The sequence below is a fragment of the Oncorhynchus gorbuscha genome, linkage group LG12 (assembly GCF_021184085.1).
Source record: "Oncorhynchus gorbuscha isolate QuinsamMale2020 ecotype Even-year linkage group LG12, OgorEven_v1.0, whole genome shotgun sequence".
In the NCBI taxonomy this organism is placed as follows: Eukaryota; Metazoa; Chordata; class Actinopteri; order Salmoniformes; family Salmonidae; genus Oncorhynchus; species Oncorhynchus gorbuscha.
In genome coordinates this window covers 74,114,406-74,402,763 of record NC_060184.1, presented here as the reverse complement: position 1 = coordinate 74,402,763, position 288,358 = coordinate 74,114,406, and the positions used below count along the sequence as shown (strand labels likewise).

The window sequence follows — 288,358 nt, the reverse complement described above, 5'->3', positions numbered from 1 at the left end:
ACCTGGAAGCAGTAGCCTACTTTTCTCTCTCCACACGTCAGTTAAATATGTTGCTTCTGTTTTCCCTAAGGACACCAAGACACTTTGCATCCGCCAGGATCACCATGCAGTAACATCTAACTGATATTTGAGCGTGTTGAAATAATTGTGGAGCTGATTAACCAAAAGCTCATTTGAATTTCCCTCTTGCACGAATTCTCTAATTTGGTTCTCAGTTGAAAGAGTGTATTCAAATATTTCACTGCTTTGAATTACAAACGTGGGCCCTGCCTGCACTCTATGGCGCTTACAGTTTGACTCCTTAACTGCACCCTTTCAAAAGAACGCTTTTTGATGGATTTTGATAGTGTGATTAATTCATGCTTTTTTAAAATCAGAGTTTAACTTCTGTTGACTTTCTAATTGCCTCTCGAAGCAGGCAGGGGTTCTTTTTCCTCATAACTCTTTTGACAACAAACACGGGCTGTTTTGGCCAGGAAAGCCCAAAGAAAACAACTGTTTGTGTGTGTGTGTGTGTGTGTGTGTGTGTGTGTGTGTGTGTGTGTGTGTGTGTGTGTGTGTGTGTGTGTGTGTGTGTGTGTGTGTGTGTGTGTGTGTGTGTGTGTGTGTGTGTGTGTGTGTGTGTGTGTGTGTGTGTGTGTGTGTGTGTGTGTGTGTGTGTGTGCACATCTTGAGTGAATAATGTAATAGAACGCGGGGCAGCCAGGTTACACTAGATCGACTTCAGTTTTCAACGTTTCTCTAGGTCCCCAGGTTACACTAGATCGACTTCAGTTTTCAACATTTCTCTAGGTCCCCAGGTTACAATAGATCGACTTCAGATTTCAACGTTTCTCTAGGTCCCCAGGTTACACTAGATCGACTTCAGTTTTCAACGTTTCTCTAGGTCCCCAGGTTACACTAGATCGACTTCAGTTTTCAACGTTTCTCTAGGTCCCCAGGTTACACTAGATTGACTTCAGTTTTCAACGTTTCTCTAGGTCCCCAGGATGACAGGAGAAGTCTTCATGGGTTCAATCCCAGCGCTAGGCACTCATTTTTATTTGTTCTGTTTCAACCTTATTCCAAACCTTAACACTTACCTTAACCAATCAGAAGGAATACCTAAACTTAACCATAAAAATGTTAGATATTGTTGGGGGTCTGGCCTGACAAAGAGAAAGAGCAGAGCAGTCCACAACCAAGCCTGAACGGTCGATCCCCGGGACCACCCATACGTAGAATGTATGCACACATGACTGTAAGTCGCTTTGGATAAAAGCGTCTGCTAAATGGCATATTAACGGAGCAGGTGGAGAGGTGGAGTTGTAGCCTTTTAGACAAGGGGCTTGGTTGACTGTAAGAAGCTCCACAAAGACAGGGGGGGGTGAGAGGAGGAGGAAGAGGAAGAGGAGGATAGAGCATGGAGAGCACCTGAGATCAGATCAGTTGGCTACAGTGATGGGTGTCTCTGTAGCTCCTGAAAGGGCCCAGGCTCCATTATGAGGCCCAACATCCAGGGGTTAAAAAAAGACAGAGGAGAAGAAACAAGAATGCCACACCGGCTTGTCTGTATTCCCTGTTTAGTTCATGTAGGGAGGCGTGTCTGTATTCTCTGTTTAGTTCATGTAGGGAGGCGTGTCTGTATTCTCTGTTTAGTTCATGTAGGGAGGCGTGTCTGTATTCTCTGTTTAGTTCATGTAGGGAGGTGTGTCTGTATTCTCTGTTTAGTTCATGTAGGGAGGCGTGTCTGTATTCTCTGTTTAGTTCATGTAGGGAGGCGTGTCTGTATTCTCTGTTTAGTTCATGTAGGGAGGCGTGTCTGTATTCTCTGTTTAGTTCATGTAGGGAGGCGTGTCTGTATTCTCTGTTTAGTTCATGTAGGGAGGCGTGTCTGTATTCTCTGTTTAGTTCATGTAGGGAGGCTCTAATAAAAAGACACCATGTGCCAACTGAGAGCCTACAATTAACAGATCAGGGTGATAAAGAGGTTGCATGGCTGCGAGGCAAGGCCCCCCCCAGGCCCCCCAGGCCCCCCAGGCCCCGAGGCTCCGTAGGCAGAGGGGAGTGGGCTCAGCACCGCTGATGAGGAGGCCAGATAATCTCCCCTTCTCCCCCCTCTCCTCCCCTCACACTTGCCCCCACCACCACCGCAACCTATGTCCTGAAGCACCTTCAGCAAATACCTGCTCAATATTCTAGTACAGAGGGTATAGGGGGAGGGTGGGGGTTGGGGGGTGGGGGCTGGGCGTTGGGGGGGCATGTGGCGCGTCTGCAGTGGGGAGATACACAAAAGCTGAGCGAAACAAAACCCGGAACATCTGCTAAAGCGATTGCGGGTAAATATGTTTGACAATTATTGTTTACAGTGACAGTGGTAACAGTTCACAAAATCAAACCCCATTTCTATTTGCAATGAAGCAGATGGGCCTACAGCGATCCATTAACGGGCTGTCAGGAGCTTAATTTTGAAGTTACTTTTATGTCTTTGCTTCGCCATTGCTCAAACGAAGCGTTCTTATTTGGGCTAATGATCGTTATCCATTTGCTGGGTCTCAGTGAAGATACCCGGTGCTCATTGTGTCGTTTTGTATTAGCTTTTCAAGGTTCTCTCACTGCAAGTGTTTACAGTGGAATGGTGATTCCTTCCTTGAATCTGTAACTGTTTATCTAGGCACACATTCTGTTATATTCTTGAAGGTGGAATCTGTTTCACTTGAAGGCACATCTCTGCAAAGACAATGATTTTTCTGTTTGTTTGGATGCAAACGGAGAAATAGCCTCCACATCAGGGGGCATTTGGGTTGGTAACTTGTGAGTAATTTGATCAACAACACAAATTATTAATAGCAACTGCTTGTCATTCATCCTCCCACTGTGTTTCTCCTGCTATCTAGTCTGCTTCAACACTACACAAAGGTACCAGCCATTAGATGCATGCAAAGCACTCAGTTTGAATACCACGTGCAAAACCACAGTCCTTAATCCAATAAATAGCAGTGGTTTTGAAAGTAGGGTGGTGGTGTCATGGGGGCTTTTACGTCTCAGTATTTATCGATATGACAGGAAGGGCAGGAGGAGGTGAGCAGTGTACACACATGAAGATGAACACATTATCTACTGTTACACCTTGTCACTGTTCCTCCCCAACACTGTACATTCTAATGATGATCAATCAAAATGTGTTGAGGCATAATTAACCCCGGTCTCCCGTTGCTCTAATTGACGCTTATTAGAGGGCCCGTGTGATTGCATGACAAACACAAAGTAGAGGGCGAGAGAGAGATGGGAGAGAGAGAGACCTGGGGGGAGAGGGGGGAGAGAGAGAGACGGGAGAGAGAGAGATCTGGGGAGAGAGAGATCTGGGGAGAGAGAGGGATGGGAGAGAGAGAGATCTGGGGAGAGATGGGCAGAGAGAGAGGGGAGAGAGACCTGGGGAGAAGGCAGGAGAGAGAGAGAGAGAGAGAGAGAGAGAGAGAGAGAGAGAGAGAGAGAGAGAGAGAGAGAGAGAGAGAGAGAGAGAGAGAGAGAGAGAGACCTGGGGAGAGAGAGGGAGAGAGAGAGATCTTGGGAGAGAGAGGGGGAGAGAGAGAGATGGGAGAGAGAGAGATCTGGGGAGAGAGAGAGGCAGAGAGAGAGGGGAGAGAGATAGACCTGGGGAGAGAGCAGGAGAGAGAGAGTGAGATGGGAGAGAGAGAATCCTGGGGAGAGAGGAGAGAGAGTGATGGGAAAGAGAGACCTGGGAAGAGAGAGGGAGAGAGAGAAGGAGGAAAGAGTGCTCTGATTGGTAAGCAACGTTCGGGAGCGATGTATACTGGGGTAACCAATACTTAATCATCAATGAGGTTTTAGCAACACTTTGAGAACCCCGGGGCACTGTTTCCTCTCAGTAATAGTAATGGCTCTTTTAATGGAACTTGTGTTAAACACAGTGCTGCCGCTCGCTAGCTGCTTGCTTTTTGTCCCCACCAGTTAAGGCTGCCATGATAATCTGGGCGATGAGAAGGAGCGGAGGCTCATTTTGATCATTTTGACGCCATGACTTTTGAAAGTGGTTGAAGGCTGTGGTGGTGGCATGAGATACGCAGGCCGCCGTGTGACGAAAGGAGTGACGGTCAGTGTTTTGTCACTGTGACTTTATCTAGGGTCATTGCTTAGCTCAAGACTCCAGGAGTAGTTTGAATGCTGTCAGACACTGCCTATGTGGTGTTGAATTTATATTTGGCTCATGAGACAAGCATGTTAACTTCTGTATCCTGTTCAAAACATGCATTTTCACATCTAGTTGCATGTACCAACAACAGTTTGAAACCTCGCTAACTAACTGACTGACAGACTAGTCCACCATTCCCATTCACAACATCAGTACTTCCTGGTTTAGCTAGCCAACATCACACCATCATCCCCACTCATCTCCTTTCACCACTCAATATCTCCCAGTAGATAAAGCTTGTTGTGACTGATCTTTCACACATACAGCCCACCTCACACTTTGAGCAGTGTAGCGATGCGGGCTCGGCAATGAGCCGTATCCAGCCACTCATTTAGGGCACAATGCTGGAGGTGTGGGCTGGGGCCAGAGCTGAATGGGCTGGAGATACATGGGCTGGGGATGGGGCTGAAGCTGGTTATGCGGCTGGTGACAAGGCAGGGGGCCTCCGGGAGCCAGGCGAGGCCCAATTTACCCACTTTGCTGGGGATCCTGTCATGAGGATCCTGGGTGAGTTCGAGGGAATCGGGGAAACGCTCCTCCTTCAACGCTGTTGTAAAGTTTATTAGGTAGGTGTGACTTAGTCATAGAGCATAGGGCAGGAAACCTTCAAACAGGACACAGAAAAAAACACACAATGATAAATCACAATTTTCACACATCCAATTTGATTATTAATTGTGATGACCCTTTTTGTTTGGATGGTAAATCTTTCATAGTAAAGTCATTAGGCTACCGTTCAAGTCCTTTTCAATGTTTCACATCAAATAGCATTGACATGATGTTCCTCCATCTAAAGAATGGGAAAATCAAAGTTCTGTGTTTTGACCCAAAAAAAAGTATCCGCCATTTTTCAAATGGGCCTCTCACTTTCTAATTGGTTGTCAGGGAACTCTGACTGTCCCACAGTCAGTCAGACTAGCAGGAGGAAGGAAGAAATACTTCTGACAATTCACTGGCATGAAAGCCAGCCCCTCAAGCTAACAAATTCAGAGAGAAAATTACAGTTTTGCACATTTGTGTCAATATGCATGTCAAAAGGTAATTGTTGGAAATTGTTCTGCAATGTCAAGTCCTCTTGGAAGTGTTTAGCCTGTGGTTAGATCTAACTGTTTCTTCTTACACTCAAGAGGTCGAAGCAATCTCCCCTCCTGTATAAGGGGCGGCAGGGTAGCCTAGTGATTAGAGCGTTGGACTAGTAACCGAAAGGACAATCTCCCCTCCTGTATAAAGGGCGGCAGGGTAGCCTAGTGGTTAGAGCGTTGGACTAGTAACCGGAAGGACAATCTCCCCTCCTGTATAAGGGGCGGCAGGGTAGCCTAGTGGTTAGAGCGTTGGACTAGTAACCGGAAGGACAATCTCCCCTCCTGTATAAGGGGCGGCAGGGTAGCCTAGTGGTTAGAGCGTTGGACTAGTAACCGGAAGGACAATGTCCCCTCCTGTATAAGGGGCGGCAGGGTAGCCTAGTGGTTAGAGCGTTGGACTAGTAACCGGAAGGACAATCTCCCCTCCTGTATAAGGGGCGGCAGGGTAGCCTAGTGATTAGAGCGTTGGACTAGTAACCGGAAGGACAATCTCCCCTCCTGTATAAGGGGCGGCAGGGTAGCCTAGTGGTTAGAGCGTTGGACTAGTAACCGGAAGGACAATCTCCCCTCCTGTATAAGGGGCGGCAGGGTAGCCTAGTGGTTAGAGCGTTGGACTAGTAACCGAAAGGACAATCTCCCCTCCTGTATAAGGGGCGGCAGGGTATCCTAGTGGTTAGAGCGTTGGACTAGTAACCGGAAGGACAATCTCCCCTCCTGTATAAGGGGCGGCAGGGTAGCCTAGTGGTTAGAGCGTTGGACTAGTAACCGGAAGGACAATCTCCCCTCCTGTATAAGGGGCGGCAGGGTAGCCTAGTGGTTAGAGCGTTGGACTAGTAACCGGAAGGACAATCTCCCCTCCTGTATAAGGGGCGGCAGGGTAGCCTAGTGGTTAGAGCGTTGGACTAGTAACCGGAAGGACAATCTCCCCTCCTGTATAAGGGGCGGCAGGGTAGCCTAGTGGTTAGAGCGTTGGACTAGTAACCGGAAGGACAATCTCCCCTCCTGTATAAGGGGCGGCAGGGTAGCCTAGTGGTTAGAGCGTTGGACTAGTAACCGGAAGGACAATCTCCCCTCCTGTATAAGGGGCGGCAGGGTAGCCTAGTGGTTAGAGCGTTGGACTAGTAACCGGAAGGACAATCTCCCCTCCTGTATAAGTTTCCTCTAGTAGGAGAATCATTTTGAAATTCGTCATAAACAGTTATTACACATTATCAACCTCTTTCCCAGATACTGAAAATGATAATGACATTTAAAATATAAACACAACATGCAAAGCCCACCCACCTGGGAGCCAGGCCCTGCCAATCAGAATACATTTATCCCCACAAAAGGGCTTTATTACATACCAGAAATATTCATCAGCTGTCCGGGTGGCTGGTCTCAGATGATCCCTCAGGTGAATAAGACGGATGTGGATGCCAATTGCTCGCTTCCTCAAAACTTGAGACATATGTGGCATTGTGTTGTGTGACAAAACTGCATATTTTAGAGTGGCATTTTATTGTCCCCAGCACAAGGTGCACCTGTGTAATGATCATGCTGTTTAATCAGCTTCTTGATATGTCTCACCTGTCAGGTGGATGTATTATCTTGACAAAGGAGAAATGCTCACTCACAGGGATATCAACAAAATTTGTTTGCAAAATTTGAGAAAAATAAGCTTTTTGTGCTTTTGGAACATTTCTGGGATCTTTTATTTCATGAAACATGACCCAACACTTTACATGTTGTGTTTAGATTTTTGTTCAGTATTTATCAAGTTATAAACAATTACAATTTGTTATAAGTGCATGCTTTATGAGGTCTTTTTAGGAGTAGATGATCAAAAGTCATTAGTCAAGTCATTCACTCTGGCCTCCTTTTGCACTTTTAGACAAGCATAAGGTATTCTTTATGGCGCTAAACTCATTCTGCTCATGTCTTTCCTACAGGGAACTAGAGGATCATGTTTATCTGCACAGACAGGAGAAATTATGCAGATGGCCATGAGAAGTATGACAGCGATGAGGATGAAGACGACGATGATGATGATGATGATGGTGACGACGATGAAGAGGACAAAGAGGTAACCTCGTCAAGTGGCGAGGCCTCACCAGTGCTAATGTGAGCAGGTTCTAATCTACAGCATAGGGAAGCCTTCACAACATACACGGGAGAGGGGTTTCCGTGGCTTAGAGTCCACTTCACAGCTTCAGACAGCCCAGGTAGAGAGTGTCTTGAAGCGTCAGTGTAATGTAATTCGCAGCTTTATAGTGTTCATTCAGATTCAAGTGGGAATTCGTCTTGGGCTCAATCACAGAAACACAAATAATTATACAGACTGTCCAAACAACAGAAAATTAAAGTAATTGGCAACGTGGAAAAAGACAATTGGGAAAACATCAGTGGAATACATCAATATACTCTTCCCAATCGGCGTTTAAAGGGGAAAGGAGGATACCTAGTCTTTAGAGTGGAAATGACTGTGTAAAGGTGTTATAGGCCTATCTTACTGGATGAAGTTTTAATCATCAACCTTAAAGGTAGACGTTCAAATGAGCTTCAGACAGAATGGTTGCTAAGCATCTTGTCTGACAGGTCCTTCTGACTGCTTGGGGGGGGGTCTGCATGTGTGTCTTCTCTGATCACATTCATCATGTAACTTGCTAAACAACTGAGCAATTGCATTATTGTATTTCCAGATACATGTATTTTTAAACTATCTTTGTGGATAATAAAAATCCGTGGGCATGGATTCATTCTAACAGCGTATCTACATCCTTCAAATCCGTGGGCATTGATTCATTCTAACAGCGTATCTACATCCTTCAAATCCGCCTAGTTATTTAGCAGAAGAAATAAGTAATTATTCAGGAAATGTGCAATAAGCCAAAAGTTAGAGATGTATTATGAAGAAAAAAAAGGATTGAGGGGAGAAAAAACGAAAAGCAGTATAGGCCAAGCCGTTGAGTTGATTACGTCTCAAGTGAAAGCTGCTCTCTTTCTCTGCGCAGAGTAAGTCCTTTATCACCGTGCGGCACTGGCGTTGCCTGGAGCTATTGCTTGCCTCGAGCAAGGTGCGAGGACAGCAAACGGGATACTATCATCAAACTTGATAATAACGCTGGGTTCGCCACAGCTGCGCGGTGACCCTTTGTGATGGAACCGACAGCAGCTTAGATGAAATAGTGTTCCTCTTTGGTTTTAAATTATCCTGTCTATTAATTTAGTTCGACATCAGTGTCTCTACCTCTCTCCATTTCCCTCTCTTATTATATTCCTTATCCGTGAAAAATATACTATTTCCTTACAAATGGTCCATTTTACTAGTCATTTCTCATCGTTGATTCGTAGAAAATAAAGCTCGGGGGGGGGGGCTTAAAAAGATGGAGCTTCGTTCATAGCACAGTGTAGCCGAACTAAAACTGTAACAAAACATATGACACGTTTTGTCGTTATCCTTTCGAATTTTCTGGAATCGTTTACATGCCATATATTCATTATAGAGAAATAGGCAATAGATAGACAATAGAGCGAGTTTACCGAATAACCCAGTTCTCTTGTGAATTAATGCCAATGGATAGATTCATGATGTAGGCTAAGGTTGCTGCTGTCAATTATCAATATGATCAACAAACAAGAGGTCATGTTTATGAAGAATTAATAGTTATTTTGGCGTTGACATACTTTGTTAATCCTGTCATTATGTCAATGGAGATATTATAGTCTGAAAAAGGGTTGTTTCTGGATTACATTTTGATTTAGGCTATTCCTTTGATGTAGACAGGCCTATGCGTTTTTTGTGTGAAAAAAAATCGAATTTATTATAATATTACTATTAGATAATTTGGCCTGATATTATTATTATTATTATTATTAGTAGTAGTAGTAGTAGTAGTAGTAGTAGTAGTAGTAGTAGTAGTAGTAGTAGCAGTGTAACGGATGTGAAATGGCGAGCTAGTTAGCGGTGTTTGCGCTAAATAGCGTTTCAATTGGTGACGTCACTTGCTCTGAGACCTTGAAGTAGTAGTTCCCCTTGCTCTGCATGGGCCGTGCCATTTGTGGAGCGATGGGTAACGATGCTTCGTGGGTGACTGTTGTTGATGTGTGCAGAGGGTATGGGGGAGGGGTCGGTCTAAAGTTATACTGTTACAGCAGTAGTAGTAGTAGTAGTAGTAGTAGTAGCAGCAGCAGTAGTATTTTCTTTATTTTTACCTTTATTTGTACAGGTTTTTCTCATTGAGATAACATCTCTTTTCCAAGAGAGATCTGGTCCAATAGCATAGTAGTAGTAATGGTAGTAGGTTGTTATTATTACAATAATGACACCAACTTCGATCAGATCATTTTAGCAAGCAGTTTTGAGTATGAGAAAGATTGTTACTTGCTTTGGTCTTAGGGCTTGTTAACATGGTGTAAGCCAGCAAGAACCTCAAAGCATGTTACGGGATCAGCATCGCTTGATGGTTTGGTACTTTACAAAAGTATTATATCTTCAGATTGTACTTGGTGCAAATGTTCGTTTGGAAAAAACAGTTTCTCAATACAAACCATTCTTAGCTGTTTCTTATGTTATGACAATATTGTAACCCAATAGCTGAGGCTCATAAAGCCAGAACTTTATATGAGGCAAATTGATAGAATTTCGTTCATGTGTAAAAAAAAAAAAATCTAATTTCATTGAGTGGGATACGATTAAATAGTTTATATTTGTAAAGCATCAATTAGATACGCAATAAAATAGACATCATTCTTCTCCACCTTTACCAAGTTCACCATCTAAGCGACCTATACAGACAAGTAGCTCGACGGGTCCCCAGAAATCTGTAACGAACCACATGTGATCGAATGGCCAACATAATGACACAATAACTAAAGGGAACAGACTGCATGAGACCAATGAATAAATAAATACATGGATACATACATTAATAAACAAACGAATAAATAAAGTTGTTTTGGGGGGTATTTATGGAGCGTGAAGCCTTTTGGTTAAATGTCCGCATCATTTGCAAGGTCTAAGGTTTGATAAAAAAAAAGAGACAGCCCTCAAAAGGCGGTTGATTGAAATGGCGTGTGTTGAGTTGACGGGAGCCAGCAAGGGACAAAGCCCCGCGAAGCTATGGCCACTCGAGCAATTATTCCTCCACGCTGAATTTGGATTAGTGCAATGGAAAGAAGCATATGTTTGGCCCGGGGCGACTGTCCCCCCGGCTGCTTTCAGAGAATGCAGGGAGAGAGAGAGGCAGAGAGACTGAAAACTAGAATATAAACTACATTAACCGAGAGGGGAAACATTAACACAATTTCAATCCCCTATTTTTGTATATTTGGGAGACACAAGCCCATGAAATTAGTCGACCTCCGCTTTTGACAGGTGAAGGCAACGATAGTAGAACAACCGTGCTGTCTATGAATTGTAATGAGCATGAGCAGTTATCACAACACTAACATTAAGATACAAAGTAAACACATGACCAGATGCTATCCTTCTCTCTAAAAAATGACACCACATAAACATGATATTATGTTAACCTTACCGAACCATAATCAAATATAATTTTGGCCTAGCCACATACTAGGCTATTATTAGTCTGAAAACAACGATGCTAATGTTTATAAGCCAAGATACTGCCATCTAGTTGAAATATTGACTTTTGATGTTAAATTCGTTTTCTCACTGACAATTTTGTGAACATGAATTAATTGGAAATTCTAACTATGGGTAAATGCTGAGATTTCTTTCATTTACATGAAGTAATACATATGTGGCGTGGCCTGTGCACATACCAATAGGCCTAAAGTAAAAGGAAACTTTTGAGACATTGGGCCTATATCTCTAGGCTTTGTTTGTATGTGCGTGCGTGCCTGCGTGCGTACGTGCGTGCGTGGCTGTGTGTGGTCCCAAAGTTGTCGCCTCAATAATCATCAAACACCTATCCTAATTTCTGAATGACCCATATTGCGTTGGAAATATCTTCTTTTCCACTTACTCAGAAGTCATTTTGTTTATTCAAAGTCAGTTAATGTTTTCTAATCGATTAGCTGATGTCTCAAGTAATCAAGAACGATTTGTTGGAGTCCATGACCTTTCGTGGCTTTTGAGGCCCGGCTCGCACAGTGGAGTGAGGTAAGTGGAGAGGGGTGTTGAGACCGAAATGGGGTTTGATGTCAGACTTGACGACAATTAGCAATTTTGCGCTTCATTGCAAACATAGAGTCACATAATTCGATTGCACCGGTCCCCGTTTCATAAGTCATTTGAGTGGACCCTATATGCATACAACACATTTGTATCTAGCCTATAGGCTAGGCTACTTGTCGAGTGACCTGCAGTTTAGAATTCGTCGTTAACAAGATATAAAGATATTGGCATTTTGATGAAATGTGTCAGTACAGGAACTATAGTAAATTAAAATATATAAACACATTTGTACATGGTAAACTCTCCAAATATTGTATATACATTGTTTGCATGTTGCAGATGGAATGTTATACTGTGTGCACGCTTGACACAACAGGTTTTGAGTTCAGAGGTCAATATGACGACCATCGAGGTTCCTTGTGTAGGCTATACAACACATGGCAAAGCAGTACAGCGTATCATCGGTATGGAAACTGGTTCAAAGCCATAGTTGCACTTGATACATTACGTTTGTTGATCTGATGCAGATACATTCAAATTCAATTTTCATTATTTTAGGCCATTATTATTTCTTAATTGTTTGGGTTTGTTAACCATTGAATTTGTATTTGGGGCCAATTACATTTGAATGGTCGATTAAATACATTATGTTGTTTCATGCATTAAAACTTGAATAGAAAAGGAATGGACTCAGCACCGAAAATCAAACAATAGCTATAGCCACTAATAACAGTTTTTAGTCTATTGCAAAATCTGCCATCGCAAAGTATTCTCCAGCCATGAGAGATGTTGGAGTCTCCTCTGGTCTTGTGATTGATGAAAAAACAGAAGACACTAGTGTTAGCTCAGCAATAACTCCCAACATCATCTCAACAAAATAGTTTCCGAATACTGTCCGATAAACGTGCCTGTGGAGTGTAGTTTATGCGTGCCTGAGAGCAAGCATACATGCGCGCGTTGTTGTATTTCTGCATATTCGTGTTATAGCCTATGCAATGAAGAGTGCATGGGAATATCTGATCAATATATTGATATATATTTGACCATTTAAGAATAGGCTATTTAATAACAACTCGGGAACAGTACACAGCAGACACACGTATTAATTATTATAGTGGAATCAAGTGTAATTGATGTAGCTGAAACCAGGGGTTACGGATTGAATTAGACAAATTCAGTTGGGTATTGCTGACTGCCTGTAAAATTTGCAGGCCTCTTCGTTGTTGTAAATTACTTTAGCTCTAAGACATTATGTCAAACTAGTACTACCTGTTTATGATCAAATTATGGCAACATTTGTGTTAAACGTATAGGCCTATGTAAATGACATGTTTGTATCAACGTAAACAAACTAAATAAATATATACATGTTATTTTTTACAACACCTTTTTTTAAAGAAATGGGGGCAATGGTATTTCCTGTATCATGCCTTGATAGACAGGCCTATGGCCTATAGCTTTCGACAGCAGCCATTGTGATAGATATTTAGGCTATAATGCGTTCGTTTCGCTCTCAAAAACTGTTTTCATTTATTAAATAACATTAGCATTAATGACACACGTAAGGAGCTTCCTAATACAAATGCATAAATAAGCATACGATTGTTTTCCTTGTGACTATTTTTCTACGGATGGAGCAGCCGGGTATTCCTCTTTATGAGTGAGCTATTGTGCCTGGGGTTAGGATCCCACACACAATCTGAGATGCAGCCAACAAAAACAGCCCTGACAGACCATGGCTCGCTTCACCTGCCACAGCACTGCATCGCAATTATGCCAAGGACGTGTACAGTTAGGCTTCATTCACCTTATTTGAAAACAGACTGTCTGGGTTAGAGAAAGAGAAGACGAAGCTAGAACGCTCTAGACTAGAACGTGACAGTGAAAAGGAGATCTAGAGCACAGACATAGCATATTCATATACATCCACAGACTCTGCTCCATGCATCAGTATATTGATTTCGAGGTGCATGCCATCAATATACAATACAAACTCTATTTGAATTAGGTTATGTAATGCAATGTTCCCATGGCCTTTTTGCACGTAAAACAAGGCTACATCTGGTGTATTAGCAGTAGCACACGTGATCATTTGCATGGATATGACTTATACGAAGACTATGGGCTATACGGTAGAGATGTGACCAAATATAACAGATATCCACATTCCGACTTATTTGCAATATCAATTAACTTAATGCAGTTGAAATAAGTTATATTCCAACTGGACGCTGTCAAACAACACAAATAATTACAGACAGCCTCGTAGTAAAAAATATATATTTGATGCATATCTTAAAACAAACAAAAAAAACAGAGTGTTAGGGAATGGCAAGTGTAATAACCTTCAACACAGCCGTGTACATCTCACTGATTTTAAACAACGGTTTCGCTTGAGGGCTGGCGCTTCACACACGCATCAAACACCAATGTATTCATTGTTTTCTGTGTCATTTGGCAGGGTAAAAAGCTCCGCTGCGGTTTTGAATGATCCTGTGCTATGAACTATGAGTTGAAAGTATATGTGCTTTTTTTTTTACTATAGCCTACTTGAGGGAAACAATGGGTTCAGCTGCTTATTGCAAGGAGCAATTGTCAGGGGACAGTTAAACGCAATTACTGTAACCGGGCTGAATAAAAAAAAATGCCAAGAACGAAAATACACCCGGGCGTATATCAACCACGGAATAAAATCATTAAAAGATATGAATACAAATCGACATGAAGCGTATCAAATATTTATTTTTTTCTGGGCAACAAAGGACTATAATACATTGACAGGCATGGGAACTATTGCCAGCAGAGGTCTATACAATACAGCTAAAACCGCCTCCAATTTGGACATACAAGATACCAGGTGGTCCCAAATGTTTTGAATTTCTTTGAACATGAAAAAAAAAATCTAAAGACAATATCAATTTATTGCTTTTATGGTGCTTCAAGGGAAGAACAAGAGGTGAGACGTATTCTGATTGGCACAACACATAAAACCTTGTATTAAAACAAGAAAGTAGAAACACAAAATAGTTCTTATCAGGATATCGCGTATGCTCTTTTCAACAACAACAAAAAAACGGAATAGAATAAGGATGATAGAGAGAAATGGAGGTTTATTTCTATTACATTTGTTCACTTGCTTCAATGTCGCCTCAACATGCTACAAGAGGGCTGAATTGAAATATCCCAGAGAAAAAAAATACCCCAAACTTGTTTTCTAAGAACCATAAAACCACATGAAGAACTAACCGAATATTTAAACCCACTAAAACAGGAGGCAACAGATAAATAAAAAATAAAGTTTCAACAGACGCACCATATTTACAATTCCCATTAAATTACAGATAAATAAATATATACATACATGAACACAGATTCCCTTATATAACCGTGAATCGTGTTGAAAGTTCAAGTTGGTCATTTGGAGTGAGAGTCTGTAACTGAAGTCATGACATGTAAATGTGGATTTTTCAAAGTTTATTATTCACAATACTGATAATAATTCATCCTCTTTTAGCCTCTTTTTTTTGTCATACGGCTACAATCGTAAATTGAGATATAATGGTCGCTGGATTGCAATCCGTTGCAGCTCATAAAAGGAGGGAGCAGGCCTACATAAAAAGTCCTCCGTGTGGCAGAGACCTTTCTCTCTCTGGAGCTGTGAATTATGGTGGGCATCTTGCACGTCGCTTTCCGAAAATCCAAAGTTGAATGATAGTAAAAACAAACATGTAAAATCATCGCGAGATCAGGAAGTGGCCCGTTTACTTGATCAATAGTATCTATATGTATTTATAATATTTATATTGGGCTTTCAGGTGAGAATCATTTTCTGTGCTTCTCGTCTTTGTCTCCGCCTTTAGTGCCGCTGTCTGAGTGACTATTGTTGTTCAGGTACATTTTGTCCATGGCTTTAATCGCCTCCGTCAGATAGTTCTGGAGAGCGGTGAGGGCCGCGCACATGGCCGGGGTCCCGAATCCGTGAGAAATGAGACTGAAATGGGTCAAGCAACTCTGAATCCCTGGCTCAAGTATAGGTTGTGGTCGAGAATTCCCCAAGGGAGTACGGTCCTGGGAAAGCAGGTCTGTGAACTCTTTGCATATTTGCCTAAAAGGGGAGACAATATATGTGTTAATTACAATCATAATGCCAGTCTGCCCCTAATATAAATTCAGTATACAAGAGTTGTCCAAAAATCCTATTCATTTGATAGAATGTATATAGTTGTTAGCACAACATATTTGCTCAAAGTGACGTAGGCTATAGGCTACGTGTGATAGGCCTACTGTAGTGTCGAAATGTTTTAATGCAGTGGGGAAAGGTTATGTTGGCGTAGAACCAGCTATGTGTCAATGCAAACGCAATCACAGCAAACAAAATGGTTGCGTGTGGATGAGGCCTGCTCAATAGACCGACCAATGACAGTACACTCCAGTTTGGATAGGCTAATACAGGCCGATTCGTCCACGTGTTTTATTTCATGCTTACGCACCATGATAAACATGTGTGGCATGAATCAAATGAAAAAGATAGTTGGGATTTTAAATTCAGTTAGTTGACAGGGTGAAATTCCAAAAGTGTTTGTTCATTTGAGCATTTTGTCGCGTGCATAACATCACGTGATGACTTATCCGGCGCATTAGAAGCTCAAATATTTTGACGTTAGTCGATTAATTTGTATCCAATCATTTTTTGTTGGTCAGTTGTAATGTGTCACATTCATTCAGAATGCAATAAATTAGTGGGAAAAAAAGACTACAATGTAACCCAAATATCAATGCCAAAAATGTAACACTAGAAATCCATGTGAAACCTATCAAAAAGCCTTCAACAAACGACCATCCATTTGAGTTTGTGTTTGCAAACACTGTCGATGTAAACATGAGAATGACTTGAAAACATGTTTGGGGACATACGAAATGTGATAACATAACACTTACTTCGTTGCCAATAACATGTTCTTTCTTTGGACGTGTTCGTTTGGGTCGGAATGCTGGCGGTTTGTATATTCCGCTACTGCCTTGGCTGGAAACTCAGTCTCGCATACATAACCAAAGTCTCTGGCAAGATGCACTGCTTCGCCTAAGAAGGAAATAATGGATTGAGTGTATAATATATTGCTCTGAATTGGTGACATCAAATATAGACCAATTAACACTTCCACTTATCAGATGATGAATCTAATGAACGTCTTTGGCCAAAGAGAAGGCATTATTATCGTATCCATGTCCAAAGCAGTAGGCTATATAGCACCTGTAGCATTCCTTCTTTCACATTATGGAACACAATTTAATGTTATTAATACAAGTCAGGCACCATACGTCCTTTTGAGAGAAGAGTTCACTACCAGGGAAACACTACAACAATGTTATAAATAGCGTCGTGCACAACACCATGACATCGATTAGACATCCCTAAACATTATTGAAAGTCCATACGATAATGTAACATAGGAAAGCAATTTTAAAAGGCTATATACGTAAATCTCGCTCCGACATATTTTAGCTTTGAGAATTATAGGTTCATTCCATTGAGGTCTGCCTTTTTTGTTGATTTTGGTTTTCATTTCCTGAAACAGTTGGGATTTTACTGCGGGGCTTCCTGACATAAATCTCAACTCCAGAAGAACGCATGCGCGCCAATTACCGTCAAAGCTCATGTCCAGTAAACTCATTTTTGTCGTTTCCATAAAATGGAGCGGATCATAAACAATAACAGCACTTCAGAAAAAAGCATAGTCTTTTCACTAAATAACCGAGAGCCTTCATACCCCCCCCCCCCCTTATCGCAAAGAATCGTACATTTGTTCAGCCTCATTACCATACAGCACCAAATTTCAATGAAGCACAATGAATATTGCATTCACTCTTCGGCTGTAATGATTAAGAGGAACCAATGAACCATCCCATGCTTTCACCTTTAAAACCCACAGCTCACCAAATACCACCGCGATGAATAATAACGGCTCAATTTTGCAAGCAACATTTCTTTATTCAATAGCCAATGCCATGATCACAGTACACCGTAAATGACTCATTTATATTATTTAATAGGCTCACAACATATAGTTCCGCCATAGGTCAGTTCCACTTCCATCACAGAGAAAGAACGAGCCCAGTGTAAATAATAGGTGACCAGTAGCTGTAGCCTAGTAGTAGCCTTGGCCTACTAGAATTCTTACTACTAGCCTACTAGTACTATCTTAATAATAATAAACGCCCTATAACACTGATCATGATAACAAGCCACTAAAATAAATCAATATAATAAATCAATCGATCCACTTCTGCCAGAGGTGAAACAGCTCCACACTCCCGCTAGACAATAAATAAACAAATGCCCATAATCCGGCTTCAACAGCGATCCTAATTCATCTGGCACAAACTAGGCCAGCAAGGCTAACCGACTCCTACCTCCAATGTAGTAGCCTAGCCTTAGGCCCATGCACTTTTACAAAGAGAGGATTGCACACAGGTAGGCTAAATACACAGGCCAATGTTGCGTAAAGCCTCTAGAATAATTACCATCATCATCATCATCATCTCACTCAAAAATACACAGATATATGCATTATTGGTTTGCAAGGCCGGCCCAAATTACACTGACGTACTGATTTCGAATGTTCCCCCTGAAACCGTTCAAAGCACCTGCTATCGCCGGAACCGGAATTCAGATAATTTACAATGCAATTTACCTTCAACTAGTGACGTCAGCAGGGTAACGTTTGCAGCCTTGCGTCTACCTGCAGGTAGATTTAATCCAATTTTATCCAATTTCTCTCTGAGGGACCTTCCGCCATTCTTAGACTTGGCTCTGTAACAAGAAAGTAAAAATAGCTTGTATGAATAGGCTAATTTATAAAATATTTTTTCAACACTCAATTGGACACACTATCTGATCCAAAAAGAGTTTAATTAATATTATTTAATCAAAAAAGATAACTATCTATTTGGCATCGTATTTCTTTCATGTGCTTCTGTAACTATATATCGGTGTCTATAGGCCTGTTTGCGTGTCAATATAGGCTATGCATTGTCAACTCACTGAAACGGATTTATTTGAGTAAATACACAATATACAGCCAAAATACTGGCTTTGCGTCTAGCTTAGAATCAATAGACCGAACATTACAGTAGTTTACTTTTGGTGTAGGCCTATGTGACGTGCTTAAACATGTGTTAGAGGGTTGAGGGTAAGGCCAACAGGCCTACATTCATTTGTGGGCTACATTGCGAGAAAACTAATTCAGTGTGTGCGTAAAGTTCATATGGAATTTAACAGTCTGCCGTTAAGCCTGTTTTAAAAGCAGGAGGTGTCACGCTTGGTCGATTTAAATTATTCGTGGAATAAAAAATTAGAAGAGACATTAAAGTCCGGCTCACCTTCTTAGCACCCCGCCCAGCAGTGACGCGTTGAGGCACTCAGGCGGCGAGAGGCGTCTCTGCACTTCCGCCACCGTGACCTTGTACTTTGATGTGGAGCTAAGCAGAGACAATCGACCCGGTACAGAGCAGAACACTTCGTTGGGGTTTACCACACCGCCAAAAAGACCGTCCTTATTTATCCCAATGGTGGAGACATTGTTGTTCTTTGATAAAGAAACTGGACCTAGGGAACACAAAGACCAAGTTCAGTGAATCTCATTCAATGTAGACCCTTAACCATATCAGATCAATATCAAACGCAGTGTGTGTGCAGAGGTCTACACAAAATTCAAACAATGGGCATAGGGTAGGCTATGACAGGCCAAATCATGATGATAATATTAACACGAATCATAACACATTATATAAACAGACCTAATAATAATATTCATAATAATATATGTATTGTTTTCTTGTTGGTGTTATTAGGCATCTGCACAAAGGGCTAACCATTGCTAAAAACTATTGTATCGTATTTTAAGGCTTTGTTACAGGCCTATAAACCCTATATTTGTTTAGGATGGGCTATATATTACGTTTGACCTCTGAAACATTGCACATTTCTGCAGACACACGCGCACTCTCTATGTTGCAAATGTACAATACACACACATCACGCTGAGAGAAGCTGATTTTCAAATATCCATGGTCCCCCTTAAAAATACATTCGTGCGTGTGATTTCTCTTTGCAGGGTTCACCGTTTTGTGTGCAGGAACCGGAGACAAAGGGACTAGCCTTTTGGATAGATCACTTGTGACATTAAGAGCTCAGGGGAGGCTAATAGAGACAATAGAAGCTAAACGAACTCTTGAGATTACTAATATAAGAGCCAATTATCATGCTGACGCGGAAAGAGCATCTCTCAAGATTCATCCTCAGCGCAACTAATGTGACTTGACAAAAGAGTCTACATGGCGAGAGGAGTAACATTCAACCTGACCATGGAGTAGGTCTCAGACGCCCGAAATGGTCTTACAGTATAGGAGAAAACATTTCAATCCACACGCAATTATGCTAGGCCCATCTATATAATGCAACCCCGAACGCATTATTCCACAAACAACCGCAGCTATGGAATTGGACTCTATAAATGGTTTAGAGACCTTGCCTATTTTTGCAGGTTGAGATTTGTTCCACCTTGATGCAGGATCTGGTATCATCTTGATACTGAATACATACAGCATTAACAACTGCCATGTTAGATTTGCTCCTGCGGTGCAAAGAGAACTACTCACTGGACACAGACGTCGCTTCAACCTCTAGTTTTGATTTACATTTGGCTGCGTTGTCATCTAACGTGAATTAAACGTGAAATCAACATTTTAAAAAGTAATTGGATTTAGGTTCAAAGTTGGCTAAAAAAATACACATATCATATATGTAATATATGTAATATATATAATATATAATATATATATATATATTATGTTGATTACATCTTCTATTGATTACTTTTTTCAAATAATATCAATTTTCCACGTTGACAACATCGCATAGATTTTTTTGGTTGAAATGACGTGGACAGTGGGTAGCCTATAGGCCTATATATGACATCGAGCGAAAAGGATGCAACACATTAAAACCTATAGGATACAGCATAACCTATATAGGGCATAATCGTATCTGACTACTTTGAAATGCTGACATTGGCCTTCATTGATTAAACATGTGCAGTTAGTTTGATGCACTCGAGCTCACGTATTAAAAAACACTGCGGCATGAATCCATTTGGTTCAGTGAAGCCTTAGCTACCGCATCGAGCTCCCGAGCAGAGTGGTGGACTGGTGTGGTGTTCAGCTTGTGCAACCAGGCATGGCATCTCGAAGGAAACTGCTTACCTTTTTTAATTACTGTCTGGTCTGGGATGTGAATTCCTTGATCCTCAATATGCTGCAACACACAGATGCACAAACACTATTTAATATAGAATACAATGGAATGAATCTTACATGTCATGCTGTTTGCAAAAGGCTGGCGTGTAGCCCACAATCAGACAATATGGGGGGGAGCCTATAGGTTACCTGTTATTATTTTCAATAAAGAGGAAGGGTTATTGTCTACAGCTGTCGGGCAGGGTGCGTCGTGCACACCAGACTTAAATAACGCCTCAATAATCGTGACCTGATTCCATCCACAGATTGGCTACTTACGAATAAATATTAATTATATTAGGAATAACGGTGTTATTACAAGGCGTGCACGCTAATTGGCGATTAGGCCATTGTTATCAATAAAACAAAACGATTCCTCACTATAGATAGACCCTTTACTTATTCCATTTCTTCGTATTACCCGCTGAGCGATGGAACTTCATCTAAAACATGGTGCTCAGTTAATGTGTAAAACTCCCGAGTGGACTATTGTATTATTATAGCTCACAGACACCCACTCGTATCCGGACTTGAACGAGTCTTTTCAATGAGCACAATTAAATTAAATATGAAGGGAGGATATTCAGAATCACGTCAAAAAAATTGACAGGGTATATGAATCAACAATCCGTGGTATACCATCCATTTTGTGAGAGGGGTTTGAGATCAAGTTATAGTCCTCAGAGCTGCAGTTTAGATCTGTTCAGCTTAGGGTAAGTGTTATTTATAACACTATATATATTTTCAGTGGAGGGGGGTAAACAAATTATCTCTAATAAGGCTAATAACGTGCAAACACAGCTAGAAAATATAGACTGAATAATCCAGGCCTGTATAACATGTTTGACTCGAAGGCGTTTGTAAAAATCAAATTACATTCGTATAAAAAGTCCTCTGTCAATTAAAGTAAATTAAGGGCATAATCTTTTGCTATTTCTGCATTTATAAAATTGAGTCATAAAATGTAGGCCTTAACATTTAATACAGAGCTGCCAATGTACAGCAACAAACTTTAAGGCTACGCGTGTAATAATAATGTATAAATCGTTATAAAATAATATAACAACAATTATTCTGATTATAATATCAATAATGTGAAAGTAATAATGTAATAGTAATAATAATATAATTACCAAATAATGCTGAATTACCTGAACATCTTCTAAAGAGTGATGTATTCCATGGATTGGGATAGAATCTGAGAGTCCCGTATCGAGTCCGTGGCCCGACGGCAGGAGCACTTCTCTCCGGTACTCTCTACAGAGCTGATGGGGCAGGCCGCGGTGCTGGTGCAGCAAAGTGCTCTCCTGACTTTGCCTCTGGCCCGGCCAGCCAGGGTGCTGTGGCTGCGGCTGAGCATGCAGGGAGTTGAGGGAGTAGGGGTCGTTGACGTGCGAGTAGGGGTCCTGAGACTGGGAGTAGATGGGCTGGTAGGGTGGGGGGAAGTACGGTGGCTGGAAGTCGGAGTTTGGGGTGTGGGAGAGCGGAGGAGCACTATACGGAGACTGGCCCACGCCTCCCAGCTGAGGTAGTCTGGCTGTCCCATTGCTGGTACCGTCGTGACGATCCTGCAGGAAAAAGGAATCGTAGAAATTAAACCTTTTTAAACCCTCCATTTTACCCGTTTTCACAGGGACTTTTATGGACTGTCACCTAACATCAGGCCTATTGCGTGTGTATCCAAATTTGTTGGTTGACATTAAATAAACTATGGCCAATATTGAATTAAATCAGATCCCTGTTGAACGGATGAATACTATCCTAATAATAATGCTAGTAATACTAATGATACCAATAATAACAGTGATAATTACTGTAGGCCAATAATACATTCGTATTGGATCGTTTTCGGAAAATAAATAAATGAATAGGCCTACAGTTGACATATTTCGATACTGATGTCAAATGTGAGATATTTGTTTGGCTTAAATTGTCTGGATGCTATTTTACCAAAACAATTTGATTCAATAAATGCAACAATCGGAGTCTGAATGCAGCATGGAGTATAGGCCTATCTCAGTCTTTGCCAAGGAGTCCAACTTACCATCGCGGAAAAGCTGTGCACTAACATCTGCGAAGATTTTCGAGCGATTCAAAAATGTATTTTTCTGAATAAAAACGTTGACAAATCAAAGAAAATTTACGAGCAAACAAAATAAAGCCAGCAACAACACTGCTGAAAGATCACGTAGCCCAATGTTCAGATAAGCATCAGCGAAGAACGATAATCCATCAGAATTTGATTAAATTCCCTCTATCCTTCATTCGATTCTAAAATGCAGTGTTTTTTGTCTTGCGGATGTATGTTTAAAGTTTCTTGTATCCCTGTTCGTCCGTCTGGCTCTATCACTGCTGTTCCTTCGCTTGAGCTCTATTAGCAAAGAGCTGCTTCTTCCCTTGGACTCCTAATAGCAGATATTCATGACTATTAATATTAGGCTACACGAATTCTTAATAAGGGTAGAATGGTCGGAAATCGAGCGTGAAGCAAGGAACCAACTCAAGGCAGAGTCTGCACTAAATGACGTCCATTGAATGAGGAATCAGTATATCTAATCAGAGATGAGAAGAGAAAGAGGGAGTGAGTGAGGAGGGGAGAGAGAGCGGGAGACAAAAAGAGGGAGATTCTCTTGCGTCTGACGAATCAGAGAGAGGAGAGGAGGGGTTTAAAAGGTTCGAGGGCAAACAAAAGTGAAAGAAAGACAGAATGAAGGGGTGACCAGAGAGAGAGAGAGAGAGAGGAAGACCCATGGAAAGAAACAATGTGCACCTCTGATTCGTGTGAAAATCCAGCAAACGCTGAGGGCATCTCGGCTGGCACATTTCTACTGTTCAGAGGGCGCTTGTCTGCTCGCCTTTGTTTTCCAATTCAGATTCTGACGCCTCGCGTTCCATGGCCCTTCCCGAATATCTCAAATGAATGAATCCTCGGTTATTCGACTTCAAACTACGCCATCCAAGCTAACATTAACTTGGAACAAATATATTACAAAGTTCTCAAACGGATACGCACCTCACAAGCTTATGAAATGTACTTTCCCCTACTAACCTATTTGCACGCGACCGTTTTGACAAAACAGCGAAAGTCCCCTTTATGAAAACACCGTGTAGTTAACACTTATTTCTATTAACAGAAACAGGTATGTTACCCGTAAATTAAACTGGATTTGAGATAATCACAAATTCAAGCCCAGCGTTTCTTCCCTGCTCTAGACGAGACTATGTTCCTTCTCCAGACCCGGGCAAAAACATGTTCAACTGGATTCACCGCTCCTAAACAACTGCCTGATATGACTGCTAAACTTTCTGTGTGTGCTATAATAACAACCACTCAGCCTGTACACGAGCTAAGGGCTTGAAATGCACCGACTTCTTTCATCAGAATATTAGGGATAGGCGTCCCATAATTTATTTTATATTTAAACACATTATTATAAACAAACTTTTTTCGATGATAGTTAGAAAATGCATGTTGAGTATGTCTCCCTAAGTACATTATCTTACATGAAATGTATAGGCCTACATTTGACTCATTGTTCAGCAATGATTTTTGATCAATCCTATTAAACGCAATTTCGTAAAAAATTATATAAACCGTTTTGTCTCTGTTATTGCCTGTGCATGAGGTTTGACAAGTATTAATATACTTCCTTGCATTGAAAATGTATGATTATATGACTGTTATGATGATGATATTTATTACAATATTTGCGTTATAAATATTGAAACAGCAAAATGTATATTTTTACACAATAAAAACTGTAATGAGTATATATCAAAATAGAAACATATCGAACATATGAAATAAACCAGTATGCATTTTTATATCCTTCAGTTGAATTAAATATGTTTCCTGACAAATGTCAAAACAATTCCAAATTTTGACGAAATACAAATAAAACTGCACGCCATTAATGACATGAAAACGGCAATAAATCAAATGTGAGCCTCTTACCTCGTAATCTTCATATTTTATATTGTCAGTTAATTTCCAAAGCATTTTCATGGGTTGTGGTGGGTCTTGAGAGCGCCTCTCCTTGTTCTACACAGTGAATTGTGCTCCAGCTGAAACTATTTTAGGTGAACTTGGCTGTCTGCGCTCTGAGATCTCCCTCTAATGGTGGAAGTAAAAGGCTCGCGCACCACTGTACTAACATTCGCATTCCCTCATTAGCATATCAACAGCCGCTTGATTCCATCTGCCCTACACCAATGGACAACACAGGTAAAACTGGAGAGAGACTACACATGTATTTAATTCTCCCACATCCAATGACAATATACAGCACGAACTGAGCGTAAGCATTAAATATGACAAAAGGACAAAAACAAAACCTGCACCTAGGCAGAAGTGTGAACGTTCATCATTATGATGGATATGACCAAACTAATAATTGGATAATACGTGTCATATCTTATATTCATTTGCTTTACTTTTCTTGCATATTCCGTTTTAGCAGATGTTGTTTGATGAGAATATTTACACACACATGGCCTAACCTATGATATAATCGGTCTCTGTATCTTCAACTTGCCCTGAAGAGCGTGCCACAATATGCCAAATACTCTCTCTACTATTCTCTTAATACCTGCTTTTCGTAACCTGTTGTTTTAGATGTATTTAGACAATGAGAAGCTATTCTGTCACTTTCATGTAAAAGAGGGTCCACTCTAAAGTAGCTATACAGTTCCATTGACGACATGGAAGAGCGACGTTTTTGGAATGTCAATAATTAACACAACAAAACAGCTTGTTTAATGTGAATGAGGGTCTAAAGTATTTGATCTCAGTCCCGTCGCCGGCGAAGTTGAGCACCAGGGGTTTCGGGTCAAGAACCAGGTCGCCAGCTCTAGATTACCATTGTTTTTGGTGGGGTACTTTTATAACCAGTTGTTATTAGAGACAGGACCCATGAAACGAGCTCACAATGACAACTATCGTCCAGGTAAAAGTGCCTTAGAAATTGTGGGATGTGTGCTGCGGTGTTGATTTTAGAGGTGTTGTTCTTTCGGAGAGTGAAACCTAAATCTCACCATGGCTTGTGTTACCGAACTCATTTTCACCGCGTTAGAACGTTCTGTTTTAAAATCTACGTTGAATTAGTATTTTAAAGCCCTTTCACCAGGCCAACATGCAACATACACAGTAATACATCGATCGGATAGATTTGTTTCGAACTTTGAGAGTCCTAGGCGACCTATAATTTTAGTATATGTTCTTTCAAGTGTTGGTTATTTACCATCGCAGAGACGAATCAACATATAAAATGAAAAGTTGGAGTATATTATGTATGACTGTGCTATTTTAATTGATTTTGTATTCACACTTTAATTTTTTTTTTAACTAAGCAAAGCAAAACAAAATGTCTGAGCACGGTTCTTTCAAATATATGTTTACTGTTCACACATTCCATATAGGCTATTCTTTGCTTCTTTATAAGGGACGGTTTTCTATTTTCTTAAACTGCTTGAGCGGTATAGCCTACTTACTATGCATCATGTTAAACAGACTTTCCCAAAGTTAGCACAACAGCCAATACGGTATTGTTAATCAGGGGAAAATGGGAACATTATTAACGCTTGAGGGAAACTAACACTGTACAAGTGAAAATGATTTAAACAATACCTATAGAATATAACTTTATTTATATTTAGGCTAAAGATAGTGCTACTAATTCTACAAGGCAATCGCTTATGGCCAATGCATTTCCCCAATTGTGTCCATAAATTCGACAAATTAAACTCCTGTAGTATGCACACGTTTCATAACACCTTTGTTTTTAAATAAACAACACATACCTGCCAATCTCCCATTTTGCCAATTATCGACATGATTTTTTCTTCAATCTGTCCTGATATGGTAGCTTGCATGTTGTGTAATCTCATTGAGCCTTCGGTCCCTAAAACAATTTGATCTTTTACCTGTGCTGAACGAGATTACCTCACCTGGCCATAAAAACCGTGTGGGCCACCTGGTGGCGCACGCGCAATGGACCGGGTGTGTAATCCTACCTGAAGTAGAGGTAATGGTCTCATGTGAATTTGCATTTGGGTCTCACTGCATTGAACATATGAGAGAAAAGGGTACAACAGCAACTTTTTTATGGGCTAACTGTTGTGGATAGGCCTACTCAGCGAGGTCAACATTATAACTTTGCTAGAGTTTTACAATTTTTACATGTATAAATAGTAAACTAAATTTAAAATCGTATTGATTTACAACACGTCCATACGTTTACTGTCAGTTGGTTGTAAAATATATATTCACATTCAAAATGAAACTGTATCAGGATGAAAATCTGATGGTTACGGTAACATCATTACTTACTTGGGATCACGGTTTATTTATCGACTGTTTATTTCCTAGTTATGTAAACTCCTCGGGAGGAACTCATCTTCATCGGGCACACAAACAACACCAAAAATAACAACACGTGCGCGCGCTGAGGTGATAAACGTATTTTCTTGTCATTTCTCACCGAGCACGTGTCGACTCTATGTCGTTGACCGCAACATGGATAGAGTCGACACGTGCCCGGTGTTGCACTGTCAGTTGCAGAATGGAAAGATATATGGCTTAAGCAATGGTATGTTATTTAGTTGATATACATATGATAAATAAACAATAATAACAATTGTGCTATGTCAAATTCAACAGTGACAACAGTAAGCTAGGCCTATATAGCATAAACAACAGGCCTTTACTTTTGAGCATACTTTTCCTAAGAAAACCCAGCTCAAGTTTCAAATAGACAGTCACACAATTTGTAACGCAAACACTCAAATATTTTAGATTACATTTTTTTTAACATTTAACTTGCACACTTCATTTGACTGTTGTGTTATAGTCTGTCATTGGAAACTGTATTCAACCTTGTATTCTATACATGTTTGAGGGAATATTAAAGTTTTACTTCAAAGACAATCGATTTGAGAAGAATGGAAGTACAAGTACAGATTAAATAGAACAATGTACAATATATTTCGGAGCAGCAAGGTGGACTGGAATACTGTGCACAGGAACGCTGCAAGTGTGTTGTGTGAGTTCTGGACAGGATACGTTTCAATGTTAATATCCAACCTGTTTGTCTAAGGCTTAGTTTCAACCGCTAGCACCCCTACCACGAGCCCCCGGCACAATTTCCGTTAAGCACCATAAAACCGTGCAAGATGCTTAATAGGCAACGATACTGAAACGACTGGTTGCACTTTTTGGGGCATTGCTATATCTCACCATTTAGTAAGGGTAATGCGCATGTAATGCGTCTTGCCAATAACAACACGACTGTATTATCATTATCATCATCAGTAGCTGTTGCATTTCAGATATTTAGATGTATTTCAGATGTTTACGTAATGAACAGTCCAATGCTAAAGAAATAATCTACTTCACAACATGACCTGTCATAGAATGTTTTTAACTCATATTTCGTGCTTAATTCTTATATACCCAAACCTTGGCGCATAACTTTATTCATTATCGTACAAGTAAGGCGTGATGAAACTATGCCTTATAGCTACGTAAATAAGAACAAAAAGGTTTGAAGCACTATAAATAAGGTGTAAAACAATTTACACAAAATTAGCCAATATTATATTCCTTCCCTCATGTGCTACAAATGTAACCAAGAAAATCTATGAAGAGTCCTCTCACATAATGTTATGAACTCTGGAGTTATAGATTTTGTACATACCCTATGTGTTTCGAGTGATGAAACAATCGTTATTCTCAAATGACGATCTCCACATTAATAAATTGTGGTCTTGCGCCATCAAGCGCTAAGAGAAAGAAGAGCACTACAGAAAGCCAGAGTTTCCAATTCAACGGTATTTGAAACCAAATGTATTGTGTGCAAAGGACATTCCAGTAAGAAATAACACGCTCAAAGCCTACCAGCTCAGTGCAGAGCACTTCACTGCAATGATCATTTAGTTTAATGAAATAGACTATATAAAAAAAAAACCTTTATATCAAGAATACGCTTTAATTATTCCCTATACTCGACTTAAACAAATATTTTTTTTATGCACCATTTCGTCTCATCCTAAAACCCTTCATAATGATAATACTCTTAGATTTGGCCCAGTATTCCTATTTATGAATCCCAGACAGATACAATCTGAGCACAGACATCGGCAGGTATATACATTAATTGATCTTCTTGCGCCATCTTTTGGCAGAAATTATACAACATAAAGACATTCTATTTACTGTACAATGAAAACAAAAACGATTTTCCACTTGGCTGTAGGGCCTACTGTAGTCGATTCACCAAGGCGCCGTTTCCCAGACCCTTGGTAGCGTTAAGATCAACGTTAGAGCCATCTTATGATGCATCTTTAGTAGTCGAGGTGTTTCCCAGAGCGTTAGTAACATGGCTTTTAAAAACCTTCCCACATCAGTGAACAGTGCATCATTATAGGTTTCTTTCCTGCCTTACCTCACAAGATATCATTATAAAACAATGTATAAGTGTTTTGTGTTAATGGGCATTATCAATAGATGATACATGTTTCATTTGGGTAATGAATAGGATGAAATGTAGGCTGATATTTGAAATATGTATTGGTAACATTTTGTCAAGCTTAATTTTATAACAATGATTGCCTCGCCTGGTTCACCAACTACTTCTCTGATGGAGTTCAGTGTGTCAAATCGGAGGGCCTGTTGTATGGGCCTCTGGCAGTCTCCATGGCGGTGCCACAGGGCTCAATTCTTGGGCTTACTCTCTTCTCTGAATACATCAATGAGGTCGCTCTTGCTACTGGTGAGTCTCTGATCCACCTCTACGCAGACGACACCATTCTGTATACTTCTGGCCCTTCTTTGGACACTGTTAACAATGCCATACAACTCTCCTTCCGTGGCCACCAACTGCTCTTAAATACAAGTAGAACTAAATGCATGCTCTTCAACCGATCGCTGCCTGCACCTGCCCGCCTGTCCAGCATCACTACTCTGGACGGTTCTGACTTTGAATATGTGGATAACTACAAATACCTAGGTGTCTGGTTAGACTGTAAACTCTCCTTCCAGACTCACATCAAACATCTCCAATCCAAAGTTAAATCTAAAATTGGCTTCCTATTTTGCAACAAAGCATCCTTCACTCATGCTGCCAAACATACCCTCGTAAAACTGACCATCCTACCGATCCTCGACTTCGGCAATGTCATTTACAAAATAGCCTCCAATACCCTACTCAAAAAATTGGATGCAGTCTATCACGGTGCCATCCGTTTTGTCACCAAAGCCCAATGACTGGAACGAACTACAAAAATCTCTGAAACTGGAAACACTTATCTCCCTCACAGATACATAGCCCATCTAGAATTTAACCCAAACAACTACCTCTAACCCAGTATTTGTATTTCTACTTTGCACATTCTTCCACTGCAAATCTACCATTCCAGTGTTTAACTTGCTATATTGTCTTTACCTCGCCACCATGGCCTTCTCTCTCTCTCTCTCTCTCTCTCTCTCTCTCTCTCTCTCTCTCTCTCTCTCTCTCTCTCTCTCTCTCTCTCTCTCTCTCTCTCTCTCTCTCTCTCTCTCTCTCTCTCTCGCTCTCTCGCTCTCTCGCTCTCTCGCTCTCTCTCTGACATTTACTCCTGAGGTGCTGACCTGGTTCCTCTAGGATTCTTCCTAGATTCTGCCCTTTCTATGGAGTTTTTCCTAGCCACCGTGCTTCTACATCTTTACTGCTTGCTGTTTGGGATTTTAGGCTGGGTTTCTGTACAGCACTTTGTGACATCAGCTGATGTAAAAAGGGCTTTATAAATACATTTGATTTATAGATTGTGACAATTTGGTTGTGTAACAGCAGTTTTATCTAGTTATGTCACTGACAGTCACTCAATTAGACATGTCAGCTAGCCAGGTATTTAAACTTGGAGTAATCATAGCCGAATACCGACCGGACACGCAGGGCACATCTCAGGGGCTTTGACCCCAGGGGGTCGCCATTGATTTTTGTTAGTCATTGTCACTCAGATATCATATTAACATGGCATAAGTCATTACAAAATGTTTAGAACTGCAGGAAATTAGCTTTAAATTAGCTTTTCTCTACCCCATGGCAAAATAGGTAGAATTGCAGAAAACTTGATGGGGGGGGGTCACTAAAATGTTTTGCTGTGAGGTGGGAAGTCCCCCAACCAAATATTACTCAGGGCCCCCAAACAATGAAGTTATCAATATCAGTATTACCATTTTTAAAAAGTAATGTAGAACAAAAACACGATAAATAGAAATAAGAATAACACAAGAAAGTAATATACAGGATCAGTTCCAGGGCCAGTGCCAATACAATATTTACTCTACCTGCACACGGTTTTCTCCACCTGTTGGTTTCAGAAACACTCACAAATTTGTCTGGTAAATAATGATGCATCTGGTACGATCAACGTTATGCTTTAGTTACATCGCAACTGGGAAACGAGAAACTGGGCATTTATTAAATATTCCACTTACTTAGGTAGGCCATATTAGCCATATTCTGTTTTGTCAGTATGCCTTGTGGTTACCATAGTGATCCATTCTGAACATATTGGACTAGTAACCGAAAGGTTGCAAGTTCGAATCCCCGAGGTGACAAGGTACAAATCTGTCGTTCTGCCCCTGAACAGGCAGTTAACCCACTGTTCCTAGGCTGTCATTGTAAATAAGAATTTGTTCTTAACTGACTTGCCTAGTAAAATAAATAAAAAATAAAATAAAAAAAGATGTCTAAAACACCTCACAAACAGTCAAATTCAACTCATTATTATGTGCATCATTTTCTGCGGATATGACTGTCTACATTAGGCCAATATTCTGAAAAGTAATTCATTGCAATTAAATAAATAGGCTACGCGATGTACTGTATTTCATCGATTATTTACAGGCCTTTAAAATATTAGGTTTCCCATTGTATATGTGCTTTAATTGGATGTTTTTATACATTTATTGTAGACACTTGAACAGAGCTTTTGTCAATTATTTTGATAGTGTCACTTCGTAAAACATTATAATTGGGGGTACATGGGATATGAGGTCCAGAGTGTTCCAGACAAATTAGGTTATGCTGTCTGCCATGTGGAGAAAAACTTCACTTCCCGTGGGGTCTTTGGCAGCGCGTCATTGCTACGATACGCACTACGAAGCAGCGTTGAAGGATACGCCAAAAGGAGCAAGGTTGTACACACGCTTGTGTTTTACTATTCATCCAAAGGTTTCCTAAATTTGACAATGTAGCCATCTGCCTTATAAATTAATGCCGATCGCACACATGGGCAACTCCATTGACTCAATGGGCACTGTTGTCTTAAACTGCTAGGTATGCTATGTCGCGCTCTGACTTGCAATTTTGTGGGATTGATTTACCGTCTTAAATGTTTCCCAACCGATACATTACAATGTACTGAAGAAAATATACAAATATAATATATATTTTTAAAAGGGATACATTGTAGCAACGTTGGGGCAATTAACTACAGTGTTCCACTGATAAATTTAGCTGGGACAGGCTACACTGTTACCAGAAGATAGTGACCCTCCCGTCACGCCTTTTTACCCTGAGCTGCTCTGGGGTCATGGACGCAATCATGGTTACATTAAGACATGGTGGAGCCTGCATGAGATAGGAGTTGAAAAATGTACTTCAATGTGCGGATGGGATATGCCACTGTACTCAAAAAATGTAATTTTATCCACACTGCTGCATATTGACATTTTAAATACTTCCAAGTTTTCCAAGAAAACTGCACTTTGTTCTCATGTTAGCTAGCATTAGCCACCGCAGTTATGGAACATGGTGTTGAACAGCAAAGGAGCTGATTGGCTGACACTGCCATTACAAAACGGCGGAGGTGGCTACTGCCAGCAAGCATGAGGACAAAAGGGGAAGTTTTCCGAAAAACGAATCCGTTTTTCAATCACCTCGATGGAACATTGTGCATAAAGGTCTAATTGAGTACAGTGATATATCCCATCCCTGCATTGAGGAACGTTTTCTGACGCATTTCTCGTGCCAGCTCCAATGTGTCTTAATGTAACCACGATTGCGTTCCGTTTAAAGTGCAGCTCAGGGTAAACAAGCATAACGGTAGGGTGGTGTCTTACGGCAAGCTACATTGTATCTAAGTGAACAGGGGTGTATCCATTATGTCTTGCAAGGGAAACCGTTGACCGTTTAAGAACCAAACTGAAGCAAACGAAATGGGGAGGAAACCTACCTGAATTTGTCCAATAGAAGCTCTTGTTTTTGTTTCAAAACATTTTCTGGATTAGTGGAAACCAAGACTGTTCTCAGGGCAGGTCTGCTGGTTCTGCCTAACAGAAGTTACTTTTCCTAACAGGTTAGGTGAATGAAGGGTAAGATAATTAGTTTACGGTTAGGATAAGCTAAAATGGTCCCTGACGCGACTCAAACGTACTTTTGTATATTTAGTGTATGTGGACGCCACTTCAAATTAGTGGATTAGGATATTTCAGCCACAACCGTTGCTGACAGGTGTATAAAATCGGGCACACAGCCGTGTGTAACCAATGTGAAATGGCTAGCTATTTAGCGGGGTGCGCGCTTTGGGATGAATTTGAGATTAATTGGAACGCCGACTGCGAGCCAGGCCTAATCTCCCAACATCAGTGCCCGACCTTGCTACTGCTCTTGTCGCTGAATGGAAGGAAGTCCCCGCAGCAATGTTCCAAAATCTAGTGGGAAACTTTCCCAAAGGGGTGGAGGCTGTTATAGCAGCAAAGGGGGGACTGACTCCATATTAATCTAATTTTGGCATGAGATTATCGACAAGCAGGTGTCCACATACTTTTGGTAATGTATGGTATCTAGCCACAACCAGGTCTGCCCTGAGAACACTCTGGGTTTCCACTAATGCGACATAACGTCTTGCAACAGAATCGGTGTAATCAATACACCTCAGTTTAGCGGTGAGCTACATTTTTGCAAAACAACAAACATGGCTATCTAACATATTTAACAGGCACATCTTGAGTTAATTAATGACTTGCTACATGTGTATCGTCGCCACATGCCCACTGCCAATTGTTCTGCAGTGGGTGTGGCAAATGGCGATTTTAGTAGCCTAACATTCTCTCTTTCCTTCGTTACATGTTCTAGAATGACTGATTGGGTTGGATATGGGTATGCAGCACTCATTGCATCCGGAGGAGTGATGGGCTATGTCAAAGCACGTATGTTTATTGTAGTGCCGTCATGTTAACTCAATTGAATAGAGTAAATTGTTTTTGTTTTTTCTAATGCATTGCAACATATGTCCAGTCTCTTGTGACAATGAACTGGTAACATGGTTTCCACTCTCCCCTGTACATCTTTTGGTGTCTCCAGGCAGTGTCCCCTCCTTGGCGGCAGGTCTCCTCTTCGGCAGCTTAGCTGGAGTTGGTGCCTACCAGATATCACAAGATCCTACAAATATTTGGGTGTCTCTAGGTTAGTAAACCTTTGATGTTGTCCCTCACTGTTTTGTGAATGTATCTCTCTGTTAAAAGTACAGTTTCTGTCACATTTAGACACAAGTATGTATACATATGTCTCGTCGCCCAGACCTCTCTTGATCACTACTTACTGACTTGTAGCTACTCGTGATGGTTAGTTTTACAGTAGACCTACTGCATCGAGTCAATTCCCCCTGTATCACACAGTCACATCAGGAGCCCTGGCAGGTGTGATGGGAAAGAGATTCTATGGTTCCAGGAAGATGATGCCTGCTGGAATGATGGCAGCAGCAAGGTAGCCAATCAACTCCCTTCTTTTTGTTGTTGTTGTTGTTTCAGGACTAGGAAATGGGTATGAGGATGATGCAGTATGAGATTACTTAACATGTTATTTTTGTCTCTACCTTGTGCAGTCTACTTATGGCGGGGAAGCTGGGCGTTGGAATGCTGCTGCAGAAGCCCCAGGAGTCATAATGCACTGAAATGAAGAAGAAGTTCACAGACACCGATGTCAAAATCACTGTCCTCTCGTGCTTTTCTACGGTCTTATATCGTTCACCAAGAATATCAGTCAGATATGTGAATGTTATTTTGGAAAAATGTATAATTGAACACTGATTTATGAAATAACAAGGACTGTCATGTGTTTTTGTTCATATTGTTACGCAGATTTGTCATTACGTTACAAGAGGTAAATGAACCGTGAAGTTGCGTATAAGCTTTATAAGATGGCCAGTGTTTGTTTATTTACCTTTTATATAAGTGTAGACTTCCATCATACATAATATAACTGAAGTCAATGCTGCTTTAGCCACTGATTCAGTAAATTACTACTCGGGATATATGAGCGATAAACCTTTACAATTTACAGTTTTTTAGGAAGAAATTCCCAATAAAATGTCCTTTGAGTTTAGTCATTTAAACATAATAGAAACAATTTACATTATAAAAATCTAGAATACAACATTTTAAAAAAATCTATTATCATAAACTAATTGCATGAGGCATGCCAGATGTCGGCATCCAACGGGTTTCAGGATGCGATTGTCTATGAGGGGTACTTTACAGCAGTGTTTCTTAAATTATTGGTCGGACCCAAAATGGACCCCGGGCATGTGAGAGGTGAGTCGTAAAATGATGAGAATACATCTATAATTACACATTTATTTCTTAATTTGGGTCGTTGGAGGACAATTTGAGTCATGGGAGGATTGACAATTTCTTGGGTCTTGAGCTGAAAAACATTTTTATTTTATTTTTAAGAACCCCTGTTTTAGAGCAAACGCATCAGCCTGTCAATCAGCAATTACAATAGATGGTCCCGGTACTCTTCTGGTGAAGTTAAGAGGGATCTGTCCTCCTGGCATATGTCTTGTTCATATACCTCACCCAAATGATGCCAATATAAAAACATGTACAGAAATGTCTCTCCTTGGACATCCCTGTACATGTTACTTTGTTGGAATAATACATTGGAGGCCTTTCAGAAGTACATGCACGGAGGGCAGTGAAGTTCAGGGCTAAAAAACAGTTTCCTTCTTAGTGCATATCAGACTGTGGCTAAACCTGTAGGTTGGGTTTATAGCTTCTCTTGGTGCACTAGCGATTTCCCTTCCGTACTTGGGTGCCAAGTCTACCCTACCATGGACTGGCTGTGCAAGTGGACCTCTAGTCTGGTTGCTAGAGGTTTTCCACACAGCTGAGTAGCTCTGTCCTTTTCATTTGGGGCCTGTCTGCCTTCCATCATAATCTGAAAAGAAAAAAAGTTCTGAGCGATCCATGTGCTGAATGTACTATACCATAGTTACAGGACCCCTTCTATAGGGACAATTGTCTGGACACAGATTCAGCCTAGTCCAGGACTGAAAAAACATGCACATTGGGGAATTTCTGTTGCAAGTGCTTTTTGGTCCAGGACTCTACTTTAATCAGTATCCTGGGAAATTTGCCCCTAGTGTGTTCTTTCCAGCCTCAAAGTAACTGAGACAGACATCCATGGTAGAACATCCACTCACTTTCATTGAATCAAAATGGTTCTCTTTAATGTCATGTAGAGGAATGTTAATGTTCGGAAAGTATTCAGACCCCTGGACTTTTTCCACATTTTATTACGTTACAGCCTTATTCTAACATTTATTTAAATAATGTCTTTAATCCCTCAATTTACACACTACCCCATAATGACAAAGCAAATTTTTGCTAATACATTAAAAGTCAAAAACATAAATACCTTATTTACGTAAGTATTCAGACACTTTACTATGAGACTCAAAATTTAGCTCAGGTGCATCCTGTTTCCATTGATCATCCTTGATGCTTGTACAACTTGTTTGGAGTCCACCTGTGGTACATTCAATTGATTGGACATGACTTGGAAAGGCACACACCTTTCTGTATAAGGTCCCACAGTTGACAGTGCATGTCAGAGCAAAAACCAAGCCATGAGGTCGAAGGAATTGTCCGTAAGAGCTCAGAAACAGCATTGTGTCGAGGCACAGCTATGGGGAAAGGTGTATAAAATCCATGGACAGACTTTCAACGTGGCGCCGTCATAGGATATCACCTTTCCAACAAGTCAGTTCGTCAAGTTTATGCCCTGCTTGATATCCCCCGGTCAACTATAAGTGCTGTTATTGTGAAGTGGAAACGTCCAGAAGCAACAACGGCTCAGCCGCAAAGTGTTGGGCCACACAAGCTCACAGAATGGGACATTTCATAGGTCAAGAGTCCAGTCATGTCCGAATCCAAATAGATACACATGTCTCTTTGAGTTAGATTTGTGAGGGATACTGCGTTATAATGTTACAATTGTCATATAACTTACTGTTGGTGGGTCTACTGGAGGGGCTGTTGGGGGGGGGGGGGGGTCTACTTGAGGGGCTGTTGGGGGGCCTGGTGGAGGGGCTGTTGGGGGGACCGACTCGAGGGGCTGTTGGGGCGCATGGTAGAGGGGCTGTTGGGGGGATCGACTCGAGGGGCTGTTGGGGCGCATGGTGGAGGGGCTTTTGGGGGATCTACTGGAGGGTCTGTTGGGGGCCTGGTGGAGGGGCTGTTGGGGGATCGACTCGAGGGGCTGTTGGGGGGCCTGGTGGAGGGGCTGTTGGGGGGTCTACTGGAGGGGCTGTTGAGTGTCTGCTGGGGGATTTGGGGTGATTGATTGATTCTAATGTAGTGGAATCTACACACAACAAGTATAGAATAAGGACTTTAGACCACTTTTGAGGAAAATTAACTTTGAACAAACCATCCATCCCTTTAAATCACAAGACAATAGAGTGAACCAACCCTTTAAAATGCACCATTATGGGGTTGTGCCACATATGATAATTCACAAAAAGCCTAAATATTTGTCAGTGTTTACAGACAATAGCCAACTATGAATGATGGGTAATGGTAACGACCTCCTGTTCCTGCAGTTGTCCTTTGTGTTGTCACAGGAGAGAGTCAAGTGGTTCTTATGGGAGACCTACCATGTTAATGAATAAATTATTGGCTTTGTATTATCTGAAAATGTATGTTTCTGATCGCTGACTCAGGGATGAACTTGTTTCTGCAAATGAAGAATTCATAGAATTGTCTGTATATGAAACTTCTAATTAATCTGGGTAGTGTTTGTAAGGCAGTTGTTTTGTTAACGTTTTGCAACAGAAGCATTTCTTATAGTCCCTCCCTGTTTCAGTCCATTTACTCCCATTTTGTTGCCTAATGAACACGCCACCTGCAGTTTCCCACTCTTAAATACATGACTTGGCAAGGAAATGGGTGTATGCTATAAGCTGTTATAACTGGCACTCTAGTACAACATAACGCCTCCTCCGGGTATCCTTCAATGGCTCTCTCCCCGGCAATACAACACTGTGAAGTCCTTTCACCGTCACCATGTCTATCACTTTGCATAGTAACGAAGAGCTAACAGACCCCCCCCCCCCCCCCCCATTGGACTTGTAACTGGAAGGTTGCAAGTTCAAACCCCCGAGCTGACAAGGTACAAATCTGTCATTCTGCCCCTGAACAGGCAGTTAACCCACTGTTCCTAGGCCATCATTGAAAATAAGAATTTGTTCTTAAATTTGTTAAATAAAGGTAAAATAAAAATATAAAAATCTCCAAGCAGTTTACTTATTCAGTAAACTCAGGTTGCCTGATGACAACATCCATGTTTTCCACGGGGTTCAGTTCCATTTCCAGTTTTTCCTTTCAGTGCTACAGGTTCTGCATGTTACCCGGTGGTGTGACTTCTGGGTCTATTTGTATGTGATGAACTCCAGGAACACATCCAGGTCCTGTGTATACATCTTTATATTCACTGTAAATGTCAGTCTCTGTCCTTTGTTCAAGCTTGAATATTCTCTGTATTAAGACCATTTATAGACCATCTGATCTTCCAAGTATTGCAGGTGCATCTTATTTAATCACTTGAAATTCCTGTTAAAACACTTTCTCTTTGTACTGAAATTGGAGTGTTTTCTTGTCTTTTGGCTCTATCTGGTGGCCGGAATATGTCACTAGCTTGCAGGTGAATTTTTGCATGGAATCTGCCACTAACTTTTCCTTCCAGCATTTTCAATTCTCTCAAGGACAAGATGTTACACTCAGCTCCTGTATCCAGATTAGCAGTAAGTTTGTGGTTGTTTATTTTCAGTGTTTCTGTCCATTGCTCTTTCTCATGTTTTTTTTCTCATTGATGTTCACTAGCTGAGATACACATTGTGTTTCACTTAAATTGTCCCAATGAACATGTCCTCATTTCCTGCTGTCATCTCCCTGTCAATGCAGTGAATTACTTTGCATATATTACTGTACGCTGGACAATTTTTTGGTTCATGTTTTTACCCACAACGTGACCATTCTTCCTGCAAACTCTCTTTTACTAGCTGTGCACGGTCGTTGTCTAGTTTTGTGTTTTCCTTTGCTTATGCACCTTGTGAATGGGTACCTCGACTTCATAATGAAGCATTTTCAGTTGGCTCTGGCGCACTTCACTAGCACGGAAAATGTCTATTGCTCTAGCTAGCAGGAGATCTGGTTCTCAGAGTAATCTGCTTCGCACTTGGTCATTTGTGATTCCACACACAATTCTGTCACGTTTCAGTGACTCCTTAAGTTGTTGAAACTCAGTTTTTCGTTATATTTTTTTTAGATCACATAAGCAACAATTGACTCTGTCCTTGCACTCTCGTATAAAAAAAGCTCAAATCAAATTTTATTTGTCACATACACATGGTTAGCAGATGTTAATGCGAGTGTAACGAAATGCTTGTGCTTCTAGTTCCGACAATGCGGTAATAACCAACAAGTAATCTAGCTAATAATTCCAAAACTACTACCTTATAGACACAAGTGTAAGGGGATAAGAATATGTACATAAAGATATATGAGTGAGTGATGGTACAGAGCGGCATAGGCAAGATACAGTAGATGGTATTGAGTGCAGTATATACATATGAGATGAGTAAGTAAACAAAGTGGCATAGTTAAAGTGGCTAGTGATACATGTATTACATAAAGATGCAGTAGATGATATAGAGTACAGTATATACATATACATATGAGATGAATAATGTAGGGTATGTAAACATTATATTAGGTAGCATTGTTTAAAGTGGCTAGTGATATATTTTACATCATTTCCCATCAATTGCCATTATTAAAGTGGCTGGAGTTGAGTCAGTGTGTTGGCAGCAGCCACTCAATGTTAGTGGTGGCTGTTTAACAGTCTGATGGCCTTGAGATAGAAGCTGTTTTTCAGTCTCTCGGTCCCAGCTTTGATGCACCTGTACTGCCCTCGCCTTCTGGATGATAGCGGGGTGAACAGGCAGTGGCTCGGGTGGTTGTTGTCCTTGATGATCTTTATGGCCTTCCTGTGACATCGGGTGGTGTAGGTGTCCTGGAGGGCAGGTAGTTTGTCCCCGGTGATGCGTTGTGCAGACCTCACTACCCTCTGGAGAGCCTCTGGAGAGCCTTACGGTTGTGGGCGGAGCAGTTGCCGTACCAGGCGGTGATACAGCCCGACAGGATGCTCTCGATTGTGCATCTGTAGAAGTTTGTGAGTGCTTTTGGTGACAAGCCCTATTTCTTCAGCCTCCTGAGGTTGAAGAGGTGCTGCTGCGCCTTCTTCACGATGCTGTCTGTGTGGGTGGACCAATTCAGTTTGTCTGTGATGTGTACGCCGAGGAACTTAAAACTTACTACCCTTACTCCCCTCCCCACGACTGTTCCATCAATGTGGATAGGGGGGGTGTTCCCTCTGCTGTTTCCCAAAGTCCACAATCATCTCCTTAGTTTTGTTGTAGACATATACACAACTGTAATTTTGCACACAAGAAAACACGTGATGTTGAAGAGAAGCCCCACGAAGACTGGTAGCCCAAGATGTGCTAAAACATCACACACCTCAACCATTGATTCTGGAAAATGGACAGAAGGATAGCCCCATTCAGCTAAATGAAAGAATGACGCCAAAGGGGATGGCTGCAGTTTTATGAGCTCCTAACCAACTGTGCTATTTTGTGTGTTTTCTTTGCATTGTTTGTAACTTATTTTGTACATAAGGTTGATGCTACCGTCTCTTATAACCGAAAAGAGATTCTGGACCTCAGAACAGCGATTACTCACCTCAAACTGGGTGAAGATTTTTTCTTTAATGAGTCTGATGCAAAGGATATAATGCTGCTCCCAGACCAGGCCCAAATCCTTGTCATTCCCATGAAGAAAAGAAGAGAATACAGGGGGCGGAGATCAGGGTGCCTTGTGAGAGGTTGTCGGCAAATAGTTAACCCGCCTCTACCATCCATTCTATTGGCTAACCTGCAATCTATGGAGAATAAACTGGATGAGCTCCGTTCAAGACTATCCTACCAACGGGACTTTCAAAACTGTAGCATCTTATGTTTCACTGAGTTGTGGCTGAACGACAACACAGATATTATACAGTTGGATGGGTTTTCTGTGCATTGGCAGGACAGAACAGTTAGATCCGGTAAGATGAGGGGTGGGGGTGTGTGTCTATTTGTCAATAACAGCTGGTGCTGTTAACTGCATTGTTGTTTAAGGGCTTGTATAAGTAAGCTATTTACCGTAAGGTTATTATTGTTATTTTATTGTGTCACTTTTTTTTATATTTTTTTTTTTGAAACTTTAGTTTATTTAGTAAATATTTTCTTAAATGCAGTGTTGTTTAAGGGCTTGTAAGTAAGCTATTTCCAGTAATATCTGTTGTATTTGGTGCATGTGACAAATAAAAATGTATTTGATTTGAAAGGGTAATGTTAAATGCACAGCCATTTTCAGCATCACCTCAGAGCACAAGCTATAGGCGACATTGGTCACTGTACCTATACCCATCAAATAACGCACAGCTGTATGTCCATCAATAGCAATTAGACCCGCAAAAAAAGCAATGACATCACATCTAAAATATGTATTGAAGTGAAGGCCTGAACTATACATTACATTTAAAAATCTGCCAAACAACCAGTAGGCTTACATGTGAGAGAACCTGGCAAGGCTGCCAGGGTCATAAATGTTGTAGCTTACCATTTAGATGAGTCGCAGCTTCCTCCATGCTGTGTTGAACCTCATGAGAAGTTTCTGATTCCATTTTCTTCCTGGTGAAATGTACTTCAGGTCCCTCTCAGCTGGACAAGCTGGACGTTTCTTTGATGTAACATGCTGAACCTTGGTGATCAGGCTGCTCTGTGAGCTCATCATTGTACTTGAGATGGTTTTCTTCCATTTTTTTTTTCACTTGGGAGTGCCCAGCCATTTTCGAATATCCAGCTCGCCCCTAACAAAACTGAACAAAGCTAGTAGCAACTAGCTAGCCTATTATTAGCTGTACATTTGGGGGGGAAATGGTTCCAAAAGGGTGGTTCAGCTGTCCCCATAGGAGAACCCTTTTTGTTTCCATGTAGAACCCTCTGTGGAAAGGGTTGTAATACTGAACACACATATAAACGCAACATGCAAAAATGCAAAGATTTTACTGAGTTTTAGTTCATATAAAGGAAATCAGTCAATTTAAATCAATGTAATTAGGCCCTAATCTATTTCACATGACTGGTAATACACAGATATGCATCTGAAAACCAATGCGTATCTGGTGTGACCACCATTTGCCTCATGCAGCATGACACATCTCCTTCACATAGAGTTGTTCAGGCTGTTGATTGTGGCCTGTGGAATGTTGTCCCACTCTTCTTCAATGGCTGTGCGAAGTTGCTGGATATTGTTGGAAACTGGAACACGCTGTTGTACACATCGATCCAGAGCGTCCCAAACAAGCTCAATTGGTGACATGTCTGGTGGGTATGCAGGCAATGGAAGAACTGGGACATTTTCAGCTTCCAGGAATTGTGTACAGGTCCTTGCGACATGGGGCCATACATTACCATGCTGAAACATGAGGTGATGGCGGCAGATGAATGACACGACAATGGGCCTCAGGATCTCTTCACCGTATCTGCATTTAAATTGCCATCGATAAAATACAATTGTGTTTGTTGTCCGTAGGTTATTCCTACCCATACCATAACCTCAACAGCATGGACAACAGCCTCTCCCCGCTAACCATGTTAGTGTTTTAGCTAAACCTGATCACTTTACTAGTAGTAGGCAAACATTTGGAGGCACAGAACGAAATGAAAATATTGGGAGTCTGATAAAATAATCTGATGTATTGTGTAGCATGTAACAGTGTTGTATGAGTTAGATAGGGTTGAAGTACAATGCCTCCATTTATTTAATAACTATATTGCTTATATTCTGTAGGTTCCAATCAACCCAAGATGATGAACCCTGAATATCTGACAAAGTGCATGACAAGGTGACCCATAGGAAGCCAGCTGTTCTCAACCCCTACATTGTCCCATTCTTCCAAGAGCACACTGAGTTTGAATGAAGACCTCCAGTGAGGTAATTGTACACACACACCCACCCACCCACACACACACGCACACACACACACACACACACACACACACACACACACACACACACACACACACACACACACACACACACACACACACACACACACACACACACACACACACACACACACACACACACACACACACACACACACACACACACACACCAGCTTGATATGTCCCTTGTCACCTGTGTTTTTACTCATTCTATTCTTTCTTTTTCTTGTCCTAGGTTTGAGAAAAGCTGACAAATCAGAACTGAGGAGGATTGTTACCGAGCACCATGAGGCACACCAGATGCTCTCCTGCCCAAACTGACCCGTTTCACCACCTCTGAACCCCCTTAGCCGGAATGTAGTTGCCCCTGGTCATAGATCTAGGATTGTACCCAGACACTCTAGCCGCTTTCAGTTGAATTGTAAACAACTGGTATGTCCTAGAAACTTAGTTACAGTGTGTAATGGTAGCTGAGATATGTGTGGTGTTTGTATAAAAAATATAATTAATCCAACTCAAATAATATTTTCATAACAAGCAAAAGCCTACAAGTGTTACTTTGTTCCCTGGTCTCCCTCTACTGAGAAGATGTATACCAGTTGTTTGTTTCTTCATCCACAAGGGGGCTCTGTGATACACACATTCACAGTCAAATGTTCCAATCCAGGAGCCAAATTTAACACAATAAAGTCAGTTACAACATGAGGTAATGAACAAAGCTGACCCTCCTGTAATAATTCCCAAAATGTAAATAGAAATAATTTCCCCACAATTCCCATTGAGTTTCTTTAAACGATAATAATAATAAAAATAATAATAATAATATATCCCATTCAGGAGATGCTTCAGAGTATAACAGAGTAGCAAGACTAAGACAGGGCTAGCAAGCAACTCAGGCTGAGAGGCACTTAGTGTCCAAAGTAACACAGGAAATCAAACCTAGATATAAGGCACTTCAGACAGACCGGTCAAAATGGAAGCACCAGCTGACTACCAGTACTCCACTGATTGAAGTACCATCCTTTATTTGACTAGTTGTAGATGTAGTATCTTCCTTTATTATAAGACTCGGAGCTCGGGTGCAGTGGACATAAAGTCTCCCCTCTATATTGGAAGAGTTGGCGTATCTCCCATTGGAAACTCCTCAGTGGCTCTGAGTTTGTAATATGTCACGGACAGACACTTCATGAGGTGCATTTCATGTTGATTTAATGAGGTTCGGTGTTGAAGACAGGCTCCTGAAGGTCATACTGTTGATTTAATGAGGTGCAGCATTAAAGACAGGCTCCTGAAGGTCATACTGTTGATTTAATGAGGTGCAGCATTAAAGACAGGCTCCTGAAGGCCATACTGTTGATTTAATGAGGTGCAGCATTAAAGACAGGCTCCTGAAGGCCATACTGTTGATTTAATGAGGTGCAGCATTAAAGACAGGCTCCTGAAGGTCATACTGTCATGCAGGTGAAAGAGGACCCAAAAGCGACTTAACAGAAACAGAGTTTATTCAAGTCCAAACAGAAAACGACAAATCCTGAATCCTTAACAGGAAATGTCCAAACAGGGAATAACAGAAATCCTCTAGTCTGTAGAGGGAATAACAGGAGAAGCGGCCACAGACTGCAGGTCGCCGGGTAGGCGCAGGCCGTAGCTGACGGAGACACCTGCTCACACGCAGCATCTGATGAAGGCAAAAACACGACAGGACAGGGCGATACACAATCACAGCACGGTGAATTCTAAACAAGGAACCGACGGGACAGGAACGGAACACAAAGGAAGAAATAGGGACTCTAATCAGGGGAAAGGATCGGGAACAGGTGTGGGAAGACTAAATGATGATTAGGGGAATAGGAACAGCTGGGAGCAGGAACGGAACGATAGAGAGAAGAGAGAGCGAGAGAGTGAGAGAGGGAGGGGAGAGAGGGGATAGAAAGAGGGAAAGAACCTAATAAGACCAGCAGAGGGAAACGAATAGAATGGGGAGCACAGGGACAAGACATGATAATAAATGACAAACGTGACAGTACCCCCCACTCACCGAGCGCCTCCTGGCGCACTCGAGGAGGAATCCTGGCGGCAACGGAGGAAATCATCGATGAGTGAACGGTCCAGCACGTCCCGAGACGGAACCCAACTCCTCTCCTCAGGACCGTAACCCTCCCAATCCACTAAGTATTGGTGACCCCGTCCCGAGAACGCATGTCCATGATCTTATGTACCTTGTAAATAGGTGCGCTCTCGACAAGGACGGGAGGGGGAGGGAAGACGAACGGGGTGCGAAGAAAGGGCTTAACACAGGAGACATGGAAGACAGGATGGACGCGACGAAGATGTCGCGGAAGAAGCAGTCGCACAGCGACAGGATTGACGACCTGGGAGACACGGAACGGACCAATGAACCGCGGAGTCAACTTACGAGAAGCTGTCGTAAGAGGAAGGTTGCGAGTGGAAAGCCACACTCTCTGGCCGCAACAATACCTTGTACTCTTAATCCTGCGTTTATTGGCGGCTCTCACAGTCTTCCCCGCAGACAAAGGCAGACCGGTAATGAAGTCTAAGGCGATGTGAGACCATGGTCGAGAAGGAATGGGGAGCGGTCTGAGACGACCGGCAGGAGGAGAGTTACCCGACTTAGTCTGCGCGCAGTCCGAACAAGCAGCCACGAAACGGCGCGTGTCACGCTCCTGAGTCGGCCACCAAAAGCGCTGGCGAATAGACGCAAGAGTGCCTCGAACACCGGGATGATCAGCTAACTTGGCAGAGTGAGCCCACTGAAGAACAGCCAGACGAGTGGAAACAGGAACGAAAAGGAGGTTACTAGGACAAGCGCGCGGCGACGCAGTGTGCGTGAGTGCTTGCTTAACCTGTCTTTCAATTCCCCAGACTGTTAACCCGACAACACGCCCATAAGGAAGAATCCCCTCGGGATCAGTAGAAGCCACAGAAGAACTAAACAGACGGGATAAGGCATCAGGCTTGGTGTTCTTGCTACCCGGACGGTAAGAAATCACAAACTCGAAACGAGCGAAAAACAACGCCCAACGAGCTTGACGGGCATTAAGTCGTTTGGCAGAACGGATGTACTCAAGGTTCTTATGGTCTGTCCAAACGACAAAAGGAACAGTCGCCCCCTCCAACCACTGTCGCCATTCGCCTAGGGCTAAGCGGATGGCGAGCAGTTCACGGTTACCCACATCATAGTTGCGCTCAGATGGCGACAGGCGATGAGAAAAATAAGCGCAAGGATGAACCTTATCGTCAGACTGGAAGCGCTGGGATAGAATGGCTCCCACGCCTACCTCTGAAGCGTCAACCTCGACAATGAATTGTCTAGTGACGTCAGGAGTAACGAGGATAGGAGCGGACGTAAAACGTTCTTTTAGAAGATCAAAAGCTCCCTGGGCGGAACCGGACCACTTAAAACACGTCTTGACAGAAGTAAGAGCTGTGAGAGGGGCAGCAACTTGACCGAAATTACGAATGAAACGCCGATAGAAATTAGCGAAACCTAAAAAGCGCTGCAACTCGACACGTGACCTTGGAACGGGCCAATCACTGACAGCTTGGACCTTAGCGGAATCCATCTGAATGCCTTCAGCGGAAATAACGGAACCGAGAAAAGTAACGGAGGAGACATGAAAAGAGCACTTCTCAGCCTTTACGTAGAGACAATTCTCTAAAAGGCGCTGTAGAACACGTCGAACGTGCTGAACATGAATCTCGAGTGACGGAGAAAAAATCAGGATATCGTCAAGATAGACAAAAACAAAGATGTTCAGCATGTCTCTCAGAACATCATTAACTAATGCCTGAAAAACAGCTGGCGCATTGGCGAGACCGAACGGCAGAACCCGGTACTCAAAATGCCCTAACGGAGTGTTAAACGCCGTTTTCCACTCGTCCCCCTCTCTGATGCGCACGAGATGGTAAGCGTTACGAAGGTCCAACTTAGTAAAGCACCTGGCTCCCTGCAGAATCTCGAAGGCTGATGACATAAGGGGAAGCGGATAACGATTCTTAACCGTTATGTCATTCAGCCCTCGATAATCCACGCAGGGGCGCAGAGTACCGTCCTTCTTCTTAACAAAAAAGAACCCCGCCCCGGCCGGAGAAGAAGAAGGCACTATGGTACCGGCGTCAAGAGACACAGACAAATAATCCTCGAGAGCCTTACGTTCGGGAGCCGACAGAGAGTATAGTCTACCTCGAGGAGGAGTGGTCCCCGGAAGGAGATCAATACTACAATCATACGACCGGTGAGGAGGAAGGGAGTTGGCTCGGGACCGACTGAAGACCGTGCGCAGATCATGATATTCCTCCGGCACTCCTGTCAAATCGCCAGGTTCCTCCTGAGAAGTAGGGACAGAAGAAACGGGAGGGATGGCAGACATTAAACACTTCACATGACAAGAAACGTTCCAGGATAGGATAGAATTACTAGACCAATTAATAGAAGGATTATGACATACTAGCCAGGGATGACCCAAAACAACAGGTGTAAACGGTGAACGGAAAATCAAAAAAGAAATAGTCTCACTGTGGTTACCAGATACTGTGAGAGTTAAAGGTAGTGTCTCAAATTTGATACTGGGAAGATGACTACCATCTAAGGCAAACATGGGCGTAGGCTTGTCTAACGGTCTGAAAGGAATGTTATGTTTCCGAACCCATGCTTCGTCCATGAAACAACCCTCAGCCCCAGAGTCAATCAAGGCACTGCATGTAGCACCCGAACCGGTCCAGCGTAGATGGACCGACATAGTAGTACAAGATCTAGATGAAGAGACCTGAGTAGTAGCGCTCACCAGTAGCCCTCCGCTTACTGATGGGCTCTGGCCTCTTACTGGACATGAATTAACAAAATGTCCAGCAACTCCGCAATAGAGGCACAGGCGGTTGGTGATCCTCCGTTCCCTCTCCTTAGTCGAGATGCGAATCCCTCCCAGCTGCATGGGCTCAGTCTCAAAGCCAGAGGAGGGAGATGGTTGCGATGCGGAGCAGGGAAACACCGTTGATGCGAGCTCTCTTCCACGAGCCCGGTGACGAAGATCTACCCGTCGTTCTATGCGGATGGCGAGAGCAATCAAAGAGTCCACATCTGAAGGAACCTCCCGGGAGAGAATCTCATCCTTAACCACTGCGTGGAGTCCCTCCAGAAAACGAGCGAGCAGCGCCGGCTCGTTCCACTCACTAGAGGCAGCAAGAGTGCGAAACTCAATAGAATAATCCGTTATGGACCGTTCACCTTGGCATAAGGAAGCCAGGGCCCTAGAAGCCTCCCTACCAAAAACTGAACGGTCAAAAACCCGAATCATCTCCTCTTTAAAGTTCTGGAACTTGTTAGAGCAATCAGCCCTTGCCTCCCAGATAGCTGTGCCCCATTCTCGAGCCCGGCCAGTAAGGAGTGAAATGACGTAAGCAACCCGAGCTCTCTCTCTAGAGTATGTGTTGGGTTGGAGAGAGAACACAATCTCACACTGCGTGAGAAAGGAGCGGCACTCAGTGGGCTGCCCGGAGTAGCAAGGTGGGTTATTAACCCTAGGTTCTGGAGGCTCGGCAGGCCAGGAAGTAACAGGTGGCACGAGACGTAGACTCTGGAACTGTCCAGAGAGGTCGGAAACCTGAGCGGCCAGGTTCTCCACGGCATGGCAAGCAGCAGACAATTCCTGCTCGTGTCTGCCGAGCATGGCTCCTTGGATCTTGACGGCAGTGTAACGAGCGTCTGAAGTCGCTGGGTCCATTCCTTGGTCGGTTCCTTCTGTCATGCAGGTGAAAGAGGACCCAAAAGCGACTTAACAGAAACAGAGTTTATTCAAGTCCAAACAGAAAACGACAAATCCTGAATCCTTAACAGGAAATGTCCAAACAGGGAATAACAGAAATCCTCTAGTCTGTAGAGGGGAATAACAGGAGAAGCGGCCACAGACTGCAGGTCGCTTCGGGTAGGCGCAGGCCGTAGCTGACGGAGACACCTGCTCACACGCAGCATCTGATGAAGGCAAAAACACGACAGGACAGGGCGATACACAATCACAGCACGGTGAATTCTAAACAAGGAACCGACGGGACAGGAACGGAACACAAAGGAAGAAATAGGGACTCTAATCAGGGGAAAGGATCGGGAACAGGTGTGGGAAGACTAAATGATGATTAGGGGAATAGGAACAGCTGGGAGCAGGAACGGAACGATAGAGAGAAGAGAGAGCGAGAGAGTGAGAGAGGGAGGGGGAGAGAGAGGGATAGAAAGAGGGAAAGAACCTAATAAGACCAGCAGAGGGAAACGAATAGAATGGGGAGCACAGGGACAAGACATGATAATAAATGACAAACATGACACATACTGTTGATTTAATGAGGTGCAGCATTAAAGACAGGCTCCTGAAGGCCATACTGTTGATTTAATGAGGTGCAGCATTAAAGACAGGCTCCTGAAGGCCATACTGTTGATTTAATGAGGTGCAGCATTAAAGACAGGCTCCTGAAGGTCATACTGTTGATTTAATGAGGTGCAGCATTAAAGACAGGCTCCTGAAAGTCATACTGTTGATTTAATGAGGTGCTGCATTAAAGACAGGCTCCTGAAGGTCATACCGTTGATTTAATGAGGTGCAGCATTAAAGACAGGCTCCTGAAGGTCATACTGTTGATTTAATGAGGTGCAGCATTAAAGACAGGCTCCTGAAGGTCATACTGTTTATTTAATGAGGGTGTTGTGATAATTATGACAGTGGTGTAAAGTACTTAAGTAAACATACTTTAAAGTACTACTTATGTAGTTTTGGGGGGTATCAGTACTTTACTATTGATATTTTCCACAACTTTTACTTTTACTTCACTACATTCCTAAAGAAAATAATGTACTTTTTACTCCATATATTTTCCCCTGACACCCAAAGTACTTGTTACATTTTGAATGCTTAACAGGACAGGAAAATTGTCAAATTCACCCACTTATCAAGAGAACATCCCTGGTCATCCTTACTCCTATGATCTAGCGGATTCACGAAACACAAATGCTTTGTTTGTAAATGATGTCTGTGTGTTGAACTGTGCCCCTGGCTATAGGTAAATGATGTCTGTGTGTTGAACTGTGCCCCTGGCTATAGGTAAATGATGTCTGTGTGTTGAACTGTGCCCCTGGCTATAGGTAAATGATGTCTGTGTGTTGAACTGTGCCCCTGGCTATAGGTAAATGATGTCTGTGTGTTGAACTGTGCCCCTGGCTATAGGTAAATGATGTCTGTGTGTTGAACTGTGCCCCTGGCTATAGGTAAATGATGTCTGTGTGTTGAACTGTGCCCCTGGCTATAGGTAAATGATGTCTGTGTGTTGAACTGTGCCCCTGGCTATAGGTAAATGATGTCTGTGTGTTGAACTGTGCCCCTGGCTATAGGTAAATGATGTCTGTGTTGAACTGTGCCCCTGGCTATAGGTAAATGATGTCTGTGTGTTGAACTGTGCCCCTGGCTATCTGTAAATTAAAAGAACAGGAAAATGGTGCCGTCTGCTTTGCTTAATATAAGGAATTTGAATTGATTTGTACTTATAGTTTTACATTGTTACTTACAGTTGAAGTCGGAAGTTTACACACACCTTAGCCAAATACATTTAAACTCAGTTTATCATTCCTGACACTTAATCCTAGTAAAAATGGCCTGTCTTAAATTAATTAGGATCACCACTTTATTTTAAGAATGTGAAATGTCAGAATAATAGTAGAGAGAATGATTTATTTCAGCTTTTATTTGTTTCATCACATTCCCAGTTGGTCAGAAGTTTACATACACTCAATTAGTATTTGGTAGCATTGCCTTTAAATTGTTTTACTTGGATCAAAAGTTTCAGGTAGCCTTCTGCAAGCTGCCCACAATAAATTGGGTACATTTTGGGCCATCATCCTGACAGAGCTGGTGTAACAGAGTCCGGTTAGTAAGACCTCCTTGCTCGCACACGCTTTTTCAGTTCTGACCACAATTGTTCTATGGGAATGAGGTCAGAGCTTTGTGATGGCCACTCCAATACCTTGACTTTGTTGGCCTAAGCCATTTTGCCACAACTTTGGAAGTATGCTTGGGGTCATTGTCCATTTGGAAGACCCATTTGTGACCAAGCCTTAACTTCCTGACTGATGTCTTGAGATGTTGCTTCAATATATCCACATAATTTTCCTTCTTCGTGATGACATTTATTTTGTGAAATGCACCTGTCCCTCCTGCAGAAAAGCACCCCCACAACATGATGCTGCCACCCCCGTGATTCACGGTTGGGATGGTGTTCTTCGGCTTGCAAACCTCCCTTTCTTTCCTCCAAACTAAACAATGGTCATTATGGCTAAACACTTCTATTTATGTTTCATCAGACCAGAGGACAATTCAGAGGACATTACATTTCTCCAAAAAGTACGATCTTTGTCTCCATGTAGAGTTGCAAACCATAGTCTGGCTTTTTTATAGCAGTCATGGAACAATGGCTTCTTCCTTGCTGAGTGGCCTTTCAGGTTATGTCGATTTAGTCCTAGTTTTACTGTGGATATAGACACTTTTGTACCTGTTTCCTCCAGGATCTCCACATGGTCCTTTGCTGTTGTTCTGGGAATGATTTGCACTTTTCGCACCAAAGTACGTTCATCTTTAGGAGACGGAACACTTCTCCTTACTGAGCGGTATGATGGCTGCGTGGTCCAATGGTGTTTATACTTACGTGCGATTGTTTGTACAGATGAACGTGGTACCTTCATGCGTTTGGAAAATTCTCCCATGGATGAACCCGACTTGTGGAGGTCTACAATTTTTTTTCTGAGGTCTTGGCTGATTTCTTGTGATTTTCCCATGATGTCAAGCGAAGAGGCACTGAAAGTTGGCCTTGAAATGCATCCGCTGTCATGTTTTGTCATTGATTATCATGTCTTGTCCCTGTGCTTCCCCTTCTATTCGTTTCCCTCTGCTGGTCTTATTAGGTTCTTTCCCTCTTTCTATCCCTCTCTCTCCCCCTCCCTCTCTCACTCTCTCGCTCTCTCTTCTCTCTATCGTTCCGTTCCTGCTCCCAGCTGTTCCTATTCCCCTAATCATCATTTAGTCTTCCCACACCTGTTCCCGATCCTTTTCCCTGATTAGAGTCCCTATTTCTCTCCTTGTTTTCCGTTCCTGCCCTGTCGGATCCTTGTCTATTATTCACCGTGCTGTGTCTATGTATTGCCCTGTCGTGTCGTGTTTCCCTCAGATGCTGCGTGGTGAGCAGGTGTCTGAGTCTGCTACGTTCAAGTGCCTTCCCGAGGCAACCTGCAGTTCTTGATCAAGTCTCCAGTCTGTTCTCGTCATTACGAGTAGTATTATGCCTTTTGTTTGTAAAGTAACTTTACTGGATTAAACTCTGTTTTTGCCAAGTCGCTTTTGGGTCCTCATTCACCTGCATAACAGAAGGATCCGACCAAGGAATGGACCCAGCGACTACAGATGCTCGTAACACTGCCGTCGAGATCCAAGGAGCCATGCTCGGCAGACACGAGCAGGAATTGTCTGCTGCTCGCCATGCCGTGGAGAACCTGGCCGCTCAGGTTTCCGACCTCTCTGGACAGTTCCAGAGTCTTCGTCTCGTGCCACCTGTTACTTCCTGGCCTGCCGAGCCTCCGGAACCTAGGGTTAATAACCCACCTTGCTACTCCGGGCAGCCCACGGAGTGCCGCTCCTTTCTCACCCAGTGTGATATTGTGTTCTCTCTCCAACCCAACACATACTCTAGCGAGAGAGCTCGGGTTGCTTACGTCATTTCACTCCTTACTGGCCGGGCTCGAGAGTGGGGCACAGCTATCCGGGAGGCAAGGGCTGATTGTTCTAACAATTACCAGAACTTTAAAGAGGAGATGATTCGGGTTTTTGACCGTTCAGTTTTTGGTAGGGAGGCTTCTAGGGCCCTGGCTTCCCTATGCCAAGGTGATCGATCCATAACGGATTACTCTATAGAGTTTCGCACTCTTGCTGCCTCTAGTGACTGGAACGAGCCGGCGCTGCTCGCTCGTTTTCTGGAGGGACTCCACGCAGTGGTCAAAGATGAGATTCTCTCTCGGGAGGTTCCTTCCAGTGTGGATTCTTTGATTGCTCTCGCCATCCGCATAGAACGACGGGTAGATCTTCGTCACCAAGCTCGTGGAAGAGAGCTCGCGTCAACGGTGTTTCCCTGCCCCGCATCGCAACCATCTCCCTCCTCTGGCTCAGAGACTGAGCCCATGCAGCTGGGAGGTATTCGCATCTCGACCAAGGAGAGGGAACGGAGGATCACCAACCGCCTGTGCCTCTATTGCGGATTTGATGGACATTTTGTCAATTCATGTCCAGTAAAAGGCCAGAGCTCATCAGTAAGCGGAGGGCTACTGGTGAGCGCTACTACTCAGGTCTCTTCATCTAGATCCTGTACTACTATGTCGGTCCATCTACGCTGGACCGGTTCGGGTGCTACATGCAGTGCCTTGATTGACTCTGGGGCTGAGGGTTGTTTCATGGACGAAGCATGGGCTCGGAAACATGACATTCCTTTCAGACAGTTAGACAAGCCTACGCCCATGTTTGCCTTAGATGGTAGTCATCTTCCCAGTATCAGATTTGAGACACTACCTTTAACTCTCACAGTATCTGGTAACCACAGTGAGACTATTTCTTTTTTGATTTTTCGTTCACCTTTTACACCTGTTGTTTTGGGTCATCCCTGGCTAGTATGTCATAATCCTTCTATTAATTGGTCTAGTAATTCTATCCTATCCTGGAACGTTTCTTGTCATGTGAAGTGTTTAATGTCTGCCATCCCTCCCATTTCTTCTGTCCCCACTTCTCAGGAGGAACCTGGCGATTTGACAGGAGTGCCGGAGGAATATCATGATCTGCGCACGGTCTTCAGTCGGTCCCGAGCCAACTCCCTTCCTCCTCACCGGTCGTATGATTGTAGTATTGATCTCCTTCCGGGGACCACTCCTCCTCGGGGTAGACTATACTCTCTGTCGGCTCCCGAACGTAAGGCTCTCGAGGATTATTTATCTGTGTCTCTTGACGCCGGTACCATAGTGCCTTCTTCCTCTCCGGCCGGGGCGGGGTTCTTTTTGTTAAGAAAAAGGACGGTACTCTGCGCCCCTGCGTGGATTATCGAGGGCTGAATGACATAACGGTTAAGAATCGTTATCCGCTTCCCCTTATGTCATCAGCCTTCGAGATTCTGCAGGGAGCCAGGTGCTTTACTAAGTTGGACCTTCGTAACGCTTACCATCTCGTGCGCATCAGAGAGGGGACGAGTGGAAAACGGCGTTTAACACTCCGTTAGGGCATTTTGAGTACCGGGTTCTGCCGTTTGGTCTCGCCAATGCGCCAGCTGTTTTTCAGGCATTAGTTAATGATGTTCTGAGAGACATGCTGAACATCTTTGTTTTTGCCTATCTTGACGATATCCTGATTTTTTCACCGTCACTCGAGATTCATGTTCAGCACGTTCGACGTGTTCTACAGCGCCTTTTAGAGAATTGTCTCTACGTAAAGGCTGAGAAGTGCTCTTTTCATGTCTCCTCCGTTACTTTTCTCGGTTCCGTTATTTCCGCTGAAGGCATTCAGATGGATTCCGCTAAGGTCCAAGCTGTCAGTGATTGGCCCGTTCCAAGGTCACGTGTCGAGTTGCAGCGCTTTTTAGGTTTCGCTAATTTCTATCGGCGTTTCATTCGTAATTTCGGTCAAGTTGCTGCCCCTCTCACAGCTCTTACTTCTGTCAAGACGTGTTTTAAGTGGTCCGGTTCCGCCCAGGGAGCTTTTGATCTTCTAAAAGAACGTTTTACGTCCGCTCCTATCCTCGTTACTCCTGACGTCACTAGACAATTCATTGTCGAGGTTGACGCTTCAGAGGTAGGCGTGGGAGCCATTCTATCCCAGCGTTTCCAGTCTGACGATAAGGTTTATCCTTGAGCTTATTTTTCTCATCGCCTGTCGCCATCTGAGCGCAACTATGATGTGGGTAACCGTGAACTGCTCGCCATCCGCTTAGCCCTAGGCGAATGGCGACAGTGGTTGGAGGGGGACCGTTCCTTTTGTCGTTTGGACAGACCATAAGAACCTTGAGTACATCCGTTCTGCCAAACGACTTAATGCCCGTCAAGCTCGTTGGGCGTTGTTTTTCGCTCGTTTCGAGTTTGTGATTTCTTACCGTCCGGGTAGCAAAAACACCAAGCCTGATGCCTTATCCCGTCTGTTTAGTTCTTCTGTGGCTTCTACTGATCCCGAGGGGATTCTTCCTTATGGGCGTGTTGTCGGGTTGACAGTCTGGGGAATTGAAAGACAGGTTAAGCAAGCACTCACGCACACTGCGTCGCCGCGCGCTTGTCCTAGTAACCTCATTTTCGTTCCTGTTTCCACTCGTCTGGCTGTTCTTCAGTGGGCTCACTCTGCCAAGTTAGCTGGTCATCCCGGTGTTCGAGGCACTCTTGCGTCTATTCGCCAGCGCTTTTGGTGGCCGACTCAGGAGCGTGACACGCGCCGTTTCGTGGCTGCTTGTTCGGACTGCGCGCAGACTAAGTCGGGTAACTCTCCTCCTGCCGGTCGTCTCAGACCGCTCCCCATTCCTTCTCGACCATGGTCTCACATCGCCCTAGACTTCATTACCGGTCTGCCTTTGTCTGCGGGGAAGACTGTGATTCTTACGGTTGTCGATAGGTTCTCTAAGGCGGCACATTTCATTCCCCTCGCTAAACTTCCTTCCGCTAAGGAGACGGCACAAATCATTATCGAGAATGTGTTCAGAATTCATGGCCTCCGTTAGACGCCGTTTCAGACAGAGGCCCGCAATTCACGTCACAGTTTTGGAGGGAGTTCTGTCGTTTGATTGGTGCGTCCGTCAGTCTCTCTTCCGGGTTTCATCCCCAGTCTAACGGTCAAGCAGAGAGGGCCAATCAGACGATTGGTCGCATACTACGCAGCCTTTCTTTCAGAAACCCTGCGTCTTGGGCAGAACAGCTCCCCTGGGCAGAATACGCTCACAACTCGCTTCCTTCGTCTGCTACCGGGTTATCTCCATTTCAGAGTAGTCTGGGTTACCAGCCTCCTCTGTTCTCATCCCAGCTTGCCGAGTCCAGCGTTCCCTCCGCTCAAGCGTTTGTCCAACGTTGTGAGCGCACCTGGAGGAGGGTGAGGTCTGCACTTTGCCGTTACAGGGCACAGACTGTGAGAGCCGCCAATAAACGCAGGATTAAGAGTCCAAGGTATTGTTGCGGCCAGAGAGTGTGGCTTTCCACTCGCAACCTTCCTCTTACGACAGCTTCTCGTAAGTTGACTCCGCGGTTCATTGGTCCGTTCCGTGTCTCCCAGGTCGTCAATCCTGTCGCTGTGCGACTGCTTCTTCCGCGACATCTTCGTCGCGTCCATCCTGTCTTCCATGTCTCCTGTGTCAAGCCCTTTCTTCGCACCCCGTTCGTCTTCCCTCCCCCTCCCGTCCTTGTCGAGCGCACCTATTTACAAGGTACGTAAGATCATGGACATGCGTTCTCGGGGACGGGGTCACCAATACTTAGTGGATTGGGAGGGTTACGGTCCTGAGGAGAGGAGTTGGGTTCCGTCTCGGGACGTGCTGGACCGTTCACTTATTGATGATTTCCTCCGTTGCCGCCAGGATTCCTCCTCGAGTGCGCCAGGAGGCGCTCGGTGAGTGGGGGTACTGTCATGTTTTGTCATTGATTATCATGTCTTGTCCCTGTGCTTCCCCTTCTATTCGTTTCCCTCTGCTGGTCTTATTAGGTTCTTTCCCTCTTTCTATCCCTCTCTCTCCCCCTCCCTCTCTCACTCTCTCGCTCTCTCTTCTCTCTATTGTTCCGTTCCTGCTCCCAGCTGTTCCTATTCCCCTAATCAATCATTTAGTCTTCCCACACCTGTTCCCGATCCTTTTCCCTGATTAGAGTCCCTATTTCTCTCCTTGTTTTCCGTTCCTGCCCTGTCGGATCCTTGTCTATTATTCACCGTGCTGTGTCTATGTATTGCCCTGTCGTGTCGTGTTTCCCTCAGATGCTGCGTGGTGAGCAGGTGTCTGAGTCTGCTACGTTCAAGTGCCTTCCCGAGGCAACCTGCAGTTCTTGATCAAGTCTCCAGTCTGTTCTCGTCATTACGAGTAGTATTATGCCTTTTGTTTGTAAAGTAACTTTACTGGATTAAACTCTGTTTTTCGCCAAGTCGCTTTTGGGTCCTCATTCACCTGCATAACATCCGCAGGTACACCTACAATTGACTCAAATTATGTAAATTCAGAAGAATTCTCAGAAGGTTCCATGTGTCATATGTTTAGGAGCAACTCCCCTCCTGATCCATCCCCATGAAACAACACCTCAGATAAAGGGGATTAGTATATTAGTCTTTCAATTCACTTTATACATTCTATCCTATATGCTTGAATCAAAATGTGAAAAATGTAATTGAATTTAAACATTATAATAACAAGATATATCCTGGATTTCAAGGACTGGTTCATGGGGAACATACTATTTTCTCAAATCAAATCAAATCAAATCTAATTTTATTTGTCACATACACATGGTTAGCAGATGTTAATGCGAGTGTAGCGAAATGCTTGTGCTTCTAGTTCCGACAATGCAGTGATAACCAACAAGTAATCTAACTAACAATTCCAAAACTACTGTCTTATACACAGTGTAAGGGGATAAAGAATATGTACATAAGGATATATATAATAATAAATGCCATTTAGCAGACGCTTTTATCCAAAGCGACTTACAGTCATGTGTGCATACATTCTACGTATGGGTGGTCCTGGGGATCGAACCCACTACCCTGGCGTTACAAGCGCCCATGCTCTACCAACTGAGCTACAGAAGGACCATATATGAATGAGTGATGGTACAGAGTAGCATACAGTAGATGGTATCGAGTACAGTATATACATATGAGATGAGTATGTAGACAAAGTAAACAAAGTGGCATAGTTAAAGTGGCTAGTGATACATGTATTACATAAGGATGCAGTCGATGATGTAGAGTACAGTATATACGTATGCATATGAGATGAATAATGTAGGGTAAGTAACATTATATAAGGTAGCATTGTTTAAAGTGGCTAGTGATATATTTACATAATTTCCCATCAATTCCCATTATTAGAGTGGCTGGAGTTGGGTCAGTGTCAATGACAGTGTGTTGGCAGCAGCCACTCAATGTTAGTGGTGGCTGTTTAACAGTCTGATGGCCTTGAGATAGAAGCTGTTTTTCAGTCTCTCGGTCCCAGCTTTGATGCACCTGTACTGACCTCGCCTTCTGGATGATAGCGGGGTGAACAGGCAGTGGCTCGGGTGGTTGATGTCCTTGATGATCTTTATGGCCTTCCTGTAACATCGGGTGGTGTAGGTGTCCTGGAGGGCAGGTAGTTTGCCCCCGGTGATGCGTTGTGCAGACCTCACTACCCTCTGGAGAGCCTTACGGTTGAGGGCGGAGCAGTTACCGTACCAGACGGTGATACAGCCCGCCAGGATGCTCTCGATTGTGCATCTGTAGAAGTTTGTGAGTGCTTTTGGTGACAAGCCAAATTTCTTCAGCCTCCTGAGGTTGAAGAGGCGCTGCTGCGCCTTCTTCACGACGCTGTCAGTGTGAGTGGACCAATTCAGTTTGTCTGTGATGTGTATGCCGAGGAACTTAAAACTTGCTACCCTCTCCACTACTGTTCCATCGATGTGGATAGGGGGGTGTTCCCTCTGCTGTTTCCTGAAGTCCACAATCATCTCCTTAGTTTTGTTGACGTTGAGTGTGAGGTTATTTTCCTGACACCACACTCCGAGGGCCCTCACCTCCTCCCTGTAGGCCGTCTCGTCGTTGTTGGTAATCAAGCCTACCACTGTTGTGTCGTCCGCAAACTTGATGATTGAGTTGGAGGCGTGCGTGTCCACGCAGTCGTGGGTGAACAGGGAGTACGAGAGGGCTCAGAACGCACCCTTGTGGGGCCCCCGTGTTGAGGATCAGCGGGGAGGAGATGTTGTTGCCTACCCTCACCACCTGGGGGCGGCCCGTCAGGAAGTCCAGTACCCAGTTGCACAGGGCGGGGTCGAGACCCAGGTTCTCGAGCTTGATGACGAGCTTGGAGGGTACTATGGTGTTGAATGCCGAGCTGTAGTCGATGAACAGCATTCTCACATAGGTATTCCTCTTGTCCAGGTGGGTTAGGGCAGTGTGCAGTGTGGTTGAGATTGCATCGTCTGTGGACCTATTTGGGCGGTAAGCAAATTGGAGTGGGTCTAGGGTGTCAGGTAGGGTGGAGGTGATATGGTCCTTGACTAGTCTCTCAAAGCACTTCATGATGACGGAAGTGAGTGCTACGGGGCGGTAGTCGTTTAGCTCAGTTACCTTAGCTTTCTTGGGAACAGGAACAATGGTGGCCCTCTTGAAGCATGTGGGACCAGCAGACTGGTATAGGGATTGATTGAATATATCCGTAAACACACCGGCCAGCTGGTCTGCACATGCTTTGAGGGCGCGGCTGGGGATGCCGTCTGGGCCTGCAGCCTTGCGAGGGTTAACACGTTTAAATGTCTTACTCACCTCGGCTGCAGTGAAGGAGAGACTGCATGTTTTCGTTGTAGGCCGTGTCAGTGGCACTGTATTGTCCTCAAAGCGGGCAAAAAAGTTATTTAGTCTGCCTGGGAGCAAGACATCCTGGTCCGTGACTGGGCTGGGTTTCATCTTGTAGTCCGTGATTGACTGTAGACCCTGCCACATGCCTCTTGTGTCTGAGCCGTTGAATTGAGATTCTACTTTGTCTCTGTACTGACGCTTAGCTTGTTTAAAAGCCTTGCGGAGGGAATAGCTGCACTGTTTGTATTCGGTCATGTTGCCAGACACCTTGCCCTGATTAAAAGCAGTGGTTCGCGCTTTCAGTTTCATGCGAATGCTGCCATCAATCCACGGTTTCTGGTTAGGGAATGTTTTTATCGTTGCTATGGGAACGACATCTTCAACGCACGTTCTAATGAACTCGCACACCGAATCAGCGTATTCGTCAATATTTTTATCTGACGCAATACGAAACATGTCCCAGTCCACGTGATGGAAGCAGTCCTGGAGTGTGGAGTCCGCTTGGTTGGACCAGCGTTGGACAGACCTCAGCGTGGGAGCCTCTTGTTTTAGTTTCTGCCTGTAGGCAGGGATCAACAAAATGGAGTCGTGGTCAGCTTTTCCGAAAGGGGGGCGGGGCAGGGCCTTATATGCGTCGTGGAAGTTAGAGTAACAATGTTCCAAGGTTTTACCACCCCTGGTTGCGCAATCGATATGCTGATAAAATTTAGGGAGTCTTGTTTTCAGATTAGCTTTGTTAAAATCCCCAGGTACAATGAATGCAGCCTCCGGATAAATGGTTTCCAGTTTGCAAAGAGTTAAATAAAGTTCGTTCAGAGCCATCGATGTGTCTGCTTGGGGGGGATATATACGGCTGTGATTATAATCGAAGATAATTCTCTTGGAAGATAATGCAGACTACATTTGATTGTGAGGAATTCTAAATCAGGTGAACAGAAGGATTTGAGTTCCTGTATGTTTCTTTCATCACACCATGTCTCGTTAGTCATGAGGCATACGCCCCGCCACTCTTCTTACCAGAAAGATGTTTGTTTCTGTCGGCGCGATGCGTGGAGAAACCCGTTGGCTGCACCACATCGGATAGCGTCTCTCCAGTGAGCCATGTTTCCGTGAAGCAGAGAACGTTGCAGTCTCTGATGTCCCTCTGGAATGCTACCCTTGCTCGGATTTCATCAACCTTGTTGTCAAGAGACTGGACATTGGTAAGAAGAATGCTGGGGAGTGGTGCGCGATGTGCCCTTGTCCGGAGTCTGACCAGAAGACCGCTACGTTTCCCTCTTTTTCGGAGTCGTTTTTTTGGGTCGCTGCATGCGATCCATTCCGTTGTCCTGTTTGTAAGGCAGAACACAGGATCCGCATCACGGAAAACATATTCTTGGTCGTACTGATGGTGAGTTGACGCTGATCTTATATTCAGTAGTTCTTCTCGACTGTATGTAATGAAACCTAAGATGACCTGGGGTACTAATGTAAGAAATAAAAACAAAAAACTGCATAGTTTCCTAGGAACGCGAAGCGAGGCGGCCATCTCTGTCGGCGCCGCTAAGATGTTCTATATTCCGCTAAGATGTTCTAGATTCTCTCTCAAATATATTGTTTTTACATTGTGACTTGGCAAGTATACACCTGTGAATTCTACTTAGTGGTACCTAATGACATATATTAGATTACTTAAAAAGTCAACCAACATGTCTACTGATAAGCAGACAACCAGATGAGGGGCGTGCCGTACTAATTAGTGACCTTAATTCATCAAGGGAGGAGCAAAAGCCCGCAGACACTCGACCCTCCATGGAATGAGCTTGACACTGCTCTAGGCTTTAACAATATTAACCAGCACACAATGTGGCAAAACCTCAGAGCTGCATGGGGTGAATAAGAGGGATGAGCACGTTTTCATCTGCTTTTGTTTTCGAATACAGGAGTAGGCCATCAATCGAGGAAATGTTCAACATCATATGATTTTGCGTTGGAATTCATTAACCATTACAGTCAACGGGTGTGTGTGTGTGGGGGGGGGGGGGGTATCCTGCAGATGTGAGGATTGGGTTTCATAGGGGCATACTTTTCCTGGGCACCTCCATGAGACTGGGGTTTTAAGGGCCACACACACAAGTTAACCTCAGCAACTTTCAGCTCCACCTTTTGTTCAAATGCTCAAAGGATCAGATGAACTTACATATAGGTTCACAACAAACAAAAAAAATATATATTGCTAATTTGATTCTGTTTCTGTCTGTAATTATAATTCAAAGTAATTATTTTGGATTCATCTCATTGGTTAGGCCTACATCTTATTTTTCATAATATAAAAATACAACATGCATTACCATAAATAATTGAGACGAGATGAAATCTGTTGTAGTATTCATTTACCGTCACGGTAAGAGTAATGATGTGTTGACAGAGGTGATTTTTGCACTTGCAGTGGAGAGGATATAGATAGAAGGATCCCGACAGCACTACAAAGCCAGCGAGGGCAAGGTGATCACTGACCTGACTTTCAAGCCAAGGCACAGCACCAAACAGTGTTTGGTGTTTGGTTCATAATAATTCAACATCTTCAAGTGTGGAATGGACCGTGTTTGTTTCCCCAACAAAAGCCATGCAGTGAGAAGGTGTCTGCATTTTACGGCCTATAGGCCAATAGCATATTCCATAAGAAGTGTTTGACTTGCAGTACCCCAGAAACATAAGTTATTTACAGAGATGGTGGAAAGATAACCAGCGAGACAAAGATCACATTCAACAAATAACAAATGTCTCCCAAAAGAGACTTTCCCCAAGGTTGGTCTTGAAACTCTGCCATTGAAAAAAACACATGTACACTGTGTATATATATATGTATATGTATATGTATATGTATATGTATATGTATATGTATATATGTATATGCATGTGTGTGTGTTTAACCAATACATCATTAATGTGATTGTTTCAAATAAGTGGATCCCACTTTAATCTACGCGTTTGAAAATACTTTGATCATGGGAGTGCCACACGCCCATAATTTCACCCAATGAAAAATACAAAAAAAAGGTAGAAAGAAAGAAAGTCCAAAAAAGTAAATAAAGGTTTTGACTGAGGAGGAAGGTGTTGGTAAAAATCCCCCCGCAGAGAGTAACACCTGAGGTGTTGTTATCAACAGGGGAAGCACTCTCAGGGCTCAGTGACAAGCACTTCACACTCTACCGCGCTCAAAGGCCTCTGCTTGCAGTTGGCAGCACACACCAGTGGTGAAGAATAGCCCCCCGCCTGATGCCGATCTATCAGACAGTTCCTCCAGCTGCCTGTAGTAGTGGGCCTTCCACAGCTGCGTGGGACTTTTCTTTGCAGTGTGTGTGTGTGTGTGTGTGTGCGTGCGTGCGTGTGTCAGACTGCATCCAAAAACGCTGATCAGAGTGGGTTTTCGACACACCCGTGGGAATAGAGAGCTCTAGGTCTGCATCCCGAGGTGTTGTTCTTTCAACCTCTATAACTCCCAGATCTAACACGGCTGTGACTGTTGTATGTGTCTCTGGTTCACACAGTGGTTGTTTATCAAACACCGGATTTACTGTACGTCTCGCTACAATTTCAGATGTTTTGTGAGAACATACTGAGAATGCTATTGTGTGCAAAAAGCAGTGCTGTTTTGGTTTAGATTTTAACTCGAAGATTAAATTCAGCTTTTTGGGAAAAATGTATTCCTGAAAATCGGTATGAGATACTTCATGATATCTACTAGTTCAAGGATCATCAACTGCATTCATCCGAGGGCCAAGCAGATGGTAGGGGCTGGAACATAATCATTTCAAACCTTGCTTACATTTGTATACGAGCACGTGTCTCTATTTTATGCGTGGGAATACTTGGGAACAGATTTACAAATATTAAAATCACTTGAAACTGATTTTACGGTGTTTTTACAGTCTTTTATATCCAACAATGAAAATGTTTTAAAAATAAGGAAAATGACTGCTTTCTTTGCACACAAACTAAATGTAATATAATTTTCCTACCGTACAATAACTGAAGTCTTATGACATTCAAAATCATTTCCTGAATGAGTTAATTGACATTTAGTTCTCGGAGTGTGTTAGCCAGGTACTAAGTGACAGGCTGAGGAGCATGTCAATAGACAGGCCAGGTGTGCCTGATCCTGCTGGGTTTGACACTGTCTTTCCCCACACTGTTTATGGTGCATCTCACATTACTAAGGGCAGAATTAGGGTCCGTTGGTCGAGCTCAGCAGTAATCAGCACCTAGTCTGAATACTTTCCCCTCCCGTGTTTGTATGGGTATCACTGCTTATTTACTTTCTTTCTCCCTCATTACTACCATGCTCTAAACACTTGCCGGAGAACCTAGGGGTTCCCGAATCTTAAATGGCACATTTGCTTGTTTACGCGCAACACTAAGATCCGGCTTGTCTAACACTGTTTAAATGGTAAACGCGTAGACCTTTTGTGGACTAAAATGTGTCTCTATAAGTATGTGTGTTTGTAGTACTTGTTCTAGTCTTTGTAAGACATTTCTTTCAATGACCATTGTGAGTTTAAGTCGGGACAGTGTATTGTATGACCCAGGAAGGGCAACATTTTACAGCTTGATTTGTGTAAATAGATATGGAGTCAAGGTGGTAATGAAACAGGAGGAAAATAACAAATTAGCTATGTTTTTTTGTGTGTGTAATGTGTTAGGGGGGTAAAAACAAACAAATACAATACTGGAAAAAGTCTCAAAATTTATGTATAAAAACAACTTTGTTCGACATGCTACTTTTATGACAAAAACCTTGAGCCATGCAAAAAGAAAAAGAAAAAATATTGTGGGAGTCAAAAGTACCATTCTTACTAGAAGTTTTGATATGTAGCATTTTAGATAGAAAATGACTCAAAATAGAAAATGACTCAATTAAAAGTGAAAATGACCCAGTAAAATACTAAATGAGTAAAAGTCTAAAAGCATTTAAAATATACCCACCCATACCGGATCCGGGATAATTGTCATCAGCAACGTTGAATAGCAGAGCGCTACAGTCAAATAATATTACTAGACAATATTCATATTCATGAAATCACAAGTGCAATATTGCAAAACACAGTTTAGCCTTTTGTTAATCCACCTGTCGTCTCAGATTTTGAAATGATGCTTTACAGCGAAAGCAATACAAGCGTTTGTGTAATTTTATCGATCGCTCGACAAAACAATAAGTACACTTAGCATCAGGTAACTTGGTCACGAAAATCAGAAAAGCAATGAAATTACTCGTTTACCTTTGATGATCTTCGGATGTTTTCACTCACGAGACTCCCAGTTGCACAACAAATGTTCCTTTTGTTCCATAAATATATTTTTATATCCAAATACCTCCGTTAGTTTGGTGCGTTATGCCCAGGAATCCACAGGAAAGAGCGGTTACGACAAAGCAGACAAAAATTCAAAATTATATCCATAATGTCCACAGAAACATGTCAGTTTTTTATAATCAATCCTCAGGGTGTTTTTCAAATATCTATTCGATAATATACCAACCGGGACAGGTCGCTTTTCACTAGGACCGGGAGTAACAATGGCCGCCTTTCTCTTTTGCGCACAATTCACTCTAAGAGCCCCCACCTATCCACTTACGCAATGTGGTCATTCACGCTCATTCTTCAAAATAAATGCCTGAAACTATGTCTGAAGACTGTTGACACCTTGAGGAAGCGATAAGAAAAGGAATCCGGTTGATATCCCTTTAAATAGAGCAATGGGAGGCTATGGAACATGGAGTTTTCAAAATAGGACCCACTTCCTGGTTTGATTTTTCTCAGGGTTTCGCCTGCGATATCAGTTCTATTATACTCACAGACAATATTTTGACAGTTTTGGAAACTTTAGAGTGTTTTCTATCCTAATCTGTCAATTACATGCATATTCTAGCATCTGGTCCTGAGACATAGGCCGTTTACTTTGGGAATGTTATTTTTCCAAACATAAAAATAGTGCCCCCTAGCTTCAAGAGGTTAAGTATTAAAAGTAAACGTAATTGCTAAAATATACTTAAGTATCAAAGTAAAAGTATAAATCATTACAAACTCCTTATATTAAGGAAAGCAGATGGCACAATTTTCTTGTTTTTTAATAAAATTTACAAAAAAAGCATTGGTGTTTAGTGAGCCACCATTTTCCTGTCCTGCTAAGCAGTATTTTTGGGTGTCAGGGAAATGTATGGAGTAAAAAGTACATTATTGTCCTTAGAAATGTAGTGAAGTAAAAACAAAAGTTGTCAAAAATATAAATAGTAAAGTGAAGTATACATACCCCTAAAAATGACTTAAGTAGTACTTTAAAGTATTTTTTACTTAACCTCTTGCTCCTACCTGGCACGCAGGCGTCCCATCTAGACATCTGGAAATGCAAATGCGTTACGCTAAATGCTAATAGTACTAGTTAAAACTCAAACGTTCATTAAAATACACATGCAGGGTATTGAATTAAAGCTACACTCGTTGTGAATCCAGGCAACAAGTCAGATTTTTAAAATGCTTTTCGGCGAAAGCATGAGAAGCTATTATCTGATACCATGTAACACCCCAAAAGACCCGCAGGTGACGTAAACAAAATAATTAGCATAGTCGTCGCTACACAAACCGCACAAATAAAATATAAAACATTCATTACCTTTGACCATCTTCTTTGTTGGCACTCCTAGATGTCCCATAATCACTATTGGGTCTTTTTTCCGATTAAATCGGTCCATATATAGCCTAGATATCGTTCTATGTAGACTGTGTGATAAACGAAAAAAATAGCGTCTTATAACGTAACGTCATTTTTTTTTTATTAAAAAAGTCGACGATAAACTTTCACAAAACACTTCGAAATACTTTTGTAATGCAACTTTAGGTATTAGTAAACGTTAATAAGCGATCTAATTGATCACGAGGCGAAGTATATTCTTTAGCTGTCCGTCTGGAAATAATGTCCGGGTAATTCTCAACCAAAATATCCGGTCGGAGACCGGAAGAAATGCGTTGCCTTGCGTCTGTTTGACCAAGAAACAAAGAGTAGGCAAATGACTCTAGACAACGTGTGGAAGCTGTAGGTATTGCAACCTCAGCCCCATTAAATGTGGTTCACCTTTATCAATGGGTTCAAGTCGCGCATGGATATATTTTCCCATTTTCAGTGATCAGATTTTCCTGCGCTTTTCGATGAAACGCACGTTCTGTTATAGTCACAGCCGTGATTTAACCAGTTTTAGAAACGTCTGAGTGTTTTCTATCCACACATACTAATCATATGCATATACTATATTCCTGGCATGAGTAGCAGGGCGCTGAACTGTTGCGCGATTTTTAACAGAATGTTCGAAAAAGTAGGGGGTAGGATTAACAGGTTAAGTACTTTACACCACTGTATAAAACGGAGATAAATGTATACATTTTCCTGTTTCATAAATATATTGTTCAAAACAAGCCGTTCAGTTACTTACTACTCTGCCCCTCAGTGATTGCCTCCAGCAGCAGCTCCGCCTCTATGGGCATATAGATCATGTAAATATTGCTTGGATTGTTTTGCTAGCTATTTATTATGGAGGGGGAACTGCCCCAATAAAATCACTGAATTTCATAGCATAAATTATAACAGCACTAAGTAAAGGTAGTCTTTTCAGGTGTTCAAATGTGCATCCGTTCAGACAGAATTTCTGGGTCTGCTCTAAATCTCCCTCCCAATGAGTCTCTGGCACCAGACAGTTTACGTACTTCCCCACTTCAGACTAAAATCTAAAAGCTAATTGTAATGAACTTGTAAGCAAATAATTATAACAGTCAGGGGAGTAACGTTCACTTGTGAGAGGGAGTAACGTTCACTCGTTACCCCCCCCCCACAATCTGAAAGTGCATTTTTTTGTCCTCCCCCAGTTTTATCATTGGAATGTGATACTAAACTAGGTAATGGTGTGCTTTAGGACCATGCGGACGCCTCCGAGTGATTGGGTAGGCTGTTGGAGTGTTTATCTGACTGGATAAAAAAAAAATTATATTATTATTATATTGGGGCGGCAGGGTAGCCTAGTGGTTAGAGCGTTGGACTAGTATTTGTAGTGCTATTTGTAGGGTTCATTTTAAACCAATGTTATGACTTTTTAGCCCCTCCTGAACATGTGACCAGAAACCAGCTACAAGGGGGCAATACCAAAATAGATGATTCAGTGATTTGATATAACATTTTGTTGGTAACAAGAATTTTGTATAGTTGTTGTTGCATATCAGTTCATAAGCCAAGTGGCATGAGATCAGAACATCGACGTCTTCCCTGCTTTTGTGTAACCTGTGTGGCGCAGCTCTCAGCATTTCTGTCCTGAAATGGAACTGTTCATTTGTTTTATTTATGCCAATTTGATCTTTAATATAGGACAGACAAAGAACCTTCTCCCCCTTCCACTTATATTCTCCAATTCTGTGGTAATTCTGCAATCAATTGGTTGTAATGTTGTATTGAGCAAACATAACCATATAGTTTCGATAGCTGCATGTATGATATAACTCCAGATATCATGAATAAAAAATAATGCCATTAAAAAATATATATCCAAACATTTTATTTTTATTTTTATCATTTCATATATTTGAGTTTATTCATAATGTTTGTTGTAATATTTGTTCTGTCTTTTCTGGAGCCTGAAAGTGAAATTGTAACCAGCTTTGTATCGCTTGTTTCAGAAAGGGAGATACTTTGAGGTTTTATTTTCAATTAACTGAAAATAAGAGGTTGCAATCTGGATGAAGGCAAACATGAATTGTTTTATCAAAGGATGAGCTTTTCTTAATAATCTACTGGGGAACCACTGCATTTAAGTATAACGCTTTAATATCCATAAATAGACACGTATTTACCTCTCCATGGTTGCAAGATCTTGTCTATTTTGACTAACTTTCTATTGCAATTAAATTGACATTATAATTAGCTAGCTATCCCCAGTTAGATAATACTTTGTGACATTCTGTTAGCTAGCTATCCCCAGTTAGATAATGCTTTGTGACATTCTGTTAGCTAGCTATCCCCAGGTATATAATGCTTTGTGACATTCTGTTAGCTAGCTATCCCCAGTTAGATAATGCTTTGTGACATTCTGTTAGCTAGCTATCCCCAGTTAGATAATGCTTTGTGACATTCTGTTAGCTAGCTATCCCCAGTTAGATAATGCTTTGTGACATTCTGTTAGCTAGCTATCCCCAGTTAGATAATGATTTGTGACATTCTGTTAGCTAGCTATCCCCATTTAGATAATGCTTTGTGACATTCTGTTAGCTAGCTATCCCCAGTTAGATAATGCTTTGTGACATTCTGTTAGCTAGCTATCCCCAGTTAGATAATGCTTTGTGACATTCTGTTAGCTAGCTATCCCCAGTTAGATAATGCTTTGTGACATTCTGTTAGCTAGCTATCCCCAGTTAGATAATGTGTTTTCACCTGTCTGCATGCTTGTTGTGTTCTCTATCGTACACTCGTTTGAGCTGACTGATGGTTGTAAATAGTAGAAACAGTATGAACAGGTTGGATTATAAATAGTATAATATAATCTGTTCAAAACAGTGGGAGAATTTCACATGAAGAAGTGAAATATGTGTATTTATGGTGTCGTTAAAATGCACAGATACACTGTATACAGTTGAAGTCGAAAGTTTACATACACTTAGGGTTGGAGTCATTAAAACTCGTTTTTCAACCACTCCACAAATTTCTTGTTAAACTATAGTTTTGGCAAGTCGGTTACAACATCTACGTTGTGCACGACACAAGTAATTTTTCCAACAATTGTTTACAGACAGATTATTTCACTTATAATACAATGTATCACAATTCCAGTGGGACAGAAGTTTACATACACTGAGTTGACTGTGCCTTTAAACAGCTTGGAAAATTCCAGAGAATTATATCATGGCTTTAGAAGCATCTGATAGGTTAATTGACATCATTTGAGTCAATTGGAGGTGTATCTGTGGATGTATTTCAAGGCCTACCTTCAAACTTAGTACCTTCTTGCTTGACATCATGGGAAATTCAAAAGAAATCAGCCAAGACCTCAGAAAAAAATTGTAGACCTCCACAAGTCTGGTTCATCCTTGGGAGCAGTTTCCAAATGCCTGAAGGTACCACGTTCATTTGTACAAACAATAGTACGCAAGTATAAACACCATTGGACCATGCAGCCGTCATACTGCTCAGTAAGGAGAAGCGTTCCGTCTCCTAAAGATGAACGTACTTTGGTCCAAAAAGTGCAAATCAATCCCAGAACAACAGCAAAGAACCTTGTGAAGATGCTGGAGTAAACAGGTACAAAAGTATCTATATCCACAGTAAAACGAGTCCTATATCAACATAACCTGAAAGGCCGCTCAGCAAGGAAGAAGCCACTGCTTCAAAACCGCCATAAAAAAGTCAGACTACGGTTTGCAACTGCATATTGGGACAAAGATCCTACTTTTTGGAGAAATGTCCTCTGGTCTGATGAAACAAAAATAGAATTGTTTGGCCCTAATGACCATCGTTATGTTCGGAGGAAAAAAGGGGAGCATTGCAAGCCGAAGAACACCATCCCAACTGTGAAGCAAGGGGGTGGCAGCATCATGTTGTGGGGGTGCTTTGCTGCAGGAGGGACTGGTGCACTTCGCAAAATAGATTGCATCACGAGGAAGGAAAATGATGTGGATATATTGAAGCAACAGCTCAAGACATCAGTCAGGAAGTTAAAGCTTGGTCGCAAGTGGGTCTTCCAAATGGACAATGACCCCAAGCATACTTCCAAAGTTGTGGCAAAATGGCTTAAGGACCACAAAGTCAAGGTATTGGAGTGGTCATCACAAAGCCATGACCTCAATCCTATAGAAAATGTGTGGGCAGAACTGAAAAAGCGTTTGCGAGCAAGGAGGCCTACAAAACTGACTCAGTTACACCAGCTCTGTCAGGAGGAATGGGCAAAAATTCACCCAACATATTGTGGGAAGCTTGTGGAAGGCTACCCAAATGTTTGACCCAAGTTAAACAATTTAAAAGCAATGCTACCAAATACTAATTGAGTGTATGTAAACTTCTGACCCATCGGGAATGTGATGAAAGAAATAAAAGCTGAAATAAATAATTCTCTCTACTATTATTCTGACATTTCACATTCTTAAAATAAAGTGGTGATCCGAACTGACCTAAAACAGGGAATTTTTCTAGGATTAAAGGTAAGGAATTGTGAAAAACAGAGTTTAAATGTATTTGGCTAAGCTGTTATTTAAACATCCGACTTCAACTGTATCTTCTCAAAGAACTGCCGGTAGTTTGAAAACTTGACATCATCATTCTGTCATGCTGCTTTGTTGACAACTTTAACAACCTCGAACCCTGGGTATTTAGACAGTTAGCGTCCGTCATTGGTTAGGATGAGAAACACTATGTTAAGCCAGGATGTCCCCCATCCTTGATTGTAACCATTTTGAAATCCACCTGAACCTTGTCTGTCTGACCGCTCAGGGCCAAAAAATAACTCCCTCTGTCCATCCTACTGTCATCTTTATATACTGTAATTCCCTCTGTCCATCCTACTACCATCTTTATATACTGTAACTCCCCTGTCCATCCTACTACCATCTTTATATACTGTAACTCCCTCTGTCCATTATAATACCATCTTTATATACTGTAACTCCCTCTGTCCATCCTACTACCATCTTTATATACTGTAACTCCCTCTGTCCCTTATAATACCCTCTTTGTATACTGTAACTCCCTCTGTCCATCCTACTACCATCTTTATATACTGTAACTCCCTCTGTCCATCCTACTACCATCTTTATATACTGTAACTCCCTCTGTCCATTATAATACCAACTTTGTATACTGTAACTCCCTCTGTTCATCCTACCGTCATACTACCATCCTCAGTAGACAGCTTTCATCCTTCTGATTGTGCATCAGGCATCGACGTCCACTTTCATCAGAATGAACAACAACAAGAAGATCACGGTCTTCCGCTTATCACAATGGAAGAGAAACCACCCCAACGGGTCCATTCTAGCTGAAATCAGCCAAGGTATCTCTGAGAATCAGCTATCTGTGGGTCGGCAGGAGACTGACATGGAGACTGACGTGTGCAAGAGCCCCGCAGGAAAACATAATCTAAGCAACAGCGCAAATCAACAAACCATAGCCGTGCCCAGTTCAATTCTATGGCTGATTGTGTTTGGGAAAAATAACATTATTCAATGGACTTATTTTTACACCTTGTAGAGTAGTTATACACCTCTGTTCACTTGGAAAATGTACCACAGTTTTAACATATTCCGTGAATTTACAATTGACATGCAGTTACAGTATGTCCTTCTTTGTAATGTGTGCCTCAGATTGTCCATTGATTTGTGCCTGTTAGTCAGAGGAGTCCCCCTGCACAGCTGGTATCTGTGCTCTCCCTTCATCTTGGAGTTCTTAATGGCCCCTATGGCTGGAGGACTGTGACCAGATGAGTCACACAGTCCTCAATCCATACACCCAGTACAGCTTTTTGTATCTTGAATCTAGTCAGGGGGGATCCATTACAAAACAAGGGGATTGTTTTGCCATTTATTTTGTTTTAGCTTCCCCATCTCAATGTGGATAAAAGGTGTCAAGGTGTTAATCAATACGTCTCTTTTTTTCTACACACAAATTATTTTCTGTCCTTGGAAATAAATCACTTTTGAAATAGTCAAGCGCTCCCTCCTGAAAAAGCCGTCCTCCCCTTTGCCTGTCTCAGATGTGGCTGTTTTCCTGTTAATGCTACTTGGTGATGATCAAAAACAGAAGGAAGTCTGAGAGATAGAGGGAGGGAGAAGAAGAGGGAGAAATCCAATGAGCCTAGTGGACTCCAGGGTGCAAGGCAGCTGGCAGATTGCTTATCGGGAACAATATCCTGACTAGAAGATGTCTATCTGGGAGGCGGTGGCTTAACCAGCTGCTTCATGCCTCTTTAAGAAGACAGTACATTTTTGGCTTTCGCTTCCTGCTCAGATACGTTTTTCACGGAAAGGTGTCCTCTTCTGCCTTATCACAACACTGCATCAGGCCGTCTCAGAATTTGTGGCCTGAACTGAGGGTGTACTGAAAAGGCTCCATAGTTGGGGGGCCGCTGGTCTCCTCTCAGGGGTGTATATCAGTAGTCTAATGTGCCCCCCTGCTCGTCTCCACTTCTTCATAAGCATTGATCTGAAAGCACAGGGTTTGTGTAAGCAATTTGCTGGATGGATAGTCTACCTATTGCTTACTGGAGAGTTGCTTTCTCTTGTCTACTGGGGAGTTGCTTTCTCTTGTCTACTGGGGAGTTGCTTTCACTTGTCTACTGGGTAGTTGCTTTCTCTTGTCTACTGGGGAGTTGCTTTCTCTTGTCTACTGGGGAGTTGCTTTCTCTTGTCTACTGGGGAGGTGCTTTCTCTTGTCTACTGGGGAGTTGCTTTCACTTGTCTACTGGGGAGTTGCTTTCACTTGTTTAGCAGGGAGTTGCTTTCTCTTGTTTAGCAGGGAGTTGCTTTCACTTGTTTAGCAGGGAGTTGCTTTCTCTTGTTTAGCAGGGAGTTGCTTTCACTTGTTTAGCAGGGAGTTGCTTTCACTTGCTTAGCAGGGAGTTGCTTTCTCTTGTTTAGCAGGGAGTTGCTTTCACTTGTTTAGCAGGGAGTTGCTTTCACTTGTTTACCAGGGAGTTGCTTTAACTTTTTTACCAGGGAGTTGCTTTCACTTGCCCAGTTCTTTCTATATCAATGAAAAGGAAAGGAAGCCATTTTTTCCAGTTGAGATGCACCACTGGAGATTTCCCAACCAAAACATGACCCAGTAGTTCCAGGAGTACAAACGTATTTCCTGTGTGTCAGGCTTTCGGTGGAAACAAGTGGCTGTCATGCTGTCATTCAATGTCATGTTTGCTTTGCCTTTTTGTAAATAACTAAATCATTGTTTGAATCGTCTCTGGGAAAGCATCGGCTTCCGTGTGTGTCACCGCCAATCAAACAATTCCAGTAATGCATTTATCTGCAGACTATCTACAGACTACAAATTATTAGCTTATTTTGTTGTTCAAATTTCCGTTACCTACTGTATATCTTGTTTGAGAATGGAACGCAGAACTTTTGGTACAGTTTCAGGGTACCAGTGATTCTCAAAGTTTTTATACAACTTTTCCAATGTTTCCCAAGTTTGACGTCAACCTCGCTGTCATCCTGGAAAAATCATCAAGGGGGGCGTGAACCGCTTTATCACGACACATCATCTGCATATATCTGTGGCGTGCTATGAGGGTTGTTACTCATCCCACGCAGAATGTGCGTGAGGCAATATGTTTGACAAATGTTTATTTTGAACGCAGGAGCTACTGATGCCCATACAGGTTAGACCTGTTGAAAATATTTGATCTCCTGGTCAACCTCATAATGACTGCCAGTTTACACACCTACAGACGAAGAACAACTGCACGTAGACGTCTCTCACACTGGTGGGACCTGAGCCAAAAGAGAGGGAAAAACTCCAGCTCATGCTGGTAGCTTTGATAAAACATACATTTCTCTACATCATCTAAACAACATCTGTGCCATATGCATCAGCGATGTCTGGAGATAGTATAAAATGCAACTTTTCCAAGACATAAAACTAGCGAAGGTTTCAAATAAGGAGGGGCCATTTTGGATTTTCTTTGTGGAACAGTTTCTTAATTTGCCATTGTGCTCCTGCATGGACTTGCATGCACTATATCCTTCATGGTTTTGGATGTCAAAAGGATCGGAGAGGTTGTTTTGGCACTATTTTCAGGTTGGCTTGGCGGGCCTCTGCAATGGAGCCAGTCTTTGCCGCAGTGTCCAGGTTTGATCATGATAAACAAGACAGTGGTACTAACTGGGATGATTCATCTACTGCTGCTACCAGAGCATGTCAGAAATTGCATTGTGCAATCACAGGGGGAGACGAGGTACTCTTTTCCACTTGGCACCAGAGCGCTTTGTCAATTCAGATATTTGGCAGAATTATCCTCTGTGTCACATGTCTGGCGAATTCCAAGACAGTTTTTTAGTTTTTATTACATTTTTGATGGTGGCGCAGTAATGCAGTGCTTTAGACCGATGCGCTACTCAGGAGGCCCCAAGCCTAGGTTTTATCCCGTCTTTAGATCTGGGAAGATATCCTCACATTTGAAAAACAGACAGTTCAAAGATGTCTTCTCCAGTGCACGGACAGAGATTCCATCTGATTCAGAACTTTTTTTTGTTAAGCATCCACAAACAGAAAGAGTAACTTACAAAAGGTATTCAAATATCGTAAGAAAAGTTGATATATTCAACTTTTGGGGAACATTTGCTGCTATTGGTCAGATGTACAGTACGTCTAATTGAAATCTATGAATGTAATCTGTTTAAACATAAGGGTAGCCTACGTTCTTCAGTAATCTGTTTAAACATAAGGGTAGCCTATGTTCTTCAGTAATCTGTTTAAACATAAGGGTAGCCTACGTTCTTCAGTAATCTGTTTAAACATAAGGGTAGCCTACGTTCTTCAGTAATCTGTTTAAACATAAGGGTAGCCTACGTTCTTCAGTCATCTGTTTAAACATAAGGGTAGCCTACGTTCTTCAGTAATCTGTTTAAACATAAGGGTAGCCTACGTTCTTCAGTCATCTGTTTAAACATAAGGGTAGCCTACGTTCTTCAGTAATCTGTTTAAACATAAGGGTAGCCTACGTTCTTCAGTAATCTGTTTAAACATAAGGGTAGCCTACGTTCTTCAGTCATCTGTTTAAACATAAGGGTAGTCTACGTTCTTCAGTAATCTGTTTAAACATAAGGGTAGCCTACGTTCTTCAGTCATCTGTTTAAACATAAGGGTAGCCTACGTTCTTCAGTAATCTGTTTAAACATAAGGGTAGCCTACGTTCTTCAGTCATCTGTTTAAACATAAGGGTAGCCTACGTTCTTCAGTCATCTGTTTAAACATAAGGGTAGCCTACGTTCTTCAGTAATCTGTTTAAACATAAGGGTAGCCTACGTTCTTCAGTCATCTGTTTAAACATAAGGGTAGTCTACGTTCTTCAGTAATCTGTTTAAACATAAGGGTAGCCTACGTTCTTCAGTCATCTGTTTAAACATAAGGGTAGCCTACGTTCTTCAGTCATCTGTTTAAACATAAGGGTAGCCTACGTTCTTCAGTAATCTGTTTAAACATAAGGGTAGCCTACGTTCTTCAGTCATCTGTTTAAACATAAGGGTAGCCTACGTTCTTCAGTAATCTGTTTAAACATAAGGGTAGCCTACGTTCTTCAGTAATCTGTTTACACATAAGGGTAGCCTACGTTCTTCAGTAATCTGTTTAAACATAAGGGTAGCCTACATTCTTCAGTCATCTGTTTAAACATAAGGGTAGCCTACGTTCTTCAGTCATCTGTTTAAACATAAGGGTAGCCTACGTTCTTCAGTAATCTGTTTAAACATAAGGGTAGCCTACATTCTTCAGTCATCTGTTTAAACATAAGGGTAGCCTACATTCTTCAGTCATCTGTTTAAACATAAGGGTAGCCTACGTTCTTCAGTCATCTGTTTAAACATAAGGGTAGCCTACATTCTTCAGTCATCTGTTTAAACATAAGGGTAGCCTACGTTCTTCAGTCATCTGTTTAAACATAAGGGTAGCCTACGTTCTTCACTAATCTGTTTAAACATAAGGGTAGCCTACGTTCTTCAGTAATCTGTTTACACATAAGGGTAGCCTACGTTCTTCAGTCATCTGTTTAAACATAAGGGTAGCCTACGTTCTTCAGTCATCTGTTTAAACATAAGGGTAGCCTACGTTCTTCAGTAATCTGTTTAAACATAAGGGTAGCCTACATTCTTCAGTCATCTGTTTAAACATAAGGGTAGCCTACGTTCTTCAGTCATCTGTTTAAACATAAGGGTAGCCTACATTCTTCAGTCATCTGTTTAAACATAAGGGTAGCCTACGTTCTTCAGTCATCTGTTTAAACATAAGGGTAGCCTACGTTCTTCAGTAATCTGTTTAAACATAAGGGTAGCCTACGTTCTTCAGTCATCTGTTTAAACATAAGGGTAGCCTACGTTCTTCAGTCATCTGTTTAAACATAAGGGTAGCCTACATTCTTCAGTCATCTGTTTAAACATAAAGGTAGCCTACGTTCTTCAGTAATCTGTTTAAACATAAGGGTAGCCTACGTTCTTCAGTCATCTGTTTAAACATAAGGGTAGCCTACGTTCTTCAGTCATCTGTTTAAACATAAGGGTAGCCTACGTTCTTCAGTCATCTGTTTAAACATAAGGGTAGCCTACGTTCTTCAGTCATCTGTTTAAACATAAGGGTAGCCTACGTTCTTCAGTAATCTGTTTAAACATAAGGGTAGCCTACGTTCTTCAGTCATCTGTTTAAACATAAGGGTAGCCTACGTTCTTCAGTCATCTGTTTAAACATAAGGGTAGCCTACGTTCTTCAGTCATCTGTTTAAACATAAGGGTAGCCTACGTTCTTCAGTCATCTGTTTAAACATAAGGGTAGCCTACGTTCTTCAGTCATGTGTTACTTCATACATACACTGGCAACATATTTAGTTGGAGATTGCCGTAAATTTGATTTTATTCAATAAAGTCTCCCCTAAACCCTCCCTTAAGTACTTCATACAGCTTAGATAACATGTAAATACTAGGCATATCAAAACCAATGAACCCGTAAGATTTCAAAGGCAGTGTAAGTTTGGCATAAGTGTACCCATTCTCATCACTGTATTTTAATCTCATTTAAAAAATGTTAATCAGCGGTCCCTAATTAGCATATGAAAACATGTGTATGAGTTCAGCCCGTAGTAACTGGTGAAGTCATACTTATTCAGCTCAGATCTAAAGATAAAGGAAAATGTGTGAAGTTGAGTACCCGGTTCAATGGGGAGGTCACAGTCTTACACAGGCGCTGTCAGGTTGGATGCCAGAGTATTTCACACCTGGTTAGATTTCAACTATTGGCCCCACCCTTGCTTATGCGTCCCTGAAATCCGTTCCCTGGCTCTTGCGGTCATTTAGAGAGGTGTCACTCCCAACGCACCGTCACCTAACCCTACTACACTCAAATCACATGGGCGCTCTCTGAACCACGTGATTCAATGAAGCTAACTGCAGATGTCACTTTACATATCATGTTTATATGCTGAACATCTCAGTGCTATGAAACCTGTGGAGAGGACTGATGTTGTGATAATATAGCTGTAAACTATTTGTATCTGTGCATCAATGAGAACTTGGAGACAGTTATCAGTGGTAATGCCAAGACATGATTCATGATGATGATGATGATTATATCTTGTTATCCACTATCTGATGAGGGACCAGGACACTCAAGTGTTCAAAGCAGTTTCACCCCCCCCCAAAAAAATAGCCTTCTCTGTCTATGTGGACCTCTACAGGTCAGTCACAGCACCATCCTTCACATTCCTCATTCCTCTTCATCACGTCTCCTTAATAAGCCTTGGCAGGTCATTCAGGCCAGTGGAGGTCCACTGCCTCTGTATGTAGTATCATTACCCACGTCATTCTCACTATCCAGTTATTCGATTAAAGCTGGAATACTTCACTTTGAAGCAAAAAAAACAACAAAAAAGTTACTGCAAACAATCAACACAGTTGTTTTCTCCCTCTGACGGCATTGTATGCATGATAGAACAGCAGAATATATGCTGCTCGATGCACATCACCTCCATTTCCTCCAAAAAACACAAGCAATAACAAAGGTACTTGGGCAGACAGTGATACGGTTTCCCCTAATGCGGATTCCGTCTTCACAGTGTGAAATCATTTCGACAGGTGTGCTAATTTTGTGTGACGTGTCTCCTTCATCCAACTGGCTCCAAGACGTTAATGACTGGTATCGCATGCCTCTTTGTGTGTGGAAAAAAAGTACCAATCATTCATACCTATCAATACACACAAAGGCAGGACTCTAATGTAAATGCTTGAAACGTTCAACCTTCACCACCCTACCACCCACATGTCAACTAGCGTACAGACTCGTCCCTGTGTAACCCCTGCCTGGCCTGTTAGTGTTGGGTGTCAGCCATGAGGGGGCTGAAGGGTGAGGGGAAGGGCATTGCGGCGCTTGCTCATGAGCTACCGCTGATATGAGGATTACCCTGTGGCGCTGATTCCTCCATCCCTCCCTACTCTCTCTCTCTCTCTCTCTCTCTCTCTCTCTCTCTCTCTCTCTGCTCTCTCTCTCTCTCTCTCTCTCTCTCTCTCTCTCTCTCTCTCTCTCTCTCTCTCTCTCTCTCTCTCTCTCTCTCTCTCTCTCTCTCTCTCTCTCTCTGTGTCTATCCCTGCTCTCTCTCTCCCTGCTCTCCCGCTCTCTCTCTCTCCCTGCTCTCTCTCTCTCCCTGCTCTCTCTCTCTGTCTCTCTATCCCTGCTCTCTCTCTCTGTCTCTCTCTGTCTCTCTCTCTCTCTTCCTGCTTTCTCTCTCTCTGTCTCTCTCTCCCTGCTCTCTCTCTTCCTGCTTTCTCTCTCTCTTTGTCTCTCGCTGATCTCTACCTCTTTCTGTTCTCTGGTAGTGCATCATCATCATCATCATCGTCTTTGCTTGCGATACCCTTCCACCCCGCCAAGTTACACAGACACCCTTTCACCACCTTCACCAGGATTCAAATAGAGATCAACTAGATGTGTTGTGTGTACATGTCCTGGGGGCCATTAAGAGGCCTTTTGCCATTACAACTTAGAGCGTTTATTTTCCTTTTCTTCTCATTTATGTTTTGGTTTGTTGACATAAGCCGCATGCTTTAATTCAAAGTCTAAGCCTTCTTACATTAAGTTATAAAGACAGGACATTTTACGTAACTTACACATTGTACAGTGGATTTTGGAGACCCAGTGAATAAATTAGGCAATATGATAACAAACTGTAAGTGAGCCACGAAGCAAACAGCTCTCATTGTCGACCATAGGCCATTGTTTTGTGCCCGGGTGGTTACCTACTTCTTGACATGAGGCTATTGCTTTGTGTTTCAGTTCGTTTCTTTAAACACACAACTCATTTCCCCCAGCCGTTGTGGCCTGTACACAAATGTTCCCAGTGTTGTGTGGCTGCGGATGACACTGGCGAGTTGTGATGTTTTTATCTTCAACAAAGAGGAACGAAATGCCTTGTACAAAAGGCTGTCGAAAGGGCAAACTAACTGGTCTCTCTCTCTCTCTCTCTCTCTCTCTCTCTCTCTCTCTCTCTCTCTCTCTCTCTCTCTCTCTCTCTCTCTCTCTCTCTCTCTCTCTCTCTCTCTCTCTCTCTCTCTCTCTCTCTCTCTCTCTCTCTCTCTCTCTCTCTCTCTCTCTCTCTCTCTCTCTCTCTCTCTCTCTCTCTCTCTCTCTCTCTCTCTCTCTCTCTCTCTCTCTCTCTCTCTCTCTCTCCCTTTTGTTTCTCTCCTCATTTACCGATGTGTTTGACGTACATAAAAGGAATCAAAAAGAACAAAAAAGATCCTCACATCAAACATCCTCACAAGACACAGTCCCCACTCAGAAGCTACGGGTTCCATGGTCCCCGCAAATCGCTTAGCACTTCATTTTAACACACAGACATAACACGGCTAATCTTCTTCTCTCTACCTGAACCAGGACGCAACGATTAACATGTCTGAACGGAGGTTTGGAGAGGGGGTTATGGGCGGGGGATGGGGGCGACGTAGGGGACGGGGGAACAGCGAGTTAACGTGAAAAAAAAACAAGTGTCCAAGCACAAGCACAAGCATTACACACACACACTCATACTCAAGGGTTACACACACACACTCATATTCAAGCATTACACACACACACTCATACTCAAGGGTTACACACATACGTACAAGCGTTACACACCTGCTGGTCTTCTCGTTATACACCAGGTATGTCCCTGCTGACTTGTCTGGGGTGCATCTCTCTTAGAGGGTCAGGCAGGAATCAACACCCTTCGTCCGGCAATAGGAGGACCAGAGGGGGGACCCAACCAACCACCAACCCAGCCGAGTGTTCACAAGGAGCTTATATGCTGTTATGAGGAGAGGGGACCGGTAGCAGCATGTCACTGTTTGGTTTGAGGATGTGGAGGGGGTTCACAAGGTCTGGTCCCAGGTCTGTTTGGTTTGAGGATGTGGAGGGGGTTCACAAGGCCTGGTCCCAGGTCTGTTTGGTTTGAGGATGTGGAGGGGGTTCACAAGGTCTGGTCCCAGGTCTGTTTGTTTTGAGGATGTTGGGGGGCTCACAAGGTCTGGTCCCAGGTCTGTTTGGTTTGAGGATGTTGGGAGGCTCACAAGGTCTGGTCCCAGGTCTGTTTGTGCTGTTTAGACAACTTCAATCTTGTTGTTGCCAAACTGGACCAGGCTAACTTGTGGCAGCTAAAACAGAATCACTACTGGAATAGGCCTACTTATCAGAGGAATTGGCACAGTTGTATCCTTGATCTGTGTCCTTGCAGCCACTTAATTTGTGTTTGGTTGTGATAACATGTCATCCCTAACACTGACGGCCAACCTTCATAGGGCCTCTGATGTTTGTAGACACAGTAAATAGCATGTCTTTTGGCAGGGAGAGCAGTCACACACACACACACACACACACACACACACACACACACACACACACACACACACACACACACACACACACACACACACACACACACACACACACACACACACACACACACACACACACACACACGCTGTCACACACACACCCTGTCACACACACACACTGTCACACACACACACCATCACACAAACACACACACATACGCTGTCACACACACCCCCTGTCTCACACACACACACACACGCTGTCACACACACACACACACACACTGTCACACACACACACACACACACACCCTGTCACACACACACACATACACACGCTGTCACACACACACACACACACACACACACACACACACACACACACACACACACACACACACACACACACACACACACACACACACACACACACACACACACACACACACACACACACCCACACCCTGTCACACACACGCTGTCACACACACACACGCTGTCACACACACACACCCTGTCACACACACACACACACACACACACACACACACACACACACACACACACACACACACACACACACACACACACACACACACACACACACACACACACACACACTGTCACACACACACACACACCCTGTCACACACACACACATACACACGCTGTCACACACACACACACACCCTGTCACACACACACACGCTGTCATTATTTTTCCTTTTGTTTTGACTTTGTTTTCACACACGTTTTCCATTTCACAATTATTTGTTTCTGTTTTTAAACCCTCTGTTTCCCCCATTGTGTTGTGCGGGATTATTACATGTTCAGTTAGGTTTATTATGATGGCTGAGTTTTTGTGCTGTGTTCCCCCGCGCGTTATCTTTACCGTCTTGTTTTGGTCAAGGGTAATTGTTTACCTTGTCCCTTGTTGAGTAAAGTACGTTGCTCACTCACTCTACTCTCCTGCACCTGACTTCATGCACCAGCTACACTCACCTTCTGACAGAATCCCGCACCATAGATATGGAGTCAGCAGGAGCAGACAACCCCGGATTTGGGGTCTATGATGGCGTCCAGCAGCAGTCGGATATGATACAACATCTCGGCATCGCCATGGATCACGTCCTGCAGATTCTGGAACACTGGGAGAGGAGAGGAGTCCCTCCAGCGCCTCCAACAGTACCATCAAGGACACCACTACTCACCCTTCCTTCACCCGGTCCCAGCTGGATTCGGCTCGCGCTCCCGAGGGAATAGGATGGGACGGCTGCCGGATGCCAGGGGTTCCTACTCCAGCTGAAGCTCTACCTGGTGACCGTCCTCCCGGCTCCTTCGGGGCGTTAGAGCGTGTCCGCCCTTGTCCCCTGCCTCTCAGGCAAAGCCCTGGAGTGGGCCAACGCCGTATGGAGTGAGGGAGACGCGGCATTGGACCATTACACCTGTTCCATCTGAGGCAGGGGAAGAGGAGCGCGTAGGATTTCGCCTTGGACCCTGGCCGCCAGCGCAGGATGGAACGACAGGGCCCTGATTGATCACTACAGGTGCAGTCTGCGCGAGGACGTTCGTCGGGAGTTGGCCTGCAGAGACACCACCCTCACATTGGACCAGCTGGTGGACCTGTCCATCCGGCTGGACAACCTGCTGACTGCCCACGGACGTCCGGATCGGGACCTGTCAGTTCCATCCCCCAGCACATCAGCTCCGACACCCATGGGAGGTGCTGCACTTAGGGCGACCGGAGGGGGGGCCATTCCCTGCACCACCAGTCTCTTCCTTATTGATTCTCCTGCATTTCCTGTAGTGCTGGGCTTCAAATCAAATGTATTTGTCACATACACATGGTTAGCAGATGTTAATGCGAGTGTAGCGAAATGCTTGTGCTTCTAGTTCCGACAATGCAGTGATAACCAACAAGTAATCTAACTAACAATTCCAAAACTACTGTCTTATACACAGTGTAAGGGGATAAGGAACATGTACATAAGGATATATGAATGAGTGATGGTACAGAGCAGCATACAGTAGATGGTATCGAGTACAGTATATACATATGAGATGAGTGTGTAGACAAAGTAAACAAAGTGGCATAGTTAAAGTGGCTAGTGATACATGTGTTACATAAGGATGCAGTCGATGATGTAGAGTACAGTATATACATATGCATATGAGATGAATAATGTAGGGTAAGTAACATTATATAAGGTAGCATTGTTTAAAGTGGCTAGTGATATATTTACATAATTTCCCATCAATTCCCATTATTAAAATGGCTGGAGTTGGGTCAGTGTCAATGACAGTGTGTTGGCAGCAGCCACTCAGTGTTAGTGGTGGCTGTTTAACAGTCTGATGGCCTTGAGATAGAAGCTGTTTTTCAGTCTCTCGGTCCCAGCTTTGATGCACCTGTACTGACCTCGCCTTCTGGATGATAGCGGGGTGAACAGGCAGTGGTTCGGGTGGTTGATGTCCTTGATGATCTTTATGGCCTTCCTGTAACAACGGGTGGTGTAGGTGTCCTGGAGGGCAGGTAGTTTGCCCCCGGTGATGCGTTGTGCAGTCCTCACTACCCTCTGGAGAGCCTTACGGTTGAGGGCGGAGCAGTTGCCGTACCAGGCGGTGATACAGCCCGTCAGGATGCTCTCGATTGTGCATCTGTAGAAGTTTGTGCTTTTGGTGACAAGCTGAATTTCTTCAGCCTCCTGAGGTTGAATAGGCGCTGCTGCGCCTTCTTCACGACGCTGTCAGTGTGAGTGGACCAATTCAGTTTGTCTGTGATGTGTATGCCGAGGAACTTAAAACTAGCTACCCTCTCCACTACTGTTCCATCGATGTGGATAGGGGGGTGTTCCCTCTGCTGTTTCCTGAAGTCCACAATCATCTCCTTAGTTTTGTTGACGTTGAGTGTGAGGTTATTTTCCTGACACCACACTCCGAGGGCCCTCACCTCCTCCCTGTAGGCCGTCTCGTCGTTGTTGGTAATCAAGCCTACCACTGTTGTGTCGTCTGCAAACTTGATGATTGAGTTGGAGGCGTGCGTGGCCACGCAGTCGTGGGTGAACAGGGAGTACAGGAGAGGGCTCAGAACGCACCCTTGTGGGGCCCCCGTGTTGAGGATCAGCGGGGAGGAGATGTTGTTGCCTACCCTCACCACCTGGGGGCGGCCCGTCAGGAAGTCCAGTACCCAGTTGCACAGGGCGGGGTCGAGACCCAGGGTCTCGAGCTTGATGACGAGCTTGGAGGGTACTATGGTGTTGAATGCCGAGCTGTAGTCGATGAACAGCATTCTCACATAGGTATTCCTCTTGTCCAGGTGGGTTAGGGCAGTGTGCAGTGTGGTTGAGATTGCATCGTCTGTGGACCTATTTGGGCGGTAAGCAAATTGGAGTGGGTCTAGGGTGTCAGGTAGGGTGGAGGTGATATGGTCCTTGACTAGTCTCTCAAAGCACTTCATGATGACGGAAGTGAGTGCTACGGGGCGGTAGTCGTTTAGCTCAGTTACCTTAGCTTTCTTGGGAACAGGAACAATGGTGGCCCTCTTGAAGCATGTGGGAACAGCAGACTGGTATAGGGATTGATTGAATATGTCCGTAAACACACCGGCCAGCTGGTCTGCGCATGCTCTGAGGGCACGGCTGGGGATGCCGTCTGGGCCTGCAGCCTTGCGAGGGTTAACACGTTTAAATGTCTTACTCACCTCAGCTGCAGTGAAGGAGAGACCGCATGTTTCCGTTGCAGGCCGTGTCAGTGGCACTGTATTGTCCTCAAAGCGGGCAAAAAAGTTATTTAGTCTGCCTGGGAGCAAGACATCCTGGTCCGTGACTGGGCTGGATTTCATCTTGTAGTCCGTGATTGACTGTAGACCCTGCCACATGCCTCTTGTGTCTGAGCCATTGAATTGAGATTCCACTTTGTCTCTGTACTGACGCTTAGCTTGTTTAATAGCCTTACGGAGGGAATAGCTGCACTGTTTGTATTCAGTCATGTTGCCAGACACCTTGCCCTGATTAAAAGCAGTGGTTCGCGCTTTCAGTTTCACGCGAATGCTGCCATCAATCCACGGTTTCTGGTTAGGGAATGTTTTTATTGTTGCTATGGGAACGACATCTTCGACGCACCATCTAATGAACTCGCACACCGAATCAGCGTATTCGTCAATATTCCCATCTGACGCAATACGAAACATGTCCCAGTCCACGTGATGGAAGCAGTCTTGGAGTGTAGAGTCAGCTTGGTCTGACCAGCGTTGGACAGACCTCAGCGTGGGAGCCTCTTGTTTTAATTTCTGCCTGTAGGCAGGGATCAGCAAAATGGAGTCGTGGTCAGCTTTTCCGAAAGGGGGGCGGGGCAGGGCCTTATATGCGTCGCGGAAGTTAGCGTAACAATGATCCAAGGTTTTACCACCCCTGGTTGCGCAATCGATATGCTGATAAAATTTAGGGAGTCTTGTTTTCAGATTGGCTTTGTTAAAATCCCCAGCTACAATGAATGCAGCCTCCGGATAAATGTTTTCCAGTTTGCAAAGAGTTAAATAAAGTTCGTTCAGAGCCATCGATGTGTCTGCTTGGGGGGGAATATATACGGCTGTGATTATAATCGAAGAGAATTCTCTTGGAAGATAATGCGGTCTACATTTGATTGTGAGGAATTCTAAATCAGGTGAACAGAAGGATTTGAGTTCCTGTATGTTTCCTTCATCACACCATGTCCCGTTAGTCATGAGGCATACGCCCCCGCCACTCTTCTTACCAGAGAGATGTTTGTTTCTGTCGGCGCGATGCGTGGAGAAACCCGTTGGCTGCACCGCCCTGGATAGCGTTTTCCCAGTAAGCCATGTCTCCGTAAAGCAAAGAACGTTGCAGTCTCTGATGTCCCTCTGGAATGCCACCCTTGCTCGGATTTCATCAACCTTGTTGTCGAGAGACTGGACATTGGCAAGAAGAATACTGGGAAGTGGTGCGCGATGTGCCCTTTTTCGGAGTCTGACCAGAACACCGCCGCGTTTCCCTCTTTTTCGGAGTCGTTTCCTTGGGTCGCTGCATGCGATCCATTCCGTTGTCCTGTTTGTAAGGCAGAACACAGGATCCGCGTCGCGGAAAACATATTCTTGGTCGTACTGATGGTGAGTTGACGCTGATCTTATATTCAGTAGTTCTTCTCGACTGTATGTAATGAAACCTAAGATGACCTGGGGTACTAATGTAAGAAATAACACGTAAAAAAACAAAAAACTGCATAGTTTCCTAGGAACGCGAAGCGAGGCGGCCATCTCAGTCGGCGCCGTTACCCTGGTTGGCCTGTCATGACCCCACTATTTCGTGGCAACAGAGGGCTCTCAAGGGGTGGTCATGAGAATGCTCAGTGAGGTGTGTGGGAGTTTCCATCGGTGCGACTACGGTGGAAAGTCCAGACCAGGTCTCCACCGTGCGCATCCCCTCAGAATATGCCGATTTGGCCCTCGCCTTCTGTAAGAAGAGGGCGACTAAATTACCACCTCATCGACAGGGGGATTGTGCGATAAATCTCCTGGTGGACGCAGCACTTCACAGGAGTCACGTGTATCCTCTGTCACAGGAGGAGACGTGGCTAAGAGGGATCTGGAGGTAAACAGAGATGGCCCAATACTCACTCCGCCACTCCTCCACTAACCTCTCTCCTTTCCAGTGTGTACTGGGACATCAGCCGTTTCTGGCACCTTGGCATCAGAGCCAGATCGAAGCTCCTGTGGTGGACGAATGGTTTAAGTGCTCGGAGGAGACCTGGGACACCGCCCATATGCATATGTTCTCACGGGTCTGGCTCTCGACCTGAAACCTGCCCCTCCGCCTGCCCTGCCGCAAGCTGGGCCCACGGTTTGTGGGGCCATTCAATGTCCTGAGGAGAATAAACGAGATGTGTTACAGGCTACAGCTTCCCCCCGATTACCGTATTAACCCCTCGTTTCATGTGTCTCTCCTCAGGTCGGTGGTGGCTGGTCCGCTACAGGAAGCTGAGGTGCGGGAGGTTCTTCCGCCTCCTCTGGACATCGAGGGGGCTCCGGCATATGCAGTTTGGTCCACACTGGACTCAAGGCGTCGGGTGAGGAGCCTTCAGTACCTCGTGGACTGGGAGGGGTACGGTCCAGGGGAGAGATGCTGGGTGCTGGTGGAGGACGTGTTGGACCCTATGATGCTGAGGGAGTTCCACCGTCTCCATCCGGATCGCCCTGCACCTCGTCCTCCGGGTCGTCCCCGAGGCCGGCATCGGCACGCTGCGGGAGTCGCGCGTCAAGGTGGGGGGGGGTACTGTCACGACTTCGGCCGAAATCGGTGCCTCTTCTTGTTCGTGCGGCGCTCGGCGCTCGGTGTCGCCGGTCTACTAGCCATCGCCGATCCACTTTTCTTTTTCCTTTGATTTTGTCCTTGTTTTCACACACCTGTTTTACATTTCACAATGATTTGTTCCTGTATTTAAACCCTCTGTTTCCCCCATTGTATTTAAACCCTCTGTTTCCCCCATTGTATTTAAACCCTCTGTTTCCCCCATTGTATTTAAACCCTCTGTTTCCCCCATTGTATTTAAACCCTCTGTTTCCCCCATTGTATTTAAACCCTCTGTTTCCCCCATTGTATTTAAACCCTCTGTTTCCCCCATTGTATTTAAACCCTCTGTTTCCCCCATTGTATTTAAACCCTCTGTTTCCCCCATTGTGTTGTGCGGGATTATCTCATGTTCAGTTAGGTTTATTATGATGGCTGGGTTTTTGACGGGTACTGTGTTCACCAGTGCGTTATCTTTACCGTCTTGTTTAATGTAATTGTTACCTTGTGCCTTTTTGAGTAAAGTACGTTGCTCACTCATTCTACTCTCCTACGCCTGACTTCATGCACCAGCTACACTCACCTTCTGACACAAATATTTGTTTTGCCATCATTGTAAGCCTGCCACACACACACTATACAATACATTATATTTTCACAGGACTGCCTGTTGCAATTTCGATGAGACTCTCTTGTTCAGATATTGGTAAGTGGAGTGGAGGCAGGACATGAAATGGATAATGAATCTAGTGGTTTTTGTCGTCCGTTTCAGGAAAGTACCTGCGTAATTGCGCACCCAGCTCACTCAGGTGCTTTGCTATATCACATTTGGCATTGTCCGTAAGCTTGGGTTCATTTGAACACAAAAATCTGTCACACTCTGATCTGTTCCACCTGTTCATGTGCTTGTCTCCACCCCCTCCATGTGTCGCCCATCTTCCCCATTTTCCCCTGTGTCTTTAACCTGCGTTTTCTGTCTGTTGCCAGTTCGTCTTGTTTGTTCAAGCCTACCAGTGTTTTTTCCCTAGTCCCTCTTATTCTCATCCTCCTGGTTTTTGACCTTTGCCTGTCCTGAATCTGTACCCGCCCGCCTGACCACTGCCTGTCTCTGACCCTGAGCCTGCCTGCCGTCCTGTACTTTTGCTCCACCTCTGGATTACCGAACTCTGCCTGACCCAACCCCAAGCCTGCTTGCCGTACTGTACCTTGACCCCTGCTCTTGTTTATCGACCCCTGCCTGCCTTGAAATGTCATTTTACCTGCCCCTGTTACAATAAAAATGGTGTCTTCACACAGTCTGCACTGATTCCTGATAAAATCATACAATGATGGAAAGACCTGCGTGTTGTCCTCATCATGCAAGTGGCCAGACAAGTGAAAATTATGGTTAGTAAAGAAAACTTTAAGCTCGTCTCTCAATTTCAGAAAAGAGTGTCAATACTTTGCCCCTTGATAACCAGCCCACTTCCTAGATGCCCTTTCAGACTCCCTCTGCCTACCCAAGGACTTCACAGTACAAAAATCAGTTAACCACCTAACTGAGGAACTCAATTTAACCTTGCGCCATACCCTAAATGCAGTCACACCCATAAAAACAAAAAATATTTTCATAAGAAACTAGCTCCCTGGTATACAGAAAATACCCGAGCTCTGAAGCAAGCTTCTAGAAAATTGGAACGGAAATGGCGCCACACCAAATCCTGTGCTTGGCCCTCCTATGTTGAACATAATAAATGGCTCTCTATCCACTGGATGTATACCAAACTCACTAAAAGTGGCAGTAATAAAGCCTCTATTGAAAAAGTCAAACCTTTACCCAGAAAATTGTGGTGGTCAAAACTCCCCAAAAAATTAAAAAACTGTTGCACAGCAACTCACTGCCTTTCTGAAGACAAACAATGTATAGGAAACGCTTCAGTCTGGTTATAGATCCCATCATAGCACTGAGACTACACCTGTGAAGGTGGTAAATGACCTTTTAATGGCATCAGACCGAGGCTCTGCATCTGTCCTCGTGCTCCTAGACCTTAGTGCTGCTTTTGATACCATCGATCACCACATTCTGTTGGAGAGATTGGAAACCCAAATTGGTCTACAAATTGGTCTACAAGTTCTGGCCTGGTTCCGATCTTATCTATCGGAAAGATATCAGTTTGTCTCTGTGGATGGTTTGTCCTCTGACAAATCAAATGTACATTTCGGTGTTCCTCAAGGTTCCGTTTTAGGACCACTAATGTTTTCACAACATATTTTACCTCTTGGTGATGTCAGTCGGAAACATAATGTTAACTTTCACATAAGTCAACTTTCACATAAGTTAACTCTCAGACATAAGGAAGTGGATGGCTGCAAATGTTGTACTTTTAAACTCGGACAAAACAGAGATGCTTCTAGTTCCCAAGAAACAAAGAGATCTTCTTTTGAATCTGATAATTCATTTTGATGGTTGTACAGTCGTTTAAAAAAATATTGTGAAGGACCTCGGCTTTACTCTGGACCCTGATCTCTCTTTTGACAAATATAAGACTGTTTCAAGGAAAGCTTTTACCATCTACGTAACAATGCAAAACCCATAAACTTTCTGTCCAAAATGTCATGTTTTGTCTTAGATTGTCTTGTCATTTTGCTTTTCCTCTGTTCATTTTCCCCCTGCTGGTCTTTTTAGGTTCGTTCCCCTTTTTCTCTCTCCCTTCCTCTCTCTCTTCTCTCTATCGTTCAGTTCCTGCTCCCAGCTGTTCCTATTCCCCTAATCAATCATTTAGTCTTCCCACACCTGTTCCTTATCTTTTCCCCTGATTAGAGTCCCTATTTCTTCCCTTGTTTTCCGTTCCTGTCCTGTCGGATCCTTGTCTATTGTTCACCGTGCTGTGTCTGTGTATCGCCCTGTCGTGTCGTGTTTCCCTCAGATGCTGCGTGGAGAGCAGGTGTCTGAGTCTGCTAGGTTCAAGTGCCTTCCCGAGGCAACCTGCAGTTCTTGATCGAGTCTCCAGTCTGTTCTCGTCATTACGAGTGGAATTATGTCTTATGTTTGTAGAATTACTTTTCTGGATTAAAGACTCTGTTTTCGCCAAGTCGCTTTTGGGTCCTCATTCACCTGCATGACAGAAGGATCCGACCAAAGAATGGACCCAGCGACTACAGACGTTCGTAACACTGCCGTCGAGATCCAAGGAGCCATGCTCGGCAGACACGAGCAGGAATTGTCTGCTGCTCGCCATGCCGTGGAGAACCTGTCCGCTCAGGTTTCCGACCTCTCTGGACAGTTCCAGAGTCTTCGTCTCGTGCCACCTGTTACTTCCTGGCCTGCCGAGCCTCCGGAACCTAGGGTTAATAACCCACCTTGCTACTCCGGGCAGCCCACGGAGTGCCGCTCCTTTCTCACCCAGTGTGATATTGTGTTCTCTCTCCAACCCAACACATACTCTAGCGAGAGAGCTCGGGTTGCTTACGTCATTTCACTCCTTACTGGCCGGGCTCGAGAGTGGGGCACAGCTATCTGGGAGGCAAGGGCTGATTGTTCTAACAATTACCAGAACTTTAAGGAGGAGATGATTCGGGTTTTTGACCGTTCAGTTTTTGGTAGGGAGGCTTCTAGGGCCCTGGCTTCCCTATGCCAAGGTGATCGATCCATAACGGATTACTCTATAGAGTTTCGCACTCTTGCTGCCTCTAGTGACTGGAACGAGCCGGCGCTGCTCGCTCGTTTTCTGGAGGGACTCCACGCAGTGGTCAAAGATGAGATTCTCTCTCGGGAGGTTCCCGCCAGTGTGGACTCTTTGATTGCTCTCGCCATCCGCATAGAACGACGGGTAGATCTTCGTCACCAAGCTCGTGGAAGAGAGCTCGCGTCAACGGTGTTTCCCTGCTCCGCATCGCAACCATCTCCCTCCTCTGGCTCAGAGACTGAGCCCATGCAGCTGGGAGGTATTCGCATCTCGACTAAGGAGAGGGAACGGAGGATCACCAACCGCCTGTGCCTCTATTGCGGATTTGATGGACATTTTGTCAATTCATGTCCAGTAAAGGCCAGAGCTCATCAGTAAGCGGAGGGCTACTGGTGAGCGCTACTACTCAGGTCTCTTCATCTAGATCCTGTACTACTATGTCGGTCCATCTACGCTGGACCGGTTCGGGTGCTACATGCAGTGCCTTGATTGACTCGGGGCTGAGGGTTGTTTCATGGACGAAGCATGGGCTCGGAAACATGACATTCCTTTCAGACAGTTAGACAAGCCTACGCCCATGTTTGCCTTAGATGGTAGTCATCTTCCCAGTATCAGATTTGAGACACTACCTTTAACTCTCACAGTATCTGGTAACCACAGTGAGACTATTTCTTTTTTGATTTTTCGTTCACCTTTTACACCTGTTGTTTTGGGTCATCCCTGGCTAGTATGTCATAATCCTTCTATTAATTGGTCTAGTAATTCTATCCTATCCTGGAACGTTTCTTGTCATGTGAAGTGTTTAATGTCTGCCATCCCTCCCATTTCTTCTGTCCCCACTTCTCAGGAGGAACCTGGCGATTTGACAGGAGTGCCGGAGGAATATCATGATCTGCGCACGGTCTTCAGTCGGTCCCGAGCCAACTCCCTTCCTCCTCACCGGTCGTATGATTGTAGTATTGATCTCCTTCCGGGGACCACTCCCCCTCGGGGTAGACTATACTCTCTGTCGGCTCCCGAACGTAAGGCTCTCGAGGATTATTTATCTGTGTCTCTTGATGCCGGTACCATAGTGCCTTCTTCCTCTCCGGCCGGGGCGGGGTTCTTTTTGTTAAGAAAAGGACGGTACTCTGCGCCCCTGCGTGGATTATCGAGGGCTGGATGACATAACGGTTAAGAATCGTTATCCGCTTCCCCTTATGTCATCAGCCTTCGAGATTCTGCAGGGAGCCAGGTGCTTTACTAAGTTGGACCTTCGTAACGCTTACCATCTCGTGCGCATCAGAGAGGGGGACGAGTGGAAAACGGCGTTTAACACTCCGTTAGGGCATTTTGAGTACCGGGTTCTGCCGTTTGGTCTCGCCAATGCGCCAGCTGTTTTTCAGGCATTAGTTAATGATGTTCTGAGAGACATGCTGAACATCTTTGTTTTTGTCTATCTTGACGATATCCTGATTTTTTCACCGTCACTCGAGATTCATGTTCAGCACGTTCGACGTGTTCTACAGCGCCTTTTAGAGAATTGTCTCTACGTGAAGGCTGAGAAGTGCTCTTTTCATGTCTCCTCCGTTACTTTTCTCGGTTCCGTTATTTCCGCTGAAGGCATTCAGATGGATTCCGCTAAGGTCCAAGCTGTCAGTGATTGGCCCGTTCCAAGGTCACGTGTCGAGTTGCAGCGCTTTTTAGGTTTCGCTAATTTCTATCGGCGTTTCATTCGTAATTTCGGTCAAGTTGCTGCCCCTCTCACAGCTCTTACTTCTGTCAAGACGTGTTTTAAGTGGTCCGGTTCCGCCCAGGGAGCTTTTGATCTTCTAAAAGAACGTTTTACGTCCGCTCCTATCCTCGTTACTCCTGACGTCACTAGACAATTCATTGTCGAGGTTGACGCTTCAGAGGTAGGCGTGGGAGCCATTCTATCCCAGCGCTTCCAGTCTGACGATAAGGTTCATCCTTGCGCTTATTTTTCTCATCGCCTGTCGCCATCTGAACGCAACTATGATGTGGGTAACCGCGAACTGCTCGCCATCCGCTTAGCCCTAGGCGAATGGCGACAGTGGTTGGAGGGGGCGACCGTTCCTTTTGTCGTTTGGACAGACCATAAGAACCTTGAGTACATCCGTTCTGCCAAACGACTTAATGCCCGTCAAGCTCGTTGGGCGTTGTTTTTCGCTCGTTTCGAGTTTGTGATTTCTTACCGTCCGGGTAGCAAAAACACCAAGCCTGATGCCTTATCCCGTCTGTTTAGTTCTTCTGTGGCTTCTACTGATCCCGAGGGGATTCTTCCTTATGGGCGTGTTGTCGGGTTGACAGTCTGGGGAATTGAAAGACAGGTTAAGCAAGCACTCACGCACACTGCGTCGCCGCGCGCTTGTCCTAGTAACCTCCTTTTCGTTCCTGTTTCCACTCGTCTGGCTGTTCTTCAGTGGGCTCACTCTGCCAAGTTAGCTGGTCATCCCGGTGTTCGAGGCACTCTTGCGTCTATTCGCCAGCGCTTTTGGTGGCCGACTCAGGAGCGTGACACGCGCCGTTTCGTGGCTGCTTGTTCGGACTGCGCGCAGACTAAGTCGGGTAACTCTCCTCCTGCCGGTCGTCTCAGACCGCTCCCCATTCCTTCTCGACCATGGTCTCACATCGCCCTAGACTTCATTACCGGTCTGCCTTTGTCTGCGGGGAAGACTGTGATTCTTACGGTTGTCGATAGGTTCTCTAAGGCGGCACATTTCATTCCCCTCGCTAAACTTCCTTCCGCTAAGGAGACGGCACAAATCATCATCGAGAATGTGTTCAGAATTCATGGCCTCCCGTTAGACGCCGTTTCAGACAGAGGCCCGCAATTCACGTCACAGTTTTGGAGGGAGTTCTGTCGTTTGATTGGTGCGTCCGTCAGTCTCTCTTCCGGGTTTCATCCCCAGTCTAACGGTCAAGCAGAGAGGCCAATCAGACGATTGGTCGCATACTACGCAGCCTTTCTTTCAGAAACCCTGCGTCTTGGGCAGAACAGCTCCCTGGGCAGAATACGCTCACAACTCGCTTCCTTCGTCTGCTACCGGGTTATCTCCGTTTCAGAGTAGTCTGGGTTACCAGCCTCCTCTGTTCTCATCCCAGCTTGCCGAGTCCAGCGTTCCCTCCGCTCAAGCGTTTGTCCAACGTTGTGAGCGCACCTGGAGGAGGGTGAGGTCTGCACTTTGCCGTTACAGGGCACAGACTGTGAGAGCCGCCAATAAACGCAGGATTAAGAGTCCTAGGTATTGTTGCGGCCAGAGAGTGTGGCTTTCCACTCGCAACCTTCCTCTTACGACAGCTTCTCGTAAGTTGACTCCGCGGTTCATTGGTCCGTTCCGTGTCTCCCAGGTCGTCAATCCTGTCGCTGTGCGACTGCTTCTTCCGCGACATCTTCGTCGCGTCCATCCTGTCTTCCATGTCTCCTGTGTCAAGCCCTTTCTTCGCACCCCGTTCGTCTTCCCTCCCCCTCCCGTCCTTGTCGAGAGCGCACCTATTTACAAGGTACGTAGGATCATGGACATGCGTTCTCGGGGACGGGGTCACCAATACTTAGTGGATTGGGAGGGTTACGGTCCTGAGGAGAGGAGTTGGGTTCCGTCTCGGGACGTGCTGGACCGTTCACTCATTGATGATTTCCTCCGTTGCCGCCAGGATTCCTCCTCGAGTGCGCCAGGAGGCGCTCGGTGAGTGGGGGTACTGTCATGTTTTGTCTTAGATTGTCTTGTCATTTTGCTTTTCCTCTGTTCATTTTCCCCCTGCTGGTCTTTTTAGGTTCGTTCCCCTTTTTCTCTCTCCCTTCCTCTCTCTCTTCTCTCTATCGTTCCGTTCCTGCTCCCAGCTGTTCCTATTCCCCTAATCAATCATTTAGTCTTCCCACACCTGTTCCTTATCTTTTCCCCTGATTAGAGTCCCTATTTCTTCCCTTGTTTTCCGTTCCTGTCCTGTCGGATCCTTGTCTATTGTTCACCGTGCTGTGTCTGTGTATCGCCCTGTCGTGTCGTGTTTCCCTCAGATGCTGCGTGGAGAGCAGGTGTCTGAGTCTGCTAGGTTCAAGTGCCTTCCCGAGGCAACCTGCAGTTCTTGATCGAGTCTCCAGTCTGTTCTCGTCATTACGAGTGGAATTATGTCTTATGTTTGTAGAATTACTTTTCTGGATTAAAGACTCTGTTTTCGCCAAGTCGCTTTTGGGTCCTCATTCACCTGCATGACACAAAAATGATGCAGAAAAATGTATCCATGCTTTTGTCACTTTTAGATTAGACTACTGCTATTGTCTACTTTTTTGCTATCTGGATAAAGCACTAAATAAACTTCAGTTAGTGCTAAACACGGCTGCTAGAATCTTGATTAGAACCAAAAAACTGGATCATATTTCTCCAGTGCTAGCCTCTACACTGGCTGTCCCTAGAATGTCTAAGCAAACAGCTGAAGGCAGGGCTTTCTCCTATAGAGCTCAATTCGGATAGAATGGTCTGCCTACCCATGTGAGAGATGCAGACTCGTTCTCAACCTTTAAGTCTTTATTGAAGACTCATCTCTTCAGTAGGTCCTATGATTGAGTGTTGTCTGGCCCAGGAGTGTGAAGGTGAACGGAAAGGCACTGGAGCAACAAACCGCCCTTGCTGTCTCTGCCTGGCCGGTTCCGCTCTCTCCACTGGGATTCTCTGCCTCTAACAATATTACAGGGGCTGAGTCACTGGCTTACGGGTGCTCTTCCATGCCGTCCCTAAGAGGGGTGCGTCACTTGAGTGGGTTGAGTCACTGACGTGATCTTCCTCTCCGGGTTGGCGCACCCCTTGTCTCAGGATGGTAAGTTGGTGGTTGAAGATATCCCTCTAGTGGGTTGGGGGCTGTGCTTTGGCAAAGTGGTTGGGGTTATATCCTGACTGTTTGGCCCTGTCCGGGGGTATTGTCAGATGGGGCCACAGTGTCTCCCGACCCCTCCTTTCTCAGCCTCCAGTATTTATGCTGGAGTAGTTCATGTGTCGGGGGGCTAGGGTCAGACTGCTATATCTGGAGTATTTCTCCTGTCTTATCTGGTGTCCTGTGTGAATTTAAGTATGCTCTCTATAATTCTATCTCTTTTTCTCTCTTTCTCTCTTTCTTTCTTTCTTTCTTTCTCTTGTTCTTTCTCTCTCTCTTTCTTTCTTTCTTTCTTTCTTTCTTTCTTTCTTTCTTTCTTTCTCTCTCTCTCTCTCTCTCTCTCAGAGGACCTGAGCCCTAGGACCATGCCTCAGGACTACCTGGCCTGATGACTCCTTTCTGTCCCCAGTCCACCTGGCCGTGCTGCTGCTCCAGTTTTAACTGTTCGGCTGCGGCTGTGGAACCCTGACCTATTCACCGGATGTGCTACCTGTCCCAGACCTGCTGTTTTCAACTCTCTAGAGACAGCAGGAGCGGTAGAGATACTCTGAATGATCGGCTATGAAAAGCCAACTGACATTTACTCCTGAGGTGCTGACCTGTTGCAACCTCTACAACCACTGTGATTATTATTATTAGATTATTATCATTTCATCTCGGAACATTTGAACATCTTGGCCATGTTCTGTTATATTCTCCACCCGGCACAGCCAGAAGAGGACTGGCCACCCCACATAGCCTGGTTCCTCTCTAGGTTTCTACCTAGATTCTGGCCTTTCTAGGGAGTTTTTCCTAGCCACTGTGCTTCTACACCTGCATTGCTTGCTGTTTGGGGTTTTAGGCTGGGTTTCTGTTACAGCACTTTGATATATCAGCTGATCTAAGAAGGGCTTTATAAATACATTTGATTGACTTCTGTATGTTGTAAAAGCATTACATGGTCGCTGCCCATATCATTTTATAAAGCAGAAAATACACGAGAGTTCAGGGGCCTTGCTTTAACACTGTTACAGTTTTTTTTATTGATTACACACTAAAATTAAAAGTAGTACACTATTAGCAAAACCTTACACTCAAGAAGCAAAACATCAGCCCACATTTACACAAATATAAGCACATTGTCAACCTCACACTTGTAGCAAAACTCTACACACAGTGATTTGCAAAACATTAAACACACTTAACATACATTACACACAAAAATCTATCATGAAGTCACATCCTTGCAATACCAAAGGACTGACTGTCAGATTACCACACCGTCCAGCCAATTGGTTCAATACAGTCATCAGGTGTGTAAACACTCGTTTGCTTAATTGTAGACACACCATCAGGTGTATTAGCACTATAAAAAGCAGCAGGTGAGTTCATCGGCCTTCAAGCACAATGGAAAGAGTCAGAGAAAGAGGAGGACGAGGAGGACGAGGAGGACGAGGAGGACGAGGAGGACAAGAAGGTGCTCAAAGAGGACCGAATCTGACAAATGAGATCCGCGCAACACTGGTTGACCACGTTGTCAACCACGGCCTGACGCTGAGGGAGGCTGGACTGCGAGTACAGCCAAATCTAAGCCGATATACAGTGGCAAGTGTGATGACAACATTTAGACTGGAAAATAGGTATTGTAAAAATATCATCATATCAAAAACATCTGCACGGCTTCAGTAACTGCTTACAGTACTGTATTCTATGCACTATCAGCACTTCTGTTACCTTTTCCTGTGAAATTACTGTAGTATTTTATACTGTTTTTTTCTACATAGGATTGAGGGTCAGGGACGACAAGGGGGAAGGCCTCTTATGTTCACAGAACAGCAAGAGAGGGAGATAGTAAACATGGTTTTGGCCAACAATGCTATAACACTCAAGCAGCTCCAAGCTCACATTGTCAATAACCACGCCATTTTCAACGACATCCATCAGGTCTCAACATCAACACTGGCACGCATCCTAAAAAAAAAAACGTATTCAAATGAAGCACATTTATCCTTTCGAGCGCAATTCTGAAAGGGTGAAACGACTGCGGCATGATTATGCAGAGGTATGTATTCACTTTAGCAGTGTGATCTTGCATACTGTCTCATAATCTTTTACTGTACTGTAATATGTTTACTAGATCTACACTGAACTACATCATCTTGCCTGACACTGTTTTTCAGAGTTTTACTTATGGATGGAGAGGCGATCCAGCATGAGTTCATTTACGTAGATGAGGCTGGGTGCAACCTGACGAGAACACGAAGGAGGGGAAGAAACATCATTGGCCACAGGGCTATAGTCAATGTCCCAGGGCAACGTGGGGGTAATATAACACTCTGTGCAGCCATTACACAGAATGGTGTCCTCCACCGCCATGCCCATATGGGCCCTTACAACACAGCACTCATACTTACATTCTTGGACCAATTGCACAACCTAACAGCAGCAAATCAAATCGATCATATGCAATACATTGTTGTCTGGGACAATGTGTCTTTCCACCGCTCTGCTCTGGTTCAGATCTGGTTTCAGCAACATCCACATTTCACCGTCCTATATCTTCCACCATACTCTCCATTTCTCAACCCTATAGAAGAGTTTTTCTCAGCATGGCGGTGGAAGGTATATGATCTCCGTCTCCAGGCTGCGGTACCCCTCATCCAAGCCATGGAGGAGGCCTGTGACCAGATGGAGGTAGCAGCAATGCAAGGATGGATTCATCATTCAAGATGTTTCTTTCCAAGGTGTCTTGCTAATGACAACATTGCCTGCGATGTTGATGAAGTTCTCTTGCCAGATCCAGCTAGGCGAAGAGACAATGTCTAGTTATTCATTTATTTATTTTTTTGATCTTACAATACGTAAAGTGACGTTTGGTTACAGTATTATGAATCTCCATGTCAACATTTTGGGCGTGTTGAGAAATAAATGAGTTTCTCCAGTCTGCAACATTGGTCTTGTGTAGTGTTTGGTGAATTGACATTATATTTGTACTTTGTTGATAGTAGCCTACTCTAATCATAGGGAAGTAGAAGTGGTTTAGGTTTTGTCACAGCAGAGTAACTCGTGCAAACAGAGTATAGTAACGTGAAACGTGTGTGTTTCATATGGTAACAAAGTGTGGTTTTTAAAAAGAAGTGTATAGTTTTTACAAGAGTAAATAATTTAGCAAAGGATCAGTAGTGTTGTGCTAATTGGGTGTGTGGGTGTGCTAATTGTGGGTGTGCTAATTGGGGGTGTGGGTGTGCTAATTGGGGGTGTGGGTGTGCTAATTGGGGGTGGGTGTGCTAATTGGGGGTGTGGGTGTGCTAATTGGGGGTGTGGGTGTGCTAATTGGGGGTGTGGGTGTGCTAATTGGGGGTGTGGGTGTGCTAATTGGGGGTGTGGGTGTGCTAAGTGGGGGTGTTAATTGGGGGTGTGGGTGTGCTAATTGGGGGTGTGGGTGTGCTAATTGGGGGTGTGGGTGTGCTAATTGGGTGTAGTGTTTTGAAAACATGGGCCCTGTTTCGAAAATCGTGCTTAAGCAATCAAAAAGAACTGTAATCCCTGTGTTTCCTGTCTCTCTGTGCCAGTTCGTCTTGTATGTTCCAAGTCAACCAGCGTTTTTCCCGTACCGCCTTTGCTCTTCACTTTTTTCTATTCTTCCTGGTTTTGACCCTTGCCGGTTCTGGACTCTGAACCCTTCTGTTTACGGTGGTTGTTATGTTTATTAAACGACACCGTTGTAAATCAGTTTCCGCTCTCCTGCGCCTGACTTCTCTGCCGCCAGTACGCAACCCGTTACAGATATATTTTATTTGGCGTACCCCCAACGGCATTGCTCGTACCCCAGTTTGGGAATATCTGGTCTAGCCTATACAGGATAGACGTACAACAGGATAGGTCACTATGAGGTTTGACATTATACCTGTAGTCTAGTCTATTAACTCATATCTGCGATACTTTAGTTACATTGTTTTTTAAGTGTGCCACAAACCTTACGTTCCAGGTCCAGTTTAAGTTCCTGTTTCAGACATTAAAGTAGTTTTATGAATATGGTTGTCACATAAGTATGGAAATAATTTCCATGTTATAATATAGGTTGCTGTCTTTCTGGTTCAGTTGAGGAGAAATAAGTAGTTTAACACAAAGATGATCTTGACACGAGAAGAGTGTTCTTTTCTGTCATAGCTTGTCTGTAGGTCGGCATGGTGGAAGTGATTGAGTGCTTAAACATGTGTTGGTTGTAGGTGCAGTGGCAGAAGTCTAGGTATAATGTCTGTAACATATTCTGTTAAAACACTGAATCATCGGTCTAAACTCATGATAAGGATCAGTTGACTGATCGCCGACCCCGAGACGGTGTACAAGTAAAATGAAGCAGAACGGACGTTCTTGATGTTCGGATAAAAGAGGATGTTTGGTCACGTCTCAAACCCAACATTTTGTTTCAAAGTCATTAGGACATTTAAGTTGATTTTGTATGTTGCACTGTATATTTAGCACATGTTTAAGTATTTTATGAAACTCACTGAGTTTGTCATATGATTCATATTTTCATTGTCGATTTGTCCTATCTTAGAATGAATGGATCAGTGGTTAGTTCCCTTCTAATCGAAAACTGTGTTGATGCAAACCTGGGGTTTGCACAGATGCAATCTGAGATTGTATTGACATGTTTGACTGTTTAACGCTAATGCTAATTTAGTAAACAGGCAGTGTAACTTCATGGGGATTAGGGATTAGTTTAGTCATTTGGAAATGAGGGCCGTGTTTATGTTCTGAGAAATGAGGAAAGACATTACTTAGACCTCTCAGAGTGTTACTGTAAATAAATACTCACTGACGCCTCAAGAATAGTCTATGCAGGCAGTGTCACATCTAGCTAGTGCTCAACCACCTTGTCTGGTAGCTATTTATAAGAACAAAGTGGCTGCAGATCCAACTTTTCTGAAACCCTCTTCCCGACAGCTAAAGGTCAGAAGCTTCTGCGTATGTGTAGGATTCTCTACTTTACACACAGTCTCTCCTCTACTCGTTCAGCTGCCCAGAGAACAGGCTACTCTATAAGAATGTGATAGAAAGTTTATTTACTAATCAATATTGTTATCAATTCTGTTATGATGCAGATGGCCAGTAAATGAGTCAACAAACTGTTATGATTGGTAGCTTTAGCCTCATTTTGTGACCACTAAGAAACTGTCCCTGTAATTACTGTAACTTGTCCAAAGCCAAATATGGGTTGGCAAAAATATAAACGTGACTCTCTAACCTTACCTGCCATTTCCTTCTGGAATGTTTTTCCATGGCTCGCCCAAGTTCATTGGCTTCAGTCTTGTTTACAGACAAACAACGGATCCTGACTCTGATCCTGACTCTGATCCTGACTCTGATCCTGACCAATCCTGACTCCGATCCTGACTCCCTTCCTTATTCTCATCCTGACTCCAATCCTGACTCCGATCCTGACTCCCTTCCTTATTCTCATCCTGACTCCGATCCTGACTCTGATCCTGACTCCCTTCCTTATTCTAATCCTGACTCCAATCCTGACTCCAATCCTGACTCCGATCCTGACTCCGATCCTGACTCCCTTCCTTATTCTCATCCTGACTCCGATCCTGACTCCGATCCTGACTCCGATCCTGACTACGATCCTGACTCTGATCCTGACTCCGATCCTGACTCCCTTCCTTATTCTCATCCTGACTCCGATCCCCACTCCGATCCTGACTCCCTTCCTTATTCTCATCCTGACTCCAATCCTGACTCCGATCCTGACTCCAATCCTGGTTTACAGATAAACAACTGATCCTAACTCTGCCCGCATCCCAAGAATAGACAGTGATACCAGTAGGAAATCTTCCTCTGGGCCCTCTCTTTGAATCTGATCATGGAGGGGGGTCAGAATTATTAAAGGTTATTTTTACATACTTGCACAGTTATTGACATGGAAGTCAGAATTCTCGTTTGACACTTATGTGTGCCAGGTCTTGGTGTATTTTCGGACACCTGCCCACATGACCCTATACGGGATCCATTAACTAATCCATCACTGCTGGGCTACTTTGTTAAAGCAAGATGGAGATTAAAATCTCTGTGCCATTGTACAGCTATTGAAAACAGCTTGACACATGAGTTTTGCAGGTATCTGTACCGCACTTCTCCCTAGGCCTCTTTGGACTCATCTCATCCGTCGGAGCATTTGATATTCCGCCAGGCAGTGGGGGATACGTGCGATCCTTGGTTGTGCAGGTGCTAATCTTTCCCCATGCTGGAGGGCTCCGTTGGGGGTCAGGGAAGCTGTGAGAGGGGGAGATCTGAGGCATCGGTTGGGGGTTCCAGCCCCGATGGAGCAAGCCGAGCATGGCCGTCTGCTTTGTGCTTTTCCCCCACTCCCCTTGCCTTCAAGGTTCTCCCATCACTCTGTCATGATCTCCGGCGAAGGTATTGCTTTTCTTTGGGGAGAGGATTTGAAAGATGCGTTGATACAGTATGACTGAAAGGTGTGGGGGGGTGAGAGTTAAATCTGTCAGATATCTGAGGACTCTATTCTGATACCTACTATGTGCCATGAAAGTAATGTTTTTATATTACGCAATAACGGATATAACGGATATATAATAATGTACATTGTTATATTGTAGTGACAGTCATTCAAGTAACAATACATTACTGACGATCCTACCGATCCTCGACTTCGGCGACGTCATTTACAAAATAGCCTCCAATACCCTACTCAATAAATTGGATGGAGTCTATCCACAGTGCCATCTGTTTTGTCACCAAAGCCCCATATACTACCCACCACTGCGACCTGTACGCTCTCGTTGGCTGGCCCTCGCTTCATACTCGTCGCCAAACCCACTGGCTCCAGGTCATCTACAAGACCCTGCTAGGTAAAGTCCCCCTTTATCTCAGCTCGCTGGTCACCATAGCAGCACCCACCTGTAGCACTCGCTCCAGCAGGTACAGTATATCTCTCCAGTCACCCCCGAAACCAATTCTTTCTTTGGCCGCCTCTCTTTCCAGTTCTCTGCTGCCAATGACTGGAACGAACTACAAAAATCTCTGTAACTGGAAACACTGCTTCACTAGCTTTAAGCACCAACTGTCAGAGCAGCTCACAGATTACTGCACCTGTACATCGCCCATCTATAATTTAGCCCAAACAACTACCTCCCCCCTACTGTATTTATTTGTTTCTTTATTTATTTTGCTCCTTTGCACCCCATTATTTCTATTTCTACTTTGCACATTCTTCCACTGCAAATCTACCATTCCAGTGTTTTACTTGCTATATTGTATTTACTTCGCCACCATGGCCTTTTTTTGTCTTTACCTCCCTTCTCACCTCATTTTCTCACATTGTATATAGACTTATTTTTCTACTGTATTATTGACTGTATGTTTGTTTTACTCCATGTGTAACTCTGTGTTGTTGTGTGTGTCAAACTGCTTTGCTTTATCTTGGCCAGGTCGCAATTGTAAATGACAACTTGTTCTCAACTTGCCTACCTGGTTAAATAAAGGTGAAATAAAAAATTAAAACTTTTATCCACTTCCTATTGACCCTTTTAACCCCAGTTGAGAGACCTCATTGAAGAAGTTGAATGCTGCCAGATACATCGGAAAAGCTCTACATTTTTACAAGTGACACAACACCTAGACTGCCAGACTGGGCTGTCTGCTGTCAACAGCGGTTAATGTTATTACAGTACTATGCGGCAGATGAAGGTTTAAAGGGAATCATTGGCTGCCGATTCGTCATTGCAGGAGATGTGATGACATGGACTCTCACGCTCAGCACCCCTTTAGAATTGGTTTCAGTTGATTTATGATAAAGCTACATGGCCACGGCATTCCGCAAAGTACCGGCATTCCAGCAGCCTTTCAGGCAGAGATATCAAGACCTGGTGTAAAGAATAACCTGTCCCTAACCATCCATTCTTAACAATTATGTGACATCTTTGAGACTGGAATGCCTGAGATTCCTGTTTCGGTCATGGCTAAGGACAAAACAACAGTAACCATCAGGTGAGACAGCTTCCTAGGCAGACATACATTACATGTTTGAAGGCCAGATGCATGACTGCCATTGGCTGTTGATGATTGAGGAAGAAAAAAAACGGCGAGAGACAAAACCCCTCTAAACGTAATTATTTTTGGCAAATAGATCAACTTCACCAGAATTTATGTTTGAATTTGACTAGAAGTGTGGTTGGTGTAATGAATCTGCTTTGTGTAAGTTATTAATGCAGCTCTTTTTAAGAATAAAATGTACAAAAGTCCCACATCAATGTTAGGGTTTTCACTCAGATCAAAAAGGCTGGAAGACCCTGTCTGTCTGTCTGTCTGTCTGTCTGTCTGTCTGTCTGTCTGTCTGTCTGTCTGTCTGTCTGTCTGTCTGTCTGTCTGTCTGTCTGTCTGTCTGTCTGTCTGTCTGTCTGTCTGTCTGTCTGTCTGTCTGTCTGTCTGTCTGTCTGTCTGTCTGTCTGTCTGTCTGTCTGTCTGTCTGTCTGTCTGTCTGTCTGTCTGTCTGTCTGTCTGTCTGTCTGTCTGTCTGTCTGTCTGTCTGTCCGTCCGTCCGTCCGTCCGTCCGTCCGTCCGTCTGTCCGTCTGTCCGTCTGTCCGTCTGTCCGTCCGTCTCATTCAGTAAATGTAGTTATTGTTTTCTTTTCTGAAGTCTACCAACCTTGCCAGCAGGTATGCCAGCTAAGATATTTAGTCAAGCAGTTGTGGAAAAAGTACCCAGTTTTCATACTAGAGTACAAGTAAAGATACCTTAAAAGAAAAGTACAAGTGAAAGTCACCCAGTAAAATACCACTTTAGTAAAGGTCTACAAGTATTTGGTTTGAAATGTACTTAAGTATCAAAAGTAAAAATAATCATTCCGCATTCCTTATATTAAGCAAGCCAGACAAAACAATTTATTTTCATTTTTTTAAAACTTACGGATAGCCAGGGGCACAGTTCAACACACAGACACCATTTACAAACAAAGCATTTGTGTTTAGTGAGTCTGCCAAATCAGAGGCAGTAGAGATGACCAGGGATGTTCTTTTGATGAGTTGTGAATTAGACAATTTTCCTGTCGTGCTAAGCATTCAAAATGTAACGAGTACTTTTGGATGTCAGGAAAAATGTATGGAGTAAAAAGTGCATTATTTTCTTTAGGAATGTAGTGAGGTAAAAGTAAAAGATGTCAAAAATATTAATAGAAAAGTAAAGTACAGATACCCAAAAAACTACTTAATAAGTACTTTAAAGTATTTTTACTTAAGTACTTTACACCACTGTAGACAAGCTACTCTAACTTAATTGATAGCCTGAAATGGCTTCTTGGAAGTTAGGTTCCCAATCTCCCAACCTCATAACTATTTGGGCTAGTTAAAGCCAACTTCATAAAATGTCTAGGTGGCTAGTAGTATTGCAGAGAAACAAGAATAACAAAAAATATATGCACAGTACCAGTCAAAAGTTTCAAGAGCTTTAATTAAGAGTTTCTTCAAATGCATTCGCAAAAACCATCCAGCGCTATTATGGAACTGGCTCTCATGAGGACCGCCACAGAAAAGGAAGACCCAGAGTGTTACCTCTGCTGCAGAAGGTAAGTTCATTAGAGTTTACTAGACTCAGAAATTGCAGCCCAAATAAATGCTTGACAGAGTTCAAGTAACAGACATCAACATCAACTGTTCAGAGGAGACTAAGTGAATCAGGCCTGAATGGTTGAATTGCTGCAAAGAAAACACTACTAAAGGACACCAATAAGAAGAAGAGGCTTGCTGAGCCAAGAAACATGAGCAATGGACATTAGACCGGTGGAAATCTGTCATTTGGTCTGATGAGTACAAATTGGAGAATTTTGGTTCCAACCGCGTGTCTTTCTGAGACGCAGAGTAGGTGAACGGATTATCTCCGCATGTGTGGTTCCCACCATGAAGCATGGAGGAGGAGGTGTGATGGCGTGTGGGTGGTTTGCTGGTGACACTGTCTGTGATTTATTTAGAATTCAAGGCACACTTAACCAGCATTGCTACTCAGCATTCTGCAGCGATACGCCATCCCATCTGTTTTGCTCTTAGTGGGACTATCATTTGTTTTTCAACAGGACAATGATCCAACACACCTCTAGGCTGTGTAAGGGCGATTTGACCAAGAAGGAGAGGGATGGCGTGTTGCAGCAGATGACCTGGCCTCCACAATCACCTGACCTCAACCCAATTGACATGGTTTGGGATGAGTTGGACCACAGAGTGAAGGAAAAGCAAACGCATTCCTGGTGAAGGTGGTTGAGAGAATGCCAAGAGTGTGCAAAGCTGTCATCAAGGCAAAGGGTGGCTACATTGAAGAATATAAAATATAAAATATATTTTGATTTGTTGAACACTTTATTTGGTTACCACATGATTCCATATGTATTATTTCATGGTTATGATGTTTTCTATTATTAAACAATGTAGAAAATAGTTTTTTTAACTAAATAATATAATAATAATAACATAATAATATATGCCATTTAGCAGACGCTTTTATCCAAAGCGACTTACAGTCATGTTTGCATACATTCTACGTATGGGTGGTCCCGGGAATCGAACCCACTACCCTGGCGTAACAAGCGCAATGCTCTACCAACTGAGCTACAGAAGAACCATAAAAATAAAACAAATAAAGAAAAACCCTTGAATGAGTAGGTGTGTCCAAACGATTGACTGGTACTGTATATATATTTTTAAGAAATATATTTTAAACAGCCTGCCTGCTATGTGTACAGCTACTACCACTACCACTACCACTATCACTACTACCACTACCACTACCACTATCACTATCACTATCACTACCACTACTACCACTACCACTACCACTACCACTACCACTATCACTACTACCACTACCACTATCACAATCACTACCACTACCACTATCACTACTACTATCACTACCACTATCACTACTATCACTATCACTACTACCACTACCACTATCACAATCACTACCACTACCACTATCACTACTACTATCACTACCACTATCACTACCACTACCTCTACCACTACCACTACCACTATCACTACTACCACTACCACTATCACAATCACTACCACTACCACTATCCCAATCACTACCACTACCACTATCCCAATCACTACCACTACCACTATCACTACTACCACTACCACTACCACTATCACTACCACTACCACTATCCCAATCACTACCACTACCACTATCCCAATCACTACCTCTACCACTACCACTATCACTACCACTACCACTATCCCAATCACTACCACTACCACTATCCCAATCACTACCTCTACCACTACCACTACCTCTACCACTACCACTACCCCTACCACTACCTCTACCCCTACCACTACCACTAGCACTACGACTACCACTACCACTAGCACAGCCACTACCACTACCTCTACCCCTACCACTACCCCTACCACTACCTCTACCACTATCACTACCACTACCACTAGCACTACGACTACCACTACCACTAGCACAGCCACTACCACTACCTCTACCCCTACCACTACCACTACCACTACCCCTACCACTACCTCTACCCCTACCACTACCACTACCACTACCACTATCACTAGCACAGCCACTACCACTACCTCTACCACTACCACTACCACTACCCCTACCACTACCTCTACCACTACCACTACCACTACCACTATCACTAGCACAGCCACTACCACTACCTCTACCACTACCACTACCACTACCCCTACCACTACCTCTACCCCTACCTCTACCCCTACCACTACCACTACCACTACCACTATCACTAGCACAGCCACTACCACTACCTCTACCACTACCACTACCACTACCCCTACCACTACCCCTACCACTACCTCTACCCCTACCACTACCACTACCACTGGCACAGCCACTACCACTACCACTACCCCTACCACTACCTCTACCCCTACCCCTACCACTACCACTCAGCAGCTGATGCCAAAGTAGTAGAGTGTCTGTTGAGGAGTCACTCAGGCTGTTAGAGGGCTGGTTCAGTGGACCCGCCACCTGGGACCTTCCATTTTAATCTTCACAGGAATGCTTTTTTTTGGAGAAAAAAATACTCAAAGCTCCATTCTTTTTGGGGGAGATTGGAAAGAAGTGTGCAATGATAAAAAGAAAAAAAGGGACATGACAGTGCAGGAAGCTTACATTAGTGCTTTTGAAATGGCTAATTTAACCATGAAGGTACAATTCCTTCCCACTGTTATTCTGTGTTTAACAGTTTTACGTTTGAATTTGTTTTCAGAATATGCACCTCAGATAATACAGCTGCGTATGTTGTACTGTGCTATGCACCCTCCTCCTTATTGGCAATACCAAGGCCCGTGATGTGTCCAACCATCTAAGGCACAGTCCCTTTTGGGTCTCTTTGAAGCTATATGAAGGCAGAGATAACCAGGCACCTGCTTTTAAACATGGTGTATCTCTACCCCACTGTTTGTAAACATATCCTCTTGGAGTATGGTGGTGTAGGATGAGGGCTGGGGGAGGAATATAGGGAGGGGGGGCTGCAGATTCACCAACATTCATCAGACACCTATCAGACAGCCAGGATGAGGGCATTAGGGAGGGGGTCAATGGTCTGCAGATTCACCTTTAATCAGACACCTATCAGACAGCCAGGATGAGGGCTGGGGGAGGAATATAGGGAGGGGGGGCTGCAGATTCACCAACATTCATCAGACACCTATCAGACAGCCAGGATGAGGGCTGGGGGAGGAATATAGGGAGGGGGGGCTGCAGATTCACCAACATTTAATCAGACACCTATCAGACAGCCAGGATGAGGGCTGGGGGAGGAATATAGGGAGGGGGGGCTGCAGATTCACCAACATTCATCAGACACCTATCAGACAGCCAGTGCTACAGACCTGAGTGTAGGCCTGTGGTACCTTCTAAGGGGAGGATACAGGCTTAGTCAACCCCTCAGTGGAAATCAAGACAGGTTTCATGGCAGAGAAGGGTCAATGGTCAGAGAGGCTTAGAGGTCAAAGTTTGCCGTGTTTGGGTGAAGAGTAAAAGTGACATGTGTGTATTATGTGGGTTGGAATCCACTTGTTCTAGAACGTTCACTAATGGGGGTAATTGAATTATTATGAGTTACCACCACCACTACAGTCTTAGAAAAAAGGTGCAATTTAGAATCTAAAAGGGTCATTTGACTGTCCCCATAGCAGAACCCTTTGAAGAATCATGTTTGGTTCCAGGTAGAATCCTTTTTGGATTCCATGTAGAACCCTTTCCACAGAGAGTCCTACATGGAACCCAAGGGGTTCTACCTGGAACCCAAAAGGTTCTACCTCGAACCAAAACGGGTTCTCCAATGGATACAGCCCAAGAACCCTTTTGGACCCCTTTCTTATTGTATTACAAATTGTTTATACATTTGCTATGAATACAAACCATTGATAGTGTTGAAAGTTAACTTGATATGATGGTGATTATATGGTGGAGTTTAAACAGCAGCTAAATTGATTTGACTTGTTTTCCGTCCAGTGTGAATGTGAGTTGAGTCAATGCTTTATAGGAAAATAATTGATACTTCCCAGGTTTACCTTATAGAAACCAGCTGAAACTGGACATGGAAATAGTGCTACCATTCACTGAAACAAGCACCACTATGTAGGCCTACAATCTGCTTACCAATTTAGTTCAGTCTTCGATAAGATCTAGAAAGTTGCAAGCTCAAACAGGACTGTAGAATAAAGCCACGACCCATGCCATACAGAGGGGAATGGTATTGTAAACGAGATCCTTTCAGGTAAACAAGTTAGGTTTGATGAATCACTCAAATCTCTGCTGTTGAAAACCAAATGTTAGTCTAAAATAAATTGGAGATAATATCTAGGTGCTTTTTACAGTCTAGTTTATAACTTGCCTGGCTGGGCTGATGAGACAGTGGATTGCACAGTCAGATGGAACAGAGTAAATGGGCATTGTAACATCATAGACTTAGCTGGAATGCATCAACTGGAATGCTCTTTTAACCAATCAGAATTCAGGATTAGACCCACCCATTGTATAAAACACCATAGCCTACCATGCACTGTACTATCATCTATGATTCTAACATACTATCGTCAGCCAAGTGTATAGTTTTATAGATAATACATACATGTCACTATACCTATACTGCCTTGTAGTCTCATGTGCTCTACCTTACATTTCAACGTTTTTACAAACATGTTGTATATGAAATTGTTTTTTCTGTCAAAACGCTGCATTTTAGGTGTATGCCTACACACCCATCTCCACTATCCAGAAGAAGCTATGTCTCTGTAAAAGTAAGGGAACACAAGGTAATATGTTTGTAGAGATGGCAAAAATATTGTATATGTAACTGAAAATTGTGGACAATAAATGTGAACTAAAATAATAATTGTCAAATTCAAGTAGATATAGCTTACCCAAAAGCAGTTTTGAATTTTTACATGAAGTGGGTAAACTCATTTTGTGAACAGTGTTCCTGCCAGAACCCCCCGGCGTGAACTCACACTCAATTCTTCATTGATGCGACTGCATGCTAGTTGAGATTTATGCTCTTCACTCCGTTGTCAGTTCAGCCTACATTTCACTGATCTTAGTAGCAGAAACCAGGTTTTATTTGTGTCCTTCAAGGCAGCTGTCAGCTTTCATTATAATTGTTTTTATTGCGGTTTGATTGAGGGGGAGGCACTGGTAATGTCTGCAGTTTTCGGTTTGGCTATTTGTTTCAAGTGTATTAGTCTATAAATAAATCTCTTTGCCAAAATTTGCCATCTCTCCCATGTCTTATTCAACTAGTAGTTGTTCTGAAATGTTGAATGCTTGACAGCATTTTACTCCCTCCTCTGTGCTTAATATAACACACATACATTAAATATTACATTTACATTACATTTAAGTCATTTAGCAGACGCTCTTATCCAGAGCGACTTACAAATTGGTGCATTCACCTTATGACATCCAGTGGAACAGCCATCTTGGTTGCCTGTCCTGACATGAAGTTTGTTCTATAGTAACAAATGACTCTGATGTGTGCCACAGAAATTATTTGACTAGCCACAAAATTGAGGAAATTAGAAGGCGGGGGGGGGGTTGGGGGGTTCGGCAAGGCCATTCTCTTGCCCAAATACTTTCTATGGTACACGCTACTGGTCAACATGAGCTACCAAAATGATTCTGAAGTGTGCCAGGCCTTGCAGTCCCAAGATAGAAGGGGGGGAGAATTTCGGCGGACAAGAATCCCCCCCCTCTTCTAATTTCCTTAATTTTGTCACTAGAGTCAAATACTTTCTGTGGCACACATCAGAGTCAAATACTTTCTATAGAACAAACTTCATGTCAGGACAGGCAACCAAAATGAATAATTAATGTATGTGTGTTATATTAAATTGACAACGAAGTGAAGAGCAGAAATCTCAACTAGCAAGCAAGTCGCAGCAATGAAGAATTGAGTGCGTCTGCATTCACGCGAAAGGGGGGTGGGGGTTCTGGCAGGGGGGAGATTTTCGTCACAACACCAGCACGGTCGGGAGGAGAAGCTTAGTTTCCCATAGTTCAAAGCTGTCAAACGAGTTGTTTTTGAGACAGGGGTGTCACCAGAGCTGTGTTGTATTCATTAGGTATGTCGTGGCTCATTTTAAAAGATGCATTATGATGCTTTACAAGCTCAAAATATTTTTCAACAAAATTGACAATTATGATAAGAACATGGCGATTTTTGTGACAAATAATCGTTAACCAAAATTCCATAATCGTCAAAACAATATTGAGACAGAGCTTTATCAGTCTGTAATCTGTCTGTCTGACAGGGGCATAGTTATGTCTCCTGTCTGCACACAGTTACCTTACAGAGGATCAAATCCCCTCTGGTGTTACCTACTCATCCACATATGGGCAAACTGATTCATGGCTCACACCACCTCTGTCATTACAATAATAGTGAGTAATTTGTTTATCTAGACGGGACATCAGAGGAAAACTCCCCGGCGGGGTCAAAGAATGAAGCGGCGCTGCTTCCCTGCTGATCCGGCCGCGAGGAGAGATACTGTCACCGGCGTGTGTTACCGGCATTCTTGAAGGGAGGGACAAAGACTCTCTCTCTCTCTCTCTCTCTCTCGCTCTCTCTCTCGCTCTCTCTCTCTCTCGCTCTCTCTCTCGCTCTCTCTCTCTCTCTCTCTCTCGCTCTCTCTCTCTCTCTCGCTCTCTCGCTCTCTCTCTCTCTCTCTCTCTCTCTCTCTCTCTCTCTCTCTCTCTCTCTCTCTCTCTCTCTCTCTCTCTCTCTCTCTCTCTCTCTCCCTTTCTCCCATCCCTACCCCAAAATGGATGATAATTGGACCTAAACAAAGGCCATAACCACAACTTCAGAATGTGTCAAATCTATAGTGGGAGCTTATTGAATTTTAATGTCACATAATTATGTTCAGAGACTGTACTGTTCAAGACTGTATCTACAGTTGCACTGGTAGCAAGAGCATATTCATTATGCTTTTGTAGCTCATCCCAATCTATACAACATTTATTCCAGTGCCATAGGAATATAACGTAACACAGACAAAATACCTATTCATGTTCTACAAACACAATAAACTGATTTATTTTATTTTATTTTATCCAAAGGCAATAATAACAGCAGGTTGGCATTTATTGGGATGACTCGTGTACTGGAGGCAGCTCTGCAGAGTGGTCACTAGCTGGCACAGCCACAAAGTCAAAAAATCTGATTTGAACTCTAACCTTAATCCTAACCACACTGATAACCCTGGAGCCTAGCATGCTAGCAGATACCCATCGACTTCCAGTCATTGCGCTAATACTATTTAGCATTAGCTCACAAAACTACCTCTAACTTCCTTCATACAGGACTCAAGAGACATAAAAATGGTATCCACGTATCCTCAAGAGACATAAAAATGGTATTCCCCAAAGTCAATCTGACTTTGGGGAAGTACATAAATGGCCTCCTTGCCAAAATCCCAAAGTATCCCTTTAAGACTAAAAAGCAAATTCTTTGTTATCATGAATTTTTAAGATATTGCCAATTTTGACTTTGCAGCTGGCCCATCTAACAGAAACTGTTCAGTTCTGCCCCCAGGGCAAGACTCATGACAATAAAGGTCAACCTTGCATAATAACTCATTTGTGGCTTTTCCTAATACATTAAATGCAAATTGGGAAATGTTGTGAATGTCCTAGATGACTGTCATCACTAGCAGTCCAAACTCATTCCAACACCTCAAATATATAAATAACAATAGATATTCACAAACCTGATAAAAATGTGTCATTAAGTCTGTTCCAAGCGTTCTTTCTGACCATTTGAATACAGGTTACAACTATCAAATGTACTCGTCTGTCATATCTCCCTATTCTCTGCTCTGTTGGTGTGAGCTATTAGTACCCTACTCCGTCATACCTAAGCGGATGAGAAACCCTGTCGGGATAGCTGTTGGATGAGTAGTTGCTGTATCGGTAAGTGTCAAAGTTCTCTGCCCTCTCGATTTTGGCTGGCAGGGTTTCCGGTTGGTACGACAGCGCCGATTTGATGACCCCGGAATCTTCTGTAATCTTTAGATCAGAGTAGGAAGAGGGCGAGGTGTCTTCGAGAAAGGAGCTGCAGTTGGGCAGGCTCTTAACGTCGTACATGTTATCGCCGTATTTGACCACGGATGGCTTGGGGCAGGGCTGGTAGGACACCTTGGTGGTGGTGGTGATGATGGTCTGCAGGGAGGCGGGCGTGGCTGGCACTGGGCCCGTCAGGGTCCTGCATGGATATTCACTGTTGTAGTAGTGGTGGTTGGCGTTGCCAGGGAGCTGCCCATATTCACCCCGCTCCCCGTATGTCCCCTTGCCCAGGATCTGCTTCCAGCCGTGATGCTTGCTGCTGGGAGTGTCGTAGCTGCTGCGGTCATGGCCCGAGAGGGTGCCGGTAGTGTGGGGTGTGGTGGTGCTGGTACCCAGGCCTAAGCTCACCTTGCTGGTCTCAGGGGCCTCTGCCTGGTGGCTACTGGGGTCCTTGTAGAGGGCTGTGTAGGAGCCAGAGCCTAAATAGCCCGGCACAGCAAAGTCGTAGCTACATGGAGGCCTGGGCATGTACAGACGGTGGTTGGCCGGCTTCTGAAGTGTGGAGGGAGCCTCACCCAGGGTGGCATGGGAGTCGTAGGCAAACTTGTAGGGCTCAGGATTCTGGAAGGGCGGGTAGTGCTGGGTCTTGTAGGGCTCAGGGTTCTGGAAGGGGAAGTTGGACTCAGCGATGATGCTGAAGCGGTCAGGGCCCTCCATGCAGGACAGCTGGTGCAGGTTGGGGAAAGGAGCACCCAGGTCATGGTATCTCCCTGTCTGAACAAGTAACGGTACACAACAGTATATATTTCAATGTCCTTGTAGGTGCACAGGGCTTATACAGAAAGCAAAGGCAACAGTGGCAAGACAAATTTTCCTACAGGAAAACATTTGAGAGGAACCATCCACCTCTGGCTAAGCAGGTAGACATAATTCAGAGTACATACAGTTGAAGTCTGAAGTTTACATACACCTTAGCCAAATACATTTAAACTCAGTTTTTCACAATTCTGACATTTAATCCTAGTAAAAGTTGCCTTTTCTTAGGCCAGTTTGGATCACCACTTTATTTTTAGAATGTCAAATGTCAGAATAATAGTAGAGAGAATGATTTATTTCAGCTTTTATTTCTTTCATCACATTCCCAGTAGGTCAGACGTTTACATACACTCAATTAGTATTTGGTAGCATTGCTTTTAGATTGTTTAACTTGGGTCAAACGATTCTGGAGGCCTTCCATAAGCTTCCCACAATACCTTGGGTGAATTTTTGCCCATTCCTCCTGACAGAGCTGGTGTAACTGAGGCAGGTTTGTAGGCCTGCTTGCTCGCACATGCTTTTTCAGTTCTGACCACATATTTTCTATAGGATTGAGGTCAGGGCTTTGTGATGGCCACTCCAATACCTTGACTTTGTTGTCCTTAAGCCATTTTGCTACAACTTTGGAAGTATGCTTGGGGTCATTGTCCATTTGGAAGGCACATTTGCGAACAAGCTTTAACTTCCTGACTGATGTCTTGAGATGTTGCTTCGATATATCCACATTATCTTCCTCCCTTATGATGCCATCTATTTTGTGAATTTCACCGGTCCCTCCTGCAGCAAAGCACCCCCACAACATGACGCTACCACCCCCGTGCTTCAAGGTTGGGATGGTGTTCTTCGGCTTGCAAGCCTCCCCCTTTTTCCTCCAAACATAACGATGGTCATTATGGCCAAACAGTATTATTTTTTGTTTCATCAGACCAGAGAACATTTCTCCAAAAAGTAGGATCTTTGTCCCCATGTACAGTTGCAAACCGTAGTCTGGCTTCTTTTTTATGGCGGTTTTGGATCAGTGGCTTCTTCCTTTCTGAGCGGCCTTTCAGGTTATGTCGATAGAAGACTTGTTTTACTGTGGATATAGATACTTCTGTATCTTTAATAATTACTTGTGTCATATGCACAGTGTAGATGTCCTAACCGACTTGCCAAAACTATAGTTTGTTAAACAAGAAATTTGTGGAGTGGTTGAAAAAGGAGTTTTAGTGACTCCAACCCTAAGTGTATGTAAACTTCAGACTTCAACTGCATATGACCATGGAGGGTAAATGTTCTTACTTCTGACTCTATCAGCCTCCTCTTCTGGGAGAAGTGTGGAGAGGACATTTTCCTCTTCACTGCACTTCTCCGGGCCTCCGTCTCAGACTTACTCTCCGGTCTGGCATGGTCATGGACTCCCTTGGCCTGCAATCACATCAACACATACTACGATTGTTACTTTCTTGAAATAATTTAGAAAATCTTTAGTCACGCACTTAGATTTTTTTTGCACCGAAGCTCGTAACCAAAAACAATGTGTTTCTTGTTGTCTACTTTATCGTGAATTCAAATGATTTTTCCTTCAGATATTATTAATCAATCATCAAATTTATGAACTCACGCCAATTGCTAATTCATTGTCAATTTTTCTTTCTACTGAAACCTTAGCACTTTACTTGAAGGTTTGCTTATAAACCACTAAACATCTATAGTATGAGGTAAGTAGAAAACAGCTATTGTACATGGTCTTCGTAGGTAATAAATGTGTTTATATATGATGATCAACAAACAGGTTATTAATGGTTTATGAGGAAAGAAGAGCGTTAAATGAAGTGTTTCCAGAATCTCAGTTGAGAATATGAGCCCACAAACCTGGAAGAATATGACTTTTCCATCTATTCTCCAGAAGTTGGTGACGGGGTAGCCACTGTGTCCTCTACATGGCATCAGCTCCAGGGCAGAGTTACAGCTGGGGCACAGCTTCTCTGGAGAACAACCACCAGTACACACAACCACACAGTTTTAAACAAACACACAGTTTTAAACAAACACACAGTTTTAAACAAACACACAGTTTTAAACAACCACACAGTTATAAACAAACACACAGTTTTAAATAACCACACAGATTTATAAAAAAAACACACAGTTTTAAACAAACACACAGTTTTAAACAACCACACAGATTTAAACAACCACACAGTTTTAAACAAACACACAGTTTTAAACAAACACAGTTTTAAAGAACCACACAGTTTTAAAGAACCACACAGTTTTAAACAACCACACAGTTTTAAAAAAACACGCAGTTTTAAACAAACACACAGTTTTAAACAACCACACAGATTTAAACAACCACACAGATTTAAACAAACACACAGTTTTAAACAACCACACAGTTTTAAACAAACACACAGTTTTAAACAAACACACAGTTTTAAACAACCACACAGTTTTAAAGAACCACACAGTTTTAAACAAACACACAGTTTTAAAGAACCACACAGTTTTAAACAAACACACAGTTTTAAACAAGGCCATATTATTTGATTTTGCATTTGGCTTCCCTCTGGGCTGATAGTATAAAAGCAACCTTTGTATTCAGGTATTGTCCATTTATTTATTAACTATTGTACTTTTCTGGAGGTGAGAGGAAGATCATAGTGTGGGGAGTGGTCACAAGTGAAACAATGATTTAAGGAAATTAATACAAAAATATATATATAAAATAAACGTTGTTTTTTCTTGTTTTTTTCCCATTCAGACCAACAATATTGTTTAATTGAAGTTGTTTGACTAGGTGTCCTGTATATAAAGCTGTGTATTGTGTTATTATGATCATTACAATCTGAGCACACTAAGAACCTAATTGCTTTTTCAAAATACAACCAAGAATGTTTTCCATACATTTTGGCTGCTCCTGTGGTCAATCCTCGACTATAGCCAACTTCGTTATTTTTTTAAATAAGTGAGGATATTATTATTATGATGAAGCACAGTGCCACATTTCCTATAGTGTGTCAAGGTGATGACTGAATGAAGGAGTCACAGGAAACCTACCAAGTGTTTAGACCAGATCAAAAGTTGAATATCTCGATCCAGAGTGGGGTTATATTCTCAAAAACAGTCTACATAGTCGACAGGCCCAGTAAGTAGGCTATCATTATGATTAATTTGATACAGCATCAACAGCTGCATTGTTCATGTTAAAAAGACGATGTTTTCATCCTTTTTTCCCGATGAGACTCGTCGGCAAGTGTACACCATGCAATACAGATGTGCATAATGCATTTACTCACTTTGTTGTTTTTGTCGTGCTTTGTCGCAAATCGCCGGTCTGAGCTGGAGTTTGCTTCCATCAGCCAGCGTGCAGTTTCGACCGCATACTACGACACCCAGGCAGGACTTCTTGAGAATCTGACAGTTGTGATTGTTGGTGTTCCGCATAGCCCATCCGCTCAGGTGGCGCTGTGCGTTCTTGTCCTCGCCATTGTAGATGTAACGCACATAACCATCCGTCCACTCCTGAAAAGCGTCATACTGCTTTGTGTCCTGACAGAATTAGGGGGAAATATACATTGCTTATTTTATAGTTGCTTTCTAAATGGATAATAAGGCTACACACGAAAGGTACAGGCCAGTGATTAGAATATGCCTGGCTTGTTGCAATACGTTTTGATTGTGGAGAGACCCGAAGATATGGTCACAAAGCGCAAATTAATATCTGATAGCTGAGTTGTGAAAAGCATATTAGGCAAATCATGACAATCTGAGTGCAAACTCATTTATCCTGAACTTTGTATATCTTTAGGCTGCAAATTGAAACAATTATTTATTTAAATTCAACCTTGACATATTTTGATTTAATAGAGTGTCAAGTGATATATACTTTGGAAATGTAAATATCTCTCATTGAATAGCCTATAGTCTAAAGCATAGCGTAAACTGTCATATGAGAGATTTGGACATACCTGCGGCAGTTTTGGGTCGTTGATATCCCACGTTAACTTCATACCGAAGGAACAAACACAGTCGGGGTCATCAAACTGTTCCGAGGACTTTGCCATCTTGTAAGATTCTCTCAATTTGACGGTTTTTGAACTTGACTCATAGCAGGAAACATCAATAGGCCTACAGCTAGCGTCCCCTAACCGCGCACCTTGTATCCCCTGTCTTTTATCTCAATCCAATGCTCCCTTTGCTTACTGAGTAGTGTTACGCGAAGCCACGGGAGTAGCAAGGTGAATGACTACAGGTACGCTGTCTCGTCTATGTAAAGGAGGAGGAGGCAGGACTAGAAAATATGTCTAGCCTCAGCTCTGTTGAGGCTGAGCACTGTGCACTTTCAGTTCACCTGATCCGTGGCACTGACCTCCACTTATCCTACTGCGTGGCGGTTTCCCCGAGCATTCCTTCCAAGCACTGTGTATGTATGAAACACCAAATGCAATTAACTATGCTTTAACCTATATCTATCTATGTTGATCTTGAATACACTTAGGCGCCATGAAGTTACACAAGGCCGCTAACAAACGTTTCTTTATCCCTCGTAGTTCTTGTGTGGGTTTTACGCTTATTTGAATTGTTTCATTAGATTTGCTATTATTATTACTCTCTATATTTGTATTATTGTTATTATTATCATTAGTAGTAGTAGTAATAGTAGTATAATCACTGCATTGTTGGGAAAGAGCTCCCAAGGTAAGAATTTCACGGTTTGGTTTTTAACCTGTTTTATCCTGGGCAAGTGGCGAATAAACTTTGAATCTTGAAACTGGAAAACAATGGGAATAGGCCTATTTCTATTATGCTTGCAGTTCTGACAGGAAAAGTATGTTATTCCTAACCTGTTGGTTAGGAATAACGATTAGCTCATAAATCAGCAAACATTTATGTGAGTAATCTGAATGTGAAATAACCACATTCAACGGTTACACAAGTAGCCTACAGTGACAGGTGTCAAGTGATCTATCTGAGATCATTAGGAGTTGTTGTATGTAAACCTTAAGCTGCACTGACGTGTAAACATCAAAACTACCGGGGGCTGCACATTAACAACAAACAAAGCATCAGTCATGCGGCAATGTTAACGAATTTCATGTTTCAGCGGATAGATTTTCGTAGGCTACACCCATGTCTTTACGAATGTACCTTTTTGTTTTATTGTGGAATGTTGTTCTCTGTTCCTTTATTCGGGAATCTGATCAGGCATGGCCATAGTTTGGATTTTTTCCCGACATTATTTTACATTTGAAGCATGTCAGGGCTTTGCATGTTTCCATTATCCAAATTGGCACTGTTACGAGGCTGATCAAAACATAGGCTTACGTTACTGTATACGATTTTATGCAACAAAAAAACGATTATCATTTTCCCTCAAGTGAAATCTTAACATATTTGCTGTCCATTCATTATTCCTTGAGTACATTCCCTTCTCACAGAAGGTCTAAGTGGTGTAATCATTAGGCTATCGCTTAACAGTTGTTGTTATATTTACCTACAAATGGCAAAGCACACGACACAATAATAAATGAATAGATTGTATCTGTCACTGTTTGTAGATCAAACAACCAAGCGTGCCATTTGTTATTGAAGGGCGTTATTAGCTATTACATTGTATAACCGTAAATAAGGCAGTTTAAGTTAAATTTATCATAAGTGTGAAAGTTACATTTTAATTTATCAAAATTATAATGTTACATCTTTAGATGTTTGTGTTTGCTATTATATGCAAATGATCGAATGCCTCCACACAGAAAAAAAGCATATCCCCCCTAAAAATACTTCGAATACAATAATGAATTAAAATGATTGTCTTTAACAAATAGGAATAACAATGATTAGAACATTATTTATTTATTTTGACTGATCATGGTCTTGTAGGGGCGTCTTTTCAAGCGGTTCAGTAATTAGATTTACCTGTGGCAAAATTGTCTCTATAGCAACACTTGCACACTGCAAATTATGATCGTCATTTTTTTTTTCATTTTTTAAACAATGAAATCAAATTGTATCTTTAATAATTATAGTAGCCGAAAAAACGGCTCATGATAGTATCGTAAAACATGGTAAATTATCAAAATATGTTTATATTATTAACCTATGGGTTTAATTAAACACGAAAAACACCTTCGTGAAAAGGACCCCATTGACGAGACCTGCAGTGTAAAGCAATAACTAGCCTACAGTATAGTCCTATGTATTGCATTTATATTTATCAAAACCATGCATATTTAACATTTTCTATCATTTCGAAATCATTTTTGGATGAGGCTTTCGTCAATAATACTGTTGTAGCCATCACAGCATCACTTCTGAGGGAGAAAGCCTCCCAAGTCGTTGAGAGGTTTATTTTCTCACATCTACATATTCATTCAATTATAGTTAACCCTTTGTGGGTATGACATTCTTGCCAGAAGTAGCATAGCCTACTTTCAACAACCTTATAAAAATCTTGGTTCCACGAGAAATCTGTTGAACAGTTCTGTTAGAGTTATTTTTAAAATTTTCTCTCCCACTATCTCCTTTTTGTGAATTGCAGGAACTTAATACAAGTGTTCAACAGCGTCACTCAGCTTTTGAGAGCGAGAGCCATTGATGATGCATGCCAGACGGATGAAGACTGCTTTACCCGCCTTCCCAGGAAAGGTCTCATTAAGTATCTAACCCAGCAACATTTTTATTTTTTAATCTAAAGAAATGTATTTAACATTCGTACATTTGTACAACCACTGTGATTATTATTTGACCCTGCTGGTTATCTATTGGGTCCTGTGTGTTTGCTCATGTCCACGTGTTGACGTGGTTTGAAAAGGCTGTAGACTTCATGAAAATTGAGGAATTACAACGGCACGAAGGACCTGCCAAGCCTTATTGAGGCGTCTATGATTGTTTTTCCTGATAAGCATGTGAGGTGTCATTTTGTACATACCCTATGTACAATCATATGAAAAAGTTTGGGCACCCCTCTGAGGCTGCATAATAATTTACTCTGTCGTCACAGAAAATTATCACAGTGGCATGCCATTCATTTCCTAATAAAAACTGAGTACTGGGGTATTGTCCAGACAAAGATTTTTAGTGTAGCAATATTAAGATGTTTGAAATTAAATCAGATGTGAAAAATAGGCTATGCAAAAATGTGGGCACCCTTGTCATTCCGTTGATTTGAATACCTGTAACTACTTAGCACTGATTAATTGGAACACACAATTGGTTTGGTGAGCTCATTAAGCCTTGAACTTCATAGACAAGTGCATCCAATCATGAGAAAAGGTATTTAAGGTGGACAATTGCAAGTTGTTGTTCTCTTTGACTCTCCTCTGAAGAGTGGCAACATGGGGGCCTCAAAACAACTCTCAAATGACCCCGAAAACAAAGATTGTTCAACATTATGGTTTAGAGGAAGGCTACAAAAAGCTATTGGAGAGATTTAAGCTGTCAGTGTCCACTGTGAGGAACATGGACCATCTCCAAACACCTACAACATCATCTTGCTGCAGATGGTGTCACTGTGCATCGTTCAACAATTCAGCACACTTTGCACAAGGAGAAGCTGTATGGGAGAGTGATGCAGAAGAAGCCTTTCCTGCCAACACGCCACAAACAGAGTCGCTTGAGGAATGCAAACGCACATTTGGACAAGCCAGCTTCATTTTGGAATAAGATGCTGTGGACTGATGAAACAAAGATTGAGTTATTTGGTCATAACAAGGGACGTTATGCATGGCGGCAAAAGAACACAGCGTTCCAAGAAAAACACTTGCTACCCACAGTCAAATTCGGTGGGGGTTCCATCATGCTGTGGGGCTGTGTGGCCAGTGCCGGTACTGGGAATCTTGTTAAAGTTGAGGGTCGCATGGATTCCACTCAACATCAGCAGATTCTTTGGAATAATGTTGAAGAATCAGGCACAAAGTTGAAGTTACGCCGGGGCTGTATATTTCAACAAGACAACGACCCAAAACACTGCTCAAAATCTACCTGGGCATTTATGCAGAGGAACAAGTACAATGTTCTGGAATGGCCATTCCAGTCCCCAGACCTGAATATCATTGAGAATCTGTGGGATGATTTGAAGCGGGCTGTCCATGCTCGGCAACCATCAAACCTAACTGAACTGGAGATGTTTTGTAAGGAGGAATGGTCCAAAATACATTCATCCAGAATCTAGACACTCATTAGAGGCTATGGGAAGCGTCTAGAGGCTATTATTTTAGATAAAGGAGGCTCTACTAAATATTGATGTGATTTTTCTATTGGGTTGCCCAAATTTATGCACTAATTTATGTCTAATTTTGTTTTGATGCATATTTCACATTTTCTGTTAATCCAATAAACCTAATTTCACTACTGAAATATTGTGTCAATCAGTTATTTGATAGATCAAAATGAAATTGCTGATCCAAACACCCAATTATTTATCAATGGATATCATGGAAATTGTCAGAGGTGTCCAAACTTTTTCATACGACTGTATATATCATATTTTCTGTAACTACTACATTTGCCCATCTCATTGATATCACTCTCCCTCTCTCGCTCCCTTTCTACTGCACCTGCTGTCTCGACCTCTGAATGCTTGGCCATGAAAAAAAGCCAACTGACGTGGTCCTTCTGTAGCTCAGTTGGTAGAGCATGGCGCTTGTAACGCCAGGATAGTGGGTTCGATCCCCGGGACCACCCATACGTAGAATTTATGCACACATGACTGTAAGTCGCTTTGAATAAAAGCGTCTGCTAAATGGCATATATTATTATTATTATATTATTTACTCCTGAGGTGCTGCCCTGTTGCACCCTCTACAACCACTGTGATTATTATTTGACCCTGCTGGTTATTTCTGAATGTTTGAACATCTTGAAGAACGATCTGGCCTTAATGGCGATGTACTCTTGTAATATACAGCCAGAAGAGGACTGGTCCCTGTCTCGGTTTCTTCTAGGTTCCTGCCTTTCTAGGGAGTTTTTCCTAGCCACCGTGCTTCTACATCTGCATTGCTTGCTGTTTGGGGTTTTAAGCTGAGTTTCTGTATTAACACTTTGTGACATCTGCTGTAAAAAGGGCTTTATAAATACATTTGAATGAATTTGATTGGTTTTGGAAATAGGTCACTGTAATCCAGGGTTTCCTAAACTCGGTCCTTGGGACCCCAAGGGGTGTACATTTGGTTGATACTCTAGCACTACACAGCTGATTCAAATAATCAACTCGTCATCAAGCTTTGATCATTTGAATCAGCTTTTATAGTGTTGGGGCCTAAAACCAAAATGTGCACCCCTTGGGGTCCAGAGGACTGAGTTTGGGAAAAGCTGCTGTAATTATATCTACTGCCACGCCACGCACGCCACGCACGCCACGCACGTCCTGGTCATAAGTGTGGTTATTCCAGCAGTTTCCAACTTCATCTTTTTTTATTGTTACTGTTTGACCTGACGAAGATCCGGGTCGGATTGAAACGTTGTCAATAAAGTGGTTAACTGGGAGCTTAAACAGTGTGCGGGCCTTCCTGTTCTTCACAAGCGTGTGAGGTTCCAGCCTACCTCCTGTACCAGCCTGTGTGTCTGAATATTAAATCAACCCCTAGCCCCTACTCCCTAGGCACTCATGTACATCTGAAAATGTTGGATATGTTTAAGCAATATCTCAATTACTTCACCTTGCCTTATGATAGGCTGGATGGTCTGTTTACCGAAGTGCTTACCTAATGTCATTTCAGATCTGATGTTCCTGGAGAGCTACCGTCCCGTAGGTTTTTGCTACAGGAGGGTAGCTCTCCAAGAACAGGGTTGGAAGAGCCCTGGTCTAGCAACCTGGTCTCAAAGCATTTCTTATTTTTCTGCACGTAAATCCAAGAGACTCCATTTAGTAAGACATGTTTTGTATGGTATGTATTAATTTGTGTATGTCCATCACCCATTTCATATGTTACAAATTACAATTGGTATTATATGTTTCGAATTTGCAAAACATACAATATGTTACATATTTGTGAACGTACAATATGTTACAAATTTGTTAAAGTATAATATGTTACAAATTAGAAAAACGTATGATATGTTACCAATTCTAGGTAAGTGGCTAGGTTGCTAACGTTAGCTAGCTGGCTAACGTTTGCTAGGCTAGGGGTTAGGGTTAAGATTAGGGTTAAATTTAGGAGTTAGGTTAAATGGTTAAGGTTAGAGTTAGGGTTAGGAGAAGGGTTAGCTAAAAGGGTTGAGGTTAGGGTTAGAGGAAGGGTTAGCTAACATGCTAAATAGTTGCAAAGTAGCTAAAAAGAGGTAATTTAAATGTTGCTAAAATGCTAAGGTTGTCCATGATGAGATTCTAACTCGCAACTTTGGGTTGCCAGACAGTCGCGTTATACCCCCACCCATCCAGCCCATTCGACCACCCTGCTTTCCATTTGTCTTAAGTAACCATATATCTTATGTAACCATACCAAACATAACATATCATACTAATTTGAGCGATTTACAGTTACTATGTTACGTCTAGTGTATGAGACCAGGCTGGGTCTAGGGCAGGGATGTGAAACTTTGATGGGGGTGGGGGCCGCAAGTTGCCCATCCCTCGTTTAGGTGGTACCGGTCTTATGATTTGTTTTTGGATTAAATACTAATATTTCCTAGTTTTCCAGCGTTTTTCTCCTCCTGTGGAAGTTTTTTTCCCATAATTTTCACCATTCCACGATTTGCTTCCCTTGCTTTGTTTATGGTGGTAGCTACAGTCATGCTGTTTGCTATTTGGGGAAAGACTGAGGTCAGCTCACCAGCATCTTCCTGCTGCATGTTGGGAGTGGTTGGGACTGACCCAGAAGTCACATTTGGTCTGAGTTAAGAGGTAAGGCAGTACAGTTAACTGTTGAGAGAGACGACGTTGGCTCAGAAGGTTAGGAAGGATGCCATTTTGTTCACTACGAAGTGAGACTGTCTAATAGAAAAGCAAGGAAAAAGTTTGTTTTACAGTCTGTTCATCAATGACGTCACATTTGATGATGCTTACTAAAGAACATAATATATTTTCGAAAATAATAATTAACACCCCTGCAGTTCTATTGATGTTAACTTGTTCTCGTCTCCAAAATGATGAAACTAATACTCCACCATAATATACCTTTTTTTATCCATTCAAGCTATAAGGTCGATTCACTCGATCCTCAACAATACTACAAAAGAAGAGGCAGAAACCAAGCCTGGCCAAAGATCATTGTCTACTCCTGTAAGTTTTCAGTCATGTCAGATTCCTGTGATTAGAAGGTATACTATGATGGAGAGGACGGGAGACCATTCCAACATTGACTGTGATGTCTGAGAATGTATTGCCCCCTAGCGGATAAATTGTCTACACTGTCTGCATTTTCTTTTCCTCAGCAGGGTCATGTTAATTAGGCACCAAGCGAAAGAAAATAGACGGAAAAAGGGAGGGACTACTGTATCTGGACTTCCTTTGCAAACCGCTTCAAAGTGTTTTCCGTTGCATGCCCTAATGAACACGACCCAGTAGGTTATGTCCACATTGACTATGGATCTGAATTCTCCAACCTTGTATGGATAGATGCAGACAACTTGCATCATCATCTTCCTCCTTTCATTTAGTTTTCACATCAGGATTTACCAATACAGTCATGACATCACTCACCCACATCCTCAGAATTGTGGTGCAGTTTGTCTTTTTTTCAGCGAGCAATTCGCAAAAGTAATTCAACGTGGGCGGTGAATCACACAAATGTTTCAGTTATTGTTTTTATGGCGTACAACTCATTTTATGAAAAATGGATAGTTGTCTGGGAATGTGACTTAGGCAGTGGTTTTGTTCAGACTATGAGATGCAGGTGGTCCTCTCTGAAGCACTCTGTCGAATGACCATAACGAGGTCCAGGAATGAGCTGGCCAACAAGTGGTTCACCAACACAGCTTTGCAGAGAGCTTCAACGCAATAAACGATAGAGACATAATATGTTTCTCATACTGTGTAGACTGAGTTCTTCACTAGCCCATGAAGAAATGAACTGCTGATAGTGGTAGTCAAAGATGAATGTTGTTATTTGGGGTCAACAATACATGCATGTCTTACCTGTCAAAGAATACAACTTTTCGCAATGAAGTGAACATCTATTTTGGAGATGAAACAAGGCTAGTTCCACATTATTTTCAAAACATTTCAAACACCCACCTCTAGTTGCACAAGCAATTTAAATAAGTTGTACTATTTCTGTAAAGAATATATCACACAGAACAACAGTTTCTGATGGTTAGATAATGACCTATCTCCCTCATGGTTAGATAATGACCTGTCTCGCTCATGGTTAGATAATGATCGGTCTCCCTCATGGTTAGATAATGACCTGTCTCACTCATGGTTAGATAATGATCTGTCTCCCTCATGGTTAGATAATGATCTGTCTCCCTCATGGTTAGATAATGATCTGTCTCCCTCATGGTTAGATAATGATCGGTCTCCCTCATGGTTAGATAATGATCGGTCTCCCTCATGGTTAGATAATGACCTATCTCAATCATGGTTAGATAATGATCGGTCTCCACATGGTTAGATAATGACCTATCTCCCTCATGGTTAGATAATGATCGGTCTCCCTCATGGTTAGATAATGATCTATCTCCCTCATGGTTAGATAATGACCTGTCTCACTCATGGTTAGATAATGACCTATCTCCCTTATTGGTTAGATAATGACCGGTCTCCCTCATGGTTAGATAATGATCTGTCTCCCTCATGGTTAGATAATGATCGGTCTCCCTCATGGTTAGATAATGATCGGTCTCCCTCATGGTTAGATAATGATCGGTCTTCCTCATGGTTTGATAATGATCGGTCTTCCTCATGGTTAGATAATGACCTATCTCCCTCATGGTTAGATAATGATCGGTCTCCCACATGGTTAGATAATGACCTATCTCCCTCATGGTTAGATAATGATCGGTCTCCCACATGGTTAGATAATGACCTATCTCCCTCATGGTTAGATAATGATCGGTCTCCCACATGGTTAGATAATGATCCTTCTCCCTTGTGGTGATGTCACATTCCACTGCATCAGAGCGTTTCTGAATACCATTGAAACAAGCACAGCAGCAGTTCCTGAGTCATTGATCCAAGGTCAGTAGATGCTGTCATATGGATCACTTAAAGTACCTATAACAATTCCGTAACTACAGACGCTGGGAGATGGGAAGCAAGTACAGGGTGAGGATTTAGTAATAAAAAGACATGAAACTTAACAAGACCAGCATCTGGACAAGAGAAACAAAACAGCATCAATGCACACACGGGAATGAAACTGAGGAAGTGACAGATATAGGGGAGGCAATCAATGACGTGATGGAGTCCAGGTGAGTTCGATGAAGCGATTGCGCGCGTAACGATGGTGATAGGTTTGCTTAATGATGAGCAGCCTCGAGCGCCAGAGAGGGGGAGCGGGAGCAGACGTGACAGTACCTGCCCAGTGTTTCCAGATTTATATGATATATTGCCTATAATTATTAACAACATGAATAAAATAGTTTTCCTTTCAATTAAAAAAAATATATATGTTAAAAAACAGCTTTTCTGTGTTGGAATGGTGTGGACATACCCCAAGAAAAGAATGGTGTGAGCGTATACCGCGCAGGAAAAATATTCACGCAAATAGACCGCTGATTGGCCATCTCAGGGAAGTGACATCATGTTCTATGAGAAAATAGCAAGTATTTCTTTTAACAATCAGTTAGAGATACAATTTTGAGGTGGGATTTTTGAAGTGTTTCTTCTCCAATGTATGTATGCTTTGGCCACAAATATGAGTATAGGAAGAGTCAAAAACATTATTTGGGTATGAGTAGGGCTGTACCGGTCATGACATCTTGTCAGCTGGTTATTGTCATCATATGAGTTAACAGAAAATTAACTTTTAAAAGTGAGATTTTTATTGGGCAGTCACTTTAAGGTAACATACTTGGACATATGGATAATTAAAGCTGGAATCTGTACTTGGTGAAACAGCTACGTCTGTTTGGAATTTTACAACAACAAAGAAGTTACTTAAAATAATGATCACAGTATTTTTCCCCTCTATGACATCATTGCACGTGCACTAGAACACCAGAATAGGTAGTGCACATTTTTTTTAACATGCTGTCATCAACAAAATGTAAACATTAACAAAGGCTTACTTAACTAAGTATCTTTGAAAAAGTAGTTCACTACATCCAAATTATTTTGTGAAAAGATCACTCTGGAGTCAGAAGTTTACAGAATGTCTAATTTAGCCTATTGAAACTTCTTATGGCTGCAGGGGCAGTATTGAGTAGCTTGGATGAAACGGTGCCCAGAGTAAACTGCCTGCTCCTCAGTCCCAGTTGCTAGTATATGCATATTATTATTGGTATTGGATAGAACATACTCTGAAGTTTCTAAAATTGTTTGAATGATGTCTATGAGTATAACATAACTCATATGGCAGGCAAAAACCTGAGAAGAAATCCAAACAGGAAGTGGGAAATCTGAGGTTGATCAATTTTCAACCCAGCCCCTATTGAATACACAGTGGGATATTGGTTATGTTGCACTTCCTAAGGCTTCCACTAGATGTCAACCATCTTTAGAAACTTGTTTGAGGATTCTACTGTGAAGGGGGGGAGAATGAGAGAAGATTGAGTCAGAGTTCTGGCAGCAGTCACGCGCATTTCACATGAGAGGTAGCTCGCGCTGAATATTATTGAAGTTTTATGTTAAAAACATCCTAAAGATTGATTCCATACATCGTTTGACATGTTTCTACGGACAGTAACGGAACTTTTTGACATTTAGTCTGCAACTAGGGAACGCGCTTCATGACTTTGGATTTATTTACCAAACGTGCTAACAAAAGTAGCTCTTTGGACGTAAAGGATGGACATTATCGAACAAATCAAACATTTAATGTGGAACTGGGATTCCTGGGAGTGCAGTCTGATGAAGATCATCAAAGGTAAGTGAATATTTATGTTATTTCTGTTGACTCCAACATGGCGGATATCTCTATTTGTTTTCTGAGTGCTGTTCTCAGATTATTGCATGGTTTGCTTTTTCCGTAAAGCATTTTGAAATATGACACAACGGTTGCATTAAGAAGTGAGAAGTGTATCTATATTTCCATGTCTAACACTTGTATTTTCATCGATATTTATGACTATTTCTGTAAAATGATGTGGCTCTCTGCAATATGACCAGATGTTTTTGGAACTAGTGAACATAACGCGCCAATGTATACAGAGATTTTTTTTATATAAATATGGACTTTATCGAACAAAACATACATGTATTGTGGAACATGAAGTCCTATGTCATCTGATGAAGATCATCAAAGGTTAGTGATTCATTTTATCTCCATTTGTGCTTTTTATGACTCCTCTCTTTGGCTGGAAAAATGGCAGAATTTTTTATTTTCTAACATAATCGTTTGTGGTGCTTTCGCTGTAAAGCCTATTTGAAATCGGACACTTTTGTCACGATCGTTGTATGGAGTGGACCAAAGCGCAGCATGGTTAGAATACATTCTTCTTTAATTAATGAAGAACACTTAAACAAAAAAACGACCGTGACCGCTATATAAACAATGTGCTAACGTGCAACATAACAAAGACAATAACCCACGAAATACCCAAAGAAGATGGCTGCCTAAATATGGTTCCCAATCAGAGACAACGATAAACACCTGCCTCTAATTGAGAACCAATCTAGGCAACCATAGACCAACATAAACACCTAGATGAAAACAACCCCATAAATCTACAAAAAACCCTAAACAGTACAAACACCCTAGAATAAGACAAAAACACACATATTACCCATGTCACACCCTGACCTAACCAAAATAATAAAGAAAACAAAGAATACTAAGAAGGTCAGGGCGTGACAACTTTGGTGGGATTAACAACAAGATTACCTTTTAAAATGGTATAAGATACATGTATGTTTGAGGAATTTTAATTATGAGATTTCTGTTGTTTGAATTTGGCGCTCTGCACTTTCACTGGCTGTTGTCATATCATCCCTTTAACGGGATTGCAGCCCTGAGAAGTTTTAAACCACAAAAACAATGTTTCAAGTGAGAATTAGGCAGGTCTGATGCCGAAAAAGAAAGGAAATTCTTGCCTACTTCACCCATATTTTATTTTGCAAATAAATTACTGTACAGTTCCAAAAGTTAGCGTCACTGCTTCATGGCAAAAATGTATTCACTACAAAACACACGATTAGAATTGAGTTCAACCACCACCAAGCTACGGCAAAATGTAGTTACATTACTAGTTGTATTACATGTAGTTTACTGCTCCCTAACACTGTACATCAGCGCTAATGTCACTGCTGTTTACTTTTTAATGGGCCATTACAAAATTACAATATCACTAATGAGACTTCTGAGTTTGTGTTTTACGCCCTTACCATGTCCTCTGGTGTTACAGGATTCACTGAGCGAGTCAATCCATTTAATCAGAGCGGGACGTCTTTAGGTACAGCGTGCTTGGTGAGTGAATCATTACCCCTGGATGTTTTCTCCATCAGTTTACATGCCTTTCTTTTGTCTGAGAAGTACATTATTAGTATTCTTTAACATGATTCTCTGTAGACTGTGATGATCAGACCATTCTGACTGTTCACCTGTCCAACCCTATCACCCACCACATGACCAAGAGAAACATGGGCCAGATCATCTAAGATTCCAAGCATGACATCTTGGCCGCTACCCACAGGGTCTTTGAAAGCAAATAACTGCTGGTAACCCCTAACGTGACAGTTGAATTATTAGCACAATGCTTTACAAATTCCTTTAAGAGAAGCCAATGAAAAGGGCTGATGAATATAGGCTACACCCTAGTCTTCTATTTCCCCTAGCAAAGAGTATCTTCAGAAAACCAGCCATTGATACAGCATGTCATGGAAACCTTACATTCAGATATGTTCAGCTCTTGAATCACAGACTGTGATCTGATCTGATACGGAATATACAGGTTATACTGCAGAATACTGGATTCGTTTCCACTGTAAAAGAATGTATGAATTTATGAAATGTATTTCGCCACTGTAGATCTCGATGTGCTAGCTTCAATGGAGACCTGTGATATATGTGGCAGTCTATGTGTCACGAAGTCGGCCCTTCTCCTTGTTCGGGTGGTGTTCGGGTGGTGTTCGGGTGGTGTTCGGGTGGTGTTCGGGTGGTGTTCGGGTGGTGTTCGGGTGGTGTTCGGGTGGTGTTCGGGTGGTGTTCGGGTGGTGTTCGGGTGGTGTTCGGCGGTCGACGTCACCGGCTTTCTAGTCACTACCGATCCATTTCTCTGTTTCGTTTGGTTTTGTCTGATTACACACACGGCCTGTTTTACATTCCCTCATTACATTCCCTATTTAACCATCTGACATACATTTCTGTTCTGTCCGTGATTTTTCATGTCGTTAGTGGTTGTGTTTGAGTTGTGTTGTATGTTCCTATTTGGAATTTTGCTTTATTCTTTGAGTAAACTTCAGTTGGATTATTCCATACCTGTGTCCTGTGCCTGACTCCGCTTTCACTCTACACCCAATCACTGACACTATGGTTATTTCTGGTACATTGGACCACATAGTATTTTTTTTAAATGAGCATCTGATTGTTTCTGCCAAGGTCCCCTATTCTGGCAACTGCAGACAGCGCAGAGGTAAGCCTTACCACACATGAAGGGGTCATGTATAACCCCACTACGTGGGGTTCCATTAGCCTTGTAATACCACACACAAACCCTTGTGTGGGCTTCCTTTAGCCTGGTCCCATGCTGTATGTACTGTAGCCAACTCTGTCAAGCTATATCATTACATGGCACATGGCAGTAGGAGAGTTGAATGTGTTACACATAGTATGGGAGTAATAGTGATTGTTCTGTAGATCTCTGCTGTAAAACAGACCAATCTGACAACATCTGTCTCGGTGATCAAAACTAAATGCTCTGTTTCAATGGTTCACCAATACGGTACTCTTTATATAGGTCCAGTATACCATATTGCCATCAAATACAGTAAAGTTGTTTGTTCTCATATCATAGGGAAAGAAGTGGAACCTCACAGGTGTAAATTCATTCAAACTGGGTGGCAGCTCTTGACACTGAGGTTTTGGCTATTTGGTTGTTGTCGTATGTCACGGCCTTCCCCCAACGTCTGCTGTAATGCTATTCAAGCAATGCTTTCAATGAGACAACGAGTAGTAATAATTAAGACCTTGGATCTACTGACTGTTGGTTATGTGGTGATCATGTCCAAGATCAGGATGGAATCCTGCCACCTTCTGGAGATCAAAGGAACCACTGCCTGTGAGGTCAGATCCTGTCGCTGAAAACGTGTGCGCTGCCTCGAGTGTCGGCATCACCGCATGTGTGTTAAGGTCTGACTGCCTCAGGTCACTATTGAAGTCACTGAGACTATTGGTGCCACGTAAACAGACTTGTCACGTGTCAGGAAGTCTGAGAATTCTACATTCTTGACCGCTTTGAAGAGGTACCAGGTCAATTTGTGGACAGAGTACTGCATATATACTGTTTATTGTGTGAAGACCATAGGCCGGAATGGTATCAAACACATGAAACCATGCATTTGTTGAGCTTGAGTCCATTCCTATTGTATATACTGTTCAGTGTAGACTAGGGTCAGGTCTACATGGTATACAGTTTTTGTCCAAATGGATGTCAAAAGTTGATTTTTAGCTAACCTTTTTTCCTAACCATATGCTAATTCTCCTAACCTGCAGCGTAATTTCTCTAAAACTGCTATGAAAAGTCAATTTTGGAAAAGGCTGTATCCCTTCTAGACAACTTTAGACTGTATAGAATGTTTAGTGTATACAGTACACTGTTTGGTGTAGACTGTATATTGTATAGAATGTTTAGTGTATACACTGTTTAGTATTGAATGCTATTGTATAGCATGTTTAGTGGGTCAAGTACTAAACCACTTTCCTCTCAAGGGCAACTGTGTGTTTGGCTATATTTCCCACTAAATATAAACATCCTTGTGCTTTGTGCTGTCTGTTCAGTCTGTTTGTTTTCCAGGTGGCCAGGAACAAAACCAGGCTCTTCAGCAGTCTCGCTCCTCTGGTGGGTAAGGCCATAGTCCCAAACACGGTCTTGTCTGTAAGACTTCTACAGGACACCTCACTGCTCTGTCTGTTCCTCTGACTCACAAACCAGTTAAATGTTCATTCGGTTATATTAGTCACGGTTTCTGTGGTTCTGTCTGCTGATTCTGATGTTAAAATTTTCCACCATAATTTGCAAATAAATTAATTAAAAATCCTACAATGTGATTTTCTGGATTTTTTTCTTCTCATTTTGTCTGTCATAGTTGAAGTGTACCTATGATGAAAATTACAGGCCTCTCTCATCTTTTTAAGTGGGAGAACTTGCACAATTGGTGGCTGACTTGCCCCACTGTAACTACACTAGGATGAAGCCCAAAACCAGGAGCAAACTCAAGTGAGCATGCCCTGCCCTGTCCTGTCCCTCCTCCCCTTACACCCATTGATTGTGTCTGAGTGCTCTGAACTACATTGGTGTAGACCACACCCTGTTGTACCCCGTCTAGTAGACACCCTGCTGTACCTGTCTAGTAGACACCCTCCCATAGACCATTTAGTAGACACCCTGCTGTACCCCGTCTAGTAGACACCCTGCTATACCTGTCTAGTAGACACCCTCCCATAGACCATTTAGTAGACACCCTGCTGTACCCCATCTAGTAGACACCCTGCTGTAGTCCGCCCCCCATCACTCTCTTATACAGTTCCCCCAGTCCTCTCCCAGCAGTGCAAACAAGGCCTCTGTCGTTGCGATAACACGCGTCTCTCTTACACTTTAGGTTTAGAACTCTATGGCTAGTCGCAGCCCTAGCCCTATAGCACCTAGGCTACCAAACAGTCTCCATAGTTATGAACAGTAGAGGGTGCCCTTACCACAGACTGACTACCAGGCCATTTTGAAATGGTCAACTGGGGCTCATAACTATGCCGTTAGCCTGTTGGGCAGTGAGTGTCTAAATGTGTATGCCATAGAGTTTTTATGGTATGGAATCTGGGAATTTAGACATGACGTTGGCTTCAACTCAAAAGATGAATGACGAGAAAAACACCCAACTAAGAAGTACATGAATTTCAACAAACATTAATGACATCATACTTGCTCAAACCTACATGTTCCCTCAGTAGCCAAACTCATCTTGTTTGGTCTCATAATTTAAAAAAAAATTATGTTTTATCCTTTGCATATTTATAGGGTTTGGAATTCTTTATACCACAGGCTTCAAATCGGTAGCTCTCATTTAAAAAAAAATATATAATCATTTTGATTCATCCACTGTCTGAACGATGGAGGATCATTTTGATTTCCGGTAAAGTAAAAAAATTGATGAGAAAGTAATGGTCCAACCCATAAAAGGTATCTCACCTCACCTTCATGTACCGTGCCTTTAAATATGCAGATAGATGGATTCAAAAGGTAACTTGCATTTCAAAGCTTCTGCAAGACAACTTTCTAACTCCGCCCATCACTCACAGAAGGCATAAATGATTGATTCAATGATTGTTTTACACGTAAGACATGACTTGGCCGTAGGGTTGTAGAATTTGTGAATTGTGTCACTTGTCACTTGTATAATGAATTCTGTATATTGGTTTGTACTGGATTAAGCATACATTTTAGTTATTAACTAACAAAATTACAGTTATGTTCCAAAACTTCATCTTTTGCCAATATCAGTTATTTTTAGGTCTTAGTTCCAATAGTTTATATTTTTTTCAATGAGACTTAGTTGGATAGGCTATCTTGAAGGTTTTGTATATCTTATCTATCATACGAGTATCATTTTCTGACTCAAATAGGATCCCCTCAATATTGCTTTGATGTCCAAAATATTTCAGATTGATGTCTGCATTGGTCAGTTGAAAATTGCTTTTTAATTCTGTCATGGAAATAATTGTATCGTACCCCTCTGACCCACACACTGTATTCCACATGGTAGGTCACTGTGGAATAAACTCAGTCCAGCCTGCCCATGGATCTCGTTCCCGTCTTCTTTTTAAATGGAAAATGAGATTTTCTGTTGTTTTAAGACCGAAACGGATCACCCACATTATCTTTATTTTGTGAGTCGGTTTGTGAAAACGAGGGATTTGAAGAGAAAGTTCAAATATAATATACAAATATTCAAATATAATATACAAATATAATATCTATAAATATATTCAGGGTGAAGCAGGGCATCCAGTGTTCCTGGTAGGGTTGTGGCGTGAACCATGGTCACAGAGTTACTGTGTTAGTGGGCTTCGGGGATGTACTTAGTCTCCCCCCGTAGGAGCTACGGACCACATGGAACCAAGATCTGAGCCAGCAGCGACACTTCATAATCCACCTGATTTTTCCAACCCGAGTGGCGTCAGTGTAAATATGGCTGCTCTTGATTAAGTTGTAATAAAGGGATTTTTTTTCTTGTTAGGACATTCTGGATGTGGCTTCATAACCAACCAATGAACTCATTTTTAAATATTTTTTATGAAACGACAACCACATCGGTAAATCAAAAATAAAGTAAGTAAACTCTCTCTTTTTATGATAACTTATCCTCTCTTCCTCTCCACAGGAACCTCCAATGAGTTGGTGACAAAGGAAAGAGAGGACAAGACCCTCCACTTCCTGTTGAAACACTCACCACCTTGGACCCTGGCGGTGACGTCATACAGATACACATAATGGTTCATAGACCGTGATCACAGTTCTCACACAAGCAATCTCGCTCATCTTTTTTTCTGGCATTCTTCAAAATACACACAATAATAGCTAATAGTTAACACATCCATAGCTAGTTTCTTACACATCCATAGCTAGTATCTAACACATCCATAGCTAGTATCTAACACATCCATAGCTAGTATCTAACACATCCATAGCTAGTATCTAACACATCCATAGCTAGTATCTAACACATCCATAGCTAGTAGCTAACACATCCATAGCTAGTATCTAACACATCCATAGCTAGTATCTAACACATCCATAGCTAGTATCGAACACATCCATAGCTAGTAGCGAACACATCCATAGCTAGTAGCGAACACATCCATAGCTAGTAGCTAACACATCCATAGCTAGTATCTAACACATCCATAGCTAGTAGCTAACACATCCATAGCTAGTAGCTAACACATCCATAGCTAGTATCTAACACATCCATAGCTAGTATCTAACACATCCATAGCTAGTATCTAACACATCCATAGCTAGTAGCTAACACATCCATAGCTAGTATCTAACACATCCATAGCTAGTATCTAACACATCCATAGCTAGTAGCTAACACATCCATAGCTAGTATCTAACACATCCATAGCTAGTAGCTAACACATCCATAGCTAGTATCTAACACATCCATAGCTAGTAGCTAACACATCCATAGCTAGTAGCTAACACATCCATAGCTAGTAGCTAACACATCCATAGCTAGTAGCTAACACATCCATAGCTAGTAGCTAACACATCCATAGCTAGTAGCTAACACATCCATAGCTAGTAGCTAACACATCCATAGCTAAAAGATCATGGCTGATGAATTGCAGGGATGTGGTTCGTCGCCATAGACCAAGGCAGACCATGCTCATTTATTTTTTTGAAGTACTTTTATTTTGTCTGTTTGCCGATAGCCATTCAAAGATATTGATCAGTGGTTGCATTTCTCAATGTATAAAGTCTACCAAAGTCGTCAGGAAAGCCTGTTCAATATTGCTTTTTCTAAAGACCCAGTCACCCAGTCATGTTTACCAGCACATGTTGTACCCGTAAACGAAGACATTCAAATACATTGTGATACATCAGGTGTAAGGATCTGCAGTGTTTCTAAGGCATCTTTAGTTTAACAATGATTTCAGTGAATGCTCTGGACTGATATTTTTGATGAGTACACACTGTACACATGGGCTATATTCAATAAAGCAATAGCAACGTAAATTATGTCAAAGTATTGTGGAAATTGCTGATTGTATTCAGGTTTTTACACTATGAGAATATAAACTATGAATTGCATAGGTTACTGCGTGGTCAGGAATGGATGGAATTTTCACACTTGCATTTCAGCAATGGAAAGTGCAAAGGAAATGAGCGCATCATTCCTGTACGTACAGTATGTTACGCATATGTTGTCAAGCTCCAAGGAAACCAAATGAAGAATTTAATACAAAAATTAAGTACAAAGGTTTCTATACATAACATGCATACTGAAACTTATCCCTGTTTTGGAGCATTTTAGCAGTAGTGTCACGACATGTATAGATTCTGGTGGTTGTTGAAGTAGGTCGTTGTCTTGACAACCAGGTCCAAATACTACTTTCCCTTCTTGAAGCTGGTGCCATTGGTGGAGACAGAGTGGCCATTTGGGCGACTGGACTTGATGGATTCTTCTGGCCTTCTTTTTCTGTAGGTCTGGGATAAAAATCGGTCAACTTTCGACCATTGAAAAACCAACATAAACATTCAGACATGCCTTTAAATGAATCCCTAGCGTAACAAAGAACATTGTCGTATTTGTGGACTTTTCCAATAATTTTAGACATTTTTTTTGACCGTGTCCTATTATACAGAGCACAGTTTGAATCCAGTGTTTATGGGAAGGTAACCCCAAGGCGCTACTGTACCTGGACGTAGAAGTTGACAAAAAGGATGACGAGGGTGGCCATGTAGGAGAACTGGAAGAGCAGGCATCCAACGGGGAAACCACAAGGGACGACGATTGCAGACAGGGTGTGTGTGATGGTCAGTATAAACTGGATCTGAGACAGAGAACAAAAAGGGGAAACCCCTCCGTCAGGGGTCGTATAACTCCTCTAACATGCGTGGCTTTTATCGTCCCATGTCTATGCTTAATGTAGGCCGTTGCTCTTAGACTAGAAGAGTAGTTCCCTTCACTGTTCAAGTGAGATCATATAGGCTTGATTGAATATGAGCGCTCATTTCATGAAAGGAATTTGCAACCAGTGTACTCACCAACTGAGCCTGAGTCAGGTAGCGCTTCCACCAGAGGTATTTCTGCATGGAGGGTATTGTGGACAGGCCATAGTAGGAGTACATACACACATGGATGAAACTGTTAAGAGTCGGCCCAAAGAAACCTTGGAAAAAAAGATTTGGGAAAAATGTATTATTGATTGACATACTTGACAAACCTTTCACATTGAAATTCAGCAGTTTGGTCTGTCACCAAGGCAACACAACTACAGTGAGAAAAATAATTAAACATATTTTGTAAATTGCTTGTAGCAGGGACATGTTAAAGTTGTTTGGGCTAGTTGTATTTATTAATTTTTTATTATAGGACAGGACATGCTCACTTGAGTTTGCTCCTGGTTTTGAGCTTCTTCCTGGTGTAGTTATATATGGCCTCCTGGGATGGGATGACACTCTGCTGCCGGCCTCATGAGGGGGGCGGATCCCTTTATTTATTACATTTTTATTTTTTATATATTTTTATTTTATTTTTTCTCCCCAATTTCGTGGTATCCAATTGTTAGTAGTTACGGTCTTGTCTCATAGCTACTACTCCTGTACGGACTCGGGAGAGACGAAGGTCGAGAGCCATGCATCCTCCGAAACAGAACCCAACCAAGCCGCACTGCTTCTTAACACAGCGCGCATCCAACCCGGAAACAAGCTGCACCAATGTGTCGGAGGAAACACCGTACACCTAGCGTGATGAGACAAGGATGTCCCTACCGACCAAACCCTCCCTAACCCGGACGACACTAGGCCAATAGTGCGTCGCCCCATGGACCTCCCGGTCGTGGCCGGCTGTGACAGCCTGGGCTCGAACCCAGAGTCTCTGGTGGCAATTGCAACCAGCCTTAGACCACTGCGCCACCCGGGAGGCCCCATTACATTTTTATTTAACCTTAATTTAACTAGGCAAGTCATTTTAAGAACAAATTCTTATTTACAATGACGGCCTACCCTGGCCAAACCCTAACGACGCTGGGCCAATTGTGCACCGCCTTACGAGACTCCCAATCACGGCCGGATGTGATACAGCCTGGAATCAAACCAGGGCCTGTAGTGACACCCCTAGCACTGAGATGCAGTGCCTTAGCCCTGCTTGAAGAACGTTGGCATAATCAGCAAAATAGGAACTACCCCCATTGGGCTTCAACATTGAAGAATAGGTGTTAGAACATTTCCACAGGAAGAACATCAACCTCAGCTCTCATCTCAATCTGACCCTAACGCCAACCTATATCAAAGATGGTGGATGAATGAAGATGTCCCACTCATGCCGTTTGCCATTGATATTTTTTTTCTCCCCGGTCTACTTAAGCAGGTGGCTCTCCCATAGGCACCAATGCATTAGCAGCTGGGTCTGGTCCATAGAGAATGATAGAGACCTCTAGTGGCTAAAAGGTCATATTAGCTGGAGTCCAACCTGGTCATAAGGAGGGATCAGCCAATCGTGAAGAAGAAAATGGACTCCTTTAAAATATAGGTAGCCTCAATGGCGTTGCCCATACTGTCACATAAGATATAATGGCACAGATACAAAGATGAGTCTTCTATATATCTTTATGGTCTGGTCTGCTTAGTTCATTGACTGTATATGAACCAGAAAAAAGGAGCGAGTGAGATGTCCTTCTTCCCTCTTTCGTCTCTGCCTATACCACGCCCAAAGCCCCCTACTGATTCGCTCTTACATCAATCAAATCCCTTTGATTCTAACAGTGATGTAGGTGGAAGTGGGTGTGACCTACTCTGTCCACAGGGGATCCAGTTCAGAACACACCACCAGATGTTGAACATGGAGGCGTGGTGATAAACGTGCAGGAAGGTGATCTGGCTGTTCTTCTTCCGCAGCACAAAGAAGATGGTGTCCAGGAACTCAATCACCTTGGAGAAGTAGTACCACCACAGCACCTTGGCTACCTGGTGAGTTTATAGAAGAGCATGTAGGGGACTGTGCAGTAATATGGCGAGTACTGAATCAACTTCCCTTTCATGATTGTGTCTGGAACTATGACCTTCAACGACAACAAAAAATAAAAAAAATGTGACCAAGATGTAATTTCAATATTTTTGTGTGGCAGTGGATATTCATTATTATTCTTTAATTTACAGCTAATGTAACTGTAATTAAGTTATGTAATTCATTGTAATTCATTTAATTGTAATACATTGTAATTAACTCTTTGTGTTAATTAATTACACAATTGTACTCTTGCATATGTTGCTTTACGTTATCACATTCATATATATATATATATATATATATATATATTTCAAACTAGGGGGGGTGCAGAAGATGGGGGATGGGGGGGATGCCATTTGTGGACACTAGCTGACAGAAATATATTATACAACCCATTCCCTTTGAAGTTGTAGGAGGTAACAGCATGTGATGGTACTCACAGATCTACTACCACTATTTTCCCAGGGAAAGCGGGACCTCTAGCCTTTCCTCACACTGTGGAACCAGCCTGATCTCGCCAGCTGACATAAATCATTCTCCATACTGAACAATGTAATCCGTGTATCAGAGACCAGGCTGGTTGTCCGAGGCTACACACCAAGGGCTTCAGCATATTTAACTTGAGTCACCAATAACTGATTTATACAAGCTCCATATACTGTATGTACTGTATTTGAATTTATCTTATTTATTTAACCTTTATTTAACTAGGCAAGTCAGTTAACGAGAGCCCCCAATATGAACAAACATAGCAATGATAGCATCTGTTGAGACACTTGATAGTTGAGTGCAGGAGACATTGCATTACTTAACTAGATGGTTGTAACGTTTTCTAATAAGTAGTAAGGGAACAACAGTCAACACGACATGACTCCTTTCTTCAAGATGTTAAGAGTAGGTTTGTGTTATTCATTAGATAGACTTCTGCATTTCTATGTCAATGGTTTTCAGAGGCCAGTCATGGCGTAGACAGCAGAGCCCAACACAAATGTTACTGAGGAAGGATAGAGGGTGGGAAGGAGTCAGCACACACACACACACACACACACACACACACACACACACACACACACACACACACACACACACACACACACACACACACACACACACACACACACACACACACACACACACACACACACTAGCTGTGTAGAGATACACACACACACACACGGTGTTACTCACCCTGAGGTCCGCCTCCCCTGCCTCGTGGAGTCCCTGACACTGCAGACGGTAGCCTGCCGACAAGGTTGCCGAGACGAGCTGCAACCAAAAACGCCACGGTCAACGTCACAGTATAACTCTCACCACCCCCCACCACACACACAGTCATGCACCATTTCCCTATAACACACACCCCACCCTGCTCCACACACATACGCCTCCCCACACACACATCTGTATCCCTGTCAGGACCGACTGAGCTGAGGCAGTAGCCCGACCCTCCCTGCCTTTCTCTGCCGTGTCAGTCTAACCCAGTCAGTAGTTGTAATGGTTGTAGTTGTATTCGGTCACCCCTGTATAAACTTCCACAAAGAGGGATATATGACTGCTCTCCGCATCCTAACTGTGCTCAAGTGCTCTTTAAATAGATCTCGCTGCTTGGAGGTCATTATTCTCAGACGACAGCATACTTCCTCCCTCTCTCCCTCTCTCTACGTTTTAGTGAATGTATGTAGTGCACAAGTGTAGGATTCATACATAGACCAAGCTCTATTGAAAAACACTTTCAACGGAGATTCACAATTGAGCATAATTTTCAGTCTAGGACTAGGCTCCAGCTGTGAAACCATCCCTATATGCCTTCAGGCCAACTCCACTTACATGTTAGTAATTTAGCAGACACTGTTATTCAGAGTGACTTATAGGAACAATTAAGGTTAAACGCTTTGCTCAAGGGCACATAGACATTTTTTTCCACCAAGTCAGCCTAAGGGACATGAACCAGCAACTTTTTGGTAACTGACCTAACACCCATAACCGCTAGACTACCTAGATTATTGGACTAAACGCGCAAACAATAAATGATTGGCTATCCAATAGAGAGTGTAAATTTGGTCCGATTGCACTTCCTAAGGCTTCCACTAGATGTCAACAGTCTTTAGAACTTTGTTTCGGGCTTTTACTGTGAAGGGGGAGTGAATAAGAGCTGTTTGAATCAGGGGTCTGGCAGTCTTTGTGTTTGCACCAGATAGAGCTGTTTCGGTTTCCGTTATTTCATTTCGTTATTTTTGTAGTTTCAGTATGTATAGTTTTCCTTCATTAAAATATCATGAATCATCATCACGCTGCATTTTGGTCCGATCCTTGTTCAACCTCTTCGTCAGAGGAGGAGATAGAAGAGAGCCATTACAACATGTTTCTACGAACTGTAATATTACTTTTTTGACTTTTCGTCTGGACCTTGTGGATTTTGGATTACTGGACTAAACGCGCAAACAAAAAGGAGGTATTTGGACATAAATTATGGACTTTATCAAACATTTCTTGTGAAACTGAGATTCCTGGGAGTGCATTCTGAAGAAGAACAAAAGGTAAGTGAATATTTATAATGCTATTTCTGACTTCTGTTGACTCCACAACATGGCTTGTTTTCGTGGCTGAGCGCTGTACTCAGATTATTGCGTGGTGTACTTTTGCTGTAAAGCTTTTTTGAAATCTGACACAGCGGTTGCTTTAAGGAGAAGTATATCTTTAATTATATGCATAACACTTGCATCTTTCATCAACGTTTATGATGAGTATTTCTGTAAATTGATGTGGCTCTCTGCAAAATCACTGGATGTTTTGGAAGCAAAACATTACTGAACGTAACGCGCCAATGTAAACTGAGATTTTTTGATATAAATATGAACTTTATCGAACAAAACATACATGTATTGTGTAACATGAAGTCCTACGAGTGCCATCTGATGAAGATCATAAAAGGTTAGTGATTAATTTTCTCTATTTCTGCTTTTTGTGTCTCCTGTGTTTTTCTGTGACTAGGTGCAGGCCTAACATAATCGTTTGGTGTGCTTTCGTCGTAAAGCATTTTGAAATTGGACACTGTGGTGGGATTAACAACAAGTTTATCTTTACAATGGTGTATAATACTTGTATGTTTGAGGAATTTTAATTATGAGATTTCTGTTGTTTGAATTTGGCGCCCTGCACTTTCACTGGCTGTTGTCAAATTAAATTAGCCGTAAGAAGTCAAGTCAAATGAAAGGTGGTTCACACCAACAGTGTAAGACGGAGTATATGTTAGAAACACATAATGCAGTAGAGACTCCTCTTCAGTCCATCCATAGAAAGGATCCCGGGGCCAGGAACTTTTTATTTAACTAGGCAAGTCAGTTAAGAACAAATTCTTATTTACAATGACAGCCTACCCCGGCAAAAACCTGGATGACGCTGGGCCAATTGTGCGCCACCCTATGGGACTCAGTTGTGATACAGCCTGGAATCGAACCAGGGTCTGTAGTGATACTTCTAGCACTGAGAAGCAGTGTCTTAGACCTCAGTGCCACTTTGGAACTAACAACACAACCTACAAACTACACCTCAAGCTATATTTCACACATTGCCTATCATATAGACATTAGACATAGCTTACACTGTAGATGTCTTCATGATTCACATTCCTACTAATAATCATAACAGTATCATCTTTCTAGCTTTATAAATAGTCAATCTGTGTTGTGCGAGAGTGGTAGCCTGCCTAGGAGGGTTTCCAGTGAGGTTAATCTGTCTGTATGGTCCTTCACCCTCTCACCTAGCCTGGAATCGAAGCTGATATGGCATCTGGACCACTGCACAACATGTCATATGAGTCAGCAGACGGGCCCATGCCCAGAGGTCACAGTGGGAGAAGGAGACAGAGAGAAGAGGAGAGGAGGAGAGTGAGAGAGAGAGAAAGGAAGAGGAGAAGAGGAAGACAGAAAGGAGGAAGAGAGGGAAAAAAGGAAGACAGAGAGAGGAGGTGAGAAGGAGAGGAGGAGAGGGAAGAGAAATAAATAGGTATATGGAGAGAGAGAGACAGAGGCGAGAGAGAGGTGAGAGAGGGAGAGAGACAGAGGTGAGGGAGGCAGAGAGAGAGCGGGAGACAGAGAGAAAGAGAGGGAGACAGAGAGGGAGACAGAGAGGGAGACAGAGAGAGAGACAGACAGAGAGACAGACAGAGAGACAGACAGACAGAGAGAGAGAGAGAGGGAGACAGAGACAGAGGGAGACAGAGAGTGGGAGACAGAGAGAGAGGGAGACAGAGAGAGAGAGAGACAGAGACACACAGAGAGAGAGAGAGAGAGAGAGAGAGAGAGAGAGAGAGAGAGAGAGAGAGAGAGAGGAGAGAGAGAGAGAGGGAGGGAGACAGAGACAGAGGGAGACAGAGAGTGGGAGACAGAGAGAGAGGGAGACAGAGAGAGAGAGAGACAGAGACACACAGAGAGAGAGAGAGAGGGAGACAGAGAGACGGAGACAGAGACAGGGAGTGAGAGAGAGGGAGACAGAGAGACGGAGACAGAGACAGGGAGGGAGAGACGAAGAGACTGAGAAGGAGAGAGGGAGACAAAGAGAGGGAGAGAGGGAGACAAAGAGAGCGAGAGAGCGAGAGAGCGAGAGACAAAGAGAGCGGAGAGAGGGAGACAAAGAGAGGGAGACAGTGAGAGAGCGAGAGGCAAAGAGAGCGGAGAGAGGGAGACAAAGAGGGAGACAGTGAGAGAGCGAGAGGCAAAGAGAGCGGAGAGAGGGAGACAAAGAGAGCGGAGAGAGGGAGACAAAGAGGGAGACAGTGAGAGAGCGAGAGGCAAAGAGAGCGGAGAGAGGGAGACAAAGAGAGCGGAGAGAGGGAGACAAAGAGGGAGACAGTGAGAGAGCGAGAGGCAAAGAGAGCGGAGAGAGGGAGACAAAGAGAGCGGAGAGGGAGACAAAGAGGGAGACAGTGAGAGAGCGAGAGGCAAAGAGAGCGGAGAGAGGGAGACAAAGAGAGCGGAGAGAGGGAGACAAAGAGGGAGACAGCGAGAGAGCGAGAGGCAAAGAGAGCGGAGAGAGGGAGACAAAGAGAGCGGAGAGAGGGAGACAAAGAGGGAGACAGTGAGAGAGCGAGAGGCAAAGAGAGCGGAGAGAGGGAGACAAAGAGAGCGGAGAGAGGGAGACAAAGAGAGCGGAGAGAGGGAGACAAAGAGGGAGACAGTGAGAGAGCGAGAGGCAAAGAGAGCGGAGAGAGGGAGACAAAGAGAGCGGAGAGAGGGAGACAAAGAGAGCGGAGAGAGGGAGACAAAGAGGGAGACAGTGAGAGAGCGAGAGGCAAAGAGAGCGGAGAGAGGGAGACAAAGAGAGCGGAGAGAGGGAGACAAAGAGGGAGACAGCGAGAGAGCGAGAGGCAAAGAGAGCGGAGAGAGGGAGACAAAGAGAGCGGAGAGAGGGAGACAAAGAGGGAGACAGTGAGAGAGCGAGAGGCAAAGAGAGCGGAGAGAGGGAGACAAAGAGAGCGGAGAGAGGGAGACAAAGAGGGAGACAGCGAGAGAGCGAGAGGCAAAGAGAGCGGAGAGAGGGAGACAAAGAGAGGGAGACAGCGAGAGAGCGAGAGACAAAGAGAGCGGAGAGAGGGAGACAGAGAGAGGGAGAGAGCGAGAGACGGAGTGATATGATATTCATATGTGTTATTTCATAGTTTTGATGTCTTCACTATTATTCTACAATGTAGAAAATAGTCCAAATAAAGAAAAACCTTGAATGAGTAAATGTGTCCAAACTTTTGACTGGTACTGTATATTATATATAATATATATAAATATAAATATATATATATAAATATATATATATATAAATATATATATATATATATATAACCGCCAAAACAATTGTTTGTGGACAAGAAATTTGTGGAGTGTTTGAAAAACTAGTTTTAATGACTCAAACCTAAGTGTATGTAAACTTCCGACTTCAACTGTAGATACATACAGACACACACTCACAAACACCTGGGAGGGATGAAAGATCATCTCTTTGAGGAATCATATATTTTTTCACATGAATATTTTATCGAAGCGTCAGCATCACTTTTGATCCGCTGTGTAAAACTAGGATGTTACCAATAGAGATGTATAAAACTAGGATGTTACTAATACAGATATATAAAACAAGGATGTTACCAATACAGATATATAAAACTAGGATGTTACTAATAGAGATATATAAAACTAGGATGTTACCAATACAGATATATAAAACTAGGATGTTACCAATACAGATGTGTAAAACTAGGATGTTACTAATACACCCACACCTCTATTTAAGACTCTACTACTACCTGAGTTAACGGCCCCTACCAGCGCTCTATTTCCATATGACCCATGTGCATATGTATTAGGTCAGTTAGACACTGACACAGGAGTAGGGGAATGGGACGTTACAGGGAAGTAAATAATGCAAAGAGTGGACACCTCAGGGTACAATTTCAGGATGGACTTTAAAAAAGATATGAAAATAATAAACCACTTAGGGATAAATATGCTACAAGGAGAAGAAAATATCCTCAGCTTATTGGTCGCTAAATAATTATAAGTAAGGGGAGTCATAAATCAAATCCAATTTATTTATATAGCCTTTCGTACATCAGCTGATATCTCAAAGTGCTGTACAGAAACCCAGCCTAAAACCCCAAACAGCAAGCAATGCAGGTGTAGAACCATTTTTTGTTCCAGACCAAATAGAGAGAGTCAGAACACACATAAAATAATTGGAGTACATAAGCCAGGGGAGCAATGCAAAATAGCCAGACACAAAACAGGCCTTAACCAAGTTGAATACTGCAGGCAGAAAACTGAATCTGACAAAAAGCCAGACACAAAACAGGCCTTAACCAAGTTGAATACTGCAGGCAGAAAACTGAATCTGACAAAAAGCCAGACACAAAACAGGCCTTAACCAAGTTGAATACTGCAGGCAGAAAACTGAATCTGACAAAAAGCCAGACACAAAACAGGCCTTAACCAAGTTGAATACTGCAGGCAGAAAACTGAATCTGACAAAAAGCCAGATAGGCAGGAAGGAAGTCAGTTTTCTCGGTTTCACAATCAGCGACGGAATAACTGCAAGTGAAGGATACCTAGAAAAAGTGCAGAGAATGGAGAAGCCACAAACAGTGAATGAGATGCAGAAATGCCTAGGTAAACTAGGGTATATTAGAAACCACATACCGGGCTATAGCAGAGTAGCTAAGCATTGCTATAAATGCATTACTAGACGAAATAACCAACTAGAGCCGTCACATGAGCAATATGGGAAAGAGCCCATCATTTGAACAGACAAAATGACTGAATCATGGATAAAGTAAAAAATAAATAAATAGATAAAAAAATGGCAGCTGTAGCCCGGACTAATGAGCCAAGAAACCCTGATCTGCCCCTATGGACATTTGTAAAATTAGAAGGGTAGGACATAGATAGGGACGGGTTCATATGGGTGGCCAATGAAGGATCGGAGAGAACAATCAAGTGCTACAGTAAGCAGTTGAAAAGACCCATAGTGAAATACTCAAGTCCCGGGGCTAAAATGGCCCTGCTAGAACTATACTGGAACAAAATAGTGTCCCTTGCCCAAGGACAGGCCATAATCATAAAAGACACAGACCTAAAAGGACTATGGGCCACTAACCACACGAAGAAAATGGTAGGTATTACGACCACCACTTGGGATAAGTGGAGGAACGTACATGCCACCAAAGGAGTTATGTTTATCAGTGACCAAGGATGGGACACTGACGAACCAGGACCAGGACCTACAACAGTCAAGGTAAAACCAAAGGAGTTGTGTTCATCAGTGACCAAGGATGGGACACTGACGAACCAGGACCAGGACCTACAATAGTCAAGGTAAAACCAAAGGAGTTATGTTCATCAGTGACCAAGGATGGGACACTGACGAGCCAGGACCAGGACCTACAACAGTCAAGGTAAAACCAAAGGAGTTATGTTCATCAGTGACCAAGGATGGGACACTGACGAACCAGGACCAGGACCTACAACAGTCAAGGTAAAACCAAAGGAGTTATGTTCATCAGTGACCAAGGATGGGACACTGACGAACCAGGACCAGGACCTACAACAGTCAAGGTAAAACCAAAGGAGTTATGTTCATCAGTGACCAAGGATGGGACACTGACGAACCAGGACCAGGACCTACAACAGTCAAGGTAAAACCAAAGGAGGATAAACCTAGGGACATAGTAGTGCTCACGGATGGAAGTGAGAAAACAGGAGTAACCAAGTGGGGTTTTATTGTAAAAAACAAAGCCACTGGCGAAAACACTCATAAAGAGGAAACAAGAAATAGCAGACACTGCCCCGAAAGCAGAAGTCATGACCATAATGGAAGCTCTGCTACACTGTGCTGGTTCAAATCTAAAAAGGTTGGAGTTGGTCACAGACAGTTACTACAGTGCCCAGGCCATGACTTCTGATAAAAAGATATGGCAGAACAATGGTTACAGAAGGGCTCAAAACAAAACAATTCAGCACGAAGGAGAAAGATCCATGAGTTAATGGATAGAATGGATGTTGTTGTCAGTCACCAAAAAGCCCACACAGTAGATGGGGGTGGAAAGGAAGCTGACTTCAATCAACAAGGCAACAGGGAAGTAGATGAGCTAGTCCAGATGGGCAGAATAGTTCTCTACAAAACTGAAGCAGAAAAACTTAAGGTGTTACACATAGATTGGGGACACCCAGGTCCCAAAATCTTTATGAAGCGTCTTAGACAGGACCAGATTGAATTTGACCCAGTAGAGGTCAAACTGGTGTGCCAGCAGTGCATTACCTGTCAAGAGCAAAAGCCTAGTAATCTAGGAAGAGTGTCTGATCAACACATCAAAACATCAAAACATGCACGCCATGGAGTCAAATAGCATTAGACACTATTGGGTCCCATGAAAAGTGCTACGGTACTGGGACATGGGCATGCTATAGTAGCGGTGTGCATGGCAACAGGCTACACAATGGTACACACAGCAAAAACATGCAATGCTCTGCCTGTGTTGACAATGCTTAACCTTCTGACTTTGACCCTAGGACGGTTTCAATCGATCAGGACTGACGATGGACGTCAGTATAAAAACAAAAAGGTAGAAGAGTGGTGCTCCCAGGGGGAAATACGGAACATCTTCTCACCTCCCTACACACCACAAGCAAACGGGTGTGCAGAGAGGACCATTGGCAAGCTAAAAACAACTTTGGGGTTGTGGAGAGCTGACAAAGATTGGGGACCAAAACTAGTGCAGGCATGCATAGAGTTAAACAGCACCCCAACCAGTTCAGGGCCTAGCCCTAGGGAACTGATGGGACTACCAGGGATGAATAGTACGGTGGATATTCCTAATCTCCAGTCTACCCCTCTACCTTGTCTTTTAAAGGTAGGAGACTGGATCAGGATTAGGAAGAATCCAGCGGCAGACAAAAGTGACCTGGTAGAAAGAAATACGGTAAAAGACGTATTATTGAGAAAATAATAAGCGCTAAATACGGTAAAAACAGTTTGCGGGAAAAAAAGTAGACACACAACTTAAGAAAGTATGTCCTCCATAAATGTACCTGACTGGAAATACCTCCTAGAGTGCAGAGCGGGCCTACAAGTTAGGAGAAGCCCGAGTGGCATATGGGTAGGCCGGCACTTCCGACATGAGGAAGTAGCCAGGCAAGGACTGAAGGGAGGTGGTACAGGGAGAGTGGTCTGGGAATCTAGTGTTCTGACAGGGCCACCAGGCTCAAGCATGAGGACGTGCGTAACTTGTGACGTATGTAATGAGCCTACTGGGGAAATGCAGTATGAAGGGCCTGCTGAGCAAAGCCTAAGGAAAATTGAGGTATGCTCAGATGGGGCCTCAGGAGAAAATGGGTGCAGATATGGTAGGACACAAGTATGTGGTAGATGCAACTGCAACACTATGACACACTGTGCAGTAGACATACGAACAGTGAACCCCAGAGGGTGCCAGTGTGCATGGGACAGATGGGGAAGTATCTCAGACAAAGATTGTCTGGAGTGCCGAAGGCAGAGGGTTACAGAAGTTAAATTAACCAAAGGAGCCCTTTTGACCCCAGTGAGGATAGAAGCGCCTCTCTGGCCCACTCCAACGGCAACCCTGGGAATAGAACCAGGCCAACTGACCCAGAGATTCCAATTTAACTCCAGTTATGAGTATCTGAGAGCTAGGGACCTTGGAGAGGGACCTAGTGATGGATATAGGATAGACAGAGTCAACAAACAGACCTGGATGGAAACAGGACAAGGTGAATGGATCCTAGTATACCCTAGTGTAGCCTGGGATGGAGTGCTTCTGGAGTCCACAGGTTGGGACCAGATAGACGATTACCCCCTAGACAACAACCACGAGTCTAACAAACACCCTGGATTCATGAGAAGGTGCTGGTGGGAAGGTCAGTGCAGGCCAGTCAGAGAGTTACACTGGGGCAGAGCAATGGAAAAGCAGCACATTTTCACCTTTGTCACCCCTCTGAGTGTAGGAAAGGATGTTCCTCCCCATGATGGAGATGGCAGGAGGAGATACAGACTTGGGCTAGGGTGGCAACTGTACATAGCTCAGGACCCGGTGTTCAAGACAGAAGGAGTCTACTCTTGCCACAAGTACATATATACAGACAGTGCTGCTGGAGAGGGAAAAGATAAACAAAAGGCAGCACTCAAAAGAGAACACAGCCCCCCCAAGAGATCATTCCTGGCCAGGATGAAATTGGTATTTGGATCAGACCCTGGAGAGGGTCCATCCAAACCCAGAAACCCAATAGTTAAAAAATAAGAATAAAGTAAAGGATACTCTCCCTCTTATATTTCACAGGAAATATGAAGTTGTTGGAGTACAGAACCAAGGATTAGGATTTTATTTGGGTTTAAAATACGATCCAGAAGATCTAGACATAGGAAAAGTAGTATACCTAGAGCAACAAGAATGCGAAAGGGAATCATTCACAAAAAGATGGGGCATACCTGTACAATGTGACACTGCAAATGATACCAAATGCCCAGGATTCCCCACAGTAAAGATAGAAAGCAAAACTAACCACACTGGTTGGAACAATAGTCGAGAAGAAAATAGCATCCAAACAATACTATGGAAAGACGTTGAGGGTACCATGCTAACAGGCTGGATAGTTAACCTAACTTCCGGACCAGTATTAGGGTACCATGCTAACAGGCTGGATAGTTAACCTAACCTCCGGACCAGTATTAGGGTACCATGCTAACAGGCTGGATAGTTAACCTAACCTCCTGACCAGTATTAGGGTACCATGCTATCAGGCTGGATAGTTAACCTAACCGCCGGACCAGTATTAGGGTACCATGCTAACAGGCTGGATAGTTAACCTAACCGCCGGACCAGTATTAGGGTACCATGCTAACAGGCTGGATAGTTAACCTAACCGCCGGACCAGTATTAGGGTACCATGCTATCAGGCTGGATAGTTAACCTAACCTCCGGACCAGTATTAGGGTACCATGCTATCAGGATGGATAGTTAACCTAACCGCCGGACCAGTATTAGGGTACCATGCTATCAGGCTGGATAGTTAACCTAACCGCCGGACCAGTATTAGGGTACCATGCTATCAGGATGGATAGTTAACCTAACCGCCGGACCAGTATTAGGGTACCATGCTATCAGGCTGGATAGTTAACCTAACCGCCGGACCAGTATTAGGGTACCATGCTATCAGGCTGGATAGTTAACCTAACCGCCGGACCAGTATTAGGGTACCATGCTATCAGGCTGGATAGTTAACCTAACCGCCGGACCAGTATTAGTAACCCAGACATGTAGAAACGGGGCATATACTCATCTATCCAATCCTATAAAGGAGGACAATGGGAAGGAGACCTAAATAATGAAAGAAACATCACCAAGATAAAGTTAATCTATGAACAGAGCACAGATAGTGAGCCTTGGGAGGACGTGGTTTGTCACAGCCCCAGTGTTGTTTTAAACACCACGACCTGGCCTACCACAGTAAGCAGCAACCGCACTCCTTTAACTACCACCATAACAAGCAACCCAGTAAACGGAACTGCAGCTCCCCAACCTTCTGGAGTCGGCAGCGAAACTCAAAGATATCCCCTGCCATGACTTCCAACGTAACTGACCATGACACCTCGGCTGAGGCATGCAGTCCCTCCATTGACCAGGTATGGGAAAACATCTGTTGTCAAATATTAGTTCTCGTAGTTTTTTTGGAAAATAGCATGGGAAAATAGGCATAATAATGGCTTAGTAACTTGGGTTGCCCTATTTATCAACTCATTAGTGGCCGTTGCTAAACTAGGGTTAACGATGGGACAAAGAATAATGCTGTCCGTTGTACCAATAATACTAATCCAGAGAATGTACACAATATTAGGAAAATATTATTTGGTCTGTCTATGCTTAGAAGCCTTAGCTGCAGCTATGACTGTAGTAAGTAAAATAGGTGCAATAGAGAAGAACGGAACAGACGGTATAATGGAACCTATGTGTGCTACCATAATTGGAATACACTATGTGGCGCGGATCATTGAAGCAGGCCTAGTTGGCATGCTATGTGTCCAAATAGTCCAATTAATGAGAAAACTAAAAACCAAAAGATCAGCTGAACACAGCCTTAAAGGTCGTCCCACTGGTCCTCTGGGCAACTGTCCTATTGATTCTAAGTTGCGGAGAAGAATCCGGCTGGCCCACAAACATGCTAAAAATAGTCTGGGGACTCTGTTTACCCATTTTCTTTTCCCCCACCCCCAGCAGGAACCGGAGGAACACTTCCAGCCTGGGCTTGGGGTAAGAACAGCAACAGTTGTAGTGCCTCCACCGATAGAAGGAGTGATAGGAGAGGCAGGTAGAGTGATGGAGGTACTGGAGGGGCATAGATGGTGGGTAGATAAGTGGAGACAAACAGATTGTGTGACGGCATACACCAATTGTGGTGGCTGTGGGCTATTAGAACCCATACCCCTGGGAACAAAGTCCACTAATGGGGTAGTATTAGGAGGCACAATATATCTGTGTCATAAATGTTTCCAACCAGGGGTAGCGTATCGTCCTGAACAAGACTGGTGTCAGGAAGAACCACCCTCTGCCTCAAGTGACACCTCTGAATGGGAACAGCTGTTAGACTCATTGCTGATAGAATAAGGGCACTGTCCTAAACAGATGCCCATATATGAACTGTTGTTAATGTGTGGTAAATCAGCTGTGTGTCCTCCAAGTTTGTAGAGGGGAGGACACTTAGGTGACCTCGAGTGATGGATAAAAAGGTATATATAGAGAAACTGCCGATACTTCGGCGCTGACTTTTTGAATTCTGAATTCATAAGAAAACCATTTGACTTTAAAAGGCATTGGTGACTAAAACTCAAATGACAAAGATTCTAACTTGCTGGACCTGAGAAGGGCCTCTGGGTTATACCGTTTAACTATTGAACAGCTGTTCTGTCGCCTACTGACCAGGTCCGTGTATACTGATTGCAATTATATCCAGAGAAACTCTCAGTAACTTAACCTCTCGATTGAGCTCAGTACCTCGGCCTCGTTGCGCGCCACAGACGCTGCGGTAGTTCAACGGGACTGAGAGTCACTCTAGTCCTTTAGTTGATCCCCTGCTTATACCTATGGTTATCTGAATTGACCCTGTCGCCTACTGACCAGGTGCGTGTATACTGATGCAATTAAATTCAGGATGTTACTAATGCAGATATATAAAACTAGGATGTTACTAATGCAGATATATAAAACTAGGATGTTACTAATACAGATGTATAAAACTAGGATGTTACCAATACAGATGTATAAAACTAGGATGTTACCAATACAGATGTATAAAACTAGGATGTTACCAATACAGATGTATAAAACTAGGATGTTACCAATACAGATATATAAAACTAGGATGTTACTAATACAGATATATAAAACTAGGATGTTACCAATACAGATGTATAAAACTAGGATGTTACCAATACAGATGTATAAAACTAGGATGTTACCAATACAGATGTATAAAACTAGGATGTTACCAATACAGATGTATAAAACTAGGATGTTACTAATACAGATATATAAAACTAGGATGTTACCAATACAGATGTATAAAACTAGGATGTTACTAATACAGATGTATAAAACTAGGATGTTACCAATACAGATGTATAAAACTAGGATGTTACCAATACAGATGTATAAAACTAGGATGTTACCAATACAGATATATAAAACTAGGATGTTACCAATACAGATGTATAAAACTAGGATGTTACTAAGGCAGATGCCTTCGGACTTGTCTGACACAGTAATGCTCTTTACACCTACTGTACCTACTGTACTGTCACTAACAGACACTATTTATACCTACTGTACTGTCACTAACAGACACTCTTTACACCTACTGTACTGTCACTAACAGACACTATTTACACCTACTGTACCTACTGTACTGTCACTAACAGACACTCTTTACACCTACTGTACCTACTGTACTGTCACTAACAGACACTATTTACACCTACTGTACCTACTGTACTGTCACTAACAGACACTCTTTACACCTACTGTACCTACTGTACTGTCACTAACGCACTCCATTTACAGATGCCCTTTCCCAAAGTTATGTTCATTGTGGGAAAACGTTTCAAAATGTTTTGCAACAGAAAATGAAAATATACTATTCTTATTGGAGAAGTCAAGGTTGTCTCTCCCTGTCAGTCTGTTTCTTCCGTTTGATGCCTAATGAACACGAGCCAGGGTATAAAGGCACTCATATCCCCGACTCAGACATCTCTCTGACCTCTGAGGTTTGTCTTAGAACAACTTACCTCAACCAGCATGTACAGGGAGAGCATGGTCACAGAGAAGTTGTACACTTGTAAGACCCCCTTGAGTGAGTATGCTGGTCTGTTCCTCATGTATTTTGATCCCAGATATACTGTGAGGAGGTAAAGGATGGTGAGGGAGAGGGTGGGGAGATATGAGTCCAACAGGAGCCATCCTCGTACCCTGGAGTCTAAGTGGAGGGGGGAGAACACAGTGAACAATCAGTGTTGGGATCATCATGCCATTCCATTATTCAAGCCAGTACTATTCAACCTGTCATAAGCAATAAGATCTAACATTGCACTCTGCTTGACCTGATATGAAAAAATATATAGTATGTTGTTCATGATTTTCATACGATTACAAATCCTTGTCGTAGCCTATATGGTTTATGTACTAAATACAAATCAAATTGTATTCGTCATGTCCACAGTTCACAGCAGGTATAAATGGTGCAATGAAATGCTTACTTGCAATCTCTCTCAACAGTATAGTACAATATCAACAATCAATAACTTCAATAATCAATAGTATCAATCATTGATAATACCAAAAGATAACTGTTGACAAATTATAATGGAGTAGAAGGCTATGACAGTGCTTGACAGGAAGGAATCCCAACGTTTATTCTCTAAAACTCCATATAAAAGTAATTCCCTAAGACATGACTTTCTATCACGACATCAAGGCAACAATTCTATCATAACTTACCTTGGACCAGGTATGTGTGTATAGGCATTCACATAGTAGGCTTATATGAAAAATGTGTACTCCATAACTGGCTATTTACTACTCTATCACAGAGGTATTACATAGGTTATTACACCTTAATAACACAGGTATATCCCTAAGTACTGTAAAATGTGTTAAAAGTTCATTAACGAGGGGATATGGCAAAGCTGTGGGAATTTGTAGTATTCAGATGGGTCAGTCTGATTACACACACCGACGTGTACCTAGACCGCTACCCTCCTGCGTGAGGTGAGCTTTGAAGGACTCTGTAATGTCAGTTACACATCAGTTGATGCTACTCTGTCATCTGAGCAGACATATTTGTAGTTTTGACAACCACATTTGTAGTTTTAACAACCATTGCAGTCTTCAATTGGAAAATACATACCTCTGTCTTCAAACAGGAAGTAAAAAAGCGCGTTTAACCGCTCGTCCAAACTTTGTAAATGATTCTGAAAGTTTAAAAAAAAAGAGAAGAGAAGTCACTTGCAATAAATGTCTGTGTGTCACCGTATGTCCATTTGTATGGCATTTATCAAAATAATGTACATCACATTATAGAGCCTTTTAATCACATTATAGAGCTCATTTATCACATTATATACTCCATTTATCACATTATAGAGCCCATTTATCACATTATAGAGCTCATTAATCCCATTATAGAGCTTATTTATCCCATTATAGAGCTCATTTATCCCATTATAGAGCTCATTTATCACATTATAGAGCCCATTTATCACATTATAGAGCCCATTTATCACATTATAGAGCCCATTTATCACATTATAGAGCTCATGAATCACATTATAGAGCTCATGAATCACATTATAGAGCTCATTTATCCCATTATAGAGTTCATTTATCCCATTACAGAGCTCATTTATCACATTCTAGAGCCCATTTATCACATTATAGAGCCCATTTAACAAAATAATGTACATCACATTATAGAGCCTTTTAATCACATTATAGAGCTCATTTATCACATTATATACCCCATTTATCACATTATAGAGCCCATTTATCACATTATAGAGCTCATTAATCACATTATAGAGCTCATTAATCATATTATAGAGCTCATTTATCCCATTATAGAGCTCATTTATCACATTATAGAGCCCATTTATCACATTATAGAGCCCATTTATCACATTATAGAGTTCATTTATCACATTATAGAGCCCATTTATCACATTATAGAGCCCATTTAACAAAATAATGTACATCACATTATAGAGCCCATTTATCACATTATAGAGCCCATTTATCACATTAGAGAGCTCATTTATCACATTATAGAGCTCATTTATCACATTATAGAGCCATTTATCACATTAGAGAGCTCATTTATCACATTATAGAGCCCATTTATCACATTATAGAGCCCATTTAACAAAATGTACATCACATTATAGAGCCCATTTATCACATTATAGAGCCCATTTATCACATTATAGAGCCCATTTATCCCATTATAGAGCTCATTTATCACATTATAGAGCCCATGTATCACATTAGAGAGCTCATTTATCACATTAGAGAGCTCATTTATCACATTATAGAGCTCATTTATCACATTATAGAGCCTTTTAATCACATTATAGAGCCCATTTATCACACTATAGAGCCCATTTATCACATTATAGAGCTAATTTATCACATTATAGAGCCTTTTAATCACATTATAGAGCCCATTTAACAAAATGTACATGACATTATAGAGCCCATTTATCACATTATAGAGCTCATTTATCACATTATAGAGCCCATTTATCACATTATAGAGCCCATTTATCACATTATAGAGCCCATTTATCACATTAGAGAGCTCATTTATCACATTATAGAGCTCATTTATCACATTATAGATCCCATTCATCACATTATAGAGCCCATTTATCACATTATAGAGCCCATTTATCACATTATAGAGTCACTTTTCATGTAAACAGTTGGATTTTAGATGCGGTGAATTACAAATAAAACAAGGTCCTGAAATGCACATAAAAGCACTTAATAAATCCGATCTATTATTAAGCAATTGCCAAAATTTGGGTGGCAGGTAGCCTTGCGGTTAAGCGTGTTAAGAGCATTGGGCCAGTAACCAAAAGGTCGCTGGTTTGAATCCCAGAGCAGTGGGGTAATAATTTGTTGATGTGTGCTTGAGCATGGCACTTAATACTAATTGCTCCTGTAAGTCACTCTGGATAATAGTGTCTGCTAAATGTCAAATTGACTATTTCTTACAAACATTATGCCTTTGCTGCAAGGTGGTAAGCAAGTAGTTGGAAGTGGCTTATGTTCATATTGTATATGTTGGTCAGCCATCACAATATTTGTCGAGTCACAGTAACCGGTATCCTATACATAATGTCAGGGAGTGGTGTGTTGCTCTTTGCTCCCTATCTCTATCTCTCTTTCTCTCTCTTTCTCTCTCGTTCTCTCTCTCGTTCTCTCTCTCGTTCTCTCTCTCGTTCTCTCTCTCGTTCTCTCTCTCGTTCTCTCTCTTCTCTCTCGTTCTCTCTCTCGTTCTCTCTCTCGTTCTCTCTCTCGTTCTCTCTCTCGTTCTCTCTCTCCATCTCTCTCTCCATCTCTCTCTCCATCTCTCTCTCTCACTGGGACACTGGAGAAAAGGTCACTAGGGGAAATGCCTCTCCTCTATTTGTCCCCCATTTCCAAGAGCTTTACTGTTTATTGATCCAGGCCACTGCGTTCTGCAGTAACAAATGTCGGAAGGGCGACCTGGGGGGAACAAGCGGTAGGGGCCATATTGACATTTCAGTCTACCTCCACCTTCTTTAGGAGATGGGCCGACACAGACCAAAGCTGATACGCTATGGGGTGTTGGGTTTCTGACGCAGAGGACACAAACACAATTTGTGACCTGTCCTCAGCTCTTTGGTGCCACCATATTGACATCTCCTGTCCTGTACATGTCCAGGGGCACTTAGTGTCCCTTATCTCATTAAACTGAGCTGAGAGTTTAAACTATCCCTTAGGTCTATGGGCCAACAGAGAGACATACGGGACTGGCTACTTAGTTAGAGAGCCAGCAATGACAGCCAGAGCACATGCAAATCTTGGTAGGATGTAGGATTTTAATTTGATCACCCTGTTTCGGGGAATGTCAAACTTGTAGAGTTTGAGGTTAAAAAGGCTTCTGTAGTTGGTCATTTGCTCTTTGAAATTACAGACTTGATTTGCCCCAATTAAAAATGTTCATTAATTATAATCCAAATAATTCACATTTCCTGCTGCTGCAGGATTATTTTCCTGTTGTATCAAACTTGCTCAAATTAAGATCCTACCCTACATCTGTAATATATCAATGAGAAATGTAATCTCAGCACCCAGAACCAAATCAGCTGAGTAGTCCCTCACTATTGTAAAGTGACTGTTCCACTCGATGTCATTAGGTGAATGCACCAATTTGTAAGTCGCTCTGGATAAGAGCGTCTGCTAAATGACTTAAATGTAATGTAATGTAGTCTCGAAAGACTGTAAGAAAAGTAACTTTCATACATTTTGGTAAAAAATGCATGTCATACTATGTTGCCCTCAAAGAGCGAGCTTGTTGTGTAGTAGGTGTAGTTATAAAACCTATCCTCTGTTGTTTTCCAATCATTTACTTCGTCACCTGGCTGTCTTTAGTCTACTCTTTGTCTTTCTTTTACCTGGCTTCAAACAGATACTCAGTTATAACTACTACTACTATAACTACTAAGATACTCAGTTATAACTACCCTCCCTACACTAAGTACAGTATCTCTCCCTACACTAAGTACCATATCCCTCCCTACACTAAGTACAGTATCCCTCCCTACACTAAGTACCATATCCCTCCCTACACTAAGTACAGTATCCCTCCCTACACTAAGTACAGTATCCCTCCCTACACTAAGTACAGTATCCCTCCCTACACTAAGTACAGTATCCCTCCCTACACTAAGTACAGTATCCCTCCCTACACTAAGTACCATATCCCTACCTACACTAAGTACAGTATCCCTCCCTACACTAAGTACAGTATCCTCCCTACAGTATCCCTCCTAAGTACACCCTCCTAAGTACAGTATCACTCCCTACACTAAGTACAGTATTCCTCCCTACACTAAGTACAGTATCCCTCCCTACACTAAGTACAGTATCCTCCCTACACTAAGTACAGTATCCCTCCCTACACTAAGTATAGTATCCTCCCTACACTAAGTACACACTAAGTATCCCTCCTACACTATATCCCTCCCTACACTAAGTACAGTATCCCTCCCTACACTAAGTACAGTATCCTCCCTACACTAAGTACCATATCCCTCCCTACACTAAGTACAGTATCCTCCCTACACTCCCAGTATCCTCCCTACACTAAGTACACCCTACACTAAGTACAGTATCCTCCCTACACTAAGTACAGTATCCCTCCCTACACTAAGTCCCTCCCTACACTAAGTACAGTATCCCCCTCCCTACACTAAGTACAGTATCCCTCCCTACACTAAGTACACAGTATCCTCCCTACACTATCCCTCCTACACTAAGTACAGTATCCCTCCCTAGTATCCCTCCCTACACTCCCTAAGTACAGTATCCCTCCCTACACTAAGTACAGTATCCCTCCCTACGCTAAGTACCATATCCCTCCCTACACTAAGTACAGTATCCCTCCCTACACTAAGTACAGTATCCCTCCCTACACTAAGTACAGTATCCCTCCCTACACTAAGTACAGTATCCCTCCCTACGCTAAGTAAAGTATCACTCCCTACACTAAGTAAAGTATTACTCTAAGATTTTCCCTATTGGCATTGACAAGGTTATCGTTAGCCCCATTTGTTAGTTCATATTTACAATCAAGAAATGCCCAGAGCAGCTTTGTAATTCCTGATTTCCCAGCTCCTGGCTGACAGCATCTTTCAAGCAACTCTGACTCTTGTTAACAATCAAAGTTCAATAAATAATTCAGATGGATTTGGAAGTATTGTTGTGTTTGAACAGGGTTTGTTAATTAACAGGTTACATTTCTCCAGCCCCATCCCTCAGCTTTTTACTGAAACAGTAGCGGGGAGCTTGTTTTGTTATTGTTTCAACTGCAGATTTCCTCTTTAAAGAACAGAATTGGTTCTTGCTGACACAAGCACTCTACTAAAAGGGACCAACAAGCCAGACATTGCAAGGTATTGACGAAGTAAAAAAAGACAACGTCTCTATAGACTTTGAAAAAAATAAAGGGTTGAATACTGTAGGTATTAAATGGTGCTGTGCTTTTTGAGGTCGGTTCGGTTTCGGTTCAACTATTTTAAAAATAATGACAGTTTCGATTTCGGTTTCGATTATACATTTTTTAAATAAATGCACTATGCATTATCTGAGTTGAATGCTGTAACAACACAGAATAAAACTATTAATAAAAGTCCCATGAGGGTAGTGACTGCCCATTACTGCTTATCACTTATTAGACATAATTTATTACTTTATTTAATAAAATATTTCAATTGTTGTGTATATTCATCATCTCATCTCTATACAACTGCTGCCTATGCTGTCTGACAAAATCACTATTTTAGTAGTTCTTCATAGTATATAAGGCATACTTTTATGACTGCTGAATACCAACTATCAGTCACTTAGATCATGTATTTTCAGGTAGAGATACCTTGCGATGCACCTGCTCTCTATCCCTCTTGATGGCTCATTCTTGTTTCTTTTATGTAGCAGGCTAAAAGAAACACAAACCAGATAAGTAGGCACACAATGGATTATGATCATTGTAGTTAATTACCACGTTTTCTGCAATAAACTATGTAGAATATTAGCCTGTTAGAAACTACAACTCCCTACAACATCGCAAAGTTCTTGCTTGATCTAGAGAAACTGTGCAATGAGTGCACAGAAAAAAAGAAAGAAATGAGATTCAAATAATTTAACCTACATTGGTCAATTAGATGTTTAAAAACGAAAAATAACCGGGTTAATAGCGCAGCACTAGGTTTTATCATAGTGTGCACACGGCACATAGTAATACATGTATTATTAAAATGCATATGATCTATGCACCATGCAATGACATGCTACAATATAGGATAATATATATATATGTTATATGTTTAGCCTTCTGCAGTGAACAAAATCAATTCCGTAACAATTCAATAACTATTGAGTTTGCAATTTGCACTTTTCCATCGCCTGACCATCATCAGTTGCACATTCCTTGCTGTTACTTAACTTTCCCAAGTATAAAAACACTGATAGTGCCTCTAATTCAAGTCTGACACAAGACTTCCAATAATTCAATGAAAATTCAGACAATCACACGAATCAGAGCTATTTCTCCAGGAGGTAGTCTATCTCCCTTCGATCGTGTTGTCACCTGTGTCAAACATCAGTTGACGCCCATACAAAATGCCGACAGTATAGCCGATATGTGTAGTGTGCTTACCATCTCTTTTTGCTGGATGTAGAAAGCCCTGTAATTTGTACTGCGAAGGTCAAATAGCGTTGAGATTGTGAGGCACGTTACCCTGGAGAGAGAGAGGTGGGCTCGAGGAGACAGAATGTGCGCTGTCCAGGGTATCTCAGAATCTGCTTTTAGCTCGCTCTGGCATGCATCCACAACCCCCACGAATTATAGTATGTCATATATGCGGGTCTGTGCTCTGTGATGCCACCACAGACGTGCAGTGCAGAGGGGCGGTAGGGGGATGCTAAAATGATCGACAGGCACTGCGGCCAATCATGGCGCACGCCAGCGTGGGCGCGCTTCTAGCAGCGGTGGTGAGGCAATCGAACCATACCATGGACGCTGCCGGGGTTGAACATGACTGGATGGATGGGATGGGTGGGCCGGCATTGTCTGTTTAGATGATGATGCTACTAAATCGGGTAATCACGCGTGAGACTGAGTGAACCACTGGATGACACATGAACATAGGCTGCGGGGAGGGAAAAGCAACATTATTGACCCGGTCAAGGCAGGACGCTTTACAGGGTCAACCTACAGCGCTCCTTATCTGCAATGGGATATGGCTTAAACGGATGTATCTCCCTTCTAACGCAACTATTCCATTCACACACACACACACACACACACACACACACACACACACACACACACACACACACACACACACACACACACACACACACACACACACACACACACACACACACACACACACACACACACACACACACACACACACACACACACACACACACACAGAGAGACACACACACACACACATAAATGAACTGAAACAGGTCTCTAAAGACCTAGGTTGTATGCAAACCCTTTGCCTTCTATTTTTGTTTAAACCAGCAATTTCCTATGTGACCATTACAACACCTTGCACTCTTCAAGAGAACACCTGCCAACTTGCTCTATGTCAACACCATTGCATAGTTAAATGACTTCATATGGGCTTCATTTGATTAGGCAAACTTCCACCTGTCACATACAAAATGTTCATTAACCAATGCATCCAGCTTCAAGCTGTGGTTGTTGATTTGACAACACTTTGCATAGTGCCAAGTGTTACCATAAACACATTATCTATGGTGTCAGTCAGCACAGTTCCAGCTCCACAAGTCAATTACAGTGCTGTATAATATATTAGCCTAATATGATTGCTATTATTATATCATGTTAATAATTTATGATTTATTTATCAAATAAAATATTTAACATGATGGAAAGTGTGTGAGAAAACATTTACTCTATTATTAGTTGTATTTTTTATTAATAAAGTATTTGTGGGCCTACCACTAGGTCTACGTAAATGCTGCAGTGCATGCTGGGCTGAATTGTGTGTGAGTTGATGATAATGCGCGGAGGTAATCTACACTGAGTGTACAAAACATTCTCTTTTCATGACATAGACTGACCAGGTGAATGCTTTGATCCTTTATTGATGTCACTGAAATCCCCTTCAATCAGAGTAGATGAAGGGGGAGGAGACCAGTTAAATAAGGAGTTTTAAGCCTTGAGACAACTGAGACATGGATTGTGTATGTGTGTCATTCAGAGGGTGAATGGGCAAGAAAAAATATTGAAGTTGCTTTGAACGGGGTATGGTACCAGGTGCCCGGCGCACCGGTTTGAGTCAAGAACTGCAGGGCTGCTGAGTTTTTCACGCTCAACAGTTTCCCGTGTGAATCAAGAATGGTCCACCACCCAAAGGACATCCAGCCAACTGGACACAAAGCATTGGAGTCAACATGGGCCAGCATCCCTGTGGAACGCTTTCCACACCTTGTAGAGTCTATGCCCGGACGAATTGAGGCTGTTCTGAGGGCAAACGGGGGTGCAACTGGAGATTAGGGAGGTGTTCCTAATGTTTTGTCCACTCAGTGCATGATCTGTAGCTGTGGTGGTGCTGCCACCATGTGGATATGTAGCTGAAGGTATTGTGGTGGTGCTGCCACCATGTGGATATGTAGCTGAAGGTATTGTGGTGGTGCTGCCGCCATGTGGATATGTAGCTGAAGGTATTGTGTTGGTGCTGCCACCATGTGGATATGTAGCTGAAGGTATTGTGGTGGTGCTGCCGCCATGTGGATATGTAGCTGAAGGTATTGTGGTGGTGCTGCCGCCATGTGGATATGTAGCTGAAGGTATTGTGGTGGTGCTGCCGCCATGTGGATATGTAGCTGAAGGTATTGTGGTGGTGCTGCCACCATGTGGATATGTAGCTGAAGGTATTGTGGTGGTGCTGCCGCCATGTGGATATGTAGCTGAAGGTATTGTGGTGGTGCTGCCGCCATGTGGATATGTAGCTGAAGGTATTGTGGTGGTGCTGCCACCATGTGGATATGTAGCTGAAGGTATTGTGGTGGTGCTGCCACCATGTGGATATGTAGCTGAAGGTATTGTGGTGGTGCTGCCACCATGTGGATATGTAGCTGAAGGTATTGTGGTGGTGCTGCCGCCATGTGGATATGTAGCTGAAGGTATTGTGGTGGTGCTGCCACCATGTGGATATGTAGCTGAAGGTATTGTGGTGGTGCTGCCACCATGTGGATATGTAGCTGAAGGTATTGTGGTGGTGCTGCCGCCATGTGGATATGTAGCTGAAGGTATTGTGATGGTGCTGCCACCATGTTGGATATGTAGCTGAAGGTATTGTGGTGGTGCTGCCACCATGTGGATATGTAGCTGAAGGTATTGTGGTGGTGCTGCCGCCATGTGGATATGTAGCTGAAGGTATTGTGATGGTGCTGCCACCATGTTGGATATGTAGCTGAAGGTATTGTGGTGGTGCTGCCACCATGTGGATATGTAGCTGAAGGTATTGTGGTGGTTACCAGTTGATACATGCGTTGGAAGTGAGGCTAAATAAACTGTTTGGTATTGAACGTAGCCTGGTCCCAGATCTGTCTGTAGCCTGGTCCCAGATCTGTCTGTAGCCTGGTCCCAGATCTGTCTGTAGCCTGGTCCCAGATCTGTCTGTAGCCTGGTCCCAGATCTGTCAGTAGCCTGGTCCCAGATCTGTCAGTAGCCTGGTCCCAGATCTGTCAGTAGCCTGGTCCCAGATCTGTCTGTAGCCTGGTCCCAGATCTGTCAGTAGCCTGGTCCCAGATCTGTCTGTATCCTGGTCCCAGATCTGTCAGTAGCCTGGTCCCAGATCTGTCAGTAGCCTGGTCCCAGATCTGTCAGTAGCCTGGTCCCAGATCTGTCAGTAGCCTGGTCCCAGATCTGTCTGTAGCCTGGTCCCAGATCTGTCTGTAGCCTGGTCCCAGATCTGTCTGTAGCCTGGTCCCAGATCTGTCTGTAGCCTGGTCCCAGATCTGTCTGTAGCCTGGTCCCAGATCTGTCTGTAGCCTATTTATATTTATTTGTCCTCCATTACGTTCAATTCAATGCTCACGCTTTGTTTTCATTTGAACAAGAAGAAGTATTCTTTGACTTTCAGAACTCAGTCTTGCATTTATGAAATGTCTCCACAAGACATCGTTTAGATTAGAACATGCACCAGTGATTGCTTCACCACAGACACAGAATAGCCATTCCAGGGGAACTTTGTACTTTTGTGACACACCATGCTCTCTGCACTGGCCCATCCATAAAGCAGTGTTCCTTTTCCAAGATATGATTCATGGTTACCAATCAACAGGACTCAATAATGTATATTCATGGTACTGTCTTGATAAGGAAGCTATGGCCCCATGGACTCTTTCTGAGAACTCAAGATATCCAAAGACAGCATATCATGTCATACCATAATGTTCTGCTAAAACACCCCCAATAAATGCATGGTCTTATGCAGAGGCGTGCCTTGCTCCCTTAGATTTGTCCTGTAAAAAAAATGGGGGTAAAAAATAAAAGGACTCTGTAATGCTACTAGCCACTTCACAGTTTTATGAAGATGGCTTTAGATAGGTTCCATATAGGTTCAGTCTCCCAACCTCATAACTAGCTACTTAGAAGCAATTTCAGGCGATAAAGTTAGAGTAGTTAGCTTGTCTAACTATCTTAGCATGCTAAGGTTGGTAGACTTTAGAAAAGCAAGCAATAATTAAATACTGAATAAGACTCACATTCCTTTCAATCTTTTACCCAGATTTTTGTGACGATGCAGAGAAGCACATTTAGTTTCATTGACAAAAGAACCACCAATCAGGAGGATATAGTGAGATCAAGAGATATGCAGAATTACATATATATCTAATTGTTTTTACATAGAATTAAGCAGAATAATTATGGCTCTAGATTGCAGGACAAATCTGTTTCAGGTGTTTGAAAAAAGCTAAGTTCTCCAATTTATGGAGGGGAGGCATAGCCCCCCTGTGGACCACCCCCAGCCATCCTCACGTGCTTTGGTCCCCCTCTGATTTTGGGGTGCATAACATCCCTCGTCTTATGTGGAATATACCAATATTCATTGGTTCCAACCACTGACTCAGTTGAGTGCTTAGAAATGTTATATCCAAAGACATCAATGATTAAGTCTTTATACCAAAACGTTTTTTGTTCAATTCATATTAAACTTCAATTTTCATAATCTTTTGAACCTTCAGTTTATTCTTCAATTCATACACCTTGGTTGAACTGTGAGGTAGAGGCAGGATACTTTCCCCATTTCTACACAGACAGGCTGAGTAGTACTTCATGTATTCTCAGAGCTGTGAGTGTCACACCTCTTCTGGACAAAGCCAATATTTGCGAGTTCAAGTTTCTCTACTTGTCAGACAATCTCCACCTGCACAGAGCCTGCTCTGCGTTACACAACCAGCCACGCTGCACACACTAAAAAGTCAAGGTAGTCGACTAACCATAACGTTATCGATATCTCTTCCGAGTAAAGTTCATAGCCAGGTCATGCATTCAACACCTATCATTAGTTAGTTGCTGACACAATGTTATTACCACTACAATGACCAGTCAGCCTACTTCAGCCCTGTGGTATCAAATAGGCTTAATTTATGAACTGCCCAATAAATGTTTAGATCACCATTCAAGGCTGACAGCCCATGCTGGGCTGGGGGTGAACATTTGGTCATTTGCTGCTGTAGGGTTGTTGCAGGTCTACACAGGAATCTAGACTCTTATTTGTAGTGCCATTTTAGTTCTGGCAACATTTGACTGTATAATGCATTATGATGCTGTAATAAAGTATCAGTCAAACGTTTGGACACACCTACTCATTCAGGGTTTTTTCTTTTTGACTATTTTCTACATTGTAAAATAATAGTGAAGACATCAATACTATGAAATAACACATATGGAATCATATAGTAACCAAGTGTTAAACTAATCCATATATATTTTAGATTTTAGATTCTTCAAAGTAGCCAACCTTTCCCTTGATGACAGCTTCGCACACTCTTAGCATTCTCTCAACCAGCTTGATGATGTATTCACCTGGAATGCATTTCAATTAACAGATTTGTTGAAAGTTCATTTGTGGAATTTCTTTCATTCTTAATGGGGTTGAGCCAATCAGTTGTGTTGTGACAAGGTAGGGGTGGTACACAGAAGGTCTATTTGGTAAAATACCAAGTCCATATTATGGCAAGAACAGCTGAAATGAGCAAAGAGAAACGACAGTCCATGAAAGTCAGTCAATCCAGAAAATGTCAAGAAATCTGAAGGTTTCTTCAAGTGGAGTCGCAAAACCATCAAGCGCTATGTTGAAACTGGCTCTCATTAGGATCACCACAGAAATGGAAGGCCCAGAGTTACCTCTGCTGCAGAGGATAAGTTCATTAGAGTTACCAGCCTCAGAAATTGTAGCCCAAATAAATGCTTCAGAGTTCAAGTAACAAACATCAACCATTCAGGAGACTGTGTGAATCAGGCCTTCATGGTCAAATTGCTGATGCAAAAACCACTACTAAATGACACCAATAATAAGAAGAGTCTTGCTTGGGCCAAGAAACATGAGCAATGGACATTAGACCGGTGGAAATCGGTCCTTTGGTCTGGAGTCCAAATGTGAGATTTTTAGTTCCAACCGCCGTGTCTTTGTAAGACGCAGAGTAGGTGAACATATGATCTCCGCATGTGTGGTTCCCACCGTGTAGCATGGAGAAGTAGGTGTGATGGTGCTTTGCTGGTGACAACGTCAGTGATTTATTTAGAATTCAAGGCAAACTTAACCAGCATGGCTACCACAGCATTCTGCAGCGGTACGTCTTCCCATCTGGTTTGCGCTTAGTAGAACTATCATTTGTTTTTTTAACAGGACAATGACCCAACACACCTCCATGCTGTGTAAGGGATATTTGACCAGAAGGAGAGTGATGGAGTGCTGCATCAGATGACCTGGCCTCCACAATCACTCGACCCCAACTCAATTGAGATGGTTTCGGATGAGTTGGACCGCAGAGTGAAGGAAAAGCAGTCAACAAGTGCTTAGCATATGTGGGAACTCCTTCAAGACCGTTGGAAAAGCATTCCAGGTGAAGTTGGTTGAGAGAATGCCAAGAATGTGTATATATATTGTGTATATATTGTGTGATTTGTCATAACCATGTATGACAGCCATACTGTCTTTATATCATCTCATAACGTGTTAAACAACAGCTTTTTTCAGATTTTCACCTCTGGGACAGGTACAAATGGAAACTAAACAGGCAACAGGAAAGCTGATGATATTTCATCCAAGATAGCCCACCAATCACTGCCATTGTGCCCTTAAACAAATTACCTAGGCTCTACAATTTCTACTGCCTTATTGCTGTGTGTGTGAGGTTGAGTATTGTGACAGCAAAATGATTCATTCCCATTTAAAAATGGGCAGTAAAGTATCTAGTCTGTTCTATTATATGGACCTATGACTAGGTTTAGAAAAAGGTCATATGGGCTCATACAAATAACAAGTTATCAATAATTGTATTTTTATTTGGAGGTCAACGAGGGAGTGTTAAATTTAGTTAATTTGATCGAATAGAAGTTTCGTAATGCTTAGGTTGTTACGCCTGCACTGATATACATGGAAGGACGTGGCAACCCTGTTGTCATAGAGATAGATAGAGGACTCAGATATAACCCATTTTAGCATTGCCATTGAGGGCTTCAAACATGTTAAATTAGTGAACTGGGTGGAGATTCCTATGAGTTGGAAGCAATCAGTCAATGAAGAAGAAGAACCAACAGTTTTATTTACTGGATATTTTAGAAATGTACAACCCATATGCATTGACCTGATTAGGGCTTCCACCAATGGCGCTCAGAATGACAGAAATGACGTGTATTTCATGGTAATTCCTCTTAACAGAACATGCAAGTCGAGGATGCAACGTCCTGCATCCCCCTTACTGAATTCCGATGCACACTTTGAAGATGCTAGAATAACTGTCCACGTGTGCTTTTCCTCAGCCAACAAGACGAGTGACGAACCGCAAAATCACTAGCCTATGTCAATCTACTATCCCCCTATAGTAGAAAAATGATCATTTTCTCTTGGTCAGCTTGTGGAGAAAGAAATAGCCTATTCCAAACAGACTATGGGACAGTTGTGGGATGATAGATCCCAAATTCATACCACCAGAAGGCCTAGGCGACACAAAAATAATAATTTAAAAGCGATGAGTCTGATGCAACAGATCAGAATGTTTAGCTTAAGATAAACTATTATTACTTTACATTATAAACGTAGCAATGCACAGAAGACAGTAGGCTAGTCATTAATGTTCATTCCATCACGCAATTAGTGGGAAAGCAGCGTTGTCAAAAGTGCTCCATACATGCGAGCGGTTTCATGTGACAGAGATAAAAAATATCAAAAGAGGGGAGATTTAAAGATGCAACAACTAGCATGAGTTGCTAATATGACTAGGATTGTGCCTTTGGCTACTGGACAATGAAAGAAAGAACAATAGAACAGTAGATAAATAGGCTACTGGTTTCATATGGAAGTACAGTGGTGTACGTAAGTATTCACCCCCCTTGGCATTTTTGTTGCCTTATAACCTGCAATTACAGCTGAAAGTCTCTTGGGGTATGTCTCTATAAGCTTGGCACATCTAGGCACTGGGATTTTTGCCCATTCTTCAAGGCAAAACTGCTCCATCTCCTTCAAGTTGGATGGGTTCTGCTGGTGTGCAGCAATCTTTAAGTCATACCACAGATTCTCAATTGGATTGAGGTCTGGGACAATTCAAAGATATTTAAATGTTTCCCCTTAAACCACTCGAGTGTTGCTTTAGCAGTATGCTTAGGGACATTGTCCTGCTGGAAGTTGAACGTCCGTCCCAGTCTCTAATCTCTGGAAGACTAAAACAGGTTTCCCTCAAGAATTTCCCTGTCTTTAGCTCTGTCCATCATTCCTTCAATTCTGAGCAGTTTCCCAGTCCCTGCTGATAGAAACATGGTGTTCTTGGGGTGATGAGAGGTGTTGGGTTTGCGCCAGACAAAGTTTTCATTGATGGCCAAAAAGCTCAATTTTAGTCTAATCTGACCAGAGTACCTTCTTCCATACATTTGGGGAGTCTCCCACATGCCTTTTAGTGAACACCAAACGTGCTTGCTCATTTTTTTCTTTAAGCAATGTATTTTTTTCTGATCACTTCCGTAAAGCCCAGCTCTGTGGAGTGTACGGCTTAAAGTGGTCGTCCTATGGACAGATACTCCAATCAGGTTATCTTTGGTCTCTTTGTTGCCTCTTTGATTAATACCCTCCTTGCCTGGTCTGTGAGTTTTGGTGGGCAGCCCTCTCTTGGCAGGTTTGTTGTGGTGCCATATTCTTTCAATTTTTTAATAATGTATTTAATGGTGCTCCGTGGGATGTTCAAAGTTTCTGATATTTTTTATAACCCAACCCTGATCTGTACTTCTCCACAACTTTGTCCCTGACCTGTTTGGAGCTCCTTGGTCTTAATGGTGCCCCTTGCTTAGTGGTGTTGCAGACTCTGGGGCCTTTCAGAACAGGTGTATATATACTGAGATCATGTGACAGATCATGTGACACTTAGATTGCACACAGGTGGACTTTGTTTAACGAATTATTTGACTTCTGAAGGCATTTGGTTGAACCAGATCTTATTTAGGGGGTTCATAGCAAAGGGTGTGAATACATATGCAAAGGGTGTGAATACATATGCACGCACCACTTTAACAAAAAAAAACAAATGTGATTTTTTTAAACATTTCACTTCACAAATTTGGACTATTTTGTGTATGTCCATGACATGAAATCCAAATAAAAATCTAATTAAATGACAGGTAATGCAACAAAATAGGAAAAAATGGGGGGGTTAAATGCTTTTGCAAGGCACTGTATTTTCCAAAAAGAATTGCTTCTAAGAATATGCTTGGATTTTGCCAAGACTACTTTGAAGCAATGGAAAACATGCCTCATAATATGTAGTAAAAAAAAGTTAAGGTTTCAAACAATTAAGTACATGTTTTCCAAATGCATACTGCCTCCAGCTTATTGCAAAGTGGTGTGTGACGCGCTGATGAAGCCTGCCTTCCGTTGCCTGCCTTCCGTTGCCTATGCATTTGAATGGCAAATGGGGAAGCATGCTTCAATTACCAGTTGAGAAATAAAAATAGTAGCTCTTTTTATGGCCATCAAAACAAGCAATTACATGTATAATTTTTGCACAAAGATTGGGCTTATAAAAATCACTTTTCACTCCAGGTGCAAAGAAAGAGGTATTTCAGGAGCTGTGGCAGCTGCTATTGAGCTGACAGACAGATTCTCTCTCCAATGCTTTGTATTTGTATGTTGTACGCGTGTGGTAAATAAGATACATAACGAATATACACACCGCCAATTTAATTTCACAAAACGATGCATGACCGTTCAAAAAGGTATTTACATCAATGAATAGGATAAAAAGCATTATTTCGCAATGGTATTTTTTCCTTTGCCCGGACAATTCTATTTATCGGCTTTGCAATTTTGTTATTGGCCAGAAGCCAGCAATTACTGGCTAACGGAAACCATGGCACAGATACAAAGAGGAGTCTTCTACCTAGCTCTATGGCCTGTTGACACACGTCTCTGCCCTCTCGTTGGCTAGAATGGTCCCACCTGATCTCGCCTCTTCCCATCTGCCTTCAATCTTTGAGGACATGTATTTCCATTGTCACTTCACTATAATAGACTATCTTTCTTTTAACACTGACACCTCACACATGAGGGGGAGGCACACACACGCTGCGTTTGAGTGGTAAGGCTGAAGCAATCGACTGTAGACATAAGCTGAGAAGGGAAGTCGGGGGAGATGCATCTGCTACAGACAAAAGTCGGACACTGATGTGGTTTTCCAACAGTAAGGCTCAGTGCAACATGGCAGTGTTGCCATTGTTAATAAAAGTTATTTTTAATGTAAAAAAACATGCCTTCAATCCCCATATCACACAAACTGTAAATATTTCAGTTGGGGAGAAAGAGAGAGACTCAAATATCACATTAATTTGTACATATCCACTTTATACATATGAATCGCTGCAGAGAGGAAGAGGTGAAGCGAGAGGATTTACTCCAGCCATTATCTGTCCACGTGAGATAAGCTCTGTATTGTATGGAGGTCTATGAGAGAGTGTTGAATTACGTGAGGCTTATTTGATCGAATAGAAGTTTCGTAATGTTTAGGCTGGCACACATGTACTGATATAACTGGATGCACATGGCTTTCCGGCAACTTTGAGAAAAACATGTTAGCTGTGCTTGTTGTTCATATGCTTATGTGCCCTCTCATTGGCTAGAGTGGTTCCTCCTGATCTCTCCTCCGCCCACCTGCCTTCAATCATTGATGACATGTCTTTCCATTTTTAGAGCGGTCACTCGGTTATAATGTCAATATAATAGATCATCTTTGATCGCGGCAAAGTTGCTTCCTATTTCATTCACGTCTTCCCGTTCGCGTGGGTCAAACAAACATTCAAATGATTAGTTAACAAATAGTGCCTCGCTCAATGCAGGCTATGGCTGCAAGTTGCAGCAGGTGAGGAGCAACTGCAGAAAATGTAAGTAAACTGCAGACGAAACTTCATGACCTTTGGTCACATGGTTGTTGTAAAGTGCATGCAGTTCACATCAGTGGAGGCTGCTGAGAGGAGAACGGCTCATAATAATGACTGGAATGGAGTATAATGGCTGGAATGGAGTACAATGGACAGAATGGTATCAAGCCCATGAAGACCATGTTTTTGATACCATTCCATTTACTCGATTCCAGCCATTATTGTGAGCCGTTCTCCCCTCAGCAGCTTCCACTGGTCCACATATAGGAGCAAGTCGGACAATCTTTATCCCCATAATGCAACACCCTTGGTCACCGACTTGACCAAAGTGATCCACCCACACTCTCCCTTGTGTATTCTTTGGGTTGTGCTATATATTTATTTACAGTGGCAACAACTACAATCAGGTGATCCAACCAAGTGGCCAAGATTCTGGTTAGGAAGCACACCATCCCATGTACCTAGAGGAGACTGACAGTACTGCACATTAACAGACGCTGAGCCCAGAAAGACCATTTCCATGTGACCACTTGGTAATGGCGACACGTTTCTGCCAAGGACACCCAAACCAGAGGGAGCCTGACCCTCTGTGGAAGTTGCTGTAGCCCTGCTTGGGATAGTTTGTCTACATTGGCTATTGATTGAGACACAGGGCCCGTTCTAGCTTGGCATGTCAGGGTGGGAAATTGGAACTGTGTATTGAGAGGTCATAATGCCTTTAGGTTCTAGTTTACTGAGGTACATGAATACACCACACCAAAAGGTTGCTTTGACGGCTGTTTCAAAACAAATTTCCTACAATTCTACATTGATTTCTGTTCACTACTTTGTCAATTGATTTGATAGCATGTTTAATCGATGCAAATACATTCTATGAATTGATAGTTCACCTCTGTTTTTTATGAGCTTGTAGTATTGTAACCATGTGTTCCAGCTAATCAAAATCAACATTTATTTATGATACATTGTGTAAGCTACACAATACAAAGACATATCGACTGACAAATAAAGCTCTCCTCATAAACAGTGCAATGATATTAAGCTATGTATTTCCAATAGTCTTTAGTGTACAAACAGCTGTACAATGTAGACACAGACCTATTAGACTTTACTGCAAATGATTGTTTGTTCCTGAACTGGTCGAATGTCAGAGTTGTTATTCAGCACCACAAGTTGGTTCAACTTCTTTAATAACCTTTTATTGCAGTGGGCTAAATCAGGGTCACAAACGGCGACTCTTGGTATTCTTAAGCAAATCTACTTAAAAAAAAAACAAGACACCTGTACCATGTCAGATAGAGTTGAAATTGATCAAATGTCGAGTTTGCATCCCAAATATTACACTTTATATACATCACAGAAGACAGAAATATAACAAAACTGTTTGACATAGAAACACCAGATTTGCATCAGTTGTATTTTTTATAATCATTATTATTGATGAAATTCAGGAAAAATATGAATAACATTCCACCCATGAAGCTAAAGAGGGCGCTTTTGGTCAATGACTGCTGGAAAGGGATCTATATTGCGCAATCCTGACATTGTCCTTTCAGAACCCCCGAAGGGTGCTCCAACGGTTTTTAGAATAACACTCAAGACCTGCTGCCTACGCCTAACAGTCCTACTCATCACCTATTATTATTACTACAAATAGAAGATGATCACTTCTCACAATGCTGCTCGTTCAGTAAAGTTAGATCAAAGCTGAATCAATGTCTCACAAGGTCACACAACGACAAAATGAGTATTTTACATAACTGAATATAATAGCATAGTTAGTAGGCCTATAGCGTATTGTTAAACCCCCCCAAAAACACATACTTTTGAATGAGATTTTAGGATCTTTAGCGTGAGCCGAATAGTAGAAAAATAAGATAATGCGCCAAAACAGATTGTTGCCACTACGACGATGTCTGCTTTGATTTAAAACAAAAATACAAGAAAGGCTAAAAGTTTGTTAACATCATCTGCTCTCATTGGCTCACGAAACAGTAATTCATGAAGATGGACATTCATAGGCTGTTCCCATTAAACTAATCGAGATCAATCAAATGATTGGCATGTAGATGCAGTTCCCCCGGTAAAACGATTTACAGAGTGATTAAGGTCTATTTTGAAATGAGGTACGTAAATTAGGTGTTTGAGGGTATTACAAATAGACAATTTTCTTGTTGAGACAATGTGTGGGCACAGGCAGACGTTGCAATTGGAGGATGCATTTAATGCAAATTCTAAAGCAGGGCTGTCCAACGCCGTTTCTGTAGAGCCCTTTACAGCAGGGGTTTTCAACTAAAGCCAATTTATGCTTCATCTGGAAATGTGGTCGGAGGCTTCATGTGGAGGGTGTGACGCAATTTCGGAGCCTTTGGAGGCACGCAGAGGCCAAATCAAGCTCTGTACTGCATGGCGGTGTGCCTCTCAAATGTTGGAACAATGTGGAGGGCTCCATATAGCTCCGTATTGACATGACTGGTTGACTTGTAGGTGAGGGCAGGAGGTCCTGAATTAACAAACTCACTTCCTTGACAACAGCTCTGCTCCACAAAGCACAAGAAGTATGAATGCCCCGAGTTCTGCAGAGGCCATATCACTATAAATGCTGCACAGCCAATGCAGATGTCAGATTGATCATCCAGCACCTTTAAAAGGCTCTGCATGGTCAATCTGAAGTTTTCAGTGGTGTTACGTAGCTCTATTTGGCGTCGCGTCACACCATCCAGACGATGCCTCTGACCACATTTTCGGATCAAGCATAAATTGGCTTCAAAGGTACCATCCTGTAGGTTTTCATTCCAAGTCCAACCCTAATGTAGTGCAACTGATTCGAATAATTAGCTGGTTTATTAGATGAATCAGGTTAGTTACAACTGGGGTTGGAGTGAAAACCTACAGGAGGTTCTCACCTAGCAAAATGTCATTAAACAGATGTTGAAAAGATGACTATGCCCGACATATCCTATCGAGGTTTGATTTTGGTAGAAAGTCGAAAATGCATATTATTAATGTAATTGAAATAGGTACATGTCATGTCGTTGAAAAGACAACTATACAAAGATTTCCGCCTACGTTCGTTAAAATAAAAATATCAGGTCGTTGTTTCAAAAACGTAATTTCAAGGAATTTCCAAACACAGTATAAAAAAATGGTTATATGAACTACTTTATTAAGAATCATATGTTCCAGTATTTACAAACAGTATTTATTTACAACATACGAGTGCTAATTGTTTTTATTTCACTACTGAAGAAGCATGACTCAAATCACCTACTCATATTTCAAACAACCAGTGAAAAAAATATAAATATGCATTATTCCATGCCTCACCATTAAGTGTATTATTGCTAATAGATAGTAACAGAGTGGATTCCATTCAGTGTTGTATTTGATGTTGTAAAGTCGTGGCCAAAAGTTGAGAATGACAAATATTAATTTTCACAAAGTCTGCTGCCTCAGTTTGTATGATGTCAATTTGCATATACTCCAAAATGTTATGAAGAGTGATCAGATGAATTGCAATTAATAGCAAAGTCCCTCTTTGAATCCCACTGCATTTCAGCCCTGCCACAAAAGGACCAGCTGACATCATGTCAGTGATTCTCTCGTTAACACAGGTGTGAGTGTTGATGAGGACAAGGCTGGAGATCACTCTGTCATGCTGATTGAGTTCGATTAACAGACTGGAAGCTTCAAAAAGAGGGTGGTGCTTGGAATCATTGTTCTTCCTCTGTCAACCATGGTTACCCTCAAAGAAACATGTGCCATCATCATTGCTTTGCACAAAAGGGCTTCACAGGCAAGGATATTGCTGCCAGTAAGATTGCACCTAAATCAACCATTTATCGGATCATCAAGAACTTCAAGGAGAGCGGTTCAATTGTTGTGAAGAAGGCTTCAGGGCTCCAAGAAAGTCCAGCAAGAGCCAGGACCCTCTCCTAAAGTTGATTCAGCTCTGGGACCGGGGCACCACCAGTACAGAGCTTGCTCAGGAATGGCAGCTGTGAGTGCACCTACACGCACAGTGAGGTGAAGACTTTTGGAGGATGGCCTGGTGTCAAGAAGGGCAGCAAAGAAGCAACTTCTCTCCAGGAAAAACATCAGGGACAGACTGATATTCTGCAAAAGGTACAGGGATTGGACTGCTGAGGACTGGGGTAAAGACATTTTCTCTGATGAATCCCCTTTCCGATTGTTTGGGGCATCCGGAAAAAAACTTGTCCGGAGAAGACAAGGTGAGCGCTACCATCAGTCCTGTGTCATGTCAACAATAAAGCATCCTAAGACCATGCATGTGTTGAGTTGCTTCTAAGCCAAGGGAGTGGGCTCACTCACAATTTTACTTAAGAACAAATGAATCTGTTTCTATGTCAAACAGCCATGAATAAAGACTGGTACCAACACATCCTCAGAGCAACCTCTCCCAACCATCCAGGAACAGTTTGGTGACGAACAATGCCTTTTCCAGCATGATGGAGCACCTTGCCATAAGGCAAAAGTGACAACTAAGTGGCCCGGGGAACAAAACATAAATATTTTGGGTTAATTGACAGCATGCCAGGGCGGATTGCAGAGGTCTTGAAAAAGAAGGGTCAACACTGCAAATATTAACTCTTTGCATCAACTTAATGTAATTGTCAAAAATCCTTTGACACTTATGAAATGCATGTAACTACATTTCAGTATTCCATAGAGACATCTGACAAATATCTAAAGACACAGGGACCATACCCGGCCAAAATCAACGACATAGAAAAAAGAACATAGAAAAAAGAAGAGGAAAAGCCTTCTGTTTTTGTATGTTGTTTTTGGCCGGGTATGGTTCTCAATCAGGGACAGCTGTCTGTCGTTGTCTCTGATTGAGAACCATACTTAGGTAGCTCTTGCCCACATGGGTTTTGTGGGTAGTTTTGTCACCTTTCAGGACTGTTTCAATGTTCATTGTTTCACTTTTATTTTGTATTTCGTGTTCAGTTATATTAAATTAACATGGACACTTACCACGCTGCGTTTTGGTCCGATCTTAACTGTTCCTCAGATGAAGATCGTTACAAGCCATCTCAATTTGGTTGAGGTCGGGGGATGTGTTGGGTCATTGTCCTGTTGAAAAACAAATGATAGTTCTAAGCGCAAACCAGATGGGAAGACGTATCGCTGCAGAATGCTGTGGTAGCCATGCTGGTTGAATTATAAATACATCACTGACCGTATCTCCAGCAAAGCACCTCCACACCATAACAGCTTCTCCTCCATGCTTTACAGTGGGAAAAACACATTCAGAGATCCTCTGTTCACCCACACTGCGTCTCACAAAGACACAGCGGTTGGATCCAGAAATCTCCAATTTGAACTCCAGACCAAAAGGACAAATTTCCACCGGTCGAATGTCCATTGCTCGTGTTTCTTGGCCCAAGCAAGTCTCTTTTTCTTATTGGTGTCCTTTAGTGGTTTCTTTGCAGCAATTTGACCATGAAGGCCTGATTCACACAGTCTCCTCTGAACAGATGTTGAGATGTGTGTTACGTGAACTCTGTGGAGCATTTATTTGGGCTGTAATTTCTGAGGCTGGTAACTCTAATGAACTTATCCTCTGCAGCAGAGTGTCATGATCATCATGGGCAGAAGTGGACCAAAGCGCAGCGTTCATTCTATTTATAGAACGCAAACAACAAAACGACCGTGACGTTCTGCAGGGAAAAATAAGAACCCACAAATGAAAGAAGGAAAAGGACTGCCTAAGTATGATTCCCAATCAGAGACAATGATAGACAGCTGCCTCTGATTGGGAACCACACTGGCCAAAAAACAAAGAAATAGTAAACATAGAAATAAAAAAACTAGAATGCAAACCCTAGTCAAAAATAAGCAAAGATAAACGACAGTCCATCATTACTTTAAGACATGAAGGTCAGTAAAGTTACTGAGTTACCTCTGTGTCACACCCTGGCCATAGAGAAGTTTTTATCCTCTATTTTGGTTAGGCCAGTGTGTGACACTGTGAAGTGAAGTTGAAGTTGTTGTGAAGTGAAGTTGTTGCTGTGCTGCATGGCTAATGTGTGATCGTAAGAGGAGTAAATGGTGCTAATGGCTCAACGTCGCGTGTCCCTCTAGAACTTGTGCAGTAACGTTGTCAAAGAAGAAATGGCGTTTAAAATATCCAATTCAAATTGTTATAAATTAAGTTCTTAAATTGTGCACTCACAAGACGACAGGTTGTTTTCAGTCATATTCTGCCTGTCAGAACATCTGACAATTTAACAACATAAATACTATTTTAAGATTATTTTACTGTGGATATTTCCATTAAGCCACCATAATATAATCAATATAGGCAATGCAATAAATGGTTATTTCATGGATCTCGTGTTTTCAATGAGCACAGCAAGTTAGCGGATGAACTAAACATAGGCCAATTTGGGAAATAGCGGCCACGACGGATGGATCTGATAACGCCCATAATTCGATGTCCATGGATGTCATGTACTGACTGAGTGGGGTAGCTCTCCAGGAACAAGGTTGGAGAGCCCTGTTCTATAACGGCATGTCGTTCAATAGGCTACATCTGTAGGTACAAACTTTGATTGAGGGAATGATGGCATCATTTACATTTTTAAAAATGTAGCACTACACCACTGGATCCACTACCCCGCAGTACAGTCCCTGCTCCTGCAGGCGTTAAATTCGAACTGGGCTTGACTCCAGTGCGCATGTACTAATTGGCTCCTGAAACCGGAACTAGCAAGATGTCAGCCCCCACGAATCGCCGTATGCGACCATGAGTAGAGTACTTGAAAACAATGGTCGGCCATCTTGGAGGCTGTCTCTAGTTCTTATTATAGCTCAGCGGATCCAATTACGGGCTGACTCTCATTAACAGACGGGACAAAATGATAAATTGTCCAGAACCGTGATTAGATAACATCTCCAGTTGGAATTCCACACACATCACAGGGGAAATACCGCAATGAGTACAGGAGGACAGGTATCATCTCTTGAGGAATTTTATTATTTTCATCTGAATTATTCGTTTCCAATTTACTAAGGAACCATCACGACAATGGGACTGTGCTATAGCCTGCGTCCTAGTCTTGACGAACCCGGTGATACCGAGCAGCCGGCGGACACCTCTATACCGTTACGCTCCAAGGACCTTGATCACGAGGATACAGAGGCATATAATGACATGTCACCTTGCCGTCGTTGTTTGTGCCACCGCAGGGGCCCTGGCAAAGGCAAACCATTTGCGGGGGATGCCCGTCGAGGGGACACGACTGACGGCGTGCCCATACAGAATGGGGGCGGTGGTGGAGCAGACCGCAGCCAGCGACAGCAATTGTTGCAGAAAACGCTCAGCAAACAGAAAAACCGGGACAAAAAGTTATCGGAGGAGGCCAAAAAACAGGCGAAGAAAGTCAGTAAACATATCGATCTAACTCTGAAGGAGCAACATCGGGAATACGAGCAGATTCATCGTCTGCTTTTACTTGGTAGGTGGGAGATGGTAAGGTTGGGTCCAATAAATTGACCAGCCAAGTGCTCTTGTGTATCACAGTTCAGACCTGAAATAACTTTTCCCGCATTTAACATTTCATTTCGGGTGTCATGACTTAAGTCAGGTGCGAACGGAAGGCTGTATGCAGGGTAGGCTTATGAGGTATGCTATCTTATCCTTCTGCAATCAACGTGCCACAAATTCAAACAAATGAGATATGATTTGACTATATTAGCTCTATCAAATGGAACAGAATAGACGTGTGAGTAGTTTCTGCCTATTGTATCCGCATATCGATAATCAACCCTGTGCACAGTCCGCGCGCAATCAAGATATGGTAAACGTCTCGGGCAATTAATGCACGGGCCCTTTCTAACACGTGGTGTCTTGATGGTCACCAGGCTTATGGTTACTAGTTCTCCTCTACCAATTAATGAGTCTGTTATATTCAAATTATGTAGCCTACCAGTGATGTACTTGGAGTTAAATGTAACAAGCCTACATAATGCAAAGGGGGTCATCGTTATCAGTGCACCAATGCTGTACAAGAGGCAACAGAACATAAAGAAACACTTCACCCAGCAACTTCAAATAATATTTTTAGTCCCTAAAGCCCATAAAGATTATAATTATTCCCTGAAGAGGTAGCAGACTTATATTGACCATGCATATGGTTTAGCCTAGTGGTTAGAGCATTGGGCCAGTAACTGAAAAGTTGCTGGATCGAATTCCCAAGCTGACAAGGTAAAAATCTTTATTAAAAAAATATATATATATTTAACTACTGCAAGTCAGTAAAGAACAAATTCTTATTTACTATGACAGCCTAGGAACAGTGGGTTAACTGCCTTGTTCAGGGGCAGAATGACATATTTTTACCTTGTCAGCTCTGGGATTCAATCTAGCAACCTCTTGGTTACTGACCCAATGCTTGAACCACTAGGCTACCTGCCGCCCCTGAACAAGGCAGTTAACCCACTGTTCCTAGGCTGTCATTGTAAATATGAATTTGTTCTTAAGCCTAGTAAAATGATTATTATTTTTTAAATATAAGGCTCAGGGTTTCCCCTATATTCATTTAGCAGCGACGGGCCGCCACTCCCAAAAATATGATAATTGTTTGTAGAATTGCAAAAATAACAACTTGCGATACAGGCATTTGGAACATCGCGCTAAAACATATATTTAATTAATTTGAATGTATTTCCCAGCCCTAGATTACAACATGTGTGCCACTTTGAAAGTATTTCAAACTTAATTTAAAACCAAAGTTGATCACAAGACTACTGTAGCCTACCACATGCATCCACACAGATACTTTCATCTAGTCGCATGTATTCCAAATCAAGCATGGAATCAGTGCTTTCTAACAATGTCACTATGACAGCCCCTTGTGTAACCTAGCCTGGTCCCAGATCTGTTTTGTGAAGTCTTGCCTCAATGTGACAATGACCATATAGGAGTTGGCAAGACTGCACTAACAGATCTGGGACCAGATTATGTTTAACTGTCACAGTGGTAGTATCTCAGCATTCCAAAATCTAGTTTATTAAAGACCAAGAGGTACACATCAAATACTGCTTAACTAGCAATGGTAACTAGCAGTGGTAGTAGGCCCAGTGAATGTAACCAGCAAGTGTCCTGGAACATCAGTCAGTTCCCCTTATAACCTCAGATGGTGTCTAGATTTCAAATGAGGGTAGCAATCTGTATTTGCTGTTTTTGAGTCAAAAAGTAATTTGTTTGTCCAATGACAGAATGATCTTTTTATTGACAGCAGGCAGTAAAATCAGAACATACTTGCTGACCATAACACTCACAACTATCACATGATATTCATGTTATTATACAGTGTAAGCTGTAGCAGTTTACTGCTGAAATGACAAGTACACTAGATTTGACACCATTCCTCTGCTTTTTATTTGGAAGGGAAGTCGAAGGAAGGTGACAACTTCACTTAGGGTTATATGACTGGCGCCTAGCAACCAGCGGTATCAGGGTGTGTGTTAGTCTAAGGAATTTAACGTTTAGGTAGGTCGGAGGTGATCGGAGCTAACAGTCAGGTAATGTTTTGACCATGTCAGATTCAGAACAGCATCAGCACTGATTCTAAACAAAAGTGAGTGCGTTATTCACAGTCGCACTGAGGCATCCTATTTAGAATGTCAGTCAGTTTGCCACGGTAGTTTAGTTTTATTAAAAGGCAATCGAAGTTTTAGACCTACCAATGACAATTTCTTTGAATGATTACATAAAAGACAATCAGCATCTTCTTGCGTAACCTTCAATCATCCTGAAGTATTTCAGCATTCTTGATGGAAGCTAATCATCATTGGGAGCACAGGCAGGCATCATATGCCCAACACTCATCTGCTACATAACCCTTTCCACACTACTGAGCCAAGCTGAGCCAAACCAAGCTGAGCCAAACCAAGCTGAGCCAAACCAAGCTGAGCCAAACCAAGCTGAGCCAAACCAAGCTGAGCCAAACCAAGCTGAGCCAAACCAAGCTGAGCCAAACCAAGCTGAGCCAAACCAAGCTGAGCCAAACCAAGCTGGACTGTGCAGGCCTGGTTATGTATTCACCATAGTTGCTGGAACTGGACAATGTGAAAAGAAAACATCACAGTATGGTTTGTGTCGGCATAAAAGTGTGAAAATGGTACGTGACCTGTTCGTAGTTAGTTTGCTGCTATCCAATCTCTGGGCTACCCTATGTGCATCTGAACCAATGTTCAACCCCCACATGTCATTTCAGGTGGGGGACCAAGGCCTCCAAAGCAGCCTCTGGGGAAAACGGACAGAATTTTGGACACACACACACAGACACACAGACAGAGAGAGAGAGAGAGGCGTGTCCAGATCACACCATACACTTGCCCTGGCAGGTAGTATCACAATTCTACAAATATGAATACTATATTTTGCTCCTGCTGTCTATAACCAAATAAGGGCTGAGATAATTCGGATTAGTTCTATTCTCTCCTTGACCAACAACTCCTAATTCTTCTACTGTATGCACGTCTCATCCCATCTTATGATATCCTGTTTATTGAGAGTGAGGTCCATCCTTGTGTCAAGTTGCCATATATAGAAGCAAGTGGGAATAGTCCAAAGTCTGTGCTATTTTTGCAGCCGGTCCGTCCCATAAACCCTTCACCATCTCATGGCCTGATTATGGCAGCCACGTTTTCAGGTATTGGGATGTTTAATTTCTGGGATGGCCAATGATAAGAGATAGAGGGGAAGGCTTTACCTTAGAGCACCATATGTTCATTGATTATTCATACAGCACATATCCCTTAGTTATGAGAATGGAAGTTTGAGTTCAAGTGGTGTGTGTGTGTGTGTACATACAAGTGTGTGTATACCTGTGAGTGTGGTCGAGCAAGTTCGTGAGGCAGTAAAGGGAAGCGTGTACAGTGTTACATGTCTCTGTGTGCATGTTAGTTTGTGTGGTTTCTGCATGCTAAGTGGCAGGTTGGCTCTGTTATCATTCCATATCAGAGCAGCAGTGAGGGGCACAGAGTGAGGGAGACACTCCAGGAGGCTATTTTTAGCCCATATTCAGATAGAATCTGGGTTACGGAATTTCAAGAAATGGAACCGAGATGCTCTCAAGCAGGTTCCGGTTCTATCCAAATATGCAAATGTTCTGAGGTCAGTGGGAAAATATCCTACGCCCTCAAGTAGCTGTGATTCACCTGAATAGATATAGCGGCCATCTTTTGAAAATGTAACACTAAAGTCATATACATTGCATTTAACCTTCTAAGTGAGTAAGAAATCTACAATGGAGAGCTCTTAAAGATGTGATATCTTCAGGGTTAGGGTAGCCAATCAGTTCTGTTCCTCCCATTTTCACCTAAGTGTCATATTCATTAAGGATCATTCTGAGGTAAGAACATGCCGTGTGAAAAGACCAAACATGTCCCCAAAAGGTTTTATCTAAAGTACCAGTCAAAAGTTTGGACACATCTACTCATTCAAGGGTTGTTCTTTATTTGTACTATTTTCTACATTGTAGAATAATAGTGAAGACATCAAAACTATAAAGTAACACATATGGAATCATGTAGTAACCAAAAAAGTGTTATATATCTGACATTCTTAAAAGTAGCCACCCCTTGATGATGATAGCTTTGTACACTCTTGACATTCTCTCAACCAGTTTCAATTAACAGGTGTGCCTTGTTAAAAGTTAATTTTTGCAATTTCCTCCTTAATGTGTTTGAGCCAATAAGTTGTGTTGTGATAAGGTATGGTTGTTATACAGAAGGTAGCCCTATTTGGTAAAATTATATATTATGGCAAGAACAGCTCAAGTAAGCAAAGAGAAACAGAACAGTCCATCATTATTTTAAGTCAATCCGGGAAAATTTAGTTACATTTTTGTGTACATCGTTCAAGCCTTGGTGGCATTTCTGTTTGGTAATAGGAAAAATAGAACTATCATTCTATTTACATTTTGGTCAGCAGACACTGGTCAGGTTATTGGGACAAAACCCTAACTACTGATCTCTTCTAACATCCTTTAATGTTCCTTGACGGCAACGTCCCTAATCCGTTTTCTCCCTCAGTCACTAGACCAGTAGATCTGACCTGGGAATTTCCTCAACCGGAGAATATGATTCACTATATAGAGTGCCAAAGTCAGTAGCCAAACATCTGCTGGTTACACTTAACTGGAGACATAAGTTACAAGGGTTACATATTGCTTTTATAATTGTGATGTAACAGATTTCATTTTTTTTTGGGGGGGGGGGGGGGGGCATTTTTGTGTTTGTCAACTGACTCATCAGATAAAATGTCACGAGGTCAGCAAATTGGTTATCGTTAAACCTTGGCTTATTTCCAACTGTTTAAAAGCTGATACCAGTCCAGCATCCAGATATATTTATGACATCCGTTACATAATTACCACGACATGTAGCTCTTTCTACAAGGGTTCAAGTCAAGGTGACTTAATTATGGTGTGCCATTTGTAAAGATATGTCATTCCTGGGAATGGTTTCACTTGCACAGTCCTGTGTCCAACTCTGGCCAGACAGTGGTGGTGATGACCTCATCAGACCTCTCTTACACCTACTATTATCTGGGGAGAAAATGTGCGTCCTGTTTTCTGGCCATATTTTTACTCTCGCTTTCTAAATTGGGCCCCACCGTCCTGCGGATACTAGCACGGGGCTGTCCAGTGGGATTTGAAAGTTCATCTCGAACAAAAAAACAAAACGAAAGATCACACACCAGGAATGTGTGACAAAGGACAGTAATATCCCAAACTCACTCATTTTGGCCACTTGCCTACTGACAGACTGCACTGTTTTTAGCATACTGACAGACTGCACTGTTTTTAGCCTACTGACAGACTGCACTGTTTTTAGCCTACTGACAGACTGCACTGTTTTTAGCCTACTGACAGACTGCACTGTTTTTAGCCTACTGACAGACTGCACTGTTTTTAGCCTGCTGACAGACTGCACTGTTTTTAGCCTGCTGACAGACTGCACTGTTTTTAGCCTGCTGACAGACTGCACTGTTTTTAGCCTGCTGACAGACTGCACTGTTTTTAGCCTGCTGACAGACTGCACTGTTTTTAGCCTGCTGACAGACTGCACTGTTTTTAGCCTGCTGACAGACTGCACTGTTTTTAGCCTGCTGACAGACTGCACTGTTTTTAGCCTGCTGACAGACTGCTCTTCTCATAGATGCACTCTCAACTCGCTTTTGCAATTTGCAAGTTTACCTGATCAATAGTAACCTGCAGATCTCCTGGGTCGAGTAGGGCACACCGTAGCGAAGTGTTTTGGGAAAAGAAGTCCAATAAGTAACGCAAATTTTGGTTAAGTCTAGTTTTCAAGATGTTTTCTTCCATTTGGTGCCCAAAGAATATGACCCTGTACTGGGCCTGTTGGGAATCTCATATGGATTAGAATTGGTTAGCATTCCAGACATCTTCTTAATCTCTAACCATCTCTGTGTACTCACTGGAAACAGAATGAATGCACCTGACTAAAGATAGACTAGAAAACAGGTTTCTAGTCTAAGGTAGGCTATGACCTGAAGATACATCAACCTCATACCCAATACATTTTTATCCAGTGAACAAGGGGGGGGGAGTCATACAGTCATGGCTCTCTAGTAAAGGACCCCTGTTTTTCTTGACCATTCTCTTGTAAATGCACATTGGCATCATGCATGCACACACATTGAAGTGTAGTATTCATGAAAACCACAAGAGGGAGACAAAGGCCAATGTAAGACAACATGCAATGTGCTGATTTACATTGACACTGGCATTAAATAGATGTGTTTTGTTACTTACCTTCTTGTGTCAAACAGGAAAAGAACTTGGGCACCGTAGCTCACATAGTTGTATCGAAAAAGGTGACAAAAAAAAACAAAATGAGAGACAGCTAAGATTGTCTTTACTCCCCATGGCCACTGTAGGGAGACATGACTCACTTCTGAATACATCTCTCAACAGTGCACTCAACCAACACACATTAACAGTTCGGAAGCTCAGCGGACTACATTTGCATCCAGAGGTGCTGGACACTGGTCAACTCACCCTATAAGATCACATTTGCATCTTGTTTTCATATTTTTTTTTTTTGGGTACTGGAAAATCTTTCAATTGTTCTGGAGGCTGTAACGTTCTCTCCATTGACACGTCACTACAGATAACCATCTGTTCTCACGGTTGACCGTTTTCCTCACACTATTTTTGGTTTCATCCATGTTTTAATATGAGGGCTGACGTTTTGGAAATCAATCGTTTTGGAAATCGGGTTCAATCAATGTAATTAATTCGAGTCCTTCTGAGTCTAGTTTGCCACTGAAACGGTCAAACGCATCTACCCCACTTACTTCAGATCACAAAGTACTACTTTAAGCAGTGTACCCGTTGTCTTTTCGATTAGTTCACTACATTTTATTGGGGTTTGAAAGGACTTCATTAGTGATTCATTTCTCCAACGAATTGCTTTCCTTTGAGGATGGCTTTTATTGGTAGTCAGAACATTTGTCTGTTCATCCAACCTACCCTTAAAATGACCCAGAAAGCTCCTCCATCCTATCATATTGCGAGGTTGTCTTGGGCTCTCACTCACTACATGGATATCTGCTAGGACATAGACACTGATATGCAAACTCCAACTTGTTTGGATATATTTGCATTATGTCTTTTTCCTCAAAGGTTGAGGTGCTTTTCTGTTATAGTCAACCTTTTACTTTCTTTACTATTTATTATAGTTTGACATTTTGTTTTGCTACAGATTGAAAATAATATACAGTAGTAGGATATAGGAGGCCTATGCCAAGTTAATACTTCAGAGAACTTTGAGTAGCAGCCTACTATACTTTTGTTTTGTTATTTGTTCAGATTTTGTATCTGTTTATCATTTGGTCTCGTAATTTCAATATGGTTTGTGTGATATCAAGGATCCTTGGGACGTCCCTACCCTAATCGCTAACCTTATCCCCTACCTATATCCGTTCCATAACCCTTCCCGCGGGGGAAAAAAGAGACGAAATTACCTTGACTTTTTCCAAATCCAATCAGTTTTCCACGTGAGTTAATTTAACCATTTGAAATTACGACTCCAATAGGGTAGGGATTCCAATAGGGTAGGGATTCCAATAGGGTAGGGATTCCAATAGGGTAGGGATTCCAATAGGGTAGGGATTCTGTATAGTGTGCAGACCTGTCTGGTCGCGCGCTCTTGTTTAGCTCCATTTACCGGTGTTTGCGGGTACCAGTGAAATGATTTACGCGCGTGAAGTGTATAAGGGAAACTATTTGTGGAAAACGCCATCAAAGTGTCTGGTGCATCTTCTATTCTAGGTAGCTTATTCAATAATAAGACTAATATAAACACGTTTTTGGAAACTATATTTAACTATATCAATTACCTTTAAAAAAAATGCTGAACATTCATTAGGCTGTCAATACATTCAACAAGGCTTTGAATTATTCTCGTGTTATTATAGCCAATGTTTTTAATAGTGTAAATATGTAGGCTATATGTAAATACATGATATCATTAACATAATATATAGACCCGCCCATTAAAGAACTAAAGTGAAGCCAATGCCCCTCTATAACAGAGAGAGGAAGGCACATCTAGAAATCATATCAACGGGTAGTCTTAACTTTCCCTGGGGCCCCCATCCTTTTGAAGAGCGAGCTTTTGACGCACATTTACTAGATTAACGTAGTCTGTTCTTTTTGTTTGTTCTACCGGTATAAATCAAGATAAGATCGTCGATTATTTTTTTTGTTTTGTTTGTTGTTAAACTGGATATTCAAACACTGGTATGGTGGCGCGCGCTTTGAGGTGTTTCTTTTTCGGTTCTGTGTGACTTCCTGGTGCTACAGAGAGAGGCAGTGCTGAGTTAAAAAGACAGAAACACAAACAGCATTTTAGAAAGGAAAAATAGAGAGTGGGAAGCAGGAGCGAGAGAGAGGAGCAGTTGGCTGGCTTCCAGATTCAGCCCCGCTCCACTCTTTGCATATTTATGAAATTAATGTATATTTTTATTCTATTTATGATGCACATATTTATTAGAATCGACTGAATCTACTGGATTGGGTTTGACAAGGGGTTAAAACGAAATTGTAACGGGAAGGTTTTTCTCTGAGCGACGGAGAAGTGGCGCACGGATTTATCGCCCCATTTGTTCTCATTTTATATTGAAAGAAGGATTTACATTAGCTGTTATTTTATACGTTCTGTTTACGAGAAGAGGTCAGCGGAAGATGGGTTGTTTGGGCAACAGCAAGACTGAAGATCAACGCATCGATGAAAAGGCACAAAGAGAAGCGAATAAAAAAATCGAGAAACAATTACAAAAGGAAAGACAAGCATATAAAGCCACACATCGACTGCTTTTATTGGGTAAGGTCCAGAAGGTGGATTTGATAAATGATATGTATCATGTATGTTTTCAGAGATTCGCACCCCAGCCCACATACGTTGACAGGTATCGCAAGCGAGCGCTGACTGAATCTTCAGATGGATTGTAGCCTAATTCTCATGGATTTTAAACACCAGCATATGCGGCACCCAATTATATTTTAATATTTTAGTGATAGCTCCAGGTCCTTATGCTAGATCTGTGTTTTATGTCGAAGGGGCTGGAGAGTCTGGGAAAAGCACGATTGTCAAGCAGATGCGGATTCTGCACGTCAATGGCTTTAACGCAGAGTAAGTACACGTTATTTCATATATTTGACCGCATTTACGTGCCAAATGTTGACGTATTCCTATTCTATGTGGATACTGTTGTGTATTAGAATATGTTTTATTGTGGTCATTTCAATTTGTTCCATGCGAGAGAAGAAAATGACCGAGTGTTGGGTAGACGTTTCTTTGCGCTGTAGCACTGCAGTGTCCATCGGGAGTCATCGGGCCCAATGATTATAACAACAGCATGGCGACCAGCCTGCTATGTCCAACTGATTTCTAATAGCTGTCACAGAGATAAAGACGTCATATTCTGTGTGCCAAAACACTGCCAGGTAAATGTTAGTTGCTATTACATAATGCGCAAGCCAACAAAAAAACATCTAAAAACTGAATTCATTGGCAGAAAAAACGGTTATACAAAAGTAACGTGTGCAGTGGTATTTTACAACGATGCTGAAACAATGTATCTAAGCCTTTCAATGGCCTATAATATCCAATCAAGACTTGGTTACATTATCGTTTGATTTGGTTACATTGTAGTATAGTATTATGTAGAGGTCTAATTAATACGTTTTTTGAAAATCTGTCCCCTATTTATATATATATAATAAAATCGTTGATATTATTTCAGCAAATGGACCAAGATGCATACAGTCAATGCGTAAAGTCCATCCACTTTTGTTGCTGAATGGGACAAATCTCTCTGAATGTTGGTCTAGTGCTAACAGTCCACTGAATCAACTTGTTTCAAAATGACGTTGAACAAACGTGGAATAGACGTTTAAATATTGTCTGTGCCCAGTGGGAGGCTATTGTAATAGTATCAAAAAGTAAACTTTCAAATAATATTTTAGCACATTACATAATTACTGTTAATTTACAAATGGTAAGTATGACCAAACAACCTATCAAGGCCTCTGATGGTTTGCATTAGTGGTCTGTGAGACCTCTTCTTTCTACAGGAAAGCATAAATGTTCCTTTCATGAATCCAGTGATCACTTTTCCACTATTCATTAATGCCCAACAATCCTAATTCTGTATGTTGTTTCTCCACCCAGAGAAAAAAAACAGAAGGTCCTGGACATCCGGAAAAATGTGAAGGATGCCATTGTGGTAAGTTGTAGGCTGTATGTAGCCTACTCAAATAAAAAGGTGATGTGCTGAGATTTGTATGATATAATGTACATGGTCACACCCTCTGAGATTTGTTTCCTGCAATCCCATTTGACTGATAGACTGGCTTTTCCCCATGTATCCGGCTTGATGTCTGTGTTTTTTGTTTTTATCTGCTTTGTAGACGGTAGTTTCGGCGATGAGCACGTTAATACCCCCAGTTCCAATAGGTAACCCAGCGAACGAGTCCAGAATTGACTACATCAAAAGTATAGCACCTCTCTCGGACTTCGACTACACAGAGGTAAGGGGCGACCGTCTGTCAAACTCTGACTGATCTGTACATGCATACATACATGCATACATACATAGAGAGATATCTTTACAGTTGTTAATATGGCACACACCCTGAGAAGCAACCTCAATGCATTGATCAGGTCTTTGCTATTCATATATTCACAGTGTATCCAACTCTGATTGAATTTATACATTCAGTGGACAATCAAATACCAATGTTGTCTAAGTCTATTTGTAGTCAGGTTGTTCAAATTGGAGTCTGTTTAAATGCTGATGTCAAACATACGGTGACTATAAAAAAAAGTTATCTAAAAAAATAAATAGCCACATTCACTAGTGTCCACTAGCTCCATTTGCAATTTCTTCTTGGAGGAAACAACGAGAAGCGAGGGATTTTACATTTATTCTGAGAAATGTTCAGATCCTATATACAAAGGATGAGTCCATTCAAAACCATCACCTACTGGGACATAAGCTATATGATTAGGCAATTTAGAAATGAATGAACCATGGCAGGGTATATTTAAAAAAAGTTGTAAATGCTTTATTAAATTGTGAAATATGTATGATTACCTGAGCTCTGCAACACGTTCTGCAAACACCCAGTAGTAAAGCCACGGCGGAATTACCTTAGATGATTTTTTAAAACTTTGGATTTGATTGAAAGGACCTGACGTGGGCAAATAGATGTCATTACTTCTGGTGTTTGCTTCCAGTGATATCTCCCAGCTATGAATAGAATTTTATGAGTACACAATAAAACATATACTTTGCTATATTTGACTGCCTGGAAATATACACTACATGACCAAAATGATGTAGACGCCTGCTCGTCAAAGATTGATTCCAAAATCATGGGCATTAATATGGAGTTGGTCCCCCCTTTGCTGTTATAACAGCCTCCACTCTTCTGGGAAGGCTTTCCACAAGATGTTGACACATTGCTGAGGGGACTTGCGTCCATTCAGCCACAAGAGCGTTAGTGAGGTCTGCACTGGTGTTGGGTGATTAGGCCTGGCTCACAGTCGGCGTTCCAATCCTTCCCAAAGGTGTTCGATGGGGTTGACATCAGGGCTCTGTGAAGTCCAGTAAAGTTCTTCCACAGCGATGACAAACCATGGACCTTGCTTTGTGCATGGGGGGCATTGTCATGCTGAAACAGGAAAGGGCCTTCTCCAAACTGTTGCCACAAAGTTAAAGCACAGAATTGCCGTATGCTATAGTGTTAAGATTTTCCTGCACTGGAACTAAGGGGTGTAGCCCAAACCATGAAAAACATGAAAAACAGACTGAGACTATTATTCCTCCTCCCGCCAAACTTTACAGTTGGCACTATGGCATGTAGCATTCTCCTGGCCTCTGCCAAACCCAGGTTCGTCCGTTGGACAGCCAGTTGGTAAAGCGTGATTCATCACTCCAGAGAACGTGTTTTCACTGCTTCTGCGTCCAAGGTTTACACCACTCCAGCCCACATTTGGCATCTGCCATGGAAATCCATTTCATGTAGTTCGCGACGAAGTCTTGCGCTGACGTTGCTTCCTGAGGCAGTTTGGAACTCGGTAGTGAGTGTTACAACCGAGGACAGACGATATTTACACTCCACAGTTCGGCAATCAGTGGTCCCGTCCTTTGAGCTTGTGTGGTCTACCACTTCGCGTCTGAGCCGTTGTTGCTCCTAGACGTTTCCACTTCACAGTAACAGCACTTACAGTTGACCGGGGCAGAAATTTGACAAAATGTTGTTGGAAAAATGGCATCCTATGACGGTGATACATTGAAAGTCACTGAGCTCTTCAGTAAGGCCATTCAATTGCCAATGTTTGTCTATGGAGATTGCATGGCTGTGTGCTCGATGTTATGTACCTGTCAGCAACGGGTGTGGCTGAAATAGCCAAAACCACTAATTTGAAGGGGTGTCCACATAGTTTTGTGTATATATAGTGTATCTACACAGTATATACCCTGTAAGAATTCCTATTGGCTGTTGGTCTTTTTTTTTTTTTCTCCCATTGGAATGTCCTCAAAATCGGACATAGGTCCAAAACTTTGCCCCAATCAGGAACCTTGTTTTTTCAGACAGTGAATAAGGGTAAGCTGGCCTAGTGTACAATCTGGACACATCTGTTGGACTAGATAAATACTAATCAACTGTTACATGATTAGTTGGCTTGCTAAAAAAAGCTTTTAGTAACCTCATTTTATTTTTGGGGGGGAGGGCGGAGTTTGGGGGAGCGCATCGTTAGCAATTTAAATCAAAGCCGTCCCTTCTCCCTTTAAATGAATTGTTTGATTCCTTTTTCTGAGTGCAGTGGGTCAAGGCAAGGCAGACAAAGCGTTGGTCTGTTTGTGCCGAGGTGTTAGGAAAGATTCCAAACAGTTGATTCTTTTAGTGTCTCAGATTCTCTGTGTTGGGTCAGCGACACTGCAGACGACATGAAACGATGATGAGAATAAGGGTCTGCTCCAGGGTTTGTTGATCCTCTGTTATCTAATGCTTTTAACTGTGTACTCTGCCAGCGCTGATGAAGGTTGTTGTGATGTTGACAGTGGATTGCTAATAGTAAACACTGATTTGTGAGTGGACCACAAACATGGAATATGGGACTTTCAAAACTTTTTATTTGACCCCGAGATGAAAGTAGCTGTGACGTACGAGCCTCCGTTTCCCCTGCGCTCCGTTTCCCCTGCGCTCCGTTTCCCCTGCGCTCCGTTTCCCCTGCGCTCCGTTTCCCCTCCGCTCCGTTTCCGCTGTGCATAATGTTTTTAAATGAGCTTTTGATAAGGGATCAGTCTAAGAAGTAGTGGTGTTTATTGCGTTGTGTGCGAAAGGATCCTCCCTTAATGTTTTGAGTTTTGATCTGGTGCTTTTGCTTTAATGTTCAAACTAATTACATGTCAATTTAATGAATTACTTTTTTTTTGGTCTTTCTTTAATTAGTTGAATTTAGTCCTATTCTCTCTGGTTTTGCCCAGTTGTGGGCGGTATCTGTCCCGTATCCGTCCGTCTGTGTATTCATACTAGTGGCGGTCCATACTGTATACCAGTCGGTCAAAGATGGACAGTAGAAGCAGTAGATGTTTTGGCTGCAACATAGGTTTCATTTAATTAGGCCTATTATGTAAAGGCACATCGATTTCTGTTAGTAAACCAGCTGGGTAGTGGCTCAGACATGTGGACAAAGACAGGCCCTCACAGCATTCAAACAAATGAATATTTTCCTCTAAAGCAGGTCCGTGTTTCATGTATGGCCTCCTGTGTCACATGTAAGGCCCTGTTTCTGCCGGGACTCACAACACCGTTTGTCTACCACAGCGGAGATTTCAAAATGCAACTTCCCCACAAACCGAATAGAAAAAATGACAAAGAATAACTTTTAGCCTTGGCCTCCGCTGACGATTTGACATTTGGTGTGATGCCTTTGCTGCCATGCTATGCTACCTGGAGGCAAATGTAGATTCGTATCATCCAATTGTCGCCTGCATGTGTAACTTGTTAACGTTGCAAAAAAAGGGAATTTCTAAGAGCACTTGTACAGTGTTTAAATTGTTTAGCAAATGGGTTTGTTTAACCTCACGTTTTGTTGAATTTTACTTGAATTAATGAAATTATGCCCTCAACTTCATGCACCATGCCCACGAGAGAGAACGAGTGACACACACACACACACACACACACACACACACACACACACACACATGGTTCCCTTCAGATTATTAAAACAAATACAAGCAGAGTTTCAAACCATATGCTTTAATCACTACCCACCTGCACTCGTTGGTAATTGATAATCACAACCAGTTTATCATGCAGCATGACAAAAGAGTGAAAGTGTCTCTCGTTTTTCAGAGATTGCTTGGCCATTATTTAGGCTAAAATAAATATGGCAAAATATATGGCTCTTGTTGCTGCTGCCTTGGCTCAATGCTTATATTGGCAGTAGATGACATACCCTTGGTCTTTAAAACACTGGGCTTTAAAACAATGCATCGGCAGTTGATTGTGGTTACATAATTGAAGAGCATCTTTTTTTTTTTTTTTCATCCATTCCAGGATTTCTTGACATGGTGCCAGTAGCGGCTAGACTAGAATAATCTTAGATTGTTTTGGGGCCTGCCACTTGGCTCCAGTACATTCTCATGTGTTCTGTTTTACTAGGGCTTTTTTTTCATCTGCCCAAAGTTGACGTTTGACACTTCAATGTGCAACATCACAACTATTCCTTCAAACATTTAATCTACTTGTGTCTATGTAAACTATTGATGCCAGATGCCGGTATTAAGCTGTAACAATCAATTATATAAAACACACACTCCTGTTAATATCTCATGTAAACGAAGGCAGTTACCAATGGAGACATTTATCCCTGACAACAACAGAAATGTCAGTACATTGGATTAATAAGGTTTGGCCAATATGGTGAGAGTGCGGTGTAAGGCCATTGGTATGAAACGGTTAAGGAACCGTAAGTTATGTGCACAACGTCCCAGTTGCTCTCTTTCATGGGCCCCTCCGTTAGAGGCAGTAAACTGCCTTTATTCACACTGTGTCATGAGCCTCCCTGAAACTGAGCCCTGAGGAGTGTCTCCTGCTTTTTTTATATATATATATATGCACACACAGTTTGATCATAGTAGGCCTCCTTTGTTAAGCCATTGGCGCTTAAGTCTTTTTCACCTTGACGGCTGGACGAACCCGCCAGAATGTAGGGGACAGGGTTGAATAATGGACAAACCCGCCAGTGTTAAGGGGACAGGGTTGAATAATGGACGAACCCGCCAGAATGTAGGGGACAGGGTTGAATAATGGACGAACCCGCCAGAATGTAGGGGACAGGGTTGAAGGGTGGACAAACGCGCCACAGTGTAGGGGACAGGGTTGGATAGTGGACGAACCCGCCAGAGTGTAGGGGACTGGGTTGGATAGTGGACGAACCCGCCAGAGTGTAGGGGACGGGGTTGGATGGTGGACGAACCCGCCAGAGTGTAGGGGACAGGGTTGAATGGTGGACGAACCCGCCAGAGTGTAGGGGACGGGGTTGAATGGTGGACGAACCCACCAGCGTGTAGGGGACAGGATTGAATAATGGACGAACCCCTGTAGGGGACAGGTTTAAAAAAAAAAAAAACCTTTATTTAACTAGGCAAGTCAGTTAAGAACAAATTCTTATTTTCAATGACAGCCTAGGAACAGTGTGTTAACTGCCTGTTCAGGGGCAGAACGACAGATTTGTACCTTGTCAGCTCAGGGGTTTGAACATGCAACCTTCCGGTTACTAGTCCAATGCTCTGACCACTAGGCTACCCTGCCGCCCCGGGTTGAATAATGGACGAACGCCAGAGTGTACGGGACAGGGTTGAATAATGGACGAACCCGACAGGGTTGAATGGTGTATGAACCCGCCAGAGTGTAGGGGACAGGGTTGGATAGTGGAAGAATCCGCCAGAGTGTAGGGGATGGGGTTGGATAGTGGACGAACCCGCCAGAGTGTAGGGGACTGGGTTGGATAGTGGACGAACCCGCCAGAGTGTAGGGGACGGGGTTGGATGGTGGACGAACCCGCCAGAGTGTAGGGGACAGGGTTGAATGGTGGACGAACCCGCCAGAGTGTAGGGGACGGGGTTGAATGGTGGACGAACCCACCAGCGTGTAGGGGACAGGATTGAATAATGGACGAACCCCTGTAGGGGACAGGTTTTAAAAATTTTTAACCTTTATTTAACTAGGCAAGTCAGTTAAGAACAAATTCTTATTTTCAATGACAGCCTAGGAACAGTGTGTTAACTGCCTGTTCAGGGGCAGAACGACAGATTTGTACCTTGTCAGCTCAGGGGTTTGAACATGCAACCTTCCGGTTACTAGTCCAATGCTCTGACCACTAGGCTACCCTGCCGCCCCGGGTTGAATAATGGACGAACGCCAGAGTGTACGGGACAGGGTTGAATAATGGACGAACCCGACAGGGTTGAATGGTGTATGAACCCGCCAGAGTGTAGGGGACAGGGTTGGATAGTGGAAGAATCCGCCAGAGTGTAGGGGATGGGGTTGGATAGTGGACGAACCCGCCAGAGTGTAGGGGACGGGGTTGGATAGTGGATGAACCCGCCAGAGTGTAGGGGACGGGGTTGGATAGTGGACGGGATTAACACCATACACTGCAGTATGGAGTAGTCTGGCTCTCTATGACTTCATTTGGCCGGCATAGCATTTGTAAACAAAGTGAGATCAGTCATATGTTTTAGTTAGTAGGCTATTGATAGCAAGATGAAGACCGATTAGGCTTTCTAAACCAAATTAAATGGGGAAGCAGGGAGCCTAGTGGTTGGAGCGTTGGGCCAGTAACCGAAAGAATCGAATCCCCGAGCTGACAAGGTAAAAATCTGTCGTTCTCACTGTTCCTAGGCCGTCATTGTAAATAAGGATTAGTTCTTAACTGACTTGCCTAGTTAAATAAAATAAAACATTTACAAATTATAATTTTAGTCGCAGACCTCCAGTCTTGTCCGGATAAGCCCGCCCTTCAGACAGACCTCCGCAATGATGTTTTGTAATGCTTGCTGAAGACACTGAATACTACTGTGTAACTGTCTCCCCCACCCAAACATCCTTAAACCAAAATAGACCATTGATAATTGCAGATGAATCCGATATTTATCTGTTTTAGTTCTAAGAAGGTTCCCTGAAATGCCATGTGACATGTTTGTGAACTTTTTTTGGGCTATGGGGTGTTTATTGCCAGGCTGGGATTTCAATACATTCAGATCCATTCTTCTCTTTGTTAGCCAGTGACAAAATAATACAGCAGAATTGGTAACGGGATCAGGTTTTCGTTCTTTCTTTTTCTTTCTTACTCTCTCGTCTCACTTGTTCTTTCACTATCTCTCTCTGTCTCTTTCTGTGAATCCTTTGTCTGGGGCTCATTTGCTCTGGGCTGCATCGCCATTTCCTAACAGCAGAGATTTAGACCAGATTAGTCGACTCTACAGCATGGCATGGCACAGACAGTCAGTCAGACAGACACAGACAAACAGACCTGCAGGGAGTCAGGCAGACAGGCAGGCAGTCAGACAGTTGAGATTTGCTTATGTTTTTCGACCAGAAAGTGTGGTTGTGTGGTTGTGGATGTGTGTGTGTGTTTGACAGGAAGGGAGGTTTTGAAGTGTAACAGGATGTAGCTGAGAGACGCAGGATCACGCTTCACTGGCGTTGTGACCAGCGCTGTGTCTCCCCTGACGATCTTGTCTGATGGTGTGTGTGTGTGTGTGTTCGAGAACTATTAGTTTTGTTGATGACTCATCCTAGCCTTATGTATGACAGTAGAGCTATACCTGGGCCAGAAACGCAGGCTCTGTAAAATGACTTAGTGCATAGCTGTGCATTGGAAAATTATATCTAAGAATCCTTTCTCATTGTATTCGCCAACTTGGTTTCAAGGGGATCGTTCATGGGACTTCATGTTTGATGTTGTTTTCATAAACTTGTTTTCATAAACTTGATGAACCATTGTTATTCATGGTCATCCCTTTTTGAATACAATGTGGATATTGCTGCATTCACGGTTTATGGAATATGTATCCACATGCACAAACTGAAACACTGGAGCATTTAGTGACAGCAAACCATAGCTGACAGGCAGGCTACCCAAAGGGCTTCATTGAGTGAGTTGATTACTCTTTACACGTGACTGAGAATGTCGTCTCACCAGAACTTTGTCTTTTCATTTTGTCTGTGGTTACCATAACACAACAGTGTTGCAGAAGACACAGGAAGAATTCCCTCCCTCCCCTCCCTCACACACACACACACACACACACACAGTTGTTTTGAGCTGAACGTCCACAACCTCCTTGTGTTCTAGGTCAGGTATCAGACCATCCTGAACATGGCTTTTACATGACTGTGATGTCACCCATCACCTGGACATAACTGTGGCCCTAACGACTAGCAGTCACATCCGCCATAGATTGACCCTGTGTTGTGGCACTAAAGACACCGGTATCCTAGCACAATCTCCCTCTCTGGTCCAATGGTGGGTATACAAGGGATAGTGTTGATACCCAGGGGTCGGTGAGTGTGCCCAGGGAATCTGAGGTGATCGCACTGGTAGCGGTGTGGAGGGACTGGAGGATGCCCGAAAAGCAGCCAGGGACGTCATTAGCCACAGGCCCATGGGCTAGTTTTTTCTAACCCAACTGCTAATGACTCTTTTTTTTTTTTTTTTTTTTCTTCTTTCTTCTCTTCGCCGCATCACTAATGAAGGCTTAGGTTCAGTAAAGGACGTGCTGGTTAAATGGAAGGGCTCCTAATGGGCTTCAGTGTTTTGTTTGTGTTTTTGTGTCACCAGGTGCTCCCCAGGGCTCAATGTTGGGCCCTGTGAGTTTTGACTGTGGGGACTCACTGGGCTGCTTTAGTATTCCCCATCCCTGTGATAGGCTGCCTGTCAAATAGGGTACATAGGTTCTCTACAGTTTTTTTTTTTTTTTTTTGCTCAAGTGTTTTTTTTTTCATCAGGAATTGAAACTGGTTCATAGTTGTGAATTTCACTTTATTATTGTGGATTTCAGTAGACTGGGTACCTCGACTTTTTGCACTCCACAATTAATGAACTTTCTTAGCCAATTTTTGGGGGACAGAATTATAGGCTGTGTGCTTGCCAGTCGTTATAGAACATTCTAGAGCACCCTCATTGCAATCCCTGTGATACTGACAGTCTTAGGTTGAGTCGACAACAGTGCAAGTAATGACTCGTATGGGGGAAAAACATCCGATTTTCCTCAGTCATGAGACCGACAGGACCTGTGTTATTGTAACGTAGTAACATGGCACACGTCAAAGCAACATCCCCATATCTTCTCCATTCTCCCTGTAAACACACAGTACAGCAGCGTCTGGGCTGATACGGGCAGATGAACTGTCTCTGTGTCCTCCTCTCCGCTTAGCGACTTCCTGTTCTCGCGGTGAGATCATCAGCCCTGGCCAGGAAACTGCCCTGGCATGCAGACGCACTCTGCTTTGCATGTGGAGAGAGAGATCCTGACTCGGTGCATCAAAATGTCACCTGTAACTAATGGGAGCAAAGAGGAAGTCTGAGAGGTGCGGTTGTGCTCATATACACAGCTGGATTTCAGTGTGTGAAGGGAGACATTCACAGTAAACCTGTTAAGTGAAGCTTATTAAGATGTATTTTCGAGGTGTAGGTTATTACCATGAACTAATCTTGCATATTTTTGCATTACAGTGTGTGGAGGAATTGTTTTTCTGATGGTAGTATTGAGGTGTGAAAGTAAAAAAGTAAACTGTCAAAATGAGTAAATGGCCTCCTACTGTGTTTTTGTTTCTAGAAAATGGTTGACATGTTTTTTTGACGATAGATACACGGTCGATACTGCACAATAGTTCAGCGCAGACTGTTTAGCTGAATCGTGAACAAGCTGCCATTTACAGGGTTGTTCGAACTTCACTCAAGGCCTTGTTGCATCGGCGTTAGCGACTTTAGCATCTGAGTTTGTTTTGCATCTCTGTTGCCATTTGTTTGCCTGTATTGTGGCTATTATGCGATGACCCCACCGGGGGACTAATTATTGTAAACCCAGCTCTCGGCTCTCTCTAAGGAACAAGCGGGTGGGAAAACAAGTCTTCTCTTTCTCAGAACCTCACTCCCTCCTCTCTTCGCCTTCCTGCCTCCACTCGTCCCTCCCTCCCTCTCTCTTTCCCATTGGTATACTTCTGAGGCAGAAGACGCCAAACAGTGTGTTTTGTGTTGCATCAGAAAGAGTATTTTGGATTTTAGTGCTGGTTGGTCCCTAAACGTTCATCTTTATATTATCATGTCTTTCTCAGTTGGGCTTTTTAAAGTTAACCTTTTTATATTGGTGTGTCTGTGACTGTCTAGAAGACAACACTGTTAGATGTGAGATTAGCCCGGACCTCATATGAAACAAGTCCCCTTCCCACCCTCCTCCACTACACAGGCAAGTGAGTGGAAGAGCAGGCTATCATTGAATTTTTGTGTTGCCGTCGTGAATGAAACCAACGTTTTCCACTGTACTTCTCATCCTATAGGACCAGTCAGTTCACCCGCTGCACCACCTGAGTAATGTACACTGATTATCTACCATGCTGCTACAGAGGACACTCACATCAAATGTACTTTCATCTATCATGCAATTGTACAGCAAAGCCAACGTGATGACAAGTTGTTTCTCTTGTCTGAAACCAAAGCTCCTGTTGAAGACGCCGTGCTCCCTGAGCTGTCACGTGTCTCTCCTTCTCCTAACCCTGTCTCTCTCTCTCTCTGTCTTTCTGTCTCTCTCGCTCTCGAACAACAGGAGTTCTTTGAGCATGCCAAACAGCTGTGGGACGATGAAGGCGTGAAGGCTTGCTTCGAGCGCTCCAACGAGTACCAGCTCATCGACTGCGCACAGTAGTGAGTACCCCCTGGGCCCCAACCCTCGTGCCCTCCCTTCCTCCCATCTCTCTCTTCCACTCTCGCCATTCTTTTCCCATTCCCCTTTCTCCTCTCTACCCTTCTCTCCCCAACGCCCCTCTCCACCCTTCTCTCTTCCTCCCTGTCCATTTTCTCCCTCTGTCCTATTCCTTTATCGCTCTCCATTCCCCATCCCTCTTTCCATTCCTATACCTCCATTCCCCATCCCTCTTTCCATTCCTATACCTCCATTCCCCATCCCTCTTTCCATTCCTATACCTCCCTCCCCATCCCTCTTTCCATTCCTATACCTCCCTCCCCATCTCTCTTTCCATTCCTATACCTCCCTCCCCATCCCTCTTTCCATTCCTATACCTCCCTCCCCATCTCTCTTTCCATTCCTATACCTCCCTCCCCATCTCTCTTTCCATTCCTATATTCCCTCCCCCCATCCCTTTCCATCTCTCCCTCCCCATCTCCATTCCTATACCTCCCTCCCCATCTCTCTTTCCATTCCTATACCTCCCTCCCCATCTCTCTTTCCATTCCTATACCTCCCCCCATCCCCCATCTCTCTTTCCATTCCTATACCTCCCTCCCCATCTCTCTTTCCATTCCTATACCTCCCTCCCCATCTCTCTTTCCATTCCTATACCTCCCTCCCCATCTCTCTTTCCATTCCTATACCTCCCTCCCCATCTCTCTTTCCATTCCTATACCTCCCTCCCCATCTCTCTTTCCATTCCTATACCTCCCTCCCCATCTCTCTTTCCATTCCTATACCTCCCTCCCCATCTCTCTTTCCATTCCTATACCTCCCTCCCCATCTCTCTTTCCATTCCTATACCTCCCCATCTCTCTTTCCATTCCTATACCTCCCCATCTCTCTTTCCATTCCTATACCTCCCCATCTCTCTTTCCATTCCTATACCTCCCTCCCCATCTCTCTTTCCATTCCTATACCTCCCCCCATCCCCCATCTCTCTTTCCATTCCTATACCTCCCCCATCCCCATCTCTCTTTCCATTCCTATACCTCCCTCCCCCATCTCTCTTTCCCATTCCTATACCTCCCTCCCCATCTCTCTTTCCATTCCTATACCTCCCTCCCCCATCTCTCTTTCCATTCCTATACCTCCCCATCCCCTCCCCATCTCTCTTTCCATTCCTATACCTCCCCATCCTCCATTCCATCTCCCCATCTCTTTTCCATTCCTATACCTCCCCATCCCCCCCATCTCCTCTTTCCATTCCTATACCTCCCCATCTCCCATCTATACCTCTTTCCATTCCTATACCTCCCTCCCCATCTCTCTTTCCATTCCTATACCTCCCTCCCTTTTCATCTCTCCCCATTTCCATTCCTATACCTCCTCTCCCATTCCTATCTCTCTTTTTCCATTCCTCCCATACCATTCCTACCTCCCCATCTCTCTTTCCATTCCTATCCATCCTACCTTTCCCTCCATCTCTCTTTCCTCCTATTCCTCTTTCCTCCTATATACCCTCCCTCCTATCTCTTTCTTTCCATTCCTATACCTACCTCTTTCCTCCATCTCTCTTTCCATTCCTATACCTCTCCTTTCCCCATCTCTCTTTCCATTCCCCTATATACCTACCTCCCCATCTCTCTTTCCATTCCTCCTATACCTCCCTCCCCATCTCTCTTTTTCCATTCCTATACCTCCCTCCCCATCTCTCTTTCCATTCCTATACCTCCCTCCCCATCTCTCTTTCTCTCTTTCCTCCTATATACCTCTCTCTCTCTCTCTCTCTCCCCTCTTTCCTCCTATATACCTCTCTCCACTGACGTTGCGTGTCTCGCAGTCTGCTAACCTGAAACCCCAGAAGCACAGGTGCCCTGTTGTGACAACCAAAAGACACGGACAGTTGCGTTCAGATAGTAAGACCTTAAGACCGTGTGTTGAGACGCTCGCTCCCGGTGAAGAGAGGAGAGGGCTTTTAGCGTTGTTCACAACACGTGTCTTTTACCCTCCACTGAGGTAACTGTGCTTTCAGGCTATTTCACCCAGTCACATTGATGTCCCCCAGTAAGGGGGGGCTACCTGGGGTTTAACATGTGGATCCCTTGGAGGCTTGGTCCAAATAACAATGTTTGTGTTCCATCTCAGGCTGCTGGCAATTACCGACTGAAATTCATACCACCCCAATATAATTTTTCTGGTTAGCGGTGAGTGAAGGAAACACACGCAGGCACACATGTATTGTTCTGCATAACTACTCATCCCCAAGTAACAGGTGACAACCCCTGTTGGAGGAATCCAGTGGAGAGGTTGTTGAAAGTACCTTCATTAAGCCAGTCCGGTTGTTTTACGTGTAAGGATATTCCTTGTGTGTTCCTCAAGCTTCCTCGTTAATGAAAGGTGGATCCCCCCTGAGAGGCAATTTCCATCCCATCACAGCCCTGGTTGCTCTCTCAACCAATGGTGCGTCTCCGTTGACTCTCCTCATGTGTCCTGGGCATTCTGATTGGCCTTTTAGACCTCATATAATCACCCATGGAGCTCTGACAAAGTCTTCCAAGTCCTCAGAGGTGCTCTTCAGGGAGTTTAATGGCACATAATGTTTTGGCTATTTGTATGTGTCTGAATGTACACAGCACCAGTCAAAAGTTTTGACACACCTACTCATTCAAGGGTTTTTATTTATTTGTACTATTTTCTATGTTGTAGAATAATAGTGAAGACATCAAAATGATGAAATAACACATACAGTTTAAGTGGGAAGTTTACATACACCTTAGCCAAATACATTTAAACTCAGTTTTTCACAATTCCTGACATTTTGTCCAAGTAAGTATTCCCTGTCTTAGGTCAGTTAGGAACACCACTTTATTTTAAGAATGTTAAATGTCAATAATAGTAAAGATAATTATTTATTTCAGCTTTTATTTTTTCATCACATTCCCAGTGGGTCAGAGTTTACATACACTCAATTAGTATTTGGTAGCATTGCCTTTTAAATTGTTTAACTTGGGTCAAATGTTTTGGGTAGCCTTCCACAAGCTTCCCACAATATGTTGGGTGAATTTTGGCCCATTCCTCCTGACAGAGCTGGTGTAACAGAGTCAGGTTTGTAGGCCTCCTTCCTGGCACCTTCTTTTTCAGTTCTGGCCTCACATTTTCTGTAGGATTGGGGTCAGGGCTTTGTGATGGCCACTCTAATATCTTGACTTTGTTGTCCTTATGCTATTTTGCCACAACTTTGGAAGTATGCTTGGAGTCATTATCCATTTGCCACCCACAACATGATGCTGAACCAGACTTGTGGAGGTCTATCATTTTTTCTCTGAGGTGTTGGCTGATATCTTTTGATTTCCCCATGATGTCAAGCAAAGAGGCACTGGGTTTGAAGTTAGGCCTTGAAATACATCCACAGGTACACCTCCAATTGACTCAAATTATGTCAATTGGCCAATCAGAAGCTTCTAAAGCCATGACATCATTTTCTGTAATTTTCCCAGCTGTTTAAAGGCACAGTCAACTTAGTGTATGTAAACTTCTGCCCCACTGGAATTGGGATACAGTGAATTATAAGCGAAATAATTTGTTTGTAAACAATTGTTGGAAAAGTTACTTGTCATGCACAAAGTAGATGTCCTAAACGACTTGCCAAAACTATAGTTTGTTAACAAGACATTTGTCAAGTGGTTGAAAAAATTGTTTTAATGACTCCAACCTATGTAAACTTCTGACAATCCCAGAACAACAGCAAAGGATCTTGCGAAGATGCTGGAGGAAACGGGTACAAAAGTATCTATATCCACAGTAAAACTAATCCTATATCGACATAACCTGAAAGGCCGCTCAGCAACGAAGAAGCCACTGCTCCAAAACCGCCACTAAAAAAAGACAGACTACAGTTTGCAACTGTACATGGGGACAAAGATCATACTTTTTGGAGAAATGTCCTTTGGTCTGATGAAACAAAAATAGTGAGGACCATCGTAATGACCATAATGATCATCGTTTTGTTTGGAGGAAAAAGGGGTACGCTTGCAAGCCGAAGAACACCATCCCAACCGTGAAACACGGGGGTGGCGGCATCATGTTGTGGGTATGCTTTGCTGCAGGAGGGACTGGTGCACTTCACAAAATAGATGTCTTCATGAGGAAGGGAAAATTGTGGCGATGTTGAAGTAACATCTCAAGATATCAGTCAGGAAGTTTAAGTTTGGTTGCAAATGGGTCTTCCGAATGGACATTGACCCCAAGCATATTTCCATAGTTGTGGCAAAATGGCTTAAGGACAACAAAGTCAAGGTATTGGAGTGGCCATCTCGAAGCACTGACGTCAATCCTATAGAAAATTTGAGGGCAGAACTGAAAAAGTGTGCGCGAACAAGGAGGCCTACAAACCTGACTCTGTTACATCCGCTCTGTCAGGAGGAATGGGCCAAAATTCATCGAATTTATTGTGGGAAGCTTGTGGAAGGCTACCCAAAACATATGACCCAGGTTAAAAAATTTAAAAGCAATGCTACCAAATACTAATTGAGTGTATGTAAACTCTGACCCAGTGGGAATGTGATGAAATAAATCAAATATGAAATGAATCATTCTCTCTACAATTATTCTGACATTTAACATTCTTAAAATAAAGTGGTGATCCTAACAGACTTAAACCAGGGAATTTTTACTTGGAATAAATGTTAGGAATTGTGATCAACTGAGTTGAAATGTATTTGGCTAAGGTGTATGTAAACTTCCGACTTCAACTGTATACTATAGTATTTACTGTAGTGTCTTTGCGGACTGTAGTATACTGTAGTCCAATTTGTAAGTCGCTCTGGATAAGAGCGTCTGCTAAATGACTTAAATGTAAATGTAAATGTAATGTAGTATTTACTGTATAGCACTGTAGTGTTTACTGTAGGGTTTCTGTGGACTGTAGTATACTGTACTATTTACGGTAGTGTCTTTGCGGAATGTAGTATACTGTATTATTCTTGAGTAATTACTGTAGTTTTTTTGTGCGTCTGCGGAACCCGGCCCCTTATTAGATGATTATTTGACCCTCATTGATAACCGTGCCATTTCCATAGGCGACGGTAACGCCTATTATGTAACATACAGTGCAACATGTTGTTGTCGACGATGTGCTTGAATGGGAGTAGACAATATGTGACTCAAGGTTATGATTTCCATAGCTTTTGTTTAAGAGGAGCACTCCAGACACCACTTGGTTTGCTGGCCGAGTTCTAGTCTCTGATTGTGCTCCCCTCTCCGGTGTGAAGCAGTGTTTTATACCACCGGCAAGTTCTGTGACCATGAAATACACACAAGTTGTCCCTTTTCTAATCTCCAGTCAGTCAGAACGTGGCTGTGAGGTGTTTGGAGTACCATGAAATGTGTGACGTCAGACCCCCTTGTTGTTCCTCTCCTAGGAAGACACACATTATGCTGAGGCTTACAGAAGGCAGACACACACCCGTCTAGTGTTTGTTCAGGCTAACTGTGTGTGTGTGTGTGTGTGTGTGTGTGTGTGTGTGTGTGTGCGCATTCACACCGCTCAATGCCATGACGCACAGTAGCTCCACTGTATCCATGTTTAACAGCTCTATCTCGTTTCCATTGACAATATCTCTGCCGTCTGTATACTGAAACAAAGTGACACCCGTTGAGGCTAGGAGGAGGAAACTGTTATCTGTCAGGGCCCATAACTGACGCTTAGCTCTAAGTTAGCATGACAGCGCATTTCAACCTCTGTTCCTGTCAATTTAGCCGTAGCTAGCATGATAACGTGTTCTTTCTAGTCTGCTCACTTTGTTTCGCCTTAAAGGTAGATTCCGCGGTATGTCATTGTACACAGCTGGTAGACAAACGTCCACTCTGCCAAGGCTGCCACTATTGGCTGCTTAAAATCTGATGTCGGTAAGCAGGAAGTCGCCCCTCTGTTTTGATGATGTCTTATTGCTGTGTCTTTAAGTCGTGATTGTCCATTTGTGGCTGGTTCAGAGCCATCATCAGAACCAGCATCTACGTGGTGCTATTCTTAGGTCCTCCAATGAACGTGTAAAGCAATGGAAACTGCTGAGCAATCGGTGCTCGCTAGCACCCCCTTGTTCAGTTAGCTGCTGCCATCTCTCCATGCCCCAATTGAAACGCAAAATGATTACAGGCCGATCCAAGTGCTTGTGTCAAAGAGGAGGCCCATATTGACGTTCCACAATCCTATAAGCCAGTCAATACCGACTGTATATTGTACATGTAGGGCTGTTTTGGGAGGAGGGGTAGATCCATTTTCAGCATTTGAATTGATTTCAATGTTCTGTTCCATTGCCTAGTCCGTTGGAGCCTTTGGGCCATGCAATGAAGCATCGTTGTTTGGAAAAGCCCATAAATGTCATGGAATGGCTCGTTTGTTTCATTCCACTTTGTTTACTCATTAGTGTTTTGTCCAGAGTTTGACTCAACTTGTTCTAAATTAAAGTGTCAACTTGACTTTGTACTTGTAGCATCCTGTATCAATACAAAACACAGTCCGTTGTGGGTATATTACACTATTAAAACAGCAGTGAAAAAATGGCTATTTACAAAACACACACATATATATATATATATTAGATAACAACCTGATATAGGGATGCAGTCCAACATTTTAACTTGCCAACAACGACCATACCAAAGATTCTGACATTCGTCTAGTTTTCTATACAATACTGTGCCGTAGCTTGAGAGCTAGCATCTAGAGGCACTTCCCTTTGTGTACCATGGAGTTTATCCCCTAGCTTGCTGTACGTTTCAGTAACTGATATCATACTAGTACTCAAGAATTCCTCCCTCGACAGGTAATCTCGGCTTCAGGCTACTTCATCCTGATATACAAAACTCTAAAGATTTAAGCCCGTCAAAATGGATGCCTTCAACCTGTGACTTAACGTTTGAATTTTTTTTTTTTTGGGGGGGGGCGACGACACATGTCCCCCCAACATTCTGAAATTGCATTTTTGTCCCCCCAGTTTTATCATTGGAATGCGATACAGAACGAGGCAACGATGTGATTTAGGAACTAGCTAACGCCTCTGAGCGGTCGGGTAGACTGTTTGGAGTGTTTATCTGACTTGGGGGGGGGGGGGGGGGGAATAAGAATAATGCCGCCCTCCCACTTCTAAAACCAAAGTTGCGCCCCTGTATACACATAATAACTATGTTGTACTCTCAAAGCTACACGGCAACTCCTGTCGGCTGTGTCACTGATACTGGTAGCTTAGTGGTTAAAACGTTGGGCCAGTAACCGAAAGGTTGCTGGATCGAATCCCCGAACTGACAAGGTAAAAATCTGTTGTTCTGCTCCTGAGCAAGGCAGTTAACCCACTGTTCCCTGGGCCCCGAAGACGTGGCTGTTGATTAAGGCAGTTCCCGAACCTCTCTGATTCAGAGGGGTTGGGTTAAATGAGGAAGACATTTCAGTCGAAGGCATTCAGTTGTACAACTGACTAGGTGTCCCACTTTCCCTACTCATGTGGTCATAGTATTTGATAGCTACCACCTCCAAAACATTAGCGCTAGCATGGTAAGTGTTAGCACGATAGACGTCATCATTTGCTTAGCACAGTGGTGTGTGTGCTTATTAGCATTAGCATGCTAAAGCTGTAGATCCTGGTGTGTGTGTGCTCATTAGCATGCTAAAGCTGTGTGTGCTAGCTGCAGATCCTGGTTGTTTGCTCAGTAGGCAGTAGGAAGCAGAGGACACTGTTGATGTTGCAGGCTGATAAGGCCTTAATATAGTCCTGTGGGAGCACAATAGGTGCCCTGTTCTGGCTGGCCTGTTCTGTTTCTAGCTCGGCGAGAGCATTGTGCGTACACAAACCCTGCACTCCCTCTCCAGGCCAGCCCTAGTTAATCTAGCTGGTCCTATGTGGAGACTCCCAAGAGTACAGTTTTTTTTCCCCCCGCTGCACAAACTAGATTGTAAGCAGCCTTTAGTTGAGTTTACGTTTCTGTCTCAACCGTATTTCAAACTGCGCCACTGTCCACCCAATGAACGTTATTGTTTTTGTTTTGTTGACGAAGCAGTACATATTCTGTTGTTCTATCAGTGATGTCATGGGGGGAAAGCAAATCAAATCAGATCAAATTTTATTTGTCACATACACATGGTTAGCAGATGTTAAATGCGAGTGTAGCGAAATGCTTGTGCTTCTAGTTCCGACAATGCAGTGATAACCAACAAGTAATCTAACTAACAATTCCAAAACTACTGTCTTATACACAGTGTAAGGGGATAAGGAACATGTACATAAGGATATATGAATGAGTGATGGTACAGAGCAGCATACAGTAGATGGTATCGAGTACAGTATATACATATGAGATGAGTGTGTAGACAAAGTAAACAAAGTGGCATAGTTAAAGTGGCTAGTGATACATGTGTTACATAAGGATGCAGTCGATGATGTAGAGTACAGTATATACATATGCATATGAGATGAATAATGTAGGGTAAGTAACATTATATAAGGTAGCATTGTTTAAAGTGGCTAGTGATATATTTACATCATTTCCCATCAAATCCCATTATTAAAATGGCTGGAGTTGGGTCAGTGTCAATGACAGTGTGTTGGCAGCGGCCACTCACTGTTAGTGGTGGCTGTTTAACAGTCTGATGGCCTTGAGATAGAAGCTGTTTTTCAGTCTCTCGGTCCCAGCTTTGATGCACCTGTACTGACCTCGCCTTCTGGATGATAGCGGGGTGAACAGGCAGTGGTTCGGGTGGTTGATGTCCTTGATGATCTTTATGGCCTTCCTGTAACAACGGGTGGTGTAGGTGTCCTGGAGGGCAGGTAGTTTGCCCCGGTGATGCGTTGTGCAGTCCTCACTACCCTCTGGAGAGCCTTACGGTTGAGGGCGGAGCAGTTGCCGTACCAGGCGGTGATACAGCCCGCCAGGATGCTCTCGATTGTGCATCTGTAGAAGTTTGAGTGCTTTTGGTGACAAGCCGAATTTCTTCAGCCTCCTGAGGTTGAATAGGCGCTGATGCGCCTTCTTCACGACGCTGTCAGTGTGAGTGGACCAATTCAGTTTGTCTGTGATGTGTATGCCGAGGAACTTAAAACTTACTACCCTCTCCACTACTGTTCTATCGATGTGGATAGGGGGTGTTCCCTTTGCTGTTTCCTGAAGTCCACAATCATCTCCTTAGTTTTGTTGACGTTGAGTGTGAGGTTATTTTCCTGACACCACACTCCGAGGGCCCTCACCTCCTCCCTGTAGGCCGTCTCGTCGTTGTTGGTAATCAAGCCTACCACTGTGTCGTCCGCAAACTTGATGATTGAGTTGGAGGCGTGCGTGGCCACGCAGTCGTGGGTGAACAGGGAGTACAGGAGAGGGCTCAGAACGCACCCTTGTGGGGCCCCCGTGTTGAGGATCAGCGGGGAGGAGATGTTGTTGCCTACCCTCACCACCTGGGGGCGGCCCGTCAGGAAGTCCAGTACCCAGTTGCACAGGGCGGGGTCGAGACCCAGGGTCTCGAGCTTGATGACGAGCTTGGAGGGTACTATGGTGTTGAATGCCGAGCTGTAGTCGATGAACAGCATTCTCACATAGGTATTCCTCTTGTCCAGGTGGGTTAGGGCAGTGTGCAGTGTGGTTGAGATTTCATCGTCTGTGGACCTATTTGGGCGGTAAGCAAATTGGAGTGGGTCTAGGGTGTCAGGTAGGGTGGAGGTGATATGGTCCTTGACTAGTCTCTCAAAGCACTTCATGATGACGGAAGTGAGTGCTACGGGGCGGTAGTCGTTTAGCTCAGTTACCTTAGCTTTCTTGGTAACTGTTGTTCTATCAGTGATGTCATGGGGGAAAAGCACTGTTGTTCTATCAGTGATGTCATGGGAGAACAACAGTGCTTTTCCCCCATGACATCACTGATAGAACAACAGTGCTTTTCCATCAGTGATGTCATGGGGGAAAAGCACTGTTGTTTGCAGTAACGTCCTTGTTGTAATATGGCAAACGGATGTGACCATTAAGGGTTCCAGCTTTAAAGAGATTCTCCGGTACTCTTCTATACCTTTTAGCCAGTAGTTCTGAAAGTAGTGCTCACAAGCCAGAAGTGGTCCCCTACAATTGTGTACTACATCACATACAGTGGGGCAAAAAAAGTATTTAGGCAGTTATTTTCCACCATAATTTGCAAATAAATAAATTAAAAATCCTACAATGTGATTTTCTGGATTTTTTTCCCCCTCATTTTGTTTGTCATAGTTGAAGTGTACCTATGATAAATTACAGGCCTCATCTTTTTAAGTGGGAGAACTTGCACAATTGGTGGCTGACTAAATACTTTTTTGCCCCACTGTATGTGCACCACGTCATTGCTCTCTTACTCTGCTGTGTGGGTCTTGCTAGCTGTGACTCAAATGGCAAGGGGCTGAAGCCAATTGGCTGATACCCGAGGGCCGGCCTACCCGAGGGCCGGCCTACCCGAGGGCCGGCCTACCCGAGGGCCGGCCAACATGGGGAAAATGTAAGGGAAATAGCACTTTTGGCATTTCAGACTTGAAATAAAATGTATCAACCCTACAAAAATGTCCATTATTATAATCTACATAATAATTCCTGATGCTGCAGGAATATTTTCCTGCTGTATCAAACTGGCTTAAATGAAGATCTTAGATCTGTAAAAACGTTATTCTGTTTATAGATTATGCCTGTATGAACTACACATTTAGACATCCAGCCCAAAACGGGAGGTTTAAAAAAATATAAAAAAAAACTTACTAGTCGCCAAAGTACCGGAGTATGTCGCCAACTCTGGTGATCTAGTGCTTTTGGAATTGGCTTTGGCTGAACCAAAAGTATACCCTGAAAAACGAGTATTGAGATGTCAATTTGAGATCAATTAATGTTATGATTAAGGTGTGGCGTTCACCAGTTATGTCAATGAATTCAGGAATATCAGACTTCCTATGTACATTTGCCATACAAGGGCTTCCTACAAGATTGTGCAATGCAGCCAAATTACTCGGTACAGTTGAATTCAACCACACACTGTGTCATTGTTCTATGATACAGATGCCTTTATCTTAATTTGATCATCCTGTTGTTGCAGAAAGCTCGCTCAAATTAAGATCTTAAATATGTAGTATTCATGTGGTTCTGCCGTTGTGCTGGATTCCTTCCAGATTATACAACGAGGAGCACCCGGGGTCAAGTGTGTAGCCTGGCCACCGGAGGTCCTCTGTAGATCAGTTTGTAGAGCGTGACGCTTCCAATGCCGGGATAGTTGGTTCGTTTCCCGGGACCACCCATACATAGAAACTGTGTGCACGCGTGACTGTAAATGGCTTTGGATAAAAGCATCTTGCTAAACGGCATATACTGCATAATGTCTTATTGCCCTTATATGGCCTGTCTTGTTTTGATGACCATTGCAGTTGTTAGTTCTATTTAATTCTGAGGTTGGACCCTGGTGCTTCCAACACTAGGGTGGTTCTGACTCCTGCATGAGCCAAATATACTGGGCATACAGTTAAATACATAAAAATGACAATATCATGATAATGAAGTATTCTATGACCCAGTATAAATGGTACAATCTGTAGGGGGTCCAATCAAAAACACACATTCTGACCAATGGGTAAAATGTAGGTAATTATGTAGATGCTACTCTATGAAAAACTAATGTTCTAAACCTCATATCTCTATCATAATCCATTCAAAAGTGATTGGAGTTTTTCCCCTTGTAAAATGACTAGGATTAGGGTGACTAAATCAATGGAGGCCAGAGGGAAAAAAGTGGTAACCAATCTGGAAAATAGCATTGAGTCAGCTAGGCTGGATGCTGTGCGATAGATGATGCTAACTGACAGGCTCACCGTTGAACTCATCTTTCTTCTCAAATCCAGAGGACATAAAACAATATAGAGATAAGATGCATATAAAGTAGATTTTAGATTTAACATATCCGTCTGTTTTAAGTTAGATCTATTTTTTTGGCATGGGCTGCATCTCAATCTGCCGGTGTCGGCCTTCCGCATCTGCAGTGAAAGGTGGCAGAGCTACAGCTCAGACTAGGAGACATCCCGGAAATCGGTCTTCTCACAAACATATTTCGCGTCCATTTGGGCTACAAAATAATCTGACCCCTCTATGACAAGATGAAACTCTCACAAACACAATTAGAGGTCGACCGATTAATCGGAATGGCCGATTTAATTGGGGCCGATTTCAAGTTGTCATAACAACCGGTATTTTGGACATCGATTTGGATTATGTTTTTTTTTTTTTTACACCTTTTATTTAATCTTTATTGAACTAGGCAAGTCAGTTAAGAACACATTCTTATTTTCAATGACTGCCTAGGAACGGTGGGTTAACTGCCTCGTTCAGGGGCAGAACGACAGATTTTCACCTTGTCAGCTCGGGGGATTCAATCTTGCAACCTTACAGTTAACTAGTCCAACGCTCTAACCACCTGATTACATTGCACTCCACGAGGAATTTGCCCGTTACGCAAAAGCAGTAAGCCAAGGTAAATTGCTAGCTAGCATTAAACTTAGACAGATTAGGAGCATAGCACCATAAAGACAGATTAGGAGCATAGCACCATAAAGACAGATTAGGAGCATAGCACCATAAAGACAGATTAGGAGCATAGCACCATAAATACAGATTAGGAGCATGGCATAGCACCATAATGACAGATTAGGATCATAGCACCATAACAGACAGATTAGGAGCATAGTATAGCACCATAACAGATTAGGAGCATAGTATAGCACCATAATGACAGATTAGGATGGCATAGCACCATAAAGACAGATTAGGATCATAGCACCATAAAGACAGATTAGGAGCATAACAACAGATTAGGAGCATAGCATAGCACTATAAATACAGATTAGGACCACATCATAGGACAGATTAGGACTGTAGCATAGGACAGATTAGGACCATAACACCATGAAGACAGACTTGGAGATGACTACTCTGTGACTCATTCAGTATCTGTGTGTACATGCGTATCTGTGCCTGTCTGCTTCTCTGAGTGTGTTTGTGTACGTGTTTCTGTTTCCGTCTGTGCGCATGCGTGCATCAGGAGAGAGAGAATATGCAGGAACAGCTGGAGAGCAGAACAGCTGGCAGCAGCCCTGTATTTTAGGCCCCAGCCAGCGCCTGTGGAGTTCTGTCCACTACTCCTCCTCTTTCTCATCCCCTCTCCTCTCCTCGGGGTCTCTCCCCCCCCAGCTCCTCAGAGCTTATGTAAACGAGCTGTGGAGCTGGGGCGAGCTGGAGCTATTTTTAGCAGTGCGGAGTTGCAGAGCACAGGCTGGCTGCAGGGTCACGTGGCTGTGTGGCCAAATCAAAGGGAGGAACCCACCAATAGGCTGTAGACAAAGGAAGGTCAGGCACACACACACACACACAGAGGTGGTCTGCACACATACACATTTAACACACATACTAGGTACTGTAGTAGTACATGGGTCTTTGAGCACACACACACATACATGCGTACATACATGCATACTGTACACACACACTCATAGACTGTACTACTTACATACACATAAAATGTTGTCTGGTCTTTAGTGCACACACTAGCATAAACACACACCCACACCCACCCTTACTGAGAAGGTGAGACAGTGCACATATAGATTGCTTTGCTTGTGCACTCACACAGTCCTGCCAAACATTCAACTCAATCAAGCCACACGGGCTGAAGGCCTTAGGAGAGGATATCATTGTGACACCAGCTCTGATTATAGCAAAACACACACACACACACACATTTGTGGTGCTACTGGATAGGGATAGGTGGCCCCTAGAGGAATGTGTGTGTGTGCTTGCAGACGGCTCATCCTTGTGTGAAGCCCCCAGTGCCTTCCACCCCCTCCTCTATCACTCAGGCGTGTGTGTGTGTGTGTGTGTGTGTGTGTGTGTGTGTGGTAGCCGTCTTAGGAAAGTGGAGGGGATGGCACCACACAGACTAGACACACAGAACAGAGCATTTGTCATATGCATGTAACTCACGCACTAATACACAGTCACACACCAATGCTCTGAAGATATTCTGCTTCTTAGAATGATATAGTCGTGGCCAAATCTATTGGCACCATTTCTTCCAGAAAATGGTTGAAATTAAAATGTCTTTTGATATCCATGTATGTATGTCTTTGGTTTGCAGTGCAACAAAACCAAAATATCTGAATAATTTACTAAATGTTAGTTTATTCCACAAAGAAATCCTAAAATGGCCCGGACAATATTATTTGCACCTTCTAGAAGTTAGAAATATCGATAATTCAACCAATTTGAATATAGAAATGGACTCATTCTTCTGTTTTGTGTCACTGTGTGTACCGTAAATGAGCATGATGGAGAAAACAAACACAACCAGAGAATTATCTGAAGAGGTCAGACACAAGATTGTAGCCAAGCCTGGACAATCTCAAGGCTACAAGTCCATCTCCAGAGACCTTGGTGTTCCTGTTTCCACCCTACGTAATGTTATCAAGACGTTTAAGGCCCATGCCACTGTAGCCAACCACACTGGACGTGGCCGCAAGAGAGAACATGATGGAAGATCGCAGCAAAGCATTGTTCCAATGGTGGAGAAAGCACCTCAGTCAACTGCCACACAGATTCAAGCTGAACTTTAGATACAAAGTACGACAGTTTCAATTCATACCATCCGTCAGCAACTCAGTTAAGGGGGTTATATGGTAGGAGACCCAGGAGGACCCCACTGCTGAGAGAGACATAAAAAAAATCCTGACTGCAATTTGGCAAAACACATTGGAACATGCCAAAGTCCTTCTGGGAGAATGTCCTGTGGACAGATGAGACCAAATTAGAGCTTTTTGGTAAAGTACACCATCTCTGTGTTTACAGAAAGCAAAATAAAGTTTTCAAAGAAAATAAAACCTTCCCTATAGTCAAACATGGAGGAGGTTCAGTGATATTTTGGGGTTGCTTTCTGCCTCTGGCACTGAGTGGCTTGAACGTGTGTATGGCATCATGAAATCAGAAGAATACCAAGGCACTTTGGAGTGCAATGTCAGAAAGCTGGGTCTCCGTCAAAGGTCATGGGTCTTCCAGCAGGACAATGACCCCAAACACGCTTTAAAAAGTACCCAGGAATGATTCAAGACAACACGCTGGACTTGATCGCAGTTATTTTGACCAAAGTTTGTGCTACCAGATATTAAGTCTAGGATGTCAATTTAAATGGATATATTAAGTTCTGAATAAAAAACAAAGGTTCTGTTTTATTAACAGAGAAATAATGACCTGTGGAGACCAAATACTTTGGTCAATTTCAACTTATTTTTAGGGAAAATTGTGTGTTACTTGAAAGAAGTGCAAGGGTACCAATATTTTTGTCCACGACTGTATACATGATATATCATGTCTGATCCACCTCTACGCAGACGACACCATTCTGTATACTTCTGGCCCTTTGGACACTGTGTTAACTAACCTCCAGACGACACCATTCTGTATACTTCTGGCCCTTTGGACACTGTGTTAACTAACCTCCAGACGACACCATTCTGTATACTTCTGGCCCTTTGGACACTGTGTTAACTAACCTCCAGACGACACCATTCTGTATACTTCTGGCCCTTTGGACACTGTGTTAACTAACCTCCAGACGACACCATTCTGTATACTTCTGGCCCTTTGGACACTGTGTTAACTAACCTCCAGACGACACCATTCTGTATACTTCTGGCCCTTTGGACACTGTGTTAACTAACCTCCAGACGACACCATTCTGTATACTTCTGGCCCTTTGGACACTGTGTTAACTAACCTCCAGACGACACCATTCTGTATACTTCTGGCCCTTTGGACACTGTGTTAACTAACCTCCAGACGACACCATTCTGTATACTTCTGGCCCTTTGGACACTGTGTTAACTAACCTCCAGACGACACCATTCTGTATACTTCTGGCCCTTTGGACACTGTGTTAACTAACCTCCAGAGACGACACCATTCTGTATACTTCTGGCCCTTTGGACACTGTGTTAACTAACCTCCAGACGACACCATTCTGTATACTTCTGGCCCTTTGGACACTGTGTTAACTAACCTCCAGACGACACCATTCTGTATACTTCTGGCCCTTTGGACACTGTGTTAACTAACCTCCAGACGACACCATTCTGTATACTTCTGGCCCTTTGGACACTGTGTTAACTAACCTCTACGCAGACGACACCATTCTGTATACTTCTGGCCCTTTGGACACTGTGTTAACTAACCTCCAGACGACACCATTCTGTATACTTCTGGTCCTTTGGACACTGTGTTAACTAACCTCCAGACGACACCATTCTGTATACTTCTGGCCCTTTGGACACTGTGTTAACTAACCTCCAGACGACACCATTCTGTATACTTCTGGCCCTTTGGACACTGTGTTAACTAACCTCCAGACGACACCATTCTGTATACTTCTGGCCCTTTGGACACTGTGTTAACTAACCTCCAGACGACACCATTCTGTATACTTCTGGTCCTTTGGACACTGTGTTAACTAACCTCCAGACGACACCATTCTGTATACTTCTGGCCCTTTGGACACTGTGTTAACTAACCTCCAGACGACACCATTCTGTATACTTCTGGCCCTTTGGACACTGTGTTAACTAACCTCCAGACGACACCATTCTGTATACTTCTGGCCCTTTGGACACTGTGTTAACTAACCTCCAGACGACACCATTCTGTATACTTCTGGCCCTTTGGACACTGTGTTAACTAACCTCCAGACGACACCATTCTGTATACTTCTGGCCCTTTGGACACTGTGTTAACTAACCTCCAGACGACACCATTCTGTATACTTCTGGCCCTTTGGACACTGTGTTAACTAACCTCCAGACGACACCATTCTGTATACTTCTGGCCCTTTGGACACTGTGTTAACTAACCTCCAGACGACACCATTCTGTATACTTCTGGCCCTTTGGACACTGTGTTAACTAACCTCCAGACGACACCATTCTGTATACTTCTGGCCCTTTGGACACTGTGTTAACTAACCTCCAGACGACACCATTCTGTATACTTCTGGCCCTTTGGACACTGTGTTAACTAACCTCCAGACGACACCATTCTGTATACTTCTGGCCCTTTGGACACTGTGTTAACTAACCTCCAGACGACACCATTCTGTATACTTCTGGCCCTTTGGACACTGTGTTAACTAACCTCCAGACGACACCATTCTGTATACTTCTGGCCCTTTGGACACTGTGTTAACTAACCTCCAGACGACACCATTCTGTATACTTCTGGCCCTTTGGACACTGTGTTAACTAACCTCCAGACGACACCATTCTGTATACTTCTGGCCCTTTGGACACTGTGTTAACTAACCTCCAGACGACACCATTCTGTATACTTCTGGCCCTTTGGACACTGTGTTAACTAACCTCCAGACGACACCATTCTGTATACTTCTGGCCCTTTGGACACTGTGTTAACTAACCTCCAGACGACACCATTCTGTATACTTCTGGCCCTTTGGACACTGTGTTAACTAACCTCCAGACGACACCATTCTGTATACTTCTGGCCCTTTGGACACTGTGTTAACTAACCTCCAGACGACACCATTCTGTATACTTCTGGCCCTTTGGACACTGTGTTAACTAACCTCTACGCAGACGACACCATTCTGTATACTTCTGGCCCTTTGGACACTGTGTTAACTAACCTCCAGACGACACCATTCTGTATACTTCTGGCCCTTTGGACACTGTGTTAACTAACCTCCAGACGACACCATTCTGTATACTTCTGGCCCTTTGGACACTGTGTTAACTAACCTCCAGACGACACCATTCTGTATACTTCTGGCCCTTTGGACACTGTGTTAACTAACCTCTACGCAGACGACACCATTCTGTATACTTCTGGCCCTTTGGACACTGTGTTAACTAACCTCCAGACGACACCATTCTGTATACTTCTGGCCCTTTGGACACTGTGTTAACTAACCTCCAGACGACACCATTCTGTATACTTCTGGCCCTTTGGACACTGTGTTAACTAACCTCCAGACGACACCATTCTGTATACTTCTGGCCCTTTGGACACTGTGTTAACTAACCTCCAGACGACACCATTCTGTATACTTCTGGCCCTTTGGACACTGTGTTAACTAACCTCTACGCAGACGACACCATTCTGTATACTTCTGGCCCTTTGGACACTGTGTTAACTAACCTCCAGACGACACCATTCTGTATACTTCTGGCCCTTTGGACACTGTGTTAACTAACCTCCAGACGACACCATTCTGTATACTTCTGGCCCTTTGGACACTGTGTTAACTAACCTCCAGACGACACCATTCTGTATACTTCTGGCCCTTTGGACACTGTGTTAACTAACCTCCAGACGACACCATTCTGTATACTTCTGGCCCTTTGGACACTGTGTTAACTAACCTCCAGACGACACCATTCTGTATACTTCTGGTCCTTTGGACACTGTGTTAACTAACCTCCAGACGACACCATTCTGTATACTTCTGGCCCTTTGGACACTGTGTTAACTAACCTCCAGACGACACCATTCTGTATACTTCTGGCCCTTTGGACACTGTGTTAACTAACCTCCAGACGACACCATTCTGTATACTTCTGGCCCTTTGGACACTGTGTTAACTAACCTCCAGACGACACCATTCTGTATACTTCTGGTCCTTTGGACACTGTGTTAACTAACCTCTACGCAGACGACACCATTCTGTATACTTCTGGCCCTTTGGACACTGTGTTAACTAACCTCTACGCAGACGACACCATTCTGTATACTTCTGGCCCTTTGGACACTGTGTTAACTAACCTCTACGCAGACGACACCATTCTGTATACTTCTGGCCCTTTGGACACTGTGTTAACTAACCTCCAGACGACACCATTCTGTATACTTCTGGCCCTTTGGACACTGTGTTAACTAACCTCCAGACGACACCATTCTGTATACTTCTGGCCCTTTGGACACTGTGTTAACTAACCTCTACGCAGACGACACCATTCTGTATACTTCTGGCCCTTTGGACACTGTGTTAACTAACCTCCAGACGACACCATTCTGTATACTTCTGGCCCTTTGGACACTGTGTTAACTAACCTCCAGACGACACCATTCTGTATACTTCTGGCCCTTTGGACACTGTGTTAACTAACCTCTACGCAGACGACACCATTCTGTATACTTCTGGCCCTTTGGACACTGTGTTAACTAACCTCCAGACGACACCATTCTGTATACTTCTGGCCCTTTGGACACTGTGTTAACTAACCTCCAGACGACACCATTCTGTATACTTCTGGCCCTTTGGACACTGTGTTAACTAACCTCCAGACGACACCATTCTGTATACTTCTGGCCCTTTGGACACTGTGTTAACTAACCTCCAGACGACACCATTCTGTATACTTCTGGCCCTTTGGACACTGTGTTAACTAACCTCCAGACGACACCATTCTGTATACTTCTGGCCCTTTGGACACTGTGTTAACTAACCTCCAGACGACACCATTCTGTATACTTCTGGCCCTTTGGACACTGTGTTAACTAACCTCCAGACGACACCATTCTGTATACTTCTGGCCCTTTGGACACTGTGTTAACTAACCTCCAGACGACACCATTCTGTATACTTCTGGCCCTTTGGACACTGTGTTAACTAACCTCCAGACGACACCATTCTGTATACTTCTGGCCCTTTGGACACTGTGTTAACTAACCTCCAGACGACACCATTCTGTATACTTCTGGCCCTTTGGACACTGTGTTAACTAACCTCCAGACGACACCATTCTGTATACTTCTGGCCCTTTGGACACTGTGTTAACTAACCTCCAGACGACACCATTCTGTATACTTCTGGCCCTTTGGACACTGTGTTAACTAACCTCCAGACGACACCATTCTGTATACTTCTGGCCCTTTGGACACTGTGTTAACTAACCTCCAGACGACACCATTCTGTATACTTCTGGCCCTTTGGACACTGTGTTAACTAACCTCCAGACGACACCATTCTGTATACTTCTGGCCCTTTGGACACTGTGTTAACTAACCTCCAGACGACACCATTCTGTATACTTCTGGCCCTTTGGACACTGTGTTAACTAACCTCTAGACGACACCATTCTGTATACTTCTGGCCCTTTGGACACTGTGTTAACTAACCTCCAGACGACACCATTCTGTATACTTCTGGCCCTTTGGACACTGTGTTAACTAACCTCCAGACGACACCATTCTGTATACTTCTGGCCCTTTGGACACTGTGTTAACTAACCTCCAGACGACACCATTCTGTATACTTCTGGCCCTTTGGACACTGTGTTAACTAACCTCCAGACGACACCATTCTGTATACTTCTGGCCCTTTGGACACTGTGTTAACTAACCTCCAGACGACACCATTCTGTATACTTCTGGCCCTTTGGACACTGTGTTAACTAACCTCCAGACGACACCATTCTGTATACTTCTGGCCCTTTGGACACTGTGTTAACTAACCTCCAGACGACACCATTCTGTATACTTCTGGCCCTTTGGACACTGTGTTAACTAACCTCCAGACGACACCATTCTGTATACTTCTGGCCCTTTGGACACTGTGTTAACTAACCTCCAGACGACACCATTCTGTATACTTCTGGCCCTTTGGACACTGTGTTAACTAACCTCCAGACGACACCATTCTGTATACTTCTGGCCCTTTGGACACTGTGTTAACTAACCTCCAGACGACACCATTCTGTATACTTCTGGCCCTTTGGACACTGTGTTAACTAACCTCCAGACGACACCATTCTGTATACTTCTGGCCCTTTGGACACTGTGTTAACTAACCTCCAGACGACACCATTCTGTATACTTCTGGCCCTTTGGACACTGTGTTAACTAACCTCCAGACGACACCATTCTGTATACTTCTGGCCCTTTGGACACTGTGTTAACTAACCTCCAGATGAGCTTCAATGCCATACAACTCTCCTTCCGTTGCCTCCAACTGCTCTTTAAATGCAAATAAAACTACATGCATGCTCTTCACCCGATCGCTGCCCGCCCATCCAGCATCACTACTCTGGACAGTTCGGACTTAGAAAATGTGGACAACTACAAATACCTAGGTGTCTGGTTAGACTAAACTCTCCTTCCAGACTCACGTTAAGCATCTCCAATCCAAAATTACATTTAGAATCAGCTTCCTATTTCGCAACACAGCATCCTTCACTCATGCTGCCAAACATACCCTCGTAAAACTGACTATCCTACCGATCCTTGACTTCGACGATGTCATTTAATAAATAGCATCCAATACTCTACTCAGCAAATTGGATGCAGTCTATCACAGTGCCGTCCGTTTTGTCACCAAAGCCCCATGTACTACCCACCACTGCAACCTGTATGCTCTCGTTGGCTGGCCCTCGCTTGATATTCCTCGCCAAACCCACTGGCTCCAGGTCATCTATAAGTCTTTGCTAGGTAAAGCCCCGCCTTATCTCAGCTCACTTGTCACCATAGCAGCACCCACCCGTAGCACGCACTCCAGCAGGTATATTTCACTGGTCATCCCCAAAGCCAATTCCTCCTTTGGCTGCCTTTCCTATGCATGCTCTGCTGCCAATGACTGGAAAGAACTGCAAAAATCACTAAAGCTAGAGACCCATATCTCTCTCACTAACATTAATCATCTGCTGTCAGAGCAGCTCACAGATCACTGCACCTGTACGTAGCCCATCTGTGAATAGCCCATCCAACTAACTCATCCCCATACTGTTATTTATTTTGCTCCTTTGCACCCCGGTATCTCTACTTGCGCACTCCTCTTCTGCACATCTACCATTCCAGTGTTAATGCTATATTGTAATTACTTCGCCACCATGGCCTATTTATTGCCTTACCTCCCTTATCCTACCTAATTTGCTCACATTGTCACGCCCGGACCGTAGAGCTTTTTACGTCTCTATTTTGGTTTGGTCAGGGTGTGATTTGGGTGGGCATTTTTTTGTATTTCTTTGTTTTGGCCGGGTATGGTTCTCAATCAGGGACAACTGTCTATCGTTGTCTCTGATTGGGAACCATACTTATGTAGCTTTTCCCCACAGGGGTTTTGTGGGTAGTTCTTTTCTGTTTTGTGTTTCTGCACCTGACAGAACTGTTTTGGTTCATTCTCTGTGTGAGTTTTGTTATTTAGTGTTCAGTTGAAATATAAATATGAACACCTACCACGCTGCGCTTTGGTCCTCACCTTCTTCAACAGACGATTGTTACACACATTGTATATAGACTCTTTCCATTGTATTATTGACTGTATGTTTGTTTATGTGTGACTCTGTTGTCTTTGTCGCACTGCTTTGCTTTATCTTGGCCAGATCACAGTTATAAATGAGAACTTGTTCTCAACTAGCCTACCTGGTTAAATAAAGGTGTTCTCAACTAGCCTACCTGGTTAAATAAAGGTGTTCTCAACTAGCCTACCTGGTTAAATAAAGGTGTTCTCAACTAGCCTACCTGGTTAAATAAAGGTGTTCTCAACTAGCCTACCTGGTTAAATAAAGGTGAAATAAATCAATAAACAATGTATATGGCAACTTCTGTATATATGCCTGTATGGCAACTATACGAAATAACTCCAATACTGGTGGTAATGCATCAAAAATGGAGGAGAGTTGAAGGCCCATCCTCCTCTGACTGCCTTCACCACTTGGTCCTCGTCAGACATTTTGATTCCTTCTCTAGTTTGTCACCTTCATTACTCACCACACATCCTTTGGTCATTGTTTGTCCATGTGCAGAGGTTTCTAGACAGATAAAATTTGATGTGTTCTTTAGGTAGTTTGATGTACAGTTAGATCCAGCTGTCTTTCTCGTCAGGTTAGTTTGACTTCTCTCGTCAGTCAGTTAGATCAGCTTAGACTTCTCAGTCAGTTAGATCCAGCTGTAGTGACTTCTCTCGTCAGTCAGTTAGATCCAGCTGTAGTGACTTCTCTCGTCAGTCAGTTAGGTCCAGCTGTAGTGACTTCTCTCGTCAGTCAGTTAGATCCAGCTGTAGTGACTTCTCTCGTCAGTCAGTTAGGTCCAGCTGTTACGGAAAGATGCCTATAGGCGCATACACACATCTCTGTAAATTTTGTGTGTGTGTGCGAGCGAGCAAGCATAAGCCAGCTAAGGAAGAGGAGGAGCGCTCTCTATCGACCCCGCTGACAGGGGTTGCCATGGCAACCCAGCTGCAGCCCAATGCAGGCACAGTCGGTCACCAAAGGAGGTGTTCTCACTTCGTCCATCTCAGAGGGGTGCCACCCAGAGGCCACTAGAGGAATAACACAAATGGAGCCTCACCCTGTCTGCTCGTGTTCAGTCAGTATAGAGTCAAGAAGCCGCATGGGCTTGGCCCCGTTCCTTTTGGAGGAATAAAACATCCTATCAGAGCTCTGCTATTTTATATTTGTCCCCGTTTTATTTAGGGAAGTTAACGATTGGACAGACCTCTCTCGTTGTGAGCAGTTCCTCAAAAGTTTGCACATAAATCTACTCCCCTGTGTGGGTGGTGTGGTGTGTGTGTGTCACACTGCTAGGTCCTGCTGAGTGTATGTGCTTAGCTACCCCCCACACACACACACACACACACACACACACTCTGTGCACAGTCTTAGTGGGGCAGGTACAGTGTGTGTGTTTATCTGCCCGCTCGAGGCTTGTATATTCTGAAGATCCATTCCCAGGGTTATTTTTAGCACCAGCTCCCCTGCAGCTGGGTGTGTCTCTGTGTATTTCTGTGTGTGTCTCTGTGTGTGTCTCTGGGTGTGTCTCTGTGTATTTCTGGGTGTGTCTCTGGGTGTGTCTCTGTGTATTTCTGGGTGTGTCTCTGTGTATTTCTGGGTGTGTCTCTGTGTATTTCTGGGTGTGTCTCTGTGTATTTCTGGGTCTGTCTCTGTGTGGTGGGGGGGGGGGGGTTTGCACATAAGTGTTTCCTGTGGGAAAATGTGTAGCAGTGTGTGTGGTGGTGGGGGGGGGGTTGTTCTGGGAGTCTGGGGTTCCCCCTCTGGATTTTTTGTTTATTATGTGGAAGTACTGAGTAGCTCAGTTCTGGTGACTTTTTAAAAGGACATTCTACTCTAAAATAAATGAAAATAAAATTACGCTGACATCATATAAAATATAATTTCCGCCTCCAGAAATGAGCCCAATAATATATTGGTAAATGTAAACTCAGCAAGACAAGAAATGTCCCTTTTCAGGACCCTGTCTTTCAAAGATAATTTGTAAAAATCCAAATTACTTCACAGATCCTCATTGTAAAGGGTTTAAACACTGTTTCCCATGCTTCTTCAATGAACCATAAACAATTAATGAACATGCACCTGTGGAACGGTCATTAATGAACATGTAGGCCTGTTGCCAGTTATGAAAACTTAGGACACTAAAGAGGACATTCTACTGACTCTGAAAAACACCAAAAGAAAGATGCCCAGGGTGCCTGCTCATCTGTGTGAACGTACCTTAGGCATGCTGCAAGGAGGCATGAGGACTGCAGATGTGGCCAGGGCAATAAATTGTAATGTTCGTACTGTGAGACGACTAAGACAGCGCTACAGGGAGACAGGACAGACAGCTGATCATCCTCGCAGTGGCAGACCACGTGTAACGACACCTGCACAGAATCGGTACATCCGAACATCACACCTGCGGGACAGGTACAGGATGGCAACAACAACTGCCCAAGTTACACCAGGAACAAACAATCCCTCCATCAGTGCTCAGACTGTCCGCAATAGGCTGAGAGAGGCTGGACTGAGGGCTTGTAGGCCTGTTGTAAGGCAGGTCCTCACCAGGCATCACCGGCAACAACGTCACCTATGGGCACAAATCCATCGTTGCTGGACCAGACAGGACTGGCAAAAAGTGCTCTTACATTTACATTACATTTAAGTCATTTAGCAGACGCTCTTATCCAGAGCGACTTACAAATTGGTGCATTCACCTTATGACATCCAGTAGAACAGTCACTTTACAATAGTGCATCTAAATCTTAAAGGGGGGTGGGAAGGATTACTTATCCTATCCTAGGTATTCCTTAAAGAGGTGGGGTTTCAGGTGTCTCCGGAATGTGGTGATTGACTCCGCTGTCTTGGCGTCGTGAGGGAGTTTGTTCCACCATTGGAGGGCCAGAGCAGCGAACAGTTTTGACTGGGCTGAGCGGGAACTGTACTTCCTCAGTGGTAAGGAGGCGAGCAGGCCAGAGGTGGATGAACGCAGTGCCCTTGTTTGGGTGTAGGGCCTGATCAGAGCCTGGAGGTACTGAGGTGCCGTTCCCCTCACAGCTCCGTAGGCAAGCACCATGGTCTTGTAGCGGATGCGAGCTTCAACTGGAAGCCAGTGGAGAGAGCGGAGGAGCGGGGTGACGTGAGAGAATTTGGGAAGGTTGAACACCAGACGGGCTGCGGCGTTCTGGATGAGTTGTAGGGGTTTAATGGCACAGGCAGGGAGCCCAGCCAACAGCGAGTTGCAGTAATCCAGACGGGAGATGACAAGTGCCTGGATTAGGACCTGCGCCGCTTCCTGTGTGAGGCAGGGTCGTACTCTGCGGATGTTGTAGAGCATGAACCTACAGGAACGGGCCACCGCCTTGACGTTAGTTGAGAACGACAGGGTGTTGTCCAGGATCACGCCAAGGTTCTTAGCGCTCTGGGAGGAGGACACAGTGGAGTTGTCAACCATGATGGCGAGATCATGGAACGGGCAGTCCTTCCCCGGGAGGAAGAGCAGCTCCGTCTTGCCGAGGTTCAGCTTGAGGTGGTGATCCGTCATCCACACTGATATGTCTGCCAGACATGCAGAGATGCGATTCGCCACCTGGTCATCAGAAGGGGGAAAGGAGAAGATTAATTGTGTGTCGTCTGCATAGCAATGATAGGAGAGACCATGTGAGGTTATGACAGAGCCAAGTGACTTGGTGTATAGCGAGAATAGGAGAGGGCCTAGAACAGAGCCCTGAGGGACACCAGTGGTGAGAGCGCGTGGTGAGGAGACAGATTCTCGCCACGCCACCTGGTAGGAGCGACCTGTCAGGTAGGACGCAATCCAAGCGTGGGCCGCGCCGGAGATGCCCAACTCGGAGAGGGTGGAGAGGAGGATCTGATGGTTCACAGTATCGAAGGCAGCCGATAGGTCTAGAAGGATGAGAGCAGAGGAGAGAGAGTTAGCTTTAGCTATGCGGAGCGCCTCCGTGATACAGAGAAGAGCAGTCTCAGTTGAATGACTAGTCTTGAAACCTGACTGATTTGGATCAAGAAGGTCATTCAGAGAGAGATAGCGGGAGAGCTGCCCAAGGACGGCACGTTAAAGAGTTTTGGAGAGAAAAGAAAGAAGGGATACTGGTCTATAGTTGTTGACATTGGAGGGATCGAGTGTAGGTTTTTTCAGAAAGGGTGCAACTCTCGCTCTCTTGAAGACGGAAGGGACGTAGCCAGCGGTCAGGGATGAGTTGATGAGCGAGGTGAGGTAAGGGAGAAGGTCTCCGGAAATGGTCTGGAGAAGAGAGGAGGGGATAGGGTCAAGCGGGCAGGTTGTTGGGCGGCCGGCCGTCACAAGACGCAAGATTTCATCTGGAGAGAGAGGGGAGAAAGAGGTCAGAGCACAGGGTAGGGCAGTGTGAGCAGAACCAGCGGTGCCGTTTGACTTAGCAAACGAGGATCGGATGTCGTCGATCTTCTTTTCAAAATGGTTGACGAAGTCATCTGTAGAGAGGGAGGAGGGGGGGAGGGGGAGGAGGATTCAGGAAGGAGGAGAAGGTGGCAAAGAGCTTCCTAGGGTTAGAGGCAGATGCTTGGAATTTAGAGTGGTAGAAAATGGCTTTAGCAGCAGAGACAGAGGAGGAAAATGTAGAGAGGATGGAGTGAAAGGATGCCAGGTCCGCAGGGAGGCGAGTTTTCCTCCATTTCCGCTCGGCTGCCCGGAGCCCTGTTCTGTGAGCTCGCAATGAGTCGTCGAGCCACGGGGCGGGGGGGGAGGACCGAGCCGGCCTCCCCTCCCGCGACTCATCTTCACTGATGAGTCGCGGTTTTGTCTCAACAGGGTTGATGGTCGCGTTTATTGTTGAAGGAATGAGCGTTACACCTAGGCCTGTACTCTGGAGCAGAATCGATTTGGAGGTGGAGGGTCCATCATGGTCTGAGGCAGTGTGTCACAGCATCATCTGACTGAGCTTGTTGTCATTGCAGGCAATCTCAACGCTGTGCGTTACAGGGAAGATATCCTCCTTCCTCATGTGGTACCCTTCCTGCAGGCTCATCCTAACATGACCCTCCAGCATGACAATGCCACCAGCCATACTGCTCGGTCTGTCCGTGATTTCCTACAAGACAGGAATGTCAGTGTTCTGCCATGGCCAGCGAAGGGCTCAAATACAAATATTTAGACATGTTAAGTTTCCTGAAAATAAATGCGGTTGACCGTGAGAGGACGTTTCTTTGTAACATTTAGCCTATGCATGGTCCGCATAGTACTAGCAATTAACATTATCACCAGCAGCCAAACTGATGCAGCATAGTGGCTGAAAATATAGGCTGAAGCAAGGAGTTTCCTATCTGCATTTACCCTATTGGGCTAATTATTAGCCAGATCCCAAATGTGATCTTTAACCTAGTTAGCATCCTATTGATACATTTTATCACCCAACATTTTGTTTTTTACATAGGCCTACATTCTATTCACTGTGTCTGCCTGTTAGGGTAACTTCAGTACTCACTGAAACCACTTCACGTCACCTTTTTCTTTCTTTCTTTCTCCCAACTGTCCCTGGTTGCCACTTCTCTCGCTCATCTAAAAATGTTGTCTTGTCTCATCACAATTTAAGTCACTCAAAAACAATATATTTTGAGGTAGGGTGGCGTGTTACCCTATTGACCTGTGTTACATTTAACCCCTGGTACATTTATGTGGCGCTCGCATCCAATTGCTACAGAGCAGTAACCTGCTTAACAATGATGCTGCTATAAACTCCACATTTAAAATGGTGCGGTTCTCGCATATTTTAAGAGTTAAGCGATAAATAAAGTTAGAATGGAAAGCTAGGATCCCCCTCTGTTTTAATAAAGACCATTCAAATGTCTGTTTTCTCCACGATTGCCTTGACTGCTTGTCAGAATGCATGGTTTCCTCTCTGTGGCACTCGTAACTTGTATGTGCCTCAAGGAATATTTCTCTAGTATAGAACACACAAGAACAAGCCGACATAGATAAATAAATCAACTATTCTACTATGGTGTTGTCTGATTTGTCTATATATTAGTGAAAAAGGATATGTTATGGAGTCTTCGAAGTACGCCTCCGCATTAATATTTCTTTCATGTTACATATTTTTGATTTTGCTGTGGCGTGCTATCACAGCTAAATAAGTGCAGCAGAAACACTGGTGCAAGTCTTAATCTGTTTAATGTATCTGTCAGGATGCAAAACGGCCCAGTCTTTCCTCATATAAACTCTCCATTGTCAGGCAGAAGAGCTCCTATCATAGGCTCTAGTAGTATTTACAACACTCCTAACATCAAGCTAGTAGTACTAAGAACACTCCTTAACATGTAGTAGTAGTACTAAGACCGCTCCCTAACATGTAGTAGTAGTAGTAGTAGTAGTAGTAGTAGTAGTAGTACTAAGAACACTCCCTGACATGTAGTACTAAGAATGCTCCCTGACATGTAGCACTGAGAACGCTCCCTGACATGTAGCACTGAGAACGCTCCCTGACATGTAGCACTGAGAACGCTCCCTGACATGTAGCACTGAGAACGCTCCCTGACATGTAGCACTGAGAACGCTCCCTGACATGTAGCACTGAGAACGCTCCCTGACATGTAGCACTGAGAACGCTCCCTGACATGTAGCACTGAGAACGCTCCCTGACATGTAGCACTGAGAACGCTCCCTGACATGTAGCACTGAGAACGCTCCCTGACATGTAGCACTGAGAACGCTCCCTGACATGTAGCACTGAGAACTGACATGTAGCACTGAGAACGCTCCCTGACATGTAGCACTGAGAACGCTCCCTGACATGTAGCACTGAGAATGCTCCCTGACATGTAGCACTGAGAACGCTCCCTGACATGTAGCACTGAGAACGCTCCCTGACATGTAGCACTGAGAACGCTCCCTGACATGTAGCACTGAGAGCGCTCCCTGACATGTAGCAGTCAGCACGCTCCCTGACATGTAGCAGTAGTACTAAGCAGCATCCTAATGTCAATTCCAGCAGTCAGCATGCCAATTGCAGGCTCCTTCAAAACTTTAAACATCTATAACATTGTGTTGTGTGACACAACTGCACATTTTAGAATGACCTTTTATTGCCCCCAGCACAAGGTGTATCTGTGTAATGATCATGCTGATATGCCACAACGGTCAGGTGGATGGATTGTCTTGGCCAAGGAGAACTGCTCACTAACAGAATTTGAGAGAAATCAGCTTTTTGTGCACATGGAGAATTTCTGGGGTCTTTTATTTCAGCTCATGAAACATGGGACCAACATTTTACATGTTGCATTTTATATTTTTCAGTGTATTTTAGGGCCCTGCTTTGGTGTTACAAAGTGTGTGTGTGTTATGTATACAGCATCCTATTGTGAAATGGCTTCATACTCCATCAAGCTTACAGATGTGCCTTTAGGTCATAACTTGTGGTCTAAAATGTTTCCATTCTCTTCTTTGTCTGATTATCAAGGCTAGCTTTTTCAAGCAGAAATTTGCTTCCTGCAACACTAACTCAAAAAAGTTCTGTGACACTGTAAAGTCCATGGAGAATAAGAACACCTCCTCCCAGCTGCCCACTGCACTGAAGATAGGAAACACTGTCACCACTGATAAATCCACCATAATTGAGAATTTCAATAAGCATTTTTCTACGGCTGGCCATGCTTTCCACCTGGCTACTCCTACCCCGGTCAACAGCACTGCACCCCCAACAGCAACTCGCCCAAGCCTTCCCCATTTCTCCTTCTCCCAAATCCATTCAGCTGATGTTCTGAAAGAGCTGAAAAATCTGGACCCCTACAAATCAGCCGGGCTAGACAATCTGGACCCTTTCTTTCTAAAATTATCTGCCAAAATTGTTGCCACCCCTATTACTAGCCTGTTCAACCTCTCTTTCGTGTCGTCTGAGATTCCCAAAGATTGGAAAGCAGCTGCGGTCATCCCCCTCTTCAAAGTGGGGGGACACTCTTGACCCAAACTGCTACAGACCTATATCTATCCTACCATGCCTTTCTAATGTCTTCGAAAGCCAAGTCAACAAACAGATTACCGACCATTTCGAATCTCACCATACCTTTTCTGTTATGCAATCTGGTTTCAGAGCTGGTCATGGGTGCACCTCAGCCACGCTCAAGGTCCTAAACGATATCTTAACCGCCATCGATAAGAAACATTACTGTGCAGCCGTATTCATTGATCTGGCCAAGGCTTTCGATTCTGTCAACCACCACATCCTCATCGGCAGACTCGACAGCCTTGGTTTCTCAAATGATTGCCTCGCCTGGTTCACCAACTACTTCTCTGATAGAGTTCAGTGTGTCAAATCGGAGGGTCTGCTGTCCGGACCTCTGGCAGTCTCTATGGGGGTGCCACAGGGTTCAATTCTTGGACCCGACTCTCTTCTCTGTATACATCAATGAGGTCGCTCTTGCTGCTGGTGACTCCCTGATCCACCTCTACGCAGACGACACCATTCTGTATACTTCCGGCCCTTCTTTGGACACTGTGTTAACAACCCTCCAGGCAAGCTTCAATGCCATACAACTCTCCTTCCGTGGCCTCCAATTGCTCTTAAATACAAGTAAAACTAAATCCATGCTCTTCAACCGATCACTACCTGCACCTACCCGCCTGTCCAACATCACTACTCTGGACGGCTCTGACTTAGAATACGTGGACAACTACAAATACTTAGGTGTCTGGTTAGACTGTAAACTCTCCTTCCAGACCCATATCAAACATCTCCAATCCAAAGTTAAATCTAGAATTGGGTTCCTATTTCGCAACAAAGCATCCTTCACTCATGCTGCCAAACATACCCTTGTAAAACTGACCATCCTACCAATCCTCGACTTTGGCGATGTCATTTACAAAATAGCCTCCAATACCCTACTCAACAAATTGGATGCAGTCTATCACAGTGCAATCCGTTTTCTCACCAAAGCCCCATATACTACTCACCATTGCGACCTGTACGCTCTCGTTGGCTGGCCCTCGCTTCATACTCGTCGCCAAACCCACTGGCTCCATGTCATCTACAAGACCCTGCTAGGTAAAGTCCCCCCTTATCTCAGCTCGCTGGTCACCATAGCATCTCCCACCTGTAGCACACGCTCCAGCAGGTATATCTCTGGTCACCCCCAAAACCAATTCTTTCTTTGGCCGCCTCTCCTTCCAGTTCTCTGCTGCCAGTGACTGGAACGAACTGCAAAAATCTCTGAAACTGGAAACACTTATCTCCCTCACTAGCTTTAAGCACCAACTGTCAGAGCATCTTACAGATTACTGCACCTGTACATAGCCCACCTATAATTTAGCCCAAACAACTACCTCTTTCCCAACTGTATTTAATTTATTTATTGATTTTGCTCCTTTCCACCCCATTATTTTTATTTCTACTTTGCACATTCTTCCATTGCAAAACTACCATTCCAGTGTTTTACTTGCTATATTGTATTTACTTTGCCACCATGGCCTTTTTTGCCTTTACCTCCCTTCTCACCTCATTTGCTCACATTGTATATAGACTTGTTTATACTGTATTATTGACTGTATGTTTGTTTTACTCCATGTGTAACTCTGTGTCGTTGTATCTGTCGAACTGCTTTGCTTTATCTTGGCCAGGTCGCAATTGTAAATGAGAACTTCTTCTCAACTTGCCTACCTGGTTAAATAAAGGTGAAATAAATAAAAAATTAGTCATTAGGAGGGACTACAGTATAGGCCGTCCAAATCATCCATATTTCTCTCAATGCTGTTTTGAAAGCGTCTGCTTCTTCTGGTAAAGCCATTCTCGGTGTGTTGTATCGTGAGTGATCGTTTTGTTGAGTGACCCGATTTCCACACTGACCACCACAGACACTCAAAATGTGGAAACTATTGATCCCATCTTTCCATTCGACCAATTAATAGCATCAGCCAGTAGATTTAGGCTGTGGACAAGTCCATGGGTCAAATTAAAACAGGGCAGCACTGGCCTGAGTTTAGTGGAGCAACAGTTCAACCTTGTGTTTAAGAGCTGAGTGTTGGTAGCAAGGGATGGGGATCACTCAGTCAGAGAGGGAATTATGAAACGTGGCTGTGTTTGGTCGTGTTTACAGGCCCAAACTCTACAGGATACTTTTTTTGTTTTGGGGTTTCTGTGTAACTTGTACAGAAGAGTTGGTAACATCTTATTAACTATGGTTCTTACTAAATAATTCCATTGGCAACTGCCTGGTACCAACTGGTCCATTATAAAGAACTTATTTAAATACATTCTGATGTAACTACCTGGTTAAATACATTATGATGTAACTACCTGGTTAGTTCTTTATAATGGATCTGGTTAAATCCATTATGATGTAACTACCTGGTTAGTTCTTTATAATGGACCTGGTTAAATACATTCTGATGTAACTACCTGGTTAGTTCTTTATAATGGACCTGGTTAAATACATTCTGATGTAACTACCTGGTTAGTTCTTTATAATGGATCTGGCTAAATACATTATGATGTAACTACCTGGTTAGTTCTTTATAATGGACCTGGTTAAATACATTCTGATGTAACTACCTGGTTAGTTCTTTATAATGGACCTGGTTAAATACATTATGAACTGTTAATAATGGACCTGGTTAAATACATTCTGATGTAACTACCTGGTTAGTTCTTTATAATGGACCTGGTTAAATACATTCTGATGTAACTACCTGGTTAGTTCTTTATAATGGACCTGGTTAAATAGACTTGATAATGGACCTCCCTAATGCTCAACGTTTGATCATTGTAATCACACGCAGGCCTATATATTCGTCAGTTCCTATAAGTCCATTCTTAAGTTAGAACATAACCTCAAGTAAAACTTTACAGAACTGACTTTTGTGGTTGTTCCCTCCTCAGTGTAGAATAGAAGACAGCTGAATAGAAGACAGCTGAATAGAAGACAGCTGAATAGAAGACAGCTGAATAGAAGACAGCTGAATAGAAGACAGCAGAATAGAATTGGGATGTTTCGGGTGGTGGTTCAGGGGTTAAAAATGTGCGCGTGCCTGGGGACTGCAGGGACACACACACATACACCCAGGGAACATACAGCTCGTGCACACCAGAGCAAGATGGTCTGATCTAGCTCTATGGCAGGAACTAACTGCTGTCTTTTAATAATGGAACAGGAAGAGGAGGCCGCCCTCTGCTGGGTAGGGATGGTACAGCCTGGGGATGAGATCTGCAGTAGTGTTAGTCATTCAGCATAACGATGTCTCCTAGCGATATAAACTCAGCAAAAAAAAAAAAAAGAAATGTCCCCTTTTCAGGACCCTGTCTTTCATAAAAAATAAAATTCCAAATAACTTCACAGATCTTCATTGTAGAGGGTTTAAACACTGTATCCTATGCTTGTTCAATGAACCATAAACAATTAATGAACATGCACCTGTGGAACGGTCGTTAAGACACTAACATCTTACAGACGGTAGGCAATTAAGGTCACAGTTATGAAAACTTAAGACACTAAAGAGGCATTTCTACTGACTCTGAAAAACAAAAAAAAAGATGCACAGGGTCCCTGCTCATCTGCGTGAATGTGCCTCATGCTGCAAGGAGGCATGAGGACTGCAATACATTTCTATGTCTGTACTGTGAGATGCCTAAGACAGTGCTACAGAGAGACAGGACGGACAGCTGATCGTCCTCGCAGTGGCAGACCATGTGTAACGACACCTGCACAGGATCGGTACATCCGAACATCACACCTGCGGGACAGGTACAGGATGGCAACTAACTACAACTGCCCGAGTTAAATCAGGAATAAGCAAACCCTCCATCAGTGCTCAGACTGTCCGCAATCGGTTGAGAAAGGCTGGACTGAGGGCTTGTAGACCTGTTTGGTGAGGACCTGCCTTACAACATCACCGGCAACAATGCCTATGGGCACAAACCCACCGTCACTGGACCAGACAGGACTGGCAAAAAGTGGTCTTCACTGGCGGGTCACTGTTTTGTCTCACCAGGGGTGATGGTCGGATTCACGTTTATCGTCGAAGGAAGGAGTGTTATGCCGAGGCCTGTACTCTGGAGCAGGATCGATTTGGAGGTGGAGGGTCCGTCATGGTCTGGGGAGTTGTGTCACAGCATCATCGGACTGAGCTTGTTGTCATTGTTGGCAATCTCAATGATTTGCGTTACAGGGAAGACATCTTCCTCCCTCATTTGGTACCCTTCCTGCAGGCTCGTCCTGACATGACCCTCCAGCATGACAATGCCACCACGCACAGAATGAGCAGTATGGCTGATTTCCTGCAAGACAAGAATGTCAGTGTTCTGCCATGGTCAGTGAAGAGCCCGGAACTCAATCCCATTGAGCACGTCTGGGATTGGAGGGTAAGGGCTAGGGCTATTCCCCACAGAAATGTTCGGGAACTTGCAGGTGCCTTGGTGGAAGAGTGGGGTAACATCTCACAGCAAGATCTGGCAAATCTGGTGCAGTCCATGAGGAGGAGATGCACTGCAGTACTTAATGCAGCTGGTGGCCACACCAGATACGGACTGTTACTTTTGATTTTGATCCCCCTCCCCCTTTGTTCAGGGACACATTATTCCATTCCTGTTCATCACATGTCTGTGGAAGTTGTTCAGTTTATGTCTCAGTTGTTGAATCTTATGTTCATACAAATATTTACACGTTAAATTTGCTGAAAATAAACACAGTTGACAGTGAGAGGACATTTATTTTTTGCTGAGTTTAGCTATGTAGGGAAGTGACATGTTCAGAATGCAGCAGATAGAAATACAGTGAATAGAGCGGACCCCATTTTATATATATATAAAATAAAGGAATCACCATCATAAAGTGTCTTAATAGGGTGTTGGGCACCACAAGCCAGCACAGATTCAATGGACCACGAGCCACAACAGCTTCAATGGACCTTGACATAGATTCTACAAGTGTCTGGAACTCTACTGGAGGGATGTGACACCATTATTCCATGAGAATTTCTATAATTTGGTGTTGATGGTGCTGGAAAACACTGTCTCAGGCACCACACCAGAATCTCCCGTAAGTGTTCAAATGGGTTGAGATCTGGAGACTGAGAGACACATACAGACACACACCCTTTAAACCCCTAAGCTCCTTTGAGACCCCTCTTTCAAAGTCATTGAGATCTCTTTTTCTAGCCATGGGAGCCAAAATAATAGGCAACCGTGCGTTTTATACATGACCCTAAGCATGATGGGATGTTAATTGCTTAATTGACCCAGGAACCACACCTGTGTGGTCGCACCTGCTTTCAATATACTTTGTCTCCCTCGTTTCCTCAAGTTTTTCCTTTTTATTTTGTCAGTTAGAACAGATATAGATAGCTATGTAATGAAATGATTGTTCCGTGCTTGGCTCAGACCTCAGATCCACTGTCTGTTTGATAGAAACACATTATGTTGAAGTGTGTATTTCTCTAGTGTTCTCACTGTCCCTCCCTCTTCTCCGGTCCCTAACCACTGACTGTCTCAGAGCCCCAGCTCCAAAACCAGCCGCCATGTCCAGCCATATGCTGCATCTATCCAGGAACACACTGGAGCGCGTGCGTGCGTGCGGTATGGGAGTGGTTTAAAGACACCATGGCAACAGACACAAGAAAATGACTTTATTTCTTCTTAATGCTTTTCCTTAGTTAAAATGTGTAGAGTCAGATCTTTATCTATTCTACTGTAATGTCAGTGATATGTACTGTTCCTTAGATACAGGCCAGTGTCACATAATTATGTCTTTTGTTTCCTATTTTGCAGCTTCTTGAACAAAATTGAGTCTGTGAGGTCGAATGACTACACACCAACAGATCAGGTTAGCAGGCTTTTCAACATTCTAGAGCATAGCTCTAATGTACTGATGAATGACAGCTCTAATGTACTGATGAATGACAGCTCTAATGTACTGATGAATGACAGCTCTAATGTACTGATGAATGACAGCTCTAATGTACTGATGAATGACAGCTCTAATGTACTGATGAATGACAGCTCTAATGTACTGATGAATGACAGCTCTAATGTACTGATGAATGACATAGCTCTAATGTACTGATGAATGACATAGCTCTAATGTACTGATGAATGACAGCTCTAATGTACTGATGAATGACAGCTCTAATGTACTGATGAATGACAGCTCTAATGTACTGATGAATGACATAGCTCTAATGTACTGATGAATGACAGCTCTAATGTACTGATGAATGACAGCTCTAATGTACTGATGAATGACAGCTCTAATGTACTGATGAATGACAGCTCTAATGTACTGATGAATGACAGCTCTAATGTACTGATGAATGACATAGCTCTAATGTACTGATGAATGACATAGCTCTAATGTACTGATGAATGACATAGCTCTAATGTACTGATGAATGACATAGCTCTAATGTACTGATGAATGACATAGCTCTAATGTACTGATGAATGACAGCTCTAATGTACTGATGAATGACAGCTCTAATGTACTGATGAATGACAGCTCTAATGTACTGATGAATGACACAGCTCTAATGTACTGATGAATGACAGCTCTAATGTACTGATGAATGACAGCTCTAATGTACTGATGAATGACAGCTCTAATGTACTGATGAATGACAGCTCTAATGTACTGATGAATGACAGCTCTAATGTACTGATGAATGACAGCTCTAATGTACTGATGAATGACAGCTCTAATGTACTGATGAATGACAGCTCTAATGTACTGATGAATGACATAACTCTAATGTACGGATGAATGACAGCTCTAATGTACTGATGAATGACAGCTCTAATGTACTGATGAATGACATAGCTCTAATGTACTGATGAATGACATAGCTCTAATGTATTGATGAATGACAGCTCTAATGTACTGATGAATGACAGCTCTAATGTACTGATGAATGACAGCTCTAATGTACTGATGAATGACAGCTCTAATGTACTGATGAATGACAGCTCTAATGTACTGATGAATGACATAGCTCTAATGTACTGATGAATGACATGTTAAATGTTGTTTAGCTGTATCATCTGAACCACTGTGTAGGAAAACATTACTCTTTCTCTCTCTCTTCTTTATTTCTCTCTCTCGCTCGTTCCGTCACTCTCTTTTTCGCTCCCTCTCAATTCATTTGAATTCAAAGGGCTTTATTGGCATGGGAAACATATGTTTACATTGCCAAAGCAAATGGAATTCACAATAAACAAAAGGGAAATAAACAAGGGAAACATTAGTACATTTTCAAATGTTATATTGTTGGCAATGTACAGTGTTTTAACAATGTGATAGTAGTTGAAGTATGAAAGGGAAAATCAACATAAATATTGGTTGTATTTACGATGTTTGTGCTCCACTGGCTCCCCTTTTGTCATGGCAACATGACTGCACACTGCGCTATTTCACCTCACAGTTATGGGAGTTTATTTGATTTGTTTTCCAATTCTCTCTTTCTTCCTTTCTATTTTGCTTATTTTCTTGTGCATCTCTTCATCTCTGTGCCCCTCTTGTTTTTGAACCCCAGGACTTGCTTCGCTGCCGAGTTTTGACTTCAGGTATTTTTGAAACAAGATTTCAAGTCGACAAAGTGAACTTTCAGTAAGTGTTCCCTTCATTGTGATGTAATGTTTCGCAGCATTGTCTGTTGTCTTAACTGTATGAACAATGTACTGTATGTACATGGCTATGGTGGTTTCCTGTTATCATGGAAATGTCCCCACCTTGTGGTCGTCTAGGGTAGTATTTTAATTTGTCTCTAAATGGCTGTCATGAAAAGCATAAAGCTTTGCTTCTGTTTGTGTTAGGTTTTTGTTTGTTATATGGACATAATTTGTTAAAATACAAATGTAGCTAAGTCAAATGTGATTAGTATCATACCATTTACAGTCAACCACCAGCATTTCTTTGGAAGAGTCTTTTGTCTTTTCCTTTTGCTAATTACCATTTTGGTTGTCTAACAAATGCACACTAAATGGAAAGTATCTGCACTGAAACACCATGACGCGGCAAATCAACATACTGCCAAGTGGTTTAGTGTTGTGGTTAACTTTACCCACAAGGGGGCTCTGTTTCCAGCACCATCACTCCATGTAGAAAACTAGTTCAATAGACTGTCTCTCAAGGTTTGAGATCAAGACATGGTTGAGTTAAATGTGCTTCTTCCACACATTGGCCCATACAAAAGTTAACAGGTTTGTCCCTCTCTCTCAGTATGTTTGATGTAGGCGGCCAGAGAGACGAGAGGAGAAAATGGATCCAGTGCTTTAACGGTGAGTTTGGATTCTGTGTACAGTTCTGCTCCCCACAGTGCTGTTCTGCTCCCCACTGTGCTGTTCTGCTCCTCACAGTGCTGTTCTGCTCCTCACAGTGCTGTTCTGCTCCTCACAGTGCTGTTCTGCTCCCCACAGTGCTGTTCTGCTCCCCACAGTGCTGTTCTGCTCCCCACTGTGCTGTTCTGCTCCCCACTGTGCTGTTCTGCTCTCCACAGTGCTGTTCTGCTCCCCACAGTGCTGTTCTGCTCCCCACAGTGCTGTTCTGCTCCCCACAGTGCTGTTCTGCTCCCCACAGTGCTGTTCTGCTCCCCACTGTGCTGTTCTGCTCCCCACAGTGCTGTTCTGCTCCCCACTGTGCTGTTCTGCTCCGCACAGTGCTGTTTTGCTCCCCACAGTGCTGTTTTGCTCCCCACTGTTCTGTTCTGCTCCCCACAGTGCTGTTCTGCTCCCCACAGTGCTGTTCTGCTCCCCACAGTGCTGTTCTGCTCCCCACAGTGCTGTTCTGCTCCCCACTGTGCTGTTCTGCTCCCCACTGTGCTGTTCTGCTCCCCACAGTGCTGTTCTGCTCCCCACAGTGCTGTTCTGCTCCCCACTGTGCTGTTCTGCTCCCCACAGTGCTGTGAGTGTAACTATGGTGGTTCGGTGAATGATGGTCAACGAGTAACCTTTTCAAGTAAACTTTTCTGAAACTGGAAGACTCATGTTAGCACATATGATAATGCCCAGGCTTTAGCTTTACAGGCTAGCACAGTCTTAAGGTGGGACAGACGACGGTGTTTCAGTAGCTCTGCATTGTATACCATATCTGGATCCACATTTTATACGGAAGGATTCATTAGTATTACATGCTATATGATGTGGTTTGCAAGGTCTCAGCGACTGGTACTCACCCCGAGTGGCACAGCGTTCTAAGGCACTGCATCTCAGTGCTAGAGGCGTCACTACAGACCCTGGTTCGATTCCAGGCTGTGTCACAACTAACTGTGATTGGGAGTCTCATATGGCGGCGCACAACTGGCCCAGCGTGGTCCTGGTTAGGTTTTGGCTGGGGTAGGCCATCATTGTAAATAAGAATTTGTTCTTAACTGACTTGTCTGGTTAAATAAAGGTTACATTTTTTTTCCTTTTTAATTTATTTTTTGTAAATGAGTACTGAAACAACTCATTTAATGTGCTCCTATTTCTTTCAGACGTGACAGCCATCATCTTTGTGGCAGCAAGCAGCAGTTATAATATGGTCATAAGGGAAGACAACAGCACCAACAGACTCCGGGAATCACTGGATCTCTTCAAGAGCATCTGGAATAACAGGTTGGTCCACAGTCACCTTGTCTGGCTCTCTGCCCTCTGGTCTACAGTCACCTCGTCTGGCTCTCTGTCCTCTGGTCCACAGTCACTTTGTCTGGCTCTCGCTGTCCTCTGGTCTACAGTCACCTCGTCTGGCTCTCTGTCCTCTGGTCCACAGTCACCTTGTCTGGCTCTCGCTGTCCTCTGGTCCACAGTCACTTTGTCTGGCTCTCGCTGTCCTCTGGTCCACAGTCACCTTGTCTGGCTCTCTGCCCTCTGGTCTACAGTCACCTCGTCTGGCTCTCTGTCCTCTGGTCCACAGTCACCTCGTCTGGCTCTCTTCCCTCTGGTCTACAGTCACCTCGTCTGGCTCTCTGCCCTCTGGTCTACAGTCACCTCGTCTGGCTCTCTGCCCTCTGGTCCACAATTACCTCGTCTGGCTCTCTGCCCTGTGGTCCACAGTCACCTTGTCTGGCTCTCGCTGCCCTCTGATCCACAGTCACCTCGTCTGGCTCTCGCTGCCCTCTGGTCCACAGTCACCTCGTCTGGCTCTCGCTGCCCTCTGGTCCACAGTCACCTCGTCTGGCTTTCGCTGCCCTCTGATCCACAGTCACCTCGTCTGGCTCTCGCTGCCCTCTGGTCCACAGTCACCTCGTCTGGCTCTCGCTGCCCTCTGGTCCACAGTCACCTCGTCTGGCTCTCGCTGCCCTCTGGTCCACAGTCACCTCGTCTGGCTTTCGCTGCCCTCTGATCCACGGTCACCTCGTCTGGCTTTCGCTGCCCTCTGGTCCACGGTCACCTCGTCTGGCTTTCGCTGCCCTCTGGTCCACAGTCACCTCGTCTGGCTTTCGCTGCCCTCTGGTCCACAGTCACCTCGTCTGGCTCTCGCTGCCCTCTGGTCCACAGTCACCTCGTCTGGCTCTCGCTGCCCTCTGATCCACAGTCACCTCGTCTGGCTTTCCCTTCCCTCTGGTCCACAGTCACCTCGTCTGGCTTTCGCTGCCCTCTGGTCCACAATCACCTCGTCTGGCTTTCGCTGCCCTCTGGTCCACAATCACCTCGTCTGGCTTTCGCTGCCCTCTGGTCCACAGTCACCTCGTCTGGCTCTCTGCCCTCTGGTCCACAGTCACCTCGTCTGGCTTTCCTGCCCTCTGGTCCACAGTCACCTCGTCTGGCTTTCGCTGCCCTCTGGTCCACAATCACCTCGTCTGGCTTTCGCTGCCCTCTGGTCCACAATCACCTCGTCTGGCTTTCGCTGCCCTCTGGTCCACAATCACCTCGTCTGGCTTTCGCTGCCCTCTGGTCCACAGTCACCTCGTCTGGCTCTCTGCCCTCTGGTCCACAGTCACCTCGTCTGGCTCTCTGCCCTCTGGTCCACAGTCACCTCGTCTGGCTCTCTGCCCTCTGGTCCACAGTCACCTCGTCTGGCTCTCTGCCCTCTGGTCCACAGTCACCTCGTCTGGCTTTCGCTGCCCTCTGGTCCACAGTCACCTCGTCTGGCTCTCTGCCCTCTGATCCACAGTCACCTCGTCTGGCTCTCTGCCCTCTGGTCCACAGTCACCTCGTCTGGCTCTCTGCCCTCTCCCAATCCAATTTTGCCCTACTGAACATTTCGCACCACATTTAGTAATATATTCTATTGTGTTATGATTTCAATATATTTTCAATACACTGAAAATGCATTTCAAACCAACTGTAACACATTGCAACACTATATAAATGTGCTTCCCATCTAGTGTTAATCGGTCAGGGTGGTAAAATCACTATTAATCAGACAATGTTGTGATATCGGTGTTAATCAGTCAAGGTGGTGAAATCAGTGTTAAACAGAAACATGAGATTTGGATGGAGAGGTTTTATTTTTAAACCCACCGGTTCACATTCCACGAACTCTGACAAAATGTGAATGTTTAAATACCCGTCTAGTCACGCCATTCTTTTTTTCAGGTTTCTACGGACCATTTCAGTCATCCTGTTCTTGAACAAACAGGACATGTTGGCTGACAAGATCTTAGCAGGGAAATCCAAACTTGAAGATTACTTCCCTGAGTATGTTCGCTATACAGTACCGGCTGAAGGTGGGTACTAAGATGGACGGAAAACTCCCCATTGTTTAAATCATTGTTGATTTGACTCATATTCAATATTCATAAGCATTATTATAATTGTTCATTATTTAAAATATATTATAAACTGGATCATAATAAATTAAACAAATGTACTAACCTAAGGTTCACACACTCCAGAAACGAAGCATCGTTGTTGTTGCTTCACATTGAAGGACTCCCAAACCGATCCTCAAGATGTATTCAAAGGTTAACCCATTTTGGCAACTCACACTTTTTGAAAATGTGAATCAAATGGAATCATTTGCGCTGGCCCTGGAATCAACCTAATTTAGACCTCTTATGACACTATTACTTGTAGATATTCCAGGGACTCTGTTGCAGTATGTGAACAATAGCATTAACATGCTTTCTTCCCATTGTCAAATGAGAATGGTTTGGAGCATGGAGAACAGTAGTTAGAGATATAAACATTTGATTGCAGGCCCTGCCATCAGGCACTACACTGATTACATCCAGTCCTAATGATATCCTTCTTCTGATGACATTTGTCTCTTTGTGGTCAGCCGTTCCAGACCCTGGAGAGGACCCTAAAGTGACCCGGGCCAAATTTTTCATCCGAGATGAGTTCCTTGTAGGTACCATTTTCATTCTGTACTGACTGTAGACCCTTGTTTCCTAGTGTTAACTTAAGAGTCAACCATTTCAAGGTTTGAGTCATTTCCATTTCAGTTCAGTCAATTCAGGAAATAAAGTGAAATGTGGATGTGTCTCTCCACCACCCCACAGAGGATCAGCACGGCGAGTGGGGACGGCAAACACTACTGCTACCCCCACTTCACCTGCGCCGTGGACACGGAGAACATCCGCCGCGTCTTCAACGACTGCCGAGACATCATCCAGAGGATGCACCTGCGTCAATACGAACTCTTGTGATTGGTTGCAGCCCACCATCCAGTCAGCACTCTGCCAATCCCGGCGCAGTTTGATTCCACTCCCAAAACACAAGGCCCTGTTACCAGGAGAACTACTGAAGCATCACAATGCTGTCATTTTGTTTGACATTGCTGTTGTTTTCTATTTACTTTTCTCCTTCCTTTGTTCTTTTATCTATGGCCCATCTTGACTTTATTTTGTAGGTCTAAGCAGGGATGGGACATTGTGCCTCATCTTTTATTTCCAATGCCTTTATTCTGTTCATTCCACTAAGCCTTTTTTTTTGTAGTTTTTGTTTGAAACTAGTCTTCTTCTTCTGTCATTTCTGTTGTTTTGATCTGGACCAGCTGAAGTTGTTATGAGGGTGTGTGAGAGTTGAGGGATCTGATGGACTCCTGTGAATGCTGGTTCCTCCCAACATCTCTCTCTCTCTCTCTCTCTCTCTCGTACTTGATGAAGGGGTGGGCAGCAGAAGTATCAGGTAACTTAATGCCGTCAAGGAAGTATACACATGATGTAGCACCGTGATATTTATTACTCTGTCACTTTTTGTTTATTTTGTATCATTTTATTGCAGGATGTTGGAGAGTGAGGCTTTCAGGCTGTAGATTTAGCATAGAGGGGGTGGGGCTTGTGGGAGAATAGGAGGATGCTGGGAGTTTGAGTCCTATGCACCTCTGGCCGTAGGAGCAGCAGCAGCTTTCTGCCACGTGTCTAGATGGAAAGAGAAATACCACACTCACTTTGATTTGCCCCACAGACGGTCCTTTTGACTTAGATCCTCTTGGGCAAGAGTTCTATCTATATATATATATAGATTTGTTTTTGTTGATTATCTTGTACAGACTGCAAAATGTAATGTTATTTTGTACAACTTTATTGAGAAAAAAACTACTTGTAGAAGATCTTTGTGCCTTGATAATGGCTGTACCTGTAAATTGAGCTCTGATGTATGTTGTTGACTGCGCTGTACAGCTTGATGTCAAACTCTATCTGACAGTAGAGACTGCAGGCAGGGCGTCTCTCTCTCTCTCTGTAGAGGTACATTTTTCTGGTTTATAAAAAAGGAAAATGTTCTTTAGTAAGAAAAAAGGAGGAAAAATTTGCGAGGGGTTAAAAAAAAACACACACGGAAATCCTGTATACATTATGCAAATGAACCACTTACCTACCGCAGTGACCAGGTCGCAGCCAGAGACATTGCCTTCATCCTCCTTCGTTTTGACGGTGAACATTTCAATTTTTGTTTCTGATTCTCAGCTTTAATACATTACAAGATCAATTGACGTGTCCAAATCGCAACCTGGTGTTGTTTTACTACAGTAGGAAGCAACTTTTTAGATATGAAGTGTGTATGAGATGTATACATACGCGTGCCAGTAAATGTGTGTGTGTGTGTGTGTGTGTGTGTGTGTGTGTGTGTGTGTGTGTGTGTGTGTGTGTGTGTGTGTGTGTGTGTGTGTGTGTGTGTGTGTGTGTGTGTGTGTGTGTGTGTGTGTGTGTGTGTGCTTCGAAGCGTGCATGTACTGTAAAACATATACACACATGCACTCATGCATTGTACATATACATTTTATATTAATATATATGTACATATACATTTATAAAGATATACATATATTCTATAAATCTATATGTACAATTATACATAGTAATGTGTGTGCCTATGTGTATACATATTTATGAATGTCTAGAACGTATGTATGCATACACATGCATAGGCATCAACTGATATAGAATGAGAGGAGAAAGTAGTGATCAAGTCGGTCATGGACATGGAGAGCCCTTCACATTGCCACAGCAGTGAACCCAGTTAGCTGGGCTGTTCTTTACACCGAACGGCAGCTTTCAATGTGCAAGTCTATTCTGAGAGCGAGGAGGCAGCAGTGATATGTTTGTGTCAGGCCTTTATGGAAAAATATTTTTATTTTAATAAAGAGGCACATCAGAAAACTTTTTTTTTGGGGGGGGGGGGTTGTCTAAACTGAATATGCGGGAAAATATGACAGATTATGTACACTTTGTATATGCATAAATTACAGTTACAAGAAACCCAGTGTCAACATCTTCCCTTGACTGTTTTCGTCCAGATCACGTTTAAAAAGCTCAAAGATGGCCCTGTCATAGCTTATTCACCAGTAGATCAGAGATCAAATTTAAAAACATTCAAGTTGCCAATAATTTAAAAAGGGAAACGAGGGATAAAATCTCAGGGCACGTAATTGATCAGTAAAAACTATCCCAGAGTGACCCAGACCTTCCCTGTAAAAGGTGCTGTTGGGTTCTATGTCAGGACCCACGCCCTCCCTGTAAAAGTTGCTGTTGGGTTCTATGTCAGGACCCAGACCCTCCATGTAGAAGGTGCTGTTGGGTTCTATGTCAGGACCCAGGCCCTCCCTGTAAAAGGTGCTTTTGGGTTCTATGTCAGGACTCAGGGCCTCCCTGTAAAAGGTGATGTTGGGATCTATGTCAGGAGTGTCTACACAGGAGTCTTTGGAACATGGGGCCTGAGGGCATCAAAGGTGACAGGTCACACAGATGTCCTCATACAGTTACTTTGACAGGTAACCATAGGGCCTATCTCTTGCCATTCACCTAGAACATTTCACCCTCTATTGGTTTCAGTCACACTTCAGGGGACTTTTCTTTAAAAGCGACCCGCCAAGCAAACGGAACGATCTAGAAACTGTCAGAAGCCCTTGTGCTTGCCCATTACATTGGTGGCCAGGAGCATGGAGGTCTTGGTGAGATGTAGGTGGGCCAAGAGCAGGAGGAAGACGACCATGGCTGTGGAACAGTAGATGGCCACCACGCTGCTCTCCTCTGGCAGGAAGCACTTGGCCAACTGGAAGTCCGTGGGAGAGAAGGTGCCCTGGAGCGGGAGAGAGGTAAACTTTCAATTCAAAATGGAATTGACCCCAACCCTGAGACTGAACAAAAATATAAATGTAACATGCAACAATTTCAAAAAAGAGTTACAGTTCATTTGAGGAAATGTGACTGGGGAATACAGATAGGCATCTGATCTCTTAAACAAAAAGCTAGGGGTGTGGATCAGAACACCGGTCAGTATCTGGTGTGACCACCATTTGCCTCATGCAGCACGACACATTCCTTTGCATAGAGTTGATCAGGCTGTTGATTGCTGACTGAAATTTTTTCCCACTCTACAATGGCTGTGTGAAGTTGCTGGATATCGGTGGGAACTGGAACGCGCTGTTGTACACGTCAATCCAGAGCATCCCAAACTTGCTCAATGGATGGCATGCCTGGTGAATATGCAGGCCATGGAAGAATTGGGACATTTTCAGCTTCCAGGAATTGTGTACAGATCCTTGTGACATGGGGGCAGCAGGTAGCCTAGTGGTTGGAGCGTTGGGCCAGTAACCGAAAGGTTGGTGGATCGAATCCCCGAGCTGACAAGGTAAAAATCTATCATTCTGCCCCTGAACAAGGCAGTTAACCCACTGTTCCTAGGCCGTCATTGTAAATAAGAATTTGTTCTTAACTGACTTGCCTAGTTTAATAAAGGTTAAAAAAATAACAATAATGGTGTGGATGAATGGCACGACAACAGGCATCAGGTTCTCGTCACGGTATGTGTATTCAAATATCCATTGATAAAATGCAATTGTGTTCATTGTCTGTAGGTTATGCCTGCCTATACCCCCACCGATTAGGATAAATGCTCACTAATAGGGATGTGCACAAAATTTGAGAGAAATATGTTTTTTTTGTGTGCATATGGACAATTTCTGAGATGTTTTATTTCAAACATGGGACTTTACATGTTGTGTTTATATTTTCATTCAGTGTAGTTAATTAGTTACCAGGATGAAGCTGGGGTTGTTGCGGTTTCTCCAGCTGAAGGAAGGAACGCTGATCTCTGGATGCTTGTTGTCATGGACCACCTTACAGGCACTGTGGGTGTGGCCACTCAGGATAAGTCGGGGCTGGAACCACCAAAGTAACTGCAAAGTGGGATCAAAAGAATCCATCATATTTCTGTAATCACATGCCTCTAAAGCCGTGTTCACATTGGCCGTTTAAACTGACTCAAATCGTATTTATTTATTTATTTTGGAATCAGATATTTCTAGCCACATTTCAAACCAGCGTCCTAAGTGGTTTGAAGTCATATACACATTTGATTCCTGGCCACGCGACCTGTGTCTGAACGGTCAAATCGGATTTATTTGTCATCAAGTGGTTTTAGACTGTTAGTTGGTATCTTGTTGCTTGCTAGCTACTCTGTTTTTAATGTTTTTTTATTTATTTAACCTTTAGTCAACTGTTGACGTGATAGCCAACTAGCTTGTTAATTGTTTAGAAACAAATGAGTGAATGTGCTAGAAAGCTAAACAGCTACCTAGCCAGATAGCTAGTGGACTGCTGTGACTGGCTGGCTAGTGGACTGCTGTGGCTGGTTGGCTAGTGGACTGCTGTGACTGGTTGGCTAGTGGACTGCTGTGGCTGGCTGGCTAGTGGACTGCTGGCTAGCTAGTGGACTGCTGTGACTGGTTGGCTAGTGGACTGCTGTGACTGGTTGCCTAGTGGACTGCTGTGGCTGGCTAGCTAGTGGACTGCTGTGGCTGGTTGGCTAGTGGACTGCTGTGACTGGTTGGCTAGTGGACTGCAGTGACTGGCTAGCTAGTGGACTGCTGTGACTGGCTAGCTAGTGGACTGCTGTGACTGGCTAGCTAGTGGACTGCTGTGACTGGCTAGCTAGCGGACTGCTGGCTAGCTAGAGGACTGCTGTGGCTGGTTGGCTAGTGGACTGCTGTGACTGGCTAGCTAGTGGACTGCTGTGGCTGGCTAGCTAGCGGACTGCTGGCTGGCTGGTGGACTGCTGTGGCTGGTTGGCTAGTGGACTGCTGTGACTGGCTAGCTGGTGGACTGCTGTGACTGGCTAGCTAGTGGACTGCTGTGACTGGCTAGCTAGCGGACTGCTGGCTAGCTAGAGGACTGCTGTGGCTGGTTGGCTAGTGGACTGCTGTGACTGGCTAGCTAGTGGACTGCTGTGGCTGGCTAGCTAGCTAGTGGACTGCTGTGACTGGCTAGCTAGCTAGTGGACTGCTGTGACTAGCTAGCTAGCTAGTGGACTGCTGTGGCTGGCTAGCTAGTGGACTGCTGTGACTGGCTAGCTAGTGGACTGCTGTGACTAGCTAGCTAGTGGACTGCTGTGACTGGCTAGCTAGTGGACTGCTGTGGCTGGTTGGCTAGTGGACTGCTGTGACTGGCTAGCTGGTGGACTGCTGTGACTGGCTAGCTGGTGGACTGCTGTAGCTGGTGGACTGCTGTAGCTGGCTAGCTGGTGGACTGCTGTGGCTGGCTAGCTGGTGGACTGCTGTAGCTGGCTAGCTGGTGGACTGCTGTAGCTGGCTAGCTGGTGGACTGCTGTAGCTGGCTAGCTGGTGGACTGCTGTAGCTGGTGGACTGCTGTGGCTGGCTAGCTGGTGGACTGCTGTGGCTGGCTAGCTGGTGGACTGCTGTAGCTGGCTAGCTGGTGGACTGCTGTGGCTAGCTGGTGGACTGCTGTGGCTGGTGGACTGCTGTGGCTAGCTGGTGGACTGCTGTGGCTAGCTGGTGGACTGCTGGCTAGCTGGTGGACTGCTGTGGCTAGCTGGTGGACTGCTGTGGCTAGCTGGTGGACTGCTGGCTAGCTGGTGGACTGCTGTGGCTGGCCAAAAATAACTTGTTTTGAAAGTTGGATCATCTTATCCTTTGAGGCTTTAAAAGTGTTCTTACCACTATGATTTTGAACATTCAAAACAACTGGGAAATGTCCACGACAGGCATTATTGTCACCTTAGCTTACTACAGAACTGATTGATAGGAAGCACAAGTACCACCACCAATCAGTCGAGATCACTGCACACACACCCCTCGTTACTATGACAACTAGTGTAGCCTTGTCATCACATGACTGCTGTCTGAACACACACCATTTGGTCACTTGTAACTTGCTGTTTGTACAGTTAGTTGTCCAAAACAAACTGAACAAACAAAACTGATATGAGCATTAAGGCATGCAGTGTGAACAAGGCTGAAGAAGACCCAACATTTGTTATGGTTTTCAGTCAGAAAGATGCACTCTTCAGAATGAGCCCTAGGGCTGTATCTTAATAGTCTAAAGTAGCTTCCTCTCCTTGTCTCCTTTCCTTCATCTGCACGATCTGAATAAAATAAAACAGGTGCAAGCAAGGAGAGGAGGCCACTTTAGACAATGAGATGCACCCCAGGTGTTAGTTATATGACTGAGTGTGTGTGTAAGCTCACCCTTTGAGAAGCCTCCTGGGATAGCACGTCATAGCGCTCATGGAACACCTGGTGTCGCTCTTCAGGAGAGGCGGCGTCCTGCCCAGTGCACTCTGCATCGTTAGGTCGGTACAAAGGGTAGTGCTTCCGACAGAAGGTCAATACACAGTACATAACATACTGTAAGTGAACAATGCTAGGTGTTTTTGTATAATAGGTAGGCTACACACAATATGGATTTCATTTGCAACTAACCAATAAACCCCCCCCCCCCCAGAACAGCTTCAATTCATCAGGGCATGGACTCTACATGGTGTTGAAAGCGTTCCAAGGGGATGCTGACTCATGTTGATGCCAATGCTTCCCACAGTTGTATCAAGTTGGCTGGATGTCCTGTGGGTGGTGGACCATTCTTGATACACAGATGAAACTGTTGAGCGTGAAACCCAGCAGCATTGCAGTTCTTGACACTAACCGGTGTGGCTTGCACCTACTACCATACCCCATTCAAAAGACACTTAAATCTTTTGTCCTGCTCATTCACCCTCGGGATGGCACACATACACAATCCATGTCTCAAATTTATTTGAACTCTTATTTTACCAGGTTAGTTGACTGAGAACACATTCTCATTTACAGCAACAACCTGGGGAATAGTTACAGGAGAGAGGCTTTAAAAAAAAATCTATCTTCAAGTGACATCAATAAAGGATCATCATTTTCACCTGGTCAGTCTATGTCATGGAAGGAGCAGGTGTTATTAATGTTTTGTACTAAAAATACCTGTGAAATCAACATCGCTATTTAAAAAAAGTATCATTATATTTACTCGACTCATTAGCACGGATAGAGAAGCTTGCTTTGGAACCCTAGTTGTTTACATGTTTGATTGGTCAGATAAGTGCAGGCGTGAGAAATTTCACCAGTGGGGAGAGAGCAAGAGAGAGGGGTACACATTGATGGCGCATGGCTTGAAGTGCTGAGCATCATGAGATGATGTGAACTGTGATACAGTGTAGACATTGTTAATGTTGTAAATGACTATTGGAGCTGGAAATGACTTGATTTTTTATGTAATATCTACATAGGTGTAGAGGCCCACTATCAGCTACCATCACTCCTGTGTTCCAATGGCACATTGTGTTAACTAATCCAAGTCCTCAACTAGCCTAGCTGCTAGCTAGCTGCATATCAAGGTAGCGGTGTTTTCTTGAGGGCTTGATTAGTCATTGTGGCTGGGACCGCAGATTGTCCCGGGTTTGTGGCTGTCTAGATCCCTGCTGTTTGTTGTTTTCAATCTTCCCTGTGACCTGCCCTGTCTGGAACTGTGAGGAGTAACAACGTAAACTACTTTACTAGCTACCATGACAAAGACCACACCTTGCGGGAGTACCATTGAGGACAGTGGTGTCTCTCTCACACGTGAAGGATCTTTTAAACAAACAAAAATAGTTCTCATGTTCAAAATATTTGTTGGTCTGATGCGATTAATGAGGAGCATCCAGACGCTGCACTTGATGAATTTATGAAATTGCTTCTTCCAATTATTGATAAACATGAACCTGTTAAGAAACTGACTGTTGGAACTGGTAAGGCTCCATGGATTGATAACGAATTGAAAAACTGTATGGTTGAAAGAGACGGGGCAAAAGGAGTGGCTAATAAGTCTGGCTGCACATCTGACTGGCTGATTTATTGCAAATTGAGAAATTATGTGACTAAACTCAACAAAAAGAAGAAGAAACTGCATTATGAAGCTAAGATCAATGAAATTATATTATATGAAATTATGGGCAAAAAGACATATTCAACTCCATCTTTCATCGAATCACTTGATGTTGCCAATTATTTCAATGATTACTTCATTGGCAAAGTGGGCAAACTTAGGCAGGAAATGCCAACAACGAACTGTGAGCCGTATTCATCCATTTAAAAAAAAACTAATAATGAAAGAAAAGCATTGCAAGTTCTGTAAAGTTATTATGGGAGAGGTGGAAAAATAATTGTTTTCGATCAATAAATTACAAATCTCCTGGCATTGACAACTTAGAGGGAAAGCTACTGAGGATGGTAGCTGACTCTGTAGCCACGCCTATCTGTCATATCTTTAATCTGAGCCTTGAGGCAAGTCTTTGTCCTCAGGCCTGGGTGAAAGCAAAGTCATTCCGCAACCCAAGAGTGGTAAAGCTGCCTTTACTGGTTCAAACAGCCAACCTATCAGCTTGCTGCCAGCTCTTAGCAAACTGTTGGAAGAAATTGTGTATGACCAAATACAATGCTATTTCTCTGTAAACAAATTCACAACAGACTTTCAGCATGCTTATAGAGAAGGGCACTCAACATGTACTGCACTGACACAAATGACTGATGATTGGTTGAAAGAAATTGATAAGAAGATTGTGGGAGCTCAATTGTTACATTTCAGTGCAGCCTTTGATATTATTGACCATAACCTGTTGTTGAAAAAACATATGGGTTATGGCTTTTCAACTTCTGCCATATCTTGGATTCAGAGCTGTCTATCTAATATAACTCAAATGGTTTTCTTTAATGGAAGCTTCTCTAATGTAAAAAATGTAAAGTGTGGTGTACCGCAGGGCAGCTCTCTAGGCCCTCTTTTCTATTTTTACCAATGACCTGCCACTGGCATTAAACAAAGAATTTGTGTCCATGTATGCTGATGATTCAACCATATACCCATCAGCAACCACAGCTAATGAAGTCACATAAACACTTAAAGAGTTGCAACCTGTTTTGGAATGGGTGGCCAGTAATAAACTGGTCCTGAACATCTCTAAAACTAGAGCATTGTATTTGGTACAAATCATTCAATAAGTTCTAGATCTCAGCTGAATCTGGTAATGAATGTTGTGGCTGTTGAACAAGTTGGGGAGAATAATTTACTTGGTGTTACCTTCGATTGTAAACTGTCATGGTCAAAACATATAGATTAAATTGTTGTAAAGATGAGGAGAGGTCTGTTTGTAATCAAGAGATGCTCTGCTTTTTTGACACCACACTCCAAAAAGCAAGCCCTCCAGGCTCTAGTTTTGTCCAATCTTGATTATTGTCGAATTGTGTGGTCCAGTGCTGCAAGGAAAGACCTAGTTAAGCTGTAGCTGGACCAGATCAGAGCGGCACATCTTGCTCTTCATTGTAATCAGAGGGCTAATATAAATACTATGCCAGTCTCTCTTGGCTAAGAGTTGAGGAGAGACTGACTGCATCACTCCTTTTTATAAGAAACATTGTGTTGAAAATCCCAAAATTGTTTGCATAGTCAACTTACTCATAACTCTGACACACACACCCCACCAGACATGAAGTCCCCACAGTCCCCAAATCCAGAACAAATTCAAGAAAGCGCACAGTATTATATAGAGTCCTTATTGCATGGAACTTCCTTTCATCTCATATTGCTCAAATAAGCAACAAACCTGGTTTAAAAAAAACAGATAAAGCAACACCTCACAACGCCTCTCCCCTATTTGACCTAGATAGTGTGTATGCATTGATATATAGGCTATGTGTGACTTTAAAAAGAAATGTATGTAGTTCTGTCCTTGAGCTGTTCTTGTCTATTAATGTTCTGTATTATGTCATGTTTTGTGTGGACCCCAGGAAGAGTAGCTGCTGCTTTTGCAACAGCTAATGAGGATTGGAATAAAATAGCAAATGCCAAAGCTATGATCCCTTACTTGTTAAATCTACTTCACCTTTATTTAACTAGGCAAGTCAGTTAACAACAAATTATTATTTTCAATGACGGCCTAGGAACAGTGGGTTAACTGCCTGTTCAGGGGCAGAACGACAGATTTGTAACCAGTTTGTAACGGTTGTAACCTTCTGGTTACTAGTCCAACGCTCTAACCACTAAGCTACCCTGCCGCCCCTAGATGAAGGAGAGGAGACAGGTTAAACAAGGCTTTTTAAGCCTTGAGACAATTAATAAATGGACTGTGTTTGTGTGCCATTCAGAGGGTGAATAGGCAAGACAAAAGATGTCAGTGCCTTAGAATGGGGTCTGGTAGTAGGTGGTAGTAGGTGGTGGTAGGTGGTAGTAGGTGGTGGTAGGTGGTGGTAGGTGGTGGTAGGTGGTGGTAGGTGGTAGTAGGTGGTGGTAGGTGGTAGTAGGTGGTGGTAGTAGGTGGTGGTAGGTGGTAGTAGGTGGTGGTAGGTGGTAGTAGTAGGTGGTGGTAGGTGGTAGTAGGTGGTGGTAGGTGGTAGTAGGTGGTGGTAGGTGGTAGTAGGTGGTGGTAGTAGGTGGTGGTAGGTGGTGGTAGGTGGTGGTAGTAGGTGGTGGTAGTAGGTGGTGGTAGGTGGTGGTAGGTGGTGGTAGGTGGTAGTAGTGGTGGTAGTAGGTGGTAGTAGGTGCCAGGCGCACCCGTTTGTGTGTGTAAAGAACTGCAACACTACTCGCTTCAACCCTCAACAGTTTCTTGTGTGTATCAAGAATGCTCCACTACCCTAAGGACATCCAGCCAACTTGACACAACTATTGGAAGCATTGGAGTCAACATTGGCCAGCATCCCTGTTGAATGCTTTCAACACCTTGTAGTCCATGCCCACAACAAATTGAACTCAATATTAGGAAGGTGTTCCTATATGTTGTACACTCAGTGTACAATGACACCGCGAGGACCTATAATTAACTGAAGTAGTCTCAGTCACTTCGCAAGCACGCGCACACACACTAAACCGTACCTGCAGGATGATAGGTGATGAACGGGGAAACTTCTGCATGTCCTCCTGACAGTATGTTCTCATGCTGCTTGACCGGTGGCTCTGTGAAATCCACAATATCATTACAATCTACTTTCACATTAGCAATGGGAGTAACATAATGTTGACAATGTGTAGGGACAATCCTTCCTCTTTCGTGACATCATAATACTTACCACGTTTCAAAAATACATTTCTGGGGATGTTACTGAATAATGTCTGGGATTAACTCAAAACATTTGACCCACATATTGTTGGCGCTGAGTAACATGCAAAAGCCATATGGTGACTCTTGATTGCACTCGGGAAAGAAATACTTATTTTTTTTGTCAATGCTCAAATCTCTTGCTTCTTTCCAAATCCCAATAACCCTCATTTTGTTTGTGTGTTTGTTTGTGTGTATGTGTGTGGCATTGTTGAGGATGATGGTTGCGATTAAGATCACCAGCACTGAACAGTTGAGAGCCTGAGAGAGGCTGTACAGCTCGTTTTCCACATGCTCGCAGATGGGGCAGCGGTCTCCATGCATGGCCATACTGTTCACCAGTACAAAACTTTGTGGGAACACGAACACACACACACACACACACACATTAATGATGGTACAAGGATTGGAGCTAAGCTACACATCAACGTGACTAACCACAAACAACACATTGTTAAACTGTTCACATGCATAATTTTGAGACAAGGTTAGATGACGCTATTTACAGTAAAGTGACCTACTTGACTCCCTTGTTGGTTACGATCCGGGCAGAGGTGACATTGAACACCCTCTCGAAGCGTTCAAGTTTGTACCAGCTCATTCTGTTCAAAGATTTAAAAATAATTATGCTATGTCAAGAGAAAGTGAGCACAACCACAGGGCTAGGGCCTACTAACGCACACCAACTACAGACAACATAACTCCCTATTGTTAGGGCTAGGGCCTACTAACGCACACCAACTACAGACAACATAACTCCCTATTGTTAGGGCTAGGGCCTACTAACGCACACCAACTACAGACAACATAACTCCCTATTGTTAGGGCTAGGGCCTACTAACGCACACCAACTACAGACAACATAACTCCCTATTGTTAGGGCTAGGGCCTACTTGACCAACTACAGACAACATAACTCCCTATTGTTAGGGCTAGGGCCTACTAACGCACACCAACTACAGACAACATAACTCCCTATTGTTAGGGCTAGGGCCTAGTTGAGAATAGAGACAACAACCACTATTGGGCTAGGGCCTACTAACGCACACCAACTACAGACAACATAACTCCCTATTGTTAGGGGAACTAGTTGAGAATAGAGAGAACAACCACAGGGCTAGGGCCTACTAACGCACACCAACTACAGACAACATAACTCCCTATTGTTAGGGCTAGGGCCTACTAACACACACCAACTACAGACAACATAACTCCCTATTGTTAGGGGAACTAGTTGAGAATAGAGAGAACAACCACAGGGCTAGGGCCTACTAACGCACACCAACTACAGACAACATAACTCCCTATTGTTAGGGGAACTAGTTGAGAATAGAGAGAACAACCACAGGGCTAGGGCCTACTAACGCACACCAACTACAGACAACATAACTCCCTATTGTTAGGGGAACTAGTTGAGAATAGAGAGAACAACCACAGGGCTAGGGCCTACTAACGCACACCAACTACAGACAACATAACTCCCTATTGTTAGGGGAACTAGTTGAGAATAGAGAGAACAACCACAGGGCTAGGGCCTACTAACGCACACCAACTACACACAACATAACTCCCTATTGTTAGGGGAACTAGTTGAGAATAGAGAGAACAACCACAGGGCTAGGGCCTACTAACGCACACCAACTAATAATAATAATATATTTTAGCAGGCTTTTATCCAAAGCGAACAGTCAGTGTGATACATTCTATGTAGAGGGAATGAACCCACTACCCTGGCGTTACAAGCGCCATGCTCTACCAACTGAGCTACAGAAGGACCACTACAGACAACATAACTCCCTTCTGTTAGCGGAACTAGTTGAGAATAGAGAGAACGTTGTCCACATGTTCTTGGTAGCGTCCATTTAACAGTGAGACTTCTGAACTTAACTTACTCATGATGGAAGCCGATGTCATGGTTACCAATGAGGGCTATAAGCTCCACGTCTCTGGGATGTCGGAAGATCTGCGTAAAGCGTCGGACGTCGTCCTCCCAGTCCTGAAGAACACAAGGTGCATATTCAGATGGTCACAGAGGAACAGTTTGAGCTGGGGTATCAACATCTGCCTCAACCCCTCCTAGCACTCGACACAGTAGGGTGTTACAGTAGGATGTGTACTACTGTTATTTAATTCCTCCCTCAGTTACATTTAGGTTATATCATACCATTACCTCATAATAAATGTAATGAACTCCCAAACACCTACTCCCATTCACTGTCTGTGTTTCTACTAAAGCACAATTGGTGGAGGTTAGTCACAACTCAATCAAATCAAATCAAGGAAAATGAAATTGGAACGGCCAATGCTCAACTCCACACACACACACACACACACACATCCCCTTCTGTGCCAACAGATGGTGTTATTGTCACATATCCTGAGTAGTCTAGCTGTTGGAGGTGTGTGTGGTCTATCCTTTCTGATAACCGACAGTGTCCATCAACTAACCTTTGGGGAGCTCCATTTCCCCTCGTCGAATATGTCTCCCAAAATGAAGACCACCTCTGGCTGTAGGACCCCCAGTGCTGTCTGGAAAGCTCTCTCCATCTGCCATTCTCTATCAGGGAGGAATGTACAGTACATTATGATTAGGGCAGGGAGTTTTCCTGAAGGACCACTAGGAAAAACTCTCGGCCCTGACTATAGTGATAGCCTATTACAGTCCAGAGTTGTCCTGATGAGGCCTCATAAGAACATATTCCTGGCCCTGATAATAATCTGTTGGTCATGACTACCCAACTCTACCAAGATACAACCCCCTTTGATTGAAAGTGTTCTTGTCCATCATGCTATATAATGTATTTAACAAATCCTGGTAGCATCCTCCCAATGAAAAAAACTATTGAGACTGACCACTAGAACTCATTTTGTGAACCATGTGAACATGAAGCATTGCAGTTAAAGATGTGATCCGGTTTAGTGCCCTAGCTGGTGAAGTTGGATGCCATGGTGATTTCATATGATCTGATATTAATTTGAGCCATCTAAGAGGATTAATTCTATTCCTGTCCTAAACAAAAAGCTCCCACTTTCCATGATTCATGGACGTGTTTGGAGGGACTTGTACTGTCTGTTTCTGTTCATTGTTTTCAGATTTTATTTTTTTGTACTTTTGTATTTTTTTCTGATATGAGATGCAAATTACAGTTTTGACCAAAGAGAGGTTTGAAATGCACACATTCAACAAATGACAGTCCTACAGGGATGTAAAACACACAAAAATAAACATTTATTTTTATTAATATGATAACTTATCAAATACGCACAAGCAATGAAATTGGAATAGGAGTTTAAAGCCTACCTTCGCAGTTTGTCGAACCAGTGTCCCTTTATTGCGCCAAGGAGGTGGGTATCCGACAGAAACAAAGCGCGAAGCGGGGGGACTCCCTTGCCGCTGTCTCTATTCAACTTCGGCCACGAACAACGCAAAATTGCAGGGTAATATATCAAATATTCACAGAAGATAAACACGCAAATGACAGATAAGAACAGAGTGAAAGTAAGGCCCCATTTACATTTGCAACTCAGTCCGTGCATGTCTAAAAACGAAATAGCAATCTGTTCCAGTCACTGCTGGACAAGGCGAACTAAATCCTGCTAAATCATTGAAAATAACTTGCCCTAGATAAACGTAACGGCTTAAGAATTGTACAGAGGACCAATGCCCTGCCTAAAAAAATACGCATATTCGTCTGTATCAATAGTTTTTGGTCCTTTAGGATTGTCATGCGACAGCAATCTTCCAAATATGACTCGCGTGGGATGTCTTGTCACGAGAATGCGGAGGCTGAATAGTTGTTGGTGGCAAAGTACTTTGTATATATCAATATTTGACTGCAATTATTGATTAATTTGGCTACAAAGTCCTCAAAACTAGTTTATGGCATTAAGCGCGATGCAGTTTGAGCATGTGAGAGAGAGAGAGAGAGAGAGAGAGAGAGAGAGAGAGAGAGAGAGAGAGAGAGAGAGAGAGAGAGAGAGAGAGAGAGAGAGTGTGTGTGTGTGTGTGTGTGTGTGTGTGTGTGTGTGTGTGCTGGAGTGCGTTCAGTTCGCGTTAACGTTTACACTGAACCATACGTTTCCACAAAACGGTCCTCAAAAAACGGTGCGGACCTTTCTTCGAAAGACTTTGCGGTAGCATACTTCTGCGCCCGTTTGGTGTGTGTGTGTGTGGCCTGGTAAACATAGGTGTGACCATCTGAAATCGCAAAACTCGTGCAGCACACCATATGATAACTGCACTCTGATCCACCACAATTTCAACGTTTTTCAACTGGTCGTTCAATACAGTAGGTCTACCGTTTCCGTTGAATTCAACGTTGCATACCGTTCTGTCGTACTGAACGCAACCCCGTTTGACTTGTTAAACTACTGGGCAGGACGAACCACAATATTCATCAGAGATGGATCAGATTCGTAATTATACAAAGCCTGACTGGTACTGCATGTGTCACTTTTTCACCTGCATTTTAATTGACTTGTGACTAGCTACATTGTTTTGATGGCAACAGTATAAAGTTTGTATTTGTCAACCATCCACACATCTAAATACGAATATCTATCGAAATGTACTGAACGGGTAACTAAATCCAGTTGAATTCAATATGTTTTTGAGAGTACTCCTTTTGATACATATTTACCCATTGTAGAAGTGCTCAGAAAGTGACTTTTTTGGTCATAAAAAAATATTGATATCATTGATATCAAGATTGATATAATTTAAAAGCTTATACAAACAGGGTTGTGAAATTAATTTATAATTGAAGATTATAATTTATTTTGTATTATTATGTCACTTTTAACCTTTCACATCAACCTTTAACGACACTAAGGTAACCTGTCTACAAGACTACCGACCCGTAGCACTCATGTCTGTAGCCATGAAGTGCTTGAATAGCTGGTCATGACTCACATCAACACCATTATCCCTGAAACCTTACACCCACTCCAATTTGCATATCTGTTGAACAGATCCACAGATGATGCAACCTCTTTTGTACTCCACACTGCCCTTTCCCACCTGGACAAAAGGAACACCTATGTGAGAATGCTATTCATTGACTACTTTTTATTTTTTTATTTCACCTTTATTTAACCAGGTAGGCTAGTTGAGAACAGGTTCTCATTTGCAACTGCGACCTGGCCAAGATAAAGCATAGCAGTGTGAACAGACAACACAGAGTTACACATGGAGTAAACAATTAACAAGTCAATAACACAGAGCACCGCGTTCAACACCATAGTGCCCTCAAAGCTCATCACTAAGCTAAGGACGCTGGGACTAAACACCTCCCTCTGCAACTGGATCCTGGACTTCCTGACGGGCCGCCCCCCCCAGGTGGTAAGGGTTGGTAACAACACACGTCACGCTGATCCTCAACACGGGGGTCCCTTGGGGGTGCATGCTCAGTCCCCTCCTGAACTCCCTGGTCACTCATGACTGCACGGCCGTTCACGACTCCAACACCATAGCAGTTTGCCGATGTTTGCCGATGACACAACCTGATCACTGACAACGACGAGACAGCCTATAGGGAGGAGGTCAGAGACCTGGCCATATGGTACCAGGACAACAACCTCTCCATCAACGTGATCAAGACAAAGGAGATGATTGTGGACTGCAGGAAAAGGAGGACCGAGCACGCCCCCATTCTCATCGACGGGGCTGTAGTGGAGCAGGTTGAGAGCTTCAAGTTCCTTGGTGTCCACATCACCAACAAACTAACATGGTACAAGCACACCAAGACAGTAGTGAAGAGGGCACGATAAAACCTATTCCCCCTCAGAAGACTGAACAAATTTGCCATGGGTCCTCAGATACTCAAAAGGTTCTACAGCTGCACCATCGAGAGCATCCTGACGGGTTGCATCACTGCCTGGTATGGCAACTGCTTGGCCACTGACTGCAAGGCACTACAGAGGGTAGTGCGTACGGCCCAGTACATCACCGGGGCTAAACTTTCAGCCATCGAGGACCTCTATACCAGGCGGTGTCAGAGGAAGGCCTTAAAAATTGTCAAAGACTCCAGCCACCCTAATCATAGACTGTTCTCTCTGCTACCGCACGGCAAGCGGTACCGTAGCACCAAGTCTAGGTCCAAGAGGCTTCTAAACAGCTTCTATCCCCAAACCATAAGACTCCTGAATAGCTAATCAAATGGCTACCCAGACTATATGCATTGACCCCCCCCCCTTTTATGCTGCTGCTATTCTCTGTTATTATATATGCATAGTCACTTTCATAACTCTCCCTACATGTACATATTACCTCAATTACCTTGACTAAACGGTGCCCCCTCAAACTGACTCTCTACCGGTACCCCCTGTATATAATAGCCTCACTATTGTTGTTTTACTGATGCTCTTTAATTATTTGTTACTTTTATTTCTTATTTTTTAGGTCTTTTTCTTAACCGCGTTGTTGGTTAAGGGCTTGTGAGTAAGCATTTCACTGTTGTATTGGCGCATGTGACAAATACAATTTGATTTGATTTGGCTTAGACACTATTTTACATCATGTATATGCGTTGTGCCCACCATTGGTTAAAACACATGGTTGGAGGGCCACACATCAGAGAAGGTTGACTTGAATGGGAATATCTGTTTTAAATTATAATGTCAATCCTCTATATGAAACCTATTGAAATCATAGAAATATAGATCATAGAACATACATAACAATTTAACTTGATATTCGATGGTGGTTTGGACCAGCAGTCTTCTTTGTGGTAGTAATTACAAGTAAACATGTCAATTCAATAAAAATGTAAATGGTGTAGCAGCTAAATTGTAGTGGTCTGAAGAAATAAGTCCATTCTATGAATTATATTTCTATGATTGAAATTACACCCACCCTGTATTCAAAAGTATGTTGTGTCAACAGATGGCAGACACAACACAAAAACCTCAGATGTAAAGTAAAGGCAAAACTTTGGTGTAGATATTTGGGGTGGGATGAACAGTAGATGCAGGGTCCGCCATCGCACGTTTCTTTTACATTTCAAAACCTATTTCATGCAATTCCACACAGTCTGACATTACTTATCATACCCATGAGGGGTATATGAAGGGTCATTTTGATAGGACAGTATAAGTGGAAGGAAAAAAATATAATATATATTTTTTGGAAAACATATTTTTTGGAAATTAGCTAACTTCCTGCATTTCAACACAACACACAAGAGAAAAATGTGCAGTTTTATAATGCTATTTTACACATTTAGTCATAAGTCAGAGAACATTTAGCAGATTTAAAGCTAATTTCATGCTATTCTTCACATTTTGCCATGAGGATGAGAGAAAATGTTGCAATTTTAAAGTAACGGTACAGTGAAAATCTGACTTTTAAAAGTTAGTATTCTATTAACTGATACCAAATAATGCTGTCGACACATCCTATACTCGTATTTGTGGCAAAAGCATACATTTTAGGGGAAAAACTGTATGGGTAAAAACTGTTTGTAAAAGAGGGTGGATCCACTGCATACTCAGTGGGTGGATCCACAGTGTGTAACATCAGTGGGTGGATCCAAGTGGGTGTAACATCAGTGGGTGGATCCACAGCGAGGTAACATCAGTGTGGATCCACAGCGATAGGTGTAACATCAGTGGGTGGATCCACAGCGATAGGTGTAACATCAGTGGGTGGATCCACAGCGATAGGTGTAACATCAGTGGGTGGATCCACAGCGATAGGTGTAGCATCAGTGGGTGGATCACAGCGATAGGTGTAACATCAGTGGGATCCACAGATCCATCAGCGATAGGTGTAACATCAGTGGGTGGATCCACAGCGATCATCAGTGGGTGGATCCACAGCGATAGGTGTAACATCAGTGGGTGGATCCACAGCGATAACATGTAACATCAGTGGGTGGATCCACAGCGATAGGTGTAACATCAGTGGGTGGATCCACAGCGATAGGTGTAACATCAGTGGGTGGATCAACAGCGATAGGTGTAACATCAGTGGGTGGATCCACAGCGATAGGTGTAACATCAGTGGGTGGATCCACAGCGATAGGTGTAACATCAGTGGGTGGATCCACAGCGATAGGTGTAACATCAGTGGGTGGATCCACAGCGATAGGTGTAACATCAGTGGGTGGATCCACAGCGATAGGTGTAACATCAGTGGGTGGATCCACAGCGATGGCTGCAACATCAGTGCTCCATTATTGGTTAGACTGTCCATAGCCAGGTGTACGGTGGGTCAGCTTAATGTTTACATAGCAGGTTAAGATAACTAACGTAGCAGGTTTGGATAATTAACGTGGCAGGTTAGGAGAATGGGGTTAAGGTTAGGAAAATGGTTAGTGTTAGGCTTAGCTAAAATGCAAAGCAAGTTAGGATAATTAAAGTGGCAGGTTAGGAGAATGGGGTTAAGGTTAGGAAAAGGGTTAGGATTGGTGGCTTAGCTAAAATGCTACAGTTGTCAACAATCGACTCTTCGTGTAGCCCAATCAGCCACACAAATCAAATCAAATCAAATTGTATTTGTCACATACACATGGTTAGCAGATGTTAATGCGAGTGTAGCGAAATGCTTGTGCTTCTAGTTCCGACAATGCAGTGATAACCAACAAGTAATCTAACTAACAATTCCAAAACTACTGTCTTATACACAGTGTAAGGGGATAAGGAACATGTACATAAGGATATATGAATGAGTGATGGTACAGAGCAGCATACAGTAGATGGTATCGAGTACAGTATATACATATGAGATGAGTGTGTAGACAAAGTAAACAAAGTGGCATAGTTAAAGTGGCTAGTGATACATGTGTTACATAAGGATGCAGTCGATGATGTAGAGTACAGTATATACATATGCATATGAGATGAATAATGTAGGGTAAGTAACATTATATAAGGTAGCATTGTTTAAAGTGGCTAGTGATATATTTACATCATTTCCCATCAATTCCCATTATTAAAATGGCTGGAGTTGGGTCAGTGTCAATGACAGTGTGTTGGCAGCAGCCACTCAGTGTCAGTGGTGGCTGTTTAACAGTCTGATGGCCTTGAGATAGAAGCTGTTTTTCAGTCTCTCGGTCCCAGCTTTGATGCACCTGTACTGACCTCGCCTTCTGGATGATAGCGGGGTGAACAGGCAGTGGTTCGGGTGGTTGATGTCCTTGATGATCTTTATGGCCTTCCTGTAACAACGGGTGGTGTAGGTGTCCTGGAGGGCAGGTAGTTTGCCCCCGGTGATGCGTTGTGCAGTCCTCACTACCCTCTGGAGAGCCTTACGGTTGAGGGCGGAGCAGTTGCCGTACCAGGCGGTGATACAGCCCGCCAGGATGCTCTCGATTGTGCATCTGTAGAAGTTTGTGAGTGCTTTTGGTGACAAGCCGAATTTCTTCAGCCTCCTGAGGTTGAATAGGCGCTGCTGCGCCTTCTTCACGACGCTGTCAGTGTGAGTGGACCAATTCAGTTTGTCTGTGATGTGTATGCCGAGGAACTTAAAACTAGCTACCCTCTCCACTACTGTTCCATCGATGTGGATAGGGGGTGTTCCCTCTGCTGTTTCCTGAAGTCCACAATCATCTCCTTAGTTTTGTTGACGTTGAGTGTGAGGTTATTTTCCTGACACCACACTCCGAGGGCCCTCACCTCCTCCCTGTAGGCCGTCTCGTCGTTGTTGGTAATCAAGCCTACCACTGTTGTGTCGTCCGCAAACTTGATGATTGAGTTGGAGCGTGCGTGGCCACGCAGTCGTGGGTGAACAGGGAGTACAGGAGAGGGCTCAGAACGCACCCTTGTGGGGCCCCCGTGTTGAGGATCAGCGGGGATGAGATGTTGTTGCCTACCCTCACCACCTGGGGGCGGCCCGTCAGGAAGTCCAGTACCCAGTTGCACAGGGCGGGGTCGAGACCCAGGGTCTCGAGCTTGATGACGAGCTTGGAGGGTACTATGGTGTTGAATGCCGAGCTGTAGTCGATGAACAGCATTCTCACATAGGTATTCCTCTTGTCCAGGTGGGTTAGGGCAGTGTGCAGTGTGGTTGAGATTGCATCGTCTGTGGACCTATTTGGGCGGTAAGCAAATTGGAGTGGGTCTAGGGTGTCAGGTAGGGTGGAGGTGATATGGTCCTTGACTAGTCTCTCAAAGCACTTCATGATGACGGAAGTGAGTGCTACGGGCGGTAGTCGTTTAGCTCAGTTACCTTAGCTTTCTTGGGAACAGGAACAATGGTGGCCCTCTTGAAGCATGTGGGAACAGCAGACTGGTATAGGGATTGATTGAATATGTCCGTAAACACACCGGCCAGCTGGTCTGCGCATGCTCTGAGGGCGCGGCTGGGGATGCCGTCTGGGCCTGCAGCCTTGCGAGGGTTAACACGTTTAAATGTCTTACTCACCTCGGCTGCAGTGAAGGAGAGACCGCATGTTTCCGTTGCAGGCCGTGTCAGTGGCACTGTATTGTCCTCAAAGCGGGCGAAAAAGTTATTTAGTCTGCCTGGGAGCAAGACATCCTGGTCCGTGACTGGGCTGGATTTCATCTTGTAGTCCGTGATTGACTGTAGACCCTGCCACATGCCTCTTGTGTCTGAGCCATTGAATTGAGATTCCACTTTGTCTCTGTACTGACGCTTAGCTTGTTTGATAGCCTTACGGAGGGAATAGCTGCACTGTTTGTATTCAGTCATGTTGCCAGACACCTTGCCCTGATTAAAAGCAGTGGTTCGCGCTTTCAGTTTCACGCGAATGCTGCCATCAATCCACGGTTTCTGGTTAGGGAATGTTTTTATCGTTGCTATGGGAACGACATCTTCGACGCACGTTCTAATGAACTCGCACACCGAATCAGCGTCTTGGTCAATATTCCCATCTGACGCAATACGAAACATATCCCAGTCCACGTGATGGAAGCAGTCTTGGAGTGTGGAGTCAGCTTGGTCTGACCAGCGTTGGACAGACCTCAGCGTGGGAGCCTCTTGTTTTAATTTCTGCCTGTAGGCAGGGATCAGCAAAATGGAGTCGTGGTCAGCTTTTCCGAAAGGGGGGCTGGGCAGGGCCTTATATGCGTCGCGGAAGTTAGAGTAACAATGATCCAAGGTTTTACCACCCCTGGTTGCGCAATCGATATGCTGATAAAATTTAGGGAGTCTTGTTTTCAGATTGGCTTTGTTAAAATCCCCAGCTACAATGAATGCAGCCTCCGGATAAATGTTTTCCAGTTTGCAAAGAGTTAAATAAAGTTCGTTCAGAGCCATCGATGTGTCTGCTTGGGGGATATATACGGCTGTGATTATAATCGAAGAGAATTCTCTTGGAAGATAATGCGGTCTACATTTGATTGTGAGGAATTCTAAATCAGGTGAACAGAAGGATTTGAGTTCCTGTATGTTTCCTTCATCACACCATGTCCCGTTAGTCATGAGGCATACGCCCCCGCCACTCTTCTTACCAGAGAGATGTTTGTTTCTGTCGGCGCGATGCGTGGAGAAACCCGTTGGCTGCACCGCCCTGGATAGCGTTTTCCCAGTAAGCCATGTCTCCGTAAAGCAAAGAACGTTGCAGTCTCTGATGTCCCTCTGGAATGCCACCCTTGCTCGGATTTCATCAACCTTGTTGTCGAGAGACTGGACATTGGCAAGAAGAATACTGGGAAGTGGTGCGCGATGTGCCCTTTTTCGGAGTCTGACCAGAACACCGCCGCGTTTCCCTCTTTTTCGGAGTCGTTTCCTTGGGTCGCTGCATGCGATCCATTCCGTTGACCTGTTTGTAAGGCAGAACACAGGATCCGCGTCGCGGAAAACATATTCTTGGTCGTACTGATGGTGAGTTGACGCTGATCTTATATTCAGTAGTTCTTCTCGACTGTATGTAATGAAACCTAAGATGACCTGGGGTACTAATGTAAGAAATAACACGTAAAAAAAACCAAAAAACTGCATAGTTTCCTAGGGAACGCGAAGCGAGGCGGCCATCTCAGTCGGCGCCGGAAGACGGTCTTGAGTGGATACAAATCTGCCCAATAGGCCTGCTGTGTCCCTCGGGCACTGCATCGCAGTGCTTGAGGCGTCACTACACACCCGGGTTCGATCCCAGGCTGTGTCACAGTAAGCCGTGACATCCATGAGGCGGCACACAATTGGCCCAGCGTTGTCCGTGTTAGGGGAGGGTTTGGCCGGCCAGGATTTCCTTGTCCCATCGCACTCTAGCGACTCCTTGTGGCGGCTGGGTGCCTGCAAGCTGACTTCAGTCACCAGCTGGACAGTGCTTCCTCCTACACATTGGTGCGGCTGGCTTCCAGGTTAAGCGAGCAGTGTATCAAGAAGCAGTGCTTGGCAGGGTCGTCCTCCTAAGAAGGATGTGCTGGCCAATCAGCAGTCTACTCGTGTGAATATTTTTATGAATATTTTTATGGCAGGTGTAAGACCACAGCATTCCAACACTGCTTTTTAACATACCCTTAAAATATATAAAATATAATATATTAAAATATATATATATACATTTCTGACACACTTAGTGACGTAGCAAGATTTCTCATTATTTGTTTTATTTATGTTTTCGGGAAATCCAAGTTGTTAAAGATTGTGTAGGCATTTACATTTACATTACATTTACATTTAAGTCATTTAGCAGACGCTCTTATCCAGAGCGACTTACAAATTGGTGCATTCACCTTATGACATCCAGTGGGACAGTCACTTAACAATAGTGCATCTAAAACTTAGGGGGGTGGGGTGAGAGGGATTACTTAACCTATCCTAGGTATTCCTTAAAGAGGTGGGGTTTCAGGTGTCTCCGGAAGGTGGTGATTGACTCCGCTGTCCTGGCGTCGTGAGGGAGTTTGTTCCACCATTGGGGGGGCCAGGGCAGCGAACAGTTTTGACTGGGCTGAGCGGGAGCTGTACTTCCTCAGTGGTAGGGAGGCGAGCAGGCCAGAGGTGGATGAACGCAGTGCCCTTGTTTGGGTGTAGGGCCTGATCAGAGCCTGGAGGTACTGAGGTGCCGTTCCCCTCACAGCTCCGTAGGCAAGCACCATGGTCTTGTAGCGGATGCGAGCTTCAACTGGAAGCCAGTGGAGAGAACGGAGGAGCGGGGTGACGTGAGAGAACTTGGGAAGGTTGAACACCAGACGGGCTGCGGCGTTCTGGATGAGTTGAAGGGGTTTAATGGCACAGGCAGGGAGCCCAGCCAACAGCGAGTTGCAGTAATCCAGACGGGAGATGACAAGTGCCTGGATTAGGACCTGCGCCGCTTCCTGTGTGAGGCAGGGTCGTACTCTGCGGATGTTGTAGAGCATGAACCTACAGGAACGGGCCACCGCCTTGATGTTAGTTGAGAACGACAGGGTGTTGTCCAGGATCACGCCAAGGTTCTTGGCGCTCTGGGAGGAGGACACAATGGAGTTGTCGACCGTGATGGCGAGATCATGGAACGGGCAGTCCTTCCCGGGAGGAAGAGCAGCTCCGTCTTGCCGAGGTTCAGCTTGAGGTGGTGATCCGTCATCCACACTGATATGTCTGCCAGACATGCAGAGATGCGATTCGCCACCTGGTCATCAGAAGGGGAAAGGAGAAGATTAATTGTGTGTCGTCTGCATAGCAATGATAAGAGAGACCATGTGAGGTTATGACAGAGCCAAGTGACTTGGTGTATAGCGAGAATAGGAGAGGGCCAAGAACAGAGCCCTGGGGGACACCAGTGGTGAGAGCGCGTGGTGAGGAGACAGATTCTCGCCACGCCACCTGGTAGGAGCGACCTGTCAGGTAGGACGCAATCCAAGCGTGGGCCGCGCCGGAGATGCCCAACTCGGAGAGGGTGGAGAGGAGGATCTGATGGTTCACAGTATCGAAGGCAGCCGATAGATCTAGAAGGATGAGAGCAGAGGAGAGAGAGTTAGCTTTAGCAGTGCGGAGCGCCTCCGTGATACAGAGGAGAGCAGTCTCAGTTGAATGACTAGTCTTGAAACCTGACTGATTTGGATCAAGAAGGTCATTCAGAGAGAGATAGCGGGAGAGCTGGCCAAGGACGGCACGTTCAAGAGTTTTGGAGAGAAAAGAAAGAAGGGATACTGGTCTGTAATTGTTGACATCGGAGGGATCGAGTGTAGGTTTTTTCAGAAGGGGTGCAACTCTCGCTCTCTTGAAGACGGAAGGGACGTAGCCAACGGTCAGGGATGAGTTGATGAGCGAGGTGAGGTAAGGGAGAAGGTCTCCGGAAATGGTCTGGAGAAGAGAGGAGGGGATAGGGTCAAGCGGGCAGGTTGTTGGGCGGCCGGCCGTCACAAGACGCGAGATTTCATCTGGAGAGAGAGGGGAGAAAGAGGTCAGAGCACAGGGTAGGGCAGTGTGAGCAGAACCAGCGGTGTCGTTTGACTTAGCAAACGAGGATCGGATGTCGTCGACCTTCTTTTCAAAATGGTTGACGAAGTCATCTGCAGAGAGGGAGGAGGGGGAGGGGGCGGAGGATTCAGGAGGGAGGAGAAGGTGGCAAAGAGCTTCCTAGGGTTAGAGGCAGATGCTTGGAATTTAGCGTGGTAGAAAGTGGCTTTAGCAGCAGAGACAGAGGAGGAAAATGTAGAGAGGAGGGAGTGAAAGGATGCCAGGTCCGCAGGGAGGCGAGTTTTCCTCCATTTCCGCTCGGCTGCCCGGAGCCCTGTTCTGTGAGCTCGCAATGAGTCATCGAGCCACGGAGCGGGAGGGGAGGACCGAGCCGGCCTGGAGGATAGGGGACATAGAGAGTCAAGGGATGCAGAGAGGGAGGAGAGGAGGGTTGAGGAGGCAGAATCAGGAGATAGGTGGGAGAAGGTTTGAGCGGAGGGAAGAGATGATAGGATGGAAGAGGAGAGAGTAGCGGGGGAGAGAGAGCGAAGGTTGGGACGGCGCGATACCATCCGAGTAGGGGCAGTGTGGGAGGTGTTGGATGAGAGCGAGAGGGAAAAGGATACAAGGCAGTGGTCGGAGACTTGGAGGGGAGTTGCAGTGAGGTTAGTGGAAGAACAGCATCTAGTAAAGATGAGGTCGAGCGTATTGCCTGCCTTGTGAGTAGGGGGGAAGGTGAGAGGGTGAGGTCAAAAGAGGAGAGGAGTGGAAAGAAGGAGGCAGAGAGGAAAGAGTCAAAGGTAGACGGGGAGGTTAAAGTCGCCCAGAACTGTGAGAGGTGAGCCGTCCTCAGGAAAGGAGCTTATCAAGGCATCAAGCTCATTGATGAACTCTCCGAGGGAACCTGGAGGGCGATAAATGATAAGGATGTTAAGCTTGAAAGGGCTAGTAACTGTGACAGCATGGAATTCAAAGGAGGCGATAGACAGATGGGTAAGGGGAGAAAGAGAGAATGACCACTTGGGAGAGATGAGGATCCCGGTGCCACCACCCCGCTGACCAGATGCTCTCGGGGTGTGCGAGAACACGTGGGCGGACGAAGAGAGAGCAGTAGGAGTAGCAGTGTTGTCTGTGGTGATCCATGTTTCCGTCAGTGCCAAGAAGTCGAGGGACTGGAGGGAGGCATAGGCTGAGATGAACTCTGCCTTGTTGACCGCAGATTGGCAGTTCCAGAGGCTACCGGAGACCTGGAACTCCACGTGGGTCGTGCGCGCTGGGACCACCAGAGTAGGGTGGCCGCGGCCACGCGGTGAGGAGCGTTTGTATGGTCTGTGCAGAGAGGAGAGAACAGGGATAAACAGACACATAGTTGACAGGCTACAGAAGAGGCTACGCTAATGCAAAGGAGATTGGAATGACAAGTGGACTACACGTCTCGAATGTTCAGAAAGTTAAGCTACGTAGCAAGAATCTTATTGACTAAAATGATTAAAATGATACAGTACTGCTGAAGTAGGCCAGCTGGCAGTGGGTGCGTTGTTGACACTACACTAATCAAGTCATTCCGTTGAGTGTAATAGTTTCTGCAGTGTTGCTATTCGGGGGGCTAGCAGGCTAGCTAGCAGTGTTGTTTACGTTACGTTGCGTTAAAAGAACGACAATAGATGGCTAGCGAACCTAGAAAATCGCTCTAGACTACACAATTATCTTTGATACAAAGACGGCTATGTAGCTAGCTAAGTAGCTAGCTACGATCAAACAAATCAAACCGTTGTACTGTAATGAAATGAAGTGAAAATGTGATACAACCTGTGAATGCGACCGGGTAGTTGAGTTCTATACAGAAGACGTTGGCTAGCGTTGGCTAGCTGTTGGCTAGCTAGCAGAGTCACCCGTTGGAGCGACGTGCAGATGCGACCACTCGCTCCAACCGGAACCGTATGTTATTTAATGTCATTTCATTTTGGAAATGCCAAGACCATGTGTCGTATTATGTCATCTCCAGCATAAACCCAGCTGTATCGTCTCAGATCCAGTGAAACCAGTTATGCACTGGGTGCACAATGGGAGGATCAGTCGATTGAGGCTCACCACCTCAAAAGTATCTGGTAGAATGCATTTCAATAGAGTTAACCCAGCTACATGTGTTTTCACCTAATTCTAAGCCTAGGGGGGAATATCTAGTCTATCATGTCTGATATCACTCTCTAAATCTCTCTCTATTTACCACACATTGTAATCATCCAGTCCTTTCTTAAATCTTTATTACTAGCCAGCCATATATTTTTATTTATTTATTTCACCATTATTTAACCTTGTAAGCCAGTTGAAAACAAGTTCTCATTTACAACTGTGACCTGGCCAAGATAAAGCAAAGCAGTGTGACACAAACAACAACACAGAGTAACACATGGAATAAACATACAGTCAATAATACAATAGAAAAGTCTATATACAATGGGTGCAAATGAAGTAAGATTAGGCCATAGTGGCCTAATGAAGCAATAAATAGGCCATAGTGGCAAAATAATTCAAATAAAGCAATTAAACACTGGGGTGGTAGATGTGCAGAAGAGGAATGTGCAAGTAGAGATACTGGGGTGAAAAAGAGCAAAAAAATAAAATAACAATATGGGGATGAGGTAGTTGGGTGGGCTATTTACAGATAGGCTATGTACAGGTGCAATGATCTGTAAACTGCTCTGACAGCTGATGCTTAAAGTTAGTGAGGGAGTTATGAGTCTCCAGCTTCAGTGATGTTTGCAAGACGTTCCAGTCATTGGCAGCAGAGAACTGGAAGGAAAGCCGGCCAAAGGAGGAGTTGGCTTCGGGGGTGACCAGTGAAATATACCTGCTGGAGTGTGTGCTACGGGTGGGTGCTGCTATGGTGACCAGTGAGCTGAAATAAGGCAGGGCTTTACCTAGCAAAGACTTATAGATGACCTGGAGCCAGTGAGTTTGGCGACGAATATGAAGCGAGGGCCAGCCAACGCGAGCGTACAGGTCGTAGTGGTGGGTAGTATATGGGGCTTTGGTGACAAAACGGATGGCACTGTGATAGACTGCATCCAATTTGCTGAGTAGAGTGTTTTTTTTGTAAATGACATCACCGAAGTCAAGGATCAGTAGGATAGTCAGTTTTACGAGGGTATGTTTGGCATGATGAGTGAAGGATGCTTTGTTGCGAAATAGGAAGCCAATTCTAGATTTAATTTTGGATTGGAGACACTTAATATGAGTCTGGAAGGAGAGGTTACAGTCTAACCAGACACCTAGGTATTTGTAGTTGTCCACAAATTCTAAGTCAGAACCGCCCAGGGTAGTGAGGCTAGACGGGCGGGCAGTTGCGGGCAGAAATCTGTTGAAGAGCATGCATTTAGTTGTACTTGCAGTTAGAAGCCACTGAAGGAGAGTTGTATGGCATTGAGGCTCGTCTGGAGGTTTGTTAACACAGTGTCCAAAGAAGGGCCAGAAGTATACAGAATGGAGTCGTCTGCGTAGAGGTGGATCAGAGAATCACCAGCAGCAAGACTGACATCATTGACATATACAGAGAAAAGAGTCAGCCAGAGAATTGAACCCTGTGGCACACCCATAGAGACTGCCAGAGGTCCGGACAGCAGGCCCTCCGATTTGACACACTGAACTCTGCCCCGACAGTCATTTGAGAAACCAAGGCTGTTGAGTCTGCCAATAAGAATGCAGTGATTGACAGAGTCGCATGCCTTGGCCAGGTCGATGAAGACGGCGGGACAGTATTGTCTTTTATTGATGGCGGTTATGAAATCGTTTAGGACCTTGAGTGAGGCTGAGGTGCACCCATGACCAGCTCGGAAACCTGATTGCATAGCGGAGACGGTACGGTGGGATTCAAAATGGTCGGTTTGTTAACTTGGCTTTCGAAAGACCTTAGAAAGGCAGGGTAGAATAGATATAGGTCTGTCACAGTTTGGGTCTAGAGTGTCTTCCCCTTTGAAGAAGGGGATGACCAAGTCAGCTTTCCAATCTTTGGGGATCTCAGACGATATGAAAGCGGGGTTGACCAGGCTAGTAATCGGGGTTGCAACAATTGCAGTGGATAATTTTAGAAAGAGAGGGTCCAGATTGTCTAGCCCAGTTGATTTGTCGGGGTCCAGATTATGCAGCTCTTTCAGAACATCGGCTATCTGGATTTGGGTGAAGGAGAAATGGGGGAGACTTGGGCAAGTTGCTGTGGGGGGTGCAGAGCTGTTGACCAGGGTAGGGTAGCCAGGTGGAAAGCATGGCCAGCCATAGAACAATTTAAATTCTCGATTATCGTAGATTTATCGGTGATGACAGTATTTCCTAGCCTCAGTGCAGTGGGCAGCTGGGAGGAGGTGCTCTTATTCTCCATGGACTTTACAGTGTCCCAGAACTTTTTGGAGTTTGTGCTACAGGATGATTAGGATTATGGAGAGAAGAGTTTACAAGGGAGCTCTTTGAGAGACTTCACTTTGATCTTCAAGATTTAATGCAGTCTACATTTCGACACATTCGTGGTCGTGGATACAATTTTATCCATCGGGGATGGCGGTGACAGCACGCCAGACGATATCACGTGGTGCAGTGTTAATTCTACTCGCCGCGGCATCTTTCTCTCATCGTCACTGGATACGAATGCGTCTGCAGTCGTTGTCTGTGTTTACTTGCAAGATGTTTCGTTCTACGTGCCCAATGCCGTTTGTTATGCTGTCTGACTGAGTAAAATACAATCTTGTTTATTCAAGAGTTTTCCTCAACAAATATTATTTACTGGATTTATTTATAGGCTACAGGTTGACAATGGCAACCAAATAAAATGGAGTTGCTTTCGTCTAGTTCCAGGTTCCAGATTGGTCTTGTCTCATCAACGTCTAGCAATGGCTAGAGAGTCGTTTTGCGACTATCAACATCATTCCAATCCGAAATAGAATCGTACATATCGAAGTCCACTCAATAGCAAGGCAGTAGCCGTCTGCAGCACCGAGGTGGACAGTGGACACCGGCGTAACGGGACCGTACCAGAGAACTACACCTCACCAAAGCCATATAATAGGTTATAATTTGCTGTCTCTTGGATGCCTGGAATAACCAACTGTAAACGGCAAAACAACAGCACCTGCTCCTCGTTATAAACTGACAACATCGGACCGTGACAAGTGCTGGCGGGAATGCATGGATGTTGCTGTAGAAGTTGCATGTAGAGCTGGTAAGGTAAGTCAAGTGTGACCATCAATTCCACGTGGCCCTAAAACCAAGTATTTGTGGTAACCTACTCTAGTTGTAAATGTACATATGTAATTACAGTGAGTATAGTTACACATTGTTACATATGACTCATAGCTGTGATACCTCTTGTAAAAAATGGGGACCAGTAAAGCTTGTTGCATAGATTACAATCTTCAAAATAGGCCTATTAAAAATGATTGATACCTTAGAAACCAGGATTACCTCCTAATAACACACACGGAAAGCCCATGGATCAATGGCACTTTTCCTGATCCCCAGTCATGAATATTGGTGGCCTTGTGTTTTATCCTCCAGGGGTGTGCTATGTCACTTGGTCCCGCCCCCTCCAGGTAGTGCAGGAGGCGGTGAAACACGAGAAGAACGTGAGTACCAAGAGCACACCAATCTACCTGGTAAAGGAGGCCGACCAGGGACCTTATCCTCACCCTCAGGGACAAGTTCCTCTCGCACAGGTACGCAATGGTATCTTCCAATGATATCTCCTCAACACAGGAGTGGTTACATTTTGGCCCCCAGCTATCACCTGCCCTATGCCACAGGTGTCAAACTCATTCCACGGAGGGCCAACTGTCTGCAGGTTTTCACTCCTCCCTTGTACTTTGTTAGAGCATGGCGCTTGCCAGGGTAGTGGGTTCGATTCCCGGGACCACCCATACGTAGAATGTATGCACACATGACTGTAAGTCGCTTTGGATAAAAGCGTCTGCTAAATGGCATATATTATTATTATTATTACTTGCCTGATGAATTAAGGTCACTAATTAGTAAGGAACTCCTCTCACTTGGTTGTCTAGGGCTTAATTGAAAGGAAAAAACTAAAACCGACAGACATTATGCCAGCGTTTCCCAACTCTGGCCTGTGTACCCCAAGGGTTTCATGTTTTGATTAGGGCAAAAACCAAAACGTGCACCAGCTGGGGTCCCATGGACGGAGCATGGCAAACCCTGCACTAGGCCTTCCATGTAATGAGGTTGACCCCTCAGCGCTAGGCCCTCTGTGTTTACATATCTAAAAGAGCTCTTTAGGGATCTCATCATGACACTGCTGAGTGTTAGGGAATGGTCCACGCAAGGCACTCACACACTGTATGTTGTGAACTTGTGACAGGTTCATTGGAGAGGAGTTGTCTACAGCCAGGGAGAAATGCATCCTCACAGACAACCCCTCCTGGAACATAGACCCTATCGATGACACCTGTCACTTTGTTCACAGGTACAATGACAGTTTCCAACAGCAATATCTACAACAGCCATTTCCTCAGATTAGGGATTTGGAACCATACATGTTGAAATAAAGAGGATACTACAACACATCTAATAAAGCAAGTAGTTATACTCTGTCATTGATGGAATAGTATCACCAAATATTTAGGCTATTGATGATGTACTTGATTTTCTCAGTTTCTACATGGTTGCAGTTAGCATTGGTTTCACGTCACCCCGCTCCTCCGTTCTCTCCACTGGCTTCCAGTTGAAGCTCGCATCCGCTACAAGACCATGGTGCTTGCCTACGGAGCTGTGAGGGGAACGGCACCTCAGTACCTCCAGGCTCTGATCAGGCCCTACACCCAAATAAGGGCACTGTGTTCATCCACCTCTGGCCTGCTCGCCTCCCTACCACTGAGGAAGTACAGCTCCCGCTCAGCCCAGTCAAAACTGTTCGCTGCTCTGGCCCCCCAATGGTGGAACAAACTCCCTCACTCTGGCCCCCCAATGGTGGAACAAACTCCCTCACGACGCCAGGACAGAGGAGTCAATCACCACCTTCCGGAGACACCTGAAACCCCACCTCTTTAAGGAATACCTAGGATAGGATAAGTAATCCCTCTTACCCCCCCCCTTTAAGATTTAGATGCACTATTGTATAGTGACTGTTCCACTGGATGTCATAAGGTGAATGCACCAATTTGTAAGTCGCTCTGGATAAGAGCGTCTGCTAAATGACTTAAATGTAAATGTAAAGAAAGACTTAAGCATGAGAAGTAATGGGGGAACAGAATTTACCAAGTTAAAAAAACATTTTAATTAAAAGGTTATTCATTTGTATTCTAATGTAGTTTGAGTTTGGAGTGATCTACCATTGCTTCGATGGAATGTTATACACAGCAAGAAAAGGCCAAAGGGGCATTTTGCATTGGTGTAAGGATCAACGTTTCAAAGGAAAAAAGGTCAGTCCACTTCTTATCGCTTTGTGTGATGCACCCACATTTTCATAGTGGATTGTAATGCCATGTGTTAAACCAGGGGTTAGCAAGCCTGTTATTGGAATGCCATGTGTTAAACCAGGGGTTGGCAAGCCTGTTATTGGAATGCCATGTGTTAAACCAGGGGTTGGCAAGCCTGTTATTGGAATGCCATGTGTTAAACCAGGGGGTTGGCAAGCCTGTTATTGGAATGCCATGTGTTAAACCAGGGGGTTGGCAAACCTGTTATTGTAATGCCATGTGTTAAACCAGGGGTTGGCAAGCCTGTTATTGGAATGCCATGTGTTAAACCAGGGGTTGGCAAGCCTGTTATTGTAATGTCATGTGTTAAACCAGGGGTTGGCAAACCTGTTATTGGAATGCCATGTGTTAAACCAGGGGTTGGCAAGCCTGTTATTGTAATGCCATATGTTAAACCAGGGGGTTGGCAAGCCTGTTATTGGAATGCCATATGTTAAACCAGGGGGTTGGCAAGCCTGTTAATGTAATGCCATGTGTTAAACCAGGGGTTGGCAAGCCTGTTATTGGAATGCCATGTGTTAAACCAGGGGGTTGGCAAACCTGTTATTGGAATGCCATGTGTTAAACCAGGGGTTAGCAAGCCTGTTATTGTAATGCCATGTGTTAAACCAGGGGTTGGCAAGCCTGTTATTGTAATGCCATATGTTAAACCAGGGGTTGGCAAACCTGTTATTGGAATGCCATGTGTTAAACCAGGGGTTGGCAAGCCTGTTATTGTAATGCCATGTGTTAAACCAGGGGTTGGCAAACCTGTTATTGTAATGCCATGTGTTAAACCAGGGGGTTGGCAATCTGTTATTGTAATGCCATGTGTTAAACCAGGGGTTGGCAAACCTGTTATTGTAATGCCATGTGTTAAACCAGGGGTTGGCAAACCTGTTATTGTAATGCCATGTGTTAAACCAGGGGGTTGGCAAACCTGTTATTGTAATGCCATGTGTTAAACCAGGGGTTGGCAAACCTGTTATTGTAATGCCATGTGTTAAACCAGGGGTTGGCCAGTTATTGGCCAGGCAACCTGTTAAACCAGGGGTTGGCAAACCTGTTATTGTAATGCCATGTGTTAAACCAGGGGTTGGCAAACCTGTTATTGTAATGCCATGTGTTAACCAGGGGTTGGCAAACCTGTTATTGTAATGCCATGTGTTAAACCAGGGGTTGGCAAACCTGTTATTGTAATGCCATGTGTTAAACCAGGGGGTTGGCAAACCTGTTATTGTAATGCCATGTGTTAAACCAGGGGGTTGGCAAACCTGTTATTGTAATGCCATGTGTTAAACCAGGGGTTGGCAAACCTGTTATTGTAATGCCATGTGTTAAACCAGGGGGTTGGCAAACCTGTTATTGTAATGCCATGTGTTAAACCAGGGGTTGGCAAACCTGTTATTGTAATGCCATGTGTTAAACCAGGGGTTGGCAAGCCTGTTATTGTAATGCCATGTGTTAAACCAGGGGTTGGCAAGCCTGTTATTGTAATGCCATGTGTTAAACCAGGGGTTGGCAAGCCTGTTATTGTAATGCCATGTGTTAAACCAGGGGTTGGCAAGCCTGTTATTGTAATGCCATGTGTTAAACCAGGGGTTGGCAAACCTGTTATTGTAATGCCATGTTTAAACCAGGGGGTTGGCAAGCCTGTTATTGTAATGCCATGTGTTAAACCAGGGGTTGGCAAGCCTGTTATTGTAATGCCATGTGTTAAACCAGGGGTTGGCAAGCCTGTTATTGTAATGCCATGTGTTAAACCAGGGGTTGGCAAGCCTGTTATTGTAATGCCATGTGTTAAACCAGGGGTTGGCAAGCCTGTTATTGTAATGCAATATGTTAAACCAGGGGGTTGGCAAGCCTGTTATTGTAATGCAATATGTTAAACCAGGGGGTTGGCAAGCCTGTTATTGTAATGCAATATGTTAAACCAGGGGGTTGGCAAGCCTGTTATTGGAATGTCATGTGTTAAACCAGGGGTTGGCAAGCCTGTTATTGGAATGTCATGTGTTAAACCAGGGGTTGGCAAGCCTGTTATTGTAATGCCATATGTTAAACCAGGGGTTGGCAAGCCTGTTATTGTAATGCCATATGTTAAACCAGGGGTTGGCAAGCCTGTTATTGTAATGCCATGTGTTAAACCAGTTAAACCTGTTAGGGCAATATGTTAAACAAGCCTTGGCAAGTTATTGTAATGCCATATGTTAAACCAGGGGTTGGCAAGCCTGTTATTGTAATGCCATATGTTAAACCAGGGGTTAGCAAGCCTGTTATTGCAAGCCTGTTAAACCAGGGGTTGCCTGTTAAATGCCATATGTTAAACCAGGGGTTGGCAAGCTTGTTATTGTAATGCCATGTGTTAAACCAGGGGTTGTAAGCCAGAAATGGCAAGCCTGTTATTGTAGCCATGTGTTAAACCAGGGGTTAGCAAGCTATTGTAATGCAAACCTGTTATTGTAATGCCATATGTTAAACCAGGGGTTGGCAAGCCTGTTATTGTAATGCCATATGTTAAACCAGGGGTTGGCAAGCCTGTTATTGTAATGCCATGTGTTAAACCAGGGGTTGGCAAGCCTGTTATTGGAATGCCATATGTTAAACCAGGGGTTGGCAAGCCTGTTATTGGAGTGCTGCAGGTACTGCAGGATTTTGTTCCAACTTGGCACCACAACTGAGCTAATTGATCAGTGATTGCCTAAATTTAACACAGCTGGCCTTCCAGGTTGGTTAAATCAAAAACAGGAACCACAGGACCAGACTGGCCTATTCACGTGTTGAGGGTAGCAACTCAAACATTTTACCATGCAGCATTGTCAAATGTTAGCTTGATTGATTTAATTTAGCGATTTGATATTTTTTATTGGTTAACTAAAATGTTCTGTATCCGATATCTTAACCTGAAGCTGTTTTTCTATTCCCAATGACTGATGTCTCATTTTGACTGAGATCGGAGCCAAGCGGGACCCAGCAACACTGAACATCATGAAGTTACTGTGTGCACCAGCTCATGGGTACTCGCAGATGGTTTATTCTCCAATTGTTTGTGGTCATTCTGGGTCATGTTCATTAGGCACCAAATGGAAGGAAACCGGGTTGCAAAATGTTAGAGTAATGTTTTTCTGTTGTGTTACCTAATGAACATGACCCCAGTCTAATGGGCCTCATATCAGGTACCTTTACAATCCAACGGCAATACAGTGATGTATTTTGGCCTTAGACTCTCCTTGAATAGCCTGGTCCCAGGTCTGTTTGGGCTTTCTCTTCAATGCATATGTGGCCATTGTCATGCCAAACATGACTACAGAGCACAAACAGATCTGGGACCAGGGGCCTTATATCTCAATTATCTCGGAGTGGGAGTGCTGGTTTAGGATCAGTTTTGCCTTTTTGGATCACAATAAATATGATTACATGGACAGGGGGGTGCAGGGCCTCCCGGGTGGCGCAGTGGTTAAGGGCGCTGTACTCCAGCGCTAGCTGTGCCACCAGAGACCCTGGGTTCACGCCCAGGCTCTGTCGTAACCGGCCGCGACCGGCAGGTCCGGGTTAGGGAGGGTTTGGCCGGTAGGGATATCCTTGTCTCATCGCGCACTAGCGACCCCTGTGGCGGGCCGGGCGCAGTGCGCGCTAACCAAGGTTGCCAGGTGCACGGTGTTTCCTCCGACACATTGGTGCGGCTGGCTTCCGGGTTGGATGGCGCTGTGTTAAGAAGCAGTGCGGCTTGGTTGGGCTGTGAATCGGAGGACGCATGACTTTCAACCTTCGTCTCTCCCGAGCCGCACTGCTCGGAATTGGGGAGAAAAGATCACACGGCTCTCGCTTGATACACACGGCTCTAGGCTACTCCTAGGGTGAGGGTGAGGATAATCAGCAGCTCAACCCTGGCCCTGTGACTGATTGCCACGGGGGCGGCTGAGGCCCACTACCAGTATGGGCTGCACTGCTGGGACTGTCGCCGCCGCTACTGTTGTCATCCGAGAGGCCGGGGGAGTTGTCATAGGCACCACAGGTGGGGGTTCTAGAATAGAATACAATAGATTATTTGACTCCCTGTCAATGATGGGTGATGGGTGATAGGTTTTTACAAACAGTTCATTACAAACAGTTCATTACAAACAGTTCATTACAAACAGTTCATGTTTATTTACATCAGGCTTATAATTTGTACTGTATGTCCCTGTATTCTGGTCTCAAACTGAGCTCTCATCTGAACGGTTGTCCTGGAGGAGGCAGCAATGAGATGGGTATATTAGCTAGAGCTTTCACTTGAGCAAATAACTAATGAGGTCCCACAGAATGCAAAGAATTCATGCTGTTATTATGGAAAAGTCCCTAGGGTTTCATTAAATCAGTTCTTATTGGCATTCACTTTTTTGTGATAGACATGGTAACTTTTAAAAAGAGAATGTACAATTTGTTATTTGATAGTATAGTTGCTATCTCTTGAGTGATGACGTATGGACTGTGCCCTTCCAAGCCTTTGTGAGGCTGAGCTTGATATCTGTCTGAAGAAGTGGCTGGCTGCCCGCGTTGTTCATCTCTTCTTCCCCAGGCCTGGGGTGTTGCACAAAAGGACCACTGTTGAGAGACGGAGGGACTGGGCGTGAGGTCGGGATCATGTGGTCAGCTGCCGTTCATTCTCTGGCAGGCCAGAAGCTCAGCTATCAGCTCCTTCCCTGAAATGTAGGAGAAGACTCTATTCAACCTTTCAACCAGTTCCAAAAGTCTCTGGTAGTGGGCCGCAGTGGTGCCTGAATGGAAATTAGATTTAGATTTGTTTTGTTAGTGGGGAGGCTTTTGGTGGTTAGGTTTAGAACTGATTCATGTGTTTATTTATAGTTTCTTTATAGAATATGTGGTTATAAGTGTGTTTTGATGGATGTGGGAGTTACATAAAATGTGTGCTTATGTTCCAGGGGGTCCTCTCGACCTCATGTCCTGAAGTGGTTGCTGCAGGAACCCACAACATGGCCAGTTACATCGTCCAGCAACTGCAGCCAATCGGCTACGAGTGGGATGACAGTGACCCTGGTTTGCAAAAGTAAAAGTCGACCTCCATCTATCCAGTGGATTCTCCTCCGCCTTTCACCTCAAATCATGAAATACTGCTGCAGAGAATGCAAGCCTGCTCTTTTTTTAAAGGAGATTTAGCTAAAACGTAATGTTCCTCCTTTTACAGTGTTTTTCCAACTGCTTACACACATTTTCAAAACACTGCACACATAAAATGCAAAATGCCTTCAAAATCTCCTTCAAAATGCCATAAACACATGTCAGAATGAAGCATTTGCATCCAATGGCAAACACTGCTTTCATAATAGTATATTTTTAGATATACCATATAAACACAGTTGTTGTAAATCTAAAGCTCTTTCGTCTTTCATAGGCTAAAATCTACATTTCAATAAAATGTTCTACAGTGAAAGTAATCTGCTGAGAGGGGTAACAAGTACACTGTAAACACCAAAGCAATGTAGAAACAGAACATATTTATTAGGCCAAACATTACTGTTGTATACAGTAGCATACAACAAAACCGGGGGGGGGGGGGGGGTCTGGCCACAATACTTCGTCCACATCACAAGATATGTTTTCTCTTGCCAAACATCGAGGGAAGTATCTTCTAGCATGGCGTATCCAACCTTGGACAGAGGCAACCTCTATGTCCCCACATGGAGGGAAGTATCTCCTAGCATGGCGTATCCAACCTTGGACAGAGGCAACCTCTATGTCCCCACATGGAGGGAAGTATCTCCTAGCATGGCGTATCCAACCTTGGACAGAGGCAACCTCTATGTCCCCACATGGAGGGAAGTATCTCCTAGCATGGCGTATCCAACCTTGGACAGAGGCAACCTCTATGTCCCCACATGGAGGGAAGTATCTCCTAGCATGGCGTATCCAACCTTGGACAGAGGCAACCTCTATGTCCCCACATGGAGGGAAGTATCTCCTAGCATGGCGTATCCAACCTTGGACAGAGGCAACCTCTATGTCCCCACATGGAGGGAAGTATCTCCTAGCATGGCGTATCCAACCTTGGACAGAGGCAACCTCTATGTCCCCACATGGAGCGAAGTATCTCCTAGCATGGCGTATCCAACCTTGGACAGAGGCAACCTCTATGTCCCCACATGGAGGGAAGTATCTCCTAGCATGGCGTATCCAACCTTGGACAGAGGCAACCTCTATGTCCCCACATGGAGGGAAGTATCTCCTAGCATGGCGTATCCAACCTTGGACAGAGGCAACCTCTATGTCCCCACATGGAGAGAAGTATCTCCTAGCATGGCGTATCCAACCTTGGACAGAGGCAACCTCTATGTCCCCACATGGAGGGAAGTATCTCCTAGCATGGCGTATCCAACCTTGGACAGAGGCAACCTCTATGTCCCCACATGCGTCCTCCATTGCCTGGAGAAGCAGCATGCGGGCATAGGGTTGGTGATCATACACTTTCCAGTGCTAGGCTGAGAACAATTCCTCTGGGATTTAGAAAAGGTGAATATGGGGGTAGGCACAAAACTACAAATTGTGGATGGGTGGCAAACCAGTTTTGGACCAGAACAGCCTGGTGAAAACTAACATTGTCCCATAAAACCACAAATCTAGCAGGCTCCTGATCTGGATCAGGGACAAGCATTGTGTAAATTGCATCCAGAAAAGTGAGCATATGGCTGGTGTTGTACGGACCCAGTGTGGCATTGTGATGGAGGACCCCGTTTTGAGTGATGGCAGCACACATAGTTATATTACCCCCACGCTGTCCAGGGACTATGGTAATTGCCCTCTGTCCTATTACATTTCTTCCACAGAAGCCTGGTTTTGGTGAGGTTGAAGCCAACCACATCCACATAAATAAATTCATGGCGAATTACATGGGCATCCAGCTCCAATACTTTCTGTAACAGACAAAAGGATATACAGATGAGTAAATATGGTATGTCTGAAGTACTGGAAGTAGTGTTGCATACATACCTCTACAAAGTCATGTCGCATATTCTTGACTCAGTCAGAGTTTCTCTCAAATGGCACCTTGTAAAGTTGTTTCATCGTCACTCTGTGCTGTTGCAGGATGCGTTGTATGGTCGACAGGCTTACAGCATTGATGTTGTTAAATATGGTGTCATTATTCAAGATATGCTCTCTTATCTCTCGAATCCTAACTGTATTGTTGGCCAAAACCATATTTATAATTGCAGTCTCTTGTACATCTGTAAACAAGCGTCCTCGTCCTCCATGATGTCTTTGCCTTTCCACTCTGTACAGAATTCAAACACAGTATGTGTTCAGCATAGGAACTGTAAACAATGTACAAAAAAATGTAGCACAGCATGATAACCAACCTCATTCCTTCAATGCAGTGCAGTAAATGGATGGCTTAGAGTTAAATGTTTATGCAATATTATGCAGTCATACGTATTTTACAGTACATTACTGTAATGCTAAAATTGTCATTAGATATTTGCATACCTGTTCATGTCTGAAGGTTCGAATAATGGACGCCACTGTAAATCGACTCAAGTTGGGCTGGACTCAGTCCAGCCTCTCTCATGGTCAAACTGTGGTTGATCACATGATCAACAAGTGTTGCCCTAATCTCATCAGAGATGGCTCTCCTTCCTTCTCTTCTTTGCCCTCATCCTCTTCTTCCTCTCCCTCCTACCCCTCTTGCTCTCTGTCCATTGTTGGCATCCATTGTTCAAAACAGGTCATCTGACCTTTGACCTATTTATAGACCTATACCACAGTAAAGCGATTTGTGTTTGCGCACTTGAGGAGTGTGTGTGACCTGGTGAATAAGTGTAGTATTTTGATTGGTTGTGTTTGGAAAAGGAAAGCAAGTCACTTCCTGTTAGATTGTTGTGTTTTTGGTAAAGAATTGTGTGTAGTGTTTTGAAAAAAAGTGTTTTATGCAACTTTGACAACTGAGTCAAAGGCAGAGAAATAGCTTATGGTTTTAGATATTTGGTGTGTAGTTTTGCACTTTGAGTGAGAGGTTTCAAAAATCAGGTGACATCAAAAGATTTTGTGTGTAAAAGCAGTTGGAAAAAACTGTAATATGGAAATCTTTTTACAGTTTATTGTAAGTATGCAATAATATACATGGCCAGAATCATCTGTGACTACATTGACAGTAGTAATCACATAGACACTCCTTATCTCTTATAGTTGAAACACTGACTGAAGTTTGTCACCTTTAACTTGTTTGTTTTTTACTTTTCTAAATAATGGATCCTCGTACCAACAAAGGAAAATGATAAAGAATGTAGATGTGTTTTCAATGACGTAATGAAAAGAGTTGGACTAGATTTGTATGGAGCTAGAAGTTTTGGTTTGTAGTGATGGTTGTGAATGCTAAGACTTAAATCACTGCCAAAAATTATTTTCAGCACCGTTATTCACTATATTATATGAAAGAAATAAAACAATCCCAGTAAAATCTTATTTTCTTTTTGTTCTTTCCAGCTGTATCCCCCTGTTGTTGATGGACTACACCTTTTCATTTGTTAGTGTTTTTTCCAGAAGTATTTTATGGCTAAACAAGTAACAGCCAAAATAAAGGAACCAGAACTATAAAGTGTGTTAATAGGGCATCAGGCCAGATTCTACAAGTATCTGAAACTCTATTGGAGGGACCTACCAGGTACAACCATAAATATGTAACCATGGGCACCCTCTTAGATAGCATCCTGACCAACTTGCCCTCTAAATACACCTCTGCTATCTTCAACCAGGATCTCAGCGATCACTCCCTCATTGCCCGTGTCCGTAATGGGTCAGCGGTCAAAAGACCACCCCTCGTCACTGTCAAACGCTCTCTAAAACACTTCAGCGAGCAGGCCTTTCTAATCGACCTGGCCCCGGTATCTTGGAAGGATATTGACCTCATCCCGTCAGTATAGGTACTGACGGGATGAGGTCAATATCCTTCCAAGATGCCTGGTTGCGCTTTAAAAGTGCTTTCCTCACCATCTTAAATAAGCATGCCCCATTCAAAAGATGTAGAACTGGTTCACCCCAGACTTAACTGCCTGTCACGCCCTGGTCTTAGTTATCTTTGTTTTCTTTATTATTTTGGTTAGGTCTGGGTGTGACATGGGGGGTCTGTGTTTTGTCTGGTCTAGGGGTTTTGTATGTTTATGGGGCTGTTTCCTTTCTTGGTAGTTTGTAGGTCTATGGTTGCCTAGATTGGTTCTCAATTAGAGGCAGCTGTCTATCGTTGTCTCTGATTGGGAACCATATTTAGGCAGCCATATTCTGTGGGTATTTTGTCTGTGATTGTCTTCTGTCTTTGTGTCATTACACCAGATAGGACTGTTTCGGTTTTCACTTTTGTTGTTTTGTAGTGTTCTCATGTATGGTCTTGATTAAACATGTTGAACTCTAACCACGCTGCATTTTGGTCCCCCTCTCCTTCAGCGGAAGAAAACGGTTACACTGCCCTTGACCAGCACAAAAACATCCTGTGGCATTCAGCATTCGCGTCGACTAGACCCTGCGATATGCAACTTGTCAGGGAAGTCAGGAACCAATACACACTACGTACAACTGGATTATCCTATATTGACCTGCTGAAAAGATGGTATTCAATAAGTTAATGGTTTATATTTACATTTATATTTAAGTCATTTAGCAGACGCTCTTATCCAAAGTTTTTAGCTTTGGCATTCAATTAATTTAAAAATCATCTTGTTTAATTATTTCATATATTTTTTTATGTGATAAGGCCACACAGAGGGACTATATGTCTTGTGATAGATTACACAAATTCTGGTAGTTTACTGGTAAACTTTTCCATTATATACCTTCTCTTTGCAACCCAATTCAACCAAGCCTTTCATGTTGCCCCACTCAAAGGCCGACAGATGTCGCTGTTGTATACATGTTATTCATTGTATCCTTCTATAAAAGCAACTCGGGCCTGCTGCTGCACTAGTTGTTTTAGTTTGTGTAACAACAAAGCTAATGCGTTATAACAACCTATATCCACACTCTCCCTCAAACAAATCGTTGCACGAACTGTTTTGTAGCCTGTGAATATGGCATAGGTTTCTGATGCTAAGCAGCATTACGTTATGATGATGTATTGCTTGTAGGTGTAGCCTACACACGGCCTACATGTTTTATTTATTTGTGTACAATAAATCAAGGAGCCTACAAAATCATAACCATATTCATATTCAGTTATTTATAATATAATCCTCAACTATTTTTACACAATTAGTGTAGGCTTAACAGTTAATTCACGAGAAAATACAATTACTATGTTACAACCATATATAATATAACATGGTCTATCTCTATGGTTTGAACTATTATATGAGATGATGTAGCTCATAAACAAATAATAGAAAAATAGCGAACTAGCCTACTCGTCCATAACATGTCCCTGTGCAAGTCCCAAACCTTATTCCCCTTTTCCCGTTAATCGCGTAAAGTCGTCCCAGCTTGGAATCTGCGAGGGTTGGAGTTACCTGACCCAGAGGAGGGATTGGAATGCGGCCGCCACGCCTGCGGCTCTCACAGCTCTCAGGGGAGGAGCAACATAGACTGGGCTACACGCTCACAGCCCTGCCCTGCGCCTACCTCCCGCTCCTCATTCGGGACCAGGCATCGTTCCCTAATTCTTGCCTGACTTCTCAATGGTGGAGTCATTTATCAGTTACAGGGTGGTCTTGTGAAGTTTTCATTGAAGGATGAAAAAAGTGTAAT

General features: G+C 43.5%; 6 protein-coding genes, 1 long non-coding RNA gene and 1 pseudogene across 20 annotated transcripts; 3 read left to right on the top strand and 5 right to left on the bottom strand.

Annotated features, from left to right (window-relative positions):
• Window positions 1–14,488: 14,488 nt before the first annotated feature.
• On the bottom strand, window positions 14,489–26,614 carry LOC123991391 (transcription factor AP-2-alpha-like). 6 transcript variants are annotated; one of them, XM_046292946.1, is made up of 7 exons: window positions 26,492–26,614; window positions 21,826–22,260; window positions 20,660–20,711; window positions 18,779–19,004; window positions 18,091–18,209; window positions 16,337–16,478; window positions 14,489–15,503 (listed from the first exon to the last, which is right to left on the bottom strand). In XM_046292946.1, exons 1-7 carry the CDS (start codon window positions 26,576–26,578, stop codon window positions 15,221–15,223), a joined length of 1,344 nt encoding a protein of 447 aa, XP_046148902.1. In that variant the 5' UTR covers window positions 26,579–26,614; the 3' UTR covers window positions 14,489–15,220. The 6 variants fall into 6 exon arrangements, with proteins under 6 accessions (XP_046148902.1, XP_046148903.1, XP_046148904.1 ...); XM_046292947.1 differs by having other exon boundaries at window positions 21,844–22,260; XM_046292948.1 differs by lacking the exon at window positions 26,492–26,614 and adding an exon at window positions 24,648–24,799.
• A 5,126-nt stretch (window positions 26,615–31,740) lies between these two features.
• Window positions 31,741–34,799, top strand: LOC123990282 (transmembrane protein 14C-like). Of its 2 annotated transcripts, none has more exons than XM_046290872.1 (5): window positions 31,741–31,868; window positions 33,811–33,884; window positions 34,039–34,140; window positions 34,353–34,440; window positions 34,559–34,799. In XM_046290872.1, the coding sequence occupies exons 1-5, from the start codon at window positions 31,756–31,758 to the stop codon at window positions 34,617–34,619; spliced, it is 438 nt and encodes a 145-aa protein (XP_046146828.1). In that variant the 5' UTR covers window positions 31,741–31,755; the 3' UTR covers window positions 34,620–34,799. The 2 variants fall into 2 exon arrangements, with proteins under 2 accessions (XP_046146828.1, XP_046146829.1); XM_046290873.1 differs by lacking the exon at window positions 31,741–31,868 and adding an exon at window positions 31,899–32,010.
• A 77,630-nt stretch (window positions 34,800–112,429) lies between these two features.
• On the bottom strand, window positions 112,430–118,673 carry LOC123990281 (chorion-specific transcription factor GCMb-like). The gene is made up of 5 exons (XM_046290871.1): window positions 118,378–118,673; window positions 117,706–117,958; window positions 116,279–116,391; window positions 115,706–115,831; window positions 112,430–114,382 (listed from the first exon to the last, which is right to left on the bottom strand). Exons 1-5 carry the CDS (start codon window positions 118,471–118,473, stop codon window positions 113,438–113,440), a joined length of 1,533 nt encoding a protein of 510 aa, XP_046146827.1. The 5' UTR covers window positions 118,474–118,673; the 3' UTR covers window positions 112,430–113,437.
• An 18,381-nt stretch (window positions 118,674–137,054) lies between these two features.
• Window positions 137,055–162,621, bottom strand: elovl2 (ELOVL fatty acid elongase 2). Of its 2 annotated transcripts, XM_046292945.1 has the most exons (9): window positions 162,404–162,620; window positions 161,621–161,683; window positions 156,350–156,413; window positions 155,232–155,419; window positions 141,585–141,662; window positions 140,182–140,353; window positions 138,434–138,558; window positions 138,085–138,219; window positions 137,055–137,872 (listed from the first exon to the last, which is right to left on the bottom strand). In XM_046292945.1, exons 4-9 carry the CDS (start codon window positions 155,319–155,321, stop codon window positions 137,774–137,776), a joined length of 699 nt encoding a protein of 232 aa, XP_046148901.1. In that variant the 5' UTR covers window positions 155,322–155,419; window positions 156,350–156,413; window positions 161,621–161,683; window positions 162,404–162,620; the 3' UTR covers window positions 137,055–137,773. The 2 variants fall into 2 exon arrangements, with proteins under 2 accessions (XP_046148901.1, XP_046148900.1); XM_046292944.1 differs by lacking the exon at window positions 161,621–161,683 and having other exon boundaries at window positions 162,404–162,621.
• A 15,201-nt stretch (window positions 162,622–177,822) lies between these two features.
• LOC123990333 lies at window positions 177,823–178,817 on the bottom strand. Its single transcript, XR_006830631.1, has 3 exons — window positions 178,584–178,817; window positions 178,379–178,477; window positions 177,823–177,882 (listed from the first exon to the last, which is right to left on the bottom strand). It is a non-coding gene; the product is annotated as an uncharacterized LOC123990333 (long non-coding RNA).
• A 1,336-nt stretch (window positions 178,818–180,153) lies between these two features.
• On the top strand, window positions 180,154–246,666 carry LOC123991387 (guanine nucleotide-binding protein G(olf) subunit alpha-like). Of its 6 annotated transcripts, none has more exons than XM_046292936.1 (13): window positions 180,155–180,864; window positions 190,006–190,078; window positions 191,120–191,174; window positions 191,359–191,478; window positions 201,798–201,895; window positions 237,925–237,979; window positions 239,682–239,755; window positions 240,368–240,426; window positions 241,620–241,740; window positions 243,664–243,794; window positions 243,948–244,031; window positions 244,349–244,416; window positions 244,572–246,666. In XM_046292936.1, the coding sequence occupies exons 1-13, from the start codon at window positions 180,435–180,437 to the stop codon at window positions 244,716–244,718; spliced, it is 1,515 nt and encodes a 504-aa protein (XP_046148892.1). In that variant the 5' UTR covers window positions 180,155–180,434; the 3' UTR covers window positions 244,719–246,666. The 6 variants fall into 6 exon arrangements, 5 of the variants coding, with proteins under 5 accessions (XP_046148892.1, XP_046148893.1, XP_046148894.1 ...); XM_046292937.1 differs by having other exon boundaries at window positions 180,157–180,864; window positions 243,963–244,031; XM_046292939.1 differs by lacking the exon at window positions 180,155–180,864 and adding an exon at window positions 188,970–189,769.
• On the bottom strand, window positions 246,626–259,819 carry mppe1 (metallophosphoesterase 1). Of its 2 annotated transcripts, none has more exons than XM_046292942.1 (9): window positions 259,206–259,819; window positions 258,353–258,461; window positions 257,797–257,900; window positions 256,426–256,506; window positions 256,145–256,253; window positions 255,682–255,762; window positions 250,998–251,135; window positions 248,549–248,689; window positions 246,626–247,590 (listed from the first exon to the last, which is right to left on the bottom strand). In XM_046292942.1, exons 1-9 carry the CDS (start codon window positions 259,439–259,441, stop codon window positions 247,408–247,410), a joined length of 1,182 nt encoding a protein of 393 aa, XP_046148898.1. In that variant the 5' UTR covers window positions 259,442–259,819; the 3' UTR covers window positions 246,626–247,407. The 2 variants fall into 2 exon arrangements, with proteins under 2 accessions (XP_046148898.1, XP_046148899.1); XM_046292943.1 differs by having other exon boundaries at window positions 250,998–251,120.
• Window positions 259,820–274,733: 14,914 nt separating this feature from the next.
• LOC123990424 lies at window positions 274,734–282,687 on the top strand (annotated as a pseudogene).
• The last annotated feature ends 5,671 nt before the right edge of the window (window positions 282,688–288,358 follow it).

Excerpts from the sequence above, each read along its gene's own strand:
- LOC123990282 (XM_046290872.1), top strand. The coding sequence starts at position 31,756 with ATGCTGTCTGCCATGTGGAGAAAAACTTCACTTCCCGTGGGGTCTTTG. Across the intron at positions 33,885-34,038 it reads GATGGGCTATGTCAAAGCAC|GCAGTGTCCCCTCCTTGGCG; the intron begins GTATGTTTATTG and ends TGGTGTCTCCAG. Across the intron at positions 34,141-34,352 it reads AAATATTTGGGTGTCTCTAG|TCACATCAGGAGCCCTGGCA; the intron begins GTTAGTAAACCT and ends TGTATCACACAG.
- mppe1 (XM_046292942.1), bottom strand. The coding sequence starts at position 259,441 with ATGCACGGACTGAGTTGCAAATGTAAATGGGGCCTTACTTTCACTCTG. Across the intron at positions 256,507-257,796 it reads GACATCGGCTTCCATCATGA|AATGAGCTGGTACAAACTTG; the intron begins GTAAGTTAAGTT and ends ATCTTTGAACAG. Across the intron at positions 247,591-248,548 it reads ACAACCCCAGCTTCATCCTG|GGCACCTTCTCTCCCACGGA; the intron begins GTAACTAATTAA and ends CTCCCGCTCCAG.
- LOC123990281 (XM_046290871.1), bottom strand. The coding sequence starts at position 118,473 with ATGGCAAAGTCCTCGGAACAGTTTGATGACCCCGACTGTGTTTGTTCC. Across the intron at positions 117,959-118,377 it reads ACGACCCAAAACTGCCGCAG|GACACAAAGCAGTATGACGC; the intron begins GTATGTCCAAAT and ends TAATTCTGTCAG. Across the intron at positions 114,383-115,705 it reads GGAGGCTGATAGAGTCAGAA|ACAGGGAGATACCATGACCT; the intron begins GTAAGAACATTT and ends TTACTTGTTCAG.
- elovl2 (XM_046292944.1), bottom strand. Across the intron at positions 155,420-156,349 it reads CTTCCTGTTTGAAGACAGAG|ACTCCAGGGTACGAGGATGG; the intron begins GTATGTATTTTC and ends CCCTCCACTTAG. Across the intron at positions 137,873-138,084 it reads TTGTCAACTTCTACGTCCAG|ACCTACAGAAAAAGAAGGCC; the intron begins GTACAGTAGCGC and ends TTTTTATCCCAG.
- LOC123991391 (XM_046292946.1), bottom strand. The coding sequence starts at position 26,578 with ATGAGATTACACAACATGCAAGCTACCATATCAGGACAGATTGAAGAA. Across the intron at positions 20,712-21,825 it reads AGGTAATTCAGCATTATTTG|CATATTGAGGATCAAGGAAT; the intron begins GTAATTATATTA and ends TGTGTGTTGCAG. Across the intron at positions 16,479-18,090 it reads GCTGACGTCACTAGTTGAAG|GCGAAGCAGTGCATCTTGCC; the intron begins GTAAATTGCATT and ends TTTCCTTCTTAG.
- LOC123991387 (XM_046292936.1), top strand. The coding sequence starts at position 180,435 with ATGGGACTGTGCTATAGCCTGCGTCCTAGTCTTGACGAACCCGGTGAT. Across the intron at positions 180,865-190,005 it reads TCATCGTCTGCTTTTACTTG|GGGCTGGAGAGTCTGGGAAA; the intron begins GTAGGTGGGAGA and ends TTTATGTCGAAG. Across the intron at positions 240,427-241,619 it reads ATGGATCCAGTGCTTTAACG|ACGTGACAGCCATCATCTTT; the intron begins GTGAGTTTGGAT and ends TATTTCTTTCAG.